At 46.8% G+C, this 288,358-nt stretch overlaps 2 protein-coding genes and 1 pseudogene across 2 annotated transcripts; all 3 read left to right on the top strand.

The window, feature by feature from the left end:
• The first annotated feature begins 113,735 nt into the window (after window positions 1–113,735).
• On the top strand, window positions 113,736–157,868 carry WWC3 (WWC family member 3). Its single transcript, XM_049766774.1, has 22 exons — window positions 113,736–113,815; window positions 116,900–117,103; window positions 126,692–126,768; window positions 127,513–127,592; window positions 133,080–133,209; window positions 134,514–134,660; window positions 139,893–139,966; window positions 143,357–143,596; window positions 143,867–143,956; window positions 144,332–144,873; window positions 148,720–148,846; window positions 148,935–149,006; window positions 149,122–149,208; window positions 149,842–150,034; window positions 150,784–150,939; window positions 151,129–151,250; window positions 151,502–151,670; window positions 152,108–152,287; window positions 153,633–153,725; window positions 154,443–154,670; window positions 154,756–154,883; window positions 156,259–157,868. Exons 1-22 carry the CDS (start codon window positions 113,800–113,802, stop codon window positions 156,323–156,325), a joined length of 3,222 nt encoding a protein of 1,073 aa, XP_049622731.1. The 5' UTR covers window positions 113,736–113,799; the 3' UTR covers window positions 156,326–157,868.
• LOC125999886 (uncharacterized) lies at window positions 152,671–152,813 on the top strand (annotated as a pseudogene).
• A 9,244-nt stretch (window positions 157,869–167,112) lies between the features above and the next one.
• On the top strand, window positions 167,113–220,285 carry CLCN4 (chloride voltage-gated channel 4). The gene is made up of 12 exons (XM_049766741.1): window positions 167,113–167,188; window positions 178,931–179,085; window positions 180,717–180,816; window positions 184,678–184,865; window positions 188,815–188,937; window positions 195,150–195,356; window positions 196,092–196,172; window positions 197,589–198,134; window positions 200,219–200,405; window positions 201,602–202,000; window positions 206,941–207,157; window positions 217,001–220,285. The coding sequence occupies exons 2-12, from the start codon at window positions 178,960–178,962 to the stop codon at window positions 217,089–217,091; spliced, it is 2,265 nt and encodes a 754-aa protein (XP_049622698.1). The 5' UTR covers window positions 167,113–167,188; window positions 178,931–178,959; the 3' UTR covers window positions 217,092–220,285.
• Window positions 220,286–288,358: the final 68,073 nt, after the last annotated feature.

Below are 288,358 nucleotides of genomic sequence, written 5' to 3'. Positions count from 1 at the left end.
GCTAATGTAGTTATTTATCTAAATGCACTTATCACTCTTAGTGGTAAGTTTCATATCATAGGCTGGTCCATCCAGCCTGCATTTCTATGTCTTTGGGTGTTAATTACCATACTATCTTTTATTTTTCTTAAACTCACAAAGACGAGTGAGACTATTCTAGGCTTATCTCTCTCCCTCTGCCTTATTTCACTCAACATAGTAGTCTCCATATTATTCATGTATAGACAAATTTCATGACTTAATTTATTCTAACAGCTGAATATTATTCCATTGTGTAGATGTACCACAGTTTCTTTAGCCACTCCTCTATTGTATGACATCTGGGTTGTTTCCAGATTTTGGTTATTGTTAAAAGTAGTGCTATGAACATAGGAATTCTGAGGGCATTCTTATATTGTATTTTTGTGGTCCTATGGTATATCCCTAGTCGTGGTATTGCTGGATCATATGGGAGCTCAATATCCAGGTTTTTTTTAGGTATATCCAATGGATTCACATAGCAAAATGGCAGGCTACAAAATTAATGCACAAAAATCAGTGGCATTATATACACAAATAATGATAGAGAAAAAATGGACATTAAACATAACAACCCTATTCACAATAGCATCACAGAATTAAAATATCATGGAGTCAACTTTACTAAAGAAGTGAACAACCTATACAAAGAGAACTATAAAACATTTCTTCAATAAATAAAAGAGGACACAAAAAATGGAGACATATATCCCATTCATGGATTGGGAGGATTAACATAATTAACATGGCAATACTCCCAAAAGAATTATACAGATTTAATGCGATCCCTCTAAGGATACCCATGACATTCTTCAAAGAAGTGGATCAAACATTCCTGATATTCATTTGAAACAATAAACAGCCACAAATATTTAAAGGAATAGTTAGGAGAAAGGAAGACAGGGGGTATCACTTTCTTCAACTTTAAATTGTACTACAAAGCAACAGTCTTAAAACAGCATGATATTGGAAGGAAGACAGACCCCCCTCCCAGATCAATGGAATAGACTTGATTATTCAGAGAATGACCCCCACAATACAATCAATTACTTTGATAAAGGGCCAAGAGACACAGGGTGGAGGAAGGAAAGCCTCTTCAATAAGTGGTGTTGGGACAACCGGTCAGCCACACACAAAAAAGCAATCTCAGACCACTCTTTAACACTATGAACAAAGGTCAAACCTAAATGGATTAAAGAGCTTGATATCAGACTCGAAACTATAAGGTACATAGAGGAATATTTAGGCAAAACATTCCATAACATTGATACTAGAGGCTCGTCAAGGAGGAAATACCCCTGTCCAATCAAGTGGAAGCAGAGATAAATAAATAGGACTACATTAAACTGAATAGCATCTATACTTCAAAGAAAACAGTGACTAGGATAAAAGTCTACTTATGGAATGGGAGAAACTATTCAGCCAATATGAATCAGATAAGGGGCTAATATCTAAGATAGACAGAGCTTAACAAGAAAAAAAAATCTAACCCCTTCAAAAATGAGGAGAAAAAATGAACAGATACTTTCTCCAAGAAGAAATAAACATGGCCAAAAGGCACATGAAAAAAAATGCTCCACATCACTAATCATCAGAGATATGCAAATCAAAACAATGATGAGGTATCTCTCACGCCACAGAGACTGGTAGACTTCAGAAAGAACACCAACAACCAGTGCTGAAGGGGATGTGAGGAGAAAGGAACTCTACTACTGTTGGAAATTCACTACTGGTGAAAATCCCATCTAGTCCAATCTTTCTGGAAAATGGTACAGATATTCCTTAAAAAACTGGTCAGCCATTTTGTGAGTTCCTTCTGTCTGCTGGTAGAGCATGGAGGAGTGAGAGAGCCAGAGAAGAGGATAACAAGGAGGAGGGGGAGTATGGCAGGGAAATCTGGGCCTGTACCGACCCCAGCGAAACAAGGATTTCCTTCCAGGCAAACTCGGACCCAGGGCTCCCATAACTAGGAGGAAGGATCCTAGGCTCCCTAGGATCAGGTTGTGTGGTAGCTTGCAGCCCCTTGCATTTGTATATGTTTCTGCTTTGGCCCTCACAGTGTGAGGCCTCCCTGTTTTCACATGAGCCCCAGAGTCCCTGAGCCCAGTTCTGGGGGGCTGCAGAGTGCACAGAACATGTGAAAGCAGAATTCAGAACTGACACCTCCAGGCTCGAGCCATGGACAGTAGGGAGGGTGCTTGCCTTGCACATGGCCAACTCAGGTTCAATCCCCAGCATTCCCAGGGGACTCTACCCTGAGCACTGCCAAAAGTAATTACTGAGCACAAGGCCAAGAATAAATTCTGAGCACCTGAAGGAGTGATTCCTGAGTGCAGAGCCAGGAGTAACTCCTGAACATCACTGGGTTTGATGCTCCAAACCAAGGCAGAAGAAAAGTCCACACTCTGTTGCTCTACTTTTGCCAAAAATAATTTCCCTCTGAATGTTCTGAAATGCAGAAGATATGTCTGTGAAGGGCCATGAGGTCACAAGAATCCTGTCCAGGAAACAACAAGACTTGTCTTAATCTGGGTGTGGAGAGTTGGCCTGGCACCCTTCACCTCAGCCTTTCTCCTCCCCCAGCAAAGCATTGTCTTCTGTGATTTACAACAAACCGATTAACGCATCTATTCCTGCAAAGGAATCTAATGTTGGAGCAGACATGCAAACAGCAGGCATATTTATTGCTTCCCTAAAAGTACGTTTATGCTTTTTAGGGGTTTTGAGTTTTGGGGGCCACACACAGCAATACTTGGGGTTACTCCTGGCTCTGCTCTCAGGAACTGTTCCTGGCAGGCTCAGGAAACCCTATAAGATACTGGGAATCCAACTGGAGTCAGGCAAGTGCAAGGCAAGCACCTTCCTTGCCGTGCTTTTGCTCAAGCCCAGCTCAGTTGTGCCTTTGAACATGGGAAATCCCTGTAGCTAGGTCTGAAGTGTCTTGTTCCAGGACTTCATTCCCAGAGGGAAATTGTCAGGCTTGACATGCAAGGCGTCCTCAGTAGGTGCGGAAGGCACTGCTACTTGCCTGACCACTGCCCTCATCGTCCTTACTCCTAGGCACCAATAGCCTGGAGAGCATTAGCTCCGGGCACGTCTACAACAGGGATGTTCTCTGTTCAGACATGCTCCCTCTGGGGATCAGGGCCTGGGTTCCAGGTTTCTGGGTGCACAGGAGTGTGCCCATGCAGGCTAGGCTGGCTGAGTGCCCGGATGGGTACCAGAACCAGGACAGTGCTCCCCCCATTGGTCACACACAATCCCCGACTCTTCCTGGACCCGTCTCCCAGCAGAAGGGACATCTGTTGCTCACCTGCTTCGAGACAGGGCTCGTCTGTCCAGTATTCCTTGGGCACAGTGCACTTGTCTGCTGGGGAAACCCAGCCTTGGTTTGGGCTTCTAAAGATGCCCCCAGTTCTTTGGCCCTGCTCCGATGTGGCCCATCACCTCTGAATGTCCTCAATGCCACTGTGTCTCCTGTCTTCTCTGGATGATGGGGATGGGCAAATGGCACCAGTGAGGATGTTGGGGGAGCTTTTGGGGAGGAGGTGCACATACCTTTAGTAAAGGTCATCAGGATTGCCCTGCGGGGTAAGCGCTGCCAGGGGAAATTGAGGTAGAGGGTAGGTCCCTGGGGCAGCTCCCAGGGAAGGAGGAAGGCATAGTGGGATTGGAGGTAAGAAAGAGAACATCACCTCACCAGTGAGTGCCAGCCTGACCTAAATTTTTCTGTGTGGCCTAAGGGACCTTGGAGCGAATGAGGGTGTGAGGGTTGCACAAATGGAGCTCCCTGGACGTGCTGTTCGGGCTCTGCACCTTTTCTCCTGCAACTGCTAGGAGTACCCCTCTGCCCTCCAGGGCTGAGCTGGGTGCACACCTGGTATGGCTCACCCTTCATGTAGGGCAACGACCAGGAAAGCGCGAACGTGGCCGCGGGCTCACCCACAGCTCAGGGATCTGGACTCTGAGTGGAAGGGACCCGCGGGGCATTGTCCTGCACCGCCCAGCCGCCCTGCCCGGCTGCCTCTCACTGCCTGAGCCAATGAGGCGGCCGCTGCCATCCAGGCCCAGCCCTCGGAGGCGCGGGGAGGAGCTCAGTAGGCCGGGCTGGAGCCGGGCGAGAGTCCGACGATCCAACTTTGCAGCGGCCGCCTCGGAGCTGCCGGGGTAGGGCGTTGATGGGGATCCCGGGGCGCCGGGCATCACGCTCACCCGGTGCCTCTGGCTGGCGGCCTCGGGGGGGGGGGGGGTTGGTGGCCGGGAGCGTGCAGCGCGCCCACAGCGCCTCCAGGTGCCTGAGACTCCAGATCACGCGCCTCTCCGTCGCCTTCCAGCACTCGCAGGTAAGGCACCCCCGGCGCCCGGAAACTTCTTTCCGGGTGATCGCCTTTCCCAGCCGCGGCTCTGCAGCCTTCGTTGGGATACCCGTAACAGAAATGCCCTCTCCGCGCCCCGAAGGCCGGGGGTGCTCACAAGTCAGGCTGCCTTTCTTCCCGTGGGAGATCCTGGCGATGTTGGGGTGGGGGGCCACGGAAAGAGGTTCGAGGGGGCAGTTGTGGGAATGTCCTCGGCGTCTGTGAGTTTCCCGTGGCTTTTACGCGCGCGGGACACTCTCTGGACTGGAGACCCCCATTATCTAGACCTCAGGCTAAGCGCCCTAACCTCATGGCTGGTGCTCATGCCCCTCAGGCCTCCCTGAGACTAATGCATTCTTCTCCTGTCCGGAGTCCTGGGCCGCCGCGTCCTCTGGAAAGCCATGAACTAGCATCAAAGCGTGGGTGCCCCGTGAGAGCCGTGTGCGACTCCATTAGGAGTTTCCGTGCAGCACCGCAGTCCAGCCTGAGGGTTCTGTCTGACCTAAACTTTTGCAGCGGGGCGCGTCCCTGGTGCTCTGAGGGTCGCTCTTGGTGAATTCGGGTCCAGGAATCCAGGCTCTGCGTCCCCCCCCCCCCCCCAGCACCCATGTGGGTTTGTAAACCTGAAAAGAACCCGAGTAGGCGCTCTGGCTGCGCAGTGCCCTGAGCCTTACCTGTTTTGGGTCCCCCAACTCCTGCCCCTGCCTCCACTCGGAACCGCTTAGCTGTATGGATTCACAAGGCCCCCCGACTGAAAACGCACACTTTCCAGGTGGAGCCATCAGTCCTTAGGAATGGCTAAACGGGGCGTCCTCTAGCTATTAGAAAGACACTGGGCCTTTTCCCCTAGTCAGGACAGTGAGCCGCAGCAGTGGGGCACACCGTTGGGGCGCATGTCCCTGGCCCTGTCTCTTGTGATGCTTGTCTGGTCCGTACACCATGGCTTGTTGCAGGAATGGTAGAACAGGACAGCTTGGGAGTCTCCAAGGTGTCCGGTGCGCTTCTGTTTGCTCTTCGAGAAACCTGGCAAAGCTGGCCATGGGACTTGGCACCTGTTCTGCCCTCCTCTCCTCCTCCAGAGCCTCCGAGGAGCAGCCTTGAGGAACCGCCAGCACCTCCTGGGAAGGGTCCCTGCGTGGGAACTTGGCAGCAGATTTGTTCAGGTTTCAGCTGTTGGGGGGGGCCTCCCCCGTCAGACAGTGCAGCCCCCCCCAACTCCAGGTAGCAGGAAGCATCTTTGCACCCTGTCCCATCCTCTCATTGTTATTGAATTGTCAGCTGCTGTAATTTATTTTACAGTTTCTGCAGCTGAAGCGGGAGTTTAGACCGAGCCAATTTCCATGAAAGGCTTTTTATTTAATTTTTTTTTTTTTGGTGGTGGTCCCTTAGCATGATTCCTCTTGTGCAAAGTGCCGACCGAATACACATTGGAGATTATCCTGATTACATTTTAATTAGCTGGTGAGATGCATTGAAAAGGGCTCAGTTAGAACTTAATCATTTGACAGGTTCTCCCCCTCCTCTTCTTTTTGTCTTTGCAATTATGGCCAAGGGCTGAGTGATTAAAGCTTTCTTTAGGATTGAAAAGGCTAGTCTGAGCCCTCTTTGTAAAACCTCCTGCCTGTTGACCCTTCAGCTTTCTCGGTAATTGGGAGGAACGTGTCGGGTTAGAGCTGCAGCAGAGATTTTAGCCATAGGTGGTATTTATAAGTCCACAGGAGAGGCCACTTGTTGGGGGAAATCTCTGGACTAGCGCACTCCACTTGCTCCTACAAATAAGGCCCTTTCAAAAGCTTCCTTGGAGCACGTGCCTGGTTTCAAGGACCCTCGTGGGAGGGCCCAGCTACAGTTTCTGTTAGAGTCAGGGCCCAGAACTCACAAGCACAGTGGGCCCAGCTGCAGCGTGGAGCTGTCAGACTGGGGAGGATGCACAGAGTCAGAGCACTCAGCCTGCACTCAGTCAGGGTGCACCCAGACACCCTGCACCCAGACAGGCTTCCTGAAGGCATGAAGGACAGGAGCAGCCCCGCAAGGAAGGAGGCATGAAGACGATTCATCCTCACAGCTCTGCGTGGTTGTTCTACCTTGCTCAGTTGCCAGCTCCTGCACCTGCCCAGCTGGCCAGAGAGCTGCAGGGCTGGGGAGTGGTGCCTGGATTCTGGAGAAACAGCACCCAGTTGGCCAGCCGATCTGAAACTGTAGCCCTAGTTCGGGCAGTGGCTATTGGACCTTGCTGAGATGTGTTCTGTCACATGGACCCTGGACAGGGCTCTGTCCTTAGAAGCAAGGCCAACTTTGGTAGGCGGGGCAGGCAGCAGGCATGGCAGATGATTGGTGGGGCAGGCTGTGGGTGGAGCAATCGATTAGCTGGAAAGATGATTGGTGGGGAGACAGTGGGCTTGGCAGGTTGGTGGGGCAGACAGTTGTCAGGACAGTCTATCGCTGAGCCACATGATTGGTTGGGAGACAGAAGGAGTGGGGCAGACAAATGGCAGGACATTCTCTGGGTGTGGCAGATGATTGCAAATGATGGGCCCTGTAGGCAGTGGGCAGGGAAGATTGGTGGGAGACGGTGGGCATGGCAGATTGGAGGGGCTGAAGTTGGCATAACAGTCTATCAATGTTAAGGTCAGGAGTCAAAGGAGCAAATCACACAATTGGAGTAAAGCTAAATAAAAGTTTAATCCGTCTATCAAGAGCTTCAAGGAGATGAACCTTGCCCAAGGTCATGAATAGATTATATAAGGAAGGGATTGAGAGAGGTTCTAGCTTTTTGATGATCTTTATTTTGGGCACTTTCTGACTTGGAAGCACTGAGTGGATATGGTGGGTCTGGGTAGGAATCAGCACAAACACCCAATTGAGCTTTCGGACATGACTAGAGAGAGGTATATGGTCAGGTTCTAGGAGATAAATGGTCAGGATCCAGCATGTGAAGCTCCTGTTCCAGTTCGTGAGCTCACCCAGCACCAAGAACACCAAGATCTTTGCAAAAGAACAGAAATAAGTTTTCTGTCTTCTTTCTTTCTTTTTCTTTCTTTTCCTTTCTTTCTCTCTTTCTCCTTTCTTTTCTTTCTTTCTTTCTTTCTTTCTTTCTTTCTTTCTTTCTTTCTTTCTTTCTTTCTTTCTTTCTTTCTTTCTTTCTTTCTTTCTTTCTTTCTTTCTTTCTTTCTTTCTTTCTTTCTTTCTTTCCTCTATTTCCTTTTCTTTTATTCTTGCCTTTCTCTTTTCTTCCTTCCTCTCTTTTACACAAACAGAAACACCACAACTACTATCAGGTTGCCTGTGGGGTACACCTGTCATTCTCTCATGCTCAGTGTTCTCCTCCAAACCTTGCTTCATTCCTGCACCCCAACTATCTTACGTGGACCCTTAGTTTTGTACTGAGCCCCTCTGGTGGGCTCTTTATCAGTCTCCCTTGGCATATTAAAGAAAGGATCTTGTAGCTTCTGGTTGAGATTCCCTGGCATCTGGGTAACTGGGTCCATTTGCCTCCTGTGCAGGGAAACCCACAACTCCTGAGCCTACCTGCTCTGACAATGTTTTTGTAATAAATATTAATTATAAAGTCTTAGATGGTAGATGAATGGATAGATGGATGGGCCTTCTCACTCTACCCCATGCCTTGCAGCTTCCAGTCGGTGGGTCTGTAGGTATCAGGGTGACAGCGAGGAAATGACCCACAGCAGTCATGAAGTTTTAGGAGACATGACATTTTATTAATATAACACCCTAACCGCCATGTGTTTCCAGCACTATGTTGAATAGTAGTGGTGAGAGAGGGCAGCCTTAAACATGAAGTTTTAAATTTATATTTGAGGACTTCATGTCCTTAGTGTCACCCTCTCCCAGGGCAAAATGCTAATATTACCTGAGGGTCAAACCCTTGCACATCTGGTAGGGGTCTATGGAAGGTAACAAAGGGGTTGACTGAGGGGTGGAGAAGAGATTCAGAGAGAGATTCAGCAAGAGAAGCCTCAGGAGGAGGTCACAGGTTGGAGATAGGGAGACAGGTTTTAAATGCAGGACAGCTTGGGAGGCTGCTTTAAATGTTAGCTTAGAAGCCACACATGGTGGCTAGAGCCTGTTTCATGTCTCCTGAAATCTGACTGCTGTGGATCATTTCCTCACCGTTACCCTGAACCCTGAGACCTGCCTGCTGTAAAGGTATGCAGGTGCCGGGCTGGGGAAGAAAGACCTCTCCACTCCATCCAACTTCATCCATCCCCATCTAGGACTCTTGTTAATTTAATTATTACATCAACTGGACTCTAACACTGATTTGAACCCTGGAGCCAAGAAGACAACTATGATGGTGAGATTCCTGCTCTTGTGGTTAATTTTGGCTCTATTCAGCTGGAGTGAGCCCAAAACTTTGGGCCAAGTGGTGTCTGTTCTAAACATGGCGGAGTCCCCTTCTGGGGGCATAAGGGCCAGTGAAGGAGGGGAGCTGAAAGCTTGGAGCAAGCCCACCTCAGAGGCCTAGGATTGCAACTCTTCTGCAAAAAGCCCATTTTCCAAGGACCTTGGCTTCCTCAGAGATTTATAGAAGCAGTTGATTGGAAAAGGATCAGGAAAAAATGGCTTTACTGAAAGGACTGATTACTGGATAATGACTTTAGCCAGGACATGGATTCGACTTTGAAATTTCAGACTTTCAGATCAGATGACCTTGATGGCTTTATCTCCCAGATGCAGACTGCCACAGCAAAGAGCTGAGCTTCCAAACATTGCTGCTGCCTGGAGGGGCCAAGAGACTGCTGTGGCAGTGGCAGCTGAGAGGTGGCTGCACTGCTGCAGTGGCAGTGGCAGCGGAACCTTGGAACAGGCAAGCAGGCATGCTGCAGCTTGGGCCCACAGGGTTTTTCGGTGGGGGAGCTCCAGAGAAGGCAAGAGGTGGTGTGCATGGCCTGCACAACTCCCACCTGGACCCACCTGCAAGGCCCAGGGTTTCAAGGACCTAAAGCCCTTGTAGAACTCACGTGGCCTGGGAGATCCAACAGCTTATTCACATCTGGACAATTTGGTAATGGGATAAAAAATTTATAAAGGGGAAAAAAGCAGTGAAGCCCAACTGAGAAGTTGATTTTTTTTAAACTTCCTGCATTTGAACTGTTTCAGGGTATCTCTTAATCTGTTGTGTCATTTTCTTGCTGATTTAAATGTCTTAGTGTTTCCCATAATTAATATTTCCAATTGCATAATGTTTTACTGTGTATTTTAATGTAGTAGCCTATTTTCAAACTGTATTTTCTGTATAAATGTGCTTGTAATTTTGTTTAGGGAAGTTTAATGATAGGAACAAGGAAGTTCCAGGATACATGCTTGGTTAAATAATCATTAATAAATTTTAAACAACAGGTGTATTTTTCAGAAAAGTTATGTTTATGGAAAAGGCTGATATTTTAATTTTACACTTTAGACTTTGTGACTTTTGGGAATGTTATGGTATGAGCCTTTGGCTAGCAGAAGTCAGGAGAACACAAGCTTGCCTTCCTCTTTTATTATTCAAAGAAGGGGGAGATTTTACCCCCCTCCCAGGGCAAAATGCTAATATTACCTGATGGTTAAACCCTCCTACATATGGTAGGGATCTATGGAAGTAACAAATGGATTGCCTGAGGGGTGGAGAGGAGATTCAGAAAGAGATTCAACAAGAGAAGCCTCTGCAGGAGATTGCAGGATGGAGAGAGGAAGACAGGTTTTAAATGCAGGGCAGCTTGGGAGGCTGCTTAAAAGGTTAGCTTAGAAGCCACACATGGTGGCTAGGGTGTGTAATCAAGTTTCATGTCTCCTGAAATCTGACTGCTGTTGATCATTTCCTCACTGCTATCTTGAACCCTGAGACCTGCCATCTGGAAGGGATGGGAATGCAGGCATTCGGGCTGGCAGAGAAAGGCCTCACCACCCATCTACTGCCATTTAGGACTCTTTAATTTTATTACTACTATACTTAGAAATTATTTGAAATGAAGATGGATATTTAGTTTGACTTTCTTACTTTGTGTTTGTTTCTTGTTTTTGAAGGGCATTGGTGTTGGAGATCTAACCCAGAGCATATGCTCTGCCACTAAGCTACGTCCCTGGACCCAGTTAAAATATCCTTAAAAACAAAACTTTTGGGGCTGGAGAGATGGTTCCATGAGTAGGGCACTTGCCTTGAACTGGGCCCATCTGGGTTTGATCCCTGGATTCCCATATGGTCTCTGGAGCATTGCCAGGAGTGATTTCTGAGTGCAGAGCCAAGAGTAACTCTTGAGCATCTCCAGATATGGCCATAATTAAAAACAAATATATATAAAAATAAAACACATTTTGACTAGTCAAAAGAGTTGATACTCAGAAAGCTCTTCCAAATGAGATGTGGCAGCCTAGTCTGAAGTACAAATAATGACTTGAGCTATGAAAATCTCTTAATTTTTAAATTATCCTAAGTTGTTTTTTTTTCCACTAGTATTTGGTCTTAATTATTTTGGTCCATAATTCAAGGAGTAATTTATGTGGAAAGGATCCAGAGGAAAGTAATAAAAATAATTACATACCTCAACATTGGGCTCAAAAATGACAAGAGGAAATCATTGAGAAAGTAAAACCAAACATAATTTTATATCTTATAGTTACATAACTTTTTTGTCTTTTCTTTTAACCACACCTGGCGATGCTCAGGGGCTTTGCTCCTAGCTTTGCTCAGGACGCCTTCCTGGCGTGCTCAGGGGGCCATGTGGGATGCCAGTGACTGAACTCAGGTCGAGCGCATGCAAGGGAAGTGCCCTACCTGCTGTTCTATCGCTCCAGCCCCATTACATAACTTTTTAATAATAGAATATAAAGCAAAATTCATAATTGTTAGAATAATTTAGTTTAAGTGGTTGAGAGATAGTAAAGTTAGTAAGGTATTTGCCCTGCATGCAGCCAACCCATGTTCAAATATCTGGTACCCCATATGGTTCCCTGAATTCCTGTGAGTGATCTCTGAAAGCAGAGCTTGGTTTAAGGACTGACAATACTCAGGTGTGAGTATTCTCAAAACAACAAAAAAATCAAAACAAAAAAGGGGAGGATGACTGGATTATCATAGGACAGAGGTTAGGAAGTTTGCCTGGTATAAAGCACTTGATGTCAGGCACATCTGTGGTTTAAAACCTAAAAACAAAAAAGGGAAGGGACTAGGGGAGGGATAAGAGATTTTTTTTACATTTTAACTACCAAATGGATTAAATCCAGGGCCTCCAGGGCCTCACACAAGCAAGACAGAGGTTTTAACACTGAATTATATTCCTGGCCCTAAAAGCCTTCTCTTTTATGTGTTAAAAGTTCAATTATTTTTACTTGTTTTGTTTTGAAGCCACAAGTGGTTGTGCACTAGGCTTACACACCTGGCTCTGCCCTCAGGGATCACTCTGAATGGTGCTAGTGGGATCATCTGAGGTACTGGGGATCCAACCCAGGTAGGTCTTAGGCATAGGCAAAATTATCTTATCTGCTTTCACTCTAGCCCCTAAAATAATTATTTTTCAAAGTAAGGGCTTAATACATAATCCTTTAATGTTCCTTTTCATGTAATATATTCTTTTAATTTCAGACATCTTAGAATATATATCAAATATGTAAGTTATACTATGACATTTTAGAAAGTCAAAAAATTAAGAAATATAATGAAGATCTTTCATTCATAGTGAAGAAAAATATGGACTTTATTTATGGAATTCATTACAATATTTAGTTCCATAAAGTAGATGCAGTTCAACATCATAAATCATTAAAAATGTATATGTGTTTTGTGGTATGTTTCTATGTTTCTATGTGAGTATTAAAACTTTATCTTAAAAATTGCAATTTTAAGATTGTGTGAATGCTTATAAAACATTCCTATAATATAGTTTATTCTTGTTTTTTGGTTTTTGGTTTTTGGTCCCCACATGGCAGTGCTCAGGGTTTACCCCTGGTTCTGCACTAAGGAATCATTCCTGGAGGGATCAGGAGACCACACAGGATGTCAGGGATTAAATCTGAATTAGCTGCATGTAAGGCATGCATCTTACCAGCTGGACTATTACTCCAACTCCCTTGTAACATACTTTAATAAGTAATATTAATTTACTATGTACAAGTTTTATAACAAAATATTGGGTGTTTTTTTTTGTTTGTTTGTTTTGGTTTTTGGGCCACCCCCGGTGATGCTCAGGGGTTACTCTTGGCTATGCGCTCAGAAGTCGCTCCTGGCTTGGGGGGACCATATGGGACGCCGGGGGATCAAACCGCGGTCCGTCCAAGGCTAGCGCAGGCAAAGCAGACACCTTACCTCTAGCGCCACCGCCAGGCCCACAAAACATTGTTTTAAAGAGAGCAATAGAAGTAACAAATGGTCTGAGGTGAATAAAAAAGAAATCATAATCGAAACTGATGCTTCATCTTCCAAGTAAGTGGTAGCAAAATAATAAAAGTCAGGCCAAAGACATGGTTTAGGTTCTTGCCTTGCATTCAGTAGACCCTGGTTCAATCCCTGACACTGAATATGATCCTCGGAGCCCTGAAAGAAATGACTCCATGAGATCAGAGCCAAGAACAGACCCTAAGCACTGCCAAATGTGTACCCCATCACCCTCCCCCCCCCAAAAAAAAGCCAATAAACCAAACATGATTTAAAAACCCAAAGTCAGGGCATAAGAAGTGGTATAATAAGCAGGGTACTTGCCTTGCAGTAAACTGACTTGAGTACATTTTGGTATCATATATGGTACCCTGATCCTTGCCAGAAGTGTTTCTTGAGCACAGAGTTAGGAGTAAGTCTGAATACCACCCTGCATGGTCCCAAAATTGTATATAAACAAGTATAAACAAAAATTATAAAATTAAAATCAGGCTCAGGAAAATAGCAGAAAGAGCTGGAGCATCTGCTTTGCAAGCAGGTGGTGGAATTTGATCCCCAGAACTCCATAGTCTCCCCAAGAACCACCAGCATCCACTAGGAATGGAACTTCAAACACTGAGCCAGGACAAGTTCCTGAGTACTGCCAGGAATTACTATTTTCATATGGGTCATTCCTAGAAGTGCTATTCCAAGTGAGAGTAGAACATTTGGTGCCAGTAATGGAATTAAGGTATTTAGTGATGTGTGCTATCACTTCAACAATATTCCTGACCAACAAAATAGCTAATTTTACTATATTTGTTTTTTAGGGTTTGGGGCTCTACCTGGTGGTGATCAGAGCTTATACCTGGCTCTCCACTCAAAGATGACTTCTGGCAACAATCACTCAAGAAGTTGTGTATGGAACAAAGGTTGACTTCTATAAAGGAAGTGCCTTAACCCTTAACACCAATCTTACCTCTCTGGCTCTGAAGAAAATAGTTATTTTAAAGACTCTTCACAGTACTGTACCTATCATATTTTATTGCTGAAGATATGAAGAGCTGTTGTAGGCCAATTCTGTTGCAGACGTCAGCGCCTGCAAACAGATTCTTCGTGGAGTTTGGGAAACCTTCACGGGGAGAGAGTGGGTACACGAAATGGCGAAAAGACAGAACAATATTGTAGAAATGAATGAGACCACACAGAATGCATGGGGACTTGCGTCTAAAAAGACGAAGACAAATTTATTTTTTGAGCTGGCTGCTTTTAAGGTTTGAGGTTTGGAATGCAGGGTGTAAATTTTTGACATCAAAGAAAATGGGAAAAGAATGAAGGACCCTGGCTAAAATTAGCATATTAAAGAGCCGATACTGAAGGTGAAAAGGCAGTTTCTGTTGGGTTTGCTTTGTTTTGGGTAAGCAGAGGGAAACAGGTAATTTTCAGGGAAGTGGGAAGAGAGAGAAATGTTTTAGAGTTTTTGGGGGAAAACTGAAAATTGTTTTACTATGAGCTAAGTTTTTGGAAAAACCTGATCTTGGCGCCAAAGTAGCAGAGATCACAGGGAGCTGTTAGTGGGAGACTTTTGGCGGGATTTGTACTGTACTCCTTTGTTAGAAAGAATTACTAAGGCCTGGTCTGATTTTTAGTAATGGTTAAAAATAAAGAGAGAGATAGTTACAGTCACTTTAGAATTATGGCCAAACAATCCATGCAAAGGGTCAGCTGATTTTGACTACTCTAAGTGGGCCTTTTTGGCAAATAATTCTTTTTCAGGAGTGCAACACTTTTAACGTGTGCCCTTCCTGAGTGAGGCGCAACAAAGAGCTATAGATCTAACATGCTTTGTATCTCCTTCAAGACATTCAATTAGTAATGACAAACTTGGAACAACCTTAAGCTCCTTCTAGTTATAAAATTTAAAGTATAATTAAAACACAAGAAGTACATTGAGGCATCCACTGTGAAGAATGGTGGTTTGGCAAAAGGAGAAAATAAGCACAAGGACAAGGAAACCTGCAGTTCACTGATAAACATTTTGTGGATAGTTTCTGCATTGATCAGGAGAAATCTGATAACTAAGTCAGCAAACTAAAGGAAATATCTCTGAATAGTGTTTCTGAAGCATATCTTAAAATATCTCCTGTAACTATTACTTCTCCTGTAATTACTTTTTCTTTTTTTTTTCTTTTTTCTTTTTTTTGGTGGTGGTGGGGTCATAAGTGACGGAGCTCAGGGGCTACTCCTGGATCTGCACTCAGAAATTGCCCCTTGCAGGATTGAGGGACCAAATGGGATACCAGCAATTGAACCCAGGTCTGTCCTGGATCGGCTGTGTGCAAGGCAAATGCCCTACTGCTGTGCTATTGCTTTGGCCCTTTCATTACCTTGTCATTATATTGGTTAATACATATCACTAAACTCATCTCTTATCTTTATTAAATGTTGGCCCAATTTAACCCAAAATATACTATTTTGAAAATGCCTTTTTCTAAATTCCATTTCTCAGTAAACTTCATCTTAGTCTGGTCACTAAATTCTATAGTGGTGCATATAGTACAGTATAGTGGTGCTTAAGGAGATTGTCTTGTGCATAGCTTACCAGGGTTTGATGCCAGAACCACATAGGGTCTCTCAAGCTCCAGTAAATATGAACACTGAGAGCAAGACTAGGAGTAATCCACTTGTTTGGGCAAGGCTGGAAATGAGCCAAAAAACTGAAGAAGAAAAATTATGGGGTCGGAGCAATAGTGCAGCGGTAGGGCATTTGCCTTTCATGCAGCTGATCCAGGACGAACCTTAGTTCGATCCCTGGCATCCCATATGGTCCCTCAAGCCAGGCGTGATTTCTGAGCGCATAGCCAGGAGTAACCCCTGAGCATCAGCAGGTGTGGCCTCAAAACCAAAATAAAAGAAGAATAATTATGCAAGGCTGGGAAGTTTTCTTTAGAACTCTATGCATGCTTATCATGAGGCTATTTAATAAACCTAAACTAATAAAAATTAAAATTCAGTCTTTGGGTCAGCAAAAGAGCTCAAAGGGCTGGAATACAAGCCTCACATGTGGGTAGCCTGAGTATAACTCAGACACATATGTCCTCTGAGTTGTCAGGGAGCAACCCCTGAATAGTGAGCCAGGAATAGCCCTGAGCACTGTTGGGTATGATGTAATACCTCAAAAAAATTCAGCTCTTTGGTTATACTGGGGCATTTTGAGAGCTCAGTAAACTCAAGTGGCTTGTGGCTATTATATTTAGCAGCATGGATATAAATATTTTTTATCATAACAGAAATTTCTATCCTATAGTGCTCCTCTTAAATATCTTCCTGAGTGATTTAATTCATCATTATACTGTCATTATCTATTTGCAGTTCACCACACCACATTTTTTTCCTTTAACCTACACACTTCTTTGAAATAAGACTAATGGAGAAAAGTACTTTTAATTCTAACATAGATGTCCCCAGTGGTACTGGAAGCCTAATAAGCCCAGACTAACTTTCTTCTCTTTGATTTCCAAGCAAGGTTTAGAATGTTTTCTTTCTCATTAATATCAATACTATATGACACCAGATCAACACATTAAAAAACTGAAGGTATTCTTCATTCTTTATATCCATTTACAAGTATTCTGAGTTATCCCCGGAATAATTTTTCCTTCCTCACTACTCTCCAATCAGAATATTTGTGTGTGGGGAGTGCATACCTAGAGGTTCTTGTGGTGTGATGCTGGTGATCCAATTCAGGCCTCCTGCATGTAAGCATGTGCTCAGCACATTAAGCTATAGGCTTCCCAAATCAAAAATTTTTTCAGGTTGATTAATGGGCACATTTACCTCGATTTAACTCTTGGGTGTGGCAAAGACACTGGGGCCAACTTAATTGTGTGTATGTGGGTATGTGTTATTCAAGGATTAAACCCAGGATCCACATATGCAAGATATGTACTCTGGCTGAGCCACATCCCAGGACCTAAGTTTTCTCTATTTAACCAAGTTTTCCCTCTATAAAATGCAGGTGGTAATATTTTCTTCATAGTAGTTTTGTTCTTGTTTGTTTTTGTGTAATAACTGTCAGTGACCATTTGGAGTGTAAGAGACAGAACTGGTATCAGCCTCATGCAAGGACAGCACATTACCCATTGTACTATCTCTCCAGCCATCTTCATAATGTTTTAAGACTTTAAGGACTAAAGAGAAAAGTTAAGTGCCTTGTACTTAACCCATCTAGGTTCCAGACCTGCCAGGAGTGATCCCTGAGCACACAGCCAGGAGTGGCCCAAAATCAAAACAAAAAATTTTTTAGTAAGATTATAAGGCTTGTTCTTCAAGTCCTTGTTATTTTTTGAACATGTATCTTGCTTGTTTCTTTCTTTGCTGCCTGTCCTGAAAACATTTTCCCTTTCTCCTCATATCTTTCTCTTTCCTCCACCTTCCTAATTAATTTTCATTAGAAATTATCTTACTCTGTCCAAAAATTATGAATGCAAAGAATTTTGCATAGTATCTTGGGATGTTTCCTATAAATGTTATAACTATAATCTCATATCTCATATACTTTCTTTCCATGCTCTTGCTCCTCTCCAATCTACCCAGAACTAGAGAGACTTAGTAAATCTGCCTCATTATCTCCTAGAAAACCCCTTTAATAGTTTTATAGGACTTTTAAAATAGACTTATCTTAGAACACCCTTGTCTCTTAATCCCCATGCATTAACCAAACTGGCTTATATAACTATTGTCTTTAGAAGTTTTTTCTGTCTGTTTGTTTGGGGGTCATACACAGTATTGTTCAGGGATTACTCCTGGATTTTTGCTCAGGAAGCATTCCTGGCAAACTCCTAGACCATATGGGATGCCAGGGATAGAACATGGACCAGTAGCATACAAGACAAACTTTCTACCCACTGTATTATTGCTCAGGATTCTAAAGGAAGGCTTTGTCCACAATATTTTCTTTTTTGAGTGTTCACCCCATCCTTACAAATTATAGCTTTATTCTCATCACCCTTTGGAATGAACAGTCCCTTGGTTTTATTCTTCTCTTGCATTCTCATTGCACCACACATACTCTTTTCTGTCCTAGAATTTTTAGTTCACAATTACACAGTGGTGTTAATGATTACCATTATAACCCTACTTTAATTTATTTCCATCAAGATGTTGTTCAGATTGAACTTCCACCCAAGTGTCCGCATTCACCTCCATCTCAGGAAACAGCCTCATTACTTTATCAGTTGTTCAGGAGCCCTTGATACTTTGTCATATATCATCAAACTCAATGGTCACCCCAGAATTCAACTACTTTCCCTGCCCCTTTCCAGTGCTATCCACTGAAGTCAAAATCACATCATCACTTTTTGGATGGTTAGGATACTTTTTGTGGTGGGGGCTGTTGGAGGAGCATGCCTGGTTATGCTCAGGGGTAACTCCTGCCTCTGCATTCAGAAGTCACTCTTGGGATGCTGGGGATCATACCTGAATTTGCTAAGTGCAAGGCCTTACCAGCTCTACTACTTCTCCAGCTCCAGGCCTCATGATACCTTTTCTACTTGCTTTTTGTTTTATTTTGTTTTGGGCCACACCCGGCGGTGCTCAGGGGTTATTCCTGGCTCTGTGCTCAGAAATCGCTCCTGTAAGTCTCCGGGGACCATATGGGATGCCAGGGATGGAACCTGGGTCTGTCTCAGGTCAGCCGTGTACAAGGCAAACTCCCTACCACTGTGCTATCACTCTGGCCCCTGCTTCTTTGTTTTAGCTAACTAGATTGATCCTTTAAGTATATTGTATCCTGCCTTCCTCTATTCAGAATATCAGAATCTTTAATAACTTGCCATCTATTAGATGCTAAATTGTGTTCCCCTAATATCCATGTTAAAAGCTTAACTTCTGATTGTATTAGTACTTCAGGAGATAATTAAGATAGAATGAGGTTGAATGAAAGGGTCTTGGCCCAAATGGCTCAATTTGCAGGTGGTGGCCTGAGATTGGATCCTCAGCACTGCGTGGTCCCTTAAGTACATGCCAGAAGTAACCAGATGTATCACCGGTTGTATCCCCAAAGCAAAATAAAGAAAAAGAATATATGAAGTCGTGAGGTTAGATACCTGATATAGTATCAGTTTCCTTATTAAAAGCATACACTCCAGTTCATTCTCTACCAGCCCAAACAGTGAGAAGGGTGCTGTTTGCAGAACCCTTTCAGAATCTGATCATATTGACACCACCCTGTATAAAAGTTTCCAGTCTCTAGAACTGTGCTGCTACTGTTTTAGCCTCCCTAAACACTCTAAAGCTAGTCTTTGATTCTCCCCCATACTTTAAGCAGCTACAAACACAAACTCTTATGGGGACATCAATTCCAAGTATGTACAAATCCTTTACTTGCATTTGGGCTTTTGCATTTTCTTGCTTAGCACACTCTGTTTCTTTGTTTTAATCTTTTATTTTATTTTATTAATATCTTTATTTATACAATTTGATTACAAACATGATTGTAGTTGGGTTTCAGTCATATAATGAATACCTCCCTTCACTAGTGCAACATTCCCATCACCAATACCCCAAAACTCCCACCTCCCTACCCCTGCCCCCACCTGTATTTGAGACAGGCTTTCTACTTCCCTCATTGTTATGTTAGTTGTCAGTGTAGTTATGTCTCTAACTGCACTCACCACTCTTTGAGGATACTCTGTTTCTAAGTTCTCGCAATACTCATTTCCCCAATCAAATGTTATCTTCTCATTTGGGCCATTGTGTGAAAAATTTACCACCTCACACATATTCTAATTTCTTTAGTGCTCAATACTAGGTGGGTATATATTTTTATTTATTTGCTTTATTGGCATTGTGTGTGTGTGTGTGTGTGTGTGTGTGTGTGTGACTAGACTTTAAAATAATGAGCTCCAAGAATTAAGGAAATACTGACTTGGCTCACTCTTACATCATAGACAGTTACCATTTAAGTTCAATTAATGTTGAATTTTGTCACTGAATTACCTTGAGAACTAAAATATACCAGGCAATTATCAAGCAAGACACTCACAAAAGCCCATCTAATTTTGCTGTCCTCTTGGTTTACTGCTAAATCTTTTTAAAAACCACAAATTCTTTAAAATCTGTGGCCACAACAGCAATTTCTTCGCCATAGAGAAAACAAACTTGAAGTTTGTTTTTTGAAAGTTGCAAAGTCATAAAATACCATGTCTATAAGCATTTCTTTTTAAAAACTGCCTAGGTTAAAGATTTTTTTTGTTCTGAGGTCATACCTGGCTGTGCTCAAGAGAACCATATGTGGTGCCTAGAATTGAATCAGGGCCTGGTGCATGCAAGTGAAGCATTCTAACGACTGTATTATCTCTCCCCATTGGTCTCAGCTTTCTTTGCTAACTCTTTGGCTCTTCTTGAAGCAGGTTTCAAGGTGCGCGAAACAGGGATGTGTTTTTATTATTTTAAATCACAAATATATAATCAAGGAAGAAGCCAATCTGATTGTTTTTCTTTAGCTATAGTGGGTAGACTTTGGATTAAAAATGGACCCCGATGCCAAGAAAGTTACAAAGTAATGATATCCAGTCACTAGCCCCAGCTCAGAGAATACAGCTGGGTTTTCTTTAAAACAGATCTTTACAAAAACTTCAGTCTGGGGAAACTTCCTGGTTATTCTTCTCCATTTGTTTTGGGAGAATGGAGCTTTTTAGCATTCATTTTGGGAAAGACATAAAATATAAAACCTGTGTGGTGACCATAGATATCACAACTAAAATATATGGATACCTCACCCTCAAACATCACAGCCTTTAAAATAGAGGTGTGGACACACAGCATTGTCAAGGACTTGTGTTAAGTCCGAAACCCAGGATTCACTACCCAAAAGACCACCAGGGAGACAGGCAGTAATGTAAATGCAAGGGAGTTTATTCCAGCATGCTGGGGTTCAACATCTCCTAAGAAATGAGGACCCCGAGAATGGCTCAAATTTAAAGGGTACCTAGGGCTCAGTCTAGGGCCCCCCCCCCGCCTCTGGGTATTGATCTTTTAATATTATTGGTCCTTAGTACAAGGTGAGCTAGAGTTGATTGTAGTTCAAATGTAGCATCAGACAAACGCTTATGGCGGGCTGTCAGGTCAGTGAGGATAATCAGGCATCTCCACATCCATGGTGCAGTACGGTATCATCTGGCTGTCTGGCTGTCAGGTGTGTTTAGCTTCTGATATCTGACCAGGAGGCCAGTTCCTGGAATTTCCCCCATAGGGTCTGATTCCAGCAAGTGGCTGCTCTTCTGGTTCTGGGCTTAGTCTTTATATTTTAAAACTGCAGCCTTGGGGCCGAGAGATAGCATGGAGGTAAGGCATTTGCCTTTTATGCAGAAGGTCATTGGTTCGAATCCCGGCATCCCATATGGTCCCCCGAAACCTGCCAGGAATGATTTCTGAGCCTGGAGCCAGGAGCCCTGAGTGCTGCTGGGTGTGACCCAAAAACCAAAACCAAACAAACAACCTGCAGCCAGTCATGGCTGCACTTAGGCTCACAGCAAAGCCAGGTTTATATATAGCAGGTAACTTTCTTAAGCATATCACATATTCTAACATCAACATTTAGGTTACAGTTTATTCTAAATCGTAGATCCTAACACTCCGAGGCTGTTGCAAATCTACCGTGGCAGGGGAAGCCGAGCAGATCGCCTCAAATGCTGCGGTGGCTCAGGACAGAAGTATCGCCACCGTCCAGAGAGACTCGCACCTTGCCAGCAGCCCTGGAAGCACCTGCGGGCTTTTGAGGCCAAGATGCCCTGCCGCCCTCGCATCGCTCACCTCGCATCTCGCGAGATCTCGCCAGCGAGGCCCAAGTACTGCGAGTGTGACACGAAAAAGAACAAAAGAAATCAACCCCAGCGGGCGGCCGCAGTGTGGAAGATTGGCCCTTGGAGTGCGCGGAGTCAAACCCACCAAGGGCCATTCATTATGAGTCTGGGCAGAGGTGGGGGGATGAGAGGGAGGGAAGAGGGCGACTCCCTCCCCTAAGTTTTGCGATCGCGTCCGCCACCCGCTGGTGAGGAGTGAGCAGCTCAAGCTACCCCGGATCTGTAGAGGGTCGCTTGCACCTGCCAGAGTGCATCTGCCCGGCCGGGCCTGGCCATGCCACCCTTGGGTATCGGAGGAGAAACCAGAGACTTGCTTGTTTTTCCCCTCCAAGACCTACTTCCAGCCAGTGAGCAGAAAATGCCTGTAAACGCTATACATTTCAGTAATCTTACTTATTTATTTTATTTTTATTTTTTAGCAGTTCATTTATTTATTAATTGATTGTTTTTCAGACCACACCCGGCGATGCTCAGGGGTTACTGCTCCTGGCTCTGTGCTCAGAAATCGCTCCTGGCAAGCTCCGGGAACCATATGGGATACCAGGAATCGAACCAGGTCCGTCCTGGGTCGGCCACAGGCAAGGCAAATACCCTACCGCTGTGCTATATCTCTAGGCTCCTGTAATTTTATTTTTTTAAGACCACATCAGACTTTTTCTTCAGGATTCAAAAATGTTATGAGAACATTTAATGCTTTTGAGAATCGATTAATTTTCAACTTTTTATGAGTTGGGGTTATTTGAAGTCTGCCTTTACAAAACCAGAGTGACCATTTTGAGGGACTTTTGTTCATGCAGACTTGGTACACTGCAGGTTGAAGTGGCCATGATGTTGGAAAATTTACAGAAACAGTTCTTGCCCCAGGGTTTGATAATGTAACATTCAGACAGTTTGAAATAATCAGCTATTGATTGTTTAAAAGTCTGATGTCATTAGCTTTAGGTAATACTCCTGTTACAGTAATTGAATTTTGTCATATCAGAAGACAAGCAATTTTTACAATTTTTTTCTTATTTTGGGATTTATTTTGGTCTTGGGGTTTCTAATATTCACAGGTTATAGGTTACTGGCTGGTATCAAGCTTCCCATCTAATTTAGTCTTCACCCATCTAGATATGAGTCCTTTTGTGTGGATAAAATTTTAGGTCTTCAGGCCAAAGCTTCTATCTCAGGTCATCTTGGATTTCCATTTCAAGCATCTGAATAAAATAAGAATTTTTACAATTCTTATTTTATTCAGATGCTTGTAGTTTCTTTCAGATTTTTTCCTCTCAAAACTCCTCCTTTGAGATTTTACTAACATTAAATAATGTAGTTGCAATAGTCTGTTTTATTTTCCTTAGGTTCATAAAGGTCTTTCTTTATAATCAAAGGACTTGCATGCTTCCTTGGAAAGTGTTTATTTTAAATTACATGCTCTGAAAAAGTCACTTCAGGTTTTTTGGGCTTCCCTTTGCAATTTTGGTCTAATTACCATTTCAAAATAGAATGCCTGTATTAGGAATATAGGATTTTAAGAGCTAACCTAAGTTTTTAGTCTCAACCTCTTCAACTTTCAGAATTATTTCAAAGAAGAGAAATCTCATGTCAGTACCTGTGTTTAGTGCTTTAAAATAATGGCTTTTATAATCATTATTTCACTCTTAAGTTGGAATTTTAGACAGTATATAGTAAGTTTCAGGATTTAAGTTTATATTAACTTAAGATTACATTATAACTTTAATACAATATTAAAATATGTTAGGTTTTCATTTATACAACAATAAAACAATTTTTTGGTAGTTTTTCTTAAGTAAAGGTCAGTGGAAAAGTGGTTAGATTGAGCTTAGATTCTCTTGCCTGAAAATAACTGTTTTTAGGATTTTAACAAATGGTTTAAAGAAGTGTTTTATAGTAAGGAATACAAATCTGGCGATAGACATGTAAATATTTTACAGGAGTAGCATGACCCCTTAAGTTTGGTTCTTACCCTTTCTAGATTATTTCCTCCCTTAAGACTTTGCATAATGCTTTCAGCTCTCAGTAAACCATCACTTAGGAATTGTGATATTTAATATTAGAGTTTGATTAACTATTACTTTGTCTACTTTGTCACCCAGGTGCTGAAGTATCATTTCATGTAATGCTGGGAACTATAGAAAAAAACAGAATGGCATTTACAAGCACCCATAAGGGGAAAGGATAGCGTATTGTCTTCTGCTTGAATTCCTCTCATTGATCTGAACTTTGATTTTTTTATCCCTTTTCCTCCCTCTCTATTGTGATATGACACTCAACTTTTGTTTTAATTGTAAATACAAATGTCTGTAAGTACAAGTGTATCCAGATCATTCACAGTAAACAAAATGTTGCTGCTTGAAATGACTTCACTAAGCACCCTTTGGTACGATGACACTTTTCATTATGTTCGACACATGGCAGCTAATCAATAAAATGAACTTCCCTTTTGGAATGTTAGTATGCAAACACCAGAGGTGTTCAGATTAGGTCTCCCCAAGACATGCCACTCTGCCATTCAGATTAGTGGAGTCAAGGTTAATCAAGGCCCAGTGTTGTGTATGTAAATATTTTAGGGCATTATTATGTTACTGACCCTACCCTTATCGGTGATTGTGCTCTAGGGTGTGACCTGGCAGTCTGCCCCCACCCTACGGTGATACCTGATTCTGCTTCCACCATTGGGTGGTATCTGATCCCACCATTGGGTGGTATCTGATTCTGGGGGATAAAAACAAGGGTCTGTGGAAGGCGAGAGGCTTTTGGCAGGAACTGATGCTGAGGCTTCGGACTTCAGTTTTGTCCACCGAATAAAGCTAATATTTCTACAAGCCTGACTGTCTGCGAGCTATTTACCCACCGTTTCACCTCAGAACCTTCGGCTAGACAGGGTGGCAGACGTCTGCTTCAAGCTGAAGGGGAAAGACCTCATCCTCCATCCCTCCATCAGTCAACCTCTTCAGGGGCTGACTTGCAACAGCCCAGTAGGTGTAGAAGAAACCACTACTTTCCTTAATTACTGAGAGGAATTAGATTAACAATTATCTCTAGAATAATTTTCTTTTCTGCCACATCCAGCAGTACTTAGGGACCACCTCCAGCTCTGCTTTAAGAGGTGGGGTCTGTTCTATTGGTGCTCAAGAGACCATGTGGTAGTGAAACTGGGGCCTCTTGTATGCAAAGGAATAGTCTCAACCCATTGGGCTATCTCTCCAGCCTAGAAATAACATAAGAAAAAATGGTCTGATAAAGTAAACAGTGATTACAGAAGCTTCTGACCTCACACCTTAAAAAGTCAGGTTCTATTTCTTAACTCAGGGTGTTTATTTAGGGTTGGGGTTTTTGAACAGCTAGTGCTCCACTCAGTGATCACTATTTAAATCTGTGCCAGCCACATGCAAGGCAAGTGCCTTATCCTTTGTACTATTTCTCTGACCATTAACTCAGGATTCATACACTGTAATCAGTTTATCCTCAGTGTAAATTAAAAGAAAAAAGTGATTAAATTGTTTTCTTCCCTGATGCTGTTTTTGTTACTCAACCAGTCTGAAAACAACATAGTTATCAACATCATTCTGAAACTCTTTTTTTGTTTGTTTTTTGGGTCACACCCGGTGATGCTCAGGGGTTTCTCTTGGCTATGCACTCAGAAATTGCTCCTGGCTTGGGGGACCATATGGGATGCGGGGGGATAGAACCGCGGTCCGTCCTAGGTCAGCCACGTGCAAGGCAAACCTACAGCTGTGCCACTGTTCCGGCTCCCATTCTGAAACTCTGAACTTTATTCAGAGTATTACCTATTCTAACATCTTTTCATTTTTCTTTTTAAATAATATTTTATTTAAACACCTTGGTTACAAACATGATTGTGGTTGGGTTTCAGTCATATAAAAGGACACCCCCCATCACCAGTGCAACATTCCCACCACCAATGTCCCAAATATCCCTCCTCCCCACCCCGCCCCCACCTGTATTCTAGACAGGCTTTCTATTTCCCTCATACATTCTCATTGTTAGGATGAGAACTTTGATTTTTTTGTTTGTTTGTTTTTGAGCCACACCAGCAGTGTTCAGGGCCTACTTCTATTTATTTATTCAGGGAGCATTCCTCTTGGAATGTGGAAGTGCTATACGGGATACTGGAGATCAGATCCAAGCTGCCTCTAAGCAAGGCAAATGCTTCAATGTTTTGACTTTTTAAGTATTTACTTAAGTCAACTGAAGAAGAATAAATATTCATAGAACATTTGTCTCTACTTGCAGCATTTATAGGACCAAGACTCACATATTCCCCACTTATCAAATATTTATTTATTGGGGAGAAGCATTTCATAGGTGTTAGCTGCATGTGATGTAAAGTACTGCCATGATTACCAAAGTTGATACTGTCTAGACATATATTATCCAAGTAATTAAATAGTGTGGTTGTGATGGGGTTTGGTGTTAGAAAAGTTAATGTTAGTAAAAATATAATAGGACTGAATCTTCTTTTATTTGCTTTTTATTTATTTGTATTTTGGGCGAAACCTAGCTGTGTTCAGTGGACTGCACTTAGGAGTCATTCCTACCAGTGCTCAAAGGACCATATGGGGTGCTAGGGATTGAATCCGAATCTGCTGCACTCAGGGGTAGTGTCTTGCCTGCTGTATTATCTCTCAAGTGCCTGTTGGGTGTAATTTTGAATGGGAAATTAGGAAGGCCTTTTTCAAGAAGTGTAACATATATCTTATACATAAAGAACAAGTTGATGATAAGGCAGAACAACTTTGCCAATAGAAGAATAGCACATTGAAGGTAGTAATGTGATAGAGTCCAGAGAACTAACAAACTAAAAGAAAACTGGTACAGATTTCATTATAAATGTGGTGAAACTGTGGAAGGTTTTTTTTGTGAGGAAGCAACAAGATGTTTTAACATCTCTAGATGTTTGGTGGAGAGTGGATTGGCAGTGGAAGCCAAAACCCCATTATTAACGTATTATCAAGTTTTTAATTTGGGGGGCAGTTCCTAGTGACTATTCCTAGCACAGTGCTAGGAGTGGGGGCTTCAGGACCTCCAGGGGTCTCACATGCAGAGCACATGATTCAGTGCCTTGAGCCATGCTTCACAGATGTTTGGAAGATAAACATCATGTTGGTTGCATGATGAAGTGTTGTAAGTATAAACTTACTCACTTGATCATTGCTAAGCACCAACAGTAATGGAGATCCAGAAAAGAATGAAGCAAAGTCATGGAGCTTTCATTCTAGTTTTGAGAGACAATAAATAGGTCAGATATAATTGCTGAGAAGATAAAAAAAAAAGTCGATAGACTGGTCAAACCTAATAAGAGAGAGAAGTCCTTGTGAGTGAGCAAGCTTGGATGAGGGATAACCACAAATATCGAGAGTGAGGAGGCATTCAAAGAAGAATGGCAGACACCAAGACCTTGAGATGGGAGTATGCTAGGCATGGTTGAGAAACAGGAGGTCAGCGAAATCAGAGTGACAAGAGTGAGAGTGACTAGGAGAGGGATAGTGGTGTAGAGCCTTCATGACGTGGATTAGAATTTGGGAGAGAGCCAGGAATATGACTCATTAATATTGCACGTTCCTGGAATATGAGGCCCTGGATTCTATCCCTCCTGCCTCCTGAATATTGAGAATTAGAATAGGTAGCCATGGACAATTTTAAGAATACTTTTATGACATAGATTCTAATTGTCACTTTAATTGCTTTGTGGAGAATGTACTTTATTAATTGTTGGCCACACCCAGTGTGTGTGGCTCAGGGCTTACTCTTAGCTCTGCATTGGTGTTCCCTTCTAGTGGGGGCTCTGGGACCATATGGTGTGCTGGGGATCGAATTTGTTTTGGCCACATGCTAGACAAGTTGCCTTCCTGCTGTACTATCTCTCTCTAGACCCAAGAATGTACTTATAAAGGGGAAAAAGGGTAAGAGAAAAAGCTGAAAGCTAGAAGCCTGTTTTGGTTAAGAAAAAGAAAAAAAGAGGGCAGGGCCAGAGTGGTGTCGAAAGCAGTAAGGCCTTGCCCGCGCTAGCCTAGGATGGACATGGTTCGATCCCCTGGTGTCCCATATAGTTCTCCAAGCCAGGAGCAACATCTGAGTGCATTAACCCCTGAGCTTCATCAAGTGGTGGCCCAAAAAACAAAACAAACAAAACAACAAAAAAGATGGATAATGACTTACGTTGATAGTTTTATAACAGTGCAAGGTGTTCTGAGTTTAAAGCAGTGCTTCTCAATTATATTCTGTCATGTCCCCCTAGGAAGAAGAAAACATTTTTCGCACCCCCCATACGACTGTAAATAGTATCTTTATTAAAAACAACTTTAACCTGCAAAACAAAAATATATAAAATAATTTGAGATGATTTTTTTAATCAGAGGTGATATCTGGATTAAAGGCTACAATGAGCATGTTTTGCAATGCATAGCTATTCGAAGAGGGTTTGAAGCAGGACACAGCAACTCTCAGCTCCAGAGACATACAGAGACATAAACACGGGGCTTAGCTTGTTATGATAGTGTTTGCCGAAGTCATACGCACCCCCCTTTATGGGGGGGGCAACCCACTATTTGAGAAGTACTGGTTTAAGGGGAGAGGAGAGAGCTGATGTGTGTTCAAGAGAAAACAATCTGGGGTTATGGCATTTAGCTACCTAAAGCCTCTGTCCCATAGAAATGTAGCTAAATATTTCCTAGTACCTATATTTATTATTATTATTTTTTGGTTTTGGGGGTCACACCTGGCAGTGCTCAGGAGTTACTCCTGGCTCTACGCTCAGAAATTGCTCCTTGCAGGCTCAGGGGTCCATATGGGATGCCAAGATTCGAACCACCGTCCTTCTGCATGCAAGGCCCAACCTCCATGCTATCTCTCCGCCCCCATAGTACCTATATTTAAAAAAACGAAGCAGATAAAATTAACTTTAATCATATATACTGATACCACATTCAAAATATCCACTGAATATATAATTAGCATCTAAATAAAAATTAGACTTTTACCAGATATTTTTGTGGGGATGGTGGGTGACCACATCTGGCTGTGCTCAGACTGTTCCTCCCTCTGTGCTCAGGATGACCCCTGGCAGTGCTCTGGGGGTTCCAACTGGGTTGGCCACATATAAGCAAGTGCTTTATCTACCACCTTTACCTCCATCCCCGATGTTCTATTTTGGGTAGTGATTCTTTTAAAGTTGGTGTGTTTTTCATCTCACTTCAGTATTTCATTCACTCACTAACCAAATGTGCTTAGTTTTACTTTATTGCCAGAAAAATTTGTATAGTTATACAGTTTGATTCTGGGATACTTTGATTTTTTTCTCATGTATATTTTAACTGTTCCCTGTTATAAAAGCACATTTTATTTCAGCAAATTTTAGATCTCCCACCCGAGGGAATAAAAGAATCTTGCTAGCTGGAGCTATAGTACAGGTGGTAGGATGCTTGCCTTGCATGTGGCAGACCTAGGTTTGATCCCTATCATTTCATATGAAGTCCCTCAAGCACCACCAGTATTAATTACTGAGTGCAAATTCATCATTGTTATAAGTGGCACCAAAACCAACAACAACAACAAAAGAAAATCTTACCTGAAACTTAACCTTCCTTACAGTTTAGTTGAGAGCATTGTTTATAACTATTCTGGACCTACTTAGCTTTTACTCATAGAACCACTCTGCTCTGTCATTTTACCTAAATGGTTCTTGTTAAATTCACCACCAGTGTTGTTATTACTATATCAAGGAGCCCCCCCCCCCCCGATCCCCTGTACTGCATCCCAAAAGGCATTTATTGTTTTGAGGTAGATTTTTTTGGGGGGATATTCATAAAACAACTTTTAAACTTTTCCTTCTCCTGGCAATTTCTACATATTGCCCTTGAAATCTCTGTTATCTTAACCGGTTCCATCGTCACACTTAATTTTAGCTTTACTTGGTTTTCTGTGTTCTTTCTTCTCTCTCTTTAGGGGGGAATCATACCTGGTGGTGCTCATGGGTTTCACTTTGCTCGTACTCAGGAATTACTTGTACTTTAGGGACCATATGGAGTGCCAGGATAAAACCCTGTCATCTACGAGCAAAGCAAATCCCCTACATGCTGTACTAATTTATCTGGCCAGGCTCCTCTTCTCTTTCCATGCTATATAATCTGTAGGCTAGTGACTCCAAATATTTTGTCTCCTTCTACAGTCCTTTTGCTAATTTTGAACATGGGCTTCAAGTCTGACATGAAGTACATTTATTTTTTTCTGTCATGAAACAAAACAACAGGCCTTCTTCATTATGCTTATTTTTATTCAGTATTTGTTTTTATTTAACCAGCCTTGCATTTGTGGGATGAAACCCACTTGATCATGGTGTATGATTTTTTGATATGATGCTGTATTTGGGGTGTTAAGATTTTGTTAAATATATACATATATTTATAGAGATGTTGATCAAGGAGATCAGTTTCTTTTTATATAAAATTATGAATTCAAATTTATTTTATTGTAATTTTTAATTTATTTACAGTGGTTACAAGATTGTAATACAGTTGAGTTTTTTCACAGATTAAGATGTTCATAATTTAGTTACAGTCATACAATGTACAACCATCACTAGTGCATATTTTCTGCCACCAATGTCCTCAGTTTTCCTCCCATCCACCCTATGCCACCTTTTTTGGGGGCAGGTTTTCTCTCTCTCTCTCTCTCTCTCTCTCTCTCTCTCTCTCACACACACACACACACACACACCACACTTGTCCTTTTTGACACTATGATTTACATTATTGTTAGTGAAGGAGTAGCATGCATATCATTTGATCCCATTTCAGCAGTCAGTTCTTTTTTTAAATAATATTTAAGAACCATGATTACAAACATGTTTGTAGTTGGATTTTAGTCATAAACAGAACACTCCCCCTTCACCAGTGCAACATTCCTACCACTAGTGCCCCCCATCTCCTTCCTCCCCCACCCCCTGCCTGTATTCAAGACAGGCATTCTACTTCTCTCACTCATCAACATTGTCATGATAGTTGTTAGTGTAGTTATTTCCCTAACTGCACTCACCACTCTTTGTAGTGAGCTTCATATCATGAGTCAGTCCTTCCAGCCCTCATCTCCATTGTCTCTGGGCATTATTACAATAATGTTTTTTATTTTTCCTAAAACCCATAGATGAGTGAGACTATACTGTGCCTATTTCCCACTGACTTATTTCACTCAGCATAATAGTTTCCATGTACATTCAGGTATAGGAAAATTTCATGACTTCATCTCTCCTGACGGCTGCATAATATTCCATTGTGTATATGTACCACAGTTTCTTTAGTCATTCATCTGTTGAAGAGCATCTTGGTTGTTTCCAGCTATTGTAAATAGTGCTGCAATAAATATAGAATGAAGGTTTTTTTTGGGGGGGTCACACCCAGCAGTGCTCAGGGGTTACTCCTGGCTCTGTGCTTAGAAATCACTCCTGGCAGGCTTTGGGGATCATATGGGATGCCAGGATTCGAACCAAATGCCTTACCTCCATGTTATCTCTCCGGCCCCGCAGAAGGTATTTTTGTATTGCATTTTTGTGTTCCTAAGGTATATCCCTAGGAGTGGGATAGCTAGATCATATCAGAGCTCAAATTCCATTTTTTTGAGGAATCTCCATATTGTTTTCCATAAAGGCTGGGCTAGATGGCATCCTCACCAGCAGTGAATAGAGTTCATTTTTCTCCACATCCCCACCAGCACAGATTGTTCTTGTTCTTTGAAATGTGTGCCAGTCTCTGTGGCATGAGATGGTATCTCATTATTGTTTTGATTTGCATCTCCCTTATGATTAGTGATGTAGAACATTGTTATGTCTTTTGGACATTTGTAGTTCTTCTTTGAGAAAGTGTCTGTTCATTTCTTCTCCCCATTTTTTGATGGGGTTAGATGTTTTTTTCTAACATTCAGATATTCATAACATTCAGGTATTCAGATAATGTTCCCCAGACATATGATCAATTAATTTTTGATAAAGGGGCAAGAAATGCAAAATGTAGCAAGGAAAGCCTTTTCAACAAGTGGTGTTTGGACAACTGATCAGCCACATGCAAAAAAGTGAAATCAGACATCCATTTAACCATGCACAAAGGTCAAATTCAAATGGATTAAAGACCTTGATATCAGACCTGAAACCATAAGGTATATAGAACAACACATAGGTAAAACTCCATAACATTGAGACTAAAGGCATCTTCAAAGAGGAAACATCACTCTCCAAACAAGTGGATGTGGAGGTAAACTGATGGGACTATATTAAGCTGAGAAGCTTCTGCACCTCAAACAAAATAGTGACTAGGATACAAAGGCCACACACAGAATGGGAGAAACTATTCACACAAGATATACAAAGTACTGACAGAACCTAACAAGAATAAAATGGGGCCAGAGCGGTGGCACTAGAGGTAAGGCATCTGCCTTGCAAGCTCTAGCTCTAGCCAGTTTGATCCCCCGGCGTCCCATATGGTCCCCCCAAGCCAGGAGCAATTTCTGAGCACATAGCCAGGAGTAACCACTGAGCATCAATGTGTGTGTCCCAAAAACAAAAACAAGAATAAAATTAATTTTAATTTAAATGAGGGCAGATTCTCAGGCAAAAAAGGTTGCAAACCATTGATTTCCCCTGTTGGTTATTAATTGCCCATCTGAGAACCAGTTAGCACTGAAGAGGTAAAAAGGTGGAAACCACTGATTGAGACCATCCCTGTGCATGGAGGTTGTGCTCTCAGGGGGTTACACTGTCATTTACTACAGACTCAGTGTCTCCACTGAGGGGTATGTGGGATGATCCTCTAGGTCTTAGAATCGGTGACATGAGTTTAAGAGGCTGCAGTGATGCTGTCACAAGAGATGGGGCTAAAATCCCTTAGTGCATGACAGAGTTAGGTGAAAGTCTCCACAGAGTGGGGCTCCAGGATCACATTCTGACAGCAAAGGTGAGGCAGGGTGCTCTTGACTATGAGGCTCTGCTGGAATTCATCCTTGGTGCTCTGCCTGCTCCAGATGGCATCCCAAAGAGCCAACATCAGGCTATGGATCTCTTGCTCTCATGGAAAGGGTGGAAGTGAGGCAGAACCCCTTCAGGCTCCCATGTGCATGTACATGACATAACCTCCTCCTGGTGTTTCCACGATGGTGGTGGTGGTGGTGGTACAGTCCATTAAGGCACGACTCATTGGCTGGCTAATCGTGTGTCCCACAACATATGGGATGATGCCCATGTGGCCAAGAAGCTGGCCCTTCTGGCCTGAAGCAGTCAATGTCAGATGAGCTTTGGGTCCTGACCACCCAGGCCTGGACCTTTGGGACCCATCATCCCTCCTGGGACCACTCCCAGCTCTGTACTCAGGGATCACTCGCAGTCCTATACTTGGGAATCATTCACAGTTCTGTGCTCAGGCATCACTCCCAGCTCTGGTCAGGGATCACTTCCAACTCTACTTAGGATCATTCCTATTACTGTGTCTCAAGGATCATTCTGGCTTTTTATTTGGGGCTGACTCCTAGCTATACAGTCAGGGCAGTTCTTCTGGCTTTGTGTCAGGGCTAACTCCTACTCTGCACTTCTGGGGGATCACTCCTGATATATGTGGTGCTGAGGATTGAACCGGGGTCATCTTCCTGCAAGGCAAGTGCCTTAACCCCTTTCTTTCTCTTTGGCCTATTCATATCATGTCTTTTTTTCTTTGATTTGGTTTTAGGCCACACCTGGTGGTGCTCAGAGGTTATTTCTGGTTTTGCACTCAGGATCCCTTTGGGTAGTGCTCTAGGACATTCATCTGTGTATGGTGTTGGGGATAGAACACCAGTTGATTCAGTTCAAGGCAAATACCCACCGTTGTACTAACTCTCTAACCCCTGCACATCATGTTTTTTATCTGACAAGCTCAGTGCCATGTAGTTGGTTCAGTCTGAACCTCTCATGAACCTCTCATGTGGGGGACCTGGGATCCAAACCTGGGATCCATCCTAGCCAGCAGCAGTGACCTTCATGGGCTTGTTTTCCCTAGGCTTCACCAGAATCTCCCTTCAAATGGCCTTAAAACATCTAGTAGCCTTTCCCGATCAGGCCAGTCCAGCTCCCTCTCTGCCCACAGTGACACGCATTAGTGCCCATGATGTTCTGTCATCCTGTTTGCTCTTTGTCTAACTCAGCTGCCTTCTTGCCCAGCTCCATCGTGAGTCCCCTGATGCAGGCCTTACCATGATTTTTTGATCTCACTCAGCCCAGCACAGCACTGAGTCTCACACATTTGGCTGGAAACCTGAGTGGAAAAGCCAACGGTATTTATCTTCCCCAGGAGAATTAACAACCGTGACCCCATTTAGCATATCACTTCTGTGTTTGCTTTCTCACTATGTTATTAGTTTGGAGACAGACGTTGGCTGGCTCAGAAAAAGCATCCAGCTGTTCCTAGCACTGGAAGCCCAATAAGGATTATTTTGGGATGAGTTATTCCTTGTTTCCGAAGCCCTTTCCAATCACATTGTCTGGGGGTGATGGAGAGGAGTCCCCTCACTCTCACCAGACAGGGGGAGCTGAGCCAAGCTGTGCCTCAGGGTACAGCTGTGCCTGGGGCTCACTGAGGTCCTTGTGGTTCTGCAAAGTGCTTGTTTCTGGAGACAGGGGTGGAGATTACACACTCACCCCATCCTGCCCTCATTGATGCTTGGAAGAACATTGCAGCTTCCATACAAGTGTGTGGGTGCATAGGAGCCTATAGGTGATGGAATTAGTGACAGGATCCCTTTAGACAGGAGGTCCAAGTGCTTAGGGGAGTTTGGGGAGATGAACTAACCCCCAACAAAAAGCAAAGGCAGCAGGAGTCTGAGCTGAGAAAGGCACCAGGCCTGCATGGGAGATGCTGGTAAGAGACTGAATGGGGAGAGCACAGAAAGCTCCTATACTGGGGAGTTGGGAGTGGGGAAGGTCAGGCAGGAGATAGAGGGTGGCTGAGACTAGGCAGGCTCAGGAGAATGGGGATGCCCTGGGCAAGGGATGCACTAAGGATGAGCCCCAAGTTTCTAGCCCCAAGTGAACTATATTAGGTACTCAACCTGGTATATATGGGATGTATTGTGTATGTGTGGCATGCGTGTAGGTGGCTATGTATGGTGTATTCATATGCATGGTGTGAGGATATAGATATGCATGTGTGATATGTGGCATATGTGTGTGGGAAGTATGTGTAGAGTATGCCATGTGTGCATGTGGATATGTGTTGTATGTGAATGTGTGGTATATGCCATGTGTGTGAATGTGTAGAGGTGTGGTGTGGGATGTGTGTGTGGAGGACCAAGAACTATGAATCTAAAATTCTAGGCAGGATGTGCAGAGACCACAGTGGCTGTCAGTTGTCATCAGTGATCACCAATGTCCACCAGTGTCCACCAGTGTCCATAAGTGACCATCAATGATCATTCTGTCAGCACATGCTATGGCCCTATCATGTGTCAGGTACTGCGGGGCACTGGGGATGGTTCAGAAAACAGAACCAAGTCTTCTTCCTTGTGAGCCATGGTATTGAGGAGTCTGAGAACAGCAGATGAATAACCCAAACACACAAAGTATAGGCGAGGGAGCTGTGAGGGGACAGGCCAGCAGATAGGGGTGTAGAGAGAAGATAGAGCTTATTGGCCAAGGTTAAAGGGCACAAGGGACTAAAGATGGAGCAGGTCTCAGGTGATCTGGAGCAGTGAGGGGCTCTGGGTCTGGTTGAAGATAGTGGCTGAGAACTGGGCCCAGGTTTTGTGATTTGAATGGCAGAGTGGCCTTGAGAAGTGCAGTGCTGATCAAAGGGGAAGAAAAATGGGTCTGTTTTACAGAGATGTTACAGCAGAAGATGTTTTCCATGGAGAGTACAGACAAATTTCTGGGGAAAAGAGAAACAGAAGAGCTAAAGGACACAGCATGGTGGAGAGATGCCTTTTAAATAGGAAAGAAAAGAGTTTGTAACTTGATGGAAAGGACAGAGGAGTATGAGAAAAGTGGCTACTGCAATAGAAGGAGTATTCGTGAGAGCATTCTCTGTGAGTAGCTGAAGAATGGAATGAAATGGACAGTGGAGGGCTACTCTGAGACAGGGTTACAACGAGAGAGAGAAAGGAGTGTTCCAGGCACAGAAGCTGGAAGAGCATGTGGTTGTGGTGGGAAGCAGTGCAGTCTGTCAGTTCCTCAATCTAAAGAAGAGAAGTCTTGATGATGAATCATCCCTGAAGCTGAGATGCACAATGTAGCAGCCTCTGAACAGACTGGAGAGAACTGAGTACTAGAGCTCTGAATGCTCACACCCTTTGTGGATCCTGGGATCACTGATCCTCAGCGAAATCTCTCAGCTGTGTAAGTAAGGTCCCTTTTGGCTGGGAATGTTGCTGAGTGCAGGACAGTGAGTGGGAGCAAAGAACAAGATTAGGAACAGAGGGGGAAGGTGAAGGCAGCATGCAAGACTGGCAGGAAGTGGGGGTGAGTAGAGATAGGACAGTGCACTCTGTACCATCAATCCTGGCAGTAGACCCTTTGCAGGAGGAAGCAGACCTGCAGCATGGAAGAAACATTCAGGAAGCTTGATTAGTGGGCAGGATACTGCATTTCTCAACAGTGATGAACCTGAGCCTGAGCCTGAGCCTTTGACCACAGGGTGGCTGGATACGTTAGGAGAGAGGGAAAATTCCAAGGGGGAAGGCAGGCCAGCATGTTTCCAGCCGGGTTATTTGTATATTAAATCAACAGAGTGAAGAAGGAGGATGGGACGTCTTGTGGATAGGAATTTTTAGGAATGAAGCATTTCTGGGTCAAGGGTAACTGGAATGAGGAGGACTCGCTTAAAAGACACGGACTCCAAGCAAGGAACTTTCGTAGGTGGTGTGGGGAAAAGGGAGAGAAATACAAACGGATGAGGAACTGCTTCCCAGGGACTCCAGAAGCACGGGGAACTATTTGAGGGCCCCAAAGATGAAGTTCACATTTTTAGAGAAGAGCCAGGTCTGAGCTAGAAGGACATGAAGGGAAGGCATGGGGGTGTCTTGGGAATATGATGAAGTGGGGGTGTCATGGAAGATATAAAGGCAGAGGGATGATACAAGAAAATTGCCTTACCCCAGTCCTCTCTCCAGAGATAAAGTAGATTTATTTTGGGAAGAGAAATGGAGACAGAGGCAGTCTTTCCAGGGTGGGGAATAACCAGGGGAGACTCTGTATGTGTGTGCTGCACACGTGCACCTGGGAACCATGCTGCCCATCTACAGTCAGGGCACTGAGGAGACCCTTTATCTGAGAATAGAACCAGGTACCCATGTCACATGGCCACATCCCTTCCTTTTAGGGCAGTCCCAGGGAGATGAGACTTAACACAGCTATTTGGAAGAGCAGAGAAGGAAATGTCCTCCACCCATATCCTGAGGTCCACAATGTCCACCCTGTGGACCACAAGGACTCAGAAACTATTCTCTGAGCTGTCCTTTAACTCTAAGCACTAACCTACCCAAATGTAAGCAGTCAGAGTGTGGAAAGCTAAACAACACTTGAGAAGGCAGCATGGAGACCCAAGCCTCACAAGCTGGCCTTCACCTCTGAAGAAGATCACTCCTCCCTGCCTCGTTTCTAGAAACTTCTCTGAGCTGGTACCCTCCAGACACTCCTGACAAAGCTGGTAAAAGATGAAGCAAGGCCCGAAGGAGCTGTCCAAAGGCTAATCTGTGTGTACCCATTTGTCCGTGGGAAACCTAGGTTACCAGACTAAGTATTTCTCTGCCCATCTCCAAAGAGTAAGGGAAGGCTTCTGGGAGTACAGATGGGTGAGAAGGGGTGCAAGCTGAGAGCAAGAAGGGTCTCCTGGTCCTTCTTGCCCACTGTGGCCACTGCTCTCTTGCCTGCCTCTGGAGCACCAGCAGACTTTGCTCCATCTGTATACTACATTCATACTAATTGGAACCTTTCTCAGTGAAGATACCTTTTGTGTTTTGTTTTTGGGTCATGCCTGTTGGTGTTTAGGGGTTACTCCTGGCTCTGCACTCAGAACTTGCTCCTGGCTTGCTCCAGGGACCTTATGGGAAACCGGGAATCAAACCACCACCTGTCCTGAGTTGGCTGCGTGCAAGGCAAATGCCCTACCTGCTGTGCTATCTCTCCAGCCCCAAGATACCTTCTTTCTGACAGATTCTTTAAGAATATATGTAGGTGGGACTGGAGAGATAGCATGGAGGTAGAGCATTTGCTTTGCATGCAGAAGGATGGTGGTTCGAATCCTGGCATCCCATATGGTTCCCCGAGCCTGCGATTTCTGAGCCTAGAGCCAAGAGTAACCCCCTGAGCGCTGCTGGGTGTGACCCAAAAACAAAACAAAACAAAAAAAGAATATATGTAGGTATAACTGCCTCTGCTCCTGCCCTTTACTGGGAGAGAATTCCAGCCAGCATCTTTCTCTCAACCGGGACAGAAGGCAGAAAGCAGCTACAAATAATTCGCGAGTGTTAAGCTCTTTTGTGAACACCTAAAAAATTAAGCTGCAGAAGTTAGTAAAATGCTCAAGGTGTGTTCCAGTCAAGAGGTTTATCGAGGGGAGAAGCAGGGTTTTTATGCCCTGCTCCAGTGGGAGGAGTAGTAACATAGGATTGAACCATAAACCAATCAGATTTGTACAAGTACAACAATTTTAACCAATGGGAGCACAAACACATTTTGATGGCGGGAAGGATAAAGAGGAACCTGGCAGGATGGGGGGAGGGGAAGCAAATTCTTAAACAAATAGCTAATTGATATTTACGCAAATACAATTTTTTGTTTAGCCTATTTTCCATTAAAATCTTTCTTTTGTGCAAGCAATAAGGATAATAATTTAAACTTTACATATCTATAACTATATGCTTGAGAGCAGATACAAAAACAGGTTCCAGGGAAAGGTTAAGGAATCTGGTTAAGCCAGATTCTTTGTGCTGAGCTAAATTTATTTGCAGAGTTTTCTGTTGGTTCGGGGCTCTGCAAACTTTATGGCTTGAATCAGGCAGGCGGTGGAAAATTCATCCAGAGTTTCTTTGTGGGATGCACGGTCACCCACATGTAGGTTATGAAAAATCCAAGATGGCATTGCCTGTAATTATAAAGTAATTGGTGTAATTGAGTGTTCAGGTTCTTAGGCAAATCACCCTCCTGTTTTTAACTTTGAATCAAGACTATTTGTATTTTTAAATGCAAAAGGAAAAAAAGGAAAAGCATCAGCCACATGTGCAGAAGGAGATGCCCAGGTACAACCCAGTCTGGGCCCCCACGGATGGAGATCTTGGGAGAAGCTGCTGTGAAGGGAGCTGGTCCTGCTGAAAAGTTTAAGCTGCTTCTCTTCCATCCACGGGCCAGGAGATCAAGCAGATGCTAAGGTTGGTGAACTATCTTTTCATTTCTTTGTGTTTTTGATCCTACACAGAAGTTCCCAGGACTTTCTCCTGGCTCAGGAATCACTGCTGGCACTACATGGAGGACATAAAAGGACCTGGGATTGAACTCAGGTTGTATGCGTGAAAGGCTAGTGCCCTATTTGCTCTACACTCTTTGGCATCAGTGGCGCCATAACCAGCCTTGCCTCTTCCCCTGGGTATTATCAGCCCCTATGGTGACTGCAGGCATCCATTGTTCTTGTTTCACTGGCTAGGGAGAGTCATCTTCTGAGGTGAGGGCTCCCACATCCTGGTTTGGAGCAACCAGCATTTCTGACGGCTGCTGTGTTAAATAACTTTGTGGCTGAAAATAGAATCCACTTTCTGTGCCAACTTTAGAGAGCAGAGTCCTGGTGTGGCTGGTACAGATCAGGAACCCAAGGGCCTGGAGGCCAGGCTTTCTGTGGAGAATCTGTGGAACAACTCCCTTCAGTGCCTGGCTTCCATGCACCCTCTTCTCCGTGCTTCTGTGGGGCTCTATGAATATCTCAAAAAGACATTTACTGGGGCCGGGAAGGTGGCGCTAGAGGTAAGGTGTCTGCCTTGCAAGCGCTAGCATAGGACGGACCTCGGTTCAATCCCCCGGTGTCCCATATGGTCCCCCCAGGCCAGGGGCGATTTCTGAGCGCATAGCCAGGAGTAACCCCTGAGCGTCAAACGGGTGTGGCCCAAAAACCAAAAAAAAAAAAAAAAGACATTTACTGTGATAGTTAGAGCTATCTTTATTGTGATAGGTCCCTCCTAGATAGTCAAGGGGACTCCCCTCATCTCCACAGCCTCACTCACAACTGCACAGCTGTTGCCTGGGAAATTATGCCAGACTCCTGAGAGCAGGGCCTGCTGCATTTGGGGGTCCTCAGCCAGCTGTCCCCAGGAGGAAGCCTTCCCAAGCCAGGTTGCCATTGTCGTAGTACTCTGTGATGGTGACATTACATAGTCCAGTATATTTTTTGGATTTTTAGGCCACCTCCAGAAGTGTTCAGGGGTTACTTCTGGCTCTGCACTCAGAAATTGCTCCTAGCAGGCTTGGGGGACCATATGGGATGCTGGTAATCGAACCCAGGTCTGTCCCAGGTTTGTGTGCAAGGCAAATGCCCTATCACAGATCTATTACTCTGGCCCCATAAGCCAGTACTTTTACCTCTTATTTGTAATGGCCTCACCTGGACTTGGGTATGCTGCTCTGTATGCTGCTCAGGTATTCCTGGTCTGTGCCCATTTGGTCAAAGTTCTCTGGCTCATGCTGGGTTAGCATCCTCAACATTTAGTGGATGCCAATGTCTCTACTGGCCCTAGGACCCAGAAGCCTCAACAGACAGGTCATGCAGTATCCTTGCAAAGGGCTTTTAAATAATTTATTAGTCCATCAGAAATTTAATGAGGAGTGGGGAACATAATTTCTGTCGCCTAGAAAGAGATGAAATTGTTTGCAGGATATTTATGGGTCCTGAATGGTGCAAAACCAGTAAGAACGTCACCTCGCAATAATGAACTTGCATACTCATCAGGGGTTTCCTTACAGGGAAATGGAAAATGAGTCTGACTTAATTTTGAAAGGGGAAACCATCCTCCCATATCACCTGGACCAACAGTGTTTTTTACACACTCTCCCATCGAATGGTGGGTGTTTATATTGAGTCTCTGAAATTAGTTTATTATTTGAACTCAGATCTATTTAGGTAAATTAATCTGTGCTGTAAATGTCATAGCTGAATGCTAGTTTTATTTCAATGAAAAGAGATTTACTTGCTCAGTGAGACAAAAAACTTGCTTACTATTCAGAATTAATTTATTTTTCCAAAAGTCCCTTGGAAGGCGGGATTCTGTGCTGGTATAGTTCAGGTCCGAGAGTAGGGTCAGAGGGCTGAATCACTCAGGCACTGATACTCCTATTCAGAGTGGAGAAATATGGGGGCACAGCTGAAACCCTGGGCTAGTTTTCCACCCTCAGTTGTTTGCATCCGGTTCCTTATTCTGTGTCTGTGTCTCCTTCCCAGCCTTCCCCCAATTCCTAGCGTCCTGCTGTGTCTCGGCTGTTGGACAGATCCATAGCCAGATTGAGCCAGGTAGCTGGCTGTGAGGTAATGGTGGTGGTAGGGAGACTGATTATACATCTTCGTGGTCCTGTTACCTGTCCTCTCTTTCACTCCCAAGTTCTCTTACTGTAGTCTGACTTTGCCAACAGTTGTCAGAGGAGGCCCAATGCCTCAGTTGTTCATCCTTTCACTGCTATTTGTGAGCACTTACTATGCCAGGTCCAGCCTCTGATGGACCCCCAAACATGGATATACCAACAGAACACAGCTCATGTGCTCATGTGATGGAGCTGGCTGCAGGAACTGAGCACTTGCTGCTTTAGAAGCATGCACAGTAGGGAAAGGGTCTTTGAGCAGAGCCCTATATGGAAGAGTGCAATCTCAAGGTGGTACATGTCTTAGAGAGAACTGGGGCTCTAAAGCCAGAGGGTCACCTATATTATGTGAGGAGAAGAGGTGTTCTAGTGCTTTCAGGATGTGCAAAGGCTAGAAACAGGCATAACCTCTCGTTTGATAGGCACTTCCGGGAAAGATTCAGAGTTTCTCAAGGTGTATCCAGGAGAGGACTGGAATGGAGAGACCTGATCTCTAAGGCTGCCTCTAATTCTGCCTTCTGCCCCTCCTGTCCATGTTTCTAGGTTCTGAGCCAATGAGATAGCAGGGAATTTTGCTGGGTATACTGAACATGAAACATGTTTTTCCCCTCCAGTTAAATGCTACATCAAGTGTTACAGCTCTATCGGGTTTCTGGTAGGTGTTGTATATGAAAACATTTCCATAAGATTATTCTTTGCCTGTTGTCCCACCTTGACCTTCCAGGTGGGGGCGCTGTTGAGAGCCGAATAAATAGTTTGGGAGCGAGGTGTTCAGGGTCTTTTGGGAGAGTTTGCTGAGCGGCTCGAGTGTTTTTTTGGAGCTAGCAGCAGGCTGACAAAGGACTCTCTTCGCCCAACTTTTTACCCCTTAACCCTCCTGTCTGTGTGGATTATTTGCTGCGGATAAATATTACCAAGATCTCCCCCCCAAAAGGGGAGAGAGGGATGGGAATCAATTTCTCATTCTGGGAGCTCTTTGAGGATACACAAATAACAAATAAAGGAGTAAATGGGACCCCACAGGTGGGGCCACAGTAGGAATCCCCTTCACATTGCTGTCTCCAACCACCTACCACCCAATTATGTTCAATCCTGGACGTAGTCTGAGAGAGGAACCCTACCAGAAAGTCCTGCTGAGATCTGGGAAAGCTGAGTACAGATGAACCTGCACCAAATTGTCTTTGAAACACCTTATAGTTTCTGCAAATAAATCTTTATTGCTGGAGCCAAAATCTTGGGGGTGGTTGTCATTTGCACCTGGAGAGGAATTTCCTAATGATTCTGGCCAATGTTTTAATGAGGTGACTAAGGCCACAGAATCTGATTCCAAAGAAGCTGCAACACTTTCGGCAGTCCCTGACCTAAGTTGTCATGAATGTCCTCACCTATAAAAATAAAGTAATAAGGGAACAATCCTCAGGATTTCTGTAAATTGGGTGGAATACATTTAAGTTTGAAACCTTTTTGTAAAAGAGGGTGTTTGAAGTCTGTTAGGAGACCACCCTCCTCAGGTAGGAAGCTAAATAGGCATCCAGGTAGGAATGAAAGAAGTCAGTCTCTTACTGTTTGCAGACAATTATGTTACTGTACTTAAAATTCCTAAAAACTCTACCAAAAAGCTTCTAGAAACAGTAGCTTTGTATGGTAAAGTGACAGGCTACAAAACTAATACACAAAAATCCACGGCTTTCTTATATACAGATAATGAGAGGCAAAAGACATTTTAAAAACAATCCCATTCACAATTATGCCTCAGAAAATCAAGTACCTCAGAGTCAATTTAAATAAAGAGATGAAAGACCTATACAAAAAACACTGCTTCAGGAAATAAAAGAGAACACAAGGAAATGGAGACATATACCCTGCTCATGGATTTGTTTTTGTTTTTTTTTTTTTTTTTTTTTTTTGGTTTTTGGGCCACACCCGTTTAACGCTCAGGGGTTACTCCTGGCTATGTGCTCAGAAATCGCCCCTGGCTTGGGGGGACCATATGGGACGCCGGGGGATCGAACCGCGGTCCTTCCTTGGCTAGCGCTTGCAAGGCAGACACCTTACCTCCAGCGCCACCTACCCGGCCCCCTGCTCATGGATTTGGAGGATTAACATTAAAATAGCAATACGGGGGCCAGAGTGGTGGCGCAGAGTGTTAAGGCATCTGCCTAGGACGGACTGCAGTTCGATCAATGGCATCCCATACAGTCCCCCAAGCCAGGAGCAATTTCTGAGTGCATAGCCAGGAGTAACCCCTGAGCAACACGGGGTGTGGCCCCCAAAAAATAAATAAATAGAATGGCAATACTTCCTAGAGCATTGTAGAGATTTAATGTATTCCTTATAAGAATACCTATGACATTTTTCAAAGAAGTGGATCAAACACTCTTGAATTCATTTGGAACAATAAATGTCCATGAATAGCTAAAGCAATTCTTGGGGAAAAGAAGATGGGAAGCATCACTTTCCTCAAATTAAACTTTACTATAAAGCAGTATCATTAAAACAGCATGGTTTTGGAATACAGACAGACCTTCATATCAGCAGAGCAAGGAAAGCCTCTTCAACAAGCAGTGTTTGAAAACTGGTCAATTACATACAAAAAATGTCAACACAGACCTCTCTTGAACACTATGCAAAAAGGTCAAATCAAAATGGATTAAAGATCCATACATGGTGCCTTTTAAGTATAGGGGACCCTGGGATCCTATTATCAGCTCTAGTGCACAAACAAGGAAACTGAGGCACAGGTATGTCGGTGTCCACATACCTGCTCAGGGTCAGAGCTGGGATAGAGCTTGGCACTCCGGCACCCCGAGGTGCTGATGGCAAGTGAGGTTCACCTGACACGTCCCCTGTGCTCCTCCCCACAGCACGGGACCAGAACGAGGTTCAAGCCTTGAAGGTCACGCAGTGTCTGGAGCCCAGATCCGTGGCCCGCTGCTTCTCCATTGGGGCCACACACCCGCCAACATCTCCTGGGTCTTGGCCCCAGGCGGAAAGGACAACCAGAGCCAGGATCCAGAGCTCCTGCCCGGCACAGTCACGGTCATCAGCCACTTAATCTTCACCCCTTCAGCGAGCTGAACAGCAAGACAGTCAGCTGCTTGGTGGAGCAGGAGAAGCTGGAGTCCGTGGATGTGAATCTCAGCGTGTGCTGTGAGTGCGCCTGGACACCAGGGGGCGCTGATCGCTACTCCCCCACTGCAGTATCTGCACCAGAGTACGCCACCTTGGGAGATGCTGTTTGGGGGAGGGTGGCACTGGACTACTGAGAGGCAATGGCAGCCTTGGGAGCAAATTAAAGGTAATTTCTATTTCTTGGCAGTTTCCAGGGTAGGACGCCATTGTGGATTTAAGAGGGGGGGGGGCCTGAAAAGGGGCCGAGGTCAAATAAATATGGGAGCCTCTGGTCTGTAAAGTCATCCCAGGCTGCTTTCAACTTCATCCCTGTGATCTGTATCAGCTCCCCCACTATTGTCTACACTCGCCTACTACCACTCATGCCACCAACAAGCCAACACCCATCAGGAACATCTACAGGGCTCTAATGGACACTCTCCACCCCCCTCCCCCGTCCTCCCACACAGTTTACACTGCAGACTCAGCACCCCTGTTGAGGGGTAGTGACTACATTGATTTTCATGGACACCATCTACACCGGACACTTGGTTGTAGAGAGGAAGGGGAGCTCCAAGGACTGCCCACTGTCCCCTCGAACACATACAGAACCCTACTTCTCAGAGGCTCCTTGTTGAAGGTGACACTGCAGCTCACTTTTAGACTGACAAGCAACAGGCAGGTGGAGGACTCATGGTAGGGTCCAGGAGCCCCTCTGTGCCTGATGCCTCCCATCCCCACAATCCTAAGGCTTCTGTTCTCCCAGGGAACGGGTCCTCCTCCCTGGCCTCCCATCTTGGCCATACCAGTGAGACCTGAATCTCCCCTGTCGAGTGTGTACCCACAGAGTCTCCTGTCTCTGAGTCTGTCCCTGATTCTTTAACAAATGGCCCCCAGGTCAACATCTCCGTGTTCGATGACACTGAAGAGCAGGGCCACAATGAGACCACCCTGACCTGTGACAGCTGAACAACCCAAAGCCAGAAGGTTATATAACTGGAACACATGAGTATTGGGGCCTGATGTGGGTCTGAAGTGGGGGTGACTGGGAATGGAATCCTGATCCGAGGGAGGAAGCTGGAGAGATGAAATGTTGGTCAGAGGGAGGAGGCTGAGATAATGGAATCTTGATCCAAGGGAAGAGACTTGGAAGATAGTCTTTTTCTGAGGGAGAGGCTGTGGGGAATGGAATCTTGGTCTGAGGGAGGAGGCTGGAGAATGAAATCTTTGTCTGAGGGAAGAGGCTGGGGAATGCAATCTTGGCCTGAGGGAAGAAGCTGGGGGGATGGAATCCTGGTCTGAGGGAAGAGAGAAAAAGCAGAAGACATGCAGAGAAGTCCTCTTTGGCCAGTACAAACATGACATGGCATGTGGGAAGGTTTTGTTTTGTAAAGCAAAAAAGTGGGGCAGGAAGCAAAGCTCAGGAGTAAACAGGTGCCCACCGGTGCCCACTGGTGCTTTGAGGGTTCACTTACCCCACAGCAGTAACAAGACTTTTCAATAAAATAAAGGTTCAGCACACACTTTCAGAGGGGATTAGGCCAGGCTGCATGTACCCCAGCTCTTTATGGGGGCTACTCTATTCCTGCCGCACCCTCATCCCCACTCTCCCTGCCCCCAATAAGCCATGCTCAGATCAAAGGATACCTGTACCCCAATAGGTGAAGCATTTCCTCAGTCACAGCCCTGAGAATCAGAGCAGAGGAGGTGGTAACTGGTAATAGGGTCTGAGAAACCAAGGCAACTCTAGGGAATTGCTTTACTCTGAGTGGGTCAGAAGTTCTAGGGGTGCTGAGGTGGGACGGCCATAAGCATTGTTCTAGCAAGAATACTGTGGAAGTAGTTCAATGGAATTGGGGGCATGTTTATCTGTGCAAGTTTCCCTGGTAATAAATACTTGATCTACACATATGTAAGCATTGTGAGAGATTCTCGGTAGAGTAAAGAAAGATACTTATGAGCCTAGTGATAGCACAGTGGGTAGGGTGTTTGCCTGGCATGCAGCCAACCCAGGCTCAATCCCTGGCATCCCATATGGTCCCCAATCCCATGAGGAGTGATTCCTGAGTGCAGAGCCAGGAGTAACCCCCCGAGCACAGCTAAATTGGCCAGGATACCAGGAGAGTCATGCTCCCAGGTGAGGAGCCAGTGAGGAGTAAAGACACCCCAAGAGACCCAGTAGGATCGTCTCTGAGAGAGGGGTTGGGATCCCTGGTGAGGAGCCCCTCAGCTGCCAGAATGCTCAGCCCTCTCCTGCCAAGGCCTTTTCCCTGACCTCAGAAAGGTCTTTCCCAGGATGAGGCTGAGCTTGAGCATTGCAGCTGCTGGAACATGCCTCCAAGTTGGCCTAGAAAATGGCTTATTAGGAAGAAGGCACCTTTAGCTTTGATTGAAACTAGGTACCTGGATGGTGTGTGTATTCTAGGATCTTTTTTCCTCTCTATTTTCTCACAAGGCAGTGGACTGGCAGATTCCCATAACACTGTTAAATAACAGGGTGGGAAAGAGACCAACACTTGAAAATAGCTCTACCCAAAGTCCCAGGGCGGCTTGTCATTGGTTTGCTCAGGTCACATAACCTCAGTAACCAAACACAAAATCTTAACAGAATGGAATCCTCTGATTGGCCATTTCTGTGCTTAATCCTTGAATAACAGGTCCTGGAATATACCTAAAAGAATCAAGGGCTACATTTGCTGGGTAGGGGAAATTCCAAAATCTACTGTCCTAAATTTCTGCTTCTCTCCAGGATCATCCAGAGAATAGTCACAGTCACCCTTGGCTCTCACCATCATCCCTCCAATTGTGATGGTACTTGTGGCTGTGTTGCTTGGAGTCCTGATTTATTTCTGCTGTTTCAGAAAGTTCTGTGAGTGTCTCTTCTCTGGAACATTCACCATTCGCCTGTTGGGCCTGAGCTTCCCAGAACCACAATCTCCTCCTGTTCCAAGAAGCCTCAGAAGGTTTCTCCACTTGGCCCCTGTCCTGAATGGAAAGGGGGAGTCCCCTAGTCCTGGGGTCCTGGGCCCCAAACCCTGACATCCCTCAGCTTCTTGATGCATTTCCTCTGTATCCCCAGGTCAGAAGTGACATAGCACCTCGGAGAATGGGGTAAGTACAGTGTGGGGTCCTGAAGTGGATGAGAGGTCAGTACAAAGAACCCACCCCACATTGTGGGTTTTTCCCCCAGGAAAAACCCTTTGTGGTGCAGCCAATACCTGCCCCTGTGTCTGCAGGAAACGCCCCCCCCATTAGTTATTTAAATGTCTGTATAAATCTCTTCTGCCTGGTTTATGCTGGAGACTGGGACTGATTTGTTTTTGTTTTTGGGACACACACAGTGCTGCTCAGAGGTAACTCCTGACTCTGCACAGGAATCAGTGCTCAGGAGACCATCTGGTATTTGGGGGATCAAATACAGTTCAGGCACGTGCAAGGCAAGCAACCCTCACTGTACATGTCACTGTACTGTCCCATGGAGGTTTTTTATATTTTATTTATATTTTTATTTTTATTTATTTTATTTTTATTTTTTTGGTTTTTGGGCCATACCCAGTGCTTGGGATACCTAAAATTTTATTTTATATTAATCACCATGAGATTACAAAGTTATTGTTGGTTGATTTTTCAGTCAAACAATGTTTTAACACTCATCCTTTAATCAGTGTACACTTTCCACCACTGTTGTTCTGTTTTCCTTCCCTCCTTCTATGGCAGACTCAATTCTCCTCTCCCATAAGAATTTCTTTTCTTTTCTTTTCTTTTTTTTTTTTTTTTTGGTTTTTGGATTACACTGGCAGCGCTCAGGGGTTACTCCTGGCTCTACGCTCAGAAATCACTCCTGGCAGGCTTGGGGGACCATATGGGATGCCAGGATTTGAACCAACAACTTTTTGCATGCAAGGTAAATGCTTTACCTTCATGCTATCTCTCTGGCCCCAGAATTTCTTTTCTTAATATAAATCTTTATTTAAGCACCATGATTACAAGCATGTTTGTAGTTGGGTTTCAGTTATAAACAGAATACCCCCCTTCACCAGTGCAAGGTTCCTACCACCAATGACCCCCCTCCTTCCCCACTTCTGCCTGTAATCGCAACAGGCATTCTACTTCTCCTATTCTTTAACACTGTCATGCTAGTTGATAGTGTAGTCATTTCCCTAAATGACTCTGTGGTGAGCTTCAAATTGTGAGCTGGTCCTTCCAGACTTCCAGTCCTTAACTTTATTGTCTCTGGGCTTTATTACAGTAATATCTTTAATTTTCTTAAAACCCATAGATGTTAATGGTGAGGTGAAACTAGACGATGTTCCACATCAGCCTGACTTAGATGAAGGAAATGCACAGAATCCAGAATCTTTAAATACAGAAACCAACAACAGCTAAAGTGCAAAAAAGTTTCACCGGGACCATGGAGAATGATTCAAGAGTTGGACAGACTGGTATGCCTGGAGCCCAGAGACGGTCTTATGCCAATAAACTCTGGGGTGAGGCCTTCTTGTAATCAGGCCAAGGATTTTTTTTCCATTTTCCCCATATTTTGCTGGGCCTATGCAAACAACGACGATTGCCACTTACACACCCTTACTACTGTAATTTTTTTTAACACTTATCCTTTAAGAAAGAAAAAAACAGCTTACTGAATTAAAAAAAAATAACTAGTAGAATGCCTGTTTTGAATACAAGCAAGGGATGGTAAGGAGGGAGAGGGGGTCTTGGGGGTGGGAATGTTGCACTGGTGAAGGGGGATGTTCTGTTTGTGACTGAAACCCAACTACAATCATGTTTGTAATTATGGTACTTAAATAAAAAAAAATTTAGGGCCCGGAGAGATAGCACAGCGGCGTTTGCCTTGCAAGCAGCCGATCCAGGACCAAAGGTGGTTGGTTCGAATCCCTGTGTCCCATATGGTCCCCCGTGCCTGCCAGGAGCTATTTCTGAGCAGACAGCCAGGAGTAACCCCTGAGCGACGCCAGGTGTGGTCCAAAAACCAAAAAAAAATTTTTTTAAATTGAAAAATAAAGAAAAACAATTTGGACTATTTAAAACACAAGGTTAACAATACAGCAAAGTGGCTGGCTACAAAGTCAATACACAAAAGACAGTAAAGTTTCTCTACAAATAACAAAATAGAGGAGAGAGAGAGATTAAGAATACAATTCCTGAGCTGCCTTCTCTGCTGATCTGGCCAGGCCGGGGGTCCCCGTGGTGGTGGGGGGTCTGGAGGGATGATAGGCCATTCTGAGCGCGTGGAGCCCCAGGTCACTGCCAGGGAATCATGCAAACTGCCTTTCTGCTACTCTTCTGGAATAATACGTAGTAGGGAAGATGGATCTGCACCATTGAATGTCCAGTTCCCAGTATGCAGAACAGCAGTTCAGAATTCCACCTTCCTACAAATTTGTTTTGGAACGAGATCTCCAAACAGGAGTGAGTTGTGAGGATTTATGGACCCCACTAAGGTCTTGCTAGCGACGCAGGCCGTCCACAGCACTTGTTACATGCATGAGGTCTCCCCTGGAGCCTTCCCTGGAGGTGAGTTGATACACCCGGAAAGGGGGAAGCCGCTGACCTCTGCTGGAACTCAAATGCCAGCACCTATCTCTGGCTGTCTCCTGTGCTGTGGCGCATTCTTGGCCTGATTTCATCTTGTGTGTGGCTTTATCTGCACACGACTAGGCTTCCCTGAAGCTTGATTTCATCCAGTGTGTGGCTCCATCTGCGGATGGCTAGCCTTCCCTGGAGCCTTCCCTGGAGGTGAGTTGATACACCCAGAAAAACGCACAGTACAAGTGTGACAATGGGGAAACAACGCAGGCCAGAGCCAGACATAGAGAATGAAGAGGGCAACTCAGATGACCAGAGCATGGCCAACCAACTAGTCAGTCTCTCAGATAAGGAGTTTAGAGTTGCAATATGGAAGATGTTCAAAGAACTCAAAGAAAGTATAGAAGAGAACACTAATAAGAATCAAGAGAATATGAAGATAGAAATGAGAAAACTCCAAACTGAAATTTCAGGTCAAATAACAGTTCTGAAAAACTCAGTAGATGAATTAAAGAAAAACATGGATGAGCTTTCCCACGGGTTAACAGCAGCTGAGGATAGAATTAGTATACTGAAAGATGAGATGAATAACAACTACATACAGCAGAAGAGATTGGAAAAAAAAACCTTAAAGCAAATGATCAAACAATGGAAAAATTACTCAAAGAATGGGAACAGATGAAAATAGAAGTCTATGATAAGCTCAACAGAAACAACTTAAGAATCATTGGAGTCACAGAGACCCAGGAAGAAAATCTCCAGGAATAATCAACAGTCAAGAACATCACTAAAGAGAAACTACCAGAGCTAAAGAATACATGCGATCAAATCCTGCATGCCCGAAGAGTACCAACTAAAAGAGACCCCAGAAAAAACACTCCAAGACACATCCTGGTCACAATGACGAATCCCACAGATAGAGACAGAATTCTGAAAGCAGCAAGATCGAAAAGAGAAATTACATTCAAGGGAATGTCCCTGAGATTTACTGCAGACCTGTCACCGGAAACACTCAAGGCCAGAAAGCAGTAGTGAGACATAGTGACAAAACTTAATGAAATAAATGCTTCGCCTAGAATACTGCACCCAGCAAAACTCACTTTCAGGTTTGAAGGAACAATACATTGTTTCACAGACAAACAACAGCTCAGAAACTTTGAAGACTCAAAACCAGTCTTAAAAGAAAAGCAGAAAGACCTACTTTAAGACAAGACTAACAGACACACCAAAGTTTGATATAAAGATGGCACTAACTCCCAGGACAATTCTTTCTCTCAATGTCAATGGACTAAATGCATCAGTTAAGAGACACAGAGTGGCTAAATGGATCAAAAAACTCAATCTAACCTTCTGCTGCCTACAATAAACGCACCTGAATAGTCAGAACAAACAGACTCAAAATAAAAGGCTGGAGAATAATCATCCAAGCAAACAACACCCATAAAAAAGCTGGAGTGGCCATACTAATATCATGATGAAAACTTTATACTCAGGAAAGTTGTAAGGGACAACGATGGACATTTTGTATTAATCAAGGGATATGTACAGCAGGAAGAAATAACTCTCCTAAACATATATGCACCGAATGGGGGGCCAGCAAAATATTTAATACAACTGTTGATGAATCTGAAAAATAATATCAATAACAACTCAATAATTGTGGGAGACCTCAACATGGCCTTGTCAACACTTGATAGGTCAATGAGACTGAAACCCAACAAGAATATACTAGACCTGAAAAGAGAAATGGAAGAAAGAGGCCTTGTAGATATATATAGGACACTCCACCCCCAGAAACCTGTATACACATTCTTCTCTAATGTACATGGGACATTCTCCAGGATAGACTACATGCTAGCACATAAAACATACCTACATAATATCAAGAGGATAGAAATTTTACAGGCTACCTTGGTTGACCACAAGGCCCTGAAATTATATGTGAACTACAAAGGGACACAGAAGAAAAACTAATACCTGGAAGTTAAACAGCCTAATACTGAATAACCAGTGGGTCTGAGATGAAATCAAAGAGGAAATCAAAACCTTCCTGGAAACAAATGACAATGGAGACACAAACTATCAGAACCTATGGGACACAGCAAAAGCGGTACTGAGAGGAAAATTTATAGCTTTGCAAGCACACATCAGGAAAGAAGAAGGGGCATACCTGAACAGCTTAATGACGCAGCTCATAGAATTAGAAAGTGCTCAACAAAAGAAACCAAAAATAGGTAGACAGAAGGAAATAACAAAGCTGAGAGCAGAAATCAATGAAGTGGAAACCCGAAAAACAATCCGAAAGATCGACAAAAGCATAAGTTGGCTCTTTGAAAAAATAAACAAGATTGATAGACCACTGAAAAAACTAACAAAGAGAGAGAGAAACTTGATACTCATATTAGGAATGAAAAAGGAGAGATCACTACTGATATGGTTGAGAAACTCTATGCCACTGAAAATGAGAACCTGTAAGAAATGAATAAATTCTTGGACTCTTATAATCTTCCACGGTTGAATGAAGAGGATGTAGCATATCTAAACACCCACATCACTATTGAGGAAATTAAGACAGTAATCAAATGTCTGCATAAAAATAAAAGCCCAGGCCCAGATGGATTCACTAATGAATTCTTTTAAACCTTTCAAGAGGAACCACTACCAACAATGGCAAGACTCTTTCATGAAATCGAAAAAACAGGAACACTTCCAAATAGCTTTTATGAAGCCAACATCACCTTGATACCTAAACCAGACAGAGATGCTACAAAAAAAGAAAATTACAGACCAATATCGCTGATGAACACAGATGCAAAGATCCTCAACAAAATCCTGGCAAATAGGATTCAATGCCTCATTAAGAAGATCATCCACTACGATCAAGTAGGTTTCATCCCAGGAATGCAAGGATGGTTTAATATCCGTAAATCTATCAACATAATACACAACATCAACAACAAGAAAAATAAAATTCACATGATCATATCAATAGGCGCAGAGAAAGCATTTGATAAGGTCCAACACCCATTCTTGATCAAAACTCTCAGTAAGGTGGGAATGGAAGGAACCTTTCTCAATATAGTTAAGGCCATCTACCACAAGCCAGAGGCAAATATTGTCCTCAATGTAGAAAAACTAAAAGCTTTCCCTCTAAATTCTGGCACAAGACAAGGCTGTCCTCTCTCACCACTCCTATTTAACACAGCACTTGAAGTCCTTGCCATAGCGATTAGGCAAGAAAAAGATATCAAGGGAATCCAGATAAGAAGGAAGAAGTCAAGCTCTCGCTGTTTGCAGATGACATGATACTCTACTTAGAAAACCGTAAAGACTCTACCAAAAAGCTTCTAGAAATAAAAACTCATATAGCAATGTGGCAGGTTACAAAATTAACAGATAAAAATCAATGGCCTTTCTATACACCAATAATAACAGGGAAGAAATGGACATTAAGAAAACAACCCCAGGGGCTGGGAAGGTGGTGCTAGAGGTAAGGTGTCTGCCTTACAAGCTCTAGCCAAGGAACGGAACGTGGTTCAATCTCCCGGCGTCCCATATGGTCCCCCCAAGCCAGGGGCGATTTCTGAGCACATAGCCAGGAGTAACCCCTGAGCGTCAAACGGGTGTGGCCCAAAAACAAAACAAAACAAAACAAAAAGAAACAAACAAAAAAAGAAAACAACCCCATTCACAATAGTGTCAAACAAACTCAAATATCTTGGAATCAACTTGACTAAAAATGTGAAGGACCTATGCAAAGAAAACTATAAAACTCTGCTCCAAGAAATAAGATAGGACACGTGGAAATGGAAACACATACCCTGCTCATGGATTGGCAGGATTAACATCATCAAAATGGCAATGCTCCCCAAAGCATTGTACAGATTTAATGTGATCCCTCTAAAGATACCCATGACATTCTTCAAAGAAGTGGATCAGGCACTTTTGAAATTCATTTGGAACAATAAACACCCTAGAATAGCTAAAGCAATCATTGGGAAAAAGAATATGGAAGAAATTACTTTTCCCAACTTCATACTTTACTACAAAGCGATAGTTATCAAAACAGCATGGTATTGGAATAAAGACAGGACCACAGATCAGTGGAATAAGCTTGAATACTCAGAGAATGTTCTCCAGACATACAATCACCTAATTTTTGATAAAGGAGCAAGAAATCCTAAATGGAGCAAAGAAAGCCTCTTCAACAAGTGGTGTTTGCACAACTGGCTAGCCACTTTCAAAAAATTGAACTTAGACCCTCAGTTAACATCATGTACAAAGATAAGATTCAAATGGATTAAAAACCTCGATATCAGGGCCTGGAGAGATAGCACAGGGGCGTTTGCCTTGCAAGCAGCCAATCCAGGACCAAAGGTGGTTGGTTCAAATCCCAGTGTCCCATATGGTCCTCCGTGCCTGCCAGAAGCTATTTCTGAGCAGACAGCCAGGAGTAACCCCTGAGCACCACCAGGTGTGGCCAAACCTCCCCCCCAAAAAAATGACCTCGATATCAGACCCAAAACCACTCCCCCCCAAAAAATGACCTCGATATCAGACCCAAAACCATAAGATATATAGAACAACACGTAGGCAAAACACTCCAGGACATTGAGACTACAGGCATATTCAAGGAGGAAACTGCACTCTCCAAGCAAGTGAAAGCAGAGATTAACAGATGGGAATATGTTAAGCTGAGAAGCTTCTGCACCTCAAAGGAAATAGTGCCCAGGATACAAGAGCCCCCCACTGAGTGGGAGAAACTATTCACTCAAAACCCAGCAGATAAGGGGCTAATCTCCAAAATATACAAGGCACTGACAGAACTTTACAAGAAAAAATATCTAATCCCATCAAAAAATGGGGACAAGAAATGGACAGACACTTTGACAAAGAAGAAATACAAATGGCCAAAAGACACATGAGAAAATGCTCCACATCACTAATCATCAGGGAGATGCAAATCAAAACAACTGTGAGGTACCACCTCACACCCCAGAGATTGGCACACATCACAAAGAATGAGAACAAGCAGTGTTGGCGGGAATGTGGAGAGAAAGGAACTCTTATCCACTGCTGGTGGGAATGACGTCTAGTTCAACCTTTATGGAAAGCAATATGGAGATTCCTCCAAAAACTAGAAATCAATCTCCCATACAATCCAGCTATACCACTCCTAGGAATATACCCTAGGAACACAAAAATACAATACAAAAACCCCTTCCTTACACCTATATTCATTGCAGCACTATTTACCATAGCAAGACTCTGGAAACAGCCAAGATACCCTTCAACAGATGAATGGCTAAAGAAACTGTGTTACATATACACAATGGAATATTATGCAGCTGTCAGGAGAGATGAAGTCATGAAATTTTCCTATACATTGATGTACATGGAATCTATTATGCTGAGTGAAATAAATCAGAGAGAGAAAGATGCAGAATGGTCTCACTCATTTATGGGTTTTAAGAAAAATGAAAGACATTCTTGCAATAATAATATTCAGACACAAAAGAGAGAAGGGCTGGAAGTTACATCCCACCTCATGAAGCTCACCACAAGGAGGGATGAGTTTAGTTAGAGAAATAACTACATTGTGAACTATCCTAACAATGAGAATGTATGAGGGAAATAGAAAGCCTGTCTAGAATACAGGCGGGGGTTGGGTGGGGAGGAGGGAGGTTTGGGACATTGGAGATGGTAATGTTGCACTGGTGATGGGTGGTGTTCTTTACATTGCTGAAACCTAAACACAATCATGTATGTAATCAAGTTGTTTAAATAAAATATATATATAAATAGATATGAGAAAATAAATATGTACTTTGAAGAAAAAAATAAAATTGGAGACATCAACTTCAATATTTACACTAAAAACGAATACAATTCCATTTAAAAAGTACCAAACATATTAAGTACCTAGGAATCAACCTTACAAGGGAAGTGAAGGACCTATACCAGGGAAACTTCAAAACACTTCAGAAATAAATTGAAGAGGATCTAAGGAAATGGAAGAACATCCCATGCTCACAGGTAGGTAGAATCAACATAATCAAAATACTATCCTACCCAAACTCTTATATAGATTCAAAGCAATCCCTATCCAAATCCAGGCATCATTCTTTAAAGACTTAGAACAATCAATCATAAAATTCACCTGGAACCACAAAGGACCCAGGATAGCCAGATACTGAAAAACAAAAAGTTGGGTGGCATCTCTTTACCTAACTTGAAGCTATACTATAAAGCCATAGTGATCAAAACAGCATGGTACTGAAACAAAAACAGAACCTCAGACCAGTGGATTAGAACAGAATTTCCAGACATAAATCCACAGATATACAGTCAACTAATATTTGACAATAGAGCCAAGAACTTGAGATGGAACAAAGAAAGTCTCTTCAACAAATGGTGTTGGTACAACTGGAAAACCACCTGTAAGAAATTGAAAATTGACCCATTCCTCACTCCATATACAAAAGTCAACTCAAAATGAATTAAAGACTTTGAAATTTGACCATAATCTGTAAAGTTTATTGAGGAAAAATAGGCAGAACACTTGAAGACCTATATATTAAAAAAGTCTTCGAGGATGGAACACCAATGGCAAGGTCTTTAGCATCAAATATAAACAAATGGGACTACATCAAACTAAAAAGCTTCTGCATGGCGAAGGAAACCCAACTTGAAACAAGAAGACAGTTAACTGAATAGGAAAATTTTTTGCACTCAACACCTCAGATAAAGGGCTGATAACCAGAATATACAAAGCACTCAGAAAGCTGAGTCCCCCCAAACCAATAAAGCCATAGAAAAATGGGGAGATGAAGTGAACAGACACTTCTCCAAGGAAGACCGAAAGGTGGCCAAAAAACACATGAAAACATGCTCACCTTCACTCATCATTAGGGAAATCCAAATCAAGACAACAATAAGATACCACCTTACACCAGTGAGGATAGCTCACATCAAAAATAACGGGAACAATCTCTGTTGGCAAGGATGCAGTATGAAAGGAACTCTCTTCCACTGCTGGTGGGAATGTCCCCTAATCCAACCACTATGGAAAACAGTCTGGAGAGTGTTCAAGGAACTCAGAATTGAGCTGCCATTTGACTCAGCAATTTCACTCCTAGGTATCTACCCCCAAGTCGGAAGGACGTTCATCCCAAAGTATGTGTGCACCCCACTATTTATCGCAGCACTCAGTGTAATAGCCAAGTCTTGGAACCAACCTCGATGTCCAACAAAAGATGAATGGATCATTAAGATGTGGTATCTATACACAATGGAATACTACATGGTGGTTAGAAATGATACAATCATAGACTTTGCAGCAACGTGGATAGATCTAGAAAATATTATGTTAAACGAAGTAAGCCAGAAGATGAAAGATAAACACAGAATGATAGCACTATTCTGAAGTACCTAGAATATACACCAGATATACAACCAATACCCCATGATCAAATAACAGGGTGTAATAGGATAGAAACCCCAAACACTGTAATAATCACCATATACTAGGGAGTAGTGCCCAAAACAAATGCCCAAAACAAATGGAAGAAAAACAACACAAAGCCCGACTACACATTATATCATAAAGAAACCAGCAACAGCAGAAACAGAAGCATAGAGAGAACAGGTATGTAATCAGCGTTTTACTACAAAGGCTCATAATAATTTCTTAGGGATCTTATACAGGATTACAGGTAAAGAATACCATGGGAAATCACTGACTCCAATGGAAACATTTCAAAACAATATGTTTGAATGCCTTAACCTTACTACATTTAAAATAACCTCTCAGTTTTTCTGTCCATAGGGGTGCTTGGATACAAAGGGTGGACATTCTAAGGTGGCACCTCGGTGCTCAGTCACACAAGGCACCATACTCAGCTTGCATCATGAAAATGTCTGGATAAAACTCTTTAACATACCCTTTATCTCTAGATTATGCCCCCTTTTAGGACCTGAAGCACATGACCAGCCAGACCACCGAAGCAGCAACCGTGACCTAGAGATTTATACTACAGGGCCTACGCATTGAACACGTTCAAGCAAACATGCTCTTGCTCTTTTATTCTCTCTTCTCATTACTTCGTTTTTGTTGTTATTGTTGTTGTTGTTTTTGTTTGTTTTGTTTTGCTTTTTTCTCTCTTCTTGTCTCCCTCTTCTTCTACCTTCTCCTCCTTATTATCATCAATTCAATCCATGTCAAATAAAAACCACACGGTTACCTCCTCTATAGGAAAGGAGAGCTGATATATAGGGTGCTGCAGTCAATACTGCAAAAGGTAAACACCTATATAGATAGACCTCACTAACACAACGGTTAGACACGAAAACTATATGTATCCAAAAGGTGATCTATTAGTTTCTTTACCTTACATGTACTATGCTTACCTATCTTTCTGTACTCAGCATATCTCTTGTTCTCCCCACCTCTTTTCATGAATATATATAAGCTAACTTCCTTATGTTTATATGTGGGCAGGGGCACACAGAGATAGGTATCCTCCTGAGAGACAAACATAAATTATAAACAACCCATACCTATATCCTATATAGCCCCTCCCATGTATTGTCCCCTCTCCCCACTTCAGAAATCCGACTATTCCTTCAACCCTCAATTCCATCCCCGATATATCACCATATTAAAACTCTTCACCCTCAGTGCTTAATCCATTAGGCATCAAGACTGACCTCCTACCCCAACGAACCAGTACCCAGCACCCAAGTGAAAAGACACCCACTCAAACTCACACCTCGTTCCCGGCAAGAGAATGCAACTAACACCCCAACTGACTCATGCAGTCTGGCCCTCCGAATCACCTCTCCCTAATGTGGACTGTAGCTTGATACTGGACCTAGCTCCAAAAGGACCCCCACTGTAAGAACTCTACCCAAGACCTCCCTGCCACAATCTCAGGAAGACCAGGGTGTGTGATGAAAAGGCGTCCTGGAGCCCACACCACACAAGGAAATCTCAAAAGACAATGGGAAGCCTATAGTTTCATTATAAGTATAAGACCTATATAACACTACCTCTTAACCTGTTTTTCCCCAAATGTAAAGTAATCTCCTGCATCACTTTGTTCCTTTTTCTTTGTTTTTTTTTCTTGTTTTTTTTTTTTTGTTTTGCTTTTGCTTTTTTTGGGTCACACCTGGTGGCACTCGGGGGTTGCTTCTGGCTCTATGCTCTATGCTCGGAGGTCGCCCCTGGCAGGCATGGGGGACCATGTGGGATGCCGGGATTTGAGCCACCGTCCTTCTGCATGAAAGGCAAACGCCTTACCTCCATGCTCTCTCTCCGGCCCCACATTGTTCTTTTAATTTTTTTTATCTTTTTTTTGTTGTTGTTTTTGGGCCACACCCGGCGATGCTCAGGGGTTACTCCTGGCTGTCTGCTCAGAAATAGCTCCTGGCTGGCACGGAGGACCATATGGGACACCGGGATTTGAACCAACCACCTTTGGTCCTGGATCAGCTGCTTGCAAGGCAATCACTGCTGTGCTATCTCTCTGGGGCCTCTTTAATTTTTTTTTTAAAAAGTATTTTTTCTTTAGATATATGTGAGCATATATATTTTTAGTTTTTGTCGTGTTTCTGTTTTCTTCTCTCTCCACCCCCAAATCCATCATCGATATAATGCAGCACCACTTCTTCCTGCAAAGGCATATTAAACCCCAGGGAATTAGACACCTACGTCCAGCCTTGACTCCTGAATACCAGAAATAGAAACGACACAGTTCTCTACAACAGCTCCAGGAACCAAATCCCCATGGGGCATCATAATGCTGCTCTGACACCAACATGTGCCAGTTCTAAAATGATATACTGACAACGCGGAAATGGGTACAACTTGATCTAAGAGCAAGTTGTCCTTTCTTACCAGCCAACGATAAAACAAAATCAGAAGACTTGTCACCCTCTGATCTGTGCAAAAGCCAAGATCGCTATCTACAGATGACTGGTTGTTACAACCACGACTGTACAGTATGCATTCCAGGACCAACAACAACAACAACAACAACAACAAGCTCTAGCCTAGGTTTTGGTCTACGATTTGTTCAACAAACAAGATCTCCAATTCCAGAGGTCTGACTGAGACAATCACACCTGAATGGGTCTTCTGGAAACATAATGAAAGACTCTATCCCAGGCTCCATCTTAGGAGCAGCATAATGACCAAGATCACAAACTACAGGAGATGTATTAAAACGACACTGAAGAAACAGAACTGCTAGAACCACAAAGAAAGACTTTATTATAAGCTCCATTCCTTGAATTGTGCAGACACCACGATCCCTAGATACAGAGGTCGGAATTTACCATCCATGATGAAGCAGAAGTCTTCCATACACTACAAAAGCACCGAGGAGAGAGTAAATGATCATGCAAGGATTCTATAGTTATCCCATGACAGTATACTTCAAGGGTGGAGAAATCCTGTATCTCCTAGGCCAAGGGAATTCCCTCTATAATGTCCCCAATAGTTACTGTGCCTATGCAGGGGGAAGAAAAAAAAGCACAGGGGCCGGGCGGTGGCGCTGGAGGTAAGGTGCCTGCCTTACCTGCGCTAGCCTAGGAGATGGACCGCGGTTCGATCCCCCGGCGTCCCATATGGTCCCCCAAGCCAGGAGCGACTTCTGAGCGCATAGCAAGGAGTAACCCCTGAGCGTCACCGGGTGTGGCCCAAAAACCAAAAAAAAAAAAAAAAAAGAAAAAAAAAAGAAAAAAAGCACAAAATAATCCTCTTATCCACTTATATATTTATTTATTGATTTTTTACTTCTTTATGTTGGTGTAGATATTGAAGTCTCCAATTTTATTTTATTTTATCTTTCTCTCTCTTTTTGAACTCTGGCATGGTTTGATTTCAGGACAGAGACTATTGTGTGGTGCTTGTCTTTATTGCTGTAGTGCTCAGTGAATATTTTATTTGATATTTCTTTCTGTATTGTTGCAGTGTTTCAATTACCTTTTTCCTGTCCTCTCTCAAACTGAGGTTGAAAGCCTCTAGAAGGACTCCGTCCATTTTCAGCTTATTTGATTTTTTACCACATTCTATTGCTTTTCTTTCCTTCAAACAAAACGACCTAACTCGAACTATCTAGCTCCGCCTCTCAAATAGAGGGGGAAACAAGGGAGGGTACCAGGGCCAAACAGATATATGATCACTAGTAGTAAGCTAGACACAGAGGGGACCACTTACTCTAGCAGCCCGGGGGGTGAGGGTAGGGGATATGGGTTGTAGGAAGGGAATGGGGGTGGAGGGAGGACAAAATTGGTCCCCTAATTCAATGATAATAGGTACCTAAAATACTACTGTGAAAGATATGTGAGCCATTATGGTCAAAATAAAAATACAAAAAAAACCCCACATGGTTAAAAAAAACCATAGGTGAGTGAGACTATTCTGTGTTTATCTCTCTTCCTCTGACTTATTTCACTTAATATATTAGATTCCATGTACATCTACATATAGGAAAATTTCATGACTTCATCTCTCCTGACAGCTGCATTATATTCCATTGTGTATATGTGCAGCAAGCGGCTTCTGTCTTGCAGCGCCAGTGGGATTTCGGTGAATCCACTTCAGGGAGAGTGGATTGCCTGGACCAGTGTACAGAAAAATACGAAATATGAAATAAATGAGACCACACAGTATGTGGGGTCAACACATCTTCTAGCAAGAGTGTGACAAGTTTATTTTCCAAACAGGGGTTTTTATAGGGGTAAGCCAGTCACAGGTGCAGAGAAGGATGTTTACAATAACAAGGCAAAATTAATTGCAAAAGCAAAGGTAACACTCAGGGCAGCTTTGTGTGTGTGTGTGTGTGTGTGTGTGTGTGTGTGTGTGTGTGTGGTTTTTGGGTCACACCCGGCTGTGCTCAGGGGTTATTCCTGGCTCCAGGCTCAGAAATTGGTCCTGGCAGGCATGGGGGACCAAATGGGGCATGGGGATTTGAACCGATGACCTCCTGCATGAAGGGCAAACGCCTTACCTATCACTCCGGCCCCTCAGAGCAGCTTTTAACAATCAACCCCAAATGCAAAACAAAGGTTAGGAGGAAATAGGAAATATCTAGAAATTTGATCATCACTTGGCTGGGCTCTGTTGTTTTTGAGGTCAAGTAAAGGAAGAAGCCAACTCCCCTAAAATGTGTTATCCTATTTCTAAAGGGGAGTCAATAGCCCAGGGTCTGCTTTCTGTCTTTGCCCTTGATAACCAGAAACTTCAGCTGCAAGGACATATTTGAAAAAGAGTAAAAACATTGTCTTAACTTATAGGTTCTAAATATTGTCCAGAAAAAGGGGTTCTCAGTAATCTTTGGTGCTGAGATTTCTGAGCCAAATTATTTGATAGAGGCCACAATTTGACCTGAAATTTACAAAGGAGAGATAACCAAATAATGACTGAAAATGTAATGCCAAGCACCTCTTCGGAAATTCCTCAACCATCCACGCAGTGGAAAAAGGCACCCAAAGCGGGCCTTTTGAGGAACCCCGTGGGGATTATTTCAGTTCTCCCCATCAGGAAAATCTGAGAATACATCTGGTGGGTTGAGCTCCACTAAAAGTTTATGTATGCCGTGGCATATATGTACCAAAGTTTCTTTAGCCATTCATCTGTTGAAAGGCATCTTGGTTGTTTCCAGAGTTTGGTTATTGTATATAGAGCTGCAATGAATATAGGTGTGAGGAAGGGATTTTTGAATTGTATTTTTGTGTTCCTAGGGTATATCCCTAGAAGTGGAATAGCTAGATCATATGGGAGTTCAATTTCCAGGGGTTTTTTTTGTTTTGTTTTTCGGGCCACACCCATTTTATGCTCAGGGGTTACTACTCCTGGCTAAGCGCTCAGAAATTGCCCCTGGCTTGGGGGGACCATATGGGACGCCAGGGGATCGAACGTGGTCCTTGGCTAGCGCTTGCAAGACAGACACCTTACCTCTAGCGCCACCTCGCCGGCCCCCAATTTCCAGTTTTTGAGGAATCTCCATATTGTTTTCCATAAAGGCTGGAATAGATGGCATTCCCACCAGCAGTGAATAAGAGTTCCTTTCTCTCCACATCCCCGCCAGCACTTATTGTTCTTTGTGATGTGCACCAGTCTCTGTGGTGTGAGGTGGTACCTCATTGTAGTTTTGATTTGCATCTCCCTGATTAGTCATGTGGAGCATTTTTTCATGTGTCTTTGGGCCATTTGTATTTCTTCTTTGACAAAGTATCTGTTCATTTCTTCTCTCCATGTTTTGATGGGGTTATATGTTTTTTTCTTTTAAGTTCTGTCAGTACCTTGTATATTTTGGAGATTAGCCCCTTGTCTGATAGGTATTGGGTGAATAGTTTCTCCAATTCGGTGGGTGGCTTTTGTATCTTAGGCACTATTTCCTTTGAGGTACATTACTTTCCCTAATTTTAAACTGTATTAAAAAACAATAATTATCAAAACAGCATCATATTGGAATAAAGACAGACCCTCAGATCAGTGGAATAGACTTGAGTTTTCAGAGAATAGTTCCCAGACATACAATCAACTACACTTTGATAAAGGGGCAAGAAATCCAAAATGAAGCAAGGAAAGCCTCTTCAACAAGTGGTGTTGGCATCACTGGTTAGCCACTTGCAAAAAAGTGATCTCAGACCCCCTCTAACACCATGCACCAAGGTCAAATGCAAATGGATTAAAGACCTTGATATCAGGTCTGAAACCATAAGGTATATAAAGCAACATGTACTTAAAACACTATATGACATTGAGACTAAAGGCATCTTCAAGGATGAAACAGTACTCTCCAAACAAGGGGAAGCAAAGACAAACTGATGGGACTATATAAGCTGAGAAGCTTTGGCACCTCAATGGAAGTGTGGATTTTTTTTGTTTTTGTTTTTTGTTTTTGTGGTTTTTGGGTCACACCCGGCAGTGCTCAGGGGTTACTCCTGGCTCCAGGTTCAGAAATTGCTCCTGGCAGGCACGGGGGACCATATGGGACGCCGGGATTCGAACCGATGACCTTCTGCATGAAAGGGCATGAGCCCTTCATGTCACATCTGGAGAAGCTACCCTACTTCTGGGAGAAAGGACCCTCGGGCCTGCACCTCTGGTACACTGGACTCCAGGGACAGTATGGTTGGCATTGTCTGAAAGGACTCCACAGGGGCTGAAGCAAGAGTACAGTGGGGAGGGTGCTTGCCTAGCACGGGGTTTAATCCCTGAGATCCCATGTAATCCCCTGAGCATTGGCAATAGTGATTCCTGAGAATATAAATAGAAGTGATTACTGAGAACAGAGCAGGATTCCTGCTCTGTCAAGTTTAAGGGGGAAATTAAAAGGGAAAATTCCCCTGAAAGGGCCTTCAGTGAAATTCGCATCTTCCCACTCTGCAGGTCTTCTAAGCTTAAGGACAGCAGATGGCACTACCTGAGTCTGCCGGCAGAGGGCGTGCGGTGCCTGGGACAACCAGACGGGCTACACACTCAGCCAGCCCTCAAGGGTCTCCTCTGCATCAGGACACAGTGGGCAGGTGCCTGCTTGGTGTCCTAGCACCAATCCCGGGCTTCGTTTGGGCTAGAAGGACTCACAGAATTCATCAGGGCTGACCCTGTGGGATTGGGGTCCTACAAGGAAAAAGTACAATGGGGTCCTGGGCAAACCAGCTCAGGCTTCTGCTGGTTCCTGTGTAGGCAGGAGACAGGACAGCAGGGAGTGTTCCTGCCTTGTATTTGGCCAAACTAGGTTCAATACTGGTACCCCATTAACCTCCAAGCACCTCCTGGAGTGATCCCTGAGTGTAGAACCCAAGGTAGGCCTAAGCACTGCTTGGTTGGAAAAAAACAAGGTGGACACAGCTGGTCACCCATGGGCCAATGTTGGTTCGAGACCCAGTTTTATCCAGCTGACATGTCACCAGGCACCCCATCATGACACAGTGGGTATAGACTCTCCACTGTGACCCCCAATCCTCTCCCCTGTCCCCTTAAATAGACACTGCTATGAAGTGGGGTATTTCCAGGGTTAGTCAATACCCCAGAAACAAAATCAAGATTCATTCTTTCTCGAAGAGCTTGTACCATGCAGGAACCCTCTAGAAATTGGACATTGGGTGCCTAAGGGGGTACTCCCTGGCCTGCCTTGCAAGCATGAGGCCCTGAGTCTGATCTCTGGAGCCCCCCATGTGTTGAGCTGGGACCAGTGACTCCTGACCCTGAGTCCTGCCTGGGTGATAGCCCTGAGCATGATCATGGGAGCACAGTTAGGGATGTGCAAATAGCACAGCTAAAGAGGGGGAGTTCCTGTGAGTCAGACCATTCATTACCCCAAGTATTAGTTTCCCACAGCAAATGAGACCTATGAGCACCATAGCAACCCCCTGAAATGCACAACCAGCACGTGTTACCCCACACTTATGAGCCCCACAATCAGCACATGTGGGAACCCTCATTCCTGTGAACCCCAAAACCAGCACATATGCGACCCCCACCTTACTCCACCAGGTCATACTGTGGAGCCCTGTGACAAGCACGTGTGGGAGCAGTGTCTGGTCAACAGTGGCACAGACACAGGGACAAGGAAGTTTCCTTTTCTTCATTTATTTCTCCCCACTCTTCTGGGGTCCCCCATTATGTTCACGACACAGGGACCTTTGGCCCATCTCAGTACTTGCCTGTGGAACCTTTACTCAGTCCTTTGACCTCAGTCCCAGCCAAAGATTACGTTAAAGACTCGGGGGAGTCCCCCAATAGGCAGGATGTGGGATCCCATTGGGTACCATTTGGTACAACTCTCAGAAAAGGGGAGACTCGAGCAATGAGGGGCAGTAACCCCACGGAAGGAGCACAGTATCCAGAACACTCCTGCCCCCAAATGGCTGTCTGTGGGTACCAGCCTTTTGCCAGTGCTCACCCCTTGCTGATGGTCTGCAAGTCCAAAACTAATTCCCAGAAAGATAAATTCAGTCCCATTCTTCCATCCCCCCTTTTGGGGGAGACCTTGGTAATAATATCTGGAGTAAATAATCAACAAAGGCAAAAGATTAGGGGACCAAAGGTTCAGCAAAGAGTTTTTTGTTAGTTGCAGCCAGCTCCAAAAAGCAAACCCAACAAGCTGTCAGCTCTGGCAAAAAGCCCTTTACGCCTCCCCAACAAGCTATTTTATTCTTTCCTTAATCGCCCCACCTGGAAGACCCAGGTGGGACGACAGGCAAAAATAATATTACAAAAAATATACAACACACATTCACCACTTCCTCTCCCCAAATGTCAGGCTCTGAAGCCCTGAAAAGGCGCCCCTGCTGTTTCCAGAACATGCTAGAGAGTGGGGGAGCTGGACACAGTTTAAGGCCCCAGATTGTGGGATCAGGAGCTGTTCTTGGGGTTTGAGCTGGGCACCAGGTGCTCTAAAGCCTTGAGTGAGGGAAGGAGTTCCTGACCCTCAGAGCAGCATCTCAGGACAGTCGGGGTGAAAGTTCCCACCCGATGTTTCTGCAACATCCAGGGGATGTTTCTGGAACCATCCAGCAGAGGGTGCAGATTCTCTAACTAGATACCCAGCATGTGGGTGTTGTATCCCCTATTTTCAGGTCTGAAAAACATCTCTACAGTTTCCTGAAGGGGAACCAGCTGGCATTCTCTCCCTTTAGGCTCCTTTTTGCTCCCTGTCCCAACCAGCACAGGGGGATGAACCCTCACTGCCATTTCCCTGTGCCTGTCCCTAAGAACCCATCAGTGATGAGTGAGAGCCTCCCCCTCCCCGAAGTCTTAAACTCCTAGAACAGATGTGTCAAAGGTGAGGGTGGTTCCAGGAGGCATTTCCTGGGTGTAGCAAGAGCAGGATGTGGGGGAGGCGAGAATAGGCAAAGGGGCTAGAATAGGCCCAGAGCAAGAGTCGAGCAGGGAGGGAGTTTGTCTAACACGGACACCTGGGGTTGGTCCCCGCTCCACAGATGTTCCTCCCTGCACTGCCAGGAGTGATCCATGAGCACAGAGCCATAAGGACCCCTGAGCATCACTGTGTGGGGCCCAAAATCAAAACAATAAAAACATTACTCTTAAGTTCTTCTTTCCACCGTGTGTGTGTGTGTGTGTGTGTGTGTGTGTGTGTGTGTGTGTGTGCGCGCGCGCGCGCGCGCGCGCGCGGGTGTGCGCGTGGGGGGGTTCTGGGTAACATCTGGCAGAAGCTTATGACTTCCTCCTGGCTCTGTGCTCAGGGTTGACTCCAGGCAATGCTTCAGGAAACATTATACCATGAACAATCTCTGTGGCCTTTTATGGTTTGTGATGTTGAGTTTTGCTGCACAAAAAAAGTTTTTCACAGGAGCCTTTAGATGGGAGTCAGGGCTTTGACGATGGCCCAACCCCAGATCCCACGTCCGCACCTATTCACTGTGTGACTGGAGCAAAGACCTTCTGCCTCCTTTTCTCCTTTTACAGGGGTTAACAGGTGTACTATTCTCAGGGAACTGCTGGGAGACTACGTGCTGAGCTGTGGGGCCCACCAGAACAGCCCTGAACTGCGGGAGCAAATCGTGAGTGGCCACTATTCTTAATGCCTTGGACTTTCTGGAGAAAGAACCAGAGAAGAGCAGAGACCTGCCTCAGGCTTCTCAGCACTGTTCGCTCTCAACGGCTTGGGTTTCAACCAAATAGGTTATATGGAATGTAAGTCCCTTACACAAGTAGATTCTTGTTTGATTGGTTTTTGGGCCACAGCTCTATATACTCAGGGATTATACCTGGTGGGCTTGGAGGGTCCATATGGGATGCCATGGTTGGCTCTATTCAATGCAAATGCCCTACCTCCTGTACTATTTCCAGCAAAAATGGATTTATTTTTAACCACAGAATTTTCTCACAATTCAAAATTTAGGAATCTTGGTCATTTAAAAATCTAACAGCTCAGAGAATCACATGCCACCCAAGTTCACTGCTCAGGTCCCCTCATCCCACCCTGCCCCGGGGTGACTCCTCCTTGCTCCCCTCTTTCCCTGCCCCCAGCTTGCAGGTGAGCACCCAGCTGAGTCCCCAGAGGGCTCCTCCCCTTCCAAACCTGGGTCCCAGGATCTGGAGTCCACTCAGCCTGGCCCCTCTCTCTTCCTCCTCCTCCCCCAGGGGACAAAAATGTGATCATGCTAGCACCCACTAGAGATGCATGGCTCCCTGGGTGACACCGTGAATCTGACCTGTGTCCTATAGCCTGTGGAGTATGAAATCCCGCGGATGAAGCAAATAAAATGGGAGCAGCTGGAACCCTGGGGGGACCCCAGTACTGTGGCGGAATTCAATTTAATTCTGGAGCGGGCCCCAGAATTCCAGAGCCCGACCTGTGCAGTTCGTTGCTGCCAGGAAGAGAGTGGGCCTGCTGGACCTGTCACTGACCTTGACAGAGCTACACCCTGATGAAACCACCTACACCTTCGAGGTGACCACGTTCCTGCTGGGGAGCTGGGGAGCAGCCGGAAGGTGAGCACCTGGCTCCCAGTGTTCTGTGAGTGAAGGGGCGGGGCTGTGGGAAGACGGCGGAGTCCTTAAGGGCGGGGTGTGGAGGAGGGCGTGGCGTAGAAGGTTAAAATTATATGGGCGGAGCCTGGGATGAGCTGGATGATGATGGGCGGGGCTTCTGGGGGAGCTGGGGCTTGAAGGACCCAGAGAGGGAAGGGGAGTCCCTTCCAGCTGAGATTCTATGGACAGGAAGGGAAGTAGATTGGCAATGTTGAGGGTTGGGGTTCATCTAATGACAGTGAGAGACGGAGGTGTTGAGGATCAGGAGTGAGTTGATGCCTTGGTTTTCTCCAGTCTTGTAAAGTCGATTATTTTTTTTTTTTACTTATTTATTTATTTCCATGTCTGGGATAGTTATTCTTTGGATTGGGGACCTGGATTAGTTTCCCAGACATGCCGAGTTTATTCAGTTCTCAGATAAGTGCTTAGAACTGAGACACACATGCTCAGTTCCTGTCCCCAACACAATGCCAACAGTACTGCCATCACCACCACCAGCATCACCAACACATCATCCTTCCTGTCTACACCTGGGACACCAACACCATCATCCTTCACTAACTCTTCTTCTTGGCTCACAGATATTTTTTGGGCCACACACACTAAGAACACAGGCAGGAGCTCCATGTGCACAAACATCTGGGCTCAGGACATCTGCAGCAGCTGCAGGTAAACAAGGAAGCAGAAATACCCATGCGTGTTATTTTGCGACACTGTGACCATCTTAGGAAACCTGATGACTCTGAGTTCCCCCATCTTCCCCAGACCCGCTGCCACCCAACTCCTGCTCTCTGGATTCCCCTGTTCCCTATGGGCTCAGGACATCTGCAGCAGCTGCAGGTAAACAAGGAAGCAGAAATACCCATGCGTGTTATTTTGCGACACTGTGACCATCTCAGGAAACCTGATGACTCTGAGTTCCCCCTTCTCCCCCAGACCCGCTGTCCCCCAACTCCTGCTCTCTGGGTTCCCCTGTTCCCTATGGGCAGGGGGCTCCTCCTCACCAGTGTAGGCCCTGTGGGGGGCTCCTATCACTGAGCCTGTGCCTGTTCCCTTCACAAATGCTCCCCAAGTATTCAATTCCGTGTTAGATGAAATCAGGCAGCAGGACCTCAGGGAGACCAGCCTGAGCACTCTGGCTAAGTAGAGCATGTGAGTCCTGAGTCTGATTCAAGTCTGATGGGGGAGGCTGGAGGTGGACTTCAGGTCTGAGGGCAGAGGTATGGGATCTTGAGGTTGAGGAATGGCATCCTGGTCTGAGATGAGGGTGACGTAGAAAAGACCCATTGATTTTGGCCCCTATTAAAATGTCATGCAGGGTCCAGAGTGATTCTAGACTGGGTTAATCATTTTGTTTTACACACAGTCGACCCGGTTGCCAAGTCAGTCCTTGGCACCCTATATGGCCCCCTGTCACAGAATTAACATAATAGGAATCTTAATATTTCTAGAGGAAGTCAGTCAGAAGACCCACTAGGAGGTTCATACCTTTAGCGTGGGTAGCTGATCAAGAATTCCTGAGGAAATATTACCAGCAAGCCCATTAGGAAGTCTTTTCCCTCAAGTGTGGATGACTGGAAGATTCCCGAGAAATCTCTCATCAATAGGCCCACTGAGTCTTCCCTCTCAGTGTGGATAATTGAATGAAATGTTCTGTTAATGAAACTGACATTCTGCCTTCTTTACTACATTTAATTGATACATATATACAAATATATATGCGCTCCCTTCTGCTGTGTTTATAGTAAAATCTTTCTCATCCTAACATAAGGATTTTTTTTACAGGCAATATAGCCCTGATTAAACTTATCTTTACCTGGAATACTCAGCATCAAAAAAAAAAAAACCCAAATTCTTCTCTCCTTGTCTTTAAACACCATAGCAGGATTGCTTTGCTTCAGGGACTTTCCCTAATCACTCTGAATACCTGCTAACTAATCTACACTCCAAAAAAGATTTTGCCAGTATAGCACTGGGCTATTAAATTTACTAGATATAATTCTGTATCTCCTTCATTTAAGTTTTATCTCTCTCAAAACTAGAACTTAGAAAGTTAGTCTTAGCCCCTAAGCTAGAAAACTGTTCCCTTACGTAAAGAAAAAATGTTATAGGAAACCTGGCTTCTTGCTGATCTCTTAATTTACATCAGTATGACACGTAGAGCCAGGCCAGAGAGAAATTACGTTGAAATGTAAAAGTTTGCCTTCTTTTTACCCTCTGAGATCCTAATTATATTCTATTCTAAGATTACAAACCACCTAGAGCCATGTGTATTGTTTTAAAGATCAAACAATGTACACTGATAAGTTTATGTATTTTGCAAAGAAACAAAATGTGAGCATTCTTCTCATTTGTATGACTGTCCCTTTACCCCTTTAAATACTCTTAACTTGGAGATTAAAGTGGCCACACATTTGCCAGAAAGTGAGTCCCTACAATCCGTTTTGTATGGTCTCATTTATTCAGTATTATTCCGTCTACTGGTTCATGTTCATCCACTCCCTGAAGCCCACTGGAGCTGTGGGACAGAAGTTGCCCACAGCAGCCCCCTCCCCAGCACAGCCAGGAGTGATCCCAGAGCATAGCAAGAATTGAGGCCTGAGCAACAAAGGATGTGCATAGGTATGTTTATTTGAGGACTTTATATATTAAAGTTTAGGCAAAGAGTTAAGAAAATATTTTAATTTTAGATACTTCCAAAAATGATACTGTATTATTGAGATAATTTATTACTAGAAGCTGCTCGGAAGTATTGCTATTTTTTTTTTTTTGGTTTTTGGGCCACACTCGGCGGTGCTCAGGGGTTACTCCTGGCTGTCTGCTCAGAAACAGCTCCTGGCAGGCATGGGGGACCATATGGGACACCAGGATTCGAACCAACCACCTTTGGTCCTGGATCGGCTGCTTGCAAGGCAAACACCGCTGTGCTATCTCTCCAGGCCCAGTATTGCTATTTTTTCTATTATTTCTGCTTTTTTAGTTTTAGCTGTGTCAGAATGATGATTTTTTCATACAACTCAATCTGTATTTCCCTTATAATTAATTGTATTTAGTAACTTCACAGAATTCTTGATTATCATCGTTACGTCCTACCACCTTGAGCAGGAGCCGAGGTTAATATCTTCTTTGCACACCCTTCCTTCCATAAAACCATTCTATCCCTCCAACTCTTCAAGCCCCCAACTTTAACTCTTATACCGATTACAGATACTCCTCGCTTAACGACCTACCTGTTTAGCTTGCACTTATGACCATTCCTTCACTGTTATGACCGCTCACCATCTCACCGATGGTACATGCTAGAACATGGTAGTGGCCCTATGTCTCAACGTCATTCACAGCTGATGTACACTATTCTGAGGTCCAGTACTGCTGTTTTCCTGGTCAGTATTCACATTTCAGCAGTAAATTTTTTGCAATGCAAAGAAAAAACGTTATAAACAGCTATACTGTACTGTACATACAGTGAAACTATACTGTATACAGTCCAGGATCTCTCTCAGGCCCACACAATACAGCACAGTAATGTGACAATATACAGTACAGTTATAGTACATTACAGTATGTACAGTACAGTGTGACTGTTTATAAAGCTTTTTCTTAAAGCATACAAGTTGTGTGTGATCTGGGGTACTTTATTCTGTATTGTACTTTACCCCAGATGTCTCAAAAAAGGAAAAGCAAGGCTTCACCAAAAAATGCCAAAAAAAAAAAAAAAACAAAGGAAGGCTATTGATCTTGAGAAGAAAATGAAGATCATAAAGGATTATGAAGATGGCAAAAAAAAAGTCCATGAGATAGCACATGACTTGCAGCTGGCACATTCAACCATGTCAACAATCCTTAAGGATAAAGATAGAGTAAAAGAGGCAGTGAAAGCATCAACAGTCTTTAAAGCCATAATAACTAGACAGCAGAAAGGCCGACTTCATGATATGGAGAAGTTACTGATGATCTGGTTTGATGATCAGATTCAAAAAAGAATGCCATTGACCCTTTCAATAATTCAAGCCAATATCTTTGAGACTTTGGAGGCACACAGCGGTGAAGTATCAACCGAAACCTTTACAGCAAGTAACGGATTGTTTCAACGGTTTTTTTTTTTTTTGAAAATTCAACCTGCATAATCGCAGTGTCAGTGGTGAGGCAGCAAGTGCAGATGTAGAAGCAGCAGAAAAATTTGTTGACCAATTTGATAAAATCATAGAGCAAGGTGGTTACTATCCAGAACAGATCTTCAATGTGGATGAACTGGACTTTTTGGGAAGAAAATGCCTGAAAGATCCTATATAGTGCAATACAGGGAGGGAGAGCTAACTACTGAAGATTTAATAAAGTTGAAAGCACAGCAGAACCTGGCGGAGGAAGAAGAAAATGAAAACATGGAAGAAGTACCGAAGAAGTTTACTGCGAAGGGATTAGCTGGTGTGTTCTCAAGAGTGAATGCAGCTATGTTGGAACCAGAGAGTGTGGATCCAAATGTTGAACTATTCACAAAGGTGAAAAGACAAATATGTAAAGTTTTACAGTGCTATCGTGAGATATATGAAGAAAAAAAGAAAATGACAAAGCAGACCACTCTAAGTGGATACTTTTGGAAAGTTACTCCAAGCACTACCAATGCTTCCATTTCTACTCCATCGTGTCCCTTATCTGGGCCTTCAGCAGCTCCTGATAATAGCTCTGATGATGACACAGATGAAGATTTTGAAGGACTCGTTGACTAAAATGATAACTTGACTATATTTATTTTAAATATCATTTTTTTCATCTTGTACACTCTACAGTACAGTACTGTGGCTTGTGGCGCTTTAATGTACCTACTTTACTAACTTTATGTTCTGTAATACATTGCAGTACTGTGTATAAATTACACAACCATTGCAAATTAAAGCAAGTTGAAGTTTTCAGTTTAATCTTTCTCGTTATTTTACTTATTCAGAATACTGTATTGTCAAGTAGTATGCATATCCTGTACTACTGTATACAGTACATGCAGTTTCTCACTTAACGACCAAGTCGTTGAAACGGAGGAACTTGGTCGTTAAGCGAGGAGTATCTGTATTCTAAACATCTCCTCCTCCTTTCAGCTCATCTTAGTCTTCACATGGAAACATTTCCACTTCATTCACCTTTTTTTCCCCTTGAAACTCGCCATTAATTCTTCCAACAATACTGTAATAATTGCAGACCTGCAGACTTCTGCGTTTTATGTCTAATTAAAATGCTTTCCGCTCCGGATTCAGCAATGTGTAACCGGTAGGCACTCCACCACCAATAAGAATTGTGGGAGGGGCCGGAGAGATAGCACGGAGGTAAGGCGTTTGCCTTGCATGCAGAAGGACGTTGGTTCGAACCGCGGCATACCATAGGGTCCCCCGGGCCTGCCAGAAGCGATTTCTGATCGTAGAGCCTGGAGTAACCCCTGAGCGCAGCCGGGTGTGACCCCAAAACAAAAAGAAAGAATTGTGGGAAATGTAGTCCTTCAGGGCCTAGGCTCACAAGTATTTCCGGTAGACGAGGGTCAGCTCGAGAGCAGCTTTCTCTGGACTTCTGGGAAATGCAGTTCGGGGGTACTTAGTATAACTTCACGGGCACGGGAGCAAATGGATTGTGGTGTGTGTATTCCCGGCACTGCCGGCGTTCAGGAAGGCTGGTCTGGGGGTCTTTTTCAAGCACTTCTGCCCAGATGATCCTGTTTCCTTTCTTCTCTCCTATGATCAGTGAATTGTTCATTTCCAGACCTTTTTGAATTATCCTCGGGCTCGGTGCCCCGTGGGCTTGGGTTCGGGGAGAGCTGTGGTCGGAGCCAGGACTGGAGGGCTGAGGGGACCCTCGGCGGAGCCGTGTTGTCTAGTTCACATTTGGGGCACTCGGGTCTTGCATCTCCGGGACTGGAAGGTGCCGCCGGCATCCTCCAGCCCGGCGTTTTCCGCGCGCAAGTCCGGGTAAGTGCCTTATATTTCCGGCCCCTCCGTGTTTTCTTGTCAAATCGGGGCTTCGTCGCTGCCTGCCCCAAGAACTGGGTCTAGGTTGAAGAAGACGGAACCAATCGCGAGCCGTGGCTTAGTTTTGTTGGCTGCTGGTTCTCCGAAAAGCATAAATCAAGCACCAGTCGCAGTCCTCTGCGGGGTACTCCCCTCGGGTCCCCGTTTGTCTCGCCCCCAAACCACTTCTGGCAGGGGAAAGCTGCAGGGAGAGTTCTTGACCTCACTCGGATTTCTGGGGATCATAGAAGTGGTCGCGATGCAGAACCTGCGTCCCTTCTTCGCACTGCACTGATGTTTTTAGTGTTTGTTTTTTTTAGAGTTTTGGGCCACACCCGGCGGTGCTCAGGGGTTACTCCTGTCACTGCGCTCAGAAATCGCTCCTGGTAGGCTCCCTCCCGTGTTGGTGTGCAAGGCAAACGCCCTTCCGCTGTGCTATCGCTCTAGCCCCTGTTCCTAGTGTTTAGATCTAAAATTTAATTTGTTTACTTGGTGCTCAGGGGAGACTCCTGGTGGATTCAGGAGACCGTATGGGATAGTAGTTCCCTGCAGTCTATAAATCCCTAAGCACTGCTAGAAGTGGTCCCAGAACACAGAGTTATGTGTAAACCCCGAGTACTGTTGGGCGTGGCTCTAAAACCAAACCTAAACCAAATCAATATTTCTTTTTTGTTGTGTTTTGCCAGCCCATGAATGCTCTGGAGTGCTAGGGATCAAACTCAAACTCAGTCGGTCATGCCAGCGCCCAACCCGCTGTTTTGTTCCAGCCTCCCAAATATTTCTCACACACATGATTAGACCTGGTTTTGGGGGTAGTCTGAGGTGCTCTCCTGGTCAACACGACCTCAATATTCATCATCTTGCCTGTGCTGGCCTGTTTCCAAGTCAGGTCACATTCACCACTGCCTGGGAGAGGATTTCTAATGCACCAGCTGGGGGTGCAGCTCATCTTACTAAACTGGAGAGCTCAGGGCCCAGCAGAGATCTCTGTGGATCTTGTGGGCACACTGTGAGCACACTGCCACTCCCAGCCTTCTCTTCCTAGCAGCCTCTGTGCTGTCGTTGCAATGATTACTCCCCAGACTGATCTGTGAGGTTGGCCTAGCCCCCCACCCCAGTTCGATCCTGCACCCCTAACCCAAGAGGATCAGGACTTACACTTTCCAGCTGCTCAAGCCTTGATAAGGGATACCCAGATGGGGAAGAGGATCAAGGCTGTTTTGTTTGTTTGATTTGGAGGGGAGGGCTGCTCCCATCACTCTTCTGGGAGTCACCCCTTGGATGTTGTGGGGATCCAGGCCACTGACGCCTCTCTCCAGCCTCCAGATGCAGCATCTTTGTTGGTTGTTGTTGCCACAGTTCGAGAGTCCAACCCCGGGTGCTCCACACGTGCCAAGTGCATTCATGGGCAACGGTTACTTCCTGCCCTGTGAGGGTGGGGCCAAATGCCTGCCCCCTGGAAGTCAGCCCGGTCTCCCACTGTGCTGGCACCCTGGCATGGGTCTCCCCAGGCTGCAGGACTGGGGCAAATACACTGCTTTTGTTTACTAGCCACACTGGGGCAGATTGTGATCATGGTCCAGAGGACTGGCCGTGTGTACTCCTGCTCAGTTGGCACTGCAGTTCCCACTGCCAGGAAAGTGCCAGTCCTAGGCTGTGCCTGGGAAGTCAGGACCCATCCAATGCTGCTCTCCATGTGGCTGGCTCGGAACTGGCCTTCTGCCTGTGCCTTCTCTGTGCCAGCCGAGTCAGGCAGAAGCTCATGGTGATGCCTTGATGTTGAGTGAAACATGCAGCCCCTTGAATGCACTGGTTGTATTGAGTGTGTGAAAAGAGCCTGGGGCTCACTCTTCTGCTCTAAGACCCCAGTCCAGCATGAAATCTCAAAACTGAGAAAGAGACTTTCTATGCAGATGGCCCAGGGCAACTGAAGGCAGAGACGCTACGCATCAACTTGGCTGGGCCATGGGCCACTCGGACATTTGGTAAGACATGATGTGGTGTGTACCTGTGAGATGAATGTATGGTCAGGTGGGGCGGCCTCATCTAATCTGGCTCAGTCTGGGTAATGGGGTGCTCCTCTGTCTGCCTGTGATGTTTGTTCCTGCCTTGAAATTTAAGCCTAAACAGCGACTCTCCCAGGGTAGTGAGCCTCCCAGGCCTTAGGATGCAATACCAACATTAGCTTCATTGAGCTTCCAATTTTGGGGATGGATGCATGCATGCATAGATGTATGGATAGATAGATGGAGGCATGGATAAATTGTTGGATTGGATGCATGGAAGGATGTATGGATATATGAATGGGAAGTTGATGGATGAATGGATGGATAGATGGATGCATGGATGAATGGGTACATGGGTGCATCAATGATGAGTGGATGGGTATATGCATAGATAGATGGAGAGATACATGAATGGATGATGCATGGGTGCATTGATGGATGATGGATGGATGGACTTGTGGATGGATAGATGGATGGATAGATTAGTGGATGCAATGATGGATAGGTGGATAGATGAATGTATATATGTATGGATGAATCAGTGGATGGATGATACATGGGTGCATCAATGATGAGTGGATATATGCATAGATGGATAGATAGATGCGTGAATGGATGGATAGATGGATGGATGGATGCATTAATAGATAAGTGGATGCATGGAAGGATGGGTGGGTAGATAAGTGGTAGGTGGTGGATAGATGAATGGGTGAATGGATAGTAGGTGAATGGTGGGTGGATGGACAGATGGATTGGTGGATAGGTGAGTGGATGGATACCATTTCTTTTTGTTTGTTTTTGGGTCACACCCGGCAGCGCTCAGGGGTTACTCCTGGCTCTATGCTCAGAAATTCCTCCTGGCAGGCTCGGGGGACCATATGGAATGCCAGGATTCGAACCACCGTCCTTCTGCATGCAAGGCAAATGCCTTACCTCCATGCTGTCTCTCCGGCCCTGGATACTATTTCTTTATTTTTTTGTTTTGGGGCCATACCAGGTGGTACTTAGGTGTTACTCCTGGCTCTACATTCAAGACATTTTTTTGTTTGTTTCTTTGGGCCACACCCAGCAATGCTCAGGGGTTACTCCTGGCTGTCTGCTCAGAAATAGCTCCTGGCAGGCACGAGGGACCATATGGGACACTGGGATTCGAACCAACCACCTTTGGTCCTAGATTGGCTGCTTGCAAGGCAAACGCCGCTGTGCTATCTCTCCGGGCCCAAGACTTATTTCTAATAGTGCTTGGAAGACCATATGGGATGCTAGGGATCAAACTCAGATCAGCTAATGTGTAAGGCAAGCACCCTACCTGCTATGCTATCTCTCCAGCTCCTTTATTTCTGGTGCCCGGGATGGAACACAAGGACTCACGCATATGAGTTAAGTACTCTACCACAGCCTGGTGGACAATAAATACAGACAGATTGACAAGAGGATGATATAGATGGCACAGATAGATACAATAGAATTTAGCTCTAAGGAACTGGCTCATGTATCACCATGAAGATTCATTAGTGGGTCCCTTTCTATGACATTGTGACTTGTCCAGGAGATCAGATGGGGGGATTGAGCTTTCAAGTCTCAGAACCGTCTTCCCATGGCCTGATCCCTCCTGCCTAGCACCAGTCCTTGAGTCTCAATTTCCTCACTGTGAAGCATAGGCTGTATCGGGGAACTGAGAAAATCCACATATCAGATTGAGTTTCTCAGCACTAACAACATCTTGACAGATCATTTTAGACTGTAGGGGTCTTCCCTGTGCACTGTGGGGCAATTGATCAGCAGGTCGGCTCTTCACCCACTGGATGACAGTAGTTACCCCATCTATCTGTGGAACCTCAAAAACTTGTCTACCATTGCCAGGTGTCCTCTAGAGGTCACTATCTTTCCCTCACTACACACCAGGCTTCAGCATCACTGAGAACAATCAACCAACCTGTTCCAGCTCAAGATATTTTCACCTTGGGATCAGTGCTCGACCCGGTTACCTGTCTTCCAGAATTGATGCGTTCTTGCTACAAGAGAAACAAAGTTCCAGTGTGACAGTGACAGAGAGCCTGTACGTCTCAGTGGCACGAAGCCAAGTCTTCATTCCTGTAAGCCTCAGACCCTCCAGTGGCTCTGCCTGGTTCAGAAAACGAAGATCTGCAGCCATAGAATTTTTTTTCTTTTTGTGTGTGTGTTAGGGGGGCCATACCTGGCAATGCTCAGGGCTTAATCCTGGCTATCACATCTGGTGGGCTCAGAAGGACCATATCGGTTGATGGGGTTTGAACCAGGTTGTTACAAGCAAGGCAAACACCCTCCCCACTGTGCTATCACTCTAGCCCAGGGGTCCTCAAACTTTTTAAACAGGGGGCCAGTTCACTGTCCCTCAGACCATTGGAGGGTCTGACTATAGTAAAAACAAAACTTATGAACGAATTCTTATGCACACTGCATATATCTTATTTTGCAATGAAGAAACAAAACAAATACAAATACAATATGTGGCCCGCGGGCCATAGTTTGCTCTAGCCCTTATATTTTAAAGATGAATTAATTGGAGCCGGAGCAATTGTATAGTGGGGGAGGGTTCTTGTCTTGCAAGTGGCCAACCTGGGTTTAGTCTCCGGCATCCCATCTGATCCCCTGAGCACCATCAGAAATGATTCCTAAGTGCAGAGCCAGACACAGTTTTTGAACCTTGCTTTTCCAAATTGAGGTTGGCTTCCAGGAGAGAAAGGATGGGGAGACAGGATGAAGTCTTTCCAGGGAGCACGACTCTGCAAAGTCAGAGAGGACTTGCAGGGCATGCCAAAGGTGGTTGGGTGGGATTTTCTCCTTGCTGAGCTTTTGAAGTGAAGGGTTACCTCTGCTCACGATATCAGGTCAGGAAGGGGATTTCCCAGAGGGCCTGGAGCTGCTCTTACTCAGACAGAGGCCTAGTGGGCTTTGCTGCAGCTGCTCTGCCCTCTGAAATCTTGGTGGGAGGGCGGGTCACTTCATCCTTCATGTTTTCTGTGTTGGCAGGGCCCTGGCTTCATAGGGAGGGGATCAAAATGCACAATTGTGGCTTCAGCTCGCCCTGAACTCCCCTCCCTGCATTTTCAGGCAGCATGGAAAACCCCTCTTGGCTTCGAGAAAGCCTGGCCTTATTCTCCCTGACAATGAACACAGGAGAATCCAGGCTGCATCGCAGTTCCTGCTTGTTCCTCCAACAACTTCTGCAGCTCCAAGTACAGAACAGAAAGGACAGAGGGCCACTCACGGATAAGCCACTCCTCTTCCCATCCCAGGCTCCTTTGGGGAAGATGAGAGCAGTGCTCAGCTCATCTGAGGCCCAGAGAGCCTGAGGCCAAGGGGGTGGGGCGTAGATGGTTCTGGAGGATTTGCTTGGCTGGAGATTCCCATCCTCACGGATGGTGCGCCTGGAATCAGGTGGCCCCGGGCATGTGGCCACAAGCAGTGAAGCATTTCTAGTGTCCAGTGCTTCTGGCCTGCCTGGAGCCGCCCAGGTAAACCAGACTCCCGTGGCTGGAAAGATTTGAGTGCTCACTCATCCCCTCGCACCACAGGGACCCCCTAAGAACTGAGCTGAGAGTACTGAGCACCGCAGTTGGTGGCTCCCAAATAAAATACACAGAAATTCAGGTCCCAGGTCCTGGAGGACAAAAAGCAGGGTGGGTTCGTGCTTTGCATGCGACCAGCCGGCTCCGAGGGAGGATCTCCAGCATCCTATAGGGTCCCCTGAGCCCGCCAGAAGTGATTCCTGAGCACAGAGCCTGGAGTAACCCCTGGGCACTGCCACATATGGCCCAGAAACTACTCCCTCTCCAAATATTCCGGTTTTCTGGGCTGTGGGTTCTCCTGCAAGTGACTGATTTGGGAGAAGGTGAAAATGTGGAGGTGTATCTGTGGCCGGCAACAAGCCTGTCTCTGTGCTGGCCGCTGAGAGGCTGTGGAGTGTGGCTCTGCAGGTGCGCTGGTGCCAAAGCCAGGGTGCTGTGTGTGTTCAGAGCCAGGGTGTGGACCGAATCTTGGCGGCATCTGGGCACTCATTTCCGGGCGCCAACATCCCAAGCCTCAGTTTCCTCTCCCGGGACGTGTTCTTCCCGGCTCCCTGCATTTCCATTGGGTTTAGAGACAAGTTAGAGTTAAAGACTCTTTGTTTAGACTCCGGTTGGGTGGGGGGGGGGCGCAGCTCAGGCCGCTCGGCGATCACTCACTCCCTCCCACCCTCTCCGGCCTTGCCCCCGGGAAACCCTTTGAAGTCTGCGCATCAAAGCGGGGGAGCGCACGCCTAATCTCCCCCACTCTCCACCTCTAGGTCCAGACGGGCTTCTACAAATACCCGACAGCCAGCCCCTTGGGGGGAATTGCAAGTGACAGCGCCCAGATTTGTGGCGCTCTGATGTGACCTGGGAATGCAGTTTCCACCTGGCACTGTTGGGTGATGAGGGACTTAAGGGGGAGCGGGAGGAGGGGGTGTAACCAGCGTCTGGGCATTCTCTGGAGTGTGCAAGACCCCACAGGATCTGCACCGCTGGCATCTTCCTCCTGTTCCTCGCGGACATTCCAGAACCTTCCAGATTTCACTCGAAGTTGACTGCAGGGCTAGTATTTCCGGCATATGGAACAGCACGGGGAAAGCGGCTTTCCTTGAATATGTCACAGGTGGTCTCCATGCTTTCCCATTCTTCTTCTTTTTTTTTTTTTTTTTTGGGAGAAGGGACTCCCCAGTCAGGCCTTCACGCCCAGCAGTACTTGCCCACATTCAGTAGTGGGTACCCCCGGTGCTTAGAGGACCACATAATGCAGGGTATTAAATTTGGGGCCTAACCGAACTTGCAAGGTTTGTGCGCCTGGCCCTTGAACTTCATCTCTCCTCCAGGTTCTTCTATTCTCTCTGCCTCTGTCTCTTTCTCTCTCTGTCTGTATGTCTCTGTCTCTCTCTGTCTGTCTCTTTCTCCTATTTTTCTTGGTCCAGAAAGACAGCTGAATGGGCTGGAGCACATGCAGGAGACCCAGGTTTGACTGGTCCCTCCAAAAGGGACCCCTAAACACACTTTATTTATTTATTTTTTTACAAAAGTATATTATCATTTTCACCTCCAAAACTGTAAACAATTTAAAATAAATACCAGGGGCTGGAGCGATAGTACAGCAGGTAGGGCATTTGCCTTGCATGCAACTGACCTGGGTTTGACCCCGGCATCCCACATCTTTTCCTGAGCCTGTCAGGAATGATTCAGGTGTAAGTAAGTCCTGAGCACCACTGGGTATGACCCCAAACCATAAAATAATAAAAGTGAATTCCAGGGAAGGAATGCGAACTGCAGTGTGCGTCTGAGGATGTTTCCTCTGCTCTCTTCCCCTATATAACTGGATTCAGAGCCTTTCATTTTTAATTTTTACTAGATATTCTTGTCTTACTATAACCGGGTTTTTCTTTTTTTACAGATATTTTTACTAGATATTCTTGTCTTACTATAACCGGGTTTTTAAACCTCCCCGATAATTTCCTGTGTTTCCTGGCGTGAAGTCTTGTGGGTAGGGAATCTGGTGCACTAAGTAAGTGGGGTCGGGAGATGTTGGAACTAGAACGAACCCCAGATCTGAGGCCGAATAGTAGAGCTGAGTGCGGAATGCAGTGATCATAGAGGCTGTGTGTCTGGAGAGGAATTGGTCCACTGCCTCCTTAGCTCTGGTGCGCTCGGTTCTCCCTTCAAACTATCAGACCCTCAGAGCAGAGGGTGTAAGACCCCAGGCAGGCCAAAGAGTGTTGGCCAGAACGGGAATTCCTATCAGGCTTCCCGGGGTTCCCCTGGCAGGCTCTGGACTCGGTCCCCGGCCCTTCGCCTGTTCATCCTCCAGCAGCAAGCTTCTACAGGACCTTTAGCACATTGGTGGGGTGGTGGGGCTGAGGGACCCACTTCGGGGCAGTAGGTGGAAGAGCCGGGGTGCCGCTCGTGATCGCCCTCCTGGGCGAGGTGAAGACCCAATGCCCGAGAGCTGGGCAACTAGGTGAGCGCCTTTCTCCCGCGAAGCAGCCCCGGGTGGGGCGTCGTCCTCGCCTCCCCTTCCTCCCCTCTGTAGCCTGGGAGCTGGCGGACGGACGCGGCGGCGCCCATCCTGGCCCCCGTGCGGTTTCCCGGCGGGGAGGGAGGGGTGGGGGAGGTGGGCGTGGATCAAGGGGGCGGGGGAGAAGAAGGCTGGGGGGCGAGGCCGCGTGAGTGGTGGGGAGTCTCCAGGAGCTGGGAGTCGAGGACCCCCAGACGGAGAGGGGGGCTGATCGTCGGAGTGGGAGAAGGGGCTGCGGTCCGCGTGGGCCGGGTGGGCGGGGCCGCAAGAGGGGCTTGGCGACCGTCGCCCCGCCCCCGGGCGGTGCGGTGAGGAACGAAGATGGCCGGGCGGGCCGCGGGCGAGCAGGAGCCGCGGGCGGCGGCGGTGGCAGCGGGTCGGCGGCTCTAGGTGCCCGCGAGGCGGCGGCGACGAGCCGAGCGCACCGGGCGGCACGGGCGGGCCAGCGGCGCGGGCAGCGACAGTCGGGAGGCGGCGGGGTGCGGGCGCCGCCGGGCGGAGGATGCCCCGGGTGCGGCGGGCGGCTCCCCGCGCCCCGGCCGCCCGGCCTTAGGACTGGCGGAGCAGGCGGCGCGCGCGGGGCGGCCGGGCGGTGGCGGGGCCCGCGCCGTCATGCCCTGGCTGAGCGGGGGCCGGCGACGGCGGCGGGGCCAGACGCGCGACGCTCCCCGGGAGTCCTCGGCGGCCCCCGCCACCTCCCCGCGGGAGCCGCCGCCGCCACCGGCGGTCACTCCGGCCGCCGTGCCCCCCGCGCCCCCCGCGCCGCCGCCGCCGCCGCGGGCCCGGGAGAGCGCGGAGCTGCCGCTGCCGGCCGGCTGGGAGGAGGCGCGGGACTACGACGGCCGCGTCTTCTACATCGACCACAACACGCGCCAGACGTCGTGGATCGACCCACGCGATCGGTAAGGGGGGCCGGGGAGCGGCCGCACTGGGAGCCCCTCGCGGGGACGACGAGCGCGCCGACCTGAGCGCCCCACGCCCCCCTCTCTCCGTGCGCCCCTCTTGGACTCCGGGTCCCCGGCGTGGGGTGCTGAGTCCCGGCCTCGTCCGAGCCCTCGGGTCCCCCGCGTCACTGCTGTCCGGCGCCGGGAATTTCCTCTCCCACGGCTGACGGATGGTTGGTTCGCTTTTCCTTTTTCCGCCACGGCCTCGCCCAGCCCTGCCCTGGGCTTCGGCGACCCGCCGACCCTGGGTCCCCCGGGGTGACCAGCTGAGCTGTCACCTTGGAGCACAAACAACGTGCGCCCCCACTTTCATGTGCTTCCTGGGCCTGCGGCTGCAGCCACTTGCCCAGCCAAAGCGTGATGCCACACGCGACACTCGGAGCTTCCCAGCACGTTGGGGGAGAGAGCCTGTACCCCCATAACCGTTCTAGGGCTACTCTTAAGCGCCTCGAGTTGGAATTGGGGAGAAATCTCTTTGGTATGGTGTGCGAGGCGAATAATAAATAATAAATTGGCCCCGTAGACTTTGGGAGAGAGGGGAAAAGCCGAGTTGAAGTGCAAAGGTTTCCTTTTTGTGCAAAATATGAAGAATGGAACACAGAGCTATCTGATTCATGTCTGAATCTTGGGGACCCAAACTGGTTTCTTCTAAAAGAACTCCCCAGTTTCACTTCAAGAAGTTCATTTGCTGCTGCTTTCCCTTAATGTTGTAGATTCATTGTCTACTGGTTTCAATGGTTAGACCGCGTTTGGAGGTGTGTGTGTGTGGGGGGGGCTGCGTTTGGAAGGTGTGTTTGTGGAGCGTGTGTGTGTTGGGGGGGCTGCGTTTGGAAGGTGTGTTTGTGGAGCGTGTGTGTGTGTGTGTGTGTGTGTGTGTGTGTGTGTGTGTGTGTGTGTAATTGAGTGTCTTGTGTTTGCACTGGTTATCTGATATCTTTCCCCCTCTGGAGCAACTTCTCCACCTCTGGCCAAAAAGGAAATACTGCAGGCTTCCCAGGATTTGGGGGGAGAAGTGGGGAGACAGGAGGGGAGAGGGAGAGAGAGAGGGAGAGAGAGAGAAGAGAGAGAGAGAGAGCAGAGAGAGAGAGACCCACTTAGGCGACTTGCTCCTCCCCCTGCTCTCCTGTCTCCTACCTGCACAGTCCAGTGGAGCACACGGGCCCTTGGAAAATACTGGGGGTGGGGGGAGGGCTTATTGTTTGCAGATTCCCTGGGCTCGGATCTAAAAAGCCTAAGGTTAGTGTTTTCCTAACGTTTTCTCAGAGAGCCGCTGACTTCGGAGTTCAGAAATGTCCAAAGATCCCAGAACAACCTGGAGGGGTAACCCAGATGCTTAGTGTTTTAGAAGACCTAGTTTATAATTCTACCCGATGGCAGACCAATCCGGGGATGGTGTCCTGGAGTTGGTAGAAGCTAGGGTCACTCTGATGCTCTTTTTCTGCTGTTTATCTGTTAAAATCCCAAATAACTGCAAAATCAACCTATGAAAAAAGACGCTTTGGTTTCCCCAAATGACTCATTTTGTGCGGGTAAAATAAAAACAGTTTTGTGGTTCTATGGGCTCTGTCTGAGTGTGTACTGGGGTGGGACGGAGCAGTTCATAATAAATGTGGGCATTTCTGTTTTGGGGGTCCTGCCTCCTTCCATAGGACTAAGGGATTAGACACCCCAGCGATCGCCCCTTCGGGTGGGGGGATTTCACACCCTTTTTCCTCCGTTCCTCCTTCCTGAGCGCCTGAACATCATTCACCCTTCTCAGACCTCATTTACGTATGCCCAAAAGCTCGGTTTCAAAAGTGTTGATTAAATGAACCAAAAAAAGTCTCTGACTTTTTTTTTGGGGGGGGGGTTGTTAAAGTAAAAACATGTGTGGGCTTTGGGGAGCCGTTGTTTTTATAGCGAGCGCAAATTCAGCGGGGACAGCTTGCACTTCGGAACTCCCAGAATACCTTGCCCGAAATATGTGTGGAATGCCCTGCCAGCCGCAAGGGCTGCAGCCCGGCGGCCGCTGCTCGCTCGCTCGCTCGCTCCACGCCGGCAGGTCGGGCCGGGTTTTCCAGGTGGCCGCGGAGCCTTTCCCAGGGGTAATAGGTTTTTACTACGTGGGAAAAGCTGGGTGTCAGCGCGCTGCCTTCCTCCGTGTGCCTCGGACAGTTGCAAAACTGCTTTGGGGGGGGGGCAGGTTCCGCTCACCCGGCCAGAAAACAGTGCTCAAGGGGAGAATTTTGTTCAGCCCAGCTGCTTCCACCTAGAGAGCCGGCGGGAAAACTGCAGATCCGGGGAGGAGGGGGTGAGTGGGTGGGAAGAAAATGAAGTTCCCGTAGGAATCGAAAGGCTGGATGGAGCGGACAAGGTAGAAACTCCTGCAGACTCGAAAGCCAATGTCAGCCGTGATTTAGTGAAACCGCTCACAACGTAAATGCTGTCTCCTGGCTCAGTTAAGAGTTTGTAGTAACTCTACATGGCCCCCCATCCCCCCTTTGGTTGGTTGGTTGGTTTGGGTTTGGGGTAGGGAGGTCACACCTGGCAGTGCTCAGGGGATATTTGGTGGGGGGACAGGACCATGTGGTGCTGTGGATTGAACTCCAGCCTCCTGCATGCAAAGCATGCTCTCAGCTCAGTGACTGATCTTTCTTAGCTTCCTGGCTCAAATTGGTTTTTTTGTTTGTTTGTTTTTGTTTTTGGGCCACACCCGGCGGTGCTCTGGAGTTACTCCTGGCTGTCTGCTCAGAAATCGCTCCTGGCAGGCACGGGGGACCATATGGGACACCAGGATTCGAACCAACCACCTTAGGTCCTAGATTGGCTGCTTGCAAGGCAAACGCTGCTATGCTATCTCTCCGGGCCCTCAAATTGTTGTTTTTAACATTTGAGATGGACATCTCTGGGAGTGAGGCTGGTCAATTATTGGGACTGTTCTTTTTCTTTTTTGTTTTGTGTGATTGGGCCACACTCGGTGACACTCAGGGCTTACTCCTGGCTATGCACTGGCTAAGCTCCTGGCTTGGGGACCATATAGGACACTGGGGTATCGAACCACTCTCCATTCTAGGTTAGCACGTGCAAGGCAAATGCCCTACCGCTTGTGCTACTGTTCCAGCCCCGGGACTGTTCTTTCTTTTTTTTTTTTTTTTTTTTTTTTTGGTTTTTGGGTCACACCTGGCAGTGCTCAGGGGTTATTCCTGGCTCCAGGCTCAGAAATTGCTCCTGGCAGGCACAGGGGACCATATGGGGCGCTGGGATTCGAACCGATGACCTCCTGCATGAAAGGCAAACGCCCTACCTCCATGCTATCTCTCCGGCCCCGGGACTGTTCTTTCTATTAAAAAATTACAACAGAGAAATTGACTGCAAGCCACAAAAAACATCTTTGCAGTTGTAGCTGCAGAGGTATAAACATCTCTCTCTCTCTCTCAAAACATCTTTGCAGTTGTAGCTGCAGAGGTATAAACATCTCTCTCTCTCTCTCAAAACATCTTTGCAGTTGTAGCTGCAGAGGTATAAACATCTCTCTCTCGCTCGCTCGCTCTCTCTTTTTAATAGCACTCTGTGATGGTGAAGGGTGACTCCTGGCTCTGCATTCAGAATGATTCCTGCTGGGCTCGGGAACCCTATGAGATGTTGGGGTTCGAATCTAGGTGGGCACCATGCAAGGCAAACCCATACTGTAGACTGTGCTATCACTTCACTTTCCTCCTCCTCCAAATAATTTATTTTGAAACTAGCTTTCTCCCCACCCCATTAATTAAAAATTCACCTTAGATTTGAGTTCACCATGTCTGCAGATCAGTACTGTATGTAAGATATATTGGGGGGGGGGCCCGGAGAGATAGCACAGTGGCGTTTGCCTTGCAAGCAGCCGATCCAGGACCAAAGGTGGTTGGTTTGAATCCCGGTGTCCCAAATGGTCCCCTGTGCCTGCCAGGAGCTATTTCTGAGCAGACAGCCAGGAGTAAGCCCTGAGCAACGCCTGGTGTGGCCCAAAAAAACAAAACAAAACAAAAAAAGATATATTGGGGGGAATTGACTCCAAAATCTTAGTTAAAAAGTTAATTCACCATTTCTTATTCTTTTTTTTTATTTATTACTGGGCCACCACCTGGCAGTGCTCAGGGGTTACTCCTGGCTCTGTCCTCAGAAATCACTCCTGGCAGGCTCGGGGGACCATCTGGGATGCTAGGGATTGAACCTGGGTCGGCAGTGTGCCAGGCAAATGCCCTACTGCTATGCTGTCACTCTGGTCCCCTAATTCACCATTTCTGCATTTCTGTGGGGGTGTCTGATGTAGTTTATGTGAGTAACACTTACCTATTCTCCAACTAGTAGCGTGGCGATCCCTGAACACATTATGAAAATCAGGTAATTTAATAATTCTAATTAGGTAGAAAAATAGGAGAAAACCCTTTATAGTTTATTTGGAAAGACTAAGTGTCCTGTGTGTGTGCGTGCGCTCACTTCCCATGGGGTTGTGCAGATTTTCTCCTGCACATGGACCAGAATTTGCATTCCTGTTCTGTTTCCTCCGTCTCTGTGAGGGTAGTGTTGGAAATACCAACCCATAGTGCCCTCATAGCCAGCTGTAGACTCAAGCTCAGGACAGATGCCTGTGTTGATGGGGGAAAGACCAGATGATATCCTGACCACAAACAGTTTGTTCTACAAATGTGGACCCCAAATGTGAACTGTGGCCCAGTAAAAGGCCTTTAATAGCATCTTTCTATACAGAGAGAAACAGCCTATGGGTCTGGAATAGACCAGCTGGGGCCCCATGTAACAGCCATATGAACTTTGCTGCTGCCTTTTCTGAGCTTTTATTTAGTTGACCAAGCAGAGATTTAGTACCATTCAGGGTGATGCCAACTTTTTTTTTTTTGGTTTTTGGGCCACACCCAGCGGTGCTCAGGGGTTACTCCTGGCTATCTGCTCAGAAATAGCTCCTGGCAGGCACGGGGGACCATATGGGACACCGGGATTCGATCCAACCACCTTAGGTCCTGGATCGGCTGCTTGCAAGGCAAACACCGCTGTGCTATCTCTCCAGGCCCTGATGCCAACTTTCTAATAAACAAGTAATGATTTTTCCTGCTTACATTCGTGACAACTATAGATAGTGGTGTTTGTCTAAACAGGGGAAGTGTCTTGCTTTCAGGGACATACTGAATAGATTCTGGAAGAATTTTGCTGACCTATTAGTTATCGATAACCTCTTAGTATGTCAGCTCTCGGTCTAAGGTTTAATAGTGTTTCTCCTCCCTCCAAGAAAAGTGAATGGAAAAGTCATTCACTACTAAAAATAACTCCTGGACATAGGGAAGTCCGGGGAAGTCCCTCACTTTCCTTTCCTTCCTCTCCTCTGATGGGAACCGTGGAAGAAAGAAAGCACTTCACTGTCTCTGGTGGGCCCCTCCTTAGGACCCGGTTCTGGCGTACATCCTGTTCCAATGGCTTGGATGAGGCTGAGCTCCTGGAATGTTCTATGGGGCTCCCACCACACTGTTCAAATGTGGTCCAAAGAGTGAAGATGCACTGAGGTTCTGGGCCCAGGCTGCTTGGACACACTATGCTCCCTTCTTGGCCTGGAAGGCTTCTGAGAAAACGGGGACTGAGGGGATCTTTACGCATCATTTTGGAGACTGAGGAATATTGTTTCTTCCTCTTTTTTTTTTTTTATAAACCTGATGGTGCTCAGGGCTTATTCCTGAGTGTAGACTCAGGGATCACTCCTAATAGTGCTTGGGGACCTTCTGGGGTGCTGGGATCAAATCTGAGTCAGCCATGTGCAAGGTGAATGCCCACCTTGCTCTACTATCGTTCTGGCCGCAGGTTGAAGAATTTTTTTTTGGTTATTTTTTGATTCACACCTGGCAGTGCCCAGGGGTTGCTCATGGCTCTGAGCTCAGGAATCACTCCTGGCAGGGTTCAGGGGGACCTTTTGGGATGTTGGGGATTTAACCCAGTTCAATTGTGTGCAAGACAAGTGGTCTCCCCATAATACTATCATTCCTACTCCATTAATGGATTCTTTTTTTTTTTAACTTTGTTTTGGGGCCACATTTGGCAGTGTTCAGGGGGTTACTCCTGGATGTGCACTCAGAAATCACTCCTGGCAGTTGGGGGGACCCTATGGGATGCTGGGGATCAAACTCAGGTTGGCTGTGTGCAAGGCAAGTGCCTTACCCGCTGTGCTATCATCGCTCTGGTCCCATAATAATGCTTTTTAACTGTGAGCACAGTGATAATTCTGTGTGTGTATGTGTGTGTGTGTGTGTGTGTGTGTGTGTTTTGGGCCACACCTGGCACTGCTCAGGGTTTATTTCTGGCTCTGCAATCAGGAATCACTTCTAGCAGGCTCTGGGGACCCTATGGGATGCTGGGCAGGCCGTGTGCAAGGTAAATGCCCTCCTTGCTGTACTATGGCTCCTGCCCCGGTTGAAGAATTCTTAAGCTTCTTTAGCACTAGGGAAGTAGGCGGGTACCTGCAAGAGGCAGGGCTTGTGGGGGTATTGGGAGCAAGTGAGGAAGCATGATGCCCTGAGAATCAAGTCTTGGGGTAAGGGAGGCCTGCTCCAAACCTGTGGTGGTGTGTGGCAGACTGGGATGGTATACCAGTGGTCCTCAAACTACGACCCATGGGCCACATATTGTATTTGTTTCCATTTTGTTTCTTCACTTCAAAATAAGATATACGCAGTGTGCATAGAAATTGGCTCATAGTTTTTGTTTTTTACTATAGTCCGGCCCTCCAATGGTCTGAGGGACAGTGAACTAGCCCCCTGTTTAAAAAGTTTGAGGACCACTGATAGACTGTTGTGTTGAGACTCTTCCTTTATACTGGGCACCCCCTCACCCAATGGGAGAGATTTGGGCTCTTTGCACCCTACGCACTTCTGCTCCTTCTTTCAGTGGCCAGTAAACAATCTCAGTTTGAGGCTTGGGGACTCCAGTGGTGCTCCCCATTGACAGGTTCCTGCCACAATGGGTGTACCCTCTCACTGCTGTACCTGTGTGGTACACCTGTGAGCTGTATCCCCTCAAAATTAGTGAGTTTACCCCCATGAATATTTCTCTTTCACCATCCCTCAGATCTGTGGGGTTTTTTTTGGGGGGGGGGAGGTGGAGGGTGTTTAGGCCATACTTGCTGCACTCAAAGGATTATTCCTAGTCAGCTCTATGCTCAGGGATCAGCTCTCGTGGCAGTGCTGGGGGCCCCACATCTGATGCTGGGGGTGGGAACAGGATTGGCTGCAATCAGGAATAACATCTTTGGTTGTTTGTGGGCACTGTCTGGTCTGATAACCAGGGCGACATCTGGCCCACTCCAGACGGGCGCCACCCCCCCTACACCTTGTACCGCATTGTACCCCCTGGGTATTTTTATCTGGCATTCGTGCTGTTTGATGTTTAACCCTCCCATGGCAGGCAGACTCAGGCCCCTCTACTAGACAGTTTCTCCCAGCCTGGAAGCTTGTTAATAAGTGACTTGTTAATAAGGCAGCAAAGGTGGCCCTGCTGAGGTCCCTAAAGCCTCTGGGGTGGGAGATGACCTTCCCTTCCCCAGGGAGGGAGGAGGCCCTGTCACAGGGGACTGTTGAGACGCCCCGTGACTCTGAGCCAAAGAATGCAGGAAGTCTCTGGAAGCTTAGATGAGGCACGAAAACGCGTTTCCCCTGGAGCCTGCCCGTGGAATCCCGCCCTGCCTTGATTCCAGCTGGATGAGGCCAACTGTGGGCTACGTCATCACTTTGCAGTGTTTGAAATCACTTGGGCTGGGGCCACCTTCCTGCCACCACCCTGCGGTGTGCTGCAGGGGCACCGGTGTGGTTCCTGGTCGGCTCATGGCCTCCAACAACCTCGGCATCTTCCTTCCACTTTCCTCCTTGTCCCACATCCTGGGTGCACAGACCTGGCCCTAGGCCTCGTGGCTCTGACAGGAGAGGCAGTGGGAAACTCTCTGAGGTGTTTGTGGGTGGCAAGAGACGTGGGTTGCAGCTCTCAGGGTCCCGAGACTCAGTTTCTGTTAGATGGTGGTGACAGAAGGAACCAGAGTGAGGGGTTTTATCGCTTCGGCTGGAGCAGCATAGGAGCAGCAGTCACCCACTCTGCAGGACCATAAGCACCTGGGCATCCCCTCCATTTTCTGCCCACCAGGTGCCAGACACAAACCCCCCTGTCCTCAAGTCACATCACAAAGTCCAGTGCTTGCTGGAGGGTCTGGGGGGCCACTTGTCCCTGTGTGCACCAATCATGGGGAGAGGGGTTTCAAAGCTTGTGTCTCCCAGAAGAGGGGAAATGCCTGATTGGCTAGAGGGCAAAAGTGGTGTTTCTGGGAAAAGTAGGCAGTGGGCAGTGGGCAGTGTGTCTGCGTGCAAAGTCCTCATAAGCTGAGCAACAGTCCAATGCCTTAACCTCCATACTACCTCTGCTGGCCAAGGGGAGCCTTGGAAAGCGCCCTACTTAGTTGTTCTTAGTCATCTGCAGGGCTGGGAACCATTGGTACTGTCTGGTTGTGGGACATGCCCATCACCCCCAAAGAAACCTCATTGCTGGTAGCTGTCAGTAGTCTGTGTCCAGCACTGCCTGGATTGGCCTCTTGGGGCCGGCCATTTTGGGGAAGTGGCTTCTAGGCACAAGGTCTCCAGGTCTGGGGTGCAGCGTGTCTGTGTAGCTCTTAGTGCAACGTCCTGGTCCAGTTCCTTGTCCCCCGACTTTCCTTATGGGCACCCAGCCTCATTTAGAAGCCACCCTAGAGACTATAGGAAATCACAGTCCTTAACTACCTTCTGGCAACTGCTCACTGTTTTTGTACACAGAATGTCACCTTCTTGCCTCCGTGGGTCAGGGCAGAAATCTGAGCCCTGCTCTCAATGCCTGGGGCTAGCTGGACTCTGGGGGTGGCCTTCTCCCCAAGAAGTAGTGGGGATGCTTCAGGGTTCTTGGTGCTGCTGCTGCATGGGGGCTGGGAAACCCCATGCTTGAAGATCTCCTGGAGAGTACATTGTGTAACCAGTGTAACCAAGAGTCAGAGCTGGCGGCCAGAAAGATAGGATAGAAGGTAGGGCGTGGCCCTTCCCCGCAGCTGACACAGACTCCCTCATCCCCGCCAGGAGTGATCCCTGAGCACAGCGCCAAGACTAAGCCTCGGGCACTGCCTGGTGGCACCCCCAAACAACAAACAAACCAAAGAGTCAGTTATGCCAGGGTTAGTGGAAAGGTATAGGAAATGCTGGTGTGGAAGCCAACTGGAGAGGAAAATATTCACACAGATTTTAGGTCCCGGGGAAGTTTTTCTCTGTCTGAAAAAACTGGGAGGATTGGACCAGGTGTGGGGAAGGTTGTGTGTATTCGAGCTGGGAAGAGACCCCCAGGGCTTGACACAGGTGACTCATACATTTTACCCCTGACCATATGTCCAGCACCTCATTTGCCTTTGTCATTTTAGAGGTCACACCCAGGTGTACTCGGGATGTTCTGGATCACTCCTGGGTAGTGGTTGGGGACCCTAATTCAGCCCTCTGTGTGCAATACATGGTGCTTGGCCCACTGAGCCAGCTCCTGCCCCCCTACTTTGGCTTCTTTAGCCTGTGAATTTATCTCTTTGGAGAATTAAGTGCAAACACCCGGCATAGGAGAACAGGGTGGTATTATAGGTAAGAATTTGAAAAATTCTTCCTCCCCTTCCTCCTCCTGCTCTGGGCTTTCCCCCTCCCTCTGCCCCTTGCTAGTGCGTGACCCGAGTCTCCAGAACATTCCTGTTTCTCAGGCTGCTGTCACAGCTCAATGCAATGGAACAATGTTGCTCTTAGGTGCGAATTTGCACTTCCATAACTGTATTTGGGACTTTCAAAAATTGTAACAAACTGCTCCTTTGTAGAGAAGTGCTTGAAAATTGACTTCCTAGCTCTGGCAGAAAATTTCTCTTGCCTTTTCTTAGGTCTCCATTAACTCTTTTTAAAAATTAAATTAAATTGGGTCCGGAGAGATAGCACAGCGGCGTTTGCCTTGCAAGCAGCCGATCCAGGACCTAAGGTGGTTGGTTTGAATCCCGGTGTCCCATATGGTCCCCCGTGCGTGCCAGGAGCTATTTCTGAGCAGATAGCCAGGAGTAACCCCTGAGCACCGCTGGGTGTGGCCCAAAAATTAAATTAAATTAAAAAAATTAGGGGACGGGAGGCACACCTGGCAATGCTTAGGGCTCACTCCTGGCTCTGTACTCAGGAGTCACTCCTGGCAGGCTCTGGGGACCATATGGAATGTCAGGGATCGATTGTGGGCTGGCTGCATGTGAGAAAGCATCCTACTAGCTGTGCCAGTGCTCAGGTCGTGGATACGTGGTATCCAGTTTCTGGTACGTGGTACCATAACTTCTTGGAATGGTCAGTTACCTTGTGCATTTTGGACAGCAGGAGGGGCACAAGGGGGGGACTTCAAGTTTGCAGACCCAGGACAGGAAGGCCTGTAAGGTCAGGGAGCAGACCAGGGGATAGGCCCAGCTGGTTTGGGGGATTCTGAACCAGGGCATGGGGGCTGGCATTGGGAGGGCAGTTTAGGGATGGTCTATTTGCAGCTTTTTGCACAACTTCCCTTCTCCTGTGCTACTTCTTAAACAAAAACAAAGTTGCTCTAAAAGGGATGTGTGCCTCTGACTCCCCCGTGTGCAGGACCCCCTCCCATGCAGCACCTCCCAACAGAGTGAGGCAATGCTCTTGCCCAAAGGTAACTGGTGGTGACAGCATGTCTGGGTATTGCCTGGGAGTCGCAGTGCCCCTCAAGATCTGGGCATAAAGCCTCACCTGTGTTACCTCCGAGTTTCCTCTCTGTACCTACAGCTTTCCAATTCTATCCATTCTTGATCAGTGGAATTTTCTGGTACGTGGCCTTTGGGGTTGTTTGGTGTGTCTGCTTTTGCTGTTATTGCCGGAGACACGTCGGCCCATGCACCAGCTGAGGCACTGGCCTAGCCCATGGGGCAGTGCCCTGCCCCCATAAGAAAAACTAACTGCAGATCAGATCGCAGAGACCAACCTCATTATGCTTGTTACTGATTGCCTGGAGAGAGGGGCCGAAGAAAATGTGTCCTGTTTTTACTTAAATGCAAGACATGAAAGCCTGGTTCCATCAGTGGTCCAACTAGATGCTACAGTATGCCAGGTACCACAGGGGTGGCAGAACAGTCACATCAGTGGGGAAGTGGGACTGTAGCGAACAGACCCAGATGAGGCGAAAGGGTGACCAGTCTGATGACAGCAGCCTGGCGAACAGGACACAGCCATGCTCCTCTTTCCAGTGGCGTCTGCCCCACACATGCTTATCCCTGAGGCAACCACGCCTGAAGTGTCTGGACTTAAGTCCCACGAGAGCCTAAGACAGCACTTTGCCCCAGCATCCCCGCCCCCCGCCCGCCATGTTTCTGTGTAGCCCACAGGTCAAGTGAAAAAGGAGTCAAAGAAAGTTGTACTTTGCAAAATGCCAGCACTAGGGTCCACAAAGAAAATGTGAACGGCACCACCAAAGCTAGGAATATTTCCTCTTGGATCCTTGCTCATGTGTCAGTCCCCAGTCTCAGGCAGATATGACAGGCTAAGCAAGGTAGACATTGGACAGTGGGGTGTGGAGTGAGGAGACCCCAGCAGAAAGGGTTACAAATCAGCAAGGGGCTCAGAGAAGCCAGTGGGGAGTGTGATAGTCCAGGGGCCCCACCAAGATACTGCCTGGAATCTTAAGATCAGGAGGTGAAATGTGTTCGAACACTTAAGAACTTTTTTTTTTTTGGTTTTTGGGTCACACCTGGCAGTGCTCAGGGGTTACTCTTGGCTCTATGCTCAGAAATCGCTCCTGGCAGGCTCAGGGGATGTCGGGATTCAAACCACCGACCTTCTGCATGCAAAGCAAACACTTTACCTCCATGCTATCTCTCTGGCCCCACTTAAGAACATTTAAGAGCAAAGTTAGTTCTCTGTGTTAGGATGGTGGAAAATGACTGTGTTGACAAGAGCTTATCCTGGCAAAGGCTGTTCATTCACATAATGCACTGCCCTGTGCTTCTAACCTAGAAGCACTACATTTCTACATATTCTGTGTTCTTACTTCCCAAAGAAAAGGCAGTTTTGTGAAGTGTGGGAGATGTTTGCCCGCAGTCTGGATGTGGAGCAAATCCCCTCCTGCACCCCATAACCCCGAGAGGTGTGTCAGTTCTAGCTGAAGGAAGAGAAACAAATATCCAGTTTGAAGGTACCAAAAGCTTTCCCTTTCTTGGAGCATTGCCACCAGGCACATATGGGTGGAGGCAAGTTTGGCTATGAGAGTAACGTGTGTGTGTGTGTGTGTGTGTGTGTGTGTGTGGTATGTATGTGTGTGTTTAAGGGCATGGCGCAGTGTTTCTCTGTCTTGATGGTATTTAGATTAGCTATATGCACGACACAGTTCCATGGAACCACACATACATACAAATACACACATTCAGTTGTAACTTGTTTGTTTGGGACTGAAGTTTGCTTATGCAGGATGTGGCATTGGGGTCACTAGAGGAAGCAGATGCAAAACCTCCTTGTAGTATTTTTGAAGTTTTTTATGAATCTACTACACTGAATAAAAAAATGAAAAGTAGAGCTGGAGTCATAGCACAGCAGTAGGGCATTTGCCTTGCACACTGCTGACTCAGGACAGACCCGGGTTCGATCCTTGGCATCCCATATGGTTCCCCAAGCCTTCCAGGAGTGATTTTTGAGCACAGAACCAGTAGTAACCCCTGAGTGCCACCAGGTGTGGGCCCAAAAACAAACAAAAAGTAAAGAAAAAAAGAAAAGTAAAAACAACACCAGAGAGTGAAGGAATCACACATAAAATTAATTTTTTTTGTAGTTTATTTTTTTCTTTCCTTTTTTGGCCCAGGCCCATTGTGCTCACAGCTGTATCTGAGCTCAGGGATCACTCCTGGTGGTGCCAAGGAGATCACATGGGATTGACCCCAGGTTGGGTGTTCTGCTGTAACTCTCTCTCCAGCTCTAATATATGGTTTTTAAGAACAATGTAAGTCAAATCTTTTCTAAGTCCCCAGCACAGAGCAGATCCTAAAGAAATAGTGCATTGATCATAATAATCCATGGCAAGACAGGCCTTACTTATAATGCTACTTTTTCTGTATTTCACCTAGGGTTTGGGGCCATATCTGGTGGTACACAGAGCTTTCTCCTGGCTGGGTGCCTAGGGATCACTCCTGGCTGCGTATGTGGAGCCCTTGGTGCTGTCCTATCCCTCGGCCCCTCACCTCGTTTTGTTCACACTCTAGAAGCAACCTCCTGGCATCTGTAAGGGCCCCTGTTTGGTTGTATTGGATTCTTTTGGACCTCATCCCCTTTTCCACTCTTGCTGAAGTCTTGGCTGCTCTAAGGCAGTGTTCTCAGCAGGTGTGCTTTTGCGCCCAAGACTCATTTAGCAATTTGATCTTCCCCTGGGCTGCTCACCACCCCTTGCATTTAGACACCCACAAAAAGAACGATCACCCTCTCCTGATCTCTGTAGTGCCTGGAGGTAGCTCTTGGCCAATCCTCGAGTAGGAGTTAGGCTCACATGACCCAGGGCTGTCCAATAAGCTGTGAGGGGCAGACTTGGCCTCCTCCTCCTCAGGTTCCCATCAGACCTGGAGGGGGCGGCCAGATGGCTGAGGGAGGGTGGGATAAACCAGAAGAGCAGAATTGAAAGGCTGCATCTGGTTAAAGTTCTCAGCGGCCTGCCTGCCTGTACCCCGTTTCTTACACAAACAATAAGCACCCTCCCTCTAGGTAGAACCTGGCCAGACTGGGCTTTCCCTTATTATGCAGTTGGCAGACAGCCCCACCCTGGCTTCCTGCACCCTGTTGCCCGCCTCTCATCACGGGCATCCTTTCTTGTGGCTGGGAGGTGCTGGGGTAGAGACCAGCCACACCCGGACACCCAGCAGTGCTCAGGATTTACTACTCCTGGCTCTGTGCTCAGGGTTCACTTGGGGGGACCAATCAATACATGGTACAGATGATTTCACATGGGGTCAACCCTGTGCTAGGTGAGAGCTCCCACCACCGGCCTGTCACCCTGACATTTTTTTGGGGTGCAGACCGGCCTTTGTTTAGTAGCCCTGATTGGGGCTGTTAGGATGATCCAGTCTCGAGGCTGATGCGAGGAGCATAATTCTACAATATATTCACTTTGCTCTCACCTCTCTCGCCTACTTTTTCTTGCCCCATAGGCTTAGAAGACAGTCGTAGGCAGGAACTGAGTGCCGTTTCCACTTTGGATTGCTTCTTTTTAAACATGTTCCTTTTTTGGGGGGTGTGGTGGATATCACATCCAGCAGTGCTTGGGGCCTGCTTCTGATTTGGAGGCCTGAGTCTCACATGCCAGCATGTACTCCAACCATTTGGCACTATTTTGGATTGTTTTAGAATGCTACAGCAGACACAGAGGCAGGACAGCTTTCCTCGTGGTTAAGATCTTGAACTGTCCTAGTGACTGGTGGAACCTAAAACAGGAATCTTGCTTGATTGCTGTTTGCCCAACTCCAGACATTGCATTTTACCCACTCTCCCCAGGAGTCTTAGTGCCAATATTCCTGTGAAGCACTGGATGGACTTAACTAATTTTGGGTACTTGACTCTCTTGTTAGAGATGCTTCAGGCCACTTGGTAGTGGGCGGGACTGAGGCCTGGTAGAATGGGGCCTGGGGAAAGAATCTATATTAGAATGTGCCAACCCTGTCAATCCCATGTGGCCCCAGAACCCCAGAGGTGGTTTGTGATGGTAGATGCTTGCCAGAAGGGACAGGTTCTCCTGTTCCTGATGTCACAGCTCAGCTCAGCCCAGCAGACATTAGTTGTGTCAGTCTGATTTTGTGGTATTTGGGGGGCCACACCTGATGGGGTTTAGGGCTGCTCAGGGATCACTCTTGCAGTACTGTGGAGACATTTCTGGGCTCACAGCTTGTGTTATTCCTGGCCTCTGTGGGGTGAGCAAACCAGGGTTGGGCTTAGCATCTTTCAGGCTCAGGGTGGGGGTACCCCCAAAGTGAGTGGGGAACCTGCTGGCATGCATTGCAGGGGAGACCATGAGAAATTTAGGGAATCTCTCTGGGCTCTGCCAGCATGAGAAAGCTCTGTAGTTTGGGAGGCTGGTAGGAGTGAGGGCTCCTGTGGGGGGGCTCATGAACCATTGCAGGGACTATGATTTAGGGGGGAGATTAGCATTGTATTGCATTATCCCTGTTGTTAGTGAGACGAAGGAGTATGCCAGGCAATGCAGGAGCTAGAAGGGAACTTCAGGACAGCCTGCTCATGGGGCCCCGCCTTGGGGTCCTGGGCACAGGGAACAGAGTATAGGACCTTGTCTGCGGTGGGGGACTGAGCTTGCTTTTAGCCAAGGTTGATGCAGGAGAAGTGCTTATTTTAGCAGCCGGCCCATGTCCTTACCCTGCACAGACAAGAGCCAGTTCTGCCTTGCAAATGCCCATGGCACAGGACCAAGCAGTGCATTGGGCAAGGGATGTTTTTTGTTTCTGAACTAGTAAGTAAAGGGATGCTAGCCACTCATTTGTTGTGCTGGTGTGCTTTGGGCTGGACAGGGGAACTCTGGGGCCTCTGCAGACCTGTTCTGCAGAGCATTTGCACACTGGAGCTCTGGGAAGCGCACTGGGGCCCTGGCGCTTGCCACAAATGTGCTGCTTTGAGAGCTTTGCCAGGGCATGTGGGGTTGGCATGGCCTAGGCAACGAGTACTGTCAGTCGCCTCCTTCACTTCATCCGGCAAGGCCATCCCCTCCCCCCACTATCAGAAACCTCCAAAATGTCACCGTGGGGATGGCGTTTTGACAAAAATGTCAAGGATTGCCCAGAATAGCTTCTTGTGACCGCCTGTACTTAGGGGAGGACTGCGTAGCCTTTACATTTTAGGAGCCGCCAAAAGGTGGCCAGAATCAGTAAGTCCCATTGGAATAACTCCCGAGAAGACACATGGTTTGGTCTTGAGGCTTTCGATGCATTTGCTGTGAATCTTCAAGTATGAGTGCAGGGACTTGGCATGTTCTTAGATCTGCAAGACAATTTCTTTTGCTCCTGCTTTTGAGCACTAGTGATACGGATTGGATCAAGTCTCGGAAACCCCCAACTGATATTGGGGAGATAATGGCTGCTGACAATTGAGCCCTGGCCAGCTCATTGAGTTCTCTCTCCTGTTTGCCCCTGGTTTCTGAAATAAATTATATATATTTATATAGTAATGTTTCACTCATGTTTCATGGCTTTATTTTTGTACCTGGACTTAAATAAAGAAGGTGTCTTGGCATATTCCAGACTTCCAAAGTGGACCAAAACTTGCAGGATTTTCCACGAAGCCAACTGATAATAGCTAACTATACCCCCACCCCCACCCCCCAAGTGTCTGAGTTCCTGGAACTGGTTTTGTGAGCCAGTTGACTGGTGAGATGGAGTGAGCTCTCTCACCCGAAAGTTCTAGTTCTCCATTAACTCATGGGTCTGGGGGAAAAAACTTAAGACCTGTTTATTTTTGGCCTACTGAAAGCAGAGGTGAAACCCTGCTGTGGCGGTGAGGCCCACATTCTGAGGGCGCTCTGAGGTCTCCGACCTGCTGGAGAGATAGGATCAAAGGGAAGAATTCTCCAGAGCACGGAGAAGCCTGCACTGGCCCCAGACTCCACTGCAGCTTGGTTTGAGGCCCAAGGGGAAAGGAATGCTGGCGGTCTGAGCATCTTAATGGAGTCACATTTCTCAAATACCTGCAGGCCTTCTTCAATACCCCAGGCTCTATGCCCTGGGCCTGGCTTCTGGTTTGAACTGGGTCTTGTTCCCACAGTGGAGAACCCCTTGACTTGAGAGAGCACTGCCTATCAGTGCTCAGGTGGCCAGGTCTTCTGCCCAGAGCTATCTCTCCATTTGCTCGCTCACTTGCTCTCTGGGCCCTTTTTAGGCTGAGCTGCTGGTGGCTCTGACTTCAGTCCTCTCCCTATCCCGCCCTCCTGGTCCTTGCTGGTTCTCGTGGGATGGGTCTAAGCACTGCCACTGTGGGTCTTTGTAACAGACACAGTGTGGTCCAGCAAGGCTTCCATTGCTGTTGTATTGCACAGGCTGAATCCAAGCCATCCTTTTTTGTTCCCCTCGAGTGCTCCATGCTCATGCTTTCATGGCCACCTTTCTTTCTCCATTTCCCTTTGCCAGGTGAGCAGAACCCTGGACAGTGGGCGGTGGACATCTAGCCCCAGGTGTGCTTCTGTCTGTATGTTCATGTGAGCGATTCAGAAATGGTACCGAATGGAAGAAGGCACTTGCCTTGAACGTCCTGTACCTGGCTTTGATCCCCGGCACTGCATGTCCCCCCTGCCCCCGTCTTGGCCAGGGCTCATTTCTGAGCACTGAGCCAGGACTATCCCCTGGGTGTGCCCCACTGCCTATCATTTGAAAATGGAACGTCCTAATTGGAGGCTTTCCCAGCCCAAGTGAGCCATGGCAACCCAGGAGGCTGTCTAGTTGGGTGTATTTGTTCACTCACACACCCATGACCCACCGTATGGCCCTAGTGGGCTCCCCTGTCCCCATCTACCTTGCTATCTGAGGTGTCATTGTGATGGGCTTATCCTTCCTGTGAGGGAGAGAATCTAGCTCAGGGGACAAGCTCCGAGCTGAAATGGCTCCAAAGAGTGGTAGGTCTCGGAGTGGGGGGGCACAGAGCTGGGATAGTCCCTTGACAGGAGGCGTGACCCCCTCCCCCAGGCCCCACTCTTCCAGGCTTCTAGAGGGTACATTCCAGCTTACATCCAGGTGTCCCCTCAAATTGATGGGCTTCGAAGTAACCATCCCCGTTTATACAGGTAATCCCTTGGCATCCGGTGCCTTCACAGCATTGTGCAATCAGCACTGCTATCTATTTCCAAGGTATTTTCATCAGTGAGAAACAAACCTTGTACCCAGGGACTGTCCCTCCCCATTCCTCACCTTCCAGCCCCGAGCACTGCTTATCTACTTCCCCTCTCCCAACTGGCCTGTTCTGAGCATTCCCTGTTGATAGAATCTGACTCAGGTCTTCTGTGGTCAGCACAGTTCTGGGGCCCTCCCTCTCTTTCCTGGCTGAGGCTCTATGCCCTTATACACAGAGACCCCATTCTTTAAAAAATTTTTTTGTCTTTTGGGCTACACCCTGTGGTGCTCTATACTCAGAAATTGCTCCTGTCAGGGGCTGGAGTGATAGCACAGTGATAGGCTGTTTGCCTTGCTCACAGACAACCTGGGATAGACCTGGGTTGGATCCCCAGCATCCTATATGGACCCCTGAGCCTGCCAGGAGTGACTTCTGAGGTCAGAGCTAGGAGTAACCCCTGAGGGCTGCTGGGTATGGTCAAAACAAATAAACAAACAAACAGATGAAAGAAAGAAAGAAAGAAAGAAAGAAAGAAAGGAAAAGAAGAGAAGAGAAGAGAAGAGAAGAGAAAGAGAAAGAAAGAAGAAAAAGAAATTGCTCCTGGCAGGCTAGGGGACCATATGGGATGCTGGGGATCAAACCTGGGTCTTTCCCTGGTCCGCTGTGTACAAGGCAAATGCCCTATTGCTGTGCTATTGCTCTGGCCCTACATTATTTTCAAATAAAACTTTTATTTTGACCATACCCAGAGATGTTCAGGGTTTACTTCTGGCTCTACATTCAGGAATCTCTCCTAGTGTACAGAGGACCCTCTAGGATGCCAAGGATGGAGCTCATAGACCCTGTTCTTTAGAGTTCTGATACCTTGCTGGCTGTCCTGGTATGCTGCTGTGACTGCTACTGCCCCACATCTGCCTGGGCGAGCACCTGGTTTCAGTTTTCTTAGGTGGACTTGCTGGGGCTTCTGGGACCTTTTTTTTTTTTTTTTTTTTTTTGTGGTTTTTGGGTCACACCCGGCAGTGCTCAGGGGTTACTCCTGGCTCCATGCTCAGAAATTGCTCCTGGCAGGCACAGGGGACCATATGGGGCGCTGGGATTCGAACCGATGACCTCTTGCATGAAAGGCAAACGCTTTACCTCCATGCTATCTCTCCAGCCCTTCTGGGACCTTTTTGGAGGGTTTGTTTTGTTTTTATTTTTGGGCCACACTTAGTGGTGCTCAAAGATTACTCCTGGCTCTACACTCAGTAATTACTTCTGATGTGCTCAGAAGACCATATGGGATGCTGAGGATTGAATTTAGGTCAGCTGTATGCAAAGCAAGTGCCTTCTTCACTGTGCTATCACTTTGGCTCTTTCTTTCTTTCTTTCTTTCTTTCTTTCTTTCTTTCTTTCTTTCTTTCTTTCTTTCTTTCTTTCTTTCTTTCTTTCTTTCTTTCTTTCTTTCTTTCTTTCTTTCTTTCTTTCTTTCTTTCTTTCTTTCTTTCTTTCTTTCTTTCTTTCTTTCTTTCTTTCTTTCCTTCCTTCCTTCCTTCCTTCCTTCCTTCCTTCCTTCCTTCCTTCCTTCCTTCCTTCCTCTCTCTCTCTTTCCTTCCTTCCTTCCTTCCTTCCTTCCTTCCTTCCTTCCTTCCTTCCTTCCTTCCTTCCTTCCTTCCTTCCTTCCTTCCTTCCTCCCTCTCTTTCTTTCTTCCTCCCTCTCTTTCTTTCTTCCTCCCTCCCTCCCTCCCTCCCTCCCTCCCTCCCTCCCTCCCTCCCTCCCTCCCTCCCTTCCTTCCTTCCTTCCTTCCTTCCTTCCTTCCTTCCTTCCTTCCTTCCTTCCTTCCTTCCTTCCTTCGTTTTTGGGACATACCTGGAGGCACTCAGAGTTACTCCTGACTCTGCACTCAGAAATCTCCTGGCAGGCTCAGGGGACTATAGGATTCTGGGGTCGAACCTGTGTTGGTCGTGTACAAGGCAAATGCCCTACCCACTGTACTATCTCTCTGGCCCCTGTTTTAAACTTTCTGAAGAGTTTCTCCATATCTTCCCAATACTTGCTTGGTATTTTCTGTTGGCTTTGTCATCCCACTGGCCGCAGCTGATGTACATCTTTTCAGGTACTTACTGATCTTTTGTATATTTTGCAGAATTATCTATATGTCATATTTTGGCCTTCCAAGTGCCTTGGGGGACCCCCTGGAGATTATTGATCATGGTTCAGTGCAAGGACCACTGATGTTCCCTAGATTGCTCAGGCCACTTCAGCAGGGTAGGGGGGCTGCCAGAGCCATAGTAGGCATGCTTGGGGCCCCTAGCTAGATATATGCTCTCTTTGCTATACTGTCTCCTACTCCTCTTGGCTTGTTTTCATATTGGGTTTGTCTTTTTGCTGTTGGGTTTTGAGAGCCATTCACAACCTCTTGACCCCTACACTCTTCTGAGCTATGTGATTTGTAACTAGTATTCAGTTTCAGAAAGTTCTGGGGTATGGGGCTTCTTCTGCACCCAGGCTAAAATGCCACTGCTCTGAACCAGTGATTCTTAGGGCTTCCTAGAGAAGTTCTTTATATTTTGGAGGATTTCTTTAAGAACACCCCAGTCCAGTACAGGGCCAGAGGTATAGTACAGTGGGGAGGGTGCCTGCCTTGCATGCAGTTGACCTGGCTTTGATTCCCAGCATCCCATATGGTCTCTCAAGTCCACTGGGAGTAATTCCTGAGTGTAGAGCCAGGAATAACCCTTGAGTATCGATGAGTATGACCCCAAACAAAACAAAACAACAAACCCCATGGGGTAGGAGCAATAGTATAGCAAGGAGGGCATGTTTGCCTCGCACATAGGTTCAATCTGCAGCATCCCGTATGGTTTCCCGAGCTTGCCAGGAGGAACCGCTGAGTGCCACTGGGTTTGGCCCCAAAACAAACAACCCAAAAAGCTCCTATACAGAGCAGTGTTCCTGAATGAGTGAACAAATCTGCAAAGCAGTAAGTGGGGCCAGAGTTGAACTTGGCAACAGTGCCAGAAACCAGGAATTGTACCAAGACTCACCAGGTCAGCTCCTAGCTGTACCTTTTTAGACTGTTCTGTGTGAACCTTTGTTAGATGTGCCCATTATGGGAGACCCTCCATCTCTTCAGACCTCCCTGAGGGTGCCACTCCCTGCCCTGTTCCTCAGTGCCTGGGAAAGGTAGTTGCAGCACCTTCCATACACCAGGGAATGGCCTTGGCATTGCTTTGCCAACTCTTTGGCTACAGGGAGCTCTGTGGGGCCACAGTGCTTGCAGCCAGGTGAACAAGGCCTGTTGGGGTTCTCCATGCCGAAGAATACTGTCATCAGCTGTGTGTGGCTCACAGCTGGGCCCCAAGCCCAGAAGCTGTGGGGTTCAGAACTCTTGAGCAAAAGGTTTTTTAGTGTTTTGTTGTTTTTGTTTTGGAGTCACACCTTGTGAAGCTCAGGGGTTACTCCTGGCAGGCCGGTGATAGAACCTGGGTCTGCCGCGTGCAAAGCAGGTGCCTTCCCCACTGTGTTCTGGCTCTGGCTCCTTTAATGAAAGATCTTGACCCCTAAGACACTGTGTTTGCTATAGGAGTGGGGTGTCAGGACCCTATGTGCAGGTACCATGAACTGCAATTTGCTTTGACTCCTGGTTTTGGGGCAAAGCTCCACCATACCCTGTATGGGAGGGTCTCCTGGCACTGTTCTCTGCAGCTCACTTCCCCAACTTCCTCTCCCCTAAGCTCAGCCCACTGCAGGGGCTCCTCAGGCTCAGGTACAGATGGGCAGGACAGGAACAGACAGGATCCCCCCAAAAGGGCTCATTGCTCCACAAGTACATGCCATTCTGTTACATTCCATGTCAGGGCCAAAGGTATTTTTGTTTGTTTTTGTTTTGGGGCCACACCCCGCAGTGCACAGGGCTTACCCCTGACTCTGCATTAAGGAATTACTCCTGGCAGGCTCAGGGGTGGGGGACCTTATGGGATGCTGGGGATTGAACCCGGTTTGGCCACGTCCAAAGCAAATGCCCTCCCTGCTGTGCTATGCTCTGGCTCCACAAAAGGCATTTTTGGGTGTGTGGTTCCGAAGCTCGTTTTCCTTCTGTGCTCTGCCAATTTTTGAAAGTTGAGCAACTGTTTTGGAATGACTGTCCCTGTGAGAAGACAGTCCTGAGTGCTGCGTCCTGTCGGTCTTGCCTGTGCAAGCAACTCATGGCAACCCCCTCCCCCCAGTCCACGGACCTGTTTGCTGCTTCCCTTTTCTCTCCTCTGAGACTGGACGTGGTCCGGGCCTTGTCCTCATCTGACTTGTGCCCCAGAGCTCTCCTGCACTTGGCAAGTGGCAGTGCCCAGCCACCTGCCCCTGGGTGGACGAATAAACAATTCTCAGAGCCCAGTCCCAGAGGTCTTTGCGGATGTCGCAGGCAAGAACCTCTCCCAGGCTTCTAGTATGGGTGCCAGTGTGCCCTATGGCCGCGCCAGACACAGGCCTCTTGAATGACTTTTTTTTTTTGATTTTTGGGCCACACTCGGCGGTGCTCAGGGGTTACTCCTGGCTGTCTGCTCAGAAATAGCTCCTGGCAGGCACGGGGGACCATATGGGACACGGGGATTTGAACCAACCACCTTTGGTCCTGGATCGGCTGCTTGCAAGGCAAACACCACTGTGCTATCTCTCCGGGCCTCTTGAATGACTTTTGCAAGTGTTCTCCACGCAGACTCGAGGCTGCTGTTGGTGATAGCGCATTTGTAAGTGCGCTTTCTGCATAGGGCCAGGCTATGGGGAGGGGCTTCCTGCTCCTAAGCAGCTAGGAGGCAACCGCCTGGGTACCCCGGACTCTGGCTGGCCCGTGTTTAGCAAGGGTTATTCAGTCGTGAATAACCAACTTCCTGGCTTTCATGAGCCGTGCCTGGGAAGTGGGAATGTCGGGTTCAAAGGGAGGCGAGAGGTTGAACAGCTCCAGATGATGGCTTGGAGGGTGCTTCTAAGAGTTGAGAGAGCCGGTAGTGCTATGCTAGCGTGGTCTCCCGCATCATCACATGACTGGCCCTGCCCAGAACGCTCCCATCTTTATCTACCTAGCCCTGTGCCAGGACTAAGGACTATAACAGGACACATGACCCCACCTTTGGAGACTATGATCACCCTGTTTTAAGGCACTGTAAATGTAGGTTTGGTTTGTCAAGGAGAACTTTGGGCATCAGTACAGCAGGGATACCGGCAGCCTTGGATGACATTCCTCCAGGGGACAGGAGGGGAGGGGGCAGGAGAGAGCCAAGAATAAACCCTGCTCCCTCCCTCCCTCCCTTCCTCCTTCTCTCTTTCCCTCCCTCATTGCTTTCTCCCTCTTCCCTCTTTTCTTTCCCTTTTTTTGTTTTTGGGTTACACGCGGCGGCACTCAGGGTTACTCCTGGCACTGTGCTCAGAAATCGCTCATGGTAGGCACAGGGGACCATATGGGATGCCGGGATTCTAACCACCGACCATCCTGGGTCAGCTGTGAGCAAGGCAAACGCCCTACCATTGTGCTACCTCTGGCCCCATCTTCTTTCCTTCTTTTCCTCCTTCATTTCTTCCTCTCTCCCTTCTTTTCTTTCTTCCTTCTACCCATCTTCCCATCTTCCCTCCATCCTCTGAAGACCCAACCACACCAGCCATTCTTCAGTCTCCCTCCCTTTATTGCATCCTCCCTCTCTCTGTCCCTCCATTTGAACATTGCCCATCCTGTTGCTAGAACAGTCTGTGCATGGTGCTTTGGTGGGGCAAGGGCTCTTGACCTTGTGGCATGCAGGATTGAGGGCAGAATTTAGGACAGTGACCACCTGGGCCTGTGATGAGTTTGCTTCTCCAGGGCCAGGGTAAGGGCTCTTGGAAAAAGATGCATCCAGGGCATTTCACCATCTGGCACCTGGAGCTGGTTGGGGGAGTAGAGGGTGGACAGAATGCCTGTGTTCTGCCAGCCTTGTTTCTGGCATTCAGGCCACAGTGCCCAAAAATCAGCGTGACCCTTGGTTTTCCTGGTTTCTGGAGCTGGGAAGACTCCTGTTCTCTTGTGCCCCCTCTTCTGCCCAAAGGAGACCCCAGATGTACCAGGCCAGCTTCTCGGGGAGTGTCTGGCAACCACAGAGTGGCTTTACTCACAGGGGTTGCTACCTCCAGCCCCCAGAGCCTTCCTGGGCTCCTGCGGCCAGAGTAGGAGCCTAGGACTGCAGTGAGTCCCCCCAGAGAAAGGACTGGCCTGACAGATGCCTCAGAATCTGGGGTTGTCTGCCCAGGGGCCAACCTGAGAGGAAGAAGACTGGGAACTCAGGTGCTCTTGTGCTGTGGTTCTGGCTGCAAGTTATAGAGCATTAGGATGGGTCTAAAGCTATGTGTTCATCTGGTACCTATGGGTACAAATTGGGGGGGGGCTCCCTAGTAAGCCCATTCATGGAATCTGCACTGGCTGTTGAGCTTCCTACATCCTACCCCATTTATTTTAGTTCCAGTTAGTGGCCTCATGGAAGAGCTCCAGAGAAGCAGGTTGTGGAGACAGTCTCCCTGGGCAGATTGCCCAGGCAGGGTGCAGTTTTAGGGGGTGTCCTTGCACTGGCCCCATGCCTTTCTGGGCAGCTTAGCAGTGGTCTGGGTTTGCTCTCAGACTTGAGCTCTGGACTGATGAGATAGATTCTCCTCAACAGCTGTGTGCTGTGCTAGGGGAAGCGGGTTCCCCCAAACTGGACTGGCCAGACCGGCAGCATTTTTGTCGTGAAGGGAGGGCGGCATTTGGGGTGTAAGTGTGGGCAAGGAGAGCCTGCCAGTCAGTCCCCTAGCACCCCAGAACCATATTCTTTCTGCCTGCCTGAGCCCAGGGGTTTGCTGAGGTGCCTCTCTGAACATGGAGTTCTTCTGGATGCTATGCTGGGAGGGAACCCCTGACCTATAAGGTAGACGTGCCCCCACAGAATGCACCCCCAGCCCTGAAAAGACCACAAATCAGAATTAAGAGGTGAGGGAAATATTGCATTTTATTGTGGCCGGGAGGGCATGATTGGAGGCAGGTAATAGAACCCCTTTGCTGGATGCAGTCCCAAGGGGAGACCCTACCCTGGCATACCTATTTACGCCACAGAAATGGAGACCCCAGATGTGACCAGCCCTGGTGGCAGAGGGTGGTGCAGGCCACTGCCCATGATGACATCTGTGAGGAATGTCATTGTTCCCCCATGCTTGTTCTGCGCACCTGCTTTTCGCTCCCATGGGGCTCTTCCTCCAATTGTTGCAGGCTGGTTCTTTGTTACTCCCAATCTTTCTGAAGATCTCTCTCCCTTCAAAGCCATCATTTTACAATTTCTTTCCCTGTATTCACTGCTGAGCTGAGATCCCAACTTTCATGATCTTGTTTCATTGCTCATTTTTGCTTTGTTTCAGTTTTTATGTTTCTGGGTCATACCCAGCAATGCTCAGGACTAACTCCTGGCTGTGCGCCCTACCCTCTGTCCTATTGCTTCTGTCCCTTGTTTCATTTCTTAATTAAAACGTATTTTTCTACTCTGCATGGCCTGTTGACAATGGTGCCAACATTCATGCTTTTGATATTCATAGTCACTGGACTTCATCCCCTCCCCCCCACTATACTGCAGCTGCTGTTTTATTATTATTATTATTATTATTATTATTATTATTATGGTTTTGGGGCCACACCTGATGGAGCTCAGGGGTCACTCCTGGCTCTGCACTCAGAAATCGCTTCTGGCAGGCTTGGGGGGACCATATGAGATGCTGGGGATTGAAACCGGGTCTGTCTCAGGTTGGTCACAAGCAAAGCAAATGTCCTATTGCTGTGCTATTGCTCTGGTCTCCTTGATTTGATTATTATTTTTGTTGTCATTTGTAAGCCCTAGTGGTACTCAGAGATGACTCCTCACTCTGTGCTATGATTTCAGTTCTGGGTGCTCAGGGAACCATCTGGAGTTCTGGAGATGGAACTGGCCCTTCTCTCCCATCCAAGTTTCTACCCATAGTTCTAACTGTCCCAAGCCTCTTGTGCTCTGCTTCTCTCCCATCTGGGCTTGATGATCACAGTAAAATCCTAAGTACTTTTTTTGGGTGGGGCAACACAACCAGCTCTGTGCTTAGGGATCATTCTCAATGGGGCTTGTGGGCAGTAAGGGACCCTGTGGGTGCCAAGGACCAAATCGGGGTCAGCCTCATGCAAAGCAAGTTCCGTACCCGCTTTTACTGTCTCCAACCCCTGGTTGCCCTTTTCTCCCTCCAATTAGTCTTCTAGATGTTTCTTGCCTATTTATTGACTCTATTCTGGCAAGAACCCAGGTAGATAAAAACAGGTACATGATCAAACTTTTTTGTTTTTGTTTTTGTTTTTGGGTCACACCCCGTGGTGCTTAGGGGTTACTCCTGGCTGTCTGCTCAGAAATAGCTCCTGGCAGGCCGGGGGACCATATGGGACACCGGGATTCGAACCAACCACCTTTGGTCCTGGATTGGCTGCTTGCAAGGCAAACGCCGCTGTGCTATCTCTCCGGGCTCCATGATCAAACTTTTATGGAGAAGGATTAACAAATATTTTGCCATTCCCAGGTTCAATGGCAGAGTTGGGATCCTTAGCTGTGGCCTTTTCTTTCCCAGACAGTGATTGTGGTATGTAGCCATTGTTGGTGACAGGCTTCTCCAGACTCTTCATAGGGAAAGGACACCAACTCCCTGCTTGGTCAGCCTGGCTGAATGGGCACTCAGATGATCACTGGTCATTGAAGGGCACTTGGCATGTTTCTCTGTTGGCTGCTTTTTCCTTCTTGTTGCTGCTCTTGGCCCATTCCACCCTTCCCCCAGTGGTGCTCAGGGCTGACTCCTGACTCTGTGCTTGAGGATCACTCCTGGCAGGGCTTGGGAAATCCTAAAAAGGTGCTGGAGCTGGAACTCGAGTAGGCCCCATGCAAGGCAAGCCCCTGCCCTGCCATGTTATCTGTCCAGCCATCTCAGTTGGGCATTGAGGTAATGGCAGTTGGACTTGGACACGTCCTTTGGATACCCCCACTGTAATGACATTTGGACCTAGAAGATGCACTTTGGACATGCCCCCGTCATGCTGGATATAAAAAGAAAAACCTTGGGCAGTTGGGGGGGCAGGATAGTGACCAGAGCAAGCACCTGTTGGTCCATAGGGGGCCCGAGATAATTCATCAGCGAGGTGCTGCCCTCTATCTTTTGTATCTTTTGAACCCTTGTGTACAGGCCTCCCCCAGCCTTTTCTGGCTTGTGAATTATCTCTCTCCCCCAGAAAACCCCCTGGCATCGGCAGCAGCAGACTTCAGACTGAAAAAAAAAGGATGCTCTCTCTCCCCCTGCCCCTAGTCTTCTCCCCCTCTTCTCTCCTCCCTCCCTCCTTCCCTCCCTCCCTCTCTCCTTCTCCCCCAACCTCAGTCCCTGGGGCAAAGCCCCACCCAGCAGCTGGGCCCCATGGGCCTCTATGAGCCTTGCAGCAACCCTGCCCTGGGCAGCCCTGGTAGCCTTGGGCCTCTGCAGCTGTGCAGCTGTGCAGCTAACTACAGCTTGGCGGGACTTGCAGATAACTGCAGGCAACTTGCAGCTAACAGGTATTCTGCAAATGGTGATTAATTCTGCAAGTACTCCCAGGGGGCAGCAGTGGCAGTGACCTTTGAACTCGGCATGCTGGTACCAACCCACCATCTCCCATCAGCCACTGGCCTGGTTTCTGCACTGCCAAGGGACATATGTACTTTTAAATTGTGCCTTGTCCTTGGGTGGGAGGAGCGGAAACCCCTGGGAGATGTCAGCCTAGGGCAGAAGAGAGCAGTAGGTGGTTTTGAAGCAGCAAGCTTCAAGCTTCAAGTAAACTTTGGGGGTGCACAAGGGTCTTGTGCTTCTGGGGGAAATGGGGTTCACCTGAGCTCAAGGCAGACTCTGTTACTCCTGTTTTTTGGTTTTTGGGCCACACCCGGTGGTGCTCAGGAGTTACTCCTGGCTATCTGCTCAGAAATCACTCCTGGCAGGCACGGGGGACCACATGGGATGCCAGGATTCGAACCAACCACCTTAGGTCCTGGGATCGGCTGCTTGCAAGGCAAATGCCACTGTGCTATCTCTCCAGCCCTCTGTCACTCCTTGAACCAGCTTCTCTCTACTCTTTCCTCCAGAAGTGTGTGTGGTAGGGAGTGGTGAACTTTGCTTCCCAGGAGTAGGGCAATTCATCCACGAGTCACTCTCAGTTTTGTGTTGGTATCAGAGAGCTAGGGCAGGGGTTCAGGTGCTGGCATTGCACATGATTGGTCCAGGTTTGATCCCCAGCTACCCACAGGGTCCCTGAGCCCTGCCAGAAGTGCTCTCTGAGCATAGCCAGTGTGGCTTAAAAACAAAAAATAAAAATAAAAACAGAAAGATTGGCCAGATAAGTGTTTTTATTTTTGGTCCATGAAATAGCTCTGGCTGAATTGTTTTTACTGCTATTGTTATGATGAGTTTTGAAGGTCATATTTTTTTTTGTTTTTGCGTCACACTCAGTGACGCTCAGGGATTACTCCTGGCTACGAGCTCAGAAATCACTCCTGGCTTGGGGGACCACATGGGACGCCGGGGATTGAACTGAGGTCTGTCCTGGATTAGCTGCATGAAAGGCAGATGCCCTACTATTGTGCTATAAAACTCCAGCCCCGGTGCTCAGGACTCTTAGCTCTGTGCTCAGGGGTCACTCCTGGTGGTGCTCTGGGGACCACGTACACTGCTGGGGTCAGCACCTGGGTACCCTGTGCAAGACAAGCCGCCAACTCTCTCTCCAGCCCCTGTATTTTTATAGAGAATAAAATATTTTCAGAGCTCTGAGGTTAATGTACTTGGAGGTTGGATAAGCAACAACATCAGGGTGCAGCCCAGTCTGTGAGTAACCCTAGAGAGCTGTTGGCCATGTCACAGTGGGCTCTGAAACTCCCCGTGAACCAGGTAGGTGGGCACAGCAAAAGAGTAATCATAAATTATAGCCACAAATTGGTTTGGAAGCAAAACAAGCCCCAAGGTGCGTGGAGACAGGATAGCGGCAGGTGCTGTAGGTCTGCTAAGCCTTGTTAGTGTTTCCCAAGCATCATCAGGGCTCCTCTGCCCTGCTAGGTTGAGATTTGGAGGTGGTTCCCAAATAAGAGTTGCAAATCCAAAGTGGTCCCCTTGACACTTTGTACTAGGTTTGTAGCAGTGTCTTCAGAATTGTAGATGGGGCCTGCTCGCTGCCCGTGCCTACTGCTGCCCACTTCTGCTTTGCAGTGGTGGCAAGAGTTCAGCCCCAGCTCCTGGCCATGATCATCGCCTCTACTGCTAGCCCTGTGGTCTCCCCATGGCCATCTGATTGGCAGAATAATGCCCCTCCTACCCTATGTCCTAATGCTAAGGGCCTTTTGAGGTCAAAAGGACTTGACATATATGTTTTTAGTGAAAGAACTTGCCATGGACTGGGCATGATGATTGAGTTAGCTTGTCACTGTTGACATCAGAGTTGTCTTTGCTCAATGCCGTGATGCCTTCTTATGCATCAGTTTGGGGGAAATGCCAGATTCACCAGGAATCCTGGCCTCAGGAAGTTGCCCATCTGTGATACCTCCTTTTACTGGAGCCAGGGGCTTGAAGGGAGATGGGGGGAGGGTTGGGGTAGTGATATTTCCATGACCAGAGTACATGTGTGCAGTGGGGGCAGGGGTTTCCACAGCAAGAAACCCAACTGGAACCCTTTTACCTTTATGTCTGGCATAAACCAGACATAAATTTTTTTGGCCACACCCGTTTGATGCTCAGGGGTTACTCCTGGCTAAGCGCTCAGAAATTGCCCCTGACTTGGGGGGACCATATGGGACGCCGGGGGATCCAACTGCAGTCCTTCCTTGGCTAGCGCTTGCAAGGCAGACACCTTACCTCTAGCACCACCTCACTGGCCCCAAACCAATGTTTTCTTGATCATCTTGACTTTCAGCAGAGAAATCCATGGCTAGTATGTTCTTATTTTCCCCAGGAGATAAAAAGAGACCCTTGTGTTTGCTACTGTATATGAACACAGATAGATCCTTTCAAAACTGTCATAGTAGGTGATACTCACTGAATAATGTAACTGTATTGTCACCATGCTTGGCACTTTGAAGATGATCTGTGGTTAATGCCTACTGCTTGGTGAAAGTGTTCCAAGTGCATGAGAGAGCTGAATTGTAATGAAAGTGTTGCTGTTTGAGATAGTAAAGCTTTTTGTTTTGTTTTGGAACCACATCTAGTGGTGATCAGGCCTTATTCCTGCTCTGGCTCAAAAGTCCCATCCAAGTACTAACTAGGCCTGACCCTGCTTAGCTTCCGAGATCAGACGAGATTGGGCACGTTCAGGGTAGTATGGCCATAGACATTCAGAAGTCATTCCTGGCAGGCTTAGGGGACCCTATGGGATGCTGAAGATTGAACATTGGCACACTGACATGAACTTTGCTTTCCTAATTTTGTTTTGCAGAATAACAAAGCCGTTGACTTTTGCTGATTGTGTCGGGGACGAACTTCCTTTAGGATGGGAAACTGTATACGATAAACAAATTGGAATTTATTACATGGACCACATAAATAGTAAGTGGAGTGTCACAGTTCTGTGATCCTGTGTGTGTGTGTTTTGGGGGTGATCTCAAAGTGACAAGCTTTATTGTCCAACACAGCACAGAAGTAGATCTTCTAAACATGCTAAAGTTGCTCATTAGGCAGGTCTCCTGAAGGCAAGCAGTTGTGGATCTTGCTTGCTTGTGTCTTGCTTAGGACTTCATGGAATGTGTTTAATAGACGGGTTTACTATCTAATAGATGGCATCAATCCCCAGGCAGTCTGCACATACAAAATACCTCTCATAACAAGAAGGTTGTGTATTGCAAAGTGGAGCCTTCCTGTTCTTGGAACAATAAATGCCCAAGCTGTTACCTAAGCATAATCTGTGGTCTGTGTTTCTTGTAAGTATAGCCCCCCAAAACTTTTAGATCTCAGAAAAGGGAGATCTCAGCTAAAGGAATGGCTCCCTGATGTGTCACTCTTCTTTTTATTGGGCTTGGCCATACTTGGCAGTGTGCAGGGGCTACTGTATCTGTGCTCAGAAATGACCGCTAATGGGGCTCAGAGAACCCTGTGGGGTGCTAGTGATCAAACCGATCCAACCAGGATTGTTTGCATGCAAGGTAAGTATATCACTGTCCTGTCTCTGGATAGACCATTCTGGCTCCTAATAGGGATGGTTTGACATCTTGGGGCACTTGGTGTCATTACCGGCCTGGCTATGGCGACAGGCAGCTTTCCTCAGTATTGGTGTCACTGTCAGCCTCTCTGGCTGGATCACAAAGGATCTGGGGTTCACCTAGCACCCCCCACCCCATGGCTTAAGTGTGCTGTGTGTGCTCTGCTCGTTCCTGGCCTGCCTCTTCCAGCTTCTTCCTTACTCATGTGTGAATGAGTAAGTGTGTGTATGTGTGTGAGTATGTGTGTATGAGTATGTGAGTGTGTATGAGTGTATGAGTGTTTGAGTGAGTGTGAGGGGGTGTTCTGATACCGTGGCACCCAGCCTGAACTTCTCTGTAGTTCTCCCCTTAGATAGGGCCTGTGCTAAGGAGAGGCAAACTCAGGCCATTTGCTGCTCCATGGCTGGGTCTGGAATGGGTAGTACAGATTGAAGTGAGTCAGAGGGAAACAGACACAATGATCTCTGTTATCTGTGGCATCTAAACACACATAGTTGGGGAATCGCAAAACCCAAAAGCAGCAGCATTGAAGAGTAGGAGAACTGGTCCTCAGGAGCAAGCATGCTACATGCCGAGGGGCAGGGGGATAGGACAGGGAAGAGTAAGTAGGACAGTGGTGGAGTCATCCCAGAGAAGGAGAGCATGCTGGAAGGGGGTAACTTATCATGCATGACACCCCATCAGCATCAGAGCTGGAGCTTGCAGTGCTCTGAGATGTCTACTGAAAGTTTCTGTCACAGAGGCAGGCTGGGGTTGGAGGAGGGGGGTGGGATTATTGGTGGAGATCAGAGGACTCTGGTGAAGGGTTGGGTGCAGGAACATTGTATACCTGACAGTCTGACTGAGAAAGAGGAGAAGTGGGATCAGTAGTTGGCCAATGGCCGCACACCATTCTCACAGGCCGTGGAGCAGTCAGTGTGTTGCCGGGCAGCTGTCACGGTGCTTCTGCCATTCACCAGGCCTGTCCAGCTGGGCTACTATGCATGTGACCACCACCTTGGACGTGAAGGCTGGGTTTTGTCAGCAGGTTGCGGCCCTCCAGGGCCCAGGTGGTATTACTGAGTTGTGTTGGCATCCAGCGCCTTTCACAACCTTCCTGCCTGGTCTGCCTCCTGTCGACAGCATAGCTGGGTGCTCGCCTGGACCCGTTTTGGAAACTGGACTCTCAGCCCTTCACACACACACACACACACACACATACACACACACACTCACAACACACTGGGGACTTGTTACTTGCCTACTCCCTATGCTGGCCACTATGCAGAGGCTCTAGGGATCCAGGAAAGTGACCCAGAACATTATACCCTGAAGGCTTTTTTTACACAGCCTTCTGGGCATAAGCAACCTAAAATGAATAATGAGTGCCCCTGGGCTGTCGGGAGGCAGGCAAAGTCTGTCAGCTCTGCCAATGAGAAGTCTCTCTCCCTCAGAACCTCAGAGTCCCACCTTTTGCCCCCTTCTTCCACCCCACAGGAGCCCAAAAGGTGGTCTTTGTTGAGCTTCTGTGAAAAAGCCCAAGACCCCATTTCAAAAAGCTTCCCCTCAGAGCTTACCTCTGAGTCCTTGAGAGATGCAGGCAGAAGGTCTGGTGTGTACTTTAGTTCCCACAGAACACTGCTGCCACCCACCTCAGAAACATCTGGGCATTTCTAAATGGCTTTATCCTGCCTCAGGTGAATCTAAACTCCAGGGCAAGGGATAATGTGAGCTTTTAAGGCCCTGTGAAGCTTTGTGGGGGGGGGTCTGTAGAAATGGCACAAGCCGAAAGGGAGGATGTAGGAAGGAAGTAGAAGGTGTTTGAATGTGGCTGACCCAGGTTCAAGCCCTGATACTGCGTTGGGTTTCCCGAGCCCCACCAGGAATGATTGCTGAGCACCATTTGGTGTGACCCAAACACTTACAGAGAACAAAGTAAATAAGAGGGGCAACTTGCTTGAAACATCCCACGAGCATACTGCTGGGTTTATGTGGTGAGGTAGACAGGTGGGAAACGGACCCTTTGCACCACTGGAAGCGGCCTTCACAGTTTGTCATCACAGGGCCCTCTGAAGGTATACTTTAGGGTTCGTTGGTATAGTCCCAGCACTGTGCAACCACCTCTCCTGCCTAGTTCTAGAAGGTGCCAGGACATAGCAGGGCCAGGCCAGCAAACAGCATGTAAGGCAGACCGCTGTACACAGGCTGGGACATCTGGAAAACCAATAGTGCCCGCATGGGGCATTTCTGCCATCATCTGTTACTGAGGTGACAACTTTTTCTGCTATTTCTTCTCTCTCTCCTCCCCAGGAGCAGCTAGAGAGCCTCCCAGTTGATCAGCTGCAACTTTTCTCAGCTTTCCTGGCCCCGGGAAGGCGTTTTTTTCTGTCACTGCCCACAGTGGACTTTCCTGCCCGGGGTCCCAGGAGTCACCTCTCTTCTCCTCCTGTCACAGAGCTCACACAGATCGAGGATCCCCGGGAACAGTGGCGGCGGGAGCAGGAGCGGATGCTGAAAGAGTACCTGGTCGTGGCCCAGGAGGCGCTCGATGCCAAGAAGGAGATATACCAGATAAAGCAGCAGCGCTTCGAGCTCGCACAGGAAGACTACCTGCAGCTGCACCAGCTGTGTGAGGAGGACAGTCGCTCCTATGCCAGCTGTAAGTCGACCCTCTGCTGGGGTCCAGGCTAGGCCAGGCCAATGCTGTTTCCTCAGCTCTCAGGCTGACACCCCAGGCGGGTAGCGGTTAACCCTTGCTGCACCAGGCATGTGTCTCTTAATACTGCATTAAGCTCAGGCAGACTTCACTAAAAATCAACCAGGGGAGGAGAACTAGCATGGGCGGGAGGAAGGGGAGGTGCTTGCTTAGTATATGGCTCACCCCAGTTCTATCTCTGGCACCTCCACCCCAACCTTGTCAAGCAAGGAGTAAGCTCTTAGTATTGCTGGGTTGGGCATCAAAAATAAAATGAAACAAAATCAAGAGAAAAGCAAGCAAGCAAATCAGTGTTGAAATGCAAAGGGCAAATTTTGTTCTGTCCTTCAGTCAGTCCTTCTGCCCCTTTTCCCTCCTTGACTCCTTCTGCCTTCTGATAACCACCTGTTTCTTATACAGCCTAAACATGTATTTGGTTCTATTTAGTTCATCTATCAGTTTCCTATCTGTCATGTAAGAATAAAATCTTTCAGCATTTTTCTTATCCACCAGATACATTTCATTCAGGGTCGAACCTTCTAGGTCTGTGTATGACATTGCCAGTGGCAGGGTTTTTTCATTTTGTCCTTAATGCCATCACCAAATTCCCATCCCGTGCTTGGCTCTAGGGTGAGGAACTGAGGCAGAACAGCCTCTACCTTCGTGGAGTTTCTCTTGAGGGGGAGAGAGAAAATAGATGATGAGGCTTATCTGGAACTCAGGTGGGGGTCCCAGAACCCATGTGTAGGGTGCATTAGGGTGTAAAATGGCCCCACACAGTCTGGGGCGACCTGGAAAGGCTGAGCTGGTTTGCTTGATACTGAGGTGGGGGCAGGCCAAGATTCTGGAGCCCACTTTCTGGGGCCCCAGAGAATTGGTAGAGTTATGTCTGATTAGTTAGATTGGGGCAAACAGGATGTTGCCCCGAAGGAACTCTCTAGTTTTAGGTGGCCATGGAGGTAGGCCTTGGTCCCTGGGTGCAAATCAGCATGCTCTAGGGTCCCATGGACCTTAATTTTTCTTCTTGGCACCATTACTGTAAGAGCCAGTCCATTAACACAAAACTTCAATACAATGGTCTTAGGGTGCATGGAAGACTGTGGTACTCTACTAGATGAGGTCCTAAAAACCCAAATCTAGAGAAGACATGCAGGGCCTAACCTGTGATTTGATGGCCATGTCCCAGGCCGTTTAACTGGGGTGACACATCACAAAATGTTTACTCTAGATGTCATTGCTAAGGCCAGTGTAGCTACGTGGATGGGAGGGGGGGGTGGAAGGGCAAAAGCCGGGGCCATACCTGGGGTTCATTGCAGCTCCTGGCGGCGCACAGGAATGTGAGATATTTATTACCACGTGCCTCCAGAAGATGCAGATGTGGGTCCCGTGGTCTGTTCTCCCCTGGCTGCCTTATCTTGTTCGCTCTTTAGCTGTTGGTTTTGTTTGCTTTGTGGAAACTCCATCAGAATGTGATGGGTCAGCTCAGGGTTAAATTTTAGAGGGTTGCTTCTTATCTCTGAGATTTTTGTGCTCTCTTTGCTGTCTTTTCTTCCTCCGGGTCTGGGATCAGGATAAAACTGATCTAGAATGGCTTGGAAAACTGTTTTTCCTCCTTCTCTTTGCAGAAGACTTGCTCTGTGGTTGGTATCAACAATCAGCTGTTTGCTAGAATTCTCCAGAAAGGCCATCTGGCCCTGGAGATCTGTGTGTGAGATTTTTGAGTAACTGTAAAATCCCAGCCTTTAATAGGTATGGTGGTATTCAAATTAGGTATCTTCTTGGTATCATTTTTGTGTTTGTGTATTTGGAGGAGTTAATCTAATTAATTTTGTCTAAAGTTTGTAAAGGGGGCTGGAGAAAGAGTACACTGGGAAGCTACTTGCCTTGTACACAGTCGACCAGGGTTTGATCCTCAGCATCCCATCCAGTGCCCTGAGCACAGAGTCAGGAGTAATCCTTGTGTACTTCCAGGTGTGTCCCAGAAAAGGTCAAATGGTCAAAATTTTAGACTTTGAGTCAATCCCCAATCCTCTATTCTATTGTTTGTTAGTACCCAGATACCACATGGAGAAGGGTATGGCAGTGTGGCACTGGTAAAAATACTTTGACCGGGCCCAGAGAGATAGCACAGCGGCATTTGCCTTGCAAGCAGCCAATCCTGGACCAAAGGTGGTTGGTTCGAATCCCAGTGTCCCATATGGTCCCCTGTGCCTGCCAGGAGCTATTTCTGAACAGACAGCCAGGAGTAACCCCGGGTGTGACCCAAAAACCAAAAAAAAATTTGATCGCCTCTTATCATATCTGGAGGTCCTGAAGAGTGGTGTCATCTCTTTTATTCCTGCTATTAAACCTGAGTCATTGCTTTTTTTCTCAGTCAGTGGAGTTCCACTTTCATTTGTAAGATACACTGGCTTTTCTTTTTTTCTTCTCCTTTGCATCTCATTTCTTGTCCATTATTTATTTATTTATCCACCTATTCCCTTTATGGTGTTCCCCTCCTATCTTATGCAGCTTTTATTTGTTCTACTTTTCACACTTAAGTATATTGTTAGGCCCTTGATTTTAGACCTTCACTGTAGTCCATACATTGTTGCCTCTTCCAAGTTATTTACATCTTTGTGATTGAGGTAGTATGTTTGTGTGTGTGTGTGCATGATTTTTGAACCCATGGAGTCTTGGAAAGTAAGTTAGTGGATTCTTTTTTTGTTTGTTTGTGTTTTGGGTCACACCCGACAGCACTCAGGGGTTACTCCTGGCTCTACGCTCAGAAATTGCTCCTGGTAAGCTCGGGGGACCATTTGGGATGCCGGGATTCGAACCACCATCCTTCTGCATGCAAGGCAAATGCTCTACCTCCATGCTATCTCTCCGGCCCCTAGTTAGTAGACTTTTATATCACACTGTTTGGTTCTAATTTCATTCTGATAAGGTCAAAAGCTAAGATTTCAATCTTTTGAAAAATCTACTGGTTTCTTTTTTGGATTTTGGACCATACATGGCAATACTCAGGGGTTATTCCTGATATGTGCTCAGGAGAAACCCTGACAATGCTCAGGGGAACAGATGTAGTATGAGGGACTTGAGCCAGTGGGATGTCTGATTGAGATGGAACACATAGTTTCTCATTGACCTTCCTGGGCTGGAAGCTGAAGGTGGTGACTTGTATCTGGATTTGTGAGCAGTTGTTGGGTATGCAGATTTTCAGACCCTACTTGGTAGAAGTCGAACCATAGAAAAGCATCATTTTGCAGGGGCAGATAGATAATACAGTGGATAGGAAATTTGCTTGCATGTGACCAATTCGGGGTAAGTCCTTGACATCTCATATAGACTCTCAAGCTCTGCCAGGAGTTTTTGGGTGTGTCCCCCAAAACAAAAATAACAAGCAAAGCCCCCATTGTCGTTTCAATAGCTTGAAACAATTTTGGCATCTTCATGTGATTAAATATTGTAGAATATTTTCTTCCAATAGTTCTTTTTTCTGGTGGGTGGGTAGGGGATGGGGCCATACCAAACATTGTTTAGGGCTACTCCTGGTTCTGTGCTCAAAGGATTCCTCCTGGTGGTACTCAGGGGACCATATTCTTATTAGGGTTTCAACCAGGGATAGCCATATACAAGGCAGTTGCCTTAACCCTTATACTGTCTTTTGGCCTGTGTTATCTGGACTCTGTCAGCCTGGTCTGGTTATCTGGATTATCTTTCAGCCTGGCCTGGGTTATCTGGACTCTCTCTGACTTGAGTTATCTGTTCTTACAGTTTGCAGAGACACTCTCAGAGCAGTCTCCCTGGAAAGGAAGAAGGACTTGGAAGACTCAGGTGGAGGGAAGTTTCTTGCCAGGGAAAAGAAACTCTAGCACAGAGCAGTTGAATATTAGGACTAAGCTTCTACCAGCTGCAGTGTGCATGCGGCCCTGTGGCTGGTGTTCTGGAGATTCCACAAATAACTTATTTTCTTCCAGGCCAAGCCAAGGACCATGCCAGAAGCTGAGCCCTCTTAGAACTTGACCTTGGAGCGAGTTGTTCCTTGGGCTAGATCCTCTATTTACAGGGGTTGTGTGGGGACCTGTTCTAGGCTATTTTGTGGACTAGGGGCTCTTGGGCTCTTTGACACAATCATCTGTTGGTGTAAACATGACATCTATGACTACTTGTGCAGGGGGTCATAGAGGCCAGATTTGGCTCCTTTTTATCAAGTGCTGCAGGTGCCCCAGAACCTTGGGCTGGGGACTGGAATCCAGGCATGATGGAGTTTAGGACTGGCTTCAAGGTGCTCTGCTTGTTCTTCTCCCTCACTTTGCACCCAGCTCCTTCCAAGTGCCTTTTAACCTTAGGGTTGTGTGACTCACAATGATGACTCTGGCCACGTGGTCCTTCAAGCCTGGTGGCTTGAATCATATAACGTAGCCAATGCCACCTGCAGAGGGACCAGACCTATGTAGGAAAAGGTGACGGTACCAGCCATTGCTCTGATGGAAGGGGACCAAAGGTGGGGCTGCGGCCCTCAGAAACAGAACAGCGTCTAGATAGATTAGTGGCCCCTGGCTTCTACTGTGCCCCCCACCCTCAGTGAAGCCCACCTTCTCCCCCACCCAGCCGCTGTTGGAACGCCTCCTGACTCCCAGGCACAGAGCCAGGATGTGGTCCAACCCCTCCCAGTCCCAAATCAAGAGAAAGGAAAGACAAGAAATTGAAAAGGTTCCTTAATGCCAAGTGGGGCAAATGGAATGTTGGGGCCATGATAGACCATTGAGGACTGATGGTAGGGGGCACGAGGCAGTGGTGGGGGAGAGAGGATGAGCTGGGGCAGCTGTTTCTAGTACTGGAGGAGCCACAGCTACAGCCTTCACAGGTTTCCCAAAGTTCTAGAAACCAAATATCTAAGCCTATTTGAGGACTGGAGGGATAATACACCAGGGAGGACTCTTGCCTTTCAGGAGACTCACCTGGGTTCTATCCCCAGCATGCTATAGGGTCCCCCAAGCACCTTCAGGATGATTCCTGAGCACAGAGCCAGGAATAACCACTGAGCACTGCCAAGTATGGTCCCCAAACCAACCAAAGAAACTAAGACTGAAAAGTTGTGTTGGCACGAGTGCTTTGGGTCAGCATTGGGCTGCTGACTCTCTAAGAATGCCCATGTGTGGGCAAGAGACGGTGTGGTGCCGGGGTGAAAACCTGGGCCTCCCTTCTGCCTCAAGCCCACACTCCAGCAGCTAGACCATGTTCTCTGCCCACCTGGCCCTTTTCTCTTCTTGATCAAAGCCACCTCCTAGGTCCTTAAGATGCGAGCAAGCCATAGGAAGGAAATTCTCACTCTCCCCCACTTTCTCTCTTTCTCTCCCTGTGTGGAACACTGCTTAGGACCACTCCCAGCAGCTCCACTTTGCACGTGGGTTTTACTCTCTTTTGGGGGGGAGGGCACCCCACGGTGTTGGGGGACCATGTGGTGCCTGCGCTCCAAGCTGGCTCCTCATGCAGAACGCAAGTGTCTGCTTTCTTGCCTCCACTATGCCCTTCATTCTTCTGTGTTTAAACACTCAGTACATTTGGGTTCCGAATTTTTTTCTCCTTAAGCTGCTCTTTCATGCTTCCTGCAGGAGTTGGGCCTCCTGACTCATCCAGAGGAAGCCCATGGCTATTTGCAAGGCTCTTGTAGAAGACATTCTACCACAGGCTAAGTCAAAGTCTAAAACCCACTATGTATACTGCTTAGTAATTTTTTTATTTGGGTTTTGGGCCACACCTATTGACGCTATGGGTTCACGCCTGACTCTCTGCTCTGAGGAATTACTCCTGGTGAGGATTATGGGAATATATGGGTTGCTGGGGATCGAGCCCAGGTCTGCCACTTACAAGGCAGATGCTCGGCCCACCACAGCACCCCTCTATGCATTCTGGATGCTTGTAAATAAAGATTTATTGGAACATAGTTACAACAGCCACATGGACAGTTAATAGAGCATGTGGCTCACTGTGGAAAATACCTTTGGGTTTTTGCTATTGTTTGTTTTTGTAGGAGTTGGGGGTTGTGCCACACACAGTGGTGCTCCAGACTTACTCCTAACTTCTCAGGGATCACCCCTGAAGAGACTCAGGGGATCCCATTGCAAAAGAACTAGTGCCATCTTGTGCAAAGTCGGTACCTTCACCCTTGGGCTATCTCTCTGACCCTGCGCCTTTGCTGAGATTTCCTAGTCCCTGGTCTACACCATGATTCTCAATCCTGGTTGCAAGTGAGAATCTCCTAATGGTGGTTTTTTTTTTCAGCATCTTTGCAGATTGAATTGACCCCGGGGGTGGGCCCAGCCTTTTCCCCAAGCTTTTGGTCATTCCCAAAGGTGGGTTCATTCTTGTAGATGGCCCTTCTTCCAGCAGCAGGCCTGGGCCTAGGAGGGGCTACCCGAAGAGCCTGTGGGTGGCTGGGAATGAGGCAGCCTTATCTCCCCTGAGAAAGCTGACCCACCCTGAATTCTTGGGGTAGGTGGTGAGGCCTTGACCTTATCAGTCATCAGTCCTGCCAACATTCCTTCTGAGGCTCCCAGCCCATCCTGCTGACATGGCCTCCCATTGGCTGCCTGCTCCAGGCTTTCTCATCTCCTATCTTGGTTAGGATAAGGGCCACAGGCCTGGCACTCGGCCTTTTGTTCTCCTTCCGGCAGGCAAGTTGGAGCCTGCTGGAGGAAAAGGGACCCTGCAGCTCCTCTGCTCCTCACAGGCCAGACTCAGCATGGAGTCCTGAAGCATAGCTCACCTGTCTACTTGTTAGGGGAAAACCCCAGCCTGGTCCCTCCACAGTGTTTTCTGTGACCTCTGGAGGAAATCCCTGACTGACTGTGAGAAGCCCTTGGCGTAAGGTGCCTTGAGACAAAGTATCATGCTGGCTTCTGTTGGCCTAGATGTGTGTCTCCCCTCCCCAACTCCCACTCCATGTAGATTTGTGACTAGTAGTTAGCACCCAGTGGGGGACTTTCAGTCAGAGGCATTGTCTTAGGCTTTCAGACCCTTGGCTCGAGGTGGGGGTGGCAGGCAGTGTGGCCAGAGGATGGATTTGGAGACATGGTCCCGGTCTTGACTGGGTGTTGCAGGTTCTCAGAGGAGGCCTGTGTGTAAGTGAGCATGTCAGAGCAATCCGATTTCCAGCCTGGGCTCCGGAGTGGATAGCTCGGAGACCCCCAAACTTGCCCACGCAGTTCTAGGGGCCCCAATGCAGGCCAATCTGGCTGGACCTAGGAGTGCCCTTTGCTCCATATGAGGTCCTTGACAATGGAAGGCGATGGCAGGCTGGTGCTGACTCCGTAAGCACCGGAGTTATTTCTGATTGCCAAGTGCTGTGAGAAGTAATCCATTAAAATTGGGGCCCTGAGCACCAACTCCAGAAATGGGTTCTGCTACACTTCCTGGCAGGCAAAAAGAACCAAGAGCATGTTGGTATAATCTGAACTATGGTAGCCAAAGCCCATGCTCAGAGCACTCTTTAGCATTTGCAGAGAAGGGGCTCAGAGCCCCAGGTTCTAACAGGTCATTATTTTTGTTATGTTTAGCACCTCAGGTTTGAGAAGGTCATCATTTTAGGCCCAGAATGAAGGCACTTGAGATGATGCCAATGTGAGACTACTTATTTGATGATTTGGGTCAACTTTACCTGTGACAGAAAAGTTCCCAGAAAGCTCATTCCTCATGTCTCAGCTTTTCCCATAGGTGACTTTATGGTGGTCTCTGGTGGGTTCTATCAGGACTGGAGGAAAGGTGGGTCCCTCGCAATGGGGTGTGGTGCACAGAGCCAAGCAGCACCATCTAGCTCTGCAGTTTGCAGGCCAGCTGGTGTCTCCTATCGAAGGATCGAATCTCTACAGACACTGCCTGAGCTCTTCTGCCTTCTCTCTTGGCCCCACATGGAAGCTCCTTAAACTCAGGTTGAGGCACCCCCAAGTTCCTCTGCATTTCAGGTGACGCCCACCTTGCTGGTTTGTCTGAAGCCCAAGAGCCAGGCAGGCCAGCCCTGACTGCCTCGGACAATAGAGCGTGAGAAAAGAATCTGGTTTTTTTTCTAACGTTTTTGGCTGATGTCTCAAAAGATTGTAATTTAAAATATGAGATTTGAGATAAAGCTGGGAGACACAGATAGTTTCCCCCCCTGTTGGAATTCTGCCCGACTTAGGGCTTGAAGCGCTTTTGCAGATGAACTTTAGATGTACTTCTGCTCAAGGCAGTCAGGACTCCCCCGGTAGAGCTCCCCGATAGTTTTGAGCACATAGATCCTAACAGAAAAATTATAGGATGATGGGGAACTAATTTCCAGGGCCTAGCGCTTCTCTGAGCAAGGACCCACCCCCATTCCATCTCCAGATCAAAGAATCCTACCAAGCCTCTGAGCGCTGCAGATGGGGGGTGGTGTATCTAAGCCGGAACGGAATGAAGGAACGTGACTGGGAGGCAGGGGACACCTGTGCGGGTGAGTCATTGTATGGACAAAGAGATGGCAGCAGCCTGTAGTACACAGCTTTAAGACAGAGAAAGAAGTATCCAGAAACAAATAAAAAAAAAGCCAGCCTGACTGCTAAAAGGAAGCCCGAGTAAGGGCTCTGGCTGCAGCGAGAAAGGTACTCTTGTGCATGTGCAGGCCTGGCAAGGGGCCTGGCAAAGCCTGGTGCCCTCGAAAAGGGTGCAGAGCACGTGTGCTGCTGCCTGGCTCCGGCAAACAGGGAGCTATGAAGCCACACTTAGAATCCAACCCAGGAGCCTTACTCCAATCTGGGTGCTTCAAGCTACTCTGAAGGGAAAGGCTTTTTTTTGCAAGGCCACGACTTTGGACACTCTCCCAGAGCCAGCTTGTTCACTGCGCAAATCTCTGCCCCTTTGTCTCCTGGTCAAAAATCACTCACCTGGAGGCTCTGAATATGTGGAATTTAAGAGTAAGCTCTTTGGGGCCTGAGTGACATAGCACAGCGGGGAGAGTGTTTGTCTTGCAGGTGACTGACCAGGGTTCAATCCTTAGCATCCCATAAGGGCCTGAACACCAGCAGGAGTGATTCCTGAGTGCAGAGCCAGGAGCAACCACTGAGCATCACTGGATGTGGCCCCCAAACAAACAAACAAACAGAAAACTCAAATGAGAACAAGATCTTTGTACTGAACCACTGAGTGTAACTAGTGCCATGTGGCTCTTCTCAGCGGGTTCACAGGCGCATGTGTTTTTAAAGCGGGTAATAGTGGATTCACAGTCACGCCCTATGTTCACAGGAGGAGCCTTTTCCCAGACCGTCAGATCATGTGAGTGTCTATGTGTACATGTGTGCTGAAGCTGGCTGGCTTCACCCTCAGAGGAAAGATTCTGAGTTAGCCCAGCCAGGTAGCTCGGATTGCAGGATCTCGCCGATGGGCTCAGACAGAGCTCCAGCATCCAGCTCTGAGGTTGTGAAACGGGAATGTTCTTCCTCAGCCACCCAGCATTTAGCGCGATTGTTGTAAGAGTTCTGCTCTCTGTGTTTATTGTCAAGAATTTCTTCTAAAATAAACTTTCCCTGCCCCCTCCTCCTCCCTTGTGTTCAGCCTTCTCGGGATACTCGGCAAACACGAAGTATGACCCTCACCAAATCAAGGCAGAAATTGCAAGTCGCCGGGACCGGGTGAGTAGGGGGTCTTTCCGTGCCGGAGCATTTTTCGGGGACCTCATTTATCTGAGTTCATTAGAAGGTAGCCCAGGCTTGAATTTTTGCTCTCATAGGACCTTATCCTTGTCTGCATGGGTGCCCCTTGCCAGTGGGAAGGGCCCCAGTTTCATGTTCCAACCTTCCATCATTTGGCACTACAGACCCCGCCTCCAAGTGCATCTTAGAAAGGTTCTTTGATGTCCTTAGAAGCTCAGGCACATGGTCCTTCTCCTGTGCCACCACCTTTCACCCATGTGCGCTGCCCCAATCCCCAGCCTGGGAAGGGGCCTGTTTTATAGTGCCTGTACCAAAGCAGGGGAGACATCTGGCACTGTTCTCTTGCCAGATGGGATCTTTAGGGCAGCAATTCTTGTTTCGGAGAAATGCACGGGTGTGCAGAGAGAGTTTGAATCCTGGTGCTGAACATGCTAGTGTGCAGTGTGGAGCAGGTTTCAGCTACAGGGCTGCCCAGTCCCCGAGTTCCGAGGGGACACAAGGAAGAAACGACAGCCCCACCCTTTGTGCCCTAGAATGAGGGATTCAACAAGTTCGGGAAAAGTGCATCATTGCCACTTCCTCCAGGGGGCCAGCGTAGCTGTGAGGGACCCCAATTCTTGCTCCTAAGCCAGACGCACCCCATGGAGTCCAAGGGGGAGAGTGGACTTCTGTGGATTGGAGCTCCTCTAAAACAACTGGAGAAACCATGTAATTTGTCTTTAGCTTTCCAGATTAAAACGAGAGCTGACCCAGATGAAGCAAGAACTTCAGTACAAGGAAAAGGGGGTGGAGACCCTACAAGAGTGAGTACCTCAGCGTCTCATCATCCTCTAAGTGGAAATGCTTGGGAAACAAGACCTGTATTTTGTATTTCTGTACATTCTCAAGAGCTGCCCAAGATACACACGGCCACCAAAATGACAATTCCAGTTGTGCTATTTGCAGTTTCTCCAGTTTTGATCCTAAGAGTTCCGTTTTAGGGCCCGAGTGAGAGTACAGCTGGGAAGGCTGACCTGGGTTCACCTCACGGCGCCATGTAGGGTCCCCTGAGCTCGCTGGGAATGGTCCCTAAGCACAAAGTCAGACCTGAACATGGCTGGGTTTGCCCCCGCCCCCGACAAAAAGAAATAAAAAGTTCCATTGTTTCATTGTAACTTAGGGAAATGCATGGCACCTGTATCCTAGTTCTTCCTCCCCATTACCACCTCCAAAATGCTTGGGGCTGGTGTAGACTTTTCCCACATGATTCTTACTGACATTTGGGGCCTAATGGATCTCTGTAGTGAGACTCTCCTCTGCTTCATAGGTGGTTCATTATTTTATCATCATCATCATCATCATCATCATCATCATCATCATCATCATCAATTTGGCTTTTGGGCCATACCTGGTGATGCTTAGGGCTTCCTCCTGGTCTCAGCATTCGAGATCACTCCTGCCTGTCTTAGGGACCCTGTGGGATGCTGGGAATCGAAGCATTGAAATGCCTTCCCCACTGCACTATGGCTCCCTTGTTTTCTTTTTTTATCTTCCTTACTGAGGATCAAACCTGGGACCTTACCCAGGCAAGGCCTGCATCACCACTGATGCATCCCCTAAGCCTATCTGGAGGTTCCATAGCAAATCTGAGGTGCCCATCTCTGGGGACCCAGACTCCAATGCCCCCTGCTTTCTGAGGGCAGTCAGTGAGCTGGCACAGCCTCTACCTCTCAGAGTAGGGTAGTTTCTTGTAGGGGAACCCCACCTGCACCAAGGGAAGATTCTCAGGGGGTGCTGCATGTCCTGATATGGAGACAGCTTTGCCAGGTGGGACAGCTGATGATTGAACATGCTAGAAAATACGATGTGCCAGGTGTTGAGGTGATGGAGCAAAGCCTTACAAGGACAGAGAATCATTTCTTATAGTCCAAGTCAGGTCAAGATTAGGAAAAGGGGGCACAAGTGTCTCCAGGGGTGTTGGCAAAAGAGGCAGAAGGTGGCTTTGGGAGAGAGTGTGCCTGTGCCATGGGGGGCACTTCAGGCACACAGCTAGCTGGGTTGCCTGCTCCTTTCCTTACCGCCCACATGCCACAGTTGTAGCCACAGTTATTCTGCCCCTGCCAGTCTGTGGGGACCTCACCCTCTCCGCAGGAGGCTGGGGAGGGACCCTGATGAAGTTTCTGGACCTGCCCTTCATCCTGAAGGAGTTGTTCCAGCTTGGCAGAGCTAGGCAGCTTGGATTGATTTTTTAAATTTATTTATTTACTGTTTTGGCCTCACACCCAGCGAGGCTCTGGGCTTAGTCCTGGCTGTGTGCTCAGGGATCCCTCCTGTGGTGTTGGAGGACTCTATGGGATACCTGGGATAGAACCCAGGTTGGCCCTGTGCAAGGCCTAGTGCCCTCCCCAAGGCAGCATTTCCCATAGTCTGTGTTGATGGACTGTCCTGGCCGCCCAGGTTGGAGAGAGCGCTGTGGTGCTCCTGCCAGGTGATCGGGCCAGGCATGTGTGTGTGTGTTTGTTTCCAAGGCAAAAGGCACCGGAACGTCCCTGTGGGCTAAACCAGCTGCACTTGAGCTGGAAGCTCCTTAAAGTTCTGGTTTTAGCAATGGGCTTTTTCCATTTTTGTCGACTCATGCCAAATTGAACAGACTCTTTGGCAAACCTTTTTTGTGAGCCTTGAAGATTGGTTTGGCCCCATTGTCCTGACTTCTTGCAGCACAGCAGGTAATGCATAAAGCAGCCGGCCCAGAGATCCTGATGGGCACTGAGTTAGGTCAGATGCCTTTCTTCCTTCCCAGAATATCTGCTGGATTCTTTTTCAGAGCACCTCACCGGAGTTTGGCTGCATATAATGTTGTAGGCCTCACTTGTTTATCTTGGTGAACCTCCTGGCTAGCAAGGAAATCCATCATTATGCTCTGATCCAAGTGAGGTAAAAAGGGCCTTTTGTATTTTTGGAGGCCTATGCATGTTGTGAATTTCTGGAGAGGAGGAACTGGCCACGCACACAGTCTCGGGTTCGTGATAGAATGAGTCTGCGCCCATGGCTGACACAGAAACTCATAATATTGGCAATTGTCAAACAGCCAAAAGGGGGAACACAGGAGCCCCCTTGGCCCCCACCCCACACAGCAGCCCATTTGCATTTGACTATTCCCCTACCCCATTCCCCCCCCCCCAGCACCCTCAACTCATTTTGTTTCACTGAAGCAAAGCCTGGAGTCATGTTGAAGCGATGAACATCTCTCCTGGAGTCCTGGATTTCTCTGGAAAGCTTCACCCCACGAAGTTTTCTTGTTTCTCTGGTTGATCTGGATCCAGATTCCATGAGCATTGGGGCACTATGTTTATTGCTCTCTGTTACTCCCCTCTTTCTCTACACCACTCCAACAGCTGATCGGTTGAAGAGTTGAATTTTTTGTCCCTAGAATTTTCCTGATAGTGCTTCTACTGCCTGTGAGTGGCGTCGCGCCTGTCTCCTGCATCCCTTTCCCAAGCTTGGGTTCTCTCTTTCTTAGCTGGTTATTCATGAGCTGAGGCATTTCACCATCACAGGAGGAGCCCTCTAGTAGCTTTGCTGCTCTGAGGGCAGTGCTTAGGTCCTGTGATTCCCATGCTGCATGCCGCCACCAAGGGCCCTGCCAACACATGCTGGCAGGCTCTTGCCTTCCTGCCAGTCTCACGGGTGAGCGTTAGTATCTGAGGAGAATTTGAATTTGCATTTCTCTTAAGGCTCTGCTGCCATCCCCTCTGGAAGCTCTTGTGGAAGCGGGGAAGGTCTAGAGCTTTATGCATGTAGCAGGCCCTGAGCATGACAATAGGTCTGGAGCTGTTCACTCTGGTGCTCAGTAGTGAACTTTAGGATGCCTGCGGAGCTGTCCTGCAACCAGGAAGTTTGTCCCATGTTGCCTCACCCCAAATTTCCTGTGCCTCATGTTATCAATGTTATCTCTGTTCTGAAGTTTCCAGTGTTCTGCTGTTGGTCCCAGAGGCTTTGAGGAAGGCTGTCTTGACCCCTGTGTATTCCCACAGTTCTGTGATCATATCTGTCTGCCCCTCACACTTACTTTTTTAAACATTTTGGGCCATACTTGGCAGTTCTCAGGGGTTACTTCTGGCTGTAAGCTCAGGAATTCCTCCTGGCTGACTCAGGAGACCCTATGGAATGCCAGACACTGAACCCGGGCTGGCTGTATGCAAGGCAAATGTCCTTCCCACTGTGCTATCGCTCCAGCTCCTGGCCCTCACACCTTTAACCTTTCCTTTTCCATTCTTGCAAACACAAACTTCCGAGGGAACAGAAGGGGGACATGGCAGATTGGGGGTGCTGACTGAATCAGGTGAGGGTGCCCAATCCCTACACGCACCCCTAGACACTAACTGCAACTCCTTTGGCAGAGTGAAGGTGGTTACATGCGGCCTGGCTTTGTGCTTCTCTGGCATTAGCCCTGAATTTCCACTGTGAAGGATCTGGTGCCTTTTCCCTCGAGGGTTGATGGGGTGGTCTCCTGGCCCAGTTTTTCTGAGGACCGCTCTGAGACTGCCAACGTCCGTTCCCCAGACACCATGTCTGCCATACTGAGGCCCCCTGGGGTCTGGGCAGCCATAGATCCTGCTTCTTTACTTTCACCATGGGTATCTTTGTCAGTAATGGGTCCTCTGCTATGTTTGTTCAGTGTGGTTTTCTGGAAAAAGATGTGTTGTGCAGTGCACATAGGGGCTGCTTACTGGCTGCTCAGGACAAGTCAACCTTTCCAGGTCTGACTGTCTCTGGCATGGAAGTGGGGAATCCCTCTTGCACTGGCTGCTTATGCAGCAGAGGGAGTTGGTTTATGGCATCAAGGGCAATACATCGGGAGGTTGGTCTCTGAGCGGAAGGGACACTGTTAGGACACTGTTAGGCAGGTGAGTGTTGCATATGCACTTCCTTGGCCTGGCATCTCTGCCTTGCATTGTACTCTTAGTTCCCAGTGGGGCTACTCAAACAGTATTTCTGGAATTACATGGAATGAACAGCCCCAGTGAAGAGCCAGCCTGGACCCTGAGTGAGAACAGCCCATTTCCTTGGTCTTCCAAGGAAGGCATTCCCGAGTTTAGAGCATTGTACTGCTGATTCTTTGGGCCATTAGCAGAGGGTCGAGTTGGGGACAATTGTAGTGATTCTAGAATATCCACCAGCATCTAATACCGCTGGCCTGCTGGAAGGAAGGACAGACCACTCACTTTCATCTGTGGGCTTGGCAGGCATCCACATACCTGCTCCACCTTCTGGACTCCATGAAGGAACCAAGATCAGTTGGTCTCAAGTGGGACCCTTCTATATAGAAGAGGACTGGGGAGCAATTTTCTTTTTTGGGGGGCCAGATCTGGTTGTTTTTGGGGGCTGCTCACCTGATTCTCCTGGCAGTGCTCACGGGACAACATGGTGCCAGGGATTAAACCTGGGCCTCCCGCATGCCAGGGCCTCTTCCAAAGGGTGCTGGTATCTGATTCACCTCCAGTGTTGAGGTATTTTTTCTTTTGGCCACATCCAGTAATGTTCAGGTCTCACTCCTGCCTCTTCACTCAGGGATCACTCCTGGTGGTGCTCCAGAGACCTTGTTGGATGCTGGGGATTGAACCCAGGTCAATGCATGCAAGGCAAGCATTCTTCCTACTGTGCTATCTATCCAGACCCAGTCTGTACTAACTTTTATCTAGAGCTGCCCTAGAGTGTGGTGGATTTCTCTTGTCATTATCTCCCATGAGTGAGCAGAATCAGTCCATGCTGAACTGCCAGATTCCCGATATACTGGCCAAGTGCTTCCCGTCTATGTTCTGGTGTAGATCTGAGGGCAGTGAGGGTCAGAGAGAGAAGTGACTTCTTTCTGTGGACTTTCCCAGGCCAGGATGCTTTTGTAAACAAGCAGTCTGGGAACTTGGGCTGGCTCTGAAGGTTTGGATGGGTAGCCCGTTTAGAAGCAAAACCTGTGTACGGCCAGGTGTCAGGTGGAGCGAACTGTTTTGGGAAGGTTGGAGCCATGTCTGTCCAGTGTAGTGTCCTCCCCACTGCCCAGAGCCGGGCATGCCCTGGAGCAGATGGAGCCAGCTGCCAGCCAGACTCTGGCGCCGCTGTCTTCCGCCAGAAGGGCCCACTTGGCAGACTCTGTCTCTTTCCCCAAAACCTGCTTGAATCTTCTCCACTGGTGTAGGCTGGGCCCCTGAGTGTCACTATTTCTTAACTTCCTTGGAAGCCATCCAATTCCTTGTCTCGTAGAATGTCAATGATCTTGAGTCAATGAGTGATGCGGAGCTTTCTCTTTTAACCAGGATTGACCGTAAGATGTCCAATGCGCATACCAACTACAAGGTGGATGAGGCCCAGGCCATCATGAGCGAGCTGCGGACCATCAAGAAGGCCATCTGGACAGGCGAGAAGGAGCGACGAGACCTGATGCAGGTAGAGGGCTTAGCATGTCTTCTGGAGACTGCACCCAGAGCCTTAGTGCTGGTGTTAACTCATCTATGGGGTTATGTGTGTGGAATGAGTATGTAAATGGACATATTTCTAAGTATATATATTGGTCTCCGGGGCGGCCATAACCAAGTGCCACATGTCAGATGAGACTTTTCTGCTCTCAGATCTCTGGATAAGGTGTTTCATATTCCTTTCAAAGGCCCAACGGAGGTGTCTTCCTCATCTCTGCCCTTGTTCCAGTGGCTGCTAGTAGTGTCCAGCATGACTTGGCTTGTAGGCACGTCACTACTGTCTGTGTCTTAGACGTTGCTTGCTTGGTGTGCTTCCTATTCTGTCTAAAGTTTCCTCTCTGCAGGACTTCAGCCATTGTATAGAAATCTATGCTAATCCACCCACCATGCACTTCACTCACCTCATTTCATCTGCAGAGACCCTATGTCCCAGTCAGCTAATGTTTGCCTGACCCTGGGCTTGGTTCAGGCTCTGTCTCTCTGGACGGTGTAATTTAAGCCCCTAGCAGGGGCAATTCAGTCATTGTTCAGGTGTCAGGATCTTGAACCACTTGGTGCCACTGCCCTGTTCCTCCCTCCCTGAATGTGGGCTTCTTGTGTGAGTAGCTCTAGTATCTCTGCAGACAAATAAGTGTCCCAATATACTTCCAGCTGCCTTGCACACAATCAGGCTATTGGCCTGTTGCTTTGTCCACGTCTCTTCATGACGCAGCTGCATGTCAGTGACAAAGTTTTATGCAGCTTTCAGGGCCTTTATTTTTGGGGATCCTCACGTGCCTCTGCTTTCTGTTCTTTGCTGAGGAAGCTGAGTTGTAGATGGCCTGCATGTTTCCAGCATGAATGTGCATGGTGTAGTGATGCAAAGTAGTAGCTACTGTGTGGCTGGGGTGGGGGAAATGACACCCCTATGCTGTACTCTCTTTGTACCTTTGAGTTGTTGGGTTCAGAGATCCAAAAGCACTGTATCCCCCAGACTGATGCATATTCTCCTCAAAGCTTCTGGACCCTTCCATGAGTACTTCCCATGGTACCTTTCACCCCCTCATCCTGGTCACCTCCCTTTTACCTTTCACTTCTGTGTGTTTGGTTTTGGGGGGAGGGAAAGCTGCTTTTTTTCTTTCAGGAAAACACTAAGGTCTTAATTTAAACACACACACAGCAGTGAAAAATGGTCCCCACAATCGTGGGTTTTATTCCTTTGCTGCCATGCAATGTTTAATTGAGACAATTCTTCCCCCTCGCCCCCTCCACTGCCCTTACCCCCCTGTCTTGCAGAGCCTGGCCAAGCTGAGCGAAAGCTTCAAGGACAGCTGCTCCCTCAGTGATGCCCCGCAGGAGTGGCCTCAGGGGCCCAGCGGGCCCAGTGAGGCTTTTCCTCAGCAGCTCTGCGATGCAGCCTCGCAGACCGACATCATTGGCGAGGTACGGCAGCCCCAAAGGGACGCCACTGTCCCAGCCCCCAGATCTCAGCCACCTCTAGTGCCCCGTTGTGTCTTCAGGGCCATGTAGGCTGCATCCCATTTGCAGGGCCCATATTGTCAGTCATGGTGGCAGTGAGCTAGGATGTGACAGAATGGTTCAGCACTCTCTCATTGGCCCTCTAAGTCTTAAAACATCTAGACTCCTTTGCATGTTGGAGACAGACACCCAACTTTGCAGGTCACGGCTCAACTAGCTTTTGCTGTATAGATCCCAAGAGTAAAGATTTGAGGATGGAACTGATTCTTCTAAGAGCATGGCAGGAAATAGACTTGAACTTAGATGAATTTTGTTGGGGTCTTAGGTGAGTTTCATGACGCCCCTTAAAGTGCATAAAACCTTGGGTTAACCCTGGATACACAGTTGGCTGCCATCATGTGAAGCTAGGGTTGGTAACTATTGACAGATGCTGCTATGGCAATGCCACTGTGGCGAGAATGGCACAGTGGTGCCTACTGAGCCAAGGAAGCACTGGGGAAAGGCTATGTGGGGGCTACTGAGTCAAGGTGACAAGAGTCGCATGCAAAATATCCTCCCACACAAAGCAAATAATCAACAAAAAAAAGAAAGGGGAAAAAAGACATGGACAAAATGTCTGGGTTTGAAATAGCTGAAATTTGGAAACTGGCCAATAGTGACCCTTTGAGCAGAGAGTAATATGGTATCCAACTACCATTCCTGTCTTGCGTGGCCTGGAACAGTCCTGAGTGTGACTGTACCCTCGTTCTCACACATGGGCATAAAGAAGATTCTGCAAGGGAAAAAATGTCTTAAGAGGGAAGGCTCGGGGTACCTTGATAACTCATTCCTGTTTAACATGAGGATGCTATTGGGAGGCATAACAGACCAAGGTGGGATCAAAGGTTGTCTAGTGATTTGGGTACAACTTTCTTTTTCTTTTTCTTTTTCTTTTTCTTTTCCTTTTTCCTTTTTTCCTTTCCTTTCCTTTCCTTTCCTTTCCTTTCCTTTCCTTTCCTTTCCTTTCCTTTCCTTTCCTTTCCTTTCCTTTCCTTTCCTTTCCTTTCCTCCTTTCCTTTCCTCCTTTCCTTTCCTTTCCTTTCCTTTCCTTTCCTTTCCTCCTTTCCTTTCCTTTCCTTTCCTTTCCTTTCCTTTCCTTTCCTTTCCTTTCCTTTCCTTTCCTTTCCTTTCCTTTCCTCTCCTTTCCTCTCCTTTCCTCTCCTTTCCTCTCCTTTCCTCCCCTTTCCCCTTTCCTCTCCTCTCCTCTCCTTTCCTTTCCTTTCCTTTCCTTTCCTTTCCTTTCCTTTCCTTTCCTTTCCTTTCCTTTCCTTTCCTTTCCTTTCCTTTCCTTTCCTTTCCTTTCCTTTCCTTTCCTTTCCTTTCCTTTCCTTTCCTTCCTTTCCTTTCCTTTCCTTTCCTTTCCTTTCCTTTCCTTTTCCTTTCCTTTCCTTTCCTTTCCTTTCCTTTCCTTTCCTTTCCTTTCCTTCCCTCCCTTTCCCTTTTCCCTTTCCCTTTCCCTTTCCCTTTTCTTTTCTTTTCTTTTTTTTTTTTTTTTTTTGGTTTTGGTTTTTGGGTCACACCTCGCAGCACTCAGGAGTTACTCCTGACTCTGTGCTCAGAAATCGCTCCTGGTAGGCTCGGGGACCATATGGGATGCCGGGATTTGAACCACCATCCTTCTGCATGCAAGGCAAACGCCCTACCTCCATGCTATTCTCTCCGGCCCACAACTTCCTTTTTTAAGAAAAACTATTTGTTATTTTATATTTATTAATTTTTTGTTGGGAGGCCATAACTGGTGCTTCTCAGGGGTTACTTCTGACTCTGCATCAGAAACTGCTCCTGGAGGCTCAGGGGGCTATATCGGATGCCAGGGATTGAACCCAGGTTGTTCCAGGCCCCTGGGTACAACTTTCTCTCAGTGTTTCTTCCTTGTTTGTCAAGTGGAAAGGTGACTGATTATGCTGAGATGTCACCAGTGCTAACTTGCTATTTCTTGGGAACTCTTGTTCATTCCCAGGACCCCAAGCTCCCTGGCTGGCTACTCCATTGAAATAACAGTTGCCCTTTCCCTTTGGCACTCTAGCAGGGGTGAAGACCCCAGATAACTGAGGGTTTGAACAGGCCTCACTGATCTCAAAGCCCTGGTCTTTTTGCTCTTTTATCTTTCAAAGGAGGAGCAAGTATCTGTGGGTGTTGCTCAATAAAACCTCAATAAACCTCACTCCTGTTTATGATCTCACAATTAAACTGTGGGTCAGGAGCCTGTGCGCCTCAGTCCTGGGAACTCTCACAGTGTTGCAGTCAGGGTGTGAGTCAAGGCTGTGGTCTTGTCTGAGGGCTTGACTGGGAAAGGATCCCCTTCTGAGCACCCCAGATCACTGGCAGGAGTGGGCTATGAGTTTTGCTTCAAAGCACTTTTCTTCATCAAATGTGAAGTGGGGGCTGGAGTGATAGCACAGCAGTAGGGCGTTTGCCTTGCACATGGCTGATCTGGGACAAACATAGATTCAAGCCCCAGCATCCCATATGGTTCCCTAAGCCTGCTAGGAGAGATTTCTGAGTGCAGAGCCAGGTGTGGCCCCAAAACCATCACCAACAAAAAGATGTAAAATAGAAGGTCTCCTCACAAGATAGAAGCCACTGTCTTTGAGAACTCCATCATAAAATGGCATTTGTGAGTGGGGTCATTGTCAGTGTCACCCTGTCCACTTAGTTCTCACCGAGTATGTATTGATGAGAGTCAGGCTTTTTGAATGTAGACCCAGGAGAAATGCGTAAGCGTCAGCATGGACTTGAGAAGCATGTACTAGATGGCAACATTTGCTGTAGGATTTTTCTCTGCTCATGCATATATCTCTTTTGTTCTCAAGGTAAGGAATCAAAGCCTAGACTAGAGGCCTAGAAATAAGGTTTAAGATCTTAAAGAGCTTTAAGAAGTGACACTTGAGGGCCTGAGTGATAGTGCTGTGGATAGGATGCTTGCCTCGCATGTGACTGACCTATAGCATCCCCTAAACTCTGCCAGGAGTGATCCTTGTGGTTTGAGCCAGGAATAACCCCTGCATACCAGCTGGTGTGGCCCTAAAACCAACAACCAACCAACCAACCAACCAACCAACCAACCAACCAACCAACCAACCAAAGAAACAGAAACAGCATTTACTGGTGTTTGGAGTTTTGATTTTGGATCACATCCAGCAATGCACAGGGGTTAGGCCATCTGGGGTTCTGGAGATGGAATCTAGGTTGGCCCAAGTGGAAGGCCAGCTCCCTAACAGCTGTATTATTGCTCCAGCCCCTCATAGTTAACTGGCATTAAGAGGCCACTATGATGTTTGTAATTCAGTGAGAAAGAACTCATTCCAGTGTCATTTCTGGAGGGTGACACTGAAGCCTAAATCCTGACATCAGCACAGAGAGGGTCTTTGGATGGGGCTGTTGCCATTTGTAATATTAGCTGCCCCCACCAGTGGAGAATGCTCAGCCCCTCCCTCCATCTGGCTATTCATGGAAAAACAGGTCAAGATCTTCCCGCCTGCTATAAAGATTTTCAAAAATTCATCACTTATCACTGCAGTAGAATATTTTAAAATATTTGTAGATGTGAGAGTCTTCCCTCCCCTCCCCTTCCCTTCCCTCCCCTTCCCTCCCCTGCCCTCCCCTCCCTTCCCTATCCCTTTTTTGTCACACCCTACTGAAGCACTCAGGGGTTACTCCTGGTTCCATGCTCAGAAATCGCTTCTGGCAGGCGCTTCTGGCAGGCTTGGGGGACCATATGGGATGCCGGGATTCGAACCACTATCCTTCAGCATCTAAGGCAACCCCCTACTGCTGCGCTCTCTTTCCAGCCTTTCTTTCTTTCTTTCTTTCTTTCTTTCTTTTTCTTTCTTTCTTTTCTTTCTTTCTTTTCTTTCTTTTTTCTTTCTTTCTTTCTTTTTCTTTTTCTTCTTTCTTTCTTTCTTTCTTTCTTTCTTTCTTTCTTTCTTTCTTTCTTTCTTTCTTTCTTTCTTTCTTCTTCTTCTTTCTTTCTTTCTTTCTTTCTTCCTTCCTCCTTCCTCCTTCCTTCCTTCCTTCCTTCCTTCCTTCCTTCCTTCCTTCCTTCCTCCTTCCTTCCTTCCTTCCTTCCTTCCTTCCTTCCTTCCTTCCTTCCTTCCTTCCTTCCTTTCTCTCGTTCTTTCGTTCTTTCTTTAGTTCTTTCTTTCCCCTCCCTTTCCTTCCCTCACTCCTTCCTTTCTTTACCTTCCTTTCCTTCTTTCCATCCCTCCTTTCTTCCTTTTTATTTCTTTCTCTTTCCTTCTTTCCCTCCCTCCCTCCCTCCCTCCCTCCCTCCCTCCCTCCCTCCCTCTCTTCCTTCCTTCCTGGTGTCAGGGGCATACCTGGCCCAGGAGTTACTTCTGGCTCTACACTTGAGAATTCTACTCCTGGCAGTGCTCAGCAGACCATATAGGGTGCCAGTAATCGAGACTGGATTGGCAGTGTTCAAAGCAAGTGTCCTACCTGCTAAGCTACCACTCTGAGCCTGTGTAGAGGTTCTTGAAAGAAAGAACTAAACATCTCAGAGGCAGTAGGTCACACCAACCCACAGGCTCAGGGTTCCGGATCCAGAGCTGTTTGTCCTTAAGAAAGCCAAGAAAGTTACAACTACAGACTATATAGGAGCCACAGAGATAGCACAGCAGGGAACATGCTTTCCTTGTACATGGCTAACCTGGGTTTGAATCCTGGCAACCCCATAGGGTTCTCTGAGGAATGATTCCTGAGCACAGAGTCAAGAGTCAGCACTGGGCACTGCTCGGTTTGACCCCCAAATCCACAGAACCATCCAGGTCTGTGTAGGTGGTTGTGTATGGGTTGGTGACAAACACTGCTGACTCTCTGAGGGTGTGCTTCAGCCCATGGCCTACCAGGACCCTCTCCTTGGCTAGGGTTCACCTCAACAACATGATTTGGTACATCCCGAGGACACGAAATGATATGCAATGACATCTCCTGTTTCTTCCCCCCAACCTTTGCCATGTGGGGATGGCAAGAATTAAGGAGTCTTTGCACATGGAGGGGGTGAAGCTTTGTGCTCCCCAGATTCACACAGCACCGTGGCCCACAGGGAAGCAATAAACACCAAAAACTTCCACTTGCTGAAGCTTAGATAGATTTTTTAAAAAAATGTTTCTAATACGGGTTTCCCTTTTTGTTTCCCCTTTCTGTTCTGGAAAGTTCATCTTTGATGATAAAACCAGACTTGTGGACCGAGTCCGGCTTAATTGGCAGTATGAGGAAGCCCGGAAGAGGTAAGGAGTGCCTGGGGTCCAGCAATGGGGAACACAATTTGTGTGTGTGTGTGTGTGTGTGTGTGTGTGTGTGTGTGTGCGCGTGTGTGTGTGTGTGTGCGCGCGCGCATGTCTGTGTGCTGTTCCTGGGAAACTGTGTGGGGCCAGTTCCATGTGAGCATGGCAGAAGGGCACACTTTAAAAGCTGGACTTCTCCTGCTTTCCTAGCAGTGGGGGGTGGTGGCCATGGAGTGGCCGTGGTCCAGTGTCCCCCCACCATGTCCTCACCGCTATCATTCCTTGCTGCACCACTCTGAGGACAGAGCCCAGAGGCATGGCCTTTGGCTTATGAGATGGTTTAGTGAGGGTAGAAGTCTGGCCTGGCCTCTCCTCACGGCTGGCACAGCATCATGTTGGCATATTTCGGTTCCTTCCCTAGCTCTCCTGGCATCTTTTTCTGCTTTTCAACATTTTGATTGTGATTTTCAGTTTGGTTTGAGCTCATGGCTGACTCCTGATCTGTGCTCAGTGATTATTTCTGGTGGGCTTAGGGGACCATATCGAATGCTGAGTTCTGTTGGGCAGAATGTAGAGAAGAGGAAAGAGTGGTGGTTTGTTCTGGATTGTTTTCATCATCATCATCATCATCATCATCATCATCATCATCATCATCATCACAAACAACCTAGGAATCTTTGGTTGTTTTGGGCCATAGCCAGTGGTGCTCAGGGGTGATTCCTGGCACTGCACTCAGAGGTTTCTCTTGGTAGAGCTCAGGGGACCTTATGGGGTGCCAGGGATTGAGCCAGGATTGTTTTTGTATAAGGCAAGTGCTATTTTTGTGCTATCGCTGTGCTATTTCTCTGGCCCCACAAAAACGAGTTTGAACAAAACCCAGTTGTCAAGGACCTGATTTCCTTCTCTGGTTTCAAATAATACCCACTTTTCCAAGAAGCTCTGGAGTGCCCATGATAGCGTGTACCCCAACAGAGTAGGGGTCTGCTCTGTAGGCCAGCAGCATGGTCTGGAGAAGGCCTGGCACTGGCGCCAACAGACATTCTTTCAGAAACGTTGGTTGTCTGGGACAGACAGACAGACGCATCTGCCCATGAGCCCTGCTGAGAACAGGTGCCAGCCAGCCTTGTGCCATGGGGCCAGAACAGGCATTTTCTGGGACAGGCCTGGATGCTTCTGGATTTCTTTGAGCTGTGGGGTGCACGTGCAGCTATTTGCGTCACAGGCAGAGTGAATGGCCACAGAGCCTCCCCCCATGCACACACACCGGAATGCACTGTAAAACAGCAGCGTATGCCCAGGGTTCCGCTTGGCCCCTGACAGCTTTTCCAGACCACCTGCAGGAAGGCAGCGCCTGGCTGTCCATGTCCCCGCTATGGCCTGTCCCTGGCCTGCTGTCTCTGCCGGACTGTCACTGCCCTTTGATCTTGGGCCCCTAGACATTTCTCTAGCCGCAGGGAGCGGATGTCTGCAGACACTTTACTGGGCCTGTGGGCCTGTGGCCTTGTGTCCTGTTTTTGTCATTTCATTGTTTTCTTGTCCTTCTGATGGTGGCTGTCGCTTGAGATTTTCCTGGAGTAGCATAGAGTCACCCGCTGCCCTCAGCATCCGGGTCTTTGTAGGACTTGGCTTCCGGTCTCCTCATGGAGGAACCCTGCCGTGCATAGGGTCCAGCCTGGAGGTACCTGCACAGAAAACTGGGTGCTCCAGTCTTTCAAGCTGTCTTCCCAGCCACTTAAGTAGAATCTTGATCCTCATACATACATACCACTTAGAAAATTCTCGAATTGGGCCTGCTAGGCTGGGTGTTTTCATGGTCCTGGTCAGCCCAAGTGAAAAATACTGAAGACTCAGTGAATTTGCTTGTTGCGTGTGGTTTTTCATCTGTCACCTCTCCCCTTTGGTTGGTCTCCATCTGTGGGAGAATATTCAAGAAGTTTCATTGGGTAGAATTCATGACTTGGCGCTGATTTCCAAGCTTGCCTGAGCTTTGGCATGAGACTGACCCCAGAGAGGTGCGAGTTTGGGGACCATTGAGCCCATCTGCTGATTAATTTACTTGCTAACCCGCACCTTTCTGGGCAATTACTTTTAAAGTCCGAGAAGAACCTGTCTCAGGAAACTGGATGTTCAGCTATTTTCTCTGCCCTCTTGGGGAGCTGCGTGTGAGTGGGGCTCATTCCACTGGAATTGGGGCACAGGCCTTCCTCTTCCTGAGTGTGGCTTTTTCATGGGTGGTGGCCTTGACTGTGTAGGGAGTGGGTGCCACCCCGGCCAGGCACCCTGAATCTGGCCTCCAAACACTGGGCTCCCCTGCTCCAGTTTCCCATTCCCAGTGCCCAGACTCACTGATGAAACATCTTATTGCCACCCCCCATAGTAGGTGAGTGGAAAATCACCTCACATGCTGTATCTCCAACCCCAGGTGAACGAGTCTAAAGCAGAGTCCCTGCACAAAATAATCCAGACCAGGCTGAGGGGGTATAGTCTGGCAATCTTCTACCTCATCTCGAGAGCCAGATGCCTACCAGAACTGTTGTTTTTTTTTTGTTTGTTTGTTTTTTTGTTTTTGTTTTTCAGCCATACCTGGCAGCACTTAGGGATTACTCCTAGCTCTACATTCAGAAATTGTTCCTGGTAGGCTTGGGGGACCATATGGGATGTCAGGAATCAAGCCTGGTCCGTCCCAGGTTGGATGCTTGCACGGCAAATGCCCTACCACTGTGCTATTGCTCCAGCCCCAGAACTGTTGTTTTTATTGAGTACAGAGACACCACCCCCTCCCCCCGGATGGGGGAGCAAGAACAGAGTAAGGGCAGATAGCTTAGGCTATCTGAGCCTGTCCTGCCCAGTTTTACATATATGACAATGTCTGTTTTGGGGTAAAACCAAGTTGTATACAAGCAGATACAAAGAAACCAGGGATGATCTTTGTTTTGGGTGAAATCAAGTTGTAGTCTAATAGGTAAGTCTGAGGTGCTTGTCGGTGACCCCACTCTCAGGCCTTCACTCTCCAATATACTCCAGAGCAGGCCCAGAGCAAGGCATGTGGGCAGCTCTGAATCTCGATGCTGGGGACAGGGGATGGGCAGAAGAGAGCACTCGCCAAGTGTGGCAAGTACAGCTGTCATCCCTTGGGAACTCTGGTTTCTGTGCCACAGCAAGGCACCTGGCCGGGTGGAGTGTGGCCGTGGCTTTGAGAGGTGCCTGCTGTGGTCTCTGTGGCCCAGAGTCTGTCAGGCTGTGGAGGTAACTGCCAGGTCTGCCTTCCTGGCCCTTTGCATCGGCCTCACCCATGGTGCTGAGTGCAGCTTTGTGTTGCTCGCTGATGGCGTGTGTCGGCGCACTTGTAGACAGCTCTGTGCAGTTTATGACGTGTGTGTCTCTCCTTGGCAGGGTCTGTGCCATCCAGCAGCAGCTGGCCCAGCTGGAGAGTGAGTCTTGGCCGGGTTTGGCTGAGGCTGACAAGGATCGGCAGCAGCTAGTGACGGAAAAGGAGGCGCTGCTCCAGGAACTTCTGCAGGCCCCGCAGCGCCAGCCGCCGGAGGCCCAGGGCCGCCTGCAGGATGAGCGGCGGCGCCTGGAGGATGAGATCCAGCGGGCACGTGTCGCAGCCATACAGAGCACCCCAGAAAGGTATGTATGTGCCCTTTAGGGCAGGAGATGGTTCTGGGGCTTGGGAACTTGGGGATCCATGCAGACACCCCAGCAATGCTTCTCTCATCCCGTGTCTTTCTGTGTACCCATTGGCCACCTGGCCAACTACTCTCCCACCTGATGCCACCACCCACCTGCCAGCTGAGATATATCCCCCACTCCCCTGCACCCACCCATGTACCCAGCCATTCCTGCCTACCTCAGTGCCGGGCAGTTGCAGGTAGGCTGACAGCGGCTCTGCCCTTGCAGGGTCGCGCTCCAGGAGAAGAGGAGCCGTCTCCTGGCGCAGCTGGAAGAAGCCACGCGCCTGACCTCGTACCTGCAGTCACAGTTGAGGAGGTGGGTACTGTGCAGGGCAACTTGGTCCCTAGTGGTCCAACGGGGGCCGGGTGGCCACAGGCCCTTCTGCCTGGGCTGGGGATGCTATACTTTGGGGACGAGCTGGACGAGCTGCTCCGGAAAGGGATCAGCAGCCGGTGGAGCCTGAATGGGACAAGTCCAGAGTCAGTGATCACTGGGCCTTTGTTGTTTCTTTCACAAAAGTCTGGATGAGTGTGTGTGCATGTGCATTTGTGTACATGTGTGTGCCCCTCCCTGTGTGTGCCTGAGCTTGAACATGTTCATTTGGGGAGGGAATGAGCCTGCAGAAAGTGCCCAACCTCTACACCCTGGGAGGAGATGGCCTTCCTAAAGGCAGGGTTGCTCTCATTTCAGCCTGTCTGCCAGCACCCTGACAGTGTCATCCGGGAGCAGCCGGGGGTCCCTGGCTTCCAGCCGTGGCTCCCTGGCCTCCAGCCGCGGCTCCTTGAGCTCTGTCAGCTTCACTGACATTTATGGGCTCCCGCAGTATGACAAGCCGGACGCCGAGGCCAGCCAGCTGCTGCGCTTTGACCTGGTCCCGCTGGATGCATTGGCACGTGATGGCCCTGTGTGCCCGCAGCGCCACTCCCTAGACACCCCACAGTCCCTGGCATCGCTGTCCTCGCGTTCCTCCCTGTCCTCCCTCTCACCCCCCAGCTCCCCCCTGGACACGGCCTTCTTCCCCACCTCACGAGATTCACCCTTGGCCTCAGTGGCAGATGGTTTCGAGGTGCCCAGCCTGGGTGCTCTAGACAGACTGCGGGCTCAGGCGTCTGCTTTGGGGGATGAAGACCCCCAGGGCCCCACATCTCTGCAGCCATCTGCAGCCCCCAGAGAAGGGGATGGACCTCTTGAGCGCGGAGCCCCAGGGACTACCCCAAGTCCCATGGGTACGAGTAAGTAACTGGAGGACTGTGGATTTCGGATTCTGGGACATGGAGCAAGCGCATGCAGGGAAGCCCTTTTCAGATGGGGGTGCTGTGGTCGTCAAGACCCCTCTGTGAGTCATCTGGGATGACTCATGGAAAATGAGAAGAAGCACTGAGGTGATTTGGGCTGGGAGTTGACTTGGGCTGAAGAGACCACTAGCTCCACAGGAGTGCCAAGTTCCATCCACTGGGAGCACTACCCTGAGCATTGTCTCTGGGAGTACTTCCAGAACTGCCTTGTGTGGCCCAAATGGGAAAGAACCACCAAGCATCACCCCTAAGAGGATCATCTAGGCTTCTACCTTCAGAGGTTAAGAGGAATGTTCCAGGGTCTCCCTGAAACACCGGGATTGCTCTTTGCCAGCTCACTGAGTGCCCCAAGTCGGCGACTGTGCCCAACTCTTCCCTAGCCCCAAGGAAATCTGGGTTTCCCTTGTGCCTTCATTTCTTCATCTGTCTCCAGAGGGGTTTCAAGGACAGTCTATCCCCAAGTAGAAATGAAAAGAAGTGGCAGGATTTTCAGTGTGCTCTTAACTTTATTTTCTACCAGTTCACTTTTCTCATCTGCATAACCCTAACCTGACTCTGTCCTTGGACCGGCTTGGTCTTGGCTTGTTTGTTGTTCAGGGAGGTAGATCTGGGATTCATTAATATGCATCCAACTCTGTAAATATGCCTCAGAAATTTTTTCAGTATCCCCAGGTACGTTTTTGTTGTTGTTTGGGGCCACACCCGGCAGTGCTCAGGGGTTACTCCTGGCTCTGCGCTCAGAAATCCCAGGTACTTGTAAAAATAATTAATGTTACCTGAAATCACTTTGTTTTCTTCATATACAAAGAGATTCATTTGTTCATTATTCTCTTTTCCACCGGAGAAAGGAAAATACAGAATAAGAATTTCATAGCTTTCATTGCCAAGCTTACTGTTCTCAGTCCTTTTATTGTGTGTGACCCCTTTACTTCAAAGGTTGAGAATGAGTATCGATCAGATTAGACAGAAAGGTGTCGTAGGGCCAGTGTGGGATGGGAAATAGTTGAATTAATTTCCTGTCCTAATTCTTTCAGTCCCTCCCCTATAGCCAACATAGTCAAGTTCAAACGTTTGCTTTGGGAGGTATTTGTTTATATTGTGGTCTAAGAGTGCCACCTGGTGGCAGATTCTTAGTGATGTCCAACACTGTCTTTCTGTATTTGTGGTAAACACTGCCATCTTGTGGTAGATGCGTAGATTACAGTTGATTGTTTTTCTTTCTTTCTTTCTTTCTTTCTTTCTTTCTTTCTTTCTTTCTTTCTTTCTTTCTTCTTTCTTTCTTTCCTTTCTTCTTTTCTTTCTTTCTTTCTTTCTTTCTTTCTTTCTTCTTCCTTCCTTCCTTCTCTCCTTCCTTCCTCCTTCCTTCCTTCCTTCCTTCCTTCCTTCCTTTCTTTCTCTCCTTTCTTCCTCTCCTTTCTTTCTTTCTTTCTTCCTCTCCTTTCTTTCTTCCTCTCCTTTCTTTCTTTCTTTCTTTCTTTCTTCTTTCTTTTCTTCCTTTCTTCTTTCTTTCTTCTTCTTTCTTTTTCTTTTCCTTTCTTTCTTTCTTTCTTTCTTTCTTTTTCTTCTTTCTTTCTTTCTTTCTTTCTTTCTTTCTTTCTTTCTTCTTTCTTTCTTTCTCTCTCTCTCTTTCTTTCTTGTTTGTTTGTTTTGGGTCACACCCGGTGGTGCTCACGGGTTACTCCTGGCTGTCTGCTCAGAAATAGCTCCTGGCAGGCACGGGGGACCATATGGGACACCGGGATTCGAACCAACCACCTTTGGTCCTGGATCGGCTGCTTGCAAGGCAAACACCTCTGTGCTATCTCTCCGGGCCCTGTTTTATTTCTTTACAAATTTGGAATAATTATTTCTGTGAATGAGTCTTAGTGGATGTTCCCAGGACCCTAGGTTGGAAAACTTGTTTCACGCATGCACACAAGGCGATTTTCCTTTTCCACCCGATTCTTTTGAGACCCCCTGAGCCTGGAGTCGTCATAACTTTAGAAGTTTGACACAAATATTAGCTCTCATCAAGCTCCCTGCCCCTCATATAAGACTTAAGGTCACATAGTTCCCCCCAACTTTCTAGTCTAGCCATGATCATTCTGGTCTAATTTCATCTCAAGCATATTTCAGCATGATCAAATTTTATTCATTTTAATAAAATATTACAATATATATATATTGTTTCAGTGCCAAACATGGTGTGGCTCAGGGGCCACTCCTATCTCTGCACTCAGAGATCACTCTTGGCCATGCTCAGGTATTGAGCTTGGGCCAGCCTCTTGCAAGGCAAATTTATTTTGTTTTGTTTTGGGGCCATAGCCAGAGGTGCTCAGGGCTTCTGGCCCTGCACTCCAGGTGCTCAGGAGACCATACAGGATACCAGGGATTGAACCCAGCTTGGCTGCTTGCAAGGCAAGTGGTCTACCTGCTGTTCTATCACTCAAAATCATCATGAGAAAACTTTAATAAGATAATATTTAAAATTGCCCAAACCTTTCTAAGCCAAAGCTCTGAAGCACAGCTTCTTCCATGGTCTTTTATTTAAATCCCGAAGTTATTCCTGCCTCTGCACTCAGAAATTACTCTTGGCAGGCTCTAAGAACCCTATGGGATGTTGGGGATTGAACTTGGGTCAGCTACGTGCAAGACAAGCATCCTCCCTGTTGTGCTAGGTTTGACTCTATTTAAGTAGATGGCCTAGCAAGAGAACTTTGGCTGTTCCGTTAGCTCTGTGTTTAAAATTGCTCACTGAAATGTCGTTGTCTTTTCACTTTGTCCTTTTCTTGATCTCTTTTCTCATGCGGCACCACAGAAACATGCATTAGTGTAAGTGACCTTGGGGTTCCCCCCCCACCTTGTGGGCAGGCTGTGTCCCACACAGGAGGTGTGTGTTGGGTGCTCGGGGCAGTCGGGTGGGGGGATCAGTCATCCCCACTGTACTGGAGCCTAACTCAGACTATCCATATGGCCATGACCTGCGTAATTGGGCACCTTCTAGCTTTTGAACATGGCCGCAGGCAGCGTTGTCAGGTGGCATCAATGTCTCTGGTCTCAGTGTCTTTGTCTCTCTAAGAAGTTTGGTTCTCTGACTTCATTGGCAATGCTCCCTGGCTACCTGGCACTTGCTGCAGGGCCACATGGACTCAGTTGTGCTTCTGGCCACTTTCATAGAACTTAAGTATCACTGAGGGTGTCCCTATATCATTGCTGGTAGGAGGTACTGTGAAGTTCTTCCCCACAGAAACTGGAGGATCCAGGCGGGGCCTTTGCTGGGGGATCCAGGCAGCAAACTGAGCACCTGTATCTGCAACTTTGCAACTTGGGGGGGTGGGGGGTGGGGTGGAGCATCACTGCATCCGGCCATCAAAGAATCCACTAGTTCTGTTGGTGATTGCCAGGGGTGGGCTAGGACACATACCCCCCCCCCCCCGGCTTTGGGCCACCCCTGGGAAGGCAACACCCAGCAGATGCTTGTAGGCATCACAGACGGGCACATTTGCAAGTCTGGGTGAGCAGAGAGGCACTGGCCAGTTGGCAAGTTTGATGTCGCTTTGGGGAGGCTACTCTGGTTTTGGGGTGTGGATAGGGGGTCTGAGCCTGGAGGGGGACAGGAAGGAGGCAGGGTGTCTCAGAAAGCGGCTCCAGGCACCTTGTGGTCTTCGTTGCTCAGTGGCAGGTGTTCCCCGATTACCCAGAGGGGAGGGCACTTTTTCTGGGGGCCCTGCTCTGGGGCACAACTGCTGTGTGCAGGACACCTGATGTAGCACTAGTGTCCGACCCTGACCCTCTGTCTTTTAGGCACCACGGTGACCCTCCGAGGGGACACTTCCCGGCGGCTGGAGAGGAGGGCACGCCGCAGCTCTGCCTGCCCGTCTGAGCACTCCCTGGCCAGCGACAGTGGTGTCTTCGAGCCGCCATCCAGGAGGTCAGGGGGCCCACTCCCCACCCTGGGTGCTGTGGCCCTGCTCTCGGGCACCTGGGGGTGACTGGGTGTCTCTCGCCCCATTGCTCAGGAGCGAGGATGCTGAAGAGGCCAAGCGCCAGGCTGCAGTGCATGAGGGGCCCCAGATCCACGTGGGGTTTCTGTGAGTAGGCGAGGCAATGTGGAGCTGTGGGAAGGACTCCCGCCCCATCAGCTTCAGGGCGGCCTGGGCACCTGGGAACTTTCCTGTGAGCACCGTGTGTGGGTCCTGTTTGCAGACACGACAGTGCCAACCAGTGTCTCCTGGTGAATGTGCTTCAGCTGAAGAACCTGGAGCGGCTGCTTGCCCCTGATGAGTGCAAAATGTGAGTCTGCATCCCGCTTGTTTGAGGGTGGGGTCCTCCCGGAAGTACCCTGACCAGGACTCAGCTTTTCCTGTTTGGACTGTGTTTTGGGACCACACCCACCTGTGTTCAAGAATCCTCACCTGGTGGTGCTTGGGGGACCCTATGGGATGCCGGGGATTGAACCCAGGCTGCTAGTGTGTGCTAGGCAGATGCCCTCCCTGCTGTGCTATTGCAGTGGCCCGAGCTTTTTGTGTTTTTGTCCCTCCCCAGCACTCAGAGGTTCCTCTTGGCTCTGTACTCAGGGCTTGGTCCTGCTGGGGTTCGATGCCTGGAGCCAGTTTTGGCCAGGTGCGAGGCCAGCTCTGTCCCTAGTCCCACCCCTTGAGCCCCAGAAAATAATCTGGTGTCATGATGAGCCAGAGAAGGGTGGCCTCTGGAAATGCTTTTCTAGATGAGTCTTCTGGGGCCTTCCAGCTGCCCGGCTTTCAATGCCCAAGTCTACCCCAGCACCCTAAATGCAGGCCGGGCCAGAAGCAGGGTTGGGCCTGGGGTACAGCTGTGCTGGGTTTGGGGATGAGCAATCGCCCTATGCTCCAGCCTGAGGAAGGGCCTGACCCTGAGCTGCGGGTCCCTTGTCTGCCTCGGCTACAGCCAAATTCGCGTCTACCTGCCCCCGATGGATGGCAGTGCGCCCAGCACCTACTGCTCCCGCCCCGTGGAGTGCCAGCCGCCGCTGCTGTTCAACGAGCTCTTCCGAATCCCGGTGCCTGCAGGCAGTGCAGCCCTGACGTTGCTGCAGCTCTATGTGTGCTCCCTGGGCCCGCAGCTACAGGAGGAGCTGCTGGTAGGTGCCCTGAGCCTGGGCGCCGTTTCCACGGCCAGTCCTGCCTCCACCCCTCTCGCCTCTTCCTGGTCCTGCTTTGCTTCCTCCTCCCGAGCCATGGACACCCTTGGCAGTCTAGTAGGATGCTGCCTCCAGAAGGGAAGATGTTTGCCCTTGAACGAAATGCCCTCAGCCAATCCAGCACTCGTGGGGCTTCTTCCCATATCACCCATTTTCCCAGGAACAAAGCAGGGTTGACCGTCCAGTCCATGACACACCTCAAGACCATATGGTCCTAGGAGCATCCAAAGGCTGGGTCCCCTCTTGGAAACAAAGGTGTTTGCATGGCCAAAAGTGACTTGAACTCAGCCACATCCCAAAGCTGAAGTGGTCCTGGAAACACTAGCCCAGGCAGCATTTCTGGACTGATAGGGCTTGGGGGTGGGTTCAGCTTCCCAGATACACCGCTCAGGAGTGGATCCTGAGCCCCCAGACCCTTTCTTAGCTGCCAGATCAGCCTTGGAAGCCAGAGTGCTTTCTGTCGACTTGGTCCCAACCTTGTGTTTTGAGCATTCTCACAAGAGTCTGAGTCCCACAGACAGTGGGGATTTGGGGCACAGTGGTCAGTGCTCCAGTCCAGCCCTTCTCTGCCTTTCTTCCTCTGCAAGCCCTTTGGGAGCCCTGGGGACTACTTCCAGAGCACCTTCATGTCCCAGACCCCGCTGGGTGTGGGATACATCTCTGACTCCCCTTCATTCGAAATTGTTCAGGGCATCGCACAAATCAACCTGGCCGAGTCAGACACATCCAGTGACATGCAGCTGTGCTGGCGGCCTGTCCAGGTCTTCGGCAGCCTTGAGCCACCCCGGCCGAGGGTCCCCGAGCGTACTGGGGACCCTGCACCTCCTGCTGCTGCCAATAAGCCGGTAGGTGGTGGCCTGGACATGTTATGAAGTACAGAGGTCATGCGGGGGAGGGGTGGGGCACTGTAGCCACCAGGCTACCGTGTGTGGAGACCAGTCAGCTGCAGGGGGACTGGAGTCTCCCCATGAGAGCACACTAGGCCACCCTCAGTTTGCAGAAACTTGCAGGTGCTCGTGTTTGTGTGTCCCCAGGATGCGGTGACAGAGCTGCTGGCCCGAACTACTGCACAGCTGCAGGCGGTGGAACGGGAGCTGGCCGAGGAGCGCCGGAAGCTGCAGTGCTCTGGGGAGCAGGCTGAGGCAGTGTCAGAGCGGTTAGTGTCCAGCAGGGCCTGCACACTGGCCCCCTTCTTCCTTCTGTCCCCAAGAGCTCCATTTGTGGGGCCCAAAACTTGTTGGGGCATATGCTTCTGGGCCTTTTTGGGGAGTCCCCAGGCACCCCAGGATTCCCAAGCTTGCTCTTAGGCCCTTCTGAAGCCACTCTGGGTTTTCGGGAGGGCAAGCATAGCTGGCAACCTGCTTGGGGCTCAGGAGACCCTTGTTGCAATGGCTTGGGGTCTTTCAGGAGCTGGCAGGCTGACTCAGTGGACAGTGGCTGTGGCAGCTGTGTGCAGACCAGTCCCCCGAACCCTGAGCCTTGCTGTGTGGGAGCTGATGCCGCCCCAACCCCCCCGGGGTTGGCCCTGCAGACTGACCTTTATAGCCTCAAGAATCTGCACCCACTGCCTCTGAAGGTAGGGACATCACGGGGTGCAGGGTGGCCTGTGCGCATGCCCCAAGCTGGGTGGAAGGATGGGGCAGTTCCGAGGTGGGTCTGATGGGCTGGTGAGTGGCACGGGCAGGAGGTATCTAACAGGTGGGTGGTGGGTGCTGCCCAGGAGGCATCTGATGGGCAGACTGGACTGAGAAGCGCAGTGCTGAGGGCTCCATCACGTTGGACAGGGCCCAGCGGGCACCCCAAGAAAGTCAGTGGCCCATATCAGGGCCCAACATGGCTCAGGGTATCCTGATCCCTATGTCTTAAGCCACCTGTGTTTGGGGCTCATTCCTGGCCCTGTGCTTAGGTCTCATTTCTCACAGGGCTCAGGGGATTATTTAAGGTGAAAGGCCAGCACCTGAACCCTTGTAGCCTTCCCATAATGCCTGCATCGTGATGGTGCCATCTCCATAGGTGGACCAGGGCACCAGCACGGAGGATCTCTTCCCCGATGGCCTCTTCCCAGACACCATGGTGGCAATGCCGAAGGAGCGGCTGGGCCGCAGGACCCGGGGGCCCCTGTTTGTCCGGAGCAGTACCATCGGCCGCTCTCAGACCTTCTCACCAGGGGCCCGGAATCAATATGTGTGCAGAGTAAGTGGGGGGGGGGTGCTCCGCCCAGTTGATGTCTGTTCTAAGGGGGATTGTCTAACATGCAGAGATGGAACAGGTTTCTGGGAACTGGGCCAGGCCATGCACAGGAGCTAAAGGACAAGGGCACTGGATTAGGTTATGTTTTGCAGGCACACCCAACAGTGTTTGCTGCTGCTCACTGCTCTGTTCTCAGAAGGCCATGCCGAAGCTTGTGTTCTGGCCGCAGAAACATCTATCTCCCTGACCCACAAGGACTTTTTCTTCTTTTAATTTGCTTTTGGGACCCCACCTGGGGATGCTCAGGGCACTGTGTGCTGATGGGGATCGAACCCAGGTCTCCTGCATCTCATGACCATCCCCAGGAATGGACAAGAAGTCTGGGGGACCCCCACACCACCTGTGGGCCAGAGGTTTTTAAAAAGCTTCCCCACTGGCTGTATAGAAAGAGGAGGTACAGTAAAGGCACCCCATATACACCTCAACACAGGCCCCTTGCCGGGTATGTATTGTGAATTGGGGGACAAAAAAAAAAAAAAAAAAAAAGCTTCCCAAGACGGGACTGCAGAGATAGCACAGTTGTAGGGTGTTTGTCTTCATGCAACTGATCCAGGACAGATGGTGCTTCGAATCCCGGCATCCCATATGGTCCCCTGTGCCTGCCAGGAGCTATTTTTGAGCACAGAGCCTAGAGTAACCCCTGAGCACTGCCGGGTGTGACTCCCTCCCCCCAAAAAGCCTCACAAGCTAGGGAGCAGCCCCAGGAGATGCTTGGGTTCCCAGGATACCCACAAGCCCTTCTTTTGCTGCTTGTGCTTTCTGGGACACTGGGTTCAGGACGTTGGGGATGCAGGTGTGCTCCCTGCAGTGGTGACATTGGCCCACATGGGCTCCAGTACCAGGGAGAATCTGGCTCAGAGCTAATGGCCAGCAGAGCTGACCTCTGACCTGGGCCTTATGAACTGGGGTTCACCAGAGAACTCTGGTTGCCTGGGGCTATGGTTGTTCCAAGTGTCGTCTGTAGGGGCACACTGCCAGGCCCCAAATTTCTTGTCTTGACCCTACTGCCAGGACAGTGAGGGTTCTGGCTTCTATACTGACATACTGTCCAGCCCGGCCATGCCAGTGTGTCAGAGCGCCACATGGCGGTGTTACCAACTGGGCCGAGGTGTGCTGGCAGTGCCAGTTGGCTGGGAGGGCTGCTTTGGGCTGCTGCGACTGTACTTGAAACTTCCGTGCCAGCTTTGGGTGTCTCCAGGTCTGAGCCTTCAGTGAGCCCTGATTTTGAGAGAGCCACAGCTGCACACACGGGAGACACTTTTTCTCACTCATGTCCTTTTCTGTGCAGCTTTACCGCAGCGACAGTGACAGCTCCACACTGCCCCGGAAACTGCCCTTTGTTCGAAACACTCTGGAGCGACGCACCCTGCGCTACAAGCAGGTAGGAGCAGTGTGTGGTGGAACTCCACCCCCCCCTCAGTCTCTAGGAACTCTTTCCAAGGAGGGGGGACATTTCTGTGTTAGTATTGGTGCAGGTTTGAGGGGAATGCTGGCACCTGAATAATGACAACAAGCTTTCCATCTATGCAGGGGTGGGGAGGTCACTTAGCTTGCCCATGTGTGCAGCATTGGTCCAACGTTCCCATGGTTGCCTTTGATGGGTGCCAGCCAGCCTGGTGCTTGATTCAGTTCATGTCTTCTGAGGCTATATTAGGGTTCTTCCCCTGCATCTTAAAACTTAATTGGGCTGGGGAAATGGTACAGTGGGGAGGTAGCTTGCCTTGCACATGCCCATCTGGCTTTGATCCCAGAATCTTCCAGGGCACTGCCAAATGTGGCCCCAACCAAAAGGAGCCCCAGAAACAGCTCAGTGGCTAGGGAACAAGCGATGCTTGTTTGGATCCCCTGCGCCCTCACAGGGCCCGTTTATCCACATTGGCACACATTGGGCACACTTAGGATTCCCCAGCTCGAGTGAATGAATCTGAGTTTCGGAGAAGAAACCGGGCCATGCTCAGGGCGGTGCCTCTCTAGACCTGTTTGCCCTGGTGTTGTGCCAGTGTGCAAGGACTTTCCAGGATGGGGAGGAGGGACTGCGAGCGGGCAGCTGGGTCCTCTTGAGCCTGCTGGACAGTTGCTGAGCCCTGGGTGGTCACAGTCGTGCAGGGCGTCCCTGGCCAAGCTTATGGCGCGCACATCACTGGACTTGGAGCTGGACCTCCAGGCGTCGCGCACGAGGCAGTGGCAGCTGGACGAGGAGCTGGGGCTGCTGCGAGAGCTGCGGCAGCGCCTGGAGGAAGCCCAGCTGCGAGGCCGCCGTGACCTGCCGCTTTGGGTGCTACGGGACGAGCGGCTGCAGGGTCTGCTCCAGGAGGCTGAACGGCAGGTGAGGAGGTTGGGGGGCCCCTGACTGAGGGTAAGGGGACAGGCTGCGGGCAGGAGGGGCGCCATCATGTCCTATGGTTCTGCAGACCAGACAGAGCGCCCTGGCCTGGCACCACGAGCAGGCGGCTGAGAAGGTGCTGAGAAAGGCCTCGCGGGGCGGGAGCCGACTGCGAACGCAGAGCCACAGCGAGCACATCCCAGTGCAGAACTTTAGGTCAGTCTGGGGGGGTTGGGGGGAGCAGAATGGGAGGTGAGTGCTGCCCTCACCCACCCATGACTTTACTGCTCTGCCCCTTTCTGCCACTGTGTCTGCTCACTGCCGCCATCGGACTCTTTAGTTTGATGTTTACATATATATAGTTTGTTTATTTGGGGCCACACCCACTGGCACTTAGTGGTTCCTCTTGGCTCTGGGCTCAAGAATAACTCCTGGCGGGCTTGAGGAACCCTATGGGATGCTGGAGATTGGCTGCATGCAAGCAAGCACCCTCCTCGCTGTGCTCTCTCTCTGGCCTACATTGATCTCTTCAAAGGAACTTGTTTTTGGCACATAACTCACTGTCATTCTCAGCCATCACAACTTACCTGCTAGAATTTTGTATCCGGGTGGCAGGTTCTGTGCCTCTGAGCTTCTCCCTCCCCCCGCTGCAAACACAGGTTCCCATAGGCACGCTGTGCTCCTTCATACCCCTGCACAGGGAAGGGTAGGGTGCATACAGGAAGGTGGTGCACATTGTATGTAGCTCAGTGAATTAGAATCAAGGTAAGAGGCAAACCTTATTAGCACCCCCTGTCCTCCACTACCACTGTCTTGAATTAGAATACCACAGCCCCAATTTTCATTTTTGTTTGCTTATGAAGGAAATGAAAGCTATACATATATGTGTATATATTTTTATATCTGACTTTCCAAAATTGAGGTGAAGTTCAGTTAGCATTAAATGAACTATTTTATTTATTTATTTATTTATTTATTTATTTATTTATTTTTGGATTGTTGGGTCATATCCGGTGGTGTTCAGGGATTGCTCCTGGCATTGCACTCAGAAATCACTCTTGGCAGGCTTGGAGGACCATATGGGATGCCAGAAATATAACTGGGGTCTGTTCTGGGTTGGCTGTGTGCAAGGCAAATGCCTTACCCCTGTGCTATCGCTCTGGCCCCCTAAATGAACTTTTTTTTTATTCTGGTCACACCCGGTGATGCTCAGGAGTTACTCCTGGCTATGCGCTCAGAAATCACTCCTGGCTTGGGGGACCATATGGGATGCCAGGGAATCAAACCATGGTCCATCCTAGGCTAGTGCCCACCACTCTGGCCCCCAAATGAGCTATTTTAGAAGGTGATTTCAGGACTGTAGCGATAACACTTTGGATGGGCACTTTCTTCGCATGTGGCTCACCTGGGTTCGATCCCTGGTATCCCATAAGGCTCCTTGAGTCCACCAGGGGTAATTCCTGAGTGCAGAGCCAGAGGAAACCCTGAGCATCATCAAATGTCATCCCAAAACAAACAAATCAAAACAAAAAGCAGACCTCTCATGCCACAAACTTCTGCCAGTTTCCTAAACTGGATTATTTCCACCCAGGGAGAAGATCGCATTTTTTACCAGACCAAGGATTAACGTACCTCCTCTACCTGCCGACGACGTTTGATGTGGTGGTTTGGACACATGAAATATTTATCTGCCTGTTTTATCCATGAAGTTCTTAGACTATAGCTAAATGTGTCTTAAAAATATATGCGCAAAGCAGGCCACAGCCAGAGCACAGCCATAGCACAGCCAGGCCGCTGGCCTTGCACACGGCCAACCCAGGATCCATCCCCGGCCTCCCCTAGAGTCCCCTGAATGAGCACTGCCAGGAGTGATCCCTGAGTGTCGAGCCAGGAGGCACACACATATCACCGGGTGTGTCCCACAAACCAGATAAAACCAAATGTGCGCCATGCTATTGCTCTCCACAGTTTTGTAGAAACCGAACTCGTGTATCTATTCCTATATATCTGATATTAGCGGTGACAGCAGCGCTTGGTTTCTCCCTGGTGTCAAATGAGCATCTCCGAGGACAGGTGATTCAGAACAGCTCAGTGCCCGGTTCTGCGTGGCCAGTTGTGCCGTTTCACTGGACTTCAAGGCTGGAAGAGAGAGATCAGGAAGTGAGTTCAGGCCAATTCACTGGATTGTAATTTATTTATAGTACTTTTTTTTCCTTGAAGGAAAAGACAGATTTGTGATGTATCTTCAGGCTGACTTTTGTTCTTCAGTATTTTTGTCACGCAGTCCAAACGCAGGCGCTGGGCTCCTGTTTGTTCTCTCTCTCTCTCCCTCCCCCCCTCTCTCACACACACACACACACATTACGTCTTGTCTCCCCCCACCCCCAGGGGCCCGCGGCCGCACCGTGCTAGCCAGGTGCCAGGTTTGGGCTCTGTGCCCTTCTGGCCTGGCTGCTGTCACTCCAAAACACCAACCTGGCCCGCCAGGCTTCCCAGCACTTCGCCCTATCGCAGTGAGGCCCGCAACAGTTGTGTCCTCCTCTGGATTGTGGGCAGCACTGCAGCCACAGTGCAGGAACCCTGGGCACTTTCTAACCTTGGAAGGAAGCATGTGGGTCCCCTGGGTACCCGCTCCACCAGATGGGGCGGTAGGCTGGGGTGCGAGCTCAGAACTAGCTCCCGAAAACTGAAGGGTTGATGCTGTGAAAATCCTGCCTGTTCCTGGCAGATGCCAGTGCCAGAACTCAGCCCAAGTGCCTGCTTGTTAGACACGGAATACCTGGGCCCTGCACACTGCCTTAGAATTGCCCTCCCTGCACACCCCCCCCAATCACTTTCTCCCCAGCTAGTCCCTTGCTCCAAGCTGCCTTACTTGGCCATTGCTGCATACTGCATTTGATAAGCCTTTCAGCAACTTGTAACCTGACCTTGCACGACAAAGGAACTTGCCAGTGCCCTGACTTCCCAGCATGGGGGAGACCCAGGCCACTGCTCGCAGCCCCCTGCTCATGCCCTTCACACGCCTCTCCTCCCCCACGCTATACCAGCTCCCTGGACCACAGAGGGAGTCCACAAGGTCTCAGGGACTCACCAGCATGGACAGAGGCCAGTGCCTGTCGCCCTTTCCTGATTCTGCTCCTGCTCTTGAAAGGGACCAGGAGGAAGACCAGATGCAGGTGGAGGTGGGCTGTGCGCCCCAACTCAGACAGCACCTCCACACTGCATCTCCTGTCCCAAGGACTGTCGTCACCCCAGTGGACATGTCCACAGAGCTGGTGCTAGGGGTAGCAGCAGGAGGGCGGGCAGAAGGGACCCCCCCCATTGTTTGATCAGAGGGTGGTCACTGCCATCCTGTGGTGCCTTTTCTTATGTCTGCTTCTGTCTTTGCTTGCAAACTCTGTCATGTGTCTTGTTCCAGCGTCTTCTGTGAAATTAAACTAACCTGCCTTAAACCCAGCCTGGAAGGGGTGATTTTTTTTTCCGACGAGAAACCCAAGGGGACCAGAACACGCATCTCGTCCAGTGGAAACACAGCACTCAGCCTCACTCTTGGTCCTGTCGCCAGGTGTTTGGAAAGAAATCCTCCCCTTATGAATTACAACCAATAAATATCTGATTCATAGGTGTTTATTTATCCTGGAGGGTGGGGTAGTCTCCCAAGCAGTGTTCAGGAGACCCAGCATCTACTCCCTGACATTCTCAGCCAGGCCAGGGTGGTTGAAATCAAGGGGCTGAGGACATGATCTATGAAGGTAGGGCTCACTTTGGGAGGGCTATTGATAATTGGGAAACCTGTGGCCCTGCAGGCATACGCCTGGCCTCCTGGGCTGTGCCTCAGGTCTCTTTTGTACCATCCTTTTTTTTGTTTGTTTTTGGGCCACAACCAGTGGTGCTCAGGGGTTATTCCTAGCTCTGTGAAAAATCATTCCTGACAGGCTTCGGAGACCCTATGCAGGGGTCCTCAAATTTTTTAAACAGGGGGCCAGTTCACTGTCCCTCAGACCACTGGAGGGTCTGACTATAGTAAAAACAAAACTTATGAACGAATTCTTATGCACACTGCATATATCTTATTTTGCAATGAAGAAACAACACAGATACAAATACAATATGTGGCCCGCGGGCCATAGTTTGAGGACCACTGCGCCTATGGTATGCCAGAGATTAAACCCAGGTTGGCTGCATGCTAGGTAAATGCCCTCCGCACTGTGCTATCGCTCTGGCCCTTTACCAACTTTAAAGGGTTCACAGGTGGAAAAAGTAAGGATCCTGGCATAGGAACCCTTCGTCTTCCCTTGGGCATCCAGCCATCCTTGTGACACTAAACGCCACTTGTCCTTCGCAGCCCAGATGTGGTCCTTGGCATTAACCAGTCCATGTGGCTCTGCATGTTGAGTAGGGGCTGCCTTGTGGCTCATTGCAGTGTTTCTCTGTGTCTGCATGCTGAAGTTAGATATCAGGGCTCCCCCAAGTCTGCTTCATCCCCCTGAGAGACTGGGCCTGGACCGACCCCACTTACTTCATCCGCCCACATGTGAATTTGGGGGCGCCCGGTTTCTGCTTGGAAGCACTCCTGGCAGCACTTAGCCTGTAGTGGCTTACAGAGACCCATATTGTCTGTGCCTGGAAAGCTTTAAGAGAGTGGCCATACCAGGCCACACGCCTGGGGGCCTCCCAGAAGACCCAGTTTTCTTGTCTAGTTTGGATTCCAGAAGCCCAGAACCACCACACCGTAGATTGGCTTCTCTTTCATGGCCTGTGCGTGGCTCCCCTAGGCCCTGCCCAACATCCTGTGGGCTCTGCCCACACCTGGACCTGATCTCAGCCTCTACGTTCTGTGGATGCTACAGGATAACAAATACAGACACAGACCCTGCCAACCAGAACCTTCCAGAGGTTCATAGTTGAGCCTTTGAAAGGCCGCTCCTTTATCCCCACATGTATGGACACACCTGCATTTCCATTCTCGCTTTTTCAGTGGTTTTATTTTGTTCGGGCATACCCAGCTTTACTCAGAGATCACTCCTGGCAGGCTCAAGGGGAGTTGGCCACATGCAGAGCATTTGCTCTCCCCGCTGTACCATTCTTGCTTTGACACCATCAGACGCTCTGCTCTCCAGGAAGCTCAAACACAGGAACTCCTTCTGTGATATCAGGAAGCAGCTGTCTTGGGGTCTCTGGCTCAGACCCCCTGGATAGCAGGGTTTGTCTATGGGGTCCCCTGCTTTAGTGCAGTGGAAGGCTTGGCAAAGATCTACTCCACAGAACTTCCAGTGGGGCTCTGTTCTGTAGCTGTGACAGTTCAGTATCTGCATGACAGTAGTGTAGCTCCAGGCCCTCTGCTGTTACTCCAGGCTAGAGTGACCTGGGGAGCTGGACTTGGACTTCATACCCATCGACACCCAAGTAGCTACTTTAGCAAATGTACCATCTTGGTCAGTCGTCACCAGCCCTGTCTAAGCACCTGTTAGTTCAAAGATCTGATTCTGTGTCCACATTCAAGGAAGCACTTGCCTTGGGGTGCCTGCATGTGTCAGAACCCTTCTTTCCCTGTCTGCTTCTGAAGCCCCATAATCTTCTCTGGGGCTTCCTAGAATGACAGTGGCCTTGGCCACATCCCTGCAGAAGTGCAGCTGTTTTCAAAGTTCTTGTTGGTCACATCAGCCACGACATGGCTCGGGCCAGATATCAGGTAACAGGATCCGTGTTTGTAGCCATCAGAAGGCCGGGTCATCCAGCCCATCGCTCAGAACGCCTGGGAAGGGCTCATCGCATCTTGCATATCATCCACCACACAGAACACTCCTGTTTGATAGCATTTGATAGTTTCTTTGGAGGCACCTGGGAAAGCCCCAGAATCTGTCCTGAGGAGCCCCGAGGAGAGCTCCGAGGGCCGATTGAGACTCCTGAGTTCCATCCCACACCGCTGAATGCCCTGAGTCTCCAGATGACAATCAGAACTGAGGCATCAGATTCACATGGCTAGACTGGTGCTGCTGGGTGCGGTCCCTGGACCCCTGAACACATCCAGAGTGGCCCCTATTTAAAAACACCCCCTAAAATTAAAAAAATCTAGACTAGAGAGAGTATAGAGGTTAAGGCACCTGCTTAACTGTTAATGTGACTTACATGTTACATGCTCTGTTACGTATGACCACCTGGAGTAACCAAATGTAGTCAGTTAACATGTGAACAACCTGAGTTTGATCCCTAGCACTGGGATATAGTCCCCTGAACCCCACCGGAAGTGGGCCCTGAGCACAGAGGCAGGAGTAAGCCCCAAACTCTGCTGACAGACCCCAAATAAGTAAAATCAACATCCATGTAAATAAGTGGTCAGGGTATTCTCATATGTCCTCAGTCTGCTAAATCAAACATCGAGCTTTTGGGTAGCAAGGAGAATTGTATCTCCCCCAATTTTTCATGATGTTGGCTACATGAAGAAGACATGGAACTGGAGGAACACGTGGTCATTCAATCATAGATTCATGCGTGTGAAGTATTTGTGCACTTGGGGGTGCAGGACAGAAAGAAGGGAAAGAGGATTCCTACTCTAGGGTTTTCCAAACCCCTTTCTTATAGGATAATTGACCAGACAGTGCTGGAATTGGGAAGGGGCAAGGGAGGCATTTGCTTTGAGTGCAGAATATAAGCGTGCATCCCCCCCAATCAGTAATCAAGCTTATTTATAGAAAGTAAAATACAAAGCTTCACATTGAGAAACAAAGATACATTTTGAAGATCCAAACAGGCGACAGAATGCTTGCCTTGCACACCACAGACCTGGGCTGGCTTCCCAGCCCCCTTATATGGTCCCCCAAGCTTCCCATAGAGTGACCCCTGAGCGCAAAGCCAGGAGCAAGCCCTGAGTACTGTCAGGTGTGGCTCCAAAGCCAAAATAAATAAAATCAAAACAGGCTGCTTGACAGCCAGGCATCACCGCAAGAGCAGTCTTTTGCAGCCAGTCGTCCAGGGCCTATGCAGGGAGGCCTGGGTCACTGGGGTTGGCAGTGGCAGGTACATAAATTGGGCCTAGAGGCGTTTTTTGTGTTTCTTGGTCATCTGTTAACTTTTCCCAGGTGGATTAAAGTTTGGGGAGGCGCGTTCTCACGCTCCTCCACGCCCCCTGGTGGTGACGTTGCTATCTCAGCTTTCCACCCGGTGTCCGGACTCTAAATGGGAAACTTGAGGTTCCTGGGAAAACTTGAGGTCCATCATTGTGTACAAAGACAGTGCGGACCCTGGGCTTCAGAGAGAGAAACCTCAGGACTTGGATGTGGCTAGCAGTTGAGCACTTGTCTGGCACGTGTGTATGAGGCTTATGCCATATGGTCCCCCAAGCACCAACCCAATGCGTGCCCCCCCATATCAGAAGGAAATCAGGTCTCTGTCTCTGTCTCTCTCCCTCTGTCTCTCTCTGTCTCTGTCTGTCTGTCTGTCTGTCTGTCTGTCTGTCTGTCTGTCTGTCTCTCTCTCTCTCTCTCTCTCTCTCTCTCTCTCTCTCTCTCGGGGAGGGTGAATGTTGGCAAGAGAGCGAGGCATAAAACGGCAATGCTGCTGAGGGTCCCGACAAGCTAGGGCCGAAGCCCTGCAGCAGAGTGACACCCTTTTCGTTTGCAGCACAAATATGAGGGCTTCAGAGCGGCCTGTTTGCACCCTGCACAATTTCCGCCTCCGTCCTAGCCACTGCCATTCCTCCACCGCAGAAAGTGCTGGAAGAGAAGTAGTAGGGCGTCTTGACAAAACGGCGCCTAGCTCACTTCGTAATGGCTGAGAGTGGGCGGGAATGTGACTCAGTGGGCAAAAGTGCCCGGTTGCATGGGTGAGACCTGGGGTGTGATCACCAACACAACCACAAGAAAAAAATGACTGAGGCGGTGGGCAAGCTTGCTCAAAGTGCTGAGTTCACACCCACATGCACCAGGCTTTGAACCACGAGCACCCCTGCATGTGACCCCACAGTCCCCAGCACAGCTGGGCTTGAGGTCTATCTTGTTTAAGGGGCCTGCACCCAGTGGGGTGCCAGGGGTGGAACCTGGGTCAGCTGCACACAGGCCAGTGCCTCAACCCCTGTGCTCTCTGTAGCCCTTGGCTCAGGGTCTCTAGGATTGGTCCCAGGAACTTCCTGAACCCTACTTGAGGGCTCCCCCCAATAATATGACAGGAGATAACTCAAAAGTTCTTGCACAGGTCTTGCATGTGCAGAGCACCATGTTCACCCCCCAACATTATTTGACACCCTCCCACCCCCTAAGCACAGCACTGTGAACCCAATTGGCTCCTCAGGATAAGGTGGAAGCATCAGGCCCTCATATCATGTGATGTGTTACCAAAGTGGCCCCGGGGCCTCTAAGGCACTCCCTAGTGACTGAGAACGATAGTTATGTGACAGAAACACCTGCTTTGTAGGTATGAGGCCGAGTTCGATCGCCAGAGCTTTTGCACGGTCTCCAACTCTGCTGTCCGGCACCCCTAGTTCTGTAACAGAGCACTGCATCCAAAATGTGAGAGCACTCTCAGTGAAGTGTGTGACCCAGTGTGTGTGACTCTGGTCACTGCAAATACCACAAAGGGAAGGGGGGAAATGGGTGCGTCCCATTAGAGCCATTAGGGAATGAGGGAGGCAGATCCATGTTCTGAGCTGGATCCTTCTCAGCTGACAGCTGCTTTGGGTGCTATTGGCTATTCAGGAATAACCTGGGCCCCACCCATGGGTGCAGGTAGCAGCCCTTACCCAAGGCATGAAAATGTCCTGACACAAGGCCAAACAATCTAGGGGGAAATTGTTAAAAAAAATTGTTGCCATAGCACAGCATGGAGAGTGTTTGCCTTGCATGCCGACCCAGGTTTTTGATCTCCGGCATGCCATAGAGTCCTCTGAACCTGCCAGGAATAATTTCTGAGCACAGAGCCAGGAGTAACCTCTGAGCACCATTAGGTGTGGACCAAAAGCCAAAAAAATTTTGAGGATTCCACCGATGGTACTCAGGGCTTCCCATGGCTCTGCACTAACCTGCAGTGGCTCTCTAGGCCCTGAGAAACGTGAACTATTCAAACAGATGCACAGAAATCTGTGAGCAGGGACCCGAGCTATAGTACAGTTGGTAGGGCATTTGCCTTGCAGGTGGACAACCCAGGACGGACCCCAGTTTGACTCCCAGCATTCCAAATGGTCCCCTGAGCCTGCCAGGAGTGATTTCTGAGCGAGGAGGAGCACCGCCGGGTGTGACCTAAGTCCTCCAACAAATAAATAAATAAATAAATAAATAAGTAAATAGATAAAAAAAATAAATCTGTGAGCAGAGCACGAATCTCAAAGTCACAGAGTCTTTTCAGGAGAAGGGTGAGATCTGTCTTTCCAGCTCCACAAAGGGGACAAAGAAATGAACAGCGATGCTATAGCTAACCCGGGCTCAGTTCACATCACCCTGACAAGAGTAACTCCTGAGAGCAGAGCCAGGAATAAGCCCTGAACAACACGGGTGTGGCCCCCAACAAAAATGGTTATAGAAAATTAGAAATCATAGCAAAACCAACAAGAAAACATTTTTTTAAAAAACACCCTTAGTCCTGTGAAACAGTGAAAGGCCAGAGGCGAAATTTAGAGCCTGTTTATCCTGTTTGCTCTGTGCATATTAACTGTATGTGTTCATGTATATAGGTCACACCTGTGTGCAGGAGCTGTGCTTGCTTTGGTTGTGGGGCCACAGTGATAGGTGCTCAGGGGCCTCTCCTGACACTTGGCTTTGGAGGGTCACTCTGGCAGTGGAGAATTATGCCGTGCCGGGGAGGGTCAAACTCGGGGTGCACACCTTATCATCCTGGTTGTTGGAGTCTGCATTTTTCTATTTAGGACACTTTTGAGTGTCTTCTGTGAACATTTTATGTTTATTAGTATTTTTAATAAAATTACCGTGTAATAAACCATTTTATTTGACACAGGAATTTTCTTTAAAAGAATTTGAGGAGCCCCAGATGGTACAGGGGGGAGGACACTTTCCTTCCATGTAGTTATCCCAGAATCAACCCTGACATCCTTTATGGGCCCCTGAGGCCTGCCAGCTGTGACTCCTGAGCACTGCCCTATGTGACCCAAAAGCAAAAGAAAAAATATTGTTTTAAAGTATCTCTGCAAGCCAATCTGCAAATGGTAGGACCCCACAGGCTCTGACTTGATCCTGGGAAGGGATGGACGCTCTGTTCTCCCCAGCAGAATTGGGGTGAGCTGGGTGGTGCTCAGAGATTTTTTTAGGGGGGGTCATTGGCCTTAGACTGGGGAATCCTACAGTTTTGAAAGCTGTGGCACAGTCAGCTTTCTGTTCTCTTCTGCGTTCTTTTTCTAGATGAATCCATTTAGGTCATTAGAATAACTGATGGGTTTTATTTGAAATCAATACTTTGGGGGCCAGGAGAGATAGCACAGTGGTAGGGTATTTGCCATGCATGCAGCTGACTCAGGATGGACCCGGGTTCAATCCCTGGCATCCCATATGGTTCCCTGAGACTGCCAGGAACAATTTCTGAGCGCAGAGCCAGAAGTAACCTTTGAGCACTGCCAGGTGTGGCCCAAAATAAAAATAAAAAACAAAACACTTTGAAAGTCCCAAAGTATCTTTTTCACCTTAACATGCCTCTGGGTTTGAGGGCCTGCTGGCACCTAGTGCCTGTAAATAACAGCACAGCTAACTTGTCCCGGAGACGACACGCCCCATCTTCCTTGGGGGCAAATGTCTGGAACTTGCTGGAACCAACGACACTCTCAGCCAAGGGACCCCGAGTTCGGGTGCAACTTCTGACGCCTTTGGGTGGAACTGCTAAGCGCTCAGCTCTGGAGGATCGCTCCATTAGCAACCCCAGGAGAGTATTTCCCGGGCAAAGTGACAAGCCGAGGAGGCACAGGGTGGTTTTCTGGGCTGGCTAACCAGCAAAGGCTGGAGGCTGTTTGGGCTTTCGGCGAAGCTGCGCCAGGAGGGACAGTTCCCAGGTAATGCACTGCTGAAACGGATCACGGATCGGCACGATCCTGGAGAGCGCTTTCTGCAAATCCCCCTGTCCCCTCAAATCTCAACACCCCTGCGTTGGGGATTTCCTTAGCGTTTTAACTCAATGTGGCAAGAACGTGAAAGCCAACAGGTAATTAAGTTGCTTCCCACTGAGAAAAAGCCACGCGAGGAATGACCTAGAAAACCACACGGGCCACTTGCTAGATCGATCATCTCTGCCATGGGAAACGGATCGCCGGGGAGACCTGATCCTGCTTAGCTCCCCGGGTCGCGTCTGACCTTCAGGACCGAGCGGAGCCGAGAGGAGCCGAGGCCAGTCGGGGTCATGCAGGGGAGTGTAAGGTAGGGAGGGCACCCCAGGTGGAACGCAGGTCCTGATCGCAGCGGCACCCCAAAGGGCAAAGGGCACCACGCAACAGTCCAGTTGCCGGCCCCAGTCTAGTTCCCAGCCCGGTAATGGGCCCCAGAAGAGCTACCGGCGTAGCTGCCATTTCCAGTCCTGGGAAACCCAATGAGATTATCCGCACACGGGAATCCCCACGACAGCGCCGCCTGCTTTGGTGTCTCCCCGTTTCCAAATCCCCTTTCTGGGCTTGATTTTAGGTTGTTCCTTTTCAGAGCCCACGTTGAGGTCCAAGTTGCGGGCTTGCAGCACTTGGTAGGCCATCTGTGAGTGGCAGCAGTAGTATTTTCTACGAAGTGAGATGACTCAGGGCTGCGGGACGTGAGCAAAACACACACAGTCTAGATCTGTGCCGACGACCCAAGGAAAGCCCCGTCTGAGGTGACACGGGTTTTTTTTTTTTTGTTTGTTTGTTTTTTTGCACCAGAGAGGCTCTGGGAAGGAGCAGAACTGCGCCTGAGCACGGTCTCTCTCTGGGCCACTTCCGATTTAGTGCCGGGATGTTGCTCCGAGATGACACAGCAGCGACTAGATCACACTAAGCATGACAGCGTGTGACCCAGGGCTGCAACCCCTCAACTTGTTCTGAATTCCACCAGCTTCAGGTCACAGTCGCTTGCCTTCGTTCTTTTTAGGGCACACCCGGATGTGCTCAGGGCTCCCCCTTTCTCGGCTCGGTGCTCAGGGACCACTCCTGGCGGTACTCGGCATCTGGGGATCGAACCCGGATCTGCCCTTGTGCAAAGCAAGCGCCCTCCCCGCTGTCCTGTTTCCGGCCCTTCTGGGCGCACGAATGCATGGATTTCTGCATTGCGGGGCTCACTGGCCCCGACTTTTTCTAATGTCTTGCAAGCGGGTAACTTCTTTTGGGGGTGCTGGGACTGGCCGGGCGTTTCTGTTGCAGCGCGCAGGGTTGTTTCCCGGTCCATGGGGTGGGTCCGCTCCCCTACTCCCCCACTTCTCCGCTATTCCCCCGCCCCGCTCCCCTGCGTCCCGACGTCACTGGGCGCCTCGGCCCGCCCCCGGTGACGCCAGCGCGATCGGCGTGCGGGGGGGTGGGTGATGCTCGGCTCCGGGGCAGGTGGGCGCGCGGCCTGCGCCATGAGCCTTTGCAGGTAAGGGGCTCGCCGAGGGTCCCCCCGACAAAGCGCAGGACCACCCCCCCCATCCCCGGCTGCTTGGCGGCGCCGGAGCCCACCGTGGGAGCCTGGACTTGCTGTGACCCCTGCGGGGAAAGTAGGCTAGGGGAGACCGGCCTCCAGCCGGGGCCGAAAAGAAATCTAAGCTGGCGGGTGGAATGGGGTTCGGTGGTAGGGTTGAGGCTCGGCAGCACCCTCAAATCGGGGGGCGGGTGACCACTGTGCTTGCAGGCTTAGCCCGCACCTATTTTTTCCAAGGGTCATTGAGCTGATAGGTTTCCAGGGGATTCGCCCCGTTTCTTTCCAAGCCTATGCGGGTTCAGAGATTTCTCAGAGCTGCTGTGAATTTCTGCAGGTCTTTTTTTTTTTTATTACTATTGTTGTTGTTGTTATTTGCCTAGCTTGCAGCGTTTAAAGCGCTGGCCCCGAAAGGGCAGGTGCGCTCTGGATTACCGAGACCCCTTTGCACGCCTGACCCACCATAATGAAAAGCGACGCCCAATCTTCCGGACACAAGATGGTCTGGAGAAGAGGCTGGAGGTGGAGACCGACACCCCACTCCAATCCTTCCCAGGGTTCCAGTTCCTTCCCTGGCTGAGTAATTAGCTGCAGTTCCGGGGGAGGGGTCACGACTCACTAGCAGACAGTGGGTGGGGGGCAGCAGGTGATTTGAGTTGTGGAATGAATTTGTGGTGACCTGCATCTGGGTCCAGTCTTTTGTGGGTTTGAGAGGAGACTGGGGAGCTCTGAAACTCACCCCGTAGCCCTTGACTTGAGGGTGTGCTGACGCCCTGAGAAATGTGCTATTTCAATGGATCATTGAAGGGGTGGTTCTTTTTTTGTTTTGTTTTGTTTTTTTGGCCCACACTTGTCAGTGCTCAGGGGTTCCTCCTAGCTCTGGGCTCAGGAATCACTCATAGCGATGCTCAGGGGACCCTGTGGGATACCTGGGATTGAACCCGGTCCTGGTAAGCCTTGTGCAAGGTATTCTCCCTCACCCACCCCGTGCTATCACTCTGGCATCTAGAGCGAGAGTGGGTGGTTCTTTCCCAGTTGGGCCCCCTCTTTGGTGTGCTGCACCAGCCATTTAATTATTGTACAGGGTTCAAGTTGGAGAGAGATTCAGACCCCAGCATCAGTCTCTAGAACCCTTCTTTCTGCACTCCCTTGGGTGCCCCTCACCAAGGACCTGTTGTTGCTGCTGTGAGTGGTTTGGAAAATAAAGCGTGAAGACTTTTTACTCTGGAGCCTTCGAGAAAGAGCTGTCGGATGGTGGAGTGGCCTGGAGACAAGCTTGGTGGCCCAGAAGGTGTGGGGTGTGGAAAGCACCCCATGGCTCTCGATCAGTGGATGCTCGGTGGAAAGTGGGGCTAGGCTTGAGGGTCCCGATACCTGCCAGAGTAGACTGTGGGAAGAGGATGCGTTGATATCTGTGAGGGCCCCAGATGGCATTTGCTCTTGGAGTTGGGGCCATGATGCTTTGCAGGGCGAGGGGCGCAGCCTTGGCCCCTTCGCTCCCAGCCCACCTCCATGGTGGCCATGCCTGGTGCCTGGGGAACAGCAAGCGGGGTGTGTTAGCCATTTTGGATGGGCCCTATAGGGTGCTTGGGTGTGGGGTGCTTCCAAATAGTCTCCACATCCCCAGGAGGGGCCTGGCCATTCCCAGCAGTGCAAGAAGCCACCTTGTTCACCCCTTGAACGTTCATTTTCCTCCCAGCAGCCTTGCCTGGACCCCACATCTGTCTCACTCATGCCAGGGCTGCTGCTTTTTTTGCTTGGCTCTGGTTCTGCCTGAAGTTAGCCTTGGGTAGCAGAAGCAAGGTGGTCTGCCTACTACCAGCAGCAACTGGCATAACATTTATTCATTTAAGTTTTGGGGCCACGCGTGGTGATGCTAAGGGCTTGCTTTTGGCATAACGTTTATTCATTTAAGTTTTGGGGCCACGCCTGGTGATGCTAAGGGCTTGCTTCTGGCTCTGCATTCAGGAATCATTTTTGGTGGTACTTGGGGGACCCTATGGGATGCTGGGGGGTGGAACTTGGGTTGCCATGCATGTAAGGCAAATGTTCTTCCCACTGTGTGCTCGCTCTGGCCCCACAGACATTTATTTTCCAGTTCTGATGAGGTGACAGCTGGAAGATGGCAGGAGAAAGTGAGCCAGCTTTTGGGGGTGTCTTGTACCAGGACTCACCCTATCATGTACCTCTGGGCATCCCCTAATGCCATCACATTGTAGATTGTAGGATCTTTGGTTACTAGCAGTAACCAGATGTCTTGAACAGACTTCAGGGATACCCTGCAATGTCTGTGTGTGATTACAATGTTGGTTAGAAAAGCCACTTCAGAAGCTGATTTTTTTTGAGGTGTAGAGGCTGAGGAGTGTGCTTCTGAGGTGTCCTGGTCCCATCTGAAGATTGTGGACAACACTTGTCCTCTTTGTCCCTGTCACTGACACTGCTCTGACCTGGCTGGCCTCTGTACCTGGATGCTCAGGAACCATCATGGGCCATTGTCACCTCCTGGTGGCCTGAGGACAGTCTCTGGGTTCTGTCTTTCCCTGGGGTAAGCTGTGGTCTATGCCTCTCAGATTTGTAGCCCTTGGTTAAACGTACTTTGAAACCCCCAAACTGGGAGGGGACACTTGGTCTGTGCTGGCCTGGGTCCCCAGAGGTGCCATATAGCTTGGACTGTGCCCTGTTACAGACTTTTTCTTCTGCTCTGCCCCAAATCTTTGAATTGACCCCAGACCTCAGAATTGGCGCATTGGTCTGCCCTCTTCTGGGGAGGGGGATACCCTGAAGGACACCCCCAGGCCATGATTACTGCCTCCCCCCATTAGTAACCTGAACCTCCCTCTTGGGTGGGCTGAGTTCCTGAGGGGGACTCAGTTTCTGCAGCAGAAATTAGGGGTACACTGCAAAGTGGGTGGGTTAGTGCAAGAAACGGGCCCTGGACATTGTCTGAATTGTGCTCATGCACCTACTTGGGTGCCCCCAGCATCTCAGAGTGACCCCATTTGGACCCGTGGGTCAGTACTTGCACTGACTCCCCAGTAACAGAACTGTTCTGGCTTTGAGAAAGCTACTCTGGGGAGATGGAATCCTTGGCACCAGGAGCTCCTCCACCCCCTATGCCAGCAATGTGTGAATACTGGATACTTTGTGTGTTATCTACATGCTGCTGGCCGCCTCTTCCTCCATGCAGACTGCCGTCCAGGAGTGTGAGACTGGGCCTAGCTCACAACAGTTACTCCCCAAACCCCACTAGGAAGGAACAGTAGGGCGAGGGGCCAGGACAGGGGAAAGGGACACCCCACTAAGTGCTGGCTGCAAGTAGCATTTGGACATGCTTGATGGGGAAGAGTGTGTTGTTTTCTGCCCAGTGATTTCCCACAGTCCTAGTGCCACACGCGAAACTCCCACTCTCCTCCAGTGTCCCTCTCCACCAAGCACCCCTTACCCCAAACCCCACCCCATGCTTACTCACTTCTGTGGAGCAGCTCTCAGTTTCTCTGGTCTTTGTTGGTGCCCTACAATGTATCTTTAGACTCTGCCTGTGAGATCCTTTTGCATCTGTCTGTCTGTATTGTCCTTCCAACTAACCTCACTCACTTCTTTAAGTCTCTTCAGAGGCAGCCACAGAGCAGCAGATCGCGTGGCTTGTCTTTGCTTACAGCTGAGTAATATTCCATGGCATAGACGTATGTACCACAGCTTCTTTATCCGCTCATCTTTTCTCAGGTTCTGGGGCTCTTTCCAGACTCAGACTATTTGTAGATATTGTTGTTAGGAATTTAGGGGCGGGGGATGAGTAGAAGAGTATCATTGTTTTAGTTTATTTTGTTTGGGACCCACATTACATGGTGCTCAGGCCTTACACCTGGCTCTGCAGTCAGGAATTACTCACTCCTGGCAGACTTGGGAGACCCTATGGGGTGCCAGGGATTAAACCCGGGTTAACTGCATGCAAGGCAAATGCCCCCCCTTCCCCAATTGTACTGTCGCTTCAGCTGCAAGTGCATCTTTTCTGAGTAGATTTCTGGCTCCTTGGGGGCAGATGCCCAGTAGTGGGATTTCTAGAACATATGGAAACTCAATTATTAGGTATTTGTTTGGTTTCGGGGCCATACCTGGCAGTGCTCAGGGCTTACTCCAGGCTCTGTGATCAGGTATCACACCTGGTGGTGCTCAGGGAGCCATGTGGGATGCTGGGGATTGAACGTGCCTTCCCTGGCCTTACCCACTGCACTCACTCTGGCCCTTGCCAGTACTGTTTTCTAAGAAGCATGGTCCAGCTGTGTGCCCCCCAGCTGTGAATGCTGGTGCCTTTCTCGCCCTGTCTGCGCTGACTCTGCTGTGTTTGTGCTTTGTGCTGTACTAGGGTCATATGAGCTCACTGCTTGTCTTGTAGTTTGCATTTCCCTGATGATCACAGATACACAGCGTTTATATTTTTAATATATGAAACAGGCTCAACTGAATCCTGGGACTGTGCCTTTCTGAGACCTCCCACCCCCAGACCACAGGGGACCCCACTCATGTCATCTGGAAGATAAGCAGCAAGGGGTGAAGGTGTGACCCCACCAGAGTGTCTGTTCAAAACAGTGAGGCTTGGAGCTGAGGGCGCTCAGCAGACTGGGGGTGCTTGCTGGGCATGTGGGTGCCTCAGGTTGGGTCTCTGACCCCTTGAGCCTCTTGCCTCCCATGAATTGGAGGCTGGCAACTAACAGAGTGCAGGTCTTAGACTGGTTCCTCTCTGTCTCCTGTCACCCTGGGCCAGGCCTGCCTGAAAGGGACTCTCAGGTTCTGGGAAGCTTGGCTCCTTCCACCTGGCACCGTGACTTGGCTTTCCACCAACTGCCAATCTGGGGAATGTTTTCAGGGCATATTTTCTGGGGCCGGGAACGTGCTGGCATCTGTATAGACACTAACACCAGGAAGAGACTGTTTCCTGGGTCAGGACACAGGATGACATCCCCCCCCCCCCCCGTCCCTATACCTTCTGAATCCAAACCACTGAACCATCTTTCGGGCTCATCTCTCTGGGAACACGAACGGGGAGGTACTGCTGCTCATCTCCGCACATAAGGGAATTTAGGGCTTTGACTTCATGATCTTTGAACTTCACAGCTCCAGGGCCATGTCTTGATGATGTTCTTTGGGGCCTAGAGATTGTGTGGACAACCCCCATCCCGACTCGGTGGGTCAGAGCCCAGGGACTGCAGCATATCTTGAGCACTGTGCATGGGCAGAATATTAGTACTTTAAGCTGCGGATGGAAAAAGTGGGGAGTAGCAGGTTTGCGGGGTTCTCAAAGCATACCCCCCTCACTGAGGCAGCTTTCCTGGGAGATGAGTAGAAGTATACATTATTGCAGAACACAGCGGGGAGGGTATCTGATTGCCTTGCATGCAGTCAACCTGGATTCTACCCCTGCATCCCATTTGGCTTTCTGAGCACTGCCAGGGTGGCCCCCAAACAGACTAAAAGAAGTTAGAATATCAGCCCTCCCATCCATTGCCCAGGGACCATGGCATTGGAATTACATTCTGGAATTCACCCCTCTGTGTTTTGGACCTTTTATTTATTTATTTTTTTGGTTTGGGGACCATACCAGAGGTGCTCAGGGGTTGCTCCTGGTTCTGCGCTCAGAAATTGTTCCTGGCAGGCTCAGGAGAACATATGGGATGCCAGGAGTCAAACCCAGGTCTCAGGTTGGCTGCTTCCAAGGCGAATGTCCTACTGCTGTGCTATCGCTCCAGTTTGGACCTTGAGGGCCAGTGGTCAGCCTTGTGGGGGGCTGGAGAGAGAGGATAGTAAGTTTTGTGCTTGCCTTGCCCATGGCTATCCTGGGTTCAATGCCCAGCACCCCAAATAGTCCTCCGAGTCCTGCTATGAGTAATCTCAGAGTGTAGAGCCCAGAGTAAGCCCTGAGCACCATTGAGGCCTCCAAATTTCCATAAACACAAATGCAAAGAGCTCATGGAGTGCTGTCTCTGCTGTGGAAGGTTTTGTTGTCTGTCGGTTCTAATAGCTCTCGGCATAGTGCGGGGCCACAGGTAGATTTTGTCTGTTTGCACCTAAACAGTCAAACTCTGTGAATGAAGAATGACACTGTCTCCATCTTGGATTGCTCAGAAGTATGTCCTGATAGGATTCCATTGCAAGGTGGTTTTGTGGGTGCAGGGATCCCTGGGCGGGCCTGGGGAGGCTTTGGCTGACTCAGTTGTGCTCCAGGCTGTGGGTGCTGGGATAGTGCTTCTGAAGGTCACCCCACATTTCCTGACCAGCACCCAACACTCTGCACCTACTTGTCTTCCAAGCCTTAATTTCTTATCACTTGGAACAACTAGAGGAGTCAAAGGTGCAGGGGGCAAAGTCTCACCCTTCTGGCCTGCAGTCATGGGGACTTGTTTCCTTTTTCCCTGCACATGCAAGGCACGTCTAACAAGGATGCTGCTAGTATCAGTGCCCGGATATTGGGGAGGGGGCGGGCCTGGGCCAGGGGACCCCTCTATCTAGCTCCAAGCTCAGGCAGGGCAGGCTCCCAGCAGGACTGAGGCTACATCCACTCAGCCATAGGATTCCAAGTGGCTGAGAGGGATTGGGGAGAGAGAGAAGAGAGAAGGGAGAAGAAAGGTTTTCTGCCTGCAGGAGTGAGTTTTGTGTTGTGGGGGGGGGGGGACAATGAAACCATTTGTCCAGCCAGTTTCTGTGGTCAAGTGTTTTGTCCCAGCTGTGGGTGGGGAGATCAGGGCAGAGCTTCCCACAGATTTCCTTGGGGTGTTGCAGGGACATGGGTGTAGGCCCTTTGGGGGATGCTTTTGTGCACAGGCTCAATGGGAAAGTGTGTCATTGTGGAAGCAGAAAATACCCACATGCAGGTTCCACTCACAACTTCCTCTTCAAGTCTTTGAATTTGGATTCGCAGAACTAGGCTGATCAGTGTTCCCTGCCACGGTCTTAGACATTCAGGGCAGGACACTTGTCCCCTCCAGCCACACAGGTGAGCCAAGGTAGGTGCTGTGTCACTTGCAGCTAGTTCCGCCTTGGTTGGGGTGCACTTCTGCAGCGTGTGTAGGTGGGGTGTGCTGCGCACTGAGAGTTGGGGTCGAACTCCCATTGCTGCCTCAGTTTCTGCTCTAGGCAGAGCACTGTGTGGCCCAGAGCAGGTGTGCCCCGAGGAGGGACCAGGAAGGAGAGACTTGCTTGCCCTTGGATGTCTCCAGGCAGTGAGACTGTGGGCTGACAGTGGCATGTGGCATGGTGGGCTGAATTTCTCCAACATTCTCTGGCCCTGGAAGTAGCTCCAGGGTCCCTGGGCATGCCTTAGACCTGCCAAATCTGGCTTGTTCCACTTGCTGTTGAGCACTTCTCTTCCCAACTCCCACTTCTGAGTACATTTCTTGCAATAAAAATGATTTTTGTAGCACAGAAAATGCAGAGATGCTGATTCCCTGGTGCTATCTGGGTTGGATCTGCATTTCCATTAGCTCCCGTGGGGTGTCCTGGGCCCGTCTGAGCCAGGGCCAGGACTCTCTAAGGCTGGACCTTGGACTATCCTCTTGCACTCCTGTTCCCTGCCTGGTTGCTATGTGTGTGCTCTGCTTAGGGCTCTCAATGTTTGTCTGATGTGCTCGGCCACAGTGTTGGCACTCTGATGTGCACTGCTCCACCTGTGCCCACCAGAGTCTACCTCCCCATCATGTTTGTCTTGGGGGGGGCACTAGGGATTGGAACCCAGGACCACACACTAGCAAGATCTTTGGGCCTGTGTATTTGCTGTTTCTCTCTGGCCTCTCCTTGCCTGGTTGGGGTGAAGGTTTGAGGGTGGCCATGGCCCTTGGGAGAAAGACTCTTCTGCCTGTTGTCCACAATATGGTCATCCGTGGTCCCTCTCTCAACGCGTCTACCAGCTAGCTTCGGGGGACTGGAGTTACGAACTGCCTTGCCTGCTGTCAGTCCTTCTGCCTTCATGTGCCCCCCGTGGAGCACCTTCTGGTGGACATGGGTTACTGTGACATTTCCATCAGGGCACCAGCCTGGTGGCCTGGAGCGGGGGCAATGCTCTCCCATTTCAGCGCCCTCCTGCATCCAGCTACAAGGTCAGGGAATTCCACTGGGCTGCATGTGAAGCCATGACTTCCAGAGTGGAAGAAATGGAGGCATCTTGGATTGGCCCTTTTTGGGCAACATTTGCTGACCAATTAATGGAAGTGACATGGCTACGAGGACACAGGAAAAGGCCAGCTGGTTGTAGAGGCCTGAGGGACTCAGAGGAACTTTGGAAGTGATTTCTTCCACGTCTACAATACTGGAAAGTCATGGGTAGTGACCCAATGGGGAGGAGCCATCTAACTGGTGGGAAACAGAGTCTGAGTCGAGATTTTCTGTCCCATATGCCCAAGTCCCCTGGGGGCTTAGCTAATATCCACTTGGCACTAAGATGACTTGGGGAGGGGAAGATGTACCCAGAAATGATTCAGGCCCGGGTTTGCCTGATGGGCTATGTGCAGGCTTGGCATGCAGGGGACCCAGATTCCAGTACAGGGTCCTCTGAGCATCACCACAAGCAACCACCCAGCACAGAGCTCCATACCCTGGCATACCCCACTAGGTGGGGCCCCAAAACCCAAACTGAACCGAGTCAGATGAGGCCTGAGCCCTCTCCCCAGACTGAAGGGTGAGGAAGAATTGGAACGACAGTGTAGGCTGGTGGGACTGGGTTGCAGTGCAGAGCAATTCAGTGGGTAGCATTGCCAGGCCTACCCTGTGTCAAAAGGGGATGTGCCACTTGCTTCCAGAGCTAGTCAGGGTCACCCATTGCCTGTTGGGAAGCCCCAGTTGAGTAAAAGATGCCTCCAACTCATCAGGAAGGAACCTTCAGCTCTCTGTGGGACAGAGGGGTGCAATGGGGGGGCAGGCAGAGGAGTTGGCATGCTCAGAGACCCAGGGTTTTGCCTTGAATTTGACACCAAACACACCAATAACACGATTAGGCAGAGCTGGGCTCCCCTTCTCTCTCCTGCACTAGTGATACCCAGAACCCCACCTTCCTGGGCTTGATATGGGTGGGTGAGCTCTTTCTTTCAATTCTAGAAACCCTCCATCATCGTCCTGGTCTCTTCCCAACTTTCCCTGGTCCGTGCTTCCTTCCAGCAGAAGAGATCCCTGATCTGAGGGGGAGTAGAGGCACCCAGCATTACTTTGGGGGCCCCGGTCATCACTGACACCTTCACTCCCAGCAGGTGGGAACCTATGCTTGGCTTTAAGGGCAATGAGGAGTGGAGACTCACTGGCTCTTGGGGGCCTTTCCTGCTGGGACAGCAGACCTCGACTCGCTGGATAAAAGACCAAGATGTGGGCCACAGCTATAGCACAGAGGAGAGGGTGTTTTTCTTGCACGCGGTCAACCTGGGTTAGATTCCCCGGCATGCCATATGGTCTCCCAAGCCTGCCAGGTGTAATTTCTTAGCTCAGAGCCAGGAGTTACCCCTGCCAGTTGTGTGTACCCTCCAAAAAAAAAAAGAAAAAGAAGACAAAAATGTTTTGGTGCCCGCCTGAGTCCTTTGGGAGGTAAATAAAGGCTGCACAGGAAAATGTTTCTCTTACCTGTGTTTGGGAGGCTGCTCAAAACAATCCTTTTGAACATCAGTGATTCTGACCAACTCGCTGCATCTGTTCTCACTGTCTCTAGGCCTGTGGCTGCTTGGAAGGAGTTGAAATCAGTCAAATGGCCTAGATGGGGATCTCCCATGCATCTCCCCTGCTGGGTCTGAGTGAGCGAGCCTGGCTGCTGCTGAGCTGACCACTTGCTCTATGCATCCATGTGTCCAGACCTGCAGCCTATGTGGCTCAAAACGCAGAGGTTGCATCCACGCTTGGGGTGTTGGCTCGAGAGCGGTAGCATGCGGGGTCCCAGTTTTAGGTCACAAGGCCAGCTTCAAGTTGAGGGCTGCAGAGACTGTCCCTTGAAGTGAGCAGGTGTAGCAGTGGTACTGGGCATGGGAGATGATGCCAGAACCAGGGTTTAGGGCTGGAATGATAGCACAGCAGTAGGGTGTTTGCCTTGCACGTAGCCAACCCAAGATGGACCCGGGTTCGATCCCTGGCATCTCACATGGTCCCCTGAGCCTGCCAGGAGTGCTGAGCGCAGAGCCAGGAGGAACCCCTGAGCACCACCGACTATGGTCCAAAAACCAAAAAATAAATTAACAAAAAAAACTGGGGCTTGACCACTGGCGCCTGCTTAGATCAGGGCCAGCAGATGTCTAGCAATGCTCTGTGTGGTCACCTTGGCTTTGTGGGCTTTAAGGTGTTGATCTGGATTCCTTGGTGGCAGAATTGTCCTGTAAAGGGCTTGAAATGTGTGTGCGTGCAGCAGGCCAGGTTAGGTCCCCAAACTGGCTGCCTGACCTCTGACCCGGAAGATCTAAAGCAGGTGGGCAGTTGAAGTTTGGATCCACCCTTGAAACTCTGGCCCTGGGGTTATCAGAGGGTGTTGTCTGTTAGGAGATGGTGTTGGAGAGGAGAAATGGAACCTGGCTGGAGGAACAAGGTTGTATTCCAACATTTCTGCATTATTTATTTTCAGGGGTCTCAAACTCAATTTATCTGCGGGCCGCAGGAGGCCAAGTCGGGGTGATCCTTGAGTGCAAAGTCAGTAGTAAGCCTTGAACATTGGGGGGTGTGACCCAAACAACTAAAACAAAACAAAACAAAAAAAGATTCCTCTAGGGCAGGGCCACAAAATGTTGTAATGAGGGCCATTTGCGGCCCGTGGGCCACAAGTTTGAGACCCCTGATTTACTTATTTTGACAGTGCCAGGGATCAAATCCAGGTCTCCTACACCCAGCAAGGGCTGTGCTTTCACCCCAGCCTCGAGTGATGGGACCACATCTCCAGGATTGAAAGATTGGTGGTTTTACAGGGTGATTTGTTCCTTCATTATTGTCTGGAGGTGTTGCTTGATGAGAGCTCACTAGCTTTGTAGAATTCACATTCCTTTTTGTCCCAATGTTCAGTCCTAAAGTGTTGTCATTGTTGTGCTTATTGTTTGTTTTGGGGGCGCACCTGGCAGTGCTCAGGAAGCCCTCCTAACAGTGCTCAGGGGGCCTTATGGGGTGCTGGGAATCAAAACTGGTCAGCTGCATGTAAGACCAGAGCCATCCCTACTGTCCCATAGCTTTAGCCCCAGCAGTTCTGCCTTCCCACTTTTTTCAGAAGGCCCAGCAGAAAATTATACCCACTAAAACATGAATTAATGTGGTGGCCCTTGCTGTGTGACTCCTACTCTTCCTGGTCACTGCTGTCAGGTTATCCTGCCTCTGTCCCAGGTAGCCATCAGCGGGCACAGTTTCTGCCTTGGTATGGCTCAGCCCTCATGTCTGGAGAGTTTTTAAGTTGGGGAGTGTCACAGGCCAGTCACCCCACCACTTGACTGCTATACGATTTGTAAGGTGATTTCCCCTTTTCACCCAGAGCGATTCTTGAATAGGATTCAAAGGCACTTTTATGGGTCTATTTGGGGTTCCTTACATACAGCAGCACAGCCAGCGAGGAGGGAAGGAAATGCATTGGCATGTGACCCTCAGCTCCCCGCTCCCCCATTAGCACCACCCTGACTGGCACTTCTTCGGGAGACATGCATTTGCTGACAATAAACCAGGGGTTTTTGGTCCTGCCCTCACTCTTGTGACTCCATGTTTCTCTTGCAGGGCTGACTAGCCTCGTCAGTTTTGAAGTCATGAGTGCTACTGGGAACCTCATGGATTTCCTTGACGAGCCATTCCCTGATGTGGGGACATATGAAGACTTCCACACCATCGACTGGCTGCGGGAGAAATCGCGGGACACGGACAGACACAGGAAGGTAGGTGGTGGTCATCGCATGATACAATGGCCCTGAGAGGCCTCTGCACATAATGCCAGTACACACAGATAATTACAGGATCCCCGGTAATTATGGCACCAGGGACTTTGAGGTGTGTGTGGGATAGGGGTTCTGGGTTTCACGGATATGTGTGTTGCCTGGCAAGGTGAGGGCCCTGGAGCCAGAGAGATTGGGAGCACCTCCCACTCATGTCACCTTTGGGGGTATAAGTGGAGCCCGTGTTTTCATCTTTTGGGAGGGGACTAGAGAATGAGGGGGACATTTCAGCTGTTGGAGAGGTGGCGAGGCAGGGAAGAGGTGAGAACCCCTAGAGCCAGGAGCTGCCTCCCAGAGACATGAGGGAAGAACGTGGCCCCTTTAATCAGAGGGGCCTGGCCACCGGCTCTGAGCAGGCCATCAGCAACTTTGTTCTTCATTTCAAGGCCCCCTGAAACATGAAGACCCATTCCAGAGGAACTGGGAAGGGGTATTTTGAGTTACTGGTTTGATAGGTCTGAGGTGCAGCATAGGCAGGGACAAGACCTGGCCTGGAGGTGCTCCAAGGGGAGCAACCTATAGTAGACAGGCTTCTGAGTTCTAATTCAGTTGGCCTGTTCTTGGGGATCGGGGTGCAGGCAGGTTGAGAATGAGGGCTCCATGCCATTAGATGAGTCCTGAAGATTTTTCGTATGAAATTCTGTTTGATTTCTTTTTGGGAAAGAAAAAAAAACTCCTGGCAGTGCTCAGGAGTTACTCCGGGCTCTGTGCTCAAGGATCACTCTAGATGGAACTTGTGGGGGCACCATGTAGTGCTGGGAATTGAAGCCAGGTTGGTCACATGCAAAGCCAGTGTCTTCCTTGCCGGCTTATCTCTGTGGCTCTGAAGTTTTAGGAATGACCAGGGTAGCCCAAATTCACTGAGAGGCATAAGGGATAAGGGAGCACTGAAGACCAGGGACAGGACCATGCCTTACAACACCATCAAAGGTAGCTGGACCCCACGGGTGGACAGTTAAAGGGGGATCCGCTGAGAGATGGGGAGAAGAGGACTCAGCATGTCTTAACCCAGAGAGTGGCTTTGGAGTGGGGAGATGCGTCATGCAGAGCACCAGGCCAGGAGTCATTCAGACATGGGCAGAGGTCCATTCCTGTTGTGGACTAAGTTGGCTCGGAATGCAAACACATTCATGCCCTGAATTCTTCATGGCATCTTGGATGGCACTGGCGCTGCTTCGTGGGGGAACTCACGAGTGCTTTGCACAGGGCCCGCCTCTCTTTTTCATCCACACTTGCTGTAGCATCACTCACTCCTTGGAGAGTTCTGGAATGAATATGTTGACCTCAGCTTCTGCCCCCAACGGCTCACATTGAGTGTGGCTGATGATTGAACAATGGCAGAGGTGGTGTTAAGGGGGCGTCAGGATATTGGGGGTGGGTTCTGGCTCCTTGGAGAGATTCCAGTGGTTCGATGTAGTGTAGCCCTCGGAGTTGGGAAGCCCATTTGTTCACGGAGGTAATACTGGAAGTGAGAATCTCCTTGTTTTCCTGGGAAGGAGCCTGATGGGGAGGTGAGCACCTCAGCTGTGAGTTCCGATGGCTGAGGACTGACGGCTGCCTCTGTTTGGTTCCAGATCACAAGCAAGAGCAAGGAGTCCATCTGGGAGTTCATCAAGAGCCTCCTGGACGCCTGGTCGGGATGGGTGGTGATGCTGCTCATTGGCCTGCTGGCAGGTACGGGGCGGAGGACGGCCAGACCAGGCACCCCCAAACCCAGTGCCATCAGAGCTTTGCCTTATGTCAAGTGGGGGACGTTTTGCTGGGGTGCCCTGATTACAACACTGCTGGCCCTTTCTGCAGGGTCCCCACTGGGGTTTACTGCAAACAGGTTTTCATTCTTTAACAAAATCTTTCATCCTTTTAAAAAATTGGGTAAGGTATTGTGATTTATAATATTGTTCATCAAAGTAGGAGCCTCATGCCCCAATCCTGAAGAATTGGGGAGACATGGGTCTGGGAGCAAATTGCGACATAGGAAATAATCCACCATAGATTGAAGGGAATAAAACAGGTTCAGGAAACTTCCACTACAAGCCTTCCACTCACAGCAAGAGATACCTGCAGAGCAGTTAAACTAGTTGAAGAAAAGAAACCGAAAGCAGTTTCTCCCTGAGACCCGAGGTCTTTACTGGGAAGATAAGACCATCCCCTTGGGTGGAGAACAGGCAGGAGTAAAGAACCAATCCAGATGTATTTCTAGCAAAGAAGAATCATCCTGACTAGAATGAAACCTGGTTACTCCCATAGTTCATGAAGATTTTCTGCGCACGTCATTCCAACACCACACACCTCACTTTTACTCCTAAGGTCCTTGACATCCTTCACTTTCAACTGCCACCAACTGAGTTGTGTGACTCATTTTTCCCATTGTGTCACCTTTGGCCCTTTCTTACCACCTCACTATATATCTGTGAGTCTCAGAGAGATGATTCTCTGTCTCTCTTTTCCCTCATCTGGCTCACTTCACTCATCCTCATCTCCTTCAGTTCCATCCATGTCACTGTAAAGGGTTTTGTCCTTTTGAGAGCTGCATGGTATTCCACTGTGCCTATAGCCCACAGCTTCTAGATTCCTTCAGCCGTAGCTGGGCACTTTGTTAGTTTCTGGATCTTGGCTCTTGTCCTAATTGCTGCGATGAACCCTTGAGAAAGACTGTTTTCTGCTCTACCTGCTTGGTTATGTGGGAAGCAAGAAAATATAGGCAGATTCAATGTGATAATAAAAGGCCATAGGACTCCTGTCAGTGCCTGGAATGAATTTCTAACCATGGAAGGCACCCCAGTGTATGGAGTCGTCCCAGGGAGGTCGCTATCCTTGCAACGTTCTGAGGACTCTTTGTGACCTCTCTTCTCCTCAGTCCAGCACCAGGCTTGTGAGCAGTAGATGTTTCCAAAATCTTTTGTCAGTAGTAACGTTTTGATTTTTTTTTGTTTTGAGGCCACATTAGGGGTCATTCCTGGCTGTGCTCCAGGTATCATATGTGGTATTTGGGGAATCCTAACAGGGTTGGCCATGAACAGGGCAAGTGCCTTACCTGCTATCCTATTTCTCTTCCCCCACCCCAATTGTGTCTGGAATCCTACAGGAGGCTGTAAAGATTATCATATTTTTCACTCTATAAGACACACCTAACTATAAGATGCACATAGTTTTTTAGATGCTCTCCTTCCCTGCACTCAGGCTTCAGCTCCAGGTGACATTTGCTCCATACGACTCACTTGGGGGGGGCGTACAAAAATGGAGGAAAAAGTCTCATGACAGAAATGGCTGATGATGGAGGAAAGGACGAGTTCTAACCGGAAGCAGGAAATGGCTTCTCCTTAGGGGTGTGAAGAAAGGCCAGGGTTTGCTGTGTTGCTCTTTAGAACAGATTTGTAAGGCCACTCACTGCCTGCCTCTCTGGGCTCTTAGGAAGGAGAGTGAGAAGGAAGTGAGTGAGAAGGAAGTGGAGGTGAAGGAAGCCATGCATTTTGGCATCTTGCTGGCCTCAGCTCTGCACCCCACACTTAGTGAGTTCAGGACCCCACTTGCTTTACTAGCAATTTGATTTCCTTCAGTTCTCTCAGGACAGTTGAAAGGTGTTAGCTGCTGCCTGACCACCATGGAATAATCCTCTGTGGAGACGAGGCTGTAGGGAGCAAAGTCCCCTTCTCCCCACTTCCTCTTGGGTTGCTTCTTCCAGGGGTGCCAGCCCTCCTCCATAGAGAGTAATTCCTGTGGTCTTGCTGTAGCCACTCGGGAACCTGTCATGGGGGTGGCCTGTCGTGGACCTCAGTGACAAATGGCTAATGCAGATGGAGGCAGAGAACGCGGTTTGGTTTGGTCTGTGCCCGAAAGGGAGAGACAGAAAACTCTGCCCCCACTGTGTTTTCCACTCCCCAGATGGACTAAAGGTGGGCGGAACTTGGGGCACCACCCCCTGGCCTGGCCTGTGGAAAAGCCTCTGCAGGGCACTTCCAGTATTGGCCACTAGATGTCACTGTTGCTCCACGGAAGACACTAAAACCCAGCAGCCAGGGAGCCTTGATGCTGGATAATATGATTCGAAGTGAATGAGTCCTGGTGGAATTTGGGGTGCTTGTCGGGCCTTGTCCCAGAGTCTTTGCAGGACCCCTCCCTCTCGTTTATAATGCCTTTGATTAAAGTGCATTTTTGTCTTGACTTGCCCCCCTGAAAACTCCTGTGCTTCCATCTCACCCTCCCTGGGCCCATCATCTATCCAAACAGCTGCCCTGAAAGAAACTTGACTTGCCCTGCAGCCAGGACCTGCAGTTCCCCAAATCTTCCTCAGCCTCTGAACTCTGGGCCACTCTCTACGCGCCTCCCCACTCTGCACCCCAGGGTACAGACAGAATCTCCTTTCTGTATCTCTAGATTTGCCCGGACCAATCATTTCCCAGAATTTTTGTCATCTTCTGCTATTTGCTTCTTTTAAGCTGGTGTGTTTGGTTCCTGCACGGTTCGGCCATGGTGAGCAGTGGCGCTATGAACATGCATATGCAAGTAGCCTTTATTTTCTGGGACAGAGACCGGAGACGCTTGTTCAGACCTCAGAAGAACCCATACACCTTTTCCCACCATGTCTGCACCACCTCTTACCTTCTCTCAGGGAGCCCCAGTTTTCTTGGTGCTTTCCAAACTCAGAGTGCACTGCACCCTGCCAAGGCATGGGGTCATGCCTGGCATGCTTTATGGGTGCGCAGTATGTAGCCCGTGGCTGATTGGCTGGGCTGAGGGTTGTGGTTCTCATTCACTTCTTCATTGTACTCAATCACCGTGATATGGGGTCCCAGCTTTTTCCCAGGTACCTATACAAAACTAGACACCAGTGTGGCTGGTCCTTGCTGTAATATTACCCCCCACACACATACACAGCAGAACATGGATGTGGTATGTCAGGGGGGCCGGTGAGGGGGAAAGCCAGTGGGGAGTGGATCTTGCCTAGCCACAGGAAGTCACTGTGGGCTTCCTGAAGAAAGTGATGCCTGAGATAGAATGTGGACCGTAGCTAGAACTTGCTGAGTAGGGGGAGGACAAGGGTACCCAAGATGGTACAGAGGGGAGACCTAGGGAGGGTTGCACTTCTATAGCATGGATAGGGGGCAGTGATGTCATGAGGGGTCTGGGGAGTGCTCCCTACCAAGCCTGTGGGGTTTCTTGGGGGCGAGGTGGGTGAGGAATTGATGTTGACTCAGGAGTCTATAAACACTGGCCCGCTCAAGTAGCTTGCACACCTGGTGGCCCCACTTTCCTCAAAGGCTGGCATGGAAGATTCTAGAAGGACCAAAGTCATCTTGTGTGCCTCCCTGCTCTCTCGGTTTCTTACTGGCTGTCAGTCAGGTAACTAGAAAATAGTCACAATCCCTTAGCCATTATCTTCAAATTCCAGCTCCTTGCATTGGCCACACTGGATGCTGGAAGTTGTGAATTCGAGTCTGACCCACTGCCTTTGCACCTTGTTTATGGTGCTGCCTTAAGCTTCTGATGTGGGGGACAGCTCCCCAAGATGTTTGTCCTCTGGCTTGGTTATTGCAGGCACCCTGGCCGGGGTCATCGACCTGGCTGTGGACTGGATGACCGACCTGAAAGAGGGCGTGTGCCTGTCCGCCTTCTGGTACAGCCATGAGCAGTGCTGCTGGACTTCCAATGAGACAACCTTTGAGGACAGGGACAAGTGTCCGTTGTGGCAGAAGTGGTCGGAGCTGCTGGTCGGTCAGTCGGAGGTGGGTGTCTGTCATGCCTGCCCTGTCCCCAACTGTCGTCCTCTCTGCTTTCTCTTGAGAAATGCATCCTTGATTCTGCGCAGTCAGGTATAGCTTTACCTCATGATCCATGTCTTGATTTTGGGGGGGGGGACTACTTTTGGGTCGATGCTTTAGGGTCATTGCTGCAAGTGCTGGGGACACCATGTGGGGCTTTATTTTCTTATTTTTATTTTATTTTATTTTATTTATTTTTAAATTAATATATTTAAGCACTATGATTACAAACATGTTTGCAATTGGGTTTCAGTTATAAAAAACAACACCCCTTTCACCAGTGCAACCTTCCCATCACCAATGCCCCCCCATCTCCCTCCTCCCTCATCCCCTGCCTGTATTCCAGGTAGGCATTCTATTTCTCTCACTCATTAACATTTTCATGATAGTTGTCAGTGTCTTTATTTCTCTAACTGCACTCACCACTCTTTTCGATGAGCTTCATGTCGTGAGTCGGTCCTTCCAGCTCTCTATTATCTCTGGGCATTATTATTTTTTTTTTTGGTTTTTGGGTCACACCTGGCGTTGCTCAGGGGTTACTCCTGGCTGTCTGCTCAGAAATAGCTCCTGGCAGGCACGGGGGACCATATGGGACACCGGGATTCAAACCAACCACCTTTGGTCCTGGATTGGCTGCTTGCAAGGCAAACGCCTCTGTGCAATCTCTCCGGGCCCTCTCTGGGCATTATTACAATAATGTCTGTTATTTTTCTTAAAACCTATGAGTGAGACTATTCTGTGAGTGTCTCTCTCCCCTCTGACTCATTTCACTTAGCATAATAGTTTCCATGTCCATTCATATCTAGGAAAATTTCATGATTTCGTTTTTCTTGACAGCTGCGTAGTATTCTAGTGTATATATTACCACAGTTTCTTTAGCCATTCATCTGTTTTTGGGCATCTGGGTTGTTTCCAGATTCTGGCTATTGTAAATAGTGCTGCACTGAATTTTTATTTTTGTTTTTTTTTTTTTTGGTCCACACCTGGCAGTGCTCAGGAATCACTCTGGCAGGCTCGGGGTAGGTACCATATGGAATGCCAGAGACTGAACCCTGGTCAGCTGTGTGCCTGCCACAAGTGCCTTAATTGCTTTGCTATTCCTCCGAGAGCCTTGGCTTTATATGTTAATTCGTTCTCATGCTGAAGAAAAATGGGATATTTTTATGGGGGCTAAAGTGGTAGTCCAATGGGTAAGATGCTGGCCTTGGATGTATCTGACCCAGGTTCAATTCCCTATAGCTTGGAGAGTCCGCTGAACCCCACCAGTCATGACCGAAAAATAAAATCAAAAAGAGTTTCAAGTTGAGGAGGAAGGCAGTATTTCCTTTGACTTTATTCAGTAACTGCTTTACTAAGATAATTTCCCATTCTCTGTATCAATTAAATCATACAGTAGCTTTTAGGAAATTTTCATCTTCACAGTTGTCCCACCTCCCGCTTCACACTCTCATTTGAGATCATTGATTCACCTCCAGAGAGACCGTACACCATTATCCATCACCTCCTGTTTTCCCCCAAAGCTGTTACTCCCCAGGAAGTGCAAATCTACTAGTTCCTGCTCCCCCCACCCCATTCCTGTTGTGAGTCTACAGTCTAATGTGTCTGACATTTCCTGCACCTCATTTTCAAGTTCCTTCAGGTTCAGCAGAAATGGGTGATTTATTCCTCTCTGCAGCTCCAAACTCTTACCCATCTGAACCCACCATGTCTGGCCTGGGCCATTCAGTGTCACCCAAGCCTCGGTTGTCTTGCTTTTGTGTTGTTGTGAGTCATTGTGCTTGGCACATGTGTGTGGATGTGGGTTTTCATTCCTCTTGGGCACGTGCCCATGAATGGAATTGCTGGGTCATGTGGCAGTTGTCTGAGTCCTTATAACATTGGGATACTGTTCCACCTGCCTGGTGTAGGGGTTCTGATTTGTGGGGCCCTGAGCTACCTTGTGTTTGCCTGGGTCTGATGATGGCATCCTAGGCATGAGCTGTGAACGCCGTTACTGCATTCACTGTCTTCTGTGCTTGTTTTGAGTGCATTCAAGAGGTTTTCTATAATGGGGAATGTTCCAGGCTTCTGGGGTACAGAGGGAAGCCCCAAATTTGGTACTTGCTTTCATAGCACTTGGGGTTCCCATGGTGCCTCAAAGTCCTCTTTCAGGAATTGGTTCATTTTTATTTTTGTTTTTTGGTAAACCCAGAAAGTTTTGTTTGTTTGTTATGGGGCCACACCCAGTGTCGCTCAGGGTTAACTACTGGTTCTGTTCTCAGAAATCACTCCTGGTGGGGCCGTAGAGATAGCATGGAGGTAAGACATTTGCCTTGCATGCAGAAGCACAGTGGTTCGGATCCCAGTATCCCATATTGGTCCTTCGAGCCTGCCAGGAGCGATTTCTGAGCATAGAATAACCCATGAGCACTGCCGGGTGTGACCCCCCAAAAAAAATCACCACTGGCAGGCTCTGGGACCATATGGTATGCTGTGGATCGAACCCGGGCCTATCCCGGGTCGGCCACATGCAAGGCAAACGCCCTACCGCTGAGTTATCACTCCGGCCCCAGAAGTGGTTTATTTCTAACCAGATTTACTAGTGACTCAGAAACCCATGCGATGGGTGGGGAGCTTAGTTGTCCAGATTCACATTAGGGGGTCAGTTGAAGACTGTTGGAACTTGGATATCCTTGGGAGATTGATCTAATCTTCTGTTTTTGCATCTCCGTCCCCCACACCCCTGGCCCAATTGGCTTTCCATGGCCAAAGACATTTGTAGTGCACCTCTCTGGAGGGGAGGATTGGAAATTAATTCTTGCAAATCTCAGAAGCAGACATGGATCTTGCAGGCTCACACTTTTGCCGTGGTCCCATTACTTCCAAAAATAAATCCTCTCTCTGTCCATGGGCTGGGTAGGCACACTTGGCTGGGAGCCACAGTTTATTTTTTTCCAGCTTGCAAAACTTTTTCTCCTTTTCTGGAGAACAGAGATAATGGCTGGCCCTCTCTGCGGCTCTTTTTAAGGTTTATCCTGTGATTCAAAGAATAACTGAGAGCCAGAGTGAGGAGTTTTTTTTCTAGTCTCCAAACAGAACCTTTGCTAAGTAGGTGAAATGTATCCTGCTGCCAGGTTTCTCACTATTGGGGTGACTGCTTGGGCCCTACTGTGCTGGGGATCCCTGGGCAGCCCCCATAATGCTGGGGATTTCCAGGCTGCACCATGCAGTGTTCAGTGGGATCACTTTTTTTAGACCATACTTGGCAGTGCTCAGGGCTTACTCCTGGCTCTGCACTCAGGAATCATTCCTGGCAGGCTCAGGGGACCCTATGGGATGCTGGGGATCAAACCTGGGCCAGCTGTGTGCAAGGCAAATGCCCTCCCTGCTGTGTTATCACTCCAGCCTCCACTTTGTTGTTTTAGTTTAGGGACACACCCAATAGTGCTCAGGGGTTGGGTTACTCCTGGCTCTGGTATAGTTTGGGGAACTTTATGGGGTACAAAGGATTGAACTTGAGTTTGTCACATTCAAGGTGAGTGTCTTCCCAGCTGGCTGTATAGACTCTCTAACCCCATGGCGGATCCATTTTGGGGACTGAATTGCAGACTCGTGTCCACACCCATTGGAGGCATGTGGCTTGAAGTGCCCTGGCAGTGGCCTTCATGAAACCTGGGGAGTGCCAAGCTCCCCAGGAACTCTGGGTGTAGTGGTCTTGAAACCTGAACTCAGGCCAGTGTCTATGAGAGCTGGGGTGATTGGAAACCCAGGCCCTAGAGAATCCCCAGAGCACTGTTGGTGTATGGATCAGGAATGAGGGGGTTGGCACCGGAGGTCACTCTGCTCATAGACACAAGGAGGGGAGACAAGCTTCAGGCGATTGTGATGCTCTCTAGCCGATGCTCACATCTCTGTCATGTTCTGCCTTTCTCAGGGTGCCAGCGCCTACATCCTGAATTACCTGATGTATATTCTGTGGGCACTGCTCTTTGCATTTCTGGCTGTCTCCCTGGTGCGTGTGTTTGCACCCTACGCCTGCGGCTCTGGCATCCCCGAGGTAAGTGCACCCCAGTCAGATGATGAACAAATTCTCTTCCACACTGGGGGTGCTATGGTATACAAAGCTTCTAAGGAGGGCCTGAGACTCTTTATGGCATGGTAGAGGGAATACAATTTGGGGTACTGGTTGTCCCGCTGCTCTGCTAAGAGTCAGACCCCCAACTTCCAACATCCAACATCCCACTCTGCTGGCTTTGCATGATTCCACCTTATCTTTGTAGGCTGGGCTTGACTCTATTTTTGTTTGTTTGGTTTTTTGGGGGGGTCATACCCAGTAGTGTTCAGGAGTTACTCCTGGCTCTGCACTGAGGAATCATGCCTGGCAGGCTTGGGGGACCTTATGAGATGTCGGAGGTTGAACCCTAGTCAGCTATGTGCAAGGCAAGCACCCTACCCACTGTGCTATCTCTCCAGCCCCTACCCAGGCTTGACTCTTAAAGATACTGACATAGGCACTATTTAAACCCCCACACTATGCGACCTTTTTCTGATCCTCTGATCCCCCACCAGCCCCCCTACATCAGCAGATGTACCACTTTGCAGGAGGCCAAGCTGGCAGGAGATGTAGCTCAGATGGCTGAGCAGAACATTAGTACTGCCAAAGGGCCTCCCTATGGGCTTTGAGGTCTCTTGCACAAACCCCGAAGAACAGGACAGTGACCTCAGCAGTGGAGGGGGAGGTCTGAGACCAGACTGAGCGAGTCCTCCAGGAGAGAGTGGAGAATTTCACTGATCTCCCCAAAGTGTAGGTGCAGGTCCTGGCAGCAGTAAGCATGGTAATTTTACTCCTTCCTAACCAGTGCACACCTGGCTGGCACTGTGGACAGTGGAAGATGTGACCAGCTCTGGCCAGGGGTCCGTGACCCTTCTTGCCCTCTTTCTTGGGATGCCTATATTCCTGCACTTCCTGGAGAAATTTGAAAGACCCTTAAAAGCAAAACTCCAGAAGAAAGAGACAAACGTGACTTTCCTTGTGCCAAAGGCCAGAGGGTCCCACTTGCATGCTTCTTGAGACGGAGAGCTTATCACTTTGCAGGAGGCCAAGCTGGCAGGAGATGAAAGAGCAGCTTCCACTTCTCCACATGGGCACAGAGCAGGTGCCTGACCAGAGACTGCTTATGGGGAAACAGCCAGAAACAAAGGAGAAAGATGCATTAGTGGGGGTGCAGTTCTGCTGGCTCCCCTCCTGAACAGCATGAGTGGCCCCCAAAATTCTGTGAATGGGAAGTGGCACGTGAGAGTCCACAGGGCTTGGCACTCAGAAATCGGGAGCCATTTGAAGCTTTGGAGCCACTGTTTACTGCATGCTGCAGGGAATGAGCACTGTGGGGAAAGGGGGTTTACTGTTGGGGTGCCTTTGGGTGAAGGGGGAGTTCTTGTGAGCCCCACAACAGAGGTGCCTGAATTTGGGTGATTCTCTAAGATCTGGCAGACAGAACCCAGCGTTGGCATCACCATTGCCCATCACCTTTGAGACAAGTCTTGGAGACAGGGAGTCAGCCGTGTGCCAGTGGGTCCCTCTGCCTCCCACAAGTCCCAGGCAGGTGTCTCAGAGCCCAAGCAGCTGAACTCGGGGGTATAGGCTCTCCAAGGTGCTCTGACAGCTCACAAAATGGTGGTTGCGAATGTGGAAAGGGGGAAAGGGGCAGAAGATGTCAGTGGGGATTTTTTTGGTGGGTGGGTGGGCCACACCTGCCACTACTCAGGGGTATTTTCTGGCTCTGAGTTCAGAATTACTCCTGGGCTCAGAAATTATTCCAGGGAACTACATAGGATACCGGGAATGGAACCCCAGCCGGCTGTGTGTAAAAGAAATGTCCTCCCCAATGTACTGTTGCTCTGGTTCCAGTCAAGAGGGACTCTTAATTCACAAAGCAGCACCATGAGTCAGCGCCCTGAAAAAGTGATGGACTCCACAGGAGGGGCAACGAGATGACTGGGGGTGGGCAGGAGCAAGCCAGTACCCAACTTTCAGAGAAACCCAGGCTGGTATTTCTCCTACTTGGTCATGGGCACCCAGGCTTTTTTATTCATGTTCTTGGCTGGGGGTGTCAGCATGTAGCAGAGTGATGTGTCTGTGGAAAAAAAAGGGACAATCAACTTCTGGATATATAGCAGGAGCCTCAGGAGGGCTTGTAGATTGTCATTGGTGACTCGGTCGTAGCAAAAATCTCACTGTTATTACAGGAGAACTTGCAGTTCCTGCCCTTCGGTTGCATTTCCTAACCCCACCTCTTAGGGCCAAGGCAGAGGGGTGGAGGAATTGAAGGGAAGAAACCAATAGTGCCTGGATGAAAGGAATATGAGAGCCAGTGGGCAGGTGGCCCAGAGACAACAGAGCCCTGTAGAGAAGGTGCCTGGCATAGAGGCGATCACAGCTGCCATGTGGTTGGCAGAGCCGGGTGGAATCTGCAGTGCACCATGCCTCTACTGCCAGCTCAGCTTCCTGAGCTTCTCTAGAACATTTTGCTTTACTGATAAAGAAAGTGCCTTTGGTGAAGCTTTGAAAATGCAGAGTGATAATCCCACAGGTAGGGTGCTTGCTTTCCATGCAGCTGACCCAGGCACCCCATAACCCTGCCAAAAATGTTCCCCGAGTACAAAGCCAGGAGTCATCCCTGAGCACTGCTAAGTATGCTCCCCTTCCTCCCAAACCACAGATTTTTTCTGTTTCCACTGCATTTGTAGAAGTGCTCTGAAGTGCCTGAAAAGTGAAGTGGGTTTTGGGCCACACCTGGCAGTGCTTAGGGGTTATTCCTAGCTTTGCACTCAAAAATTACTCCTGGCAAGCTCGGGGGACCATGTGGGATGCTGGGAATCAAACCCAGACCAACTGTATGCAAGGAAAATACCCTCTCGTCTGTACTCTTGCTCTGTCCCCAAAAGTGAAGCCTCTGTTTTTGGACCAGGGATTTGGAGAGAGCCAGTTGGTGACATGCCAGGGCCTCACTCAGAACCACTTTCAGCTATTTAAGGAATCCCAGCCTCTTTGAACTTCAGTGAGTTGCTTCTGTTTACTCCCAAACATGACCATGCACAGAGAAGGATTTGCCAGAAGGGCTTTGAAGCTCTCACCTTGCATTGGAGCATGTTGAAGCCTCGCTTCATCCTATCTCTGTTCATTCTATTGAGAGCTAGTGATTGCACTGACTCAGCTCCTGGGAATGAGTGTGCTTTCTCAGCTTCCTAATTTAGTCAGGACAATCTTATAAAAAGAAGCATCGGAGAGAATTACAGGAAATCTCTGACATTGTTCCATTCAACTCCAGAAAGGCTCAGCTGACTCAGAGGCTTGTCATGCTATTGAATGCTTGTCATGCTTTTAAATGGGACCCCATAGGGTCAGAGCTCCCTGGAGCCCAGGTTGAAAAAGAAGATGCCACCGCTAGTTTGTCTTCCATTATAACACGCTGCTTCAAGAACTTTCTTGCATGTTCTGGAAGAAGAAGCAATTGGGTTTTGCGGAAGTGGACCACCTCGCTGGCTTTGGCTCTTTCTCCTGGAAGTAAGACACATTAAGTCATTAAAAAAAAACAAAACAAACCAATCCACTTATAGCTGGTCAAAAAGGCTGAAAATCAGTCTACCATGGTTCTACCAAACTACCAGAAGTGCCAGCAATCTCCATAAATGTTCCAGGGCTGTCCTGTAAATATTGAGAAATGAGACGTTTCCACTTAGGAGTGGAATCGTGACTCTCCCTCTGAGCAGTGCTTCGGACCCACCTACAGGTATTAGAAAAGTCCTGCCATGGACCACCTTGGAGCAGGGACACAGTTACCCATACTTGGGACTTCAAGACCATCTGGTCTAACTATTAGGGATCTGGATTTTCTAGCAGACCAATGTCCCCGAGAGGCATTTTGGAGACCTGCAAATATTTCAACACTGCCCAGACCTGGCACCACTCTGTTATATCTTGTGGTCCAGTTGCCAACCCCATCTCTGGTGAATCTGAGAATCGTGGGCTTATAAATGGGCCACCTCTGCAGTACATGGGATTCACACCTGTGGGCCAGTTGTGAGAGGGTGAATGGCAAGAGGTTATTTAGCCACCAGTGATATTTTGAGATCTCAAAGAATCCTGATTGTCTCTGTGTATATTATCTTTTTTGGTTCCCCATACATGTTATTATAATGTTGAATTACTTTTCCATCAGCATTTTAGGCATATTTTCAAACATCAAGCAAAGTGGAAAGTAATTGGGCACTGAACACCCACATACCCACTGTCTAGAACAGGGTATAGTGAGCTTTTCCTGAGAAGGGCCAAGTTTTGGTTTTGGTTTTGGGGCCACACCCAGTGGTGCTCAAGGCTTATTCCTGGCTCTGAACTCAATAATTACTCCTGGCAGTGCTCTGACTATATAAAGTGCCAGGCATCAAACCCAGGTCTGCTGTGTGCAAGGCAAGCACCCTTCCTGCTATACTATCACTCTGGTTCAGTACTTTTTTTATTAAAACTTTTTTAAAAGAAAAATTTGAGGCCACATCTGGTTGTGTTCAGAGGCTATTCCTGTCACTGTGCTCAAGTACTACTCATGGCCATGCTCAAGCGGCCATATGCCATGTCGAGGATTGAACCTGGGTTGGCTACATGCAAGACAGACAGGTACCTTTCTGAGCTATATTATCCCTGCAGCCAACCAGAGTCAGTAATTTAGATGTGATAACCAAGAAGCACCAATGAGCAGCCAGTTTCATTGGTGGGTGAGTTGACCTGTTTGCATATATTTTTTTCGTTTTTTTTTTTTGTTTTGTTTTTGGGTCACACCTGGTGGTACTCAAAAGTTACTCCTGGCTATGCACTCAGAAATTGCTCCTGGCTTGGGGGACCATACGGGACGCCTGGGATCAAACCCAGCTGTCCTGGGTCAGCCGAGTGCAAAGCAAACGCCCTGCCACTGTACTTTTGCTCCAGCCCCATATATTGTTTTTTGGGCCACACCTAGCAGTGTGTATTACTCCAGTGTTACAGGAGTTAGGAGTTACTCCTGGTTCTGTGCTCAGAAATCACTCCTGGCAGGCTTGGGGGACCATATGGGATGACAGGATCGAATCTGGGTCTGTCCCAGGTTAGCCACATGCAAGGCAAATGCACTACCACTGTGCTATTGTTCCAACTTCATTTGCATATTTTATATGAAAATGTGGAAAGCACTTGAACTCATGAATTAGAGGAAAATGCAGAGTGGATTGAACTTGGCTCACTGGCCATGGCTTGCTGACTTGGTCCTAATGTGCTGGCCCACTGTTTTGCACTCTTACGTCACATGGTATCAGTCACTTTTTAATTCATTCGAGGCACCATGGACAGAATAAAAATTGACTTTGCTGGGGCCAGGAGAGACTACAGCAGGGAGGGTGCTTGCCTTGCACATGGCCAACCTGGGTTGATTCCCAGCATCCCATAGGGTCTCTTGAGCCCACTAGAAGTGATTCCTGAGTTGAGAGCCAGGAGTAAGCCCTGAGCACTGCTGGTTGTGGCCCAACACACAGTACAGTGACCTTAGTATGTGCATATACTATTCTTATCATCTGTGAGATTGCACAGTGAAGTTTTATGCATCTGCATGAATAGCAGATCACACATTAATGCCACATTCTGCACCTCTGAGCTGTAGCTAAGTCAGAGTAGAAAGTCATATCTCTCTCTCTTTCTTTCTCTCTCTCTCTTTCTCTTTCACTCCCCCCCACCAAGTACTGGTGCCAGGACAGGCAGTAAGGGTGTAAAAGGTAAAGCGGGAAAGTACCCTGAACTCCAATCCTTTGTTCAGAACTCTTTGGAAAGGAGGGTCAGGAGGATTGGTACATGGTAGGAAGCTTGTCACATAGAGTGGAGAATGCAGTGAGGCCAGAGAAGGGAGCATTGGGAGTGATCCCTCTGGACAAGGACTGGGCACTGGAATGAGGGAAAGGGAGAGGCAGGATACCCATTCAGGAACAGTAGTGCAAACCATAATATCTATGAGAGAGACAGAGAGACAGAGAGAGAGGAGAGAGAGGAGAGGAGAGTTGGGAATGATCCCTCTGGGCAAGAACTGAGTGCCGGAAGGAGGGAAAGGGATAGGCAGGATACCCTTTCAAGAACAGTAGTGCAAACCATGGTATCTTAAAAGGAAAGAGAAAGATAGAATGCCAGAGAGAGAGAGAGAATGCCACAGGGAGGCCATACCTGGACTTCGTTCACCCCTTCCCGTCCTGTCGCAGATCAAGACCATCCTGAGTGGCTTCATCATCAGAGGCTACTTGGGCAAGTGGACGCTGCTCATCAAGACGGTGACTCTCGTGCTGGTGGTGTCCTCAGGCCTGAGCCTCGGCAAAGAGGGGCCACTGGTGCACGTGGCCTGTTGCTGCGGTAACTTCTTCAGCAGCCTTTTCTCCAAGTACAGCAAGAATGAAGGCAAGAGGCGTGAGGTGAGTGGGACCCTTCTCTTTGGGGGTGAGGCAGGAGAAGGATTAATCCCTGAGTACTGATGCCAGGACAGGCAGTAGGGGTATAAAAGATGCTCCAGAGAAGTGCCCTGAACTCCTGTCGAGTTCAGAGCCTTTTGACGGCTTCTTTATTTTTCTTTTCTTTTAATTTATTTTTTTCCTTTGCTTGGTTTTTGGGTCACACTCAGCAGTACTTGGGCATGACTGGCTCTGTGCTCAGAAACTGCTTCTGGAAGCTTTGAGGGACCTTATGGATGCTGGGCATCAAATCTGGGTCAGCTGAGTGCCAGGCACATGCCCTACCTGATGTGTTATTGCTCTAGCTCCTAATTTTTCATTTCTTTCTGAAAGAGATTTAATTTCTTGCGGTGCAGTGCTAGGGATCAAACCCGAGGCATTGCCCAATCATGGCATATGTTCTATCACTTGAAAAATATGCCCAGTCTTTGATGACTTCTTTGGTGTTGAAATATAGCAGTGGTGCTGGGCTGGCTACTCTTGGCTCTGTGCTCAGGGGCCCATGTGATGCTGGGGATCAAATGGGTGACTTGTATGCAGTCTGTTTGACTATGGTTGTATGCAGTCTGTCTGCCTGTGGTTGGCTGCAGTGTGAGTCTTTGGGTGGTCAGGGATAAGGAGAAACTGGAAGTGGGTAAGGTCTCCCCAACAGTTCATCAGTTTTAAGTGCAGCTTAAATCACCCCACATTTCCCCTCAGGTGCTTTCGGCTGCAGCTGCTGCGGGCGTCTCTGTAGCCTTTGGGGCTCCCATTGGAGGGGTGCTCTTCAGTCTAGAAGAGGTAAGAAGGGTCAGCAGGGGGATGGGGGAGTCTTCGGTTTGGGGTGTCTTCCTGGCACTTCTCGGCCATGTGGGCTAGAGATTGAATGCATGGGTGCGAGGAAAGGTGCCAGTGGTGACTGACAAAGTGGCTTTGAGGGCTGAGGACAATGTAGGTGCAGAAAGCCACCATTGGGAATTCATTCAGGAACCATCATTTACTTTTGAAGACCTTTCAATTTTTTTTTGGCATGGGGTGGGGGCTTGCCCACTGGTGCACAGTGGTTACTCCTGGCTTAATGCTCAGAGTCATTTTTGGCAGTGCGCAGGGGATCCTTTTGGATGCTACGAATCAAATCTGGGTTTGCCACTTGCAAGGCAAACCCCCTCCTTGCTGTGCTATTACTCCGGCCCTTGCTTTCAATTATTGGACTTAAATGCTGCCAGGATAGTTTGGGAGCAACATTGACTTTTTTGTATAACTGACTTCATTAAGAGTTTTTGTTTTAAGCACCCCAAAGGGGAGGATGTATTCTGGGGACCTGGCTCTGTCTCCCCAAAAATTTTTTCTCAAGACATTGAAGTTTGAATCTTCTAGAACTTCACCTTAGCTCACATTAGAAAACACTCCCTTAGCCTTCAGCCATGTCAGAATGTGCAAGCTCATGTCCAGCCTTGTGCCAGAAAATTCCATTCCTGAGATTGTTTTCCTCAATCCATTGTGTTATCTCTGTGGTCATGTCCAGAGGTCGATTTGCTTTCAGAAGGGTCTCGATGCCACACACAATATTGTGCTTAAATATTTTATTTCTCTTTAAATAAGCAGTGCCAGCCCAGTAAGATCCCAGGAAATATGATAGGAAAGTTCCATAGAAATCTCCCAAGCCCAGTGAGCCTATAAAGGAGCATAGAAGCTTAACTAGCACCAACCTCATTCCAGGAAATCCTCAGACACTGACTTTAGTAACACCATGGAGAGAGACAACAAGCATTTCAAATTGACCTGTGATCTTCATTTTGATCATTTCATTGGCCTTTGTGTTGTAACAAATAGTATGAAATAAATTTGTGTCTGCAAAGAGGCAGACTAGGGTGGTGGGTGGGAGATTGGGAATACTGGGGAAGGGAAGTACTACCACACTGGTGGTAGTATTATCGGGGACATTGAATGCCTAAAACAACTATTATAAACAACTTAGCAAATCATGGTTAGATTAAAAATTATTAGAGAAAAGTGGCACCCACGTTATTTGGTTATAATCCATCCCACTCTTAGGTAGGTTGACTTGTGCCTACTTCGAGCCAAGTGACAGAGCTTGTACATAGATCTCTGGTGCTGAGTGAGTTTCATGTTAAGTCCCCTGGCACCCCTATTAGGGCTGGAGTCAGGACAGCCATTTCTTGAATGGTTCTGGCAATTTCTGCGTCCTGCTTACAGGTCAGTTATTATTTCCCGTTGAAGACGCTCTGGCGCTCCTTCTTTGCCGCCCTCGTGGCAGCCTTCACACTTCGCTCCATTAACCCCTTTGGGAATAGTCGTCTTGTTCTCTTTTACGTGGAGTATCACACGCCCTGGTACATGGCTGAGCTCTTCCCCTTCATCCTGTTGGGAGTCTTCGGGGGCCTGTGGGGTACCCTTTTCATCCGCTGCAACATCGCCTGGTGCCGGAGACGCAAAACAACACAGCTTGGGAAGTACCCAGTGCTGGAGGTGATTGTGGTGACGGCCATCACTGCCATCATCGCCTACCCCAACCCTTACACACGTCGGAGTACCAGTGAGCTCATATCACAGCTGTTCAACGACTGTGGGGCCTTGGAGTCCTCACAGCTCTGTGACTACATCAACGATCCCAACATGACCCGGCCTGTGGATGACATTCCTGACCGGCCTGCTGGCATTGGGGTCTACACTGCCATGTGGCAGCTGGCTCTGGCACTCATCTTCAAGATTGTCATTACTATCTTCACCTTTGGTATGAAGGTAAGCCAGGGGAAGGACCACTGGGGAACAGTGCCCGCTCAGCTGAATGCTGTCTCCTGAGTGTTCTCACATGCCAGATCCTTGATGCTCCCACAAACAGGAAATAGTGCCACTCTTGCCACTTCTATTCATTAAAGTACTGGAAATACTTGTCAGAGCAATTAGGCAAGAAAAAGATGTCAAGATAGGATATCCAGATAGGAATGAAAGAAGTCAGATTCTCATTATTTGTGGATGACAATCCTAAAGACTGTACAAAAATATTCTAGAAAAAATAGGTCTGTATAATGAAGTGGCAGGCTATAAGATTAATAGGCAAAAATATGGCTTAAAATAGATCTGTATAGTAAAGTGGCAGGTTATAAGATTAATAGGCAAAAATATGGCTTTTCTAGATACCAATAACTAAAGAGATACTTTTAAAAAAATTATCCCATTCACAGTTGTACTTAAAAAATCAAGTATCTCAGAATCAACTAAAGCGGAAATCGTGATTTAGATATTTGAATCTCCACTGAGCCATGCTCATGGGACCATAACACTTTCTGTGTGCAGTTGTGGTTTGTTCCTTTCATTGATATAATTGACACATTTTTATTAATGTGGGGCCCACATCTCTCTGGTGGTGGTGGAGTGGGGGTGGCACATAGTGCTGGTGGTTGATCTGAGTCCTTCTTCATTCTAGACTCACACTTGGCTTGTTCCTTTCAAAAAATCTAAGGGGGCTGGTGATAGGCCTCAAAGGCTGGGGCTTTAGGACAAAACAGGTGGAGAAGAGGTGTGACTGGAGCTGTTCCCTGAGGCTGAATATTCTGTTGTCATGGCTTCCGATGCCCATAGCTGATTCCTTGAACATTCCAGATGAAATGCTAGGTCTGAGGTCCTTTCAGAGAGGTGGTTTCCCCGATGTCACTCCAAGCTGGGTGTGAATATTGCCCCCTATTCTCACTAGATGAATTAAAGTGGTTTTTTTTAATTCCATGAAGGGCTGTCCATACTATTAGCAAAATCATGGCAATATGTTTCTATTTCTTTCCTTTAATAGTGTTCACACCCACTATTGCTTGTGTGTTTGTGTGTGGTGCTTGCTGTGCTTGGATCTAACTCCAGGCCTCACACATGTGGGACATATGCTCTACCCACTATGTAAGCTTTGCTTTTTGATGGTTCTGGGATCATATCTAGCCTCCTGTATGCCAAACCTGTGCTCAGCCCACTGAGCTGGCTCCCCAAACTGATACCCCCTTTTATTTTATTTCATTTTATTGTTATTAATATTAATATTGTAATTATTTTGGCTTTTAGGTCACATCCGGCAGTGGTGCTCAGGGTTTACTCCTGGCTCTGCACTCAGAAATCACCCCAGGCAGACTTGGGGACCAGATGGGATGCCGGGAATCAAACAGATGCCGGGATCTGTCCAGGGTTGGCCACATGCAAAGTAAATGCCCTACTGCTGTGCTATCCTTCCAGCCCCCTGACGCTCCCTTTTAAGAGTCCGTCAAGAAATGCTGCAAGGGCCAGAGCAATAGCACAGCAGTAGTTCATTTGCCTTGTACACATCTGACCCAGGATGGATCTGGGTTCAATACCTGGCATCCCATATGGTCCCCTAGCCTGCCAGAAATGATTTCTGAGCACAGAGCAAGGAGTAATGCCTGAACACTGCTGCTGGGTGTGACCAAAACCAAACAAACAAAAAACAAAACCCATAAAAAACCCAAAACAAGAAGTGCTGAATGTGCAAGGGGGGGGGTTGGCACTTCCTGTAGCAGTGGCTCCCATGGGCTGTGTCTGCTTGAATTCACTGCACACTATCCTGGGTGGCTTTCGGTGGAGAGGAAGTGAGACTGTAAGGATGCACAAGAAATAAGATTGAAGTCCTTTGTTCCCCATTCTCAACAGCTGACCCATTCTCAACAGCTGACCCATTTCACCAGCTGCACCTCTTTTGAAGATGGGAGCCAATACAGGCTATATGTGTGTTTGTGTGTGTGTGTGTGTGTGTGTGTGCTGGGGGTAGTGGTGACTTGGAGTTTGGGGGTCCATCTTTCATGCTGCTTTTTCCTCTTTGTTCCCTGGAGATTCCTTCTGGCTTATTCATCCCTAGCATGGCTGTGGGAGCAATGGCAGGCAGAATGGTGGGCATCGGCGTGGAGCAGCTGGCATATCATCACCACGACTGGATCATCTTCAGGAATTGGTGTCGGCCTGGAGCAGACTGTGTCACACCAGGACTATACGCCATGGTGGGAGCGGCAGCCTGCCTAGGTATATCCCCAAGGGGCACAGAGGCACATAGTAAAGGTGACATGCAGCAAGAAGGCAGATGTAGACTCAGGGGCCCTGTCAGGATAGGCAAGGTTCTGCAGCAGTAACAGGTAAGACTGAAATCAGCAGCTCACCACACCAAGGCTCACCTCTTACTAATGGCACCTGGTTGATCTGTGCTTCAGGGAGTCCCTATTCGGGACTTTTCCCAGTTGCTATGACCTGTTGTCATCCTAAGTTGGGCCTCCCATGGTCTTTCTCAGGCACACACAGAGCAACAGAAAACTTGTCTGATACATGGTTTCCCTGCTAGGACTCAGGCACCAAGTCTAGCTCTCGCCTTGATTCTCAGCCTGTACACAGAGATGGCCTTTCTGTGTTGTGCTCTGAACACTTTTCATAAAGTTTCTTTGCTGAGTAAAGGGTTGATGTGTGGCCTGGGTTTCTGAGGCTGGACTGGGCTGTACAAAGAACATGCATGAGCTTCATTATTGTGGCCTTAAGTTGGATGTGAATAAGAAAGTATCTGAACAGAAAGCCACATCAAGGGAGATTTTGTATTTGTTGGTGAAAATGTTGTGACCAAAAGATTTCACCTTATAATTCCCCAGGGGAAATATTCAGTAATTTCTAATTCAGTGCTGCTGCTGACTTGATAGATGATATCCCTTTGGAGACTGTGAGAGTGTGTGTGTGTATTGTTCAGTGATGGGATGGCGTCACCACAATTAATGACATTTTATGACATCCAGGCCACATCTGGATGATGAAACTGACACCTAAGTGGGTGAAGGCTTTCTTAGAACATGCGATCCCTATGCACATGTTCTTTTTGCCAAATCTTATAAAGTTTTAAGCTCTCTGCAAGATTGGGTGTTAGTATTATGCCCCCCTATGAATATGGGGGGACACATGAGGCAGGTCAGCTCCCTTGCCTGCCTCCAGCCCCTAGGAATCTTTACCTTCTTCTATGTACTAGGGTTCTGGAGGAGGACCCCTCCCTGAAGAGTGTGGCCTCTGTGCATAAATAGCCCAGCTACACCTCTCTGGAAAAAGCCTTCTTTGGAACCTCATGTTCACAGAACCAGGGCTCTGCTGAAGTGGGGGGGCATCTCTTGGGGAGGGATCAAGTGGCTCTGCAGGACACACTGAAGTTGGGGTGTGGTCAGGAATTTCACCCGTCTCTTGGCTTCCAGGTGGGGTAACCCGGATGACGGTGTCACTGGTGGTCATCATGTTCGAGCTGACAGGCGGCCTTGAGTACATTGTTCCCCTGATGGCGGCTGCTGTCACCAGCAAGTGGGTAGCGGATGCCTTTGGGAAGGAGGGCATTTACGAGGCGCACATCCACTTGAATGGGTACCCATTCCTGGATGTCAAGGATGAGTTTACCCACCGCACACTGGCCACCGATGTCATGCGGCCCCGGCGGGGCGAGCCTCCACTGTCAGTACTCACGCAGGACAGCATGACGGTGGAGGATGTGGAGACGCTCATCAAGGAGACTGACTACAATGGCTTCCCTGTTGTGGTGTCCAGAGACTCAGAGCGCCTCATCGGCTTCGCCCAGAGGAGAGAACTCATCCTGGCCATCAGTGAGTAAAGTCGGGTGTGCCCCGACTCAGGAATGGGCCCCCAGGGATCTAATGCATATTTTCACGTACTAGACCTGGATTGGAGCCTCCCCCAAGCTATCCACCAGTGCCAAAACTGTGGGGTTTAGCATGTTGTTGGAAGCACTTAATCCATAAGGCTGACCTCCCCAAGGCATTCTTCACTGAGAAAGGGCAGGGCCCTGTTTCGGCCGGCCAACTGCTTGCCCTGCCCAGGCCACACTGGCCAATTGCAATGATCAGAACCCACTAAGGTTATGGAGCAGGCATGGTAAAAAGTCACTGCTTTGGGGTGCTTCTCAGTCTGCTGCTCTGCAGCCAGCTGTGCTAAACTGCATTAGGGGGGTCCCCATAGCCTGGGACTGACGGCATCAAAGGGAAGGAGATGTAGAAGGATCCCTGAGATGCCTGTGTGAAGGGCTCATAGCTTGGACATGTTAGGGTGTTAGGAACTCTGCTGACCACCTGCTGGGCAGGTGTGCTGCGCCTGTTTTGGGGGGTACTTTGCTGCCCTTGCATGCACTTGACAATTCTGCAAAGTTGATAAATTGCCCCCAGAAACCCACCTTCACCTTCCTGCCTCCTCATCATTGGCTCTTCGGGAATTTCTAAAACCTACTTCTGATGGTTAATAACATCCAAGCTCTTAAAAAAAATCCCTTTGGAGATCCAGTAATTGTCTCAATTCGGTTCATTTTTGCAAATATGTTTAACCACTTCCCCCAAAGTAGCAATTGATTGGCTAGTTGAGACCCCTGGGCACATTATTTCCTAGGTATTCAGTCATGATGCTTCTCTTCATCCGCACTTGTCAGTTTGAGGACCTTGAAGCAAAATTGTTCCTTGACATATAAGGAAGTTTGATTCCACCATAGCCATAGAAGCAGGGTTGGGTTTGTTTTTAAAAGAATACTCGCAGGAGCCTTGAAAAATGGATACTACCATCCCTGAACTCTTTTGAAGGGAAGTTTGAAATTTCAAAACCCGAGTAATAAATCTCCCAGCCTCTGTTGCCAGTTGTGTGGGCCCAGGCACACCTGCCTGGAGCCAGCTGATTAATTTTGCTCTAATCAAGTGGGGAGCAGTCATCCCTATTCTCATCAGCCAGCCAGAGGAGAAATTTAAGCTTACCAACTACGCACTCTCCTAGAAGCTATGTTTGGAATGTCTGAAGAGGCGGCATATGGCATCAATAATACCTCTTTGCCTTCAATCAGACCTACAGTGGTTGAAGGCTGCTCCTTGCATGGTTAGTGGAAAGATACTGCATCGTTGTTTCTGAGCAATCAGAAAAGCTGTCTTCCTGATTGGTAGAAATAGGAGAATCCCATGCTTAGTTGGAGAAATTCCTGAATTGCAGCAATGTGGGCCTTCACGTGACTAGAGACAGATGGCATCAACGTGTAAATAAAAGCTTGTGTGTGAGACCAGAGAGACAGAGCACAGCAGGGAGGGCATTTGCCTTTTACATGGCCAACCCAGGTTTGATCTCTGGCATCCCATCAGGTCCCCCATGGGCCTGCCAGGAGTGATCCTTGAGTGCAGGGACAGGAGTAATTCCTGTGCATGGCCAGGTGTGGCCCTCCAAAGAAAACCTATAGCTTGTAAGTAGCCCAGGCCAGTTTTTTCAAGGGCATCAGAAGCAAAGGATAGACCCAAGGATAGATCCAAGGGTCGACCAAGGATAGATCTAAGAATAGTTCTAATGGTAAATCCAAGGGTCGATCCAAGGATAGATCTAAGGATAGGTCCAAGGGTAGATCCAAGAGTAGATCCAAGGATAGATCTAAGGATAGGTCCAAGGGTAGATCTAAGTATAGATTCAAGGATAAATTCAAGGGTAAATCTAAGGATAGACCCCAGGGTAGATTCAAGGGTAGATCTAAGAATAGATCCACAGGTAGATCCAAGGATAGAGCCAAGGCAATTTGAAAAGGAAGAGGTCAGTAGAGGTGGTAAATGCAGCTTCATATTACAGATTGTTTTCAGAGGTAGGGGCAGCAGGTGGGATTTCCCTTCAGTTATGGAGTATCCATCCTTAGCTGTCAACTTTGTTACCAACTCAATGGCATCACAGCACCTGGGGACATATGAGTCCTTGGTCCAAGTTCCTGGGAAATGCAACTTTACATCTTGGTGCCTTTGGCAAATGGAAGGCTCTTCAGTTAGGGGAAGAAAGATTCAGGGCAAATTCGGCAGGAAGCTGATTAAGCTCTAGCCATGAGTAAGGGAAGTTCATGGTTTTCACCCAGTGGGTGACTCACTAACATCTCTAACTAACTAACTAACTAACTAACTAACTAACTAACTAACTAACTAACTAACTAACTAACTAACATTCACTAACATGTGAAGGGCTGGGCAAGACAAAGCAGGAAAGCCAAGGCAGGTTTGGAATGCTCTCTTTTCTGCGTGATGTCTGAACCTGCGCAGAGGGACTTACTCAGGGCTCAGGAAGTTCTACCTTGGCATAAGATCCTCGGCTGCATTAGGTCTGGACATTTTTGGTCCCTTCTGTCATCTTTGAGCCACTGCCTCCCTCCTCTCTGATCTTTTCTTCCAATTTGTTCTTTGAACCTCTTATTAAGCACATCTGTTTGACAGAATCTTTTTGATCTACTGTAGGGGTCATGTTTGGGGATGCTCAATGCTTGTGGGTGGCTGGTCACTCTGGTTTTTTTTTTGTTGTTGTTGTTTGTTTTTTTGGGCCACACCTGGCGGTACTCAAGGGTTATTCCTGGCTATCTGCTCAGAAATCACTCCTGGCAGGGACGGAGGACCATATGGGACGTTGGGATTCGAACCAACCACCTTAGGTCCTGGGTTGGCTGATTGCAAGGCAAACGCCGCTGTGCTATCTCTCCGGCCCCCAAGGCTGGTCACTCTTGAACCAAGCACAGTGCTGGCGGATGATCCCATGAAGACCAGCACCTTAGCTAACTGTTGAGCTATCTCTCTGATCCTGATAAATCTGTATTATTGTGGTTCCAAAGCCAGTAGCTGACACTCCAGTTGGCACTGAGCAGCTCATGCAGTGTTCTACAGGGACCCCTGCCTCTCACAGGCCCAGGCACCCGTTGATTCCTGCATTGGGGGAGCTCTGTTCTCTCTGCCATGTACCAGCCACTATCCAAACCCTGAGCCAGGTGAGCTGCTATGCTGATGGGTTGCATGGAGTCAGTAGGGTTAAACGTGTATCATTGATTTTAACAAGGGAACTCCCCCTTCCCTGGGTTGTGCTTGGTTTCATAAGGGGCTTAACAAATGGGTTAGCTATTGCTGAGGCACAGTGTCCCATTGGTTTTGTTTTGTTTTGGGGCCACACCTGGTGGTACTCAGAGATTCTTCCTGGCTCTGCACTCAGGAATGACTCCTGGTGGTGCTTGGAGGACCATGTTAGATGCTGGAGATCAAACTTGGGCTGGCTATATTGAAGGCCTTTCCCGCTGTCTAATCACTCCAGCCTGGGGATCCTACTTGATCCTGAGGCTAAAGCCAGTAGTGGAACGAGCTGGGATTCCTGCTGTGGCCAGTTACATCCCTGCCTCATTGCCTGTCCAGTGCTCAGTGGATTTGGGTAACACCTGCTTTCACCATGTGCCATGTTAGTGGCTTAGGGCAGTGGGTAGGTGACTCCCATGCCATTTGATGTCACTCTTTTGGGCATGATTGCATTCATTACAGGTATTTGCCCTTTGTCCCCATGGGACACAGACCTTTTCCATCTCAATCTGCCCTGGTGTGGCCACTTTTCCATTTGAGGATCTGATAGCAGGAAATGCCCCGAGAGCAGATGGGCCAATGTGGGTTTTCCACGAACAATACAGGTGACTCACCATCTTGGAGAAGGCAGGAAATGGATTCGAGAAACGAGGATCTGTTTTTAAAGCAAGGCACATTTTTCCTAACCTTTTCCCATGAACTAAAAGCAAGATTAAAATTCCAACAGAAGGAAAATCGCCTTGGAGAAATATCTTGAGAGGGTGGATTTTTTTCACATGTGACTTAAAATAGCCTGGTTTCTAGCACTGCAGAAAAGTGTCTTTTCTAATGAGCTCCTGTTACCCGACTTTTCCCCAGCCCTCACTTACATGGCCTTGCTCCAGATAGAAGTCCACTAATTGTTACCATAACAATTTTACTATCATATTTAAAAAAGAAATTCACAAATGGCCCATTTTCCATAAGGAGATGCAAGAGGAGAATGGATAGGGCCATTCAGGGGTTACTTCTTTGGACCCAAGGACCCTGTTTGGAACTGAGCTAAGCCTCTGAGCCGTGAGCCTGGGATAACCTGTTGGTTTCTCATTCACTTCAAGGTTCCTAATGCCACTAGGAGCTGCTCAAAATTTGTAAAATGATTCTGTCAGAGGGTCTTTGCAACTTAGTATGCCTTAAATGAATTTTGGATGACATCAGCCCATGGTGAGGTGTAGGAGTGTTAGGACAGAAAGGGATGTTGGGAATTTGGGGGAGACCAGTGAATGTGGGGCTTTTATGCAGCTTGGATGAGGTGGGCTGCCCATTTTGCAAGTATGTGGCTTGAGTCTCTCATTAAGAATTTGGGGCTTGGTAGGCTGAGAAATAGCACAGCAGGGAGGGCACTTGCTGACCCAAATTCAATCCCCAGCACCCTGTATAGTCTTCTGAGACTGCCAAGAGTAACCTCAAGTTCAGAGAGCCAGGGCTAAGCCTTGAGCAACACCAGATGTGGCCCCAAATGAAAAGAATTTGAGGGTTGGGGTCGTGAATGGTATAGCAGGGTACTCATCATGTATGTGGTCGGCCTTGGTTTGATCCTTGGTTCTCTGAGTACTGTCAGATGTGATCCTTGAGCACTGTCCAGTGTGGCTCCTGCAAAAAAGAAGCCTTCAGGGGTTTTGGGGTGCTATGCAGTTGACAGTCCCATTTGCCTGTTCTAGAGAATGCCAGGCAGAGGCAGGAGGGCATTGTGAGCAACTCTGTCATGTACTTCACGGAGGAGCCTCCGGAGCTGCCGGCCAACAGCCCACACCCCCTGAAGCTGCGGCGGGTCCTGAATCTCAGCCCTTTCACCGTCACTGACCACACCCCCATGGAGACAGTGGTCGACATCTTCCGGAAGCTGGGGCTTCGCCAGTGTCTGGTGACACGCAGTGGGTGAGTGTGGGCACTTGATCAAGGGGATGTGGTCTTTGGGCAGTCAGCCCTGGGGCAGCCCGTGTGCCAAGGGCTAGATCCCCAGATCCATGGGGTACTTGGGGTGGGCAGAAGATGGGGCCTGCTCTGTGCTCCTGGACTAGCATGTCCCCTGAACCCTGACGAGGCTTACAGGAGAAGCTGGGGCAAGGCCCTCCCTCCACCTGTCAAATGTCTTTGTTGTATGGTTAGAGAAATGTCTCCCACAGGACCAGGCTGGTGCTCCAGCAAGAGCACTTGCCTTTTGCTTGAGGCCCTGGGTTCAATTCCTGACACTGTCAAAGAACAAAATCCTGTGTCTTAGACCCTGAAACACCTTCATGTTTTCAAAGCAGATCATGTGGGTGAGCTGTGAGGTTGGGGTGTCCCCACAGCTCCGGCCGCCACAGCATTGTTACCTTAGCCTGGTAACATGAACCAGGAAGCCAGCCCTGGCCAGACCCAAGCTTCTTGCAGGTCTGAATGGGCTCCGAAGTTTGTCCCAAATTCTGGGCCTTGCTTCAGAATATGCATGGATGAAGGCAGGGCTCAGTCAGGGCAGCCTGGAAGTGGGGTACCTGGCTGATTTATTCTGCTCCAGCCTGGGCTAAGGAGACATTGATCTCAGACACAGTTTGAGCCTTCATGGATTCTCGAGGCTTCATGTTCCAACACCATTTTAGAACTTAACCTAACTCCTTGCCCCCAGGCTGAGGAAGGAGTCCTGAGATTTGGGGGGTGATCATCTGAGAGTGGGGTGCTCTAGGTGTCTCACAGATGTTCCTTGCCCCCCCCACTATGCCAAAGGGTCAGTGCCCACAACAGATCCCTGTCACTACCCCAGAGGCCTGGGCCTGGATACAGCTGCATTTTATGTATCTGGATGTAAGTTGCAGCTTACAGTGTCTGTGTGCCCTCTGTCCTGCCAGTGAGCGAGCCAGTCTTGCTTGTCCCCCAGAATCTCTCCTAGAAAGGCTGAGCATCTCTTCAGCAGGGCCACAGTGAGTGGTGGACCAGGGCATGGGCCGTAGAGAGACAGTAAGCCTGGCTTTGCAGCTGGCCATCATTTCCTTTATTTGGGTTTTTGGGCCACACCTGGTGGTGCTCAGGGCTGTCTCCTAGTTTATCACTCAGAAATCCCTCCTGGTAGTACTTGGGAAACCCTATGAGAAGCCGGGGTTTGAGCCCAGTTTAGCGGTGTGTAAGGTAAACACCCTCCCAGCTGTGCTATCACATTGCTCCCACAATGGCATATTATTTCTGCTGGTGGCTTCAAGATGCTTAGTTCTTCTCAGTGGCATGGGCAGGCCTGGGCCAGCCCTGATGATGACTGCTCTGGTCCGGGGAGGGGCACCAAGATTGGCTGTGTTGTCCCATTCCCAGGGGACACCCACTTTGTTGCAGTTGGTCCGATTTGTCTTTGACTTGCCTGCACTTGACCTTAGTCTCCTCACTGCAGTGATGGACCATTGTGGTCCCAAGTGGACCAGTCTAGTCTCCTTTGGAATAATATCCAGTGTCAGTTTGCATTGCAGTTGGGCCCAGAATGGCTGCTCACACCTCACAGAAAAGCCCAGGAGAATTTCCTGTGATTTCTGGGCGCCGAAATTGGCGCAGACTGTTTTGCGAGCAAACACACTCACACTCTCCCTCCTTGGTGCTTCGTCTTTTAAACAAACACAGATGCTAATACGTTAGTGCTGGCAGGCGAGCCTGGCCGGCGGCCTTTCATCTCCTTGGGCTTCCAGCCAACGAGGCACGTCTGGAACTGGCCTGCATTCTCCATCTGTGTTGGCCATGTGCTGGTCCTGCCTTTGCGGGGTGTCTTGAGACGTCTTGGGGCCCAGTTCAAGACAAAACCAGGCCAGGAACCACAGAGGTCTAGGTCCCCAGAAGGGCCCAGAGAACAGAGCTGATGACCTCCACTTTTCCCCCAGGCACTACCTATTGGGAAACAGGGCCATGGCCAGGGTGGCTTTCTCAGGATAGTCCCTACTGCTGCCCATTGAGGCACAGCCACAGTTCAGGTTGACCTGCTTTCCCCAGTCTCACAGGAACTGCTGGCCAAATGTGCTAGACGAACTAACACTGAATTTGAGTTCTTTGAGAACATTTCATGTAACTTGGGAGCACTGTTAGACTTCATTGGATGACCATGGAGCTTTCTTCTTGGGTGATAATTATTGTCTCAGGCCTAGGGACCTGAATTCCTGCTTCTTCACCATCCTTGTCACCAGCTTGGATGTCTTAATGACTTGGCTTTGACAGGAGTGCCTGATGTTTGGGTGCAAATGGTAGGATAAATGTTTTCCTTTCTGCTGTGGGAGGAAGTGAGAGAGACGGAGACAGAAAGACAGTGCAGGGACTGCATCACTTTGCAGACTTTCACAAGCCAGTTTGCAAAATAATATTGGCTTATATTTGTGGGGCAGGCCAGAGTGATAAAACAGCAGAGAGGAAGTTTGCCTTGTATGAGGCTGACCAGGTTCAATCCCCAGTATCCCATATGGTCCCCTGAGCACAGCCAGGTGTGGTCTATAACCCACCCCCCAAAAAGATTGACCCAATATGCTTTCTAGCATGAAGTTCCAACTAGGGCCCCTTCCTCAGTCAGTGCTTAGCTGAGTCTGTTATTTGAAAGCTGGAGAAGGTTCCAAAAATAGGGACAATGTCTGAAGCCTCTGAGCCTGTCATCTAAAGAAAAGGGGACCATGGTGTAGGCATTGAGATCTAATCACAGCTCTCTGAGACACAGAGGTGGGGGCAAATGCTTTCCTTCCCCATTCATTTTTTATTTTATTGATTTTTTTTTGTTTCATGATGATGATGATGTTTTGAGTCATAGAAAGCCATGCTCAGAGCTTCGTTTCAGTTCTGCGCTCAGGAATCATTCTTGATGGGCTCGGGGGACCCTATGTGGTGCCGGGGATCGAACCTGGGTCAACTGAGTGCAAGGCAAGAGTTTTCTCTGTTGTCCTATCTACCCACATTTTGATTTTAAAAAGTGTGGAAGGTCTTTTCTAAATGGAAGGATCCAATAACCTGCCTTGTGGCTACATTGGGAGAATTGGACCTTTAAAGAGGTACTTCCAGTTCAAAGCTATCTCAAGACTGGAGCTCCTGTAAAAAGATGCAGAAGAGGCAGCAAAGGGTGAAAAGGTGGTTGAGGGCACAGCCAGCATGAGGAGCAGTGTCTGTACAGCCAAACCAGCCTGTACCCCATTCTTGGCCTGGCAGCTGCTTGAATCATGGGGGCCATATTGGCCTCTTGTTAAGCAAGACAGGTTGCAGCTCGTGGTCTGGGCAGCCCCAGTAAGTGGGTCTCGGCCTCCAGCCTGGCAAGTTCATGCAGCAGTGTTTAGTTTTATAGCATCTTGAATTTCACTGCATTTGGATAAGTCATCATGCACTTGGGTCCAACCCAGCTGCTCCTGACAGCTGGGATGAAAACTGACCAGGGCTGGCTTGGTCCTGCCCCATACATTGCCCCTCTCAGCAACCGTGTCCCCCTCCCCCGCAGTTGGTGTTTTCAGAATGCAGTGAATGGTTTTTCTTTAGTCAGGAAGTTTTCAGTGTCTTGCTCCTGCCCTCAGTTTCCCTGATTCCCATCTAGCATGGGCATGTTGTACTTAACCAAAGATGCACTTGACTATTGGGTCTGTGCTTGGCCATTGTTATATTCCATGTGAGCATTTGACAGGTGGAAAATGACACGTGTCTTCATTCCAGCATCATGCATTCATTCCACTGTCCCCAGAATGCTCTGCTACACCCATTCACACCTCTTCCTCCCCATCCCTGGCTGCCACTGATCCTTTGACTGTATCCAGAGGCACCTTTTCCGGAATATTGTGGTTTTAGAACTGTCATATGCAGCCTTTGCTGATGGTCTTTGTTTTCTGAGTTGAATTCATTCTTGTCTCTTCATGCCTGGAGAATTAATTTCTTTTAGTGCTGAATCATTCATTGTTGATGTAGCACAGTTTATTTGTCCACTGAAAGACATCTTGGTTGCTTCCAAATTTGATCCACTGGAGAAAAAGTATTAATGTTTGGCAGTGCTCAGGGGCCCATCTGTGGTATGTCATAGGGTCAGCTACATGCAAGGTAAGTATTTAATGCTTGTGGCTGCATCATCAGTGTTCAAGGGTTCCTCTTGGCTCTGTGCTCAGAAGTTACTCTTGGCAGGCGTAGGGGACCCTGTGGGATGCCAGGGATCAAATCTGGGTCAGCCATGTGCAAGGCAAATGCTATCTCTGCTGTGTTATTACTCTGGCCCTAGGATTTTTTTAATTGAAGCCCCCATTTTTAAGATTATTCTTTTACATACCTACTATAGTGTCATTCAATTATTTTTATTATTTATTTATTATTTATTTATTATACCCCACTTTCACCCCAGAGCCAGTTGAAAGGTGGTTTGAGTGTAGAATTCAATGTAAGTTCACACATTGCCTTTGGTTGAATTTTCTCTTGAGGCTCTTGTCTAGAGCTCTTCCTGCCCATTCTGGCTTGTGATGTTTTTGAAGAACCCAGAGCTGCAGCCTCACACTCTGGATATGTTTCCTTCATTATTCTTTGGCTTCAGTCCCTTTGGGCACCCACTCAGGGTAACTGGTGCCATGTCAGCTTTCCCCAATTTGCTCCCACCCCTTGTTTGAGTCCCCTTCTCTTTAATATAATCTTGATACCACATGATGTTCCTGTTTTCTGGCAACCATTTCCCTAGAGGTTGGCAACTCTACTAGTGTTTTTTTTGGGGGGGTGAGGGGAGGTGGTATTGAAGCCACACCTGGCAGGGACCAGGGCTCACTCCTGGCTCTGTACTCAAGGATAACTCCTGGAAATGCTCAGGTAACCATATGCGATATCAGGGTCTGTCCCATGCAAGACAAGAGCTTTAACTCCTGTTTTATCTCTCCAGTCCCAAGGGAGCTAGTTGTTACACTGGAGGCTTTCAAATGCTGGCTTTACTTTTGTTTGTTTATTTGTTTGTCTTTGAACCATACACAGGAGTGCACAGGACTCACTCCTGGCTCTGTGATCAGGACTCACTCTTGACTGGGCTCAGGGGACCCGATGGGGTGCTTGAGACCGAACCTAGGTCAGCTACATGCAAGGCAAGCACCCTATCCTCTGTGCTCTCTTCAGTGCCCAAATGCCAACTTTTTTTTAAAAAATATATATAATTTATTTAAGGGGCTGGAGTGGTAGCACAAGTGGTAGGGCGTTTTGCCTTGCACGTGCTAACCTAGGATGGACTGTGGTTCGATCCTCAGGCATCCCATATGGTCCCCCAAGCCGGGAGTGATTTCTGAGCGCATAACCAGGAGTAACTGCTGAGCATCACCGAGTGTGGGCCAAAAAAAAACAAAAAAAGTTTAAAAAATATATAATTTACTTAAGCACCATGATTACAAACATATTCATAATTGAGTTTCAGCCATAAAATGCACACCTCCCCTTTACCAGTGCAACTTTCCTGCCACCATTGTCCCCCATTTCCCTCCTTCCCATACCCTGCATGTCTTCAAGACAGGCATTGTATTTCTCTAACATTTTCATGGTAGTTGTTAGTGTAGTTATTTCTGTAACTGCACTTACCACTCTTTGTGGTAAGTTTTATATTATGGGCTGGTTCATCTGGACTTCATCGCTATTTCTCTGGGTATTATTATTAGACTGTTTTATTTTTCTTAAATCTCACAGATGAGTGAGACTATTCTGTGTTTATCTCTATCCTTCTGACTTATTTCACTCAATATAAGAGTCTCCATATCGATCCAAGTATAGGCAAATTTCATGACTTCATTTTTGCTAAAAGCTGCATAGTATTCCATTGTATAGCTGTACCACAGTTTCTTTAGCCATTTGTCTGTTGTTGGGCATCTGGGTTGTTTCCAAATCCTGGCTATTGTAAATAGAGCTGCTATGAACATAGGAGTGCAGAGGGCATTATGGGATTGTGTTTTTGTAATCCTAGAGTATATTCCTAGGAGTGGTTATAGTTGGATCATATGGGATCTCAGTGTCCAGTTTTGTAAGGAATATACATATTTTCCAAAAAGGCTGGACTAGATGGCATTCCCACCAGCAGTGAATAAGAGTTCTTTTCTGCTCACATCCCTGCCAGCACTGATATTGTTCTTTGTTATGTATGCCAGTCTCTGTGGCTTGAGATGGTACCTCATTGTTTTTTGATTTGCATCTTCCTGAAACTATTGTTTCTAGGAGATTTTTGGTAGTCTTTAGGGTTTTCTAAATATAGTATCATGTCATCTGCAAACAGTGATGACAAACAGTGATGATCCTTTCCTATCTAGATGCCCTTGATATATTGTTCTTACCTATTTTGCTATTGCAGGTACTTCCAGTACTATATTGAATAGGAGTGGTGAGAGGGGGCAGCCTTGCCTTGTGCCATATCTTAGGGGAAAGGCTTTCAGTTTTTCTCCATTGAGTGTATTTTCCATGGGCTTGTGATAAATGGCCTTGACTATATTGAGAAAAGTTTCTTCCATTCCCATCTTGTTGAGATTTTTTTATCATGAATAAGTATTGGACCTTATTAAATGCTTTCTCTGCATTTATTGATATGATCACATGGTTTTTAATTTTCCTTTTGTTATGAATTACATTGATTGATTTATGTATGTTGAACCATCCTTCCATCTTCGGAATGAATCCTACTTGGTCATTGTGTATGACCTTCTTGATGAGGCATTGGATCCTATTTGCTAGGATTTTGTTGAGGATCCTTGCATCTATGTTCATCAGGGATATTGGTCTATAGTTCTCTTTTTTTTGGTGGCATCTCTCTTTGCTTTTGGTATTATGGTGATATTAGCTTGATAAAACTATTTGGGAGTGTTTCTTTTTCTTCAATTTCCTGGAAGAGCCTGAAAAGTATAGGATCGAACTGCGGTCCTTCCTTGGCTAGCTCTTGCAAAGCAGACACCTTACCTCTAGCACCACCTCACTGGCCCCCTGTACTTTAGTTTTTAGGAAAACTTGATTACCATTTTCATTTGTTCAGATATATTAGATCATCTTGATTCAACCTTGGGAAGTTATAAAAGTCCAAGAATTGGGCCCGGAGAGATAGCACAGTGGCGTTTGCCTTGCAAGCAGCCGATCCAGAACCAAAGGTGGTTGGTTCGAATCCTGGTGTCCCATATGGTCCCCCGTGCCTGCCAGGAGCTATTTCTGAGCAGACAGCCAGGAGTAACCCCTGAGCACCGCCGGGTGTGACCCAAAAACCAAAAAAAAAAAAAGGCCAAGAATTTATCCATTTCTTACAGGTTCTCATGTTTTGTGGCACAGAGTTTTTCAAAGTAATCTCTGATTACCCTTTTAATTTCTGTAGTATTTATGTAACCTGCTCATTTTCATTTCTGATTTGATTTATTTGTTCTCTTCATTTGTGAGTTTTGCTAGTGGTTTATCAATCTTGTTTATTTTTTCAAAGAATCAACTCTTGCTTTTATTGATCTTTGGATTGTTTTTTGGATTTCCCATTCATTGATTTCTGTTCTAAGCTTTATTATTTCCTTCTGTCTTCATATTTTTGGTTCATTTTGTTGATCACTTTCCAGTTTCTTTTTTGTTTTTTGTTTTTTTGGGGGGCCACACCCGTTTGATGCTCAGGGATTACTACTGGCTCTATGCTCAGAAATCGCCCCTGGCAGGCACAGGGGACTATATGGGATGCCGGGATTTGAACTACTGTCCTTCTGTATGAAAGGCAAACGCCTTACCTCCATGCTATCTCTCCGGCCCCTAGTGTAATGTTTTTCTATGTTCTGTGCTGGTGTTCCTAGACTAGGAAGAGCATACAGCCATAGTGCTGTCTCTGATGCGGGTTCAGCCATTTTGGATCTCTTTTTCTTTTTTTATTTAGCACTGAGGTTACAAAATTGTTCATGATTGAGTTTCAGTCATAGAATGTATGCCACCCTTCATCAGTGTACTTTTTTCACCACCAATGTCCCAATTTTCCCTCGCACCCACCCCTGCCTATCTTTGGGACAGACATTTTGCTTCTTTCCTTTTTGACACTGGTTTGTGCTGTCATTGTTTAAGGGGTATCATGCATATCATTTTATCCCCCTTTCAACACTCAGTTCTTGTCCAGGGTGAGCAGTTCCAGCTCACTCATATTGGGCCCTTCTCTAGTCTAAACTGCACTCACCGCTCTCACCAATTTTCTAATTGTCTTGCTTTCTCCACTTTTTATATTATTTGGCCTAATTTTTTTCGATTGCTGCTAGAATTTAGATGCTTCAACATGTATCATGTCGATTGCCCATCTTTCTTTTAGTTTAACATGATTTTAAGGCTTCTTTTGTTATTTTTCCTGAGTCCAAGGGAAAGGGCCATCTTCTCTAAATTGATAAGCTGGGAAACACCAGAAACTGATCACTTTTTTAAGGTTGTTTCAAGTCTAAGGCGGTCAGCATTTCTGGCCACACTTTCACTGTCTTGTGGCTTTGTGGTCAGAAGTAACTGGCTCATATATAACTAGAAATAAGTATCTTTCCTATTCACATCTACATGCTTCTATTTAAAGATGAAAAAAATAAAGATGAGTTTTTGTTCATGGCTGTTAATGAAACAGAAGGTAGTGGCCTTGCAGTGGTGTTTCCTGTTTTTTTTTTTTATGTGATGATTTGATTCAGGCAGAGCACAGAGGCCAATCTGTTAGTAACTTAGTAGCTCTAGAAAGCCAGTTTCATGGGCCTGGCCCAAATCTGGTGAGCAGCATTTTGCAAATTTATTAACCAACGGAGTCTCTTTTCCTCCTCAGAGGTGTACCAGTTTCTTTCAAACAATTCCCTTTCTTCTTGGGGTGAGATCCATCCCAGCATGTGGCCACTATAATATTTAGCAGCACCAAGAGTCCACCCAGAACTGCTGCTGCATGCTTCAGTGGTATCAGAGAGCACTATTCACAGAGCAGTGTTTGTGAATCATGCTCCCTTGTTGGCCTATGCCCATGACCTTGCTAAATGGACTGCTTTGGTAGGTTGAAACAGTTAGGTCGACTGTTGGTAGAGAAGGTAATTTTCTTATGTGATCCTAGATAAATGTCACATTTTGCCCTTCTAGAATGAAAAATAGAAGCAGAGATTGTCTTAGACTTCTAATTTCTTTTGTTGTTGTTATTTTTTGTTTTTGGTCCATACCCAATGTCACTCAGTTTTTGTCTCAGAAATCACTCCTGGCAGGCTCTGGAGACCATATGGTATGTCAGGGATTAAACCCAGATTGGTTGTGTGAAAGGCAAATGCCTTACCTGCTGTGTGATCACTCCGGCCCTACTTCTAATTTCTTATACTTAAAATATGTTAAACTTGTGGCCAGAGCTGTGACTCAGTGGTAAGAACAAATGCTTTACGTATTGTTAATCGAGCCTCATGCTCCAAAGCCAGGACACTGGAGAATCTTGGGTCTGGACGCAAATACCAACACAGGAAATAATCCACACACACTGAAGAGGATCAAACGGGTTCAGAAATCCCAACACACATACCTTCCACTCCTAAGAAGTAGGCAGCTCAGTGGGGAAGTTTGGAAACTGGAGAATGTTTTCTTGAGACCCAGGATTTTAATGGGAAGAGTCAGGCCACACCCTGGGGTGGAGAACAAGTGGTCTAAATACCAATCCACAGTACTACACTCAAAGACATTTCCAACCAATGAGTAACAGAGATACTCCACACAAGTGGAGGGATAGGCCAGAGACAGCTCCACACAAGTGGTTGGGGGTGTGTGTGTCCCCATCATGCTGCTGACCCCCTATTTCTATATTTTGTTTTTCTCCAGGAGACTTCTTGGCATCATCACAAAAAAGGATGTTCTGAGACACATGGCCCAGATGGCAAACCAGGACCCCGAATCCATCATGTTTAATTAGAAACAAGGTGGCACCGATTTCCCAGGAAAACATATACCAGTGTCCTTGGAAAGGAAATCAGACCGAACTCTGACTACCCTCATGGATGCCTCCTCGGGGACAGCTGAAACAAAAGTTTTGCAAGAAAGGGAAGAAAATGAAACCTTTGTAGAAAACACTAGCCACCTGCGAATAGGCTTTTTGTAGCATTAATAACCCCTTCCAAATGCCCAGCCGTGTTTGTTATCGAATTGACTGACTACCTGGGGACCTGGGAGTTAAGGATGTGGCTGACCATGGAGCATAATTGCCCCATCCAGCGATCTTTTCTCTTGGGATTAGGAAGCTCTGAGCTCCCTTGGCCCCAGGGGCTCTGCTGCGTCAGCATCCTTATTTATCAAGTCCTGCAGATTCACTGCTCTATTGCTCTCTGATCCAGATTTCAAGCAGTGGTACTTTGTGGGAAAAGCAAAGGGAATTTAATTAGAACATTAGTCCCCTTGGCCAGCCCTTCCAATGATGTCATCCTTCCGCAGTCCTGTCCTCAGCCTGTTCTTTTGCTTCCCAATTTCTGGACCTATGTGAGAATGAGTGTGAAGCAGTCACTTGATTTGGTTCTGCAAGATCAGCCTCTTGGCACTGCCTGATGATCTCTTGGGGATGGGGGTTTAGTTCTGCCTGCTGCTGCATTTCCTGCTGTACCAAGGGATTCTTCACCCCCCACACACATACACTTTGAGGGTGCACAACACCACCTCGTGGATCTACGTCTTCTTGTGTTTGCTTTATTTCTTTATTCATGTGTATTCTGGAATACCCTCACTTTCTAATATGCTACTTTTCATGAGTCTGAGCTGTTTGCTGCCCAGCTGGTCAGAGGAGCTCTTGTATTTCTGACTGACATGTAGGAGAGTCCATGCAAACTCTCCAGAGACCCCACACCTCTTCTCAGATCTGATGAAATCCAGCAGCGGAGAGGCTGCTGCATGCACTCACAGCAAGAACACCAACCACAGACTGTGAGAAATGTTTGGTTGATTCCTTTCACTTCTCTGTGGGATGCACTTGTCCCCTCTGGACATTCTCACATGGGAGCTTGACCTGAGATGGCAGCTCTTCCCCAGACCACTGTCTTCTCTTGGGGAAGGAAGGAGCTGCATATCTGTGTCAGATTCATTGTGTGATCTCTACAAGATAACTCCCCTCTTTGTCCTGTTTTCCTTCCACACATCTCTCCTCTTCCCTGGACATCTCATCTTTGGCTATTGATACATGCACACCAGGCTGGTTGCAAATCCGATGAAAAGGCACTGCCTGAGTGATTTGAGGCCATTGAGGCTCACTCTGTCCTATCAAGAAGCCACACTCCTGGGGACTCCTTAGCCACCATCCTCACCCTTTTCCCGGGACTTATTGTCTCATATACACAGCTGGGTGCCCAAGTACCAGGAACGTGCTCTGATGCTAAACCTGGACAGTGGCAAAGGAGAGGTGACATGGTGAGGTCAGGAGAAGCAATCAGCTCCCAGCTGCAGCAGGAGTTGGGCCACACAGCTCTCAGCTGTGTGTGAATCTGCAAAGACGGGTTTTGAACCTCTATGTCACTTGGAAGAAATGGAGAGTCTTGATAGAAGGCAAATTGGGCCTTGGGAGAATAGTGCCCGTTCCACTGGTGCCACTGTGCCCTGACTCTTCTCCTAAACATTCTCTGATCCTTGCAGTCCCTGCAGCCTCTCTCCATGGGCCTCCAGGACACAGCTCTGCTCAGCCAGAATGAAAACTCACTTGGGCAGCAGGTCTAGCCCTCAGCGGGCTGCTAAGAACCTTGTACTTGGTGGAAGGACATGGATGGACGGATGCTTGGGTTTAAGGGTCCAAATCAGAACAAGTCTCTTCTCTACAGAATTTGTTTCTGTCATTCGTTCCTCCAAGAGCAGACAGTAGGCAGCTGAATATTTGGCCCTGAATTAGAACCTATAGCATCACATTAGCCACGGAGTGACAGTTCTGATTGGCAGGTCCCCAGGTTAATGCTGATAGCCGTGGTGAATCTTGTCCTCAGAATGTAGATATAGTTAAGAATTTGTGGGCAACTGTGGGAGGTTTAGGTGACTTAAAATACCTTTCCTTTATTCCAGAAGTTGAGCTTCTAGTGGGTTGTGGGGTTCCGACTCTCCTCCAAGAAGTCTAGGGTCAGATCAGTGGGCTAAGGTCTGGGAGTCCTAAGTGCTCAGACCCAGGTCTTAGATTCCACTGGGAACCCTGTCACAGGCATTTCTCACCCTTCCTCAAAATGCGGGTGGGGGTTGGGTTGCAGGGGGGAGCCTTTGCTCTCTCCCATTTTAAGTCTTCCATCTGCTCTACCTGGTGACCAAAGAACCAGATTTCTGGAACTGGGGTGTTGGGGTAGGGGTGGGGGTGGGAAACTTTCCCAGAATGATGCAGTGTCTCTTTCCAGAACCAAAGCATCTCCATCTTTGTAGAACTTTTGGGATTCTCTCCGAATCCCTTTTTTAAATATAAATGAACCCCAATAGCGCAAGGGGACAGGAGTCCCTTCATGAGGCCCATTAATCCCTTTCTGTACTTACCAAGGAAACATGCACTAGAGAGATAGATGAAGACCAGACAAAATGTCCCCTAGGTTGACTGATGAAATTCTTGTCTTCTTTTTGGCAGAACCCCAGATGCAGATTTTTAGGGGCAAGGAATGTGCTAGAAGCAATTTGATAGGCAGTGTTGGCTGTTAGATGTAGCTCATCCGTTTCTTCCCAAAGATCTTCCAAAGGAGATGTGGAAACGGGCATAAACAGGGCCCTGAGAATAGTCTTACACCTCGAACATTTGTGAGTGAAAACGGAGAAGGCCAGGAAGGAGGTGTGTGGCCTCAATACCTTGTTACCTGAGTCTTCCTGTGTGTGAATCTTGCATGGATGCCCTCACCAGACTCAGCTCCCTCCTTTGCTGTCAATTTCCAGGAGCCCTGAGCTGGCTGCAGCTGGGCATGATGATCAGCCTCCCAGCTTCTGCTCCTGTGAACTCAATTTCTATGAGCTCGGTGAGTGTTTGGTGTTGGAATGACCACAGAGCAGTCTGTTCTCTGCATTGTAGTGCTGTGTGAACATTGGCACCTTATTCAAAATGAAATGTTTCAACTCTATTTTTCAAAATAAAACGAGTCGAGTCCTTGAGAAGCCTGTTGGGAGTATAAAGGATATTGTTGTCACTGCCTGTTTCTTCTCAGCAGTGCCTTCTGGAACCAGATGGTGTGGCTGGCCTGCTGAGGTGGCCAACTGAGACACCCACTCTAGAGGGTAATGCCAGCCTGAGCTGCTTTCAAACCCTTTTTCTCTGCAGGATGGCAGCCAAATTCAAATGCGGATGTGGGCTCGGAAGTTACATGGACAAACAGGACTCCTGGTCATCTTTGTGTCTGCCCTGCATGAGAGCAGCTGGGGCAGGAGTGGGGTAACTCATGCATCCATTTTTCCAACATAATCCATTGAACCAGAAAGTTTTACTTATTTTCATTTTTGTTATGGGAGGGACACATTCAGTGGTGCTTGGATTGACTCCTGGATGTGTGCTCAGGAATCACTCCTGGTGGGCCCAGAGGACCCTTTGGGATGCTGGGGATTGAATCCAGGTTGGGTGCATGCAAGGCAAGTGCCCTACCCACTGTACTATTGCTCTGGCCCTTGGAACCAGCAAGTTTTGAATCATGCCCTGCCTTAGCAGTTGGCATGTTTTGCAAATTTCCACTTGAGAGAACTTTTGAAACCACAGAAAAGCACAAAGGATGCACACACAGCCTCCTCCTAGGAGAGATGAGGCCACCAATTAGGGGAGGAGGAGAGTATGGGCCATGATGTCAGTGTAGGGGACAGAAAGTATAGATGTCCTGAGCTGGACATACATGGCCTACTGGGATGCATGGCCTACTGGGATGCATGACCACCTGGCCTGGGAGAGAGAATCTGATAGTTTGGTGTGAGCTGAAGTTTGGGTCTTGGCAGATAAGGCATAGAGTTCAGGAATGATGTGACTTGATTTGCATTCTACATGACCCATGCTGCTGGCATTCTGTAAGAAAAGATGGCAGGAGGCTACCTAGGAGCTTTGCAAAGAGGCAAGACAAGCTTTCCCCAGAGAGGAGCTTGGATTTCAACTGTTGTGCAGGCAGAGTGGATAAAAAAGGTACCACCAAGTTGCTGTTTGCTGTGATGGACCAGGCTAAGTAAGGGCCCCCATCTTGATATTACTTGATTTTATAAAAATGAAAATGTTTTGTGCATTTCCCAAGCCTGTGGTTACTCTGGCAGTACTTGGCACCATGCTGCTCGGCCCAGCAAAACTGGGACTAACTGGGCTACTCCAGCCCAGCAAAACTGGGACTAACTGGGCTACTCTTGAGTGTTTGAGGAACCATGTCAGGCTGGGAGTTGAACTTGGAGCTTCTGTGTAGTAGCATGTGCTCCAATCCTTTGAGCATCTGCCTGAATTTGTGACCTCCATGTGAATGCTGGCTACTGGAGCTTTATGTTGGACCTTTCAGCGCAGAGTTCAAGGTGATAGTTAGGCTTGGATATGTCAATCAAGGCAATAAATGCCATGCCTGGAGACAAGCATGCAGCTCTAATCTCTCATAAGCAGCCCCGCTTCCAACAATAGCAGTGTGTGAGTTTACAGAGACTCACACTGACTTAGATGCCAGCAGGGTGGTACAGAAATCCCAGCTCCATTATCTCCAAGATGTAGGTCATTAATTAGCACTTATTTACTCTTGTGGTGCTTAGGAAATTATTTGCAATGCTGGGGATCGAACTGGAGTTGGCCATGTGCAAGGCCAGCACCTTAACCACTGTGATATCTATCCAGCCCCCAAACCCAGATGTTTTAGTGGAGGTCTCCAAATCCATATTAATGAGAAAGGCTAGAAATGAAGTCAGAGGGTGGCCATACCCATTTTTTCAGCCCCCTCTCTCCTAGGTGAGCAGGAACCACATGGAAACTGAACTTTGTATGAGTTTAGATATGCGAGTTGCCCAATACAGGCTGGTGTAACTTGTTTGTTTTCATTAGAAATTCCAGACCCACTGCTCTTCAGGCAAAACCCTCTAGCTGGCTTTACTATAAAAACAAGGGTCATGAATCTAGTTCAGGGCAGACCAGGCTGGTGTGGACTGTAGTATTTCCTTCAAACAGGGCAGGATTTAAAGCATGAGCACTATTTGTTCTAGAGGTGACAACCCAAATTTACTTTGGGGGGGGCACATTGGCTTGGCACTCAGGGATTGCTCCTAGCAGTGATCCAGGGAATCATATGAGATGCTGAAATCAAACCTGGCTTGGCCACATGCAAGGGCAACAGCCTACCTCCTGTGCTATTGCTCTGGCCTCATTCCCCAGCTTTCCCTTCCAGGAGCTAAGCTAGAGCTAACAGGAATGACTTTGCAAATCCATATCTGGGTCATGCAAATCCTGTGCTTGCACTAGCAGACCTGTGTGCCAGTTGACACGGTGTCTGTGGTTACGTGCTTCCCTCTTCATTGGTACTGCATCCGTAACATCTATTTTGGGGCAGCTTCCCAGCATTGCATTTTATGAAAAAATAAAAATGAAAAAAAGCCTTTTGCTTGCCCAGTGAGCAATCAGCAACGAGCACCTTGTGGGGCTTTCAGGGCTTGGCTCGCAGAAAGAAGGGAGCAATTTCTAGGTGGTTCCAGCCTTGGTTGTGTAGCACATATTTCAAGGATGAAGCTGCCATCCTCAGTCCAAGGATATTTTGTCAGAGAAATTACAAACATCTGGAGAACCCTATGCTGCATACTGTCAGGGCCAGAGGACCTGGCTGGTCTGGAATAGTTCTGCTTTGTCCATTTCCAACATACACTCAGTGACTTTGGGGCTTCCTCTGCCCCTGAATTATTTGCAGCCTTCACTGACCCAAGGAGAAATGGGAACAATCTTCCCATTTGGAGGAGCAGCTCTGATTTTGCTCTAACTTCTGCCTTGCCCAGAGGGCCTCAGGCCTTGCTAAGAGTGAATGGCCACAAGTGGTTTGAACAGGCTACAAGGAACTTAAGTTACTCCACAGGACAGAGGCTCAGTTAGTTGCCACTACAGAGCTGGGGGCCGTGGACAGGCACCTACCAAAGGGCCAGCTGCCAGGGGAAGAGCAGATGTTGGGAAGTAAGTGAGCCTGGGGCATCCAGAATGTGAGGCCAAAATTCTAAAATTTGCAAACCTGTGACCTGTGGGTGTATTTTTATGGGCTACAAACATATCATCTGGGCACTTGGGCCTTTGATTATATGGCTGTGGGAGGCCATGGGCCCCACAGTGCCAGTCTCAGCCAAGTCTCAAGGACAAGACTGACGGCCATGAGCTCCAGGGTGTCCAGCCATGGCAACTGTCCAGAGAAATTAGGTCTCAGCTCTCAGTCCTGATGTCCCCTTTCTAGCTTCCTGTCTAGGGAATCAATGTTTTGGGGGAAGCCCTTCTGATAGCTGGAGGAGTAACACTGTCAATGTGTATCTGTGGGTGATCAGGAGTGAACAGTGAGATTTGCAGCACCTTGTCTTTAGGAAGTTTGTTTCATTAAGTGGGGTAACTTGACGTCAAGTTGGGTCACAGTTGCCTGCAGTGACCCTGATACCAGCAACCCCCCTTTTCTGCTGCTGGCTTCCACACAGCACATACATACACACACTCATGCATCAGCCCATCTTGGAAACACTGCAAGCAGTTTTATATCTTTTTTGAAGTTTGGGGCACCCATAGGTGAGTGACAACAGTTGGGGCTACTTTTGATTCACTACTCTCTCTCTCTGGAAGTGGTGCCTAGTACAGCCAGGTCAGGTGGACACTCAGGGCAGTGGAGTGGGCTCCAGTGGATGCCAGGGAGATGGCAAAGCCTCAGCACAGGAAATATTTCCTCTCTGGCCCTTTCTGAAAAGAAAAAAAAACCCTGCCAATTTCTGGCAGAGCAAACAGGGTCAACCACCCACCAGACAGCCACCAAGGGTTATTTTGTGCCACACAGAGTGCAGAAGACAGATGTGATTACAGCAGGAGTGGGAGAGGCGTGGATGTTGGTACAAACAAACCAACATGTTCAAATGGTTTTCTGGCCTCCAGGGTTCGCCAATAGCTTAATGTGCCAAATGCAGCAGCCCTGGTTTCTGCCCTACCACTGCTGTTAAAATTTAAATACTGCCATTGAAAATTAATACCTCACGTCAGGACCTGAGCAGCTGCTTCCAGCCATTTTCATTCATGGTGGTTGGGGCAATCCCCTTGGTTGTTGACTGATTCTGAAATCAAGTTGACTGATTTGCCCTGGGTTTGAACCTGGGTTGGCCATGTGCAAGGCCAGCAGCCTACCTCCTGTGCTATTGCTCTGGCCTTGTTCCCCCAGCTTTCCCTTCCAGGAGCTAAAATAGAGCTTAGTTAGGTAGGGTCTGGCCAGAGCTGTTTCTTCTGGGTGACTCTAAGTCCAAGAACTGTTGCCTAAAAAATACCAACTTAACTGAAACTAGTCTTGTTGGGATAGCCTAGTGATTCTGTGATTGTGGAACATGGGCCTGGAGCCCACTGGCAGCTTGCTGTTGGGAAGCGCCATTTCTCTGGCTTGTCCTGGATCTGGCAAATGGACAGATAGGGACAGAGCTCAGTCACTGTTAGGGGCCGGAGTTGAAGGACAAGACCATGCAATTGAAATAAAGCAAAGCAAAGCTTTATTCCATCAACCAATAAGCTACAAATTTAGCAATGAGGACCATCTCCCTCAGGAGGTGACTCCCATTAGGAGGTCACAAGCTGGTTATATAGGACTAGAGTAAGAAATCCTGACCTTTAAATTGATTGGCTTAAATTGTCTAGGGTGTTTCATCATATCCTTCTATGGCTAGATGTCAAGGGCAGTATATTGTGGCTTATAGGGCTCTGGGGTCTGCATCATTATTGTTCCCTTAAATGGGAATAGCCTTGGTTCAACAAAATGGAGTCCTTTCTCCTTTAGACTTCACAGCCACCAAACCCTCCTATCAATTCAGGAGCAGTTTCAGTTGGACACCCTCTGCCAAAGATCATGGGGGAGATATTACAGAGTTGGCATGATCAAGACAGAACACACATGTGCACACACTTACATGCTGACTGGATAGGGCCAAACTGAATAAGGGGTGGAATAAGGCAGGATCCGGGGGATCTGGGGAAGGTTGGAGATACCAGGGCAGCACAGAGAAAGAAGGACCTTCTCAACCTGATGAGGTGCATCTCTATGAACTGAATTTTTTCTTTGGGCAGTCCTGGTAGGGTCAAAAAGATTCTCACATTCCAGAGTTGTGCAAGTAAGTCGTGTGTGTATGTTTATTTGTATTTGGCTTCATTTTGTTTTTGTTTTGTCAACTTTGGGCCAGGGGTTTGGGACTAGAAAACTTCTTGAGGGCTGAGTATTTTCATGTGATTAAATGCCTTCCCCTTCCCCTTGGAGGTCATCATGTTCTTCACTGCACACTTGATCCTTTGTCATTGCATTTGGCACTCTGGCACAGTTGTGCCTTCCCTGAGCACACTGGCCCAGAATCACTCCAGATCCTTTGCTCCTATAGCTGTGACTTCAAAGGTTCCAAAAAGTCACACTGTAACTTGAGCTTCCTTATTGTGCCTGCAATGGAACCCCAGAGACATTAGCAGGTGGGACTCATTTAAGGACAGCAACAGCCCAGCATGACAAGAGCCAGCCTGGTACTCAGCCCCTGTCAGAACCCCCTTTCTCCAGCATTGCCAGTCCCATCTGAAAACAGCACCAAGACAGATGGAATTCAAGACTGTCCACACTGGTGGCTGAGTGTGAGGGGACAGCATGCCCTGAAAAAGAATGTTTGTTTCAACCCAACATCCATGACCCCAGCTGGCTGCCAATAGAAGAAAAGCTGAAAATGGGGATGCCCCAAAACTGACATGGGAAAGTATAGACAGTGATTATAGACTCCCCCAAAGGACTGTTGCTGGGTGAAATTACATGATGGGGTTTGGGTTTGTTTGTGTTTTGCAGTTGTTGGGCCCATCTGTAACTGCAAGGCACTAGGGTTTCAACACTGTACTTGGACTTTGGACATGGGCACCAAGAATGAGTGAACAGCCCTCACTTTACATAGCCTAAACTGAAATTCCAAAGATCTGTTCTTGGGAGCAGATGTTGTAACCTGTGGTTCTAATTTATTTCTTCATTTTAGAACTGATAGAGAGCATTGAGTTCATACATGAGAATTTAGAAGATGCAAATCGGAAATTGGCTTTCTTGGTCACTCTATGGCAGGGGTCCTCAAACTTTTTAAACAGGGGGCCAGTTCACTGTTCTTCAGACTGTTGGAGGGCCAGATTATAGTAAAAACAAAAATTATGAACAAATTTCTATGCACACTGCATATATCTTACTTAGAAATGAAGAAACAAAATGGGAATAAATACAATATGTGGCCCGTGGGCTATAGTTTGAGGACCATTGCTCTATGAATTCCTTCAAGTCAAGGAATTATTGGCACATATCCCTTCTTCCTGTACATGTGGTTAATCTTGACCACACTCATACGATTGTTCCACTTAGAGATTGGTACTACTGCCTTAGGACCAGCTGTTGGACCGTATTGATTCTATATTTAACAAAATTCACTAACCTGTTCAATATGCAAGGGCCAAGGGTCAAAACTAGGATGAGCATCAGTAAGGGTCCCATCAGGGATGAAAGGAGAGTAGTTAATTGAACTCCTGCTGCTTTTGCTCTTGCTTTTCTTTGGCCAGACACACTCTAACTTTAGCTAGGTATTCTTTCACCACTCTTGATTAGTCAATATAAGCAGCACTCTTTGCCTAAAGTAGTCCAGAGCCCTCTCTGCTAAAGAGAACAAGGTCTAGCCACCTCCTATTCTGGGACACTACGTCTGTTCCTAGGCTCTCTTCTATTCCATGCTTGATGGTAACATATTAAGGCAGTGTTGAACTGTTGGCTCTCTCTATAATTTCTTCCTGACACATTCCTATACCTCGTAGAGAAAGTTCACCTCTCTGCCACATTTCTGGGGGCTCCCTTTTGGACAAGCATAAATAAAAATGTTTTGGGGGTAACTTCCATACCCCAGGACCCACACCCATGAGATGGTACCCACTTCTCTACTTAACACACCTCAATAGTGGGAAATCTTGTGGCATATAATCAATCAGAAAAACTTAAATCACATAAGTCAAAGGAGGGGAGGGATTTCTGGGGTAACATTTTGACCCACAAACCATCCACCTACAGTCTGGGTAGTCCACAAGCAAATTGGGTATTCATTCTTGCCCATCATCCTGCAGTCACCACTGTCAGCAGGAGCATCAGAATGATCTGCATTCTGCCCTGGTCCTGGGAATTTCAATCAGCCGAATCTGCAGGGAGTTCTTTTCATTCAGGCTATGATTCTTCACCTTGAGGAGAAAGGCAGAAAGGAGCTTCCTGCATCTTCTTTAATCCTGCAATTTAAATAAATGTTATCCTGGAGGTGTGAGGGTCTTTGCTTTTCCTGCTCTGGATCCAAGAGAAATAAATGCCTCCTAACAACAGTGCTACTTCTGTTACCCTTAACAATACTAGGAGAAGCCACTCTATGCCCCCCCCCTTGTCCTTATTTCCCTGGCAGCTTTCCTGCTGACCTTCTTGTTCCATTTCCTCCATTTCCTGTTTTCATCCCTCCATTCCATAGAGATTTCACCAGCTTAGAAGCCATTAAAGGGGAGTGTGGGCAAAGGTCCATCTGCTGTAACTTCTTCAGCCTGGCAAAGGACTATAGAGCCTACCTATAAAAAGGGGTGAAATCTCATGCTACCTTTGCTCTTAATGTGGCAATTGACTGGTTGGGTTCTGCAGTTTCAAAATCTGAAAAAGATCAGATCAATTAGGGAAATATAATTTAAAAATCATTTAAAATAATTAGCCTCTGGAACAGTAGATGGTCCTCTCTATTCTTGGGAGGACTGAACAGTGGAAGATGCTCTCTATGTGATGGTGACACAAAAGTTAAGCAAAGGGGAGCTGGAGGTATAGCCTCTGGGTGTGACCTAAAAATGTTAAGCAATAGAAACCAATAGCACTATACCTATTTCTTAAGCATTTAGGCATCCATGTGAGGTCAGTCTTCCTCAGGATATACTCTAGTGTTACAGGTGTTGCCTGCAGAGGAGACCCAGAAGTTCTATAAGTTCTAGTTCACCCTAGGTTCAGTTACAGCACATAAAATGCAGCTCTTCTCCTACTGTCCTGTTTAGCCTAAGTTCTCCCTAGTAAAGTTCTGGCTTCCACTATCCTAGTCAGACTAGCAATAGCATTTACAGCTTTTAGTTCTTATGACCAGTCTATTACAACCAGTAAGTACACTTTCGTATGTTACCCAAGAGGAATGGGCTTTACGTTCATCCTGCTAGAATGCATTTAATTCAGTCATCTTCAGAAAAAGTCTTTTTCTTCACATTCACGTTGAACCTTGCCAGATGGCAAATAAACTTGGCTTGTTTCTTTACATAAACTCAGTAAGACTGGAAAAATATCCATTTGAGGCACCCCATTATTTACAGAGAATTTCTGGGGATTGTTCAAGGACAGAGCAGGTAATTTACCAATAAAGGCATTAATACTAAACCTGTTCCTGTCATTTAACCTCAACCCCTTTCAACTATTTCCCTGGAAGAGGGCTCTGGGTCCCCTATCTGACTTTTAAGATTTCCTGTCTGCATGAGGAGTAATTCCCACTACAGAGAGGAAATCTTCCTGCCTATATTTATGCAAACCAACATAGTGCCATGAAGCATCAAAAATTCTGAAGGTGTCAAGAAGAGAAAAAGAAAAATTTTCTCAAATTTACAGAGCACACAGAACAATCATTATGCATAGAAAAAATTTTTATTTTTGGGCTACACCCAGTGATGCTCAGGGGTTACTCCTGGCTATGTGCTCAGAAATCACTCCTGGCTTGAGAGACCATATGGGATGCCAGAGGATCAAACCAAGGTCAGTCCTAGGTCAGCTGTGTGCAAAGCAAATGTCCTATCGCTGCACCATCACTCCAGCCCCTCATTATGCATAAAATTTTAAATTCCATTTGGAAAACCTTGATTTCCTGTCAAATATTTCTAAAGGTCCAATTGTCTAAGAGCACTGTAACATGAGTTTAACGCATTTAAGCTCCTTTTTCATAGAATTTTCTTTTTTTTTTTTTTCTTTTTTGGTTTTTGGGCCACACCCGGTAACGCTCAGGGGTTACTCCTGGCTATGCACTCAGAAGTCGCTCCTGGCTTGGGGGACCATATGGGACGCCGGGGGATCGAACCGCGGTCCGTCTCCTAGGCTAGCGCAGGTAAGGCAGGCACCTTACCTCCAGCGCCACCGCCCGGCCCCTTTCATAGAATTTTCTATACAAAAACATTAAATCATTTCTAATTTAAAGACATAACAATTCAGTTTGACCATGCAGTCTTTTTAGTTCACATACTAAACTTTCTGAACATCCCTTTATATTTATTATCACACTTTAATAAAAATTTTCTTTCTTTTCCCCAACATTCATAAATTCTTTTCTCATAAATCACAGACATTCCTTTTTCTAACTTTCTCTTTTCATCCTCTGACTGAGTAGTCCTGCCATTCTGGCTGCCACTGGCACCCAGCTTGGAGTACTGGACAGGACCATTTTTATCTCCATCCTTTGGTCTCTTTTCATGCCCTTTTCTGTATCCTCCTAAATCAGTGCTGCGGCTCTAGGAAGGAAACTTGAAACTGCCCTCTTTCAACTTGGAAACAAATTGCTAGACATGCTTATACCTAACAGGACCAAATTGTTCTTTATGATATTTATTAAATTCATTTAAATAACTTCTGTAGATGTCATATCTTTGGGATATTTATAATAAAGTACCATTACATTTAGATAGAAACCTTTCACTCAAAAAATTAACAATATTGTTTACAAAAGTTAACCACAATAATTTGCAAAATTTTCTGCCCAATCCTTCAGTTTCAGAAACCTCTAAAATTAGAGAAATTTTCTTCAGTGAAATTTAAAAGGCCCAAATTTTTCTTTCTGTTATTATCACTTTGCTCATTAGCATACAGACAATAAATCAAAATTACATTATCTAGTAAAAAAAACCCACTAAAATTAAAGTTGCTCCTTGTAGCTCACATGGCTTGAGTTTTAAAATCTTCAATTTTTCTTTTTTTTTCTGATAGACTGTTATTTACAGATGACTCCTTACAGATTACAGATGACTAAGTAAGTTCCCAAAGCTGAGGAATTCCTGAGGGGTGGGTGACAAAAAGAGACCTTGAGCATTCTCAGTTTCCTTTGCCTCCTCTCTGAATGATTTTTAACTCCTTCAGGCCTTAGTTTAGAAAGTCTTCCAATACCCAATGTTTTAATAATTTATTTTTACCACCTAGAACTCCTTTTCTGGGTTTATCAGCAAAATTGATCTTCTCCAGCTACCTCCCACAGAGAGAAAAGACTAGACTGGCTCTCTCACCTTTGGCCCTTGTCCACAGCTCACCCCATCTAGCCAGGACTGCCTGGTTTCACACATGTTCACTGCCCATGTTCCCAGGGAAAGACTCAGATTTTCAGCTTGCATAGAAAAAGGAGGAGTGGTGTAGATTCATGCTTTTCCCTTGGAGCATGCAGCTGCAGCGGTGCAGGAGCAGGCTACAGAGGCGGCACCTGCGCCTGGAAGCTCTTTTGCCTGCACCCTGGACTTGGTTGTCACCTCTAGTCGCACCTGCCTTTCTTATGCCACATATATGTGGATAGCTTCAATTAATCCTCCTCTGCACTCCCCATCTAAGAATGTTCCCTGGGCTGTTTGCAGACTAAACTGTACAACAAAGACAATCACAAAACTCAACCACAAGCATAAAAAGCACAACACACAATTTTTGCTGAACTCAAAACCAAAGTCCACCAACCCAGGGGGATGGCGTTCTTCCTAGGATTTCTCTAAGACAGAGAAAAAACAGCATGTCAGACACAAAGACAGTGAAACAGAGAGTGTGCCCTTGACATTAAGACTGACAAACATAGAAAGAAGACAGATACAGATTGGCCTAGAAAAGTAACCTTTCCCAGATTCTGAGCTGTACCTCTTCCTGATTCTGAGCTGGGCCTCTTCCATGATAGTCCTCAACCAATAAGTTATCTTGGACTATCAAATGGCCCCCAAGTATAGGGAATTGGGACGTCTCCCAAATTCCCTAGCCAGTGACCCTCCAGCATGTCCACAGGTCTTCTTGCTGGCTCTATGCCAAATAAAGGTCTTTTACAGAATGACACTGCTATGATCATCACAGATTTGTTAACTTTGGCTCGAGCTTTTCTCCCTACTATTCACTGTCTCTTCCCATCTCTGTAGATCAGGATCCTCAATGAGCCCCCAGATGTTAGCTTCAGACTCAGAATCTGTCCCACAAAGACCACCAGTAGACAAACAGGATTGTAAATGCAGGGAGTTTATTCCAGCATGCTGGTTTTTTTAGTAATATCTTTATTTAAGCACCATGATTACAAACATGATTGTAGTTGTATTTCAGTCATAAAAAGAACACCCCCCTTCAGCACTGCAACATTCCCACCACCAATGCCCTATCTTCCTCCTACCCCAATCCCTGCCTGTATTTGAGACAGGCATTCTACTTCTCTCACTTATTAACATTGTCATGCTAGTTGTTAGTGTATTTATTTCTCTAACTGTATTCACAACTCTCTATGGTGAGCTTCATATCATGAACAAGTCCTTCTAACCCTCATCTCTCTTTTTTTTAAAATATTTTTATTTAAACACCTTGGTTACAAACATGATTGTGGTTGGGTTTCAGTCATATCAGATGACACCCCCCATCACCAGTGCAACATTTCCATCACCAATGACCCAAATATCCCTCCTCCACTCCCCGCCCCTACCTGTACTCTAGACAGGCTTTCCATTTCCCTCATATATTCTCATTGTTAGGATAGTTCGCAATGTGGCTATTTCTCTAACTAAACTCATCACACTTTGTGGTGAGATTCATGAGGTCGGCTGTAACGTCCAGCCCTCCTCTCTTATGTCTCTGAAAATTGTTGAGAAATGTCTTTCATTTTTCTTAAAACCCATAGATGAGTGGGACCATTCTCCGTCTTTCTCTTTCTCTTTCTCTCTGACTTATTTTACTCAGAATAATAGATTCCATGTACATCCATGTATAGGAAAATTTCATGACTACATCTCTCCTGACAGCTGCATAATATTCCATTGTGTATACGTACCACAGTTTCTTTAGTCATTCATCTGTTGAAGGATATCTTGTTTGTTTCCAGAGTCTTGCTATGGTAAATAGTGCTGCAATAAATATAGGTGTAAGGAAGGGTTTTTTTTTGTATTGTATTTTTGTGTTCCTAGGGTATATTTCTAGGAATGGTATAGCTGGATCATATGGGAGCTCAATTTCCAGTTTTTGGAGGAATCTTTATATCACTCTCCAGAAAGGTTGAACTAGTCGGCATTCCCACCAGCAGTGGATAAGAGTTCCTGTTTCACTGCATCCCCGACAACACTGCTTGTTCTCATTCTTTGTGATGTGTGCCAATCTCTGTGGTGTGAGGTGGTACCTCATAGTTGTTTTGATTTGCATCTCCCTGATGATTAGTGATGTGGAGCATTTTTTCATGTGCTTTTTGGCCATTTGTATTTTTTCTTTATCAAAGTGTCTGTCCATTTCTACTCCCCATTTTTTTTTTTGGTTTTTGGGCCACACCCGGCAGTGCTCAGGGGTTACTCCTGGCTGTCTGCTCAGAAATAGCTCCTGGCAGGCACAAGGGACCATATGGGACACTGGGATTCGAACCAACCACCTTTGGTCCTGGATCGGCTGCTTGCAAGGCAAATGCCACTGTGCTATCTCTCCGGGCCCTCTTCTCCCCATTTTTTGATGGGATTAGATTTTTTTTCTTGTAGAGTTCTGTCAGTTCCCTGTATATTTTGGATATTAGCCCCTTCTCTGATGGGTATTGGGTGAATAGTTTCTCCCACTCAGTGGGTGGCTCTTGTATCCTGGGCACAGCATGCTGGTTTTGTCCCTTGTTAGGCAACAACCCCTTACTGAGCTCACAAACTCCTTTTATTCGCTGTTGAGGGAATTTCTACCATTGGGTAGTTGACCTTTAAGCTTATTGGCTGTTGTCTAGGGTGTTTCATCATGTCCTTTTATGAATAGATATCTAGAGTGGTATATTGTGGTTTATAGGGCCTTGGGATCTGCATCATTATTGTTGGGTTAGAAACTTAACATTCCCTCCTAGTTTCCTATACTTCCCTTATTGTTTCAATAGACTATGTATTGCTGATGATTGTTAACATACTTTTGAAGAAAAGATAAAGTGTTGAAAACCCAGTTCTTTAATTATATTTGGAGTTTACCAAGAAAATAATCCTGGTAGAGTTTTCTGGAGACAAACAGAACTTCCTCCCAAAGGGAACCATTGACTATTGTGTAAAATCTTTTCTACATGGTAACTGGCTTGGTGCTCTGTGGGCCAAGTAATGTATGAACTTGGGTGAGAGATCTAAAACTTCCAAAGAATGAATTTGAAAGTGGAATCTAGACACTCCATGTGCTTTGCTGCATCTTTGATCAAACTGAACCTGCAAAGAAATATGGTAGTTCTAAATGCCACAGAGACTAATGATTTGGGAAATGCATGCCCATGACTCTCAGAACCTGTCACATCAAAGGGGAAATGCTACATTCACTGGATAATGTTTGTGTGTACAGTGTTGAAAGAGGATGGAAATGAGATTAAGTTTCATTTTTTTCTGGATTTGGTTAATAGCTTTTCTTTCTTTTATCTAAATAGAAGAATGAAAGTCATTATGTTTACTTTGTAGACAAATTCCCCCAAAGAAGTATCTAGTAATCATGTCTGAAGGAAATAAAAACAGAACTCTAGAGTAAAACTTCTTTAGAGAAGTGATCAGACAAGTTGTTTTTAGCTTTCACATCCAAGATGGTTGATACTCATCAGCCCAGAGGAACTCAGATTTGTCAAGACACTGCAACTTGACTCTTCTTGTACATTCAAGAAGACCCTGGCAAAATGCTAATCAGAGAACTGGAGCTGGAGGAACAGACATACTTATATTTGATTTAATGGATTTTATATTAACACACTACTTGCTTTCCACTCTGTAGTTGGTATAGTTGATGATACAGAGCAGTGTTTTGCCAAAGAGAAGCTACCAAGTTACCCGGTACCTAACTTAGGGTCACATCCCCTCCCACCAGTTTTATAGAGGCAAAACAGACACAAATGTCTTAATGTTGACTTGGGACAATTGGGTCTAGCGATAACCAGAAACAGTTTTGCTCCTCGGGATTACAGTTTAGCCCATTTAAACATCTGATTTCTAACCACCTGCATCTTTGTCTTAGTCATTTTCTTTATAATTTAAATGTGTTTTGTTGTCTTTCATAGTTAATATTTTCAATTGCAAAATGTTTTACTGTGTATTTTAATGTACTTAGCCTGTTTTTAAAATGTATGTTAAGCATTTATGCTGTAGTACTTGTGTATAGGAAAGGTATAGGAACAAAAAGTTCCCCCAATATAGTTTAAAAGTATAGGAACATGTAAGTTCCGGAATAGTGCTTGGTAAAAAAGCATTAATAGAATTTTAGGTTACAGGTGTAGAGTATATTTTGCAAAAATAATATGTTTTTGAAAAGGGCTGGTATGTTAATTTTCACTCTATTACGTTGGTGCATAAAAATATTAACAAAAGGGGGAATTGTTGTGTATGTAAATATTTTGGGGTATTACTATGTTACTCACCCTAAACTGATTGGTGATTGTGCCCTACCCTAGGGTGTGACCTGGCATTCTGCCCCCACCCTAGGGTAGGACCTGATTCTGCTTTCACCATTGGTTGGTATCTGATCCCACCATGGGGTGGGACCTGACTCTGGAGTATAAGAGCAAGGGTCTGTGGAAAGTGGGGGCTTTTTGCTTGCTGGAACTGAATCTGAGTCTTTGGACTTCAGTTTTGTCCATCCGAATAAAGCAAATATTTCCACGAGCCTGATTGTCTGCGAGCTGTTTACCCGCCGTTTCACCTCAGAACCGTGGGCTAGACAGGGTGGCAGACGCGTGCTCCGAGCTGGAAGAAAAGGGCCTCATTCTCCATTCCTCCATCAGTCAACCTCTTCAGGGGCAATATGAGGAGAGAGAATTTTAAGTCACCACTGGAGCTGGGAACTGCTGGTTTCTGAGAGATTGTTCTCATTTTCTAAAGCTTCTGTATCAAACTACTACAAACTGGGATGTTACAAAGAACAGAAATATGTTGTCTAACTTTTTTTTTGTTTGGACCACACCCAGTGATGCTCAGGGGTTACTCCTGGCTAGGAACTCATAAATCGCTCCTGGCTTGGGGAACCATATGGGAAGCTGGGGATCGAACCGAGGTTTGTCCTGGGTCAGCCACGTGCAAGGCAAACACCCTAACACTGTGTTGCAAGTTAGCCCATGAAGAGATTGACTGATGGAGGGATGGAGGATAAGGTCTTTCCCCTCCAGCTCAGAGCATGCGTCTGCCACCCTGTTCAGCAGGCGGTTCTAAGGTGAAGTGGTGGGTAAACAGCTCGCAAACAGTCAGGCTTGTGGAAATATTAGTTTTATTTGGTGGACAAGACTGAAGTCCAAAGCATCAGCATCAGTTCCAGCCAAAAAGCCCCTCGCCTTCCACAGACCCTTGTTTTTATCCCCCAGAATCAGGAACCACCCAATGGTGGGATCAGATACCACCCACTGGTGGAAGCAGAACCATAGGGTGGGGGCAGAATGCCAGGTCACACCCTAGGGTAGGGCACAATCACCTATCAGGGTAGGGTCAGTAACATAATAATCCCATAAAATGTTTACATACACAACACCGCTGTGCTCTTACTTTAGCCCCACTTTTCTAACATTTTTGGAAAAGAGAAACCTGCAAGATTAGGGCAGAGTTGCCCCCTTTTCGTGACCAGAAGAACCTGTTCCTTACCTCTCTCCAGAACTTCTAGGCATTCCTTGGCTTGTGGCTGCATCACCCTCTTTTTTGTCGGCCACACGTGGCGGTGCTCAGGGCTTTCTCCTGGCTTTGTCCTTAGGAATCACTACTGGCAATGCTAAAGGCACCATATGTACTTGCCAGGGATTGATCCCTGAGCTGCCACATGCAAAACAAATGCCTTAACCTCTGGACTATCTCTCTGACCCAGATGCACCCCTGAAATCACTATCTGTCATTATCTGGACATCCATCTGTGTCTCTTATCCTTTCTTTTATAATGACACTAGGTACTGGGTTTTGGGCCCATCCTAAAATCCAGTTGTTTCACCTCAAGAGATTCTCTTGCTATCAAGGGATAGTACAGGGGGCACATATGATTGGTTACCAGAACCACACAGAAATGATTTCTGAGCTGAGAGGCAGGTGTAAACACTGAGCATTGCTGGGTATGGGCTCCAAATAAAGAGACCCTTAAAATTCCATCTGAAATGATCCTCTGTCCAAATAAAATCACATACACGTGTACTGAGGGTTCAGACTTGATTTTGTCTTTTTTGAGCCTCACCTAGTGGTTTTTCAGCCTTACTCCTGGCTCTGCTCAGGAATGTCCTCTGGTGGTGTTAGGGGGATCATATGTGTTTTTCTCTGTTTCTCTGACCCAGAGTGCTCTGGGAGAACCATAGCATCTTCATTTGGGGAGTCAGAGCTGAGGCCCCAAAGTGCTTAGCAGCCAGTAAGCTCCCACACTGTTCTGGCCAGTGAGCCAAGAGAGAGGTTCTGGGTGTAGAGAGGGAAATTGGGCTGGAGGGTAAGGGCTAGGGGTCTGGGGCTTTTCGTGCCCTCATGCTGGCCCTGATCTTATAATGTCCAAGTGTCTGCCTCCACTTTAAGAATGATCCCTTCCAGATTCACAGGCTGACGCCTCATCAGCAAAGGCCATGTGTGGAAGAACCAATGACACTCCTGTTTTTTTTTTTTCAGGGTGGGGGGTGGGAACCACATTTGATGGTGCTCAGGGATGACACCTTGTTCTGTATTCAGGGATCATTCCTGGCCAAGCTCAGAGTAGCAGATGAGGTTCTGGGAATCAAAACTGGATGATACAATCGCCCCAGCTCCCAGCCATTGGTTTTTTTTTATACCTTGAGACTCATAAATGGGAGTGCTGCCAGGCTTAGATTGTGCCAATCAGAGGTGGCCCAGGAGCATGAATGGCTTTTGCATTTGAGGCTTTATCCCCCATGCCTCTGCCCCACTGGCAACTTTAGAACATGTCATCCTGAAAAAAATGCAGGTACCTTCCCTATTATTATTGGTGAAAGGCCATTGATATTTGTGTGTTAATTTTGTAGCCTGCCACCTTGCTATATGAGTCTATTGTTTCTAGAAGCTTTTTCGTAGAGTCTTTAGGGTTTTCTAAGTAGAGTATCATGTCATCTGCAAACAGTGAGAGCTTGAATTCTTCCTTTCCTATCTGGATTCCCTTGATTTCTTTTTCTTGCCTAATCGTTATAGCAAGTACTTCTAGTGCTCTGTTGAATAGGAGTGGTGAGAGAGGACAGCCTTGCCTTGTGCCAGAATTGAGAGGGAAAGCTTTTAGTTTTTCTCCATTGAGGATAATATTTGCCACTGGCTTGTGGTAAATGGCCTTAACTATATTGAGAAAGGTTCCTTTTATTCTCATCTTGCTGAGAGTTTTTATCGAGAATGGGTGTTGGACCTTATCAAATGCTTTCTCTGCATCTATTGATATGATCATGTGATTTTTCTTTTTCTTTTTGTTGATGTTGTGTATAATGTTGATAGATTTACGGATGTTAAACCATCCTTGCATTCCTGGGATGAAACCTACTTGATCGTAATGAATGATCTTCTTGATGAGGCATTGAATCCTATTTGCCAGGATTTTGTTGAGGATCTTTGCATCTGTGTTCATCAGGGATATTGGGCTGTAATTTTCTTTTTTGGTAGCACCTCTGTCTGGTTTAGGTGTCAAGGTGATGTTGGCTTCATAAAAGCTATTTGGAAGTGTTCCTGTTTTTTCGATTTTAATGAAAGAGTCTTGCCAGGACTGGTAGTAGTTCCTCTTGAAAGGTTTGAAAGAATTTATTATTAAATCCATCTGGGCCTGGGCTTTTGTTTTTGGGCAGACATTTGATTACCATTTTAATTTCATTAATAGTAATGGGGGTGTCTAAATATGCTACATCCTCTTTATTCAACCTTGGAAGGATATAAGAGTCCAAGAATTTATCCATTTCTTCCAGGTTCTCATTTTTAGTGGCATAGAGTTTCTCAAAGTAGTTTCTGATTACCCTTTGAATCTCTGCCAAATCGGTAGTGATCTCCCCCTTTTCATTTTTAAAACGAGTTATAAAGTTTCTCTCTCTTTCCTTGTTACCTTTGCTAATGATCTATCAATTTTGTTTATTTTTTCGAAGAACCAACTTCTGCTTTTGTTGATCTTTCAGATTGATTTTTGCGTTTCCACTTTGTTGATTTCTGCTCTCAGCTTTGTTATTTCCTTCTGTCTCCCTATTTTTGGGTCCTTTTGTTGAGCACTTTCTAATTCTATGAGCTGTGTCATTAAGCTATTCAGGTAGGCCCCTTCTTCTTTCATGATGTGTGCTTGCAAAGCTATAAATTTTCCTCTCAGTACCGTTTTTGCTGTGTCCCATAGGTTCTGAGAGTTTGTGTCTCTATTGACATTTGTTTCCAGGAAGGTTTTGATTTCCTCTTTGATTTCATCTCGGACCCACTGGTTATTCAGTATGAGGCTGTTTAACTTCCAGGTGTTAAAGTTTTTCTTCTGTATTCTTTTGGGATTCGCATATAATTTTAGAGCCTTGTGGTCAGCGAAGGTAGCCTGCAACATTTCTATCCTCTTGATATTATGGAGGTACGTTTTATGTGCTAGCATGTAGTCTATCCTGGAGAATTTCCCATGTACATTGGAGAAGAATGTGTATCCAGGTTTGTGGGGGTGGAGTGTCCTATATATAGCTACTAAGCCTCTTTCTTCCATTTCTCTTTTCAGTTCTAGTACATTTTTGTTGGGTTTTAGTTTCGTTGACCTATCAAGTGTTGACAAAGCCGTGTTGAGGTCCCCTAAAATTATTGTGCTGTTATTGATATTATTTTTTAGATTTGTCAAGAATTGTATTAAATATTTTGCTGGCCCCTCATTCGGTGCATATATGTTAAGGTGAGCGATTTCTTCCTGCTGTACATATCCCTTGATTAATACAAAATGTCCATCTTTGTCCCATACAACTTTCCTGAGTATAAAAAAAACTGTGGTACATATACACAGTGGAATATTTTGCAGCTGTCAGGAGAGATGAAGTCATGAATTTTTCCTATACATGGATATACATAAATCTATTATGCTGAGTGAAATAAGTCAGAGAGAGAGAGAGAAAGATGCAGAATGGTCTCACTCATCTTTCAGTTTTAAGAAAAATGAAAGACATTCTTGAAATAATTTTCAGAGACAAAAGAAGAGGGCTGGAAGTTTCAACCCATTTCATGAACCTCACCACAAAGAGTGATGAGTTTAGTTAGAGAAATAACTACATTGTGAACTATCCTAACAATGAAAATTTATGAGGGAAATATAAAGCCTGTCTAGAGTACAGGTGGGAGCGGGGTGGGAAGGAGGGATATTTGGGACATTGGTGGTGGGAATGTTGCACTGGTGATGGGGGTGTCCTCCTATATGACTGAAACACAACCACAATCATGTTTCTAACCAAGGTGTTTAAATAAAAAATATTATTTGAAAAAAAATGCAGGTATCTGGGCTGGAGTCTTTTTCTTTTCTTTTTTGTTTTTGGACCACACCTCGTGGCACTCATGTGTTACTCTTAGCTCTTTGCTCAGACTTGGGGCCGCATATGGGATGCTGAGGATCAAATCTGGGTCAGCAGCATGCAAGGCAAACATCTCACCAACTGTTCTATTGATCCATCCCTAAGAAGTTTATGGACTCTTGAGGTCTGTGTGTCTGTCTGTCTGTCTACCTACCTATCTAATCTATCTATCTATCTATCTATCTATCTATCTATCTATCTATCTATCTATCTATCTATCTATCTATCTATCTATCTATCCATCTATCCATCTGTCTATTTATCTATCAATCATCTATCTATCTATCCATCTATCTGTCTATTTCTTATCATTCTCATCTATCTGTAGAGAGCACATGCACTTGCTTGACAAATGGCTGGTTTTCGCTTGATGTCCAATGAATTAATCTTTTATTGTACTATCCTCCCAGGCAAATTTTGAAGCCATCATTTTGGAAAGAGCATGGAGGACCATACCATCTCTGTTTCCAGTGGGGTTAGATGCTTTGCTGTGTGTTAAGTGGCTGGCATTGAAAAATATGTGCACATGAGTTAAGAAAAATGTCTGAAAGTCAAAGCTCCAGAAAATTGTCTGTGATCACAGTAGCCACTACTCTCTGTAAGTAAGTGCTCCTGCACACCTCACAACTTCATTAAAATGTTTCCTCAGAAATCAGCTGTCGCATGCTCATCTCAGTGATTCTCATGCTGGAGCCTCGGTGGTGTGCTGCCTGCTGAGTGTTTACTGGCTCCCCACCATTTGAAGTTCCCTCAGGTTGGTGGGGTGTCATCTTGGCCTTTCCGGTGCAGTTTGAAAGTGATTGCCAAGTCTCTGGGCCTTTCCTAAATGCCTGAACTATGTCCCTATTCAGAAGGCAGCAAGTGAGCAGCAACCCATGGAATCTTGAGGAGGGGGTCTGTTTTATTTGGGGGCCACTTTGTTAATGCTCAGGGACTACTGAGCAAATGGGGGACCATTTGGTGAGAGGGTTGGAACCTTGGCCTCCTGCATACAAAGCCTGTGCTCCAACCCTTTGTGCATTCTTCCAGCCCCTCTTGGGAATGACAAATAAGCCACAGAGTCGCAAGGAGAGTGAGCCAGACTGATTTTTTTTGGTTTTGTGTAGGGTTCACACCCAGAAGTGCTCAGGGGTTACTCCTGGCTTCTGTAATCAGAAATTATCCTGGCAGGCTCAGAGGACCATATGGGATGCTGGGGATCAAACTTGGGTTGGCTGCATGCAAAGCAAATGCCCAGCCCCAGATGTGGAGGTCATTCTGTGCTCAGAGATGTGGCTGAGGATGGGATCCTGGCATTTTCCATCACCAAGGATCCTGGTGCTGCCCAGACAGAAGAAGGGGCTCTCAGCAAGTCTCCTGCCTACGCCCTTCCCCTAGTCCTAAACCGTCCACAAAGCCTGAAAATTCTCTGTGGTTATTTTTTTCTGAGTGCGTGTCTATGCAGGTCTATGATGTTGGGAGTAACAACAAGCAATTTCCTCCTCCAGTCTGGAGTTATGAAGTCACGAGCAACTTAGATCTAGAGAGGTAAGTACAGGGGGCAGGTGCCATGTGCATCTCTCATGGAGCAGTCCCAGGGAGTCCCAGGTACAGTACCTTCTAGAATGGTTGCCTTCTGCTGAAAAGCACATTTGAGAAGGGCACAGAGCTCTTTCCTTTCTTTGGTGTGTGTGTGTGGGGGGAGGGGTAGCACGTGCGTGCATACGCACGCGTGCAGTTGTGTTGCATTAGCTTTTCTCTGCCAGAAATTTAAAGTCCAAAAAAGAGGATGGCAGTGTGGTGTTGCCTTCAACTTGGTATCATTTCTCAGACTCCTCAGTCTGCTGGGTCTCCAAACACCTGCTCCACGCACCACTGGCTTAGGGTTTGCAAACTAGGAGTGAAGTTTATGGAAAGGTGGCAGATCCAGTTATTGGTCTGTAAAAGGCTGTTGTTGGAAGCCAGCCAAGTCACAGGCAAAAATTTCAAGTAATATGATATCAAGAAACTGAGCTAAGGGGCCGATGAGGTGGCGCTAGAGGTAAGGTGTCTGCCTTGCAAGTGCTAGCCAAGGAAGGACCACGGTTTGATCCATCGGCGTCCCATATGGAACTCGCAAGCCAGGGGCAATTTCTGAAATTTCTGAGCACTTAGCCAGGAGTTACCCCTGAGCATCAAACGGGTGTGCCCCCCCCCAAAAAAAAAAAGAAATTGAGCTGAAATTGCTAGGCTTTCCTCTGACAGGCCAACAAAAATGAGCACAATTCTGCTTTTCTTGAGAGTCCAGGAATCAGAATGGGTTCTTGCAGTGATTTCTCCTAGCCAGCCTTGGAGGGGACCAAGGTGAAGGTCAGGTTACCCCTCTGACTAACCCCAGAGATGTGATGTGACAATTACAGTGTCAGAAATCTCGGGTCTGGACTCCAGTCTGCATCTCTGCTACACTCCTCTCTGTGCCCCCCCCCAGAGATGGGTGGAGTTTTCTTTCCTTTCTGCAGTGGGACTAGATCTGCCTTCTATGTCAGGGTGGAACTAGACTCTCACAGCACCTTGCCTGGTAGACCAAAATGTCACTTCAGGCAAAAGAATGGACAGTCCACCGACACCCCAAACTTAGTGTGTCAGTAAGCCACTGGTTTTCCAGGGTAGGAAAGTGCTCAGGAACTTTTGGGGGCTCACAAATGGTTAGGTCACATATGTTCCCAGCATTTCATGGTGCCAGGTTCATTTTCTGAAAGTGACCTTGTTCCCCAACCCAAATACAGGTGTGAAGGTCAATGCAGAGACAAGGACTCACAAGGAAACTTTTCATCCAGTTCTGGCAACCTGAGCAGTGGTGGCCCTCTTGTCTCCCAACCCCATCTTGTGTCTGCTGTCACAGGAGATGGTTTTGGTAGGGAAAGATCAGGGTAGAATGGGTTGCTGACCGTGGGATCCAGAAGGAACAATAGTATCTGGTGGATGAGTCCTCAAAGTCACATCTGTGAACCCAAGCAAAACAAAACGGTAGGTTTGGGGGTAAACTGAGGGCTTCAGGATTCCCAGTGGTGTTGGTCTTCAGATGGGTAGATATTAAGGGAGGAGGTATGTGCTTGCCTTGCAGGCTGCTGGCCCTCCTCACACCCAGCACTATGTATGATTTCACAGCACTACCAGGGGTCTCTCCTGAGCACAGAACCAAAAAATAACCCCTGAGTACTATAGTGGTCCTTCAATGATCATGTAGTACAGAGGCAGCCAACAATGAACTCAGACAAGCTCCAGAAATAAGTCTGAGATCATTGAAGTCTGGGAGTTGTTTGTGGCAGGAATTAACCTGCTTTAGTGAATTAATATCCAGACCTCTTATCCAATCACCACATGAAGCCCTTTTGGTGCTCCAAACATTTTTTTCTATATATATTTTATGTAAACACCTTGATTACATAAATGATTGTGTTTGGGTTTTATTCATGTAAAGAACACCACCATCACCAGTGCAATATTCACATCACCAATGTCCCAAATTTCCCTCCTCCCAACTCAACCCCCACCTGTACTCTAGATAGGCTTTCTATTTCCCTCATACATTCTCATTATTAGGATAGTTCAAAATGTAGTTATTTCTCTAACTAAACTCATCCCTGTTTGTGGTGAGCTTCATGAGGTGAGCTGTAACTCCCAGCCCTTCTCTCTTTTGTGTCTTAAGATTATTGTTGCAAGAATGTCTTTCGTTTTTCTTAAAACCCATAGACGAGTGAGACCATTCTGCGTTTTTCTCTCTCTGACTTATTTCACTCAGCATAATAGATTCCATGTGCATCCATGTATAGGAAAATTTCATGACTTCATCTCTCCTGACGGCTGCATAATATTCCATTGTGTATATGTATCACAGTTTCTTTAGCCATTCATCTGTTGAAGGGTATCTTGGCTGTTTCCAGAGTCTTGCTATGGTAAATAGTGCTGCAATGAATATAGGTGTAAGGAAGGGGTTTTTGTATTGTATTTTTGTGTTCCTAGGGTATATTCCTAGGATTGGTATAGCTGGATCGTATGGGAGCTTGATTTCCAGTTTTTGGAGGTATCTCCATATCACTTTCCATAAAGGTTGAACTAGACAGCATTTTCACCAGCAGTGGATAAGAGTTCCTTTCTCTCCACATCCCCGCCAACACTGCTTGTTCACATTCTTTGTGGTGTGTGCCAATCTCTGGGGTATGAGGTGGTACCTCATAGTTGTTTGATTTGCATCTCCCTGATGATTAGTGATGTGGAGCATTTTTTTCATGTGTCTTTGGCCATTTGTATTTCTTCTTTGTCAAAGTGTCTGTCCATTTCTTCTCCCCATTTTTGATTAATTAGATGTTTTGTTCTTGTAAAGTTCTGTCAGTGCCTTGTATATTTTGGATATTATCCTATTGTCTGATGGGTATTGGGTGAATAGTTTCTCCCACTCAGTGGGTGGCTCTTGTATCCTGGGTGCGATTTCCTTTGAGGTGCAGAAGCTTCTCAGCTCAATATATTCCCATCTGTTAATCTCTGCTTTCACTTGCTTGGAGAGTGCAGTTTCCTCCTTGAATATGCCTGTAGTCTCAATGTCCTGGAGTGTTTTGCCTATGTGTTGTTCTATATATCTTCTGGTCTCAGGTCTGATTTGAGGTCTTTAATCCATTTGGATTTTACCTTCATACATGATGTTAACTGGGGGTCTAAGTTCAATTTTTTGCAAGTGGCTAGCCAGTTGTGCCAACACCACTTGTTGAAGAGGCTTTCTTTGCTCCATTTAGGATTTCTTGCTCCTTTATAAAAATTAGGTGATTGTATGTCTGGGGAACATTCTCTGAGTATTCAAGCCTATTTCACTGACATGAGGGCCTGTCTTTATTCCAATACCATGCTGTTTTGATAACTATTGCTTTGTAGTAAAGTTTAAAGTTCGGGAAAGTAATTCCTTTCATATTCTTTTTCTCAATGATTGTTTTAGCTATTCTAGGGTGTGTATTGTTCCAAATGAATTTCAGAAGTGCTTGATCCACTTCTTTGAAGAATGTCATGGGTATCTTTAGAGGGATCACATTAAATCTGTACAATGCTTTGGGGAGTATTGCGATTTTAATTATGTTAATCCTGCCAATCCATGAGCAGTGTCCTCTCTTATTTCTTGGAGCAGAGTTTTATAGTTTTCTTTGTATAGTTCCTTCATATTTTAGTCAAGTTGATTCCAAGATATTTGAGTTTGTGTGGCACTATTGTGAATGGGGTTGTTTTCTTAATGTCTATTTCTTCCTTATTACTATTGGTGTATAGAAAGGCCATTGATTTTTGTGTGGTAATTTTGTAGCCTGCCACCTTGCTATATGAGTCTATTGTTTTTAGAAGCTTTTTTATAGTCTTTAAGGTTGTCTAAGTAGAGTATCATGTCATCTGCAAACAGCAAGAGCTTGACTTCTTCCTTTTCTATCTAGATTCCCTTGATATCTTTTTCTTGCCTAATTGCTAAAGCAAGTACTTCTAGTGCTCTGTTGAATAGGAGTGGTGAGAGAGGAGAACCTTGTCTTGTGCCAGAATTTAGAGGGAAGGCTTTTAGTTTTTCTCTATTGAGAATAATATTTGCCATTGGCTTGTGGTAGATGGCCTTAATTATATTGAGAAAGGTTCCTTTCATTCCCATCTTACTGTGAGTTTTGATCAAGAATAGTTGTTGGACCTTCTCAAATGCTTTCTCTGCGTCTATTGATATGATCATGTGATTTTTATTTTTCTTGTTGTTGATGTTGTGTATTATGTTGATAGATTTACGGATGTTAAACCAGCCTTGCATTCCTGGGATGAAACCTACTTGATCGTAGTGGATGATCTTCTTTATGAGGCATTGAATCCTATTTGCCAGGATTTTGTTGAGGATCTTTGCATCTGTGTTCATCAGCGATATTGGTCTATAATTTTCTTTTTTTGGTAGCATCTCTGTCTGGTTTAGGTATCAAGGTGATGTTGGCTTCATAAAAGCTATTTGGAAGTGTTCCTGTTTTTTTATTTCATGAAAGGGTCTTGCCAGGATTGGTAGTAGTTCCTCTTGAAATGTTTGAAATAATTAATTATTAAATCCATCTGGGCTTGGGCTTTTGTTTTTGGGCAAACATTTGATTACTGTCTTAATTTCCTCAATAGTGATGGTTGTTTAGATATGCTACATCCTCTTCATTCAACCATGGAAGATTATAAGGGTCCAAGAATTTATCCATTTCTTCCAGGTTCTCATTTTTAGTGGCATAGAGTTTCTCAAAGTAGTTTCTGATTACCCTTTGAATCTCTGCCATATCAGTAGTGATCTTTTCTTTTTCATTCCTAATACAAATTATCAAGTTTCTCTCTCTCTCTTTCTTTGTTAGTTTTGCCAGTGGTCTATCAATCTTGCTTATTTTTTCAAAGAACCAACTTCTGCTTTTGTTGATCATTCGGATTGATTTTTGGGTTTACACTTCATTGATTTTTGTTCTCAGCTTTGCTATTTCCTTCTGTCTCCCTATTTTTGGTTCCTTTTGTTGAGCACTTTCTAATTCTATGAGCTGCGTCATTAAGCTATTCAGGTAGACCCCTTCTTCCTTCCTGATGTGTGCTTGCAAAGCTATAAATTTTCCTCTCAGTACCGCTTTTGCTGTGTCCCATAGGTTCTGAGAGTTTGTGTCTCTATTGACATTTGTTTCCAGGAAGGTTTTGGTTTCCTCTTTGATTTCATCTCGGACCCACTGGTTATTCAATATGAGGTTGTTTAACTTCCAGGTGTTAAAGTTTTTCTTCTGTATCCTTTTGGAATTTGCATATAATTTTAGAGCCTTGTGGTCAGTGAAGGTAGCCTGCAACATTTCTATCCTCTTGATATTATGGAGGTATGTTTTATGTGCTAGCATGTAGTCTATCCTGGAGAATGTCCCATGTACATTGGAGAAGAATGTGTATCCAGTTTTGTGGGGGCGGAGTGTCCTAACTATAGCTACTAGGCCTCTTTCTTCCATTTCACTTTTTAGGTCTAGTATATTCTTGTTGGGTTTCAGTCTGGTTGACCTATCAAGTGTTGACAATGCCTTGTTGAGGTCTCCCACAATTATTATGTTGTTATTGGTATTATTTTTCAGATTTGTCAAGAATTGTATTAAATATTTTGCTGGCCCCTCATTCGGCACATATATGTTTAGGAGAGTGATTTCTTTCTGCTTTACATGTCCCTTGATTAATACAAAATGTCCATTTTTGTCCCTTATAACTTTACTGAATATAAAGTTTGCATCATCTGATATTAGTATGGCCACTCCAGCTTTTTTATGTGTGTTCTTTGCTTGGATGATTTTCCTCCAGCCTTTTATTTTGAGTCTATGTTCTGACTATTCAGGTGCGTTTCTTGTAGGCAACAGGTTGGATTGAGTTTTTTGATCCATTTAGCCACTCTGTGTCTCGTAACTGGTGCATTTAGTCCATTGACATTGAGAGAAAGAATTGTCCTGGGAGTTAGTGCCATCTTTATATCAAACTTTGGTGTGTCTGTTAGTCAGTCTTGTCTTAAAGTAGGTCTTTCAGTTTTTCTTTTAAGACTGTTTTTGAGTCTTTAAAGTTTCTGAGCTGTTTTTTGTCTGTGAAACCATGTATACTTCCTTCAAACCTGAAAGTGAGTTTTACTGGGTGCAGTATTCTAGGCGAAGCATTTATTTCATTGAGTTTTGTCACTATGCCCCACCACTGCCTTCTGGCCTTGAGTGTTTCTGGTGACATGTCTGCGGTTAATCTCAAGAATGCTCCCTTGAATGTAATTTCTCTTTTTGATCTTGCTGCTTTCAGAATTCTGTCTCTATCTGTGTGATTCATCATTTTGACTAGGATGTGTCTTGGGGTGTTTTTTTCTGGGGTTTCTTTTAGTTGGTATTCCTCGGGCATGCAGGATTTGATCGCATGTATTCATTAGCTCTGGTAGTTTCTCTTTAGTGATGTTCTTGACCGTTGATTCTTCCTGGAGATTTTCTTTCTGGGTCTCTGGGACTCCAATGATTCTTAATTTGTTTCTGTTGAGCTTATCATAGACTTCTATTTTCATCTTTTCCCATTCTTTGAGTAATTTTTCCCATTGTTTAGTCATTTGCTTTTTTCTTCTGCTGTATGGAGTTGTTATTCATCTCATCTTCCAGTGTACTAATTCTATCCTCAGCTTCTGTTAACCTGTGGGAAAGCTCATCCATTTTTTCTCTTCAATTCATCTACTGAGTTTTTCAGACCTGTAATTTGACCTGAAATTTCAGTTTGGAGTTTTCTGATTTCTATCTTCATATCCTCTTGATTCTTATTAGTGTTATCTTCTATAGTTTCTTTGAGTTCTGTGAACATCTTCCATATTGCACCTCTAAATTCCTTATCTGAGAGACTGACTAGTTGGTTGGCCATGTTCCGGTCATCAGAGTTGCCATCTTCATTCTCTATGTCTGATGCTGGCCTGCGTTGTTTCCCCATTGTCACACTTGTATTGTGTGGTTTTTCTACATGTTGTGGTGGTATTCATTGGCTAAATGATGTGTGCGGCCACGCTCCTCTGGCTTCACCCTTTCTGGGTCAGTTGACTAGCCTCCAAGGAAGGGGAGCCCTCTGTGGATGAAGCCTCACAGAGGGTCAAATCTTAGGCCCTAGCACGCATCAGAGAAGATAGTTCAGAGAGAAATGCTGAGCTTCAAAGATTCAGCACAGTTCCTAGTGTGATTTTTCCTTCTTGTTGCAGTGGTTTTCTTTTATTAGAAAGAGCTCACAGCTGCGAAGCAAAGCAGAGCGGCTGTGCTCTTCTGGAGCCTCTGGGAGAGCGATTTTTCTGGGCCCTTTTCAGCCTACTCTCGAGAGGTTCGGGAGACAGGACAGTAAAAAAAAACATGCACAAGCAACACTCACAGTTCCTCACAGTCGGGAATCACTGGGCAGGCGTAGATTTTCCTAGCCTGATGGCACAAACAGGCAACCTGACTTTCTGCAAAATACTGCTTAGAGCCGTTTTCACAATTGCAATCAGTTCCTTGGTGTTCCGGCCCAGCTTGAATGAGCCTCTGGGAGAGCAATTTTTCTGGGCCCTTTTTGGCCCACTCCCAAGAGGTGCAGGAGACAAGACAGTCACTCCAAGCATCTTAATTCAAACTCTGGGTTTGAGGATTACCATAAAGGTTTTATGTAATGGTGAAAACTTTCTAGATACATCATTCCAAGAACAGAGTTGATTCCTCTTTGCTGCCAACAGTGTAGCAAGTGTTTACCACTCAGTCACTTAACTATCAGAGTTAAAGTTTATGAACAAAGGGGTAACTTGGCACCTTTCATTCCACTTTTCTCTCCATCTTTGTTTTCCAATTACTTCCCCATCCACTTGCTCATCCATCCATCTTATTGACATAAACACTTGCTCTTTGTATCCAAGCATATGGCACTGAGGACACTAATCATATCAGCAGAAGGTGGCAAATCATTTGGTACTTTTGTACTTTCACTGTGCTCTACCCCTGAGCCCCAGGCTGGTTTAGGCCCTGTCCTTGCTGTGCTTGTCAGGAGCTTTCTTATCAGAAGACCTAGTCTGTGATTTCTAAAATTCTATTCTTGGCTTGGTCCAGGTTTTCTTAAAGTTTGATATTTTTAGTTTTGGGGCCATACCTGGAAGTGCTCAGGGGTTACTCCTGACTCTGTACTCAGAGATCTTTCCTGGTGGTGCTTAGGAGGACAATATGGGATGCTGGGGATTGAACTCAGGTCTGCTATGTGTAAGGCAAATGCGCTATGCACTGTGCTATTGCTCTGACCCCCAAGAAGTTTGAATTCTTGATGGCGTATTCCTGAGCCTATGCACTCCTCCAGGATGCTCAGATCTTACACTGGCCATCCACTTCCCTCTTTAATTGAGTGACTTGACATTGAATGAGATGCTTATTATTTCAGGGGGGCCCGGATGAAGGTGAAAATAAGAGATTGCACCTGATAGCACTCTCCTCTGAGGTGTGCAAGGCAGGCACTGGATTGGTGGAAGAAATTAAAGGGCTATGTTGTGCTTGGCAAGGTTGGAGCACAAATGTGGCACATGGCCACCAATTAGAATCCACTTGGAGTTTTGCAGAGTGTGGAAATGTGAGAAACAGAGCCTCCTCCTAGAGCTTAGACTCTAAGCTGTCTCAGGAGACCCTAGGATACAGACAGGAACACTCTCCAGAACACTGCCTGTCTCATCAGAGGCTCCATACAGATCCCTTGAAAGAAGGCGACCAGGAACAAAGGTAACTCTGGACACTCAGCCTTGCAGGGGACAGAGACCTGAACCAGGAGTTCCCAAAGAAGGGTCACGCCTGAAAGGCACCACACAGCAGTCTGTGGGAGAAGGTTGGGTGGGTCTTGGCACTACTCTTGAGACCCAAGTCCCACTTTGCTTTCCCATCCCCTCCTCACTCTCATGAGACCAGGGGAAGACTGCCAAAGCCACTGGGCCCATCCTTCCCAACAGCAGGCTCCCCAGCTGAACTAGGCACTTTGCTTTCAGCCTCTGTGATCTGCAGACTCCTTAGAGTGAACAAATCAAGTTGTTTCTCAGCTTGGCACTCACACAATGTTGCGGTCAAATATGTTGGAGGCATGAGGCACAGTCTGATGCCATCTTGACCCTTTGTCTTGATTTCAGTGCTGTTAGAAAATTCCACCAGTTGGATCTCTGGCACCTCTGGCATAAAGCCCCAAGCACCAGGCTCAGAGTAGTCTTTGAGCACTGCTCTGGGTGGCACCCCCCAAAAAATATGGGTACAGGATTTTCTCTGAGCGCCTTCACCCTTGTCTAAGGTTAAAAAGTAGCCCATTCAGACCAGGATTTGTGAGGCCTCAGGAAACATCAGAATGGAATCAGAAATGAAAAAACACAAGAGTTACCTAGTGGAAATGCAGAACACAAAAGGACTTTAGCTAAGGGGACAGAGTGGGAGGGGACAGGGGATAGAATGCCAAATTGACATGATATGGAAGAAAGGCCCATTGGAAAGCAGGACCCCAACTCCATGTAAGCATGAGCCACCCACTAACTACATCTGCTTCCTGCCTGTTGATTCTTCCATTGTGTCATCCCAATCGGCTCCAAAAGATTCACATACCCCTCAAAGCCTGCTCAAAGATGCCCTTTTTCTGGCTGCTCCATTTTCCAAGGATCAGCTATTTTCCTTCATTTCCAGAGAGGCTTCCTGACACTTTTGGGGGGCAGAGGGCCTCCTAAGCAGTGGGCAGGGGCCCCAGGGCACTCATAGCAGTATTCACCAACTAGACTGCTGATTCCACTGGTTCTGGAACTTTTGGGGCCACATCCAATGATTCTTAGAGGACCATGGGTGCCAGAGACTGAGCTTGGGGCCTGGCGAGTGCAAGTCAACCACACCAGCCCATTGCACTTTTCTCAAACCCAAAGCTGTATGTGGAAATCCATCATCCAGAAATCTGTTACATCTACTTCATGGCAGAAGGGACCTTGGTGATATAATGCAGGCTCTTGAAGTTGAGAGAGTTGTGTGGCTTATTTGGGTGAGCCTAATCAAATTACTTAAGAGCCAGAATATTCTCCAGCTAGAGGTGGGAAGACAGAGAGATAGAAAGCCTGAGAGTGACTCACTCAGGTTTGCCACAGAAGGACTAGAGAGGTGAGGCAGGCTCTAGGGGTTCATGAGGACTGGCCATCCAGTCACCAGCTAGGAGACAAAGAGCCATTTCTGTACCACATGCATCAACAAGGAAGTTCCACCCACGACCAGAGTGAACCGGAAACAGATTTCTCTTAGAGCCTCCAGGAAGAAGATGGCATTGCCTGCAGCCTGTGTGACCTCCCTATTGGCTGACAGAATATGTTGCCAGCAGTCTTGTAGAGCAAACACCCCCCACTCTTCTCCTAGAATTACCCCCCAGGAAGGAACCATGAAGTGAGGAGCATCGGAGAGCCTGTGTTTCAAAAAAATCTGGAGCTTGGAGACTTGAACTCACACAGCTGGAAGAGCCCAAGGGTACTGTGGGTGTGGGGCTGGTTGTGTTTTATCTAGAGGAACTACTTTAGTGTAGTTTCCAGGAAGTAGGTAAGGTAGGAACTAGACTCTCCCTCTTTGCTCACCCTTTCACTTTTCTAGGCCTCTGAGGTTCATATCCAAAGATGCTCGGGGGCTATTCCTGCCATATTGCTTGTTCCTGGCAGTGTTCAGAGATCATGTAGTACTGGGAATTAAACCAGGGCCTTTTTCAGGCAAAACTGGTTGCTCAGTCCTATGAACCATCTCCCTACCTCCCTGTGGCACTGATAGCACAGATCAATTGTTACTTCCCCTCTCTAGCCCTCCAGGTTCTCCCCTTAGGCTCATAGAGTTGTTGGAGCCTTGTCCAGGCCTTACAGGGCTGTGTATATATTTGGGTGAACTTGCTTTGTGACCTTGAAATCCATGACCATACAGGCTCCCTTGTTGAAATGTCATCCTCTGACATGGTGAGATAGATAACTGAGTCCTTCCCTGTGTGACTTTCCCTAATCAAAGGGTGACTTTTATTTTCATTACAACTTGATCTCGTTTGATACTGACATTTCAGTTCCAGTTTCTCTGAGCTGAGGGGATATTAAGTCCATTTTACTTCACAGTTTCTCCCTGGAAAATGTGATTCACGAGCAAGGACTCAGTTATCTCAGAGGACCAGCTTTGGCCTCTTTGCCCCTTTGGAGTCTTTGCTCTTCACCACACATATAGGATTTTTATGCACAGTTCACTGTAAGGTTGGCCTTTTTACTTGGCCAGAAAACAGTATTTATTGTAGAAAACACATTTTTTTCAAAGCTGGCAAAGCTTTTTTCTCCTAGTCTTCAAGTGTCAGTGGTTGAGAAGTGGATTTCTGACCTGTGACTACCCCAAGCTGCATAATAGATCATTATAACATAAATGACTGCCACTTTTTTCAACTCATTGACTGAAATATCTACTTTTCAACGGGTTTGTGAGCTGAAGGAAGTTATGGGGTGAAGATTTGGATCAGTCTGTTGATGTTGGAACATATTAAGAGTATTTTCGAGTAGTGCTATTAAGACAGAGCAGATGACAGGAATGATCCCATCAACTTAGTGAAGGTTTATTTTTTAATGTGTGTGTGAAATACTGGTGGTCCTGGAGGTTACTCCTGGGCCTCTGTGCTCTCTTCTCTCTCCTCCTCCCTCTGAGCTCTGTGTTCCTGGTGTTTTTAGGGGCCCATGTAATACTGGGGTATAACTGGAGCCCCAGGCTCCAAAATGAAGATCTGGTGAGATGAGGGTCTGGAAGCAAACGTTGATGCAGGAAATAATCCACAAAGTGAAAGGTACAAGAACAACATTCCAAATTAAGTAAAGAATTCTCTTCAAGCTTTTGTGAGCTCGAGTGGAGCTCAGTGGAGAGATGACATGAGAGCAAAAGTAAAAAGCCTTTTTAAACGCATTGCTTCTATCTTACCTCAAAGTCAATTGCAGATGTAGAGTAATACATAAAACCCACTCATGCCTTTTCATGGGCTTGAAAATAGGAAAAAGGATGCAGGCCCAAATGGGACATTTACAGTGAGCCCAGGCTCATTTTTCATTCTTCTGCCTTACAAAAGTTGGTGTCACCTGCCAGACACTTAACTCGGTTTGAGAGATTAAGTTGACAATCATTCACTACAATTTTGATTCAGGTTATTTCCTCTCCTCAGGGGTTTCCAACATTCTACCCCATACCTAGAGCCCAAAGTGAGAGACACCTGCAGATCATCAAAAGGGAAACAATTCTCTTCAATTACTGGATGATCAACAGCCGAGCCCTGGACAGGAGCCCCCAAAGCAAACTGCTTTCATCCTGGCTGGGAAAATTAGTTATACTATCATGGTGATAGATCGAATTGTCAGCTCATCAGTTCTCAGTTAGATGTTCTCACCTGGCTGGGATTAATGGTTCATTAGTTCACTGATGACAAGTAGCATCTTCTAGTTCCGGTCCGCAGGTCTGCTCTGCTATAATGGATACCAGCATGTGTGACCCTGGGTTGAAATAAAACCATGTTTATTGAAATACATTTAAGACTTAAAGAGTGACTTAATTGAAAGAAAACTACTTAGCAGATTCTAAGCATCTTATTAGCATCTTCTAGTTCCGGCTCAGTCAACCAAATGACACATGTCAGCTTCTGCTGGCCTGGCACCAGGTCTTATTAGGGTGTCTGTCTGCAGTAGAAGGAACTGGATTGTCTCTAGCCACCCATCAATGACTGAAGTCCTGGGTTCAGAATGTATTGCTACAAGACGTGGGGTCATGCTAGGTAGTCCCTATCTATTGGCTTTGGGTGTCAGAGTTTAGCCACACACAATGATGCTCAGGACTTACTCCTGTCTCTGTGCTCAGGGGTTGGTCACTCCTTACTGTGCTTGGGGGATCATATATGGTTCCAGGAAATAAACTGGCTTTGACTGTGTGCAAGGCCTTAGGCATTGTTCCCTCCCCCAAACAGAGCTGAGCATAATAATTAGTCCTTGGAAATGTCGTTCCTGGTTCTCTCAGGAATATATGCTAGGATTCTGTTCTCTGTGGAGTTATGCTCCTATTTCATACATGAAAATAGTAATGATATTATGTCCCCCAGTTTTTGATCTTATGATGTACATGAACATCTGATACATTTAATTTCTTTTTTTTTGCGGGGGAAGAGGACTCATATTTATGATAAGAAATGAACCCTTAAACACAGACAAATGTGACATCCATAATTTAATGTACTTAAAAAGCTAAGTATCAATAAAACCTCTCAACTCTGACACACTGACCCAATCTCTTAGTTGATTCATTAATTTTTTTACCTTATTTTTACTATATTTACCCATTTTTCTGTTCTCCTCTCTTATTTTTTGCTCTCCCTTCCTCTTTTTCTTAAGCTATACCTAAGCTAATTGTTGTATGTTTTTATGTGGGTATTGGTATATAGAAAGAGGACTCCTCCATGAGAGCCAAACCTAAATTGTAAACAATACTATTCCTCCTCCCCCTTCAGAAATCCTACTATCCCTTTATCCCCCAATCCCAATCTGATATCCCACCTTATTAATGCTCTTTACCCTCAGTTCTTAACCCTTTAGGTATCAAGACTGACCTCCTGCCCCAAGAAGCCATTACCCAGCTCCCAAGCAAAGGAACACCCACATCAGACCCTCATCTCGTCCCCAGCAAGAAACTACAACCAACACCCCTGCTGACTCATGCTCTGTGGCCCTCCTTCTCACCCCTCCCAAATGTGGCTGTTTGATACTGGACTCAGCTCCAGAAGGATCCCCAGTGCAAGAACTCTACCCAAGCCCTTTCTGCTGCAAATCTTTTCTCAATCTCAAGAATACCAGGGTGTGTGATGAAAATGTGCCTTGGATCCCACACCCCACAAGAATATCTCAAAAGACAATGGGGAAGCCTATATTTCCTTTATAAGTTTAAGGCCTATATAATACTACCTCTTAATGTGTTTATCCCCAAATATAAGGTAGTCTCCTGAATCACTTTGTTCCTTAATTTTTTTAAACTTATTTTTATTTATTTTTTCCTTCATATATGTATATATATGTCTTGTTTCTGATTTCTTTTCTTCCTTAACTCTACCTGTTTAGGTTCTGCTTGATACAAAATCCTACAACAAAAAGTCTTGCCTTGGATAATAGCTCAGGTCAAAACCAGGGTACAGAGATGATGGAACCTGACACTCTCACCCCCCCTCAATGCACCAGCAATATAATATAGCACCATGTCTTCTTGCAAAGGCATACTAAAAAAAGGGGAAATTTTACGTATAGAAACAAGCTGTTATATACTAGGGATAAGAACTCATACGCTTTACAATACAGGGGCACCTCCCACCTTGAACATATGTCATGTGCACCCAATTTAGATTCCAGGTGATTAGACAGCAAAGTCCAACCCCGAACCCTAGATCCCATACATAGAACTGACACAGTTCTCCGCAACAGCTCACAAACCAATCTCCATTTGGGACATTCTTAATTCTGCTCTGACACCAACGTGAGCTGGTTTTGATATGACATCCTGACAATGAGGAAATGGCAACAACTTGGTCTAAGAGTAGGTTGTCTTACCTCACCTCCTAACGACAAGATAATATCAGAAGACATGTCATCCTTTGATTTGTACAAAAGCTAAATTTGCTATCTACAGAAGACTGACTGTGACAACCATGACAGGGCAGAACTTATCCTGGGACCAATAAAAAAAGACCCTAGTCTAGGCCTTGGCCTATGATCATTACAACAACCAAGATTTCTAATTTGAAATGTCTGACTGAGACAACTGCAACTGAGCAGATCTTCTGGAAACACAATGAAAAACTCTATCCTAGGCTTCATTCTAGGATCAGGGCAAAAACCAAGACCACCAACTACAGAAGACTGATTAAAACAACAGTGATGGAACACAACTCCTAGAACTGTAAAGAAAGACTCCATCCTAGGTTCCATCCTTTGACCAGTGCAAATACCAAGATCTTTAGCTACAGAGGCATGATTTTGTCATCCACGACAGAGTGGAAAGTTTGCAGATACCACGAAAGGGTCTAGGGGAGAGTAAAAGAACATGTACGGAGCCTGTAGTTATTCTCATAATAGTATACTTTAAGGGCGGAGAAACCCTGTATTTCTTGGGCCCTTTCTAATCTCCCCAATATTTACTGTACCTATGCAAGAAAAAAAAGAGAAGCACAAATTAATTTTTTAGTTTTGTTATTGTTTGTTTTGTTTTGTTTTGTTTTGATTTCAGGATTGTGGTTATTGTGTGGTTGTTGTCTATATTGCTGTGGTGCTTTTCAAGTTTTTGTTTTATTTTTTATTTTTTTGTATTGATGTTATGTTTTCTTCCTTTTCCCTTTCTTCTTTTGAATTGATAGTTATAGCTTCTAGAAGGACTCCTCCCATTTTTTGCTTGTTTAATTTTTGCCCCATTTTATTTTATTATTTTTCTTTCTTTTCTTTTTTTTATTTTTTTTTTGGTTTTTGGACCACACCTGTTTGACGCTTAGGGGTTACTCCTGGCTATGCGCTCAGAAATCGCTCCTGGCTTGGGGGGACCATATGGGACACTGGGGTATTGAACCGTGGTCCATCCTGGCCACCGTCCCGGCCCCTATTATTTTTTTCTTTCCTTCAAACAGAACTATCTAACTTGAACCATCTTGTTACACCTCACAAATGGATGGGAGATATAATGGAGGGTACCAAGACCAAACAGTTGTATGAACATTAAGTAGAAATAAAAAAATTATCAGATTTAAACACCAATTCCAAAGCCAACGACAATAGAATCAATACCCAATTTACAACATGCTTGACACACATCCACTTATACTAGCAGCCCAGGGGGTAAAAGAGAGGGATATGGGATGCATGTTGGGAACAGGGGTGGAGGAAGGACACCTTTGGTGGTGGGAATGCTCCTGATTCATTGTCACTATGTACCAAAAATATTACTGGCAAAGATTTGTAATCCACTTTGGTCAAAATAAAAATGAAAAAAATGTATTTATATTTAAAAAAAGAAAAGTATCAATGTCCAAGGCTTTTAATTAATATTTGTTAAAAAGTGGGGCCAGAGCTTTAGCACAGCAGTTTGGGTGCTTGCCTTGTACACAGTCAATATGGGTTCAATCCTGGCATTCTATAGGGCCCCCTGTGCCTGCCAGGAGTGATTTTTGAGCGCAGAGTCAGAAGTAACCCATGAAGCACTGCCAGGTGTGGCCAAAAACACCTATTTTTTGTTAAGAAGTTATTTTCTTTGTACTTCTATATCCTCAGGACTCACTCTTTCAAAAACTAGTGGCTATTTGGGGGTTGATGAATATCTGTATTCATCAACTCATGCCTTTCTCTTTCCCTCTGGCTTCCAGTGTGTTTTGGCCTTTGACACCTATTGGTCATGGTGACCTGAAACTTGTGTCCAGGCTAGAAATTCTGTTGCTCACCTGGTCTGGGACTTATGGCAGTTATGATGTGTCTCACTTATGTGGAGGCCTGGAAAGTCTTTGTCTAGAAAGTTGCACAGGGGTTTTGAGGAGCAGAAGCCAGAGATGGGGACAGATGAGCTGGCAGAAGACTGGCATCCCCATCCTTGCTCTTGTAATCACTAACTTTGGGACTTTAGACATGTCACTTATAGCAATCTGGTATTAACTGTGCCTTAGTGTCCACTGTGTTTGAGTCTGGTTTTTAGTTCTGTACTTCTTCTCTGAGGTTGCTCAGTTGAAGGTCCAACTGGTCTGCTCTGTAGGAGTCACCCAGAGATTCTGGCCTGGAATGACAGTTTCTCAATTCAGAATGTTCGACAGATGATGTGTGTCCTGAATCTAAACACTTCAATTCAAGGCCACATCCCCTGTCTGGTGCATATTTGAATCTGCTAAGTACTTTTCTTTCAATTGAGTCACTTTTTAAAATGTTAAATGTATTTCAAAAACATGATTTTATTTCATTCCAGAGTCACACATGCTGGTATCCATTATAGCAGAGCTTCATTGACAAGAATCAATGAATGGGGAATGATTACCCCTAGATAGTGCCATGAAGCTGGAAAGTCCCATAGCGATAGACCCTGCAGTGGAGGCAGTCTCCTTTGGGTGCAAATCTAGTAACTTCCCACAACACTAGCCTGAACAGATGAAGGAGAGAGAATACATGATTTCAGAGGCTCTGAGGGAATTTGTTGCTGGCAGTCATGCATGGGAAGAAATATTCCATACTGCTTTCATTAATGGTAGCACCAATTTATATTCATAGCGCCAGTATAAGGATTCCCTTCTACACATCCTGGCCAACATTTCTTATCTTTTGGAGAAGAGCCATTTACACAGGTGTGATAGCTCGTTGTGGTTTGGATTTGAATTTTCCTAATAATGAGAGACAAATATGTTCTCATGTGCCTGTTGGCCATCTGTCTGTCTCCTTTAGAGAAGGGTCTTTCCAGATTAGCTATCCATTTTCGAGTTAGGTTGCTTGCGTTTTTTGTTCTTTTCTGAGTTAGTTATAAATCTTGGCGATTAAGCCCTTGTCAAATAGATGATGTGTAAATATATCCTCCCTTTGCATGGAATGCCTCTTCATTTTGATGGTAGACCTGGTAAGAACCCAAGTGTCACACAACAGATGGGTGCAGAAAATAGAGGGGTGCATGTACACAGTGGAATACTACCTCACTCTCAAATAAAAGATTAAACCCTGCATTCCCAACAATCTGGATAGATTTTGAGAGATTATGCCAAGTGAAGTAAGTCAGAGAAAGACAAACACCATATGATTTCACTCATATGTGGTATATATAGAGAAAACAAACCAACAGATGAACTAAATAAAATAAAAATAAACAGGCAGACTAAAAGACCAATTCATGATTACCAGAAGTGAAGGGGGTAAACGGTTGGGAAAATCACATAAAAGTTGTATGAAGGGCAATAGAATCAAACTCTTGACAGGAACTTAAAATAATATACACACAATGGTTTTAAATTATGCACACCTGAAACAAATGATAAAATGCAATGTGACTTCATTAGAAATAATAAAAAATATATAACAAAACAGTGACATACTAAAAGAAAAGGTACCCCAACTATATATAGTTCTTTGGGTTGGAAGGAAACAACACTGAGTTTCATGAAACTTTGAACTTCAACAAAGAATGGTATGTTCACTGAGATGGTCACTTTGACCTCTAGTTGGATAGGACTGGGATGTAGCCCATCAGCATTAGTTGGGGTCTCATGACAATATAATAGGTTACGGCAACATTTTCTTCTCTGCATTTTTGTGCAATACCAGGCAGTGCTCAGGGCTTACTCCTGACTCTGGGCTCACATGCCACTCTTGGAGTTGCTCAGGGGATCCTATACAGTTCTAGGGATCAAAATTGGTTTGAGGACTAGAGAAATAGTACAGCAAATAGGGCACTTGTTTTTCATGTGGCCAATCTGGGTTCATGACCTGTTACCTATTATGGTCCACTGAGTCCCGCCAAGAATGATCTTTAGGTACAGAGGCAGTAGTAAGCCCTTAGCACAGCTGGGTATATCCCCTAAACAAAACAAAATAAAAACCCCAAACCAAACAAGCAAATAAAAAACCTGGGATTAGGGGCCGGAGTGTTGGCACAAGTGGTAGGGCATTTGCCTTGCACTCGGCTAACCTAGGACAGGCCATGGTTCCATTCCCCCAGCATCCCATATAGTCCCCCAAGCCAGGAGCGATTTCTGAGTGCATAACCTGAGCATCACCGGCTGTGGCCCAAAAACCAAAACTAAAAACAAACAAACAAACAAACAAACAAAAAACAACCTGGGATAAGCCTCATGCAAGGCAAGCATCTAAGCCCCTGCACTCTCTTTATCCTACACAGCCAGCTTTAAGGCACTTTCATGGAATCCTGCAGCCTCTGGGTGTTGGCACCTGCCCTTTCTTAACCCATCTCTCTTCTACCTGTTATAGTACTGTTCATAGACAGGGGTGGTGGTGGGGTTCCCATCTTGTATGACAGGGGTGGTGTTCCCATCCTGTATCTTTCAGATCTCCGGTGCTGCCTCCAATCAGTGTGACTCCCTGTGCTCATGGTATTGGTAACACTTTGCTTTTTCGTTCTGGTTTTTAGGACCACAACTGGTGGTGCTCAGGGATCACCTCTGGTGAGGCTAAGGGAACCAATGAGGTGCTGGGGATTGAACCTTGGTTGGCTAAATGCAGGGCAAGTGCCTTCCTTGTCTTACCCATTATACCATCTTCTCTAGCTCCAACACGTCCCTTTCTTGGGAGGCACAGAATGTGAGAACCTTATTTTCCTTTCAGTGTAGTTTGGGAGCACTACTGGTTATTTTGTCCTTTTCTGAGTATCTACTCAGGATGTGAGTGAATAAAGCACCTTGTGACATTGAGGTCCCTGTGGTTTAACAACTAAGTTTAAGCAGGTCAAGTTATTTTATTATACCTCTCCTTCACCAATTCACCTTTCTCTCCTGATCGCCTCCTCTGAGTAACCTTACCCCTATTATTAATGTCCGCAGGTTTTTCTTCTTTTGTTTTATCTATCCATTTTTATCTCCTTAGAGTGCAGACTTGGATCAAATCCTACAAAAGTCTGTCTTTTTTCCTTTTGGCATATTCCTTTGCATAATTCCCTCAAACTCCTTTCATTCTGTTTTGCATGGCAAATATTCACCTTTTTTCTTTTCTTTTTTTTATCCAATCATTTCTCAGTGGGTGCTTTGGTTGCTTCCATGTTTTAACTATTAGGAATAATGGTGTGATAAGCACTGGGGTGGAGGAAACTTTTTTTAGTTAATGTTTTTGTATTCTTTGGATCGATGCCCAGGAGGGGAATTGCTGGATCACATGTCTGGTCCAATTCTCTAGCTCCTGAACCCATCAAGCCCTAACTTTGACAACAGAATGAGCAACAGAAACATTTTTGTTCCTTTGAAATGACTGTGGGATCCGCGTCCCAGAGAGGTTCAAACGATCTACCCAAGGGTATGTGTGGGTATAGTGGACATGGTCAGCATTCTACTCTTTCATTGGTGTTGCATTCTCATTTATCTTAAAACTTTTGTCCTTATCGAGGTCTTAGTTGGAGCCATCGAGAGCCCATGAGATCTTGGGCCTTGTAATTGCTTTGGCGTGCAGCCCTGGCTCAGGTGTCTGTAATAGCCCCGCACACACCCACAGCTGGTGCTGCAGACAGACTGAACTCTCATCACCTGATCATTCAAACCCAATCACGTCTCAGAAGGTGGAATGATGACTAGTCAGCATTGCTCTGGAAGCAGTCCAATTCCCCCACCAGGATCTCTGCTCAGAGTTCTTTGAAAACACCCTACATCCCATTGAAACTGAAAATGAAGATGATGAGTCCCCTTTACCTTGTCTTTTGGTGGCATTTCTGAAGCTTCCACTTATGGTTGTACTGTGCTCAATGTTATATGATGCAAGAAAAGATACATGTATTGGTCTCTGAGGGTTACTCCCCCCAGAGCTTCTCTGAGCTTTGAATATAGGCCATTGAGACAGTGTTCAGACTCTTCTCAGTCAAGACTTTAGTGGTAATGGCATTGATATACAGAGAAAACTGAGCCTCTCTTCTTCCACAAAGCCCCAAACTTCTGTAGGGTTGGTTAGCCACACAATGGAGATTTCTGGGGATCTTGACTTCCAGCTCAGACACCCCTGCATCTATTCTCTCTAAGTTGCTTCTTCCCTCTAGAGTGGTCTCTCACTGGATTTCCACACATACTATCCTTCTTTTCTTGGAAAAAAGGCTGCTGGGATGGGGGAGCATCTTTCCATGCCTCAGCTACCCTCTACCCAAAGAGGCTAGACTATTATTAACAGTGAGAAGGGGGACCAGAGAGATAGCACAGTGGTGGGGCATTTGCCTTGTACACAGCCGATCCAGAACAAATGGTGGTTCGAATCCTGACATCTTATAGTTTTCCATATTTTCCCCGGTGCATGCCAGGAGTGATTTCTGAATGCAGAGCCAGGGGTAACCCCTGAGTGCTGCTGAGTGTGACCCCCAACCCCTCCAAAAAAAAAAAACAGTGAGAAGGAAGTAAAGAGGAAAAAAATCTCAAAGTGCAACTCAGAAAAGACATCAGGAAATCCCAGGAGAACTAAAATGTGAATACAAAAATGCAGCAGCTTTGAGAGCAAACAACAAAGCTTAGCAAGAGTAGCTCTGCTTCAGGATTTTTCCATTTTAACACTGGGTATATTTGACTGGATTGTGGAGGCCTGTCCAGGAACACACCCAATTTCCAGTTATGCTAATCCAAAATTGAGGAGCACAGCTTTGGTTTTCTGGCCAGTCCTCAGGGAGGTGACCCTTTCACCAGAAGCAAAGTATTCTGATTATTGCCATTAACTAATGGGATTGTTGTCTTCTTCCAGCATCGGTCCTAGATAGTTGCAGCACAATACAGAATAAGTATTTAGTCTTCACTAAGGTCCTGGCACAGTGCTCCTAAGACTGGGGCTATTTCTATTATGATAAGCATCTTTTGTTATTTACAACAAGGCCCATTTACACTGTGTAAATAATGGAGCCTCAGATAAGTCAGGCCCTGAGCTCACCCACTGCATCACAAAAAGCAAAAACTAATTGGAAAACAATTCATAAAAATAAAATTGATGCCTTCCTTGTCAGCATGACCTTCACTTTGGTCTGGTTTGTACTTCCCTCTCTTTCCTTCCACTTCTCATCTCTCTGGTTTGCTCAAGAAAGTGTCTAGAAAGAAGCAAGGTTGACTGGGCTTTTCTCTTCTTTATATTCTAGAGTTGAAAATCCTGAAACAGATTCTCAGGTATATGATATACTAATCTTCAAAAAAGGAGCAAAATGTATGAAGCAGAGCAAGTTAAATCTCTTCTGGTGTTGAGAATACTGTAAAATACTACATGCAAAAACTAAACTCAGATCTCTTTCTAATGCCAAGCACAAAAGTCGAATTAAAATGGATTAAAGACTTTGATATAGGACCTGAATCCATAAGGTACATAGCAGAAAATGTAGGCAGAACACTCTGACATTGAAGCTAAACATCTCTTTTTTGGTCACACCTGGTGATACTCACTGTTTACTCCTGGCTCTGCTCTCAGGAATCACTCCTGATGGGATGCCAACAATTGAATGCAATGCAAGCACCTTACTTTCTGTCCTGTACTATCTTTTGTCCTCAAGCTAAAACATCTTTAAGGATGAAATGCCACCAAGAAAGTGGCAGAAAACATAAAAAATGAGACTATATTAAATTTATGTAGTCAATCAATATAGCACCTCAAAAGAAATGAAGACCAGAAAATACAAAGACTCTCACAAATTGGGAGAAATTGTTTGCCAATCATTCAGTCAATAAAGGATTAGTATTCAAAATATATAAAGAACTGGTAGAACTTTAGAAGAAAAATAATCCAACCCCAGCAAAAATGAGAAGAGATGAACAAAACATCCTCAAAGAAGAAATTCAGATCTTCAAAAGGCGTAGGAAGAAATGCTCTATATCACTAATCATCAAGGAAAGGCGAATTCAAACAATGAGATACCACCTTACACCATAGAAACTGGCTCACAGCCAAAAGAACAAAGATAACCAGTATTGATGTGCATTGCAAGGGGAAAGGGACACTCATTCACTGCTAATGGGAAGGACATTGGTATAGCCTTTCTGGAAAACAAAATGGATATTCCTTAAAAACTAGAAATTGAGCTTCTATTTGACCCAGCAATTTCTCTTCTTGAAATATATGCCAAGGGTCTAAAAAACAAAATGGAGAAAAGACATCTGCACCCCTATGTTCCTTGCAGCACTATCCACAAGAGTCAACATCAGCTGAGTCTTATCAGCTCAGTTCCTATGTCTTGTGTTCAGTGACTATTAAGAACCACTGAATGGGGCCCGGAGAGATAGCACGGCGGTGTTTGCCTAGCAAGCAACCGATCCAGGACCAAAGGTGGTTGGTTCGAATCCCGGTGTCCCATATGGTCCCCTGTGCCTGCCAGGAGCTATTTCTGAGCAGACAGCCAGGAGTAACCCCTGAGCAACGCCGGGTGTGGCCCAAAAACCGGAAAAAAAAAAAAAAAAGAACCACTGAATGAGGAATCCAAACCAGGCCAAGCAGTGAGCCCAGGACTGAAATGATCCCCACTAGCTTTTCTATCTTTGCTGTACTTCCCAGTCTTGTTTAAAAAAAGATGTTGATTGAGCTGAGCTGGGTGGTCTGGAATTCTGCATTTCCAACAAGAAGAGATAGCAGGAATGAGTAATGAAAGGGCTGTGGCTATATTAAAATTAGGATGGAAGCCCTACTTCCAGATCAATGAACTCCATAGCTCTCTCATGTTGAGAAAAGAATTTGACTGTGGAAAAAAAAAGAATTTGACTGTGTTCATCATCAGTGAAACTAGGGCCCTCCATTCACTCTCTCCCTTAAAAAAAACCAAAAGAAAGAATTGTGTCAGTTGGCAGCTCAAAAGGCTTGAGCACATGCTTTACATTTGGGAGGCCCAGGTTCAAACCCCATTACCACCTGGTCACACAGTGCCAGGAGTAACCCCTTGCAAGCCAACAGGTGTGGCCAAACCAAGATAAACAATGATCAAGCCTCAGCAATGTTATAAGAGAAATATTATGATAGTGTGAATCAATCATTAGTTATTTCTGAGCCAAGTGGGCATGTTATTTATTTGTCCAAGAAACCCAACTCTCTGCATATATAGAGAATATATATACATTGCAAATCTTCATTTAATATTGTAGATATGTTGCAAACTGACTTTCTTTGAAACCAACATCTAAGGAAGCCAGAATGTTTAATTCAACATTGTTGCTGGGAATTCTCTTTTCCCATCAGTTTTGTAACTAAATATCCTTGGATGAAGCAACTTAATTCAAGGACCCTCTTTGTGTGTAAAGATGTATATAATATTCACATAATATACACAATATGAATGTATATGTGTACCTATACATATTTAAATTTTTCTTCATGAAACTTTCTTTTCTTCATACTACATTGTATTTTACAATACATTTTAACGAAAGCTTTATGCATATATTGTCCCAACATCATACCCACCACCAAAGTGCCTGCTTCCTTTATCAGTGCTACTGAAGATCTCTCCAATTCACCACTATCCACCCCCATTTCCCTAGAAAACCCAGTTTTGTGAACCGACTCTTTAATTCTATTGCTGTTGGGCCATTAGTTGCTCCTAGTCTCTTTATAGTCTTACATATGATCATTTTGTAGTTGTCCATTTTCTTCTGGCTGACAACTTAGCATGATCTCCAGTTCTATTCAGGTCATGCAACTCTTGCATCATTTCATCTTTCTTATCACTTCATAGCATTATTCCATTGTATAAATACACAAGTTCTTGTTTCATCTGTGATTGGAATTTTGATCACTTATACTTCTCTAGCTTAGTTGGATTTAACTTGGCTATTGTAGTAAGTGCTGCAGTGAACATAGGTGGGCATAAATCCTTTCAAATTAATGTTTTTGTTTGCAATGCTATTTTAACAGGAGGAAAGCATGATGACAATTAGTGGCTGAGAATGAGATTGTTAGGGTTGTGGAAACTGGCACATACATTGGTTGAAGGAATCATATCAAATTATAATAGTGAATACAATTTGTTACAAAACATTTTGGGGTGCATGTCTTGTCTTTTTTTGCATTTCTTGGATTTGTCTTCTAAAACGATGAACTTTCGTTATTGTCTAGAGAGGTGAATAGAAGAGGACATAAATCATGATGTTGATTACAAGCTTTACCATGTGGGTGACAACAAGGTAAGCTGTGGATGATCCCAGACTATTTGCTGAAGAGATGCCCATAGGCTTAAAAAGTGTCATTTCTGGGAACATCCTTGAGACTTACAACTGAGTGATTTGAAAATTGGATTAAGAAATTGTTGTTTTGAAGTTCCTGTGTTAGTTCTATAGCTTAGTTGGATTAACACATCCTAGAAGATACTAGAATCCTACAGACCTAAACCCAGGCCTAGAGACCAGCTCAGATTCCTAATGAAACTAGATTTAGATCAGATCTGATTCCTAATGAAACTAGTTCTGGAAGAAAAATTATTCTAATGACAGCAAAACACCTACAGTTCCTGAACACTTACTCTGGGTCAACCACTGTGCTAAAAACTTTTTAGGGATCAAATTGGGCATCTATTCATTTATTTATTTTAAGCAATGAGAAAATGAACTCTTGAAAATGTTAGGCAACTTGCCTCAGTCATATAGGCATAGAGTTGGAGTGAAGTTTGTTACCACTCCCTCAACAAGTCTCTGCAATTTCATAGTTCAAGCCCAAGGAAAGACAAAAGATTTGGCTTCTTCCCACAAAATACACCCTCTTATGTTCTGGAAGAAGTTAGATAAATTTAAGTATGAGTGTGAGGAACTAACAAGGACAGCAGCTGATTCTTTTGCTGCTATCGAAATTCTTTGTATGTTTGCTATCTGTGAATCAAACAAAATAACTCTTGAAGGGGCTGTCATAATTTGATATTAAACATGCGTGGTTAATTTTATTTGTTTGACACCAAAGGCCTGTGTATTTGAGGGGTGTAGCCTTAAATGTAATAAACTGATGGTTTAAATATATATTAGTTGGATAATTTCATTCCATTTTCTTAGCTTATACTAGCCTAATAAAATCTTAAAATGGAACAAAAAACTCTCCTTGGGGCGATATTTTAATTGTCATAAAAATGCCATATAGATTAAGGGGCCAGCTGAGCCCTTATAGTTTCTTTGGGACTAGAGAAATCATTTTTAAAAGTGGATATGCTATTTCCAAGATAAAATACTGGCCATGATTCCAGACCTAATGTTCTTTTTATGTGAATTTTTCCAAATACAAAGTCATGATTATATTAAGTCCCAGAAATCATCTTCAAAAAAGGTGACATGAAATATTAAAGATATTTACCTTCCTCTTCTTCTCTTCCATTTCCTTCTGTACCGACTTTTTATTGTGGCAAATTTTTAATTAATACAAAATTGTCTAGCACATTTCTTATATCCAAACAACTATAGCAACAAATGGTTTCTTGTAGTAAAGCAGCCCTTAAGATGGTCTTGGATGGTGGTGGACACATGGAGGAACCTTTCTCTGCCATCCCAGGCCACGTGGCGCTGCAACCCCCTTCAGCCAGAGGGTATCTGGGTCCAGGAAAGCGGTGGGTATAGAACTTACTCACAGGCAGGCTTCCAGAGAGATAACATCTTTTTTGGCCCTGATCCACGTGTGTGACCTATATCATAACCATTTATGCTGTATATCTATTCAGCCCTGCATTGTACTTGTCTCTCAGCCATCTCTGCTTCTGATACCTCTCCATGCTGGCAAATTCCTTCCAATCCCTTGCCCTTCCGGCCAAAGGCCTTATCTAACCTTCCCAAGACCCCTCCCATGAATGGGCGGGTCTTGCAGGTAGTTACACGTAAATCCGGGCTGGAGTCACAGTTTCTTTTTTGTTTGTTTGCTTTGGCTTTGGTTTTGGGGTCACACCTGGGTTTACTCCTGGCTCTGTGCTCAGAAATCACTCCTGGCAGGCTTGGGGGATCATATGGGATGCCGGAGATTGAACCCAGGTCCGTCCTGAGTTGGCTGTGTGCAAGACAAATGCCCTACTGCTGTGGTCCCCAAGTCTCTGGTCCCCAAGTCAAATGGTTTCTCTGGTCCTTCCTTTGTGGCAGTTTTTTCTGTTCTCTCTACTCAGTGACCCTTACCTCCTTCCTAGGATTCCTCCTTCCTAGGTTTGCTCTCCTCCTTGGAGGACACTTACAACCAGAATAGATCAATTAATTAACTGGGGAATGGAATTTGATTTGAATAGGTCTCAACCCTCATTTCCAGATGACCCCAGGCTGCTTCCTCCTCAATGATGCTGACCTTAAAGGCCTGCCAAATGGAAGATATGCACACCTTTGACCTTTCCTGGCAAAAGAAAGGTCTAACTTCAGCTTTGGAGGAACTGCAGGTTAAATTCCATCTATGTCTTTCCTAGTTAGGGTCTAGTTAGCCCAGTGCTTCTCAAATAGTGGGGCATGCCACCCAGGGAAGGGGACGCAAGGCTCCATAAAGGGGGTTGCATTTGACCTGGGCAAACAGTGTCATAACAAGCTAAGCCCCATGTTTATGTCTCTGTATGTCTCTGGAGCTGAGAGTTGCTGTGTCCTGCTTCAAACCCTGCTTCGAAAAGCTATGCATTGCAAAATGTGCTCATCGTAGCAATTAATCCAGACATCACCTCTGATTAAAAAATCAGCTCAAATTATTTTATATATTTTTGTTTTGCAGGTTAAAATTTTCTTTTTAATAAAGATACTATTTACAGTCGCTTGGGGGTCGTGAAAAATGTTTTCTTCTTCCTAGAGGGGCATGACAGAAAATAATTGAGAAGCACCGAGTTAGCCAAAGTGAGCACTTGCCTTAGAATTCAGTACTGAACCAGGGCTTTCACTAGGTCCTGGAAGTCTGCAGTTAGGGGTAAGGATTAAAAAGGTAGTGCTCAGAGAGGATCTGAGGCAGCCTCGAGGGATTGGAAATCTGTAAGGCCTTGTCTAATGAAGAGTTCATTTGTGGCAGAGACAGAGCCATGCAGAACTGCTATCACTACAGGAACAAGACCTGAAGAAGAGGAAGGAAGAGAAATAGCTCTGACTTTCAACTTCTCCCATCCTGCCTGCTCCAGCTAGATCTCCTTAGTTTGAAACTAACTACAATGCCAAGAGCAAGGGCGCCTGAAGGGGTCAGTAGTGCAGGGAAGTTTGAAGAATGGCTTTGGCCTGCAGTAGGCCTAGTGCCAACGCACTCCAAGTGAGTGTTTGTAATAAAGAATTTATTGGCTGTTACTTTATTAATTAGTCTTCCTTGAAGAACTGAGATGGTAATTGACCTTAAGTGAGCAGTCACCGAAAATGTGCTGTACAGAGTGTTTTTAATAGTTACTCTCAAAGGTTTTGGCAATACATGGCAAGTTTCACTAGTCAAGTCTTCCCAATTTTCTTCAAGGTAAAGTTTTTTTTTGGGTTGTAGTTGTTCCTTTTTTCTTTTTTTTCTTTCAGTTTGGGTGACACCCAATAGTGCTCAAGGGTTACTCCTGACTCTGCACTCAGAAATTACTCAGGGTACCATATGAGATGTTAGATATCGAAACTAGGTAGGCCGTGTGCAAAGCAGACTACCTCTCCACTTGTACCATTTCTACAGTCCCTTACAAGTCTTATAAAATTTACCTGTCTCAGAGAACCAAGATTTCCTGCCTAAGATTTTTTTCCTTACTCCCCCAACCTTTTTATTTTTTCCTGCCCAAGATTGACCTGTGGTTTCTGCTGTATTTAATCTCCCCTACTGGGGTTTTAGCCTTAGTTCTCATCATCTTTAGTTCTTATCTTTGTTATTGTTTGTTTTGAAGCCTCCTCAGTTTTGATCCAGGCTAACAGAGCAATAGCTGGGGATGGGCAGGAGACCACGTGGTACTGGAAATTGATGCTGGGTCTCATCGTGCAGGCTAGGGATGCACTTGAGGACACTGAGCAATCATTACAGCCCTGTTCTCACCGTATTTGCTTTGATCACTCAAGTTGCTAGGTCTTTGCTCTGTTCATATATGACCACATTTACCAGCTTTCTCTGCAGGATGATCCTAGATTTGGTGGCAAGATCTTTTGGCAATGGTCGTTTCAGTGTTGGCTCTCTCTCCCCCTTTCTCTCCCTCTCTCTTCCTCCATTTCTCCCTCCCTCTCTCTCCCTCCTTCTCGCCCCTCTCTCTCCTAATAAGAGATTTTATCAAGAATGCATTATGTGAGATGTATAATTATCAGCAAAGTCTTGCTCATTTCCAAATTTTTTAATAAGCAACATTGGCCAAGGATCCAATTGGGTCCTAAGAACTTTGTGTTTGTTAAAACTCTTCTTTTTCTTTCCTTTTACTTTGAGGGAGAACACATTTAGTGGTCAGGGCTTAATTCTGGCTTTGCACTCAAGAATCACTCATAGTGGGTCATGGGGGACCAGATGTGGTACATGGGATTGAACTGGGATGGCTGTGTGCAAGGCAGGTGCCCTACTCCCTATATTATCACTACAGCCCCTATTAAGACCTATCTGACTTCATCACCCTCTCACTGAGATGTGTGATCCTCCTTCCGCACCTGTCTACTGCCTCCTTTCTCTTGTTCTTATTCTTTTAGATGAGAGCCTGTGATAGGTAGGAGCTGCAAGCAGCTTTGGATTTGACAGGTGATAGTAGGAAGCAGTAGTGAGTGAGGGATGCAGGAGGCAGGAGGCAGTTACAGAAGGAGATAGCCCTGGCTCAGTTCTGGCAGCGCCTTTGAGTGATCAATCTGTAGACGATGCTCTTAGATGGCCATGCTAAATCTCTACAGGTGGAGGCATTTCTCCACTGGTCCTTCTTTATTCCGAATTCTGGCTTGTTCTCAGCATATTAACGCTTGAACTTTGGGCCATCCCTGCACAGTGGATTTAGTAAGTGCTGGACACTGCTGAGGAATCTCCCAAGCAGATCCGATGGAGACAGCGTGGTGTTGGGGTGAGGCAGCAGAAACCAGATGAGGTGGGACACAGTAGGGCATTTCATTTTCAGCTCCTTCACAGCGAAGCCCTAAGAACCACACTCACAGGGACCACTCAGGACCCTCCAGCTGCTTTCTTATTGCTAACAGTGGCCCGTCAAGCTTTCTAGAGTTGTTCGTGCAACCAACTTGGAGAGCACTCAATTACTCAGATGGATTTCATCTGGGTAATGAAATAAAATCTGAATCTGTTTTTCACCCTCAGTGACTTTAAATAATTAAAACAATTTTTTTGTCTTCTTAAGCTGAGTCCTTGGAGTTCTGAAAATCCCCTTCTCACTGGAGGGTTTAAAGTTCAATTTCATAGATTCTCCTTCACTCTTCCACAGTCCCAGATTTCTCTGAATTTTCACACTGGTGTTTTCTAAATATCCTTCTGGCTCTTTAGACCTGTTGTTTAGTGTGTTTCCAAGCTTCCACCACTCATTTTCTTCCATTTTAATCTCTTGTATCAGGCTCCAAACATAGTAAATGTTGGCAAAAATTTCCCACTTGGTCCTTCAGAGAGCGTAAGAGTAGGTCTTAGCTTTGGTACTAGTGAAATAGTGTGGCACATAGGTGACTTCCAGTCTGCTGGCCTTAGTAGCTGAAAGAGTTGGGCTATGAAGCTTTGGGTACTGTTGTTGGGGACTGTTGTGGCAGTATAGGCAGGGAGCCTGGGAGACAGAAAGAGCAGGAGCATGGGGCTGGAGAGATAGTACAATGGTTAGGATATTTCCTTTGCACAAGACTGATTTGTGTTCAGTCACTGGCATCCATATGTTTTGCCCTGAGGGCAGAGCCAAAAGTAAGCCCTAAGCATGTTGGGTGTGGACCAAAAATCAAAACCAAAACTAAAAATATACATAAAATAAAGCATGAATGTGGGAGTCATGGGCTAAGTCTCAGATAAAACTGAGTTAGTGGCAGTTATACTAAGACACTTAGGAGCAATGAGACAGGATAAAATGGCTCATAGAACTGGGGTAGGATCAGAAGATAGAAGCAGGAAAGGGTAAGTTCTCATGTAGGTGTAGCTATGACCAGTTCCTGGCTTTATTTGTGACCCCCCTCTGTTTTATGTTGTATTTTGCCATACCCAGTTGTGCTGGGGACTAGTAGTCTTGATTTTGTGCTCTGAAGTCACCCGTGTAGTGTTGGGTAGTGGTGCTGGGGATTGAACCTGTGTGTGTCACATGTAAGGCAAGTGCTTTAACCTTTGTACTATTTTCCAGCCCCATTTATATCTGTTTCTAAGTCTTCTCCTATTGTCTAACTCTTACCCTGCATTGCCTTATGAAGATTTACTGTGGATAATCAGATCTTTTGTGTCAGTGATCTTTTTACCACATAGCAAAGTATCCCCAAACCTAAGGATTTCTTTGTTGTTGCAATGTGGTAAGCCAGGGATTGGAGAAGGGCTCTGGTGGGCTCATCACTGCCATGTTGTAAGCTATGACCATTCATGTGGTGGCACCACTAGGCAGCTAGACTGGGGCAGAATATTCAAGAAAGCTTGGCACATAGTTTAGAGACTCACTTACTATACTGATCAGTTGCTCTCTTTATATTATATATACATATATATGTTACTTTTTGGTCTTCCTTGCTTCATGATGTATAAAGACTGAGCTTCTTTCTATACATACAGGAGAAACTTAGACATGTGGCTGGTTTCTAGCAGGAAGAGAAGGACTCTGTCATTGGAAGTCCCAGAATACCTCTCCTACCATGACCAGCCCAAACTCATGCAGAGGGGAAGTTGACTTATTTTTTGTGATATGAAACAGCCCTACCTGTTGTTGGAATGTTACTTAGCTCTTGAGTGCAGCAGCAGGTGTGGAATTGACTCAGAGGGGAGTCATCGTGTTGTCTAGGAAACTAGATGTAGCTTGACAGAGCCACCAGCTATGATCTGGTTAGTTCAGAGTCCAAATGAGAGAGAGAGAGAGAGAGAGAGAGAGAGAGAGCTGAAAATAGAAAGAGGGGTGGATAAAAAGAATACAGAGAGTTATAGGGAGAATGAGAGAGAGTCAGGGAAGACATAGAGACACAGAGACAACAGTATAGAACAAAGTGGAAATGGTGTAGATCTTTGAGAAAGATTGGGGAGCACAAGAAAGCACAAGCAAGTTGTAGGCATGAATCACAGACCTGCAGAGAAGCAAGACAATTTTGGGAGACACAGACACTAGCAGAAAGGCTGAGAGAACTCTAGTCCCCAGTGTTGACTATTAATTTCCATTTAATTCCTGTGCAACATGAAATGCCCCCCTTTACCCAGATAATCAAGTGTGGCTCTTCTGTTCCCACAAAGCAAACAGTGGACTTAAATCCCAGCTCAGTCATCTGATGGTTCTATGTTTTTGGGTAAGAAACTTCTGTACTTCACTTTTCTCATCTGCACAAGAGAATAATAAGAATTATGCCCATAGCATACAGTTGTGTTGTATATTAAAAGATAGATACCTAAAGGTTTGTATATGTACACATCTTTGGAACAACTCCTGGCATATAGGAAGCATCACAAAAGTCATTGTAAAATAAAAAATATCTAATATTTAGGAGTCTTGGGTCAAGAGAGGTGAAGATTCAGCTTTGGAAAGTAAGATATTTGGGATGGGGGAAATAGATCATTATTATGTCTTGTCAAGGTAAATCATTCCTACCAGATGGTTATTGCATGCCACTGAACTAAAACACATATATCCTGGAAAAAGAAACCTGGAGCCAAGTTGTCTCTAAGTGTATTGTGTACTGTGGTGAGTGTAAATCATAGCAGCTTGATTCTTGTCAAGAATTGAGAGCCTCTTTGAGCTCACTCTGCTCTTTTTCCATCCTTTTCCTTCTCTCTCTCTTCTCTCTCTCTCATTCTTTGACATCCTGAAAAGAGAAGACTGCCAGAGAGATTTCCAATTGGTTCTTTTCGCTGTCATTTTCTGATTTAACATCAAAAGAATGGATTAAGAAGGCAATCACAGCAGACAAACAAATAGACTGTTGCTAAAAAGAAGAAGAAGAAGAAGAAGAAGAAGAAGAAGAAGAAGAAGAAGGAGGAGGAGGAGGAGGAGGAGGAGGAGGAGAAGGAGGAGGAGGAGGAGGAGGAAAGAAAGAAAGAAAGAAAGAAAGAAAAGAAAGAAAGAAAGAAAAGAAAGAAAGAAAAGAAAGAAAGAAAAGAAAGAAAGAAAAGAAAGAAAAGAAAAGTTCTTTTTTTCTGGCCCTGTAGAAAATAAGCTCAAAGTGGCCCTTGGTGTAATCATTTAAATACCTTCGAACTCCTACACCATATGTCTCTTGCACTTTCTTTTATCATATATGATGATTGTGTATTTAATACACAGTGATTCCAAAGGGGAACCAGATGGCTGCGTGTTTCCTGGTGCAGAATTTCTGCAGCAGAAAGAAGGAATCTGGGGCTCTATTTGGTTCTGATGGAACTGCCAGGCCATTGGAGATGATAATCAGTCTTATTTAAGGACGGTTCACGCTTACGATGAAGCGTGCAAGTGCTCAATCACGTCTTGAATGCGGCTTTAATGGGCATATCCTCTAACAACTGATTTAATGTATTCCTTTACATCTGTTCAATTTGAATATGTTGAGACAAGCAATCTTGTAAACGAGTTCTCTCTTTTGAAAATACACGTTGCAGGGGGAAAAAAAGCAACCAAGGGATTTCTTGGAAAGACAGTTCAAAAATTGGCTTTATAATGTTCAATACTTACTTCCATTAGGTGTTGGCTGCCATGGAATCATAAGCTCAATAAGAAGCAAAGAGCAAAATAAAGAGTGGATGGACCGCGGTTCGATCCCCCGGTGTCCCATATGGTCCCCCAAGCCAGGAGCAACTTCTGAGCACATAGCCAGGAGTAACCCCTGAGCGTTACCGGGTGTGGCCCAAAAACCAAAAAAAAAAAAAAAAAAAAAAAGAACATTGGGAAGGAGGTAACTGGTTCATTTTCTCCACTCAGCTGAAAGGTTCTTACATGGGCCCAAATCAAAACATGTTTGCCTTGAGGATAATGGGACAATCATTTCCATGCAGCTGATAAGAAAACCAAACTAAACCCAAACCTGGAACTAAGAAACTTCTAGAAAAAAACCGGAAAAGCTTCTTGATATGGATCCTGGCAAGGGTTTCTTAGACATGCATAAGGAAAACACAAAAAGAAAAAAAACAGAAGCAAAGTGAGAACACAACAAATTAAAACTTCTGTATAGTAAAGGAAACCATCAACAGAAAAGAGAGCCTATGGAAAAGGGAATAAATAATTGCAAAACTAAAGTAGATATATCAAACAAGGGGGTGATATTCAAAATAAGCAAGATGTACTGACAATAGCAAAAGAAAAACCTGTCAAAACTTTATTTTATTTTTAAAAATGGAGAGAGGACTTGACCAGGCATTTCTCCAAAGGCCACAGATAAATGGGCAATATGAAAGTGCTTGCCATAGCAAACGAATCAAATCCACCATGGACTTAACCTCACACCGTTTAGGATGACTATTCTCCAACAGCAACAATAACAGAAAGTAGATTTTGTACTCCTTTGTGCAATGATGTGAAGAAATTGGAACATTGTACAATCATGTACCAGTTCTTGTTGGTGGGAATGTAAATGATGCAGCTGCTAGAAGAAGACAGTATGAACATTCCTCACAAAATTCAAAATCCAACTGCCATAGAAGCCAGTAATCTCTCTTCTGGGTATCTGTCCAGAGGAAACAAAATCACTATTTCAAAGTGATATCTGCATTCCCCTGTCTATTGCAGCACTATTCACAATATACTGCAGAAATAGAAAACCTATTTCAAATATGTTAAGAATACAGAAATTTTACAATGCTCAAGAGAGGAAAACCTAAATGTCCATTATTAGAGCAATGGATATACAACGTGAAATGACAAACTATGAAATATAATTGAGCCTTAAAATGGTAGAAATTTTGTATTTGATACAATATTTTGTATTTGATAACATAAGAAAAACCCAGAAGGCAGGATCTGAATTAGACTGACCACTGGAAGAAAAATAAAGCACCTAAAGTCATCAATTAATAGAGATAGGAATAGTGGTGGCCAGAGACTTGAAGGAGATGTTTAAAGTGTGTAAAGTTTCAGTTATATAAGAGGAATAATTTTCAGAAGCCAGAGTGTGAATATGGTGAGCAGAGCACTTGCCTGGCAAATGGCCGACCCGAATTTGATCCCCAGAATGTCATATAGTCCCCCAAGTCTGTCAGGAGTGGTTCCTGCATGCAGAGCCAGAAGCCCCTGAACACTGTTAGGTGTGTGCCAAAAACAAAAGAGAGGGTGAATTTCTAGAGAAAAGCCAATTTTTCCCAAAGCCAAAAAGAATTTCATGCCATAGTCCAGGCAAATTGAAAATGTTTTTCTTTCTTTCTTTTTTTTTAGTTTTTCGGGCCACACCTGATGTTGCTCAAGGGTTACTCCTGATGGTACTCAGGATATGAGATGCCATGAAGCAAACTATCTCTCCAGTCCTACAAATATATTTTATAGTCTATTTTGCTTTGCTTCTATTATGATGATGGAAATGTAATTTTCAATTTTTATACATTAATTCTTTGAAAAGTTCATTTTTTGTAATGAGTGTTATCATGAAGGCCCCAGGTTTGCAAGATGTACAATTACTGCATCCATCTCACCACCACTGGAGGCCTCAGACTCTCTGCCACTGTTTTTTCTTCACCACCCACCTGCATCTTCAGTTCCTTCATCCCCTCTTACTTATTCCATTATCTTGGTTTTGCAATCCAGGTTCAGGGGGCTAAAGGGGATGGACATTTCCAAATGAAAAAGAAAGATTGAAAGACATTTATGGCTACTTTGGTAGGTTGGATTTCTGAGTACTGTGGGGCCAGACTATTTCTGTGTGCCTAGCTGGTGCCCACTGCACAGGGTGATCTTTGTTGGTGTTGCAATGTATGCAGTGATTTTCACAAACTGGTGCTCTTCTCATCCTCCTTGCAGTGTAATACAGATGGGGAAAGAAAAACACAAGTCAACAAAAAGTTCTCTGGCAGAAAAAGGCAAGATTTGAATGATAAGAGAGGAGTGATGGGATTTTCACACATGCTCTGGACTGAGACCTTAAACATCAGAACTTGCTAGAATTATATAGGGTTTCTTTGGTGTCATGGTTTGTCCTGTTCCTTTTGGAAAGCTCCAGTAGACTCCCTCATGCTTCTTGTATCTGACTGTGTTGGCATTTTCTCACACATGCTTCAAGGTCAGCCCCTGACCCTTCTAGGAATCTCCAGAAATCTCAAAAATCTTTAGAAATCTCTAGAGGAATTCTCAGCACAACATCACCTCAACCTTGCCTACCCTCACTCTCCTTCCTGCCCTGCCTTCAATCCCTTTTTTGTCTGAAGAAGGACTTGTTGCTTCTTATTGCTTGTGGTTGCTGGAGATGGGATTATGGAGGTTCCTTGGTTTCAAGCCCTTCTGGAAAGTCTGATGATATTTTGGATGAAGTTGTAACATCACATGAACTGGTTGAACTCAGCCCAGTAGTTTCCTCCCCCCACCCATAGATGTGTGTGTCCTGGCAGTTGTTAATGCTCTCCTTCTAAGGAATTTCCCTATTGCTTGGCAAACTGCTATCAGGCTCCTGCTTTGCTCATTGATCTGAAGAGGAAGCCCATAGGGTTATCAGGATAGAAAGGCATCAGAGCTGCCATACTGTGGACAGTCCAATGGGCAAAGGGTTTTTCCCAGAGGAAGGCACGAGGGCCAGAGAGGAGGCCACTTACTACAAAGCTGAAGCCACCTAAACTGTTTATTATTGCCCATCTATTATTCCAAAGGCAGTGTTGGGTCAGGGTTTTTGTGTAGCTGGTGTACAAGTCTTTCCCTGGAATTTCTCGATTTAACCCTCACAAACATCCTTGGCATTCAGACTCACCTTAGTCCCATCTCTTTGTGTTCGTTTTTTTTTGGGGGGGGGGGATGATTATTCCCCATCTAGAAAAGGAAGCATTTTTTAAACTCTACCATTCAGTGATTTTTCATCAGTTCATAAAGGTTGTTAAACTACACCAGGATATAATTCTAGAATATTTCCATCCACTTCCAAAAGAAACTCCGCACCCATGGGCAGTCATTTCCCATTCAGCTTGTATTCCCCCCTCCGAACTTCCCACTCCCTGGTGACTACTAATTTATTTTTTGTCTATGATTCTAGACATTTCTAAAAATGAAATCACGTATGCTGTGGTCTTTGTGTCTGGTTTCTTTCACTGAGCAGATGTTTCCAAGGTTCCTCTATGTTGGAGCACATGTTAGAACTTCACTCCTTTTTAGGATGTTCCATTGTTTGGACATGCTGCATTTTCTTTACGAATTCAGCACTTGTTGGGCATGAGAATCCGCTTCATAATTTTCACTCTTGTGAACAAAGCTGTTATGAACCCTGTGTTACAGACTAAGAAACTGAGACTCAGAGAGAGGTTCTTTTTGCGGGGACGAGAGCCACACCCTGTGATGTTCAGGGATTATTCCTGGCTATGAGCTCAGAAATTGCTCCTGGCTTGGGGGACCATATGGGATGCTGGGGATCAAACCAAGGTCCATCCTGGATCAGCCATGTGCAAAGCAAACACCCTACCAATGTACTATCACTCTGGCCAGAGAGGTTCTTCTTAAAACACAATCATGAAACATGTTTCTTTTGAGATCAGACCACATTCACAATGTAGCTTTATCTCTTACTAGCTGTGAACTTTGAACAAATCATTCATTTTTTGCAGCTTTCATAGTTGATGTTCAGAGAGCAATTTTCTTGGAAACTGGTTGGAACATTTTTTAATGATTTGTATATTCTAGCATTTTGTGTGTCCATTAGGACTGCAAGGAAGATTGATGGTGAAAACTTCTATGCCTGAACTCCCCAAATACCTAATAACTAATTCAGGGAGCAGCAATGAGCACTAGAATAGTATTTTCATTCTGATTTGCCCTTCCCATTTGTGTACCCCAGACAACTTATTGATCTACAAGTATCTATGGGGTAGCACTTAAGCTATGGATGCAAGAAATGAGCTTGAGGGGCCAGAGTGGTGGCGCAAGCGATAAGGCATCTGCCTTGCCCACACTAGCCTAGGATGGACAGCGGTTCAATCCCCGGGCACCCCATATGGTCCCCCAAGCCAGGAGCGATTTCTGAATGCATAGTCATGAGTAACCCCTGAGCATCACTGGGTGTGACCAAAACAAAACAAAACAAAACAAACAAAAGGAAATGAGCTCGAACAGAGCCCCTCACACAAGACTTAGTGACTATCTTCTCTCTCTCCCTTCCTGCCAGCCTGCTGCTGTTCCCAGTGTTACATGTAGCTTGCAACCAAATCCTCACACTTGAACATTCAAGTTGGCATTAGCACAACGCACCATTGTTTCACTTTGAAGGGCATCGATCTTCCCTGTAACTAGGGAAAGAAAAGTGTAGCACTGGAAACAATTTGGGAGCAGCTTAGCAAGCAGGATTATTTTTAAATGTTCAACTACTTGAAACTTGTTTGGTAATGCAAACTTCTCTAAAATCCATACCATAAAAATGAAAGGCAGCATGCTGTTCAGCTTTTGTGGAGATGCCTAATATGGTTTATCTGACATTCTCAAGTAAAGTAAAAGAGGGAGAGGAAGAGACTGAGAGAGTGAGACTTAATAGAGGTCACTCTGTGAGGGGCATCATTCATTTTGTCAGGAATGAAATGCAGGACAAGGGTCAGGGCAAGGTGCAGGAAACTGGCTTTGCCAGAGCTCATCGTTTGCTACTCAGGTATTATTCATTTGCTGAGAAGTCTACCTTTGGCCCGAACTTTGCCACACTGAAGTGTGCTGGCTCTTTGCTTTGAACTCTGCTTCAGGCATCTCCGCCAGTGCAGGCTGTTGACCCCTGTTACTACCTCACAATGTTGACCATTACCAGACCAGGTTTGCTGCAGGGTACTGACACTCCATGTGGATCTGATACCCTGATTGTGCCCAGACTCTTCCATGATGTCTGGACTTCAAAGATGAGGACACTGGGGCGTGGGTAGCTTTTAAAGGAGTGTTTTGGCATTCTTTGGGGTAAATATCTGACAGTTGAAGAGAGGGATAGTATAGCTATTTGGAAAGATCCTAAGGGCCTGTCAATGAACAAGTCACTAAAATGTGGTTTTTAGACTCGAGGGAATACTTCTCCACTCACCAAATAAAAACAACATGAATGGACCTAGAGGGTATTTCACTTAAGTGACATTAATCAGAAAAGAAAAAGACAAACAACGTGTGATTTCTTTCATATGTGGACGATAAAGAAATAAAATAAGCGAACAAACTAAAAGTAAAACAAACTCTTAGCAACAATGAAATTATGGTTACCAAAGGGGGATGGGGAGTGTGGTGTATAAATTGGGTGATGGGTGTATATGGTGAAGGCTAGAAACTAGACTTTTGATGGTGACCATAATATCTACATCAGTGTCAAATTATAACACTATATGTCTGAAATCTATATAAGGCTATAAGCCAATGTTATGTCAACAAAATAAAGGAGAATAGAGGGGGAAAAGGCTTTATGGCATTTTACTATCTAGACATTAGATTTTTGTTTCTGGGCCACACCCAGCAAGAGCTCAGGGGTTACTCCTGGCTCTTCACTCAGAAATCACTCCTGGTAGGCTCAGGGGACCATATGGAATGCCAGGAATCGAACCCGGGTTGGCCATGTGCAAGGCAAATGCTCTACCTGCTGTGCTATAGCTCCAGCTCAAAGATAAACCTTTTTTTTTTTTTGGTTTTGGATCACACCCAGCAACACTCAGGGATTACTCCTGGCTCTGTGCTCAGAAATCGCTCCTGGCAGGCTCAGGGGACTGTATGGAATGGTGGGAATCGAACCTGGGTTGACATATGCAAGGCAAATGCCCTACCTGCTATGCTATTGCTCTGGCTTCATTATCAAGATTTTAAATGATCAGTAGAGTTTTTAAGTCTCAGACGATGCGTAACACAAGACCTTAGGGTTTGGAATAAACACCTTGCTGAAGTGAGGAGAAGTTGTCAAGCAGATGAATTTAGCAACCTCATTTATCAGAGAATTGGTGCCAGCACATGTTACTAGCTTTGCTAAATCCTGTACTCCTTCATCTATTTTCTCCATCCCTGGCAAGTGGTTTATAGGTACATAACTGTTAGTTTAAAGTCTCAGTTGGTTTGCATTTATCTACTTATATATTTCAAGACATTTTAGCAAATTCATTCTGACAGAATGTGGAACGGTGGTCTCCAGGGGCTGGGAGAAGAGGGAATGAGCTGCTTAACGGGGAGAGAACTTCCGTTTTTGCCAAATGAAAGTTCCAGAAATGGATGGAGGTGAGAGTCGCATGACAATATAATGGCAATTAATGCCATTGAGTGGTACACTTGAAAGTGGTTAAGATGATTCTATGAAATTTATCACCTTTTTCAAATAATTGAAAAATGATACTGCCAATCATAAACCAGTTAAAGATATTCAATTCAAAAGCCATTTGAAAGGAAGTATTATCACTCTGATGATGTCTGTTATAGATCCTGCCACAAATGGTTTTCCTTTTTTTCTCCTTCAGATCATTTGCATGTGGGACTGGATAAATAGCACGCAGGTGAGACCACACACCCGGGTTTGATCCCTGTATTATATACCAGATGCTTGATCCTTGCCAGGAATAATCCCTGAGTGTAGAGTCTAGAGTAAAACCCAAACACTGCTAGGTATAGTCCCCAATTAAACAAACAATGAGAAAGCACGAATTTGTATATATCATTTAGTTTTACAAGATTGCTTTAGAGTAAGATTAGGTTTGCAGTAAAATGAAGAGGAAGGTAGAGTGATTTCCCATATACTTCTGCAACCCTAACTTGCATAGTCTCTTTGTCACCACCACAGGGCACACTTGTGGCAGTTGATGAGTAGATTGGCACATCAATATTACCAACAACTCGTAGCTGACTTTAGGGTTTATGCTTGGTATACATTCTATGTGTTTGGATAATGTATCTGTCATGAGAACATTATACAGATTCTTTTACTTTCCCTAAAAATTCCTTGTGCTTCACTCATTCACCCCTTCTTCATCAACCCTTACAATCACCAATCTGTAAGTCTCCAGAGTTTTTGCCTTTTCCAGAATGTCATAGATTTTGAATCCTGCAGAAATCCTTTACAAAAGGGTTTTTTGGACTTACGCCTGTGCCTTTCATGGGTTTGAAAGCTCATTTTTTAGGACTTAATAATACTACATTGTCTGAATATATTTATATATTCAGTAGATACTCCTTAGTATTTACCCAAAGGGGTCAAAACCACAAAATGCAATTGCTGAATTCTATAGTTAGTTTCATAAGAAGTCACCCAAATATCTTCCAATATTGCTGCTTGATTTTGCATTCTTGCCAGCAATGAATGAGAGTTCCTGTTGCTTCACTTTTTTTTGCCAAGATTTGGTATTGTTACTGTTCTGGATTTTGACCATTTTGATGGGTATATCTAGTTTTAATTTGCATTTCCTGATGATGTAGGACATGCTTCCATAAGATTATTTCCTGTATGTGAGATGTCTGTGGGGATTTTTTGTCCATTATAATTGATTGTTTATTTTCTTATTGTTCTAATAGTCTTTTGTATATCTTGGATAAAAGTCCATTACCACAAACAGGGATGAGTTTAGTTAGAGAAATAACTAAGTTTCGAACTATCCTAATAATGAGAATGTACGAGGGAAATAGAAAGCCTGTCTAGAGTACAGGCGGGGTTGGGTGGGGAGGAGGGAGATTTGGGACATTGCTGATGGGAATGTTGCACTGGTGATGGGTGGTGTTCTTTACATGACTGAAACCCAAACACAATCATGTATGTAATAAATTTATTTAAAAAATTATTTAAAAAAAGAATACATAAACTAGAATAAAACCAAAACAATACTAACTGATCTTGTTAAACTGAGGAACTTCAGATAAGAAAAAAAAACCTCAAAAGCAAAACTGCTCTGTCATAATATGCCTTGAACAATTTGCCCAGTGTCTTTTTTGGTAAATTAGCTTTGTCTGAAAATCATGACTTGTCAAGAAATTAGGTATAAATATTCCACCTTTTGCTTTGAATAAATGGAACAGAGCTTGAACTCAAAAAAAGTCCATTATTAAAGGTGTTTTTGCAGGTATTTTCTCCCAGTGTGTGTCTTTTTTTTAATGTAATTTTTATTTTGATCATAGTGGCTTACATATTGTTGACAATAGTATTTTAGGTATATATTTACATAAAATCAGGGGGGATTCCCATCCCTAAATTGTCCTCCCTACACCTCCGTTTTTGTCCTACCTCCCATTTCCTCTTCCCTCTCCCCCAGGGCGTCTAGAATATGTGGTCCCCTCTGTATCTAACCTACTACTTAGTAGTCTTGCATCAGTTTGGTCTTGATGCCTCCCTGATTTCCCCCTCTAAGTGGGGGCAGGGCTAGCTAGTTCAAGTTGCGTGGTTTTGCCTGAAAAGGTGAAAATATATAAACTGGGGGTAAAAGTCTAATACCCCGAAGATGGGCAGAATCCTTCTAGAGGTTCTCATCATCGATTTGGGAAATGAGTGAGAGAAAGAATGTGAAACACTCCACCAGTACCAAAAGAAGTGTCAAATATCCAGTGAGGACTCCAGCTATATCGATAAGCACCACAAAAGACAGATAAACAAAATAAAACAAAACAAACAAAAACCAAAAACAAACAAAAAACAAACAAACAAAAAAAACACGCCGTGGTCTTGAAATAAGAAACATGGCGTAGCCCCTCTCGAAAGAAAAGGAAGAGAGAAAAGAAAAAAAGTAAATAAATAAATAAGGATATCTGGGGACAACGATTTCAATAATCACATCCAAACAGAGAAATCGACCAAAATAGCTAGGTAAATAAAAATAATAATAACAATAATAAATGAAGGTAATATATATATACATATACATATATATATATATAAATGTCCAAGGTTTTGTGTTTTTTTTTTCCCTTCTGCCCTGGCACAGTAAATATTGGGGTCATTCGAAAAGGAATTCACTTGCCCTATGCGATATGGGGTTTCTCCGTCCTTGGAGTATACTGTCATGGGATCAACTCTAGTCTTTGCTCAGGATCATTACTCTCCCGGTGGTGGGTTTTTTTTTTTTTTTTTTTTTTGGTGTGTGGAAGACTTCTGCTCTGTCCAGGGTGATGCAATCAGAGCTCTGTGTTTAGAGGTCTCAGTATCTGTACAGATCCTGAGATGGGACTTATGGTGAAGTCAGTCTTTGTGAATCTAGAGGTTCTGTTACCTCAGTGCCATTTTAATCCGTCTTCTGTGGTTGGTGATCTTAGTCTTTGCCCTGAACCTAGGATGGCATCTAGGATAGCGTCTTTCTTTGTGCTTCCAGAAGCCCCTTTCCGTTACAATTGTCTCTGCCGGACCTTTGGTACTGAGGATCATGCTTATTGTGCAGGTCTTAGTTCAAACCCTAGACTAGGGCTTTTTTATTGGTCCCAAGATGTATACAGTCTGGTCATGGTTCTCGTATCCAGTCATCTGTAAAACACAATCTTGGCTTTTGGACCTACCAAAGGGTGCCACGTCTTCTGGTTTTGTCTTGTCGTTGGCTGGTGAGGTAGGCTAAACTGCTCTGAGGTCAAGTTGTTCACATTTTCCTCATTGTCGGGATATCGTGTTTAAGCTGGCCCTTGTTGTTGACCCTGCAGTACTAAGGCTGTCCCAGATGGAGTTTGTTTCTTGCAGCTGTTGTGAAGAGCTGTGCCGTTTCTATGTCTGGGATCCAGGGTTCAAGGCTGGTTGAATGGTATCTAATCACCTGAGGTCTAAGTTGATTCCACATGACATATTTTCAAGGTAGTAGATAACCCTGTATTGTAAACAACTATGAGTTCCTATCTTTAGTAGATAAGATCTCTTTTTTTATATGTAAGATTTCCCCTTTATTTAGTGTGCCTTTGCAGAGGGAAGTGGTGCTCCATTATATTGTTGGTGTATTTGGATTGGACAGAGTGGGTAACAAAAATAGGTCGCATACCCAAAAACGATTATAAAAAAAAAAGAAATAAAAGTGTATGTGCCCACAAATATATATGTAGGGCAAACATTTAAAAAAAAAAAACAAAAAAAGAGAGAGATAAAATGAGTTAGCGAAGTTTTTAAAGGACCAAAGTGGTGCAAGAGACTACTTTACATTTGGGGGAGAACATGTAAAGAGGTGGTGTATTACAGGTCTTATGCCTATGTTGAAAGTACAGTTTTTCCCGTTGTCTTTTGGATTTTTCTTGTGGTGTGTGGGTTCCCAGGCATCTTCCAATCACTCCCCCTGACCTTCTTCATATTGGTAAAAATTTGCGGCAGGGAATTCTTGGAAGAGTTCTTGCATTGGGGATACTATTGGACCTAAGTCCGGTTTCAGGAAACAGTCCACGTTAGGGGGAGATGGTAGGGAGGGTCTCGTAGCATGAGTCTTCAGGGAAGTTGGCTGTCTTTTCTTGCAGGAGACGAGGTGTGGGATTGGCTGGGTGTCCCCTCGCCTGGGTGCTGGGTACTGGTTCGTTGGGTAGGAGGTCGATCTTGATGCCTAAGAGATTAGGGACTGAGGGTGGAGAGTTTTAATATGGTGGGGGATCTGGATGGGATTGAGGGGTGATGGGATAGTTGGATTTCCGGGGGGGGGGAAGGGGAAGGTATATGGGAGGGGTATGAAGGAAGAGAAAAGAGAAAATACCGTAGAAAGGGAGAAGAGAAAGGGGAAAAAGTAAAGAGAAGAATAGAAGAGAAAAAAAAAGAAAAAAGTAGCGAGAAGAAAGGAGAGAATAGCAAGGGAATGCTGGTTTGGTTGAATGTGTTCGATGACTAGAGCCTGTAGTTTAGGTCTGTACGTCGTCACAGGTACTGCTTTGGTGGTCTGACTGGTCCCGTGCTTCAATTCCTAAAAGAAGGTTTAACCTAGAAATAAAGTCTATGTTAAAGAGTTTTCTCGTGGCCATCTCGTCTTGCAAACAAGGTATGGTATCTCGTGTGGTATCCCGAGTTGCCATCTTAGTTTGTCCGCCCTTTGTATCTAAGGGTGCCTGTGGACAGAAAAGCTGAGAGGTTATTTAAAATGTAGCAAGGTAAAGGAATTAAAACGTAGTGTTATGGTATATTGCCATTGCAGTCCGTGATTTCCTGTGGTGTTCTATACTTGTGTTCCTGTTTACGATCTCTAAGGGATTATTGTGAGCTTTTGTTGTGGGGGTCTGATTACGTACCTGTTCTCTCTATGTTGCTGTTTCTGTTGTTGCTGTTTTCTTTGTGGTATAATGAGCCGTCAAGAGTTTGCGTTGTTCCTTTTTCATGTATTTTGGACACTGCTCCCACGTATATGTTGACTATTACAGTGTTCGGAGTTTCTACCCTGTTAAACCCTGTTGTATGATTGTTAGGTATTAGTTGTGTGTAAAATATATGTTCTAGGTGTTTCAGAATAGTGCTACCATTCTGTGTTTATCTTTTGTCTTCTGACTTACTTTTTTTAACATAACATGATCTAGGTCCATCCACGTTGCTGCAAAGTCTGTGATTGTATCATTTCTAACTGCCATGTAATATTCCATTGTGTATATGTACCACATCTTAATGATCCATTCATCCGTTGTTGGACATCTAGGTTGGTTCCAAGATTTGGCTATTATACTGAGTGCTGCAATAAATAGTGGGGTGCATACGTATTTTGGAATGAATGTCTTGTGGATATATGCCTAGGAGAGCAATTGCTGGGTCAAATGGCAGCTCAATTCTGAATTCTTTGAGCACTCTCCAGACTTTCCTCCATAGGTGTTGGACTAGGGGGCATTCCCACCAGCAGTGGATGAGAGTTCCTTTCATACCGCATCCCCGCCAACAAAGGTTGTTTCCATTATTTTTGATGTGAGCCATCCTCACTGGTGTAAGGTGGTATCTCATTGTTGTCTTGATTTGGATCTCCCTGATGATGAGTGAAGGTGAGCATGTTTTCATGTGTTTGTTGGCCATCCTTCTGTCTTCCTCAGAGAAGTGTCTATTCATTTCATCTCCCCATTTTTTTATGGCTTTATTTGGTTTTGGGGGGCTCAGCTTTCTGAGTGCTTTGTATGTTCTAGATATCAGCCCTTTATCTGATATGTCGAGTGAAAAGATTTTTTCCCATTCTGTTAACTGTCTTCTTGCATTAAGTAGGGTTTCTTTTGCCATGCAGAAGCTTTTAAGTTTAATGTAGTCCCATTTGTTTATATTTGATGCTAATGTTCTTGCCATTGGTGTTCCATTCTCAAAGACCTTTTTGATGTATAGGTCTTCGAGTGTTCTGCCTATTTTATTCTCGATAAACTTTATAGATTCAGGTCTGATTTCAAGGTCTTTGATCCATTTTGAGTTAACTTTTGTATAAGGGGTGAGGTATGGGTCAATCTTCACTTTCGTACATGTGGTTTTCCAGTTGTACCAACACCATTTGTTGAATAGACTTCCTTTGTTCCATTTCAGGTTCTTACCTCTTTTATCAAATATTAGTTGGCTGTATATCTTGGGGTTTATGTCTGGGAATTCTGTTCTGACCCACTGGTCTGAAGTCCTGTCTCTGTTCCAGTACCATGCTGTTTTGACTACTATGGCTTTATAGTATAGTTTCAAGTTAGGTAAGGAGATGCCTCCCAGATTTTTGTTTTTCAGTATGTTTTTGGCTATCCTGGGTCTTTTGTGGTTCCAGATAAATTTTATGATTGATTGTTCTATTTCTTTAAAGAATGGTGTCTGGATTTGGATAGGGATTGCATTAAATCTATATAGTAGTTTGGGTAGGATAGTCATTTTGACTATGTTAATTCTACCTATCCATGAGCATGGGATGTTTTTCCAATTCTTTAGATTGTCTTCAATTTCTTTCTGAAGCATTTTGAAGTTTCCCTGGTATAGGTCTTTCACTTCCCTTGTAAGGTTGATTCCTAGGTACCTGATATTTTTTGATACTATTTTAAATGGTACTGTGTTTTTAATCTCTCTCTCCTCGATTTCGTTGTTTGTATATAGAAATGCTACTGTCTTTTGTGTATTGACTTTGTATCCAGCCACTTT

The sequence above is a fragment of the Suncus etruscus genome, chromosome X (genome assembly GCF_024139225.1).
Source record: "Suncus etruscus isolate mSunEtr1 chromosome X, mSunEtr1.pri.cur, whole genome shotgun sequence".
Taxonomy (NCBI): Eukaryota; Metazoa; Chordata; class Mammalia; order Eulipotyphla; family Soricidae; genus Suncus; species Suncus etruscus.
The sequence above is the reverse complement of the archived record's forward strand: the minus strand, read 5'-3'. Positions and strand labels throughout refer to the sequence as shown.

What these genes read in the sequence shown, in the direction of transcription:
- CLCN4 (XM_049766741.1), top strand. Translation starts at nt 178,960, where the DNA reads ATGAGTGCTACTGGGAACCTCATGGATTTCCTTGACGAGCCATTCCCT. An exon ending in TGCTCTTCAGTCTAGAAGAG is followed by an intron (nt 196,173 to 197,588) that starts GTAAGAAGGGTC and finishes TCCTGCTTACAG; the next exon opens with GTCAGTTATTATTTCCCGTT. An exon ending in TGTCTGGTGACACGCAGTGG is followed by an intron (nt 207,158 to 217,000) that starts GTGAGTGTGGGC and finishes GTTTTTCTCCAG; the next exon opens with GAGACTTCTTGGCATCATCA.
- WWC3 (XM_049766774.1), top strand. An exon ending in TTGCAAGTCGCCGGGACCGG is followed by an intron (nt 126,769 to 127,512) that starts GTGAGTAGGGGG and finishes ATTTGTCTTTAG; the next exon opens with CTTTCCAGATTAAAACGAGA. An exon ending in AGACCGACATCATTGGCGAG is followed by an intron (nt 134,661 to 139,892) that starts GTACGGCAGCCC and finishes TGTTCTGGAAAG; the next exon opens with TTCATCTTTGATGATAAAAC.